The following is a 263,991-nucleotide window of genomic DNA, read 5'->3' as shown; positions in this document are numbered from 1 at the left end:
TGAGTCAGGCTCCCTGCTCAGCCGTGGAGCCTGCTTTTCTGTTTCCCTTTGCCTGCCACTCCCTCTGCTTATGCTCTCCCTATCAAATAAGTAAATAAAATCTTTAAAAAAATAAAATAAAAACTCCTATCACTCGGGATGCCTGGGTGGCTCAGTTGGTTAAGCATCTGCCTTTGGTTCAGCTCATGATCTTAGGGTTCAGCAGGAAGTCTGCTTCTCTCTCTCTCTCTCTCTGCCAGACCCTCTGCTTGTGCTCTCTTCTTCTCTCAAAGTCTTTAAAAAAAAAAAAAAGAAAAGAAAAAAAGAAACTCCTATAACTGAATAGTCAAAACAAACTAAAAACCCAACTAAAAATTAGGGGATCTGAACAGACAGGTTTCTAAAGATACACAGATGGCTAACAAATAGATGAACAGTTGCTCAGTATCCCTAAAATGCAAATCAAAACCACAATGAGATTAACACCTTGTACCTGTTACAATGGCTGTTAGCAAAAAGACAGCAAGTGTTGGTGAGAATGTGGAGGAAAGAGAACCTTTATGCTGTGTTGGTGGGAAAGCACACTGGTGTAGCTACTGTGGAAAATGGTGTGGAGGTTCCTCAGAGGTTTAAAAGTAAAACTACCAGAAAATGTGTATATAGATACATGTGTGTATCTATATATACATATAGATAAATATCTTATGTATTTTGTCTCTCTCTGTATTTTTTCATACACACACACAATCATAATGAAGTACGATTCAGCCATAAAAAAGAACGGAGTATTGCCATTTGTGACTTGGATAGACCTTGAGAGCAAAGTCAGAGAGCGACAATTAACTGTGTGATCTCAATGACATGTGGAATCTGAAAACCAAAAACAACCGTGCTCACAGATACAGAAGACCAGCAACAGACCAGTGGTTGTCAGGGGTGAAGAGTGAGGAGGGGGGAGGTGAACTGGGTAAAGGGAGCCGGAAGGTGCAAATGTCCAGTTATAGAAGAAGTCATGGGGCAGTGATGTAGAGCATGGCAAAGACAGCCAGTAGCGGACGCCCGCCTTGTAGACCGTGTCCGTTCGGCCCCACAGCGCCGCAACAAAGGGAACATCGCAATAAGGTGAGTCAAATGAGTTTCCTGGTTTCCCAGAGCACATAAATGTTTACACTGTAATCTGTTAAGTGTGCAACAGCTTTATATTTAAAAAACGGACATACCTGAATTAAAAAATACCAGCCATCATCAGAGCTTTCAGCAAGTTGTGATCTTCTTGCCAGTGGAGGGTCTTGCCCTCAAAGTTGAGGGCTCCGGACTCATCAGGGTGGTGGCCGCTGAAGGCTGAGGCGGCTGGGGCAAGTTCTTAAGACAAGACAGTGAAGTCTGCTCCATTAGTTGACTCCTCCTTTCACAATTTCTCGGTAGCATTTGATGCTGTTTGACAGTGTTTTGCCCACAGAATTTCTGTCAAAAGTGGAGTCCATTCTCTCAAGCCCGGCCACTGCTCTGTCAACTGGGTTTACGCACTCTGTAAACTCTTTGTTGTCACAGCAGCAGGCTGCACCGCATCTCCACCGGGAGCAGTTTCCATCTCCAGAAACCACTTTCTTTGCTCATCCATAGGAGCAACTCCTCATCTGTTACAGTTTTATCGTGAGATTATAGCAATTCAGACACATCTCCAGGCTGCCCTGCTAATTCTAGTTCCCTTGCTATTTCCATCACATCTGTACTTCCTTCCTTTGCTGAAGTCTTGAACCTCTCAAAGTCATCTGTGAGGGCTGAAGTCAGCGTCTTCCAAACTGCTGTTGCTATTTTGAGCTCTTCCATGAATCATGAATGTTTTGTTTTTATTTAAGTAGGCTCCGTGCCCAGGATGGAGCACAACATGGGGCTTGAACTCACAACCCTGAGGTTAAAAGCTAAGCAGACACTAAGAGTTGGACACTCAACTAAGTGAACCACCCAGGTGCCCCACAAATATTCTTAATGCCATTGGAAATGGTGAATCCTTTCCAGAAGTTTTATCAATTAACTCTGCCCAGATCCATCAAAGGAATCCCCATCCGTGGCAGCCATAGCCTGACGAGATGTATTTCTTAAATAAGACTTGAAAGTTGAAATGACTCCTTGACCCATAGGCTGTGGGGTGAACGTGTGTTAGCAGCTTGAAAACAACACTCACGTTACTGTACATCTCCGTCAGAGCTCTCGGGTGACTAGGTCAATGAGCAGCAGTATTTTTTTAAGGTATCTTTTTTCTTTTTGAGAGAGAAAACACTTGCAGTAGGGAGAGGGAGAAGCAGACTCCCTGCTAAGCAGGGAGCCCAACATGGGGCTTGATCCCAAGACTCTGGGATCATGACCTGAGCCGAAGGCAGATGCTTAATGACTGAGCCAGCCAGGCACCCCGAGCAGTAGAACTTCAAAAGGAGTCTTTTTTGGTCTGAGCAGGAGGTCTCAACAGTGGGCTTAAAATTAAGTTCAGCAAACCATGTTGTAAACAGATGTACTATCATCCAGACTTTGTTCCATTTACAGAGCACAGGCAGAGCTGATTCAGCAGAATTCTTAAGGGCCTAGGATCTTCAGAATAGTATGTCAGCACGGTTTCAACTTAAAGTCACCAGCTGCCTTAGCCCGGAGCAAGAGAGTCAACCGGTCCTTTTGCAGTTTGAAAGCCAGGCATTGACTTCTCTCTCCTTTCTAACTCTGAAAGTTCTAGAAGGCATCTTCTTCCAGTAGAAGGCTCTTTCATCTTCATTGAAAATCCATGGCTTAGTGGAGCCAAGTTCATGATGAACTTATTAGCTGGATCTTCCAGACCTTGCTGCAGCCTCTGCATCAGCACCTGCGGCCTCACCTCGGGCTTTGATGTTAGGGAGACGGCTTCGTTCCTTAAACCTCAGGAGGCAACCCCTGCTAGCTTCCAGCTTTCTCCTGAAGCTTCCTCACCTCTCCCAGCCGTCACAGAACTGAAGGGTTAGGGCCTTGCTCTGGATGAGGCTTTGGCTTAAGGGACTGTTGTGGCTGGTTTGATCTTATATCCAGACCACTGAAACTTTCTCCATGGCAATAAGGCTGTTTTGCTTTCTTACCTTTTTTGTGTTGACTTGCCTAGCACTTTTCATTTCTTTCAGGAACTTTTGCATTCACAGCTTGGCTGTTAGGTGTGAGAAGCCTAGCTCTGGCCTGTCTCAGCTTCTGACAGGCCTTTCTCACCCATCTCTAGCTTTGATTCAAAATGAGAGATGTCTAACTCTTCCTCTCACTTGAGTACACAGAGGCTCCTGCAGGGTATTAATTGGCCTAATTTCAATATGTGTCTCGGGGACAGGGAGGTAGGAAGAGAGGGAGAGAGATGGAGGCATGGATGGGTCCATGGACCAGTCGGAACACAGACCAGTTAGGGTCACCATCTCACATGGGTGTGGCTCATAGTGCCCTAAACACAACGGTAACATCAAAAATCACTGATCACAGATCACTGCAACAAAAAAGAAGTTTGAAATACTACGAGTATTACCACAAGATGACAGAGACGCAAAGTGAGCAAATGCTATTGGAAAAGTGGTGCCAAGAGACTTGTGTGATGCAGGATTGCCACAAACCTTTGTAACAACACATTATCTGTGAAGCACAATTAAATGAAGTATGTCCATACTATATATATGCCTATACTGTGTATTTGAAAGCTGCTGCAAGAGTAGATCATACACATTCTCGAAACAAGAAAGAATAGTTCTGTATGTACAGTGATGGTTCTTTTACTGTAGTGATCATTTTGCAATATATATAAATGTAATACATTAATGCTCCCTATTATCAAAAAATTGTTACTGTTAGGAAATTTATATTAGATGCCTTAAGAAGTTACATGACCTTCAAAAAGCAAGCAGTGCAACAAAATAAACCTCTTCTAGAAAGGAATTTTAATTAGAGAGTTAATTAAGAAAACAAAATGCAAAAATGGTAGGCTTTCCACAGAGAAATATATTTATTTTTTCTTTAGAATTTGGCTCAGAACAGTAACATAAAAATATTTACATTAAAATAAATTAATGTGATTAAGCATATGTAATAATTATGTTGGAATATATTAGCCTTTTCGTGAATTTAATAAAAACTAAGATTTGGTTTTAGATTTAGTACCATCCTTCCAAATATTTGGTATAAAACTTGGTAGCAATGCACCTATCTAGTGGACAAGCAGTCAGAGATGTCGCCAAGGGACAACCAATGCCCTTCACAGTCTGCTACCTCCCCTGGGGCGCTGATGGCCAAGCGACCAGCTTCCTTCCTGGGAATCACTGTGGAATTTTTCAACAATAACCAGGATGTGGAGATTATTTCAGGGCTGGTGGAATTCTAGGAATCAGCCAACCTATCTTTTCACATTAACCACCAGGAAGGAAGTGGCAATATAGATTCTTTCACTTTATTTTGTATGCTAACACCAAAACAATGCAAACCTTCAGGTTTTCCTAAAATTAAAATCTGAAAAACATGCATATGCTTTTTTAGATCATCTAAAAGTACCCATAAAAACCTGTCACTGGACCAAATACTGTATTGGCAAAATGTCCACAGCATAGAGAAATATTTGATTAAGTTTATCATTGAAGGACAGCATCAAAGACAAATTGAGTCAGTCTTACTGAAGCTGTTGGTAGTATGAAGTAAATCAAGATATATTCACATTTTGCAAGTTTCTTATCTGAGGGGTTGTGTGGCATAGCAGAAAAGCACAGAGGGACCTGGGATCAAACCCTGTTTCTAAGACTCACTAGCCACAAGGCTTTAGGTAATCACTGCAGCACATCAGGACTTAGTTTGGGGCTGTATAAAATGGAAATGAGGACATCTACCTCCCAGGTTGTGCGAATTAGGAATTATGTATATGAAGCACCTAGTTCAGAGCCCGGCATCCAGTAGGCACTTAACAAATGGAGGGTCTTAGTATTTCTTCTAAGTTAAAATTGATAGTAAGAACCTTGGCCTTTCTATCCTGACACCAGTGAAAGCACAGGATCTTATTTAGCCAGAATCCAGCTTCACAGATACGAGCTCCACAAGTACTCGCTTAATGGATACTCCAAGGTCGGACTCAACATTAGCAGGAAAGGTTATTGAAGGGAGAGGTATCTGTCGGTTGCAAAGATCCTTTGGGGATGGTTAATCTCCTTGCAGAGGCTGTAAGTCCTAGTGGCTTCTCAGCTGTCCTTAAGAAGATAAGGACAAGGTCAAGAAGGTGACTCATTCAGATCCCTAAAGTTGCTCAAGATTCTGCAAGGGTAATAAATAACAGCATTAAGCAAACAACATTTGGGGATGACAGAGGTGTCCAATGTCTTGACTGCAGTGATGGTTTCACAGGGGTATACATATGTCAAAGCTTATCAAATTGTGCACTTTTAAAAATACCTCAGGAAAGCAGTTTTTTAAAAAAAGTTTACTCAAGCCTTTCACAGTGAGATTTCCTTCTGTTTCCTGACCGGATCCCTTTTTGCAATCGGAGTTTAGGGCCAGAGGAGGAAGGAAGAACGATCTACACTCCAGTCTTAAGGCCCCGCCTCAGGCAGGGCCTGTAGGTCTACATGGCCCGTCTAGTAGCAGAGCCCTGAGGCGTCCTTGTCTACTGTCACAGCAACTTTGGCACAGAAGATTGTGACTGGTGCTTAGAGGGTTTGAGCTGAAATGACCCCAGAAGGAGCAGCATCTACAAAAATGAGGGTTGGGAAAGGTGGCTCCGGAAGAGGAGACTAAAAGCAAAAATTTAACTGCCGAAGTCACCTGCCAAATACCAAATTTAAATACCAAATCTGCTTTTTAAGAAATGCTCGTCTAAAAGACAACCTGATTCCACGAAGAAGCTCAGAGTCTCGGTTCTGGGTGCACCCCTGGGAGGCCTAGCAGATCCTGCGAGTCGTGTAGTCCAGAACCATGCTGGCGGCACCGAGCAGCGCAGGGTCCACCAAATCCGACACCACCACATCCACGTCTTGAACCGAGGACAAGGCTTGCTGGCGGATGACGTCTTTGACGATGTGGATGTAGTGACTGGCTAGGACTCCAGATAGGATCACAAGGGAAGGATTTATGGTGTGGAGGATGTTCACAACCCCAAGACCTAAAGCCGTTCCAGCTACAAGAAAACAAAACCAGAAAGTGAATCTTGAAAGTCAAATCAACCTGGGTGGCTCAGGTCAGAACTGGACTCCAGCCAGCACTGGGCTCCTTGCTCAGTGGGGAGTCTGTTTGTCCTTCTGCCTGTACAGCTAGCGGGCTGTACTCCCCCTGCTAGTATACTCTTTCTAATAAGTAAAATCTTTAAGAAACGAAACAAACAAACAAACAAAAAAACCCCACCACAACAAAAAACCCGCCAGAGCATGGTAGAAAAGGGTCAGCAGCCCAGAATACTTAGTACATTCTTACTATATAACAGAAAAGTGGTGGTTTTAAAAAGATGTGTGATGTATTCTTTTTTTTTTTTTTTTTTTTTTTTTTACTTTTTAAGGATTTTATTTATTTGACAGAGAGACGAGAGAGAAAATACAAACAGGGGAAGTGGGAGAGGGAGAAGCAGGCCTCCCGCCAAGCAGGGAGCCCAATGTGGGGCTTAATCCCAGGGCCCCAGGACCGTGACCTAAGCCAAAGGCAGATGCTTAATGACTGAGCCACCCAGGTGCCCCAAGATTTATTCTTAATATTAGAAAATGAAGTTATGCTTTAAAATTTTAAAAGCTGGCTATTAAAAAATAAAAGCTAGGTATACTATATACTATACCATATGATCTCTACTATGTTAAAAAAAAAAAAGCAAAGACTGGAAGGAAATGTTAATAGTTTGTCTCTGAATGGTTAAAACTTGAAGTGATATTTTTTCTTACTCTCCTATAAGATGAACAAGTAGTTTAGGACAAGTAGTTTATTCATAGTCGTAAAACGAAACAAAAAACCTGCTTAATAATGGCAGTGCTGCCAAATACCTCAAATGCCATTCCCTTTTTCTCTCTCAGAAAGCAGGAAAACACCTCCGAACACACATTCCAGAGAACACACATTCCAGAGCGCTGGTCCCGAGAGAAGCTGGGTGTGTTCGGGAGCCCTGGGCAGGCTGAGGGCCCGCCCATGGCAGGGCTGCCCCGACCAGAGCCCCACCCTCACCTGTTCTCAGGATGCTCTGGGCCTTGACGTTGCCAAGTTTTGCAGCTTGGATGAGATGGGCCGCGCTCACGGCCTCGTCTTTCGGCACTGACATCCCTTCCACCAAGAGCAGGTCCTCTGAGCAGAGGAGAGAAGCAGCAGTCATTAGTGAGCTGTGGCATCCCTGCAGGGGGCCGGGCTGAGAAGTCCGCCTGCACCCGCGGGCAGCGAGCCGTCCCACCAGAGCCTCCTAGCCAGCCCTCGAGCTTCCCACTTCTCACTTCCCCATGCAACACAGATTCGTCTATTTCTCTCCTTCCTTGATCCATCCCAGGTGCACGACCTGTCACCTGCAGCCCCTGCCATTCTACAGCAGCGCCTAAAGCACTGACACGGACAGGAGTTCAGTTGCCAGCTCGGCCACGACCCACAGCACAGCCCCATCCAAGTCACATCACCTCTGGAGCCTTCTCTAGAAAATGGGAGTAACACCACGTACCCTAGCAGGATTATTTGAGGAACTATAGGAGATCATGGACAAAAGAAGACCTCAGTCAAAAAAAGAGCCAGAGTCAGTGCTCACTCAACAGTAAGGGGTCGATCTCCCTCCTCATCTGCTATCATGCTTGGGCTCTGATGAGAGCAAATCCCAAACACGCAGGCTGCTATCCCGCCCGCCCCCGCCCTGGGGTCTCCTCACAGCTGCCCTGCCAGCTCTCCCGCATTCCCTCTCAGGGCTCTTCTCAGCTTCCACCACCTCAAACCTTCTACCCCGTCCCCACCATCACGAGATCTCCGGACTGCTGACCTCTCCAACAGAGAACCCCACGAGGACCCCTTCCTGCCCCTGCCTAAAAAGACATCTGTGATCTGCACACCTTCACGCTCCCTCTCCGTCTCTCAGGCCTGCTGCCCAGGCCCTGCAGCTCATCCCCCCGCTCCTCAGGAGCCCTGCGCGGGGGGGGGGGGACGGGACTCAAGCGCCCCTTCTCTCCAGCTTCACTTCCATCCCCGCCGCCTGCAGGCGCTCACAGTCTCCCTGCCCTCAAAGCACTTCTTCCCTCTCCCTCAGTGCAGTCAGGCTTCTGTTCCTGATACTGAATCCGCTCTTTCTTAAGATATGAATTTGCCACCAAGGGAACAAAAACTGGTTTCTGAGACAAAAAAGAAAAAAAAAAGCTTATTCTTTTTATACAAATAGTACATAAACACAAACAGATAAACAGTGGATATGTGGTACTGAAGCAGCATGTGTGGGGGCCAGGATTAGGCGAAAAATGTCTGAGAAGGCCCCTAAGGGAGGCTAATGATAAAAATGAAGTTGAAAACAAAAGTTTTTCAGGGTTTCAAATGATGTCCTCATGGCCAAAGCCATTAAGAACTCTTCTGATTTTCTCTTACTCATAAGCAGCGCTTGACATTCCAACTACTCCCCCACCCCACCCCGCCTTGAAACTCTCCCTTCGGCTTCTGTGATTTTACCTTTTCCTGATTTTCCTTTTTGCCTGTTAAATGCTGTTTTACAGGATTCCACCCCAGACTCTTGCCTCCCTCCAAATCTCATGCAGAGATTTAACTGACACCTCAGTGCTGATGATTCCCAAGTCCCCACCTCTAGCCCAGTCCTCTCTCCTGAGCGCCAGAGCCCCATAGCCAGCTGCCGCCTGCACATCTCCAGTAACGTCCCACAGGCACCCAACCATCCCCTTCTGCCACAGCTGGTTCCTCCTCCTATATTCCCAGCCCATCCAACCAGAAAACCAGAAGTCACTCTAGAATGGCATCATCTAAAGCTACTCCACTCAACTAGTATTTTTCTCCCTGAAAACAAAGAGTTCAGTTTCATGAAGAGTCTAATTTAATTCAGATCTGACCATGGTTTTTCCCCCCAGAAGTCTTCTCCATTGGCTGCTGGTCTTCAATGTCTTTTCCATTGGCTGCTGGTCTTGGCCTCACCTCTTCAATGCTTAACCCTATGTTGCCCTTTATGCACCCACAGCACCATTTCCCAGGCTTGAGAGCATCCTGGGCTCATCCCAACTTGCCCTGCTAATTCTATTTAGCCTCTCTCAACCCCAGAGAGCACCCTAACACTCCCTTCCCTGTATGAGGAGGGCAAAGAGGGAACACTGGTGTCCTTATGTGCATCTACATTTCCAGGCCAGCATTCTCAGCACAACTGACGCTGTATTATGATGACAGTAAATGACTCCCTCTTGCATTAGACCAGAAACAACTAATTCAAATAGACTTCTTGGAGCTCACAACTGTAATGTGTTAATCCACTTAGTGCTTGGGCTAGGGGCTGAGAAGACAACAGTCAAATCTTCCCTGCTGTCCAGAGTGCAAGTGTCCACCCCCCACATGGAGAGGAAAGTGTTAAGATGGGTAAGGACTAAGGGGATTTCAGAGCTTGCGCATGAGGAAGCCCCACCTTTCCTCCAGAAAGCGGAAGGGTAGAAGTTCTGGCTTCAGTATCCAGCTCTTTCTGGAAACATCGACTTTGAAATACTTGTCTACTGTTAGCTATTTAATTCCTCAGGTGAAAGAAACCAACCATCATGTAGCTTCTTTGCTTCCCTCTGCAAGGCCATTCCAGAGGCGTAGGCTTCAATACATCCACGACCTCCACAGGAACAATCAGGCCCATCCAGAGACACAACAAGGTGACCAAGTTCTGCAGCACAGAAGGAGCTTCCATGGATCAGCTCGTGCTGATGGATGATCCCCCCGCCGATCCCTGCAGCGAGAGAACAGTCACTGAGGTGGCTCTCAGCTCACACAGGAAGCTGGGATACAGCAATGCTTCGTCCGTTTAGCAGTGTGGCATGTGGGGTTCTTTCCTAAGTAGCTGACATTTAACTAAGTACCAGCATTTCATCTGGAAGCATTCTGGAGGGAAATGCTTTAAGCAGATCCCTAACCCTAACCCTAATGCTGCAACCATTTGGCTCGCTGTGGTTTCAACGACAGCTGTGGGGAACAGACCCATGTAGGCTCAGACTCACTGTGTGACAAGTATGCCACCTCAAGCTCTCACGGCCTGTCTCCTCACCAAGGCCATCTCTAACAATAAAGAGCCTCATCACCCATGAAAGCACAGGATGTCCTCAACCAAGCAAGACAAGAGCCAGCAGAGTCTAGTGGACAATTCTGCATGGTCTTCTGCAGACTTCTTGGGAGGTTCTGGTAGATTTCAGCCCCCACTGCCCTCAAGACAACCTGGATAATGGCTTTCCACCTACTCTGTTCTCTTCCCGTTCCTTCATTCCTGCTTCTCAGCATCACCTCCTACATAAAATACCCTAAGTCCTCATCTTGGGCTCTGGTGTAGGGGAAACCCAACAGAAGACCATCTTTCCAAAATATATCATGTACCACCCTGTTTCTCAAACAAAGTGTACAAAATATGATTTTGCCTCTTCTTAATGGCACCACGTCTAAAAATCTGTGACTCAGTGATTATGAGTATCAGTGACTCTCTTGTTTGTGGAGTTTAGGAGTCATTAAGGAGGAAAGCCTGAGAAGGCCCTGCTTTCTTTTTTTTTTTTTTTTTTTTAAAGTATTTTATTTATTTATTTGAGAGAGAGACAGTGAGAGAGAGCATGAGCGAGGAGAAGGTCAGAGGGAGAAGCAGACTCCCCGTGGAGTTGGGAGCCTGATGCGGGACTCGATCCCGGGACTCCGGGATCATGACCTGAGCCGAAGGCAGTCGTCCAACCAACTGAGCCACCCAGGCGTCCCAAGGCCCTGCTTTCTTATCCTGCCATCAGTTACTTCCCATGGCACGAACTCTTCAACTCCTCCCCTCTAATCTGCAGACTGTCCGCTCTGACAGAACATCTAGGAAATGATATGTGACCTTGCTAAAATTGTGTCTGAGACTAGGAGAAGGGCTTGAGCTTCCAGGGGAGGTAGAGGAGGAGAGTTGACCAGCACACACATTTTGAAGTTAGACCTATCTGGGATCACATGGTGGCTCAACCACTTACTGGCTGAGTCTCTTTCCTCATTTGGAAAACAAAGCAGGACTAAGCAAAAATGGGGGAGTAGGCAGCTCCAGAAGTCCATCCCTCCACTAAAGCAATGAATAAATCAGCAAAAACTGTCAGAACCAATTTTTTTGGAACTCTGGATACTAATAAGTTTGTAACAAAAAGAGGAATGCTTAATCAAGGAAAAAAAAAAAAAAACAGCTGAATTTTAATAAGAAGGCTTTCTGGCATTTTCTGGTCCCAACACCCACTCCCCTGTTTGGTAGCCCTGAACCAGCCCACATTCTCAGCAAAGATGGCAGTACTGGAGTAAGCAAGACAAACTCTATTTTCAAAAAACTGTTCTAGTTTATATTCACCTACCTGGCAGCTCCTAGAGGACCAGCTCAAAGAGCTTGTTATATTATCTACCACAGAACTGGAGGGGGCTACCCGGGGCAGGGTTGGGAGGAGGTGGGGGAGTGTTGTCAAAGACATTTAAAGGAAAAATCTGTTTATTAGTCTCTGCTTCCCAGGATAACAGCTGCTAGTTGACACAAATATTATACTAACCAAAAAGACTGGGAGAAGCTGGGAAGGAGAAGCTTCGGGGAATAAGAGCTCTGAATAGCTCTGACAAGTCTCTGGGAGTCTGAGGTCCACATGTGTACCCAGGGCAGGGCACACGCTTAGGAAAGCCTAGGAAGGCCCTATGCACTCACACGGGGCTCCCCTTCTGGCTCTACTCAAGCAGGAGGTGGAGACTGAAGCAGACTTACAAGCTCCCTGGAGGACACCAAGGGCGTGCCCCAACACATACTCGAACTCCCAAAGCGACCTTCGCTTACTCCACTCACCTGTGCCTGTGATAAGTGTCACAAAGTTTTCCAGGCCCTTTCCTTGGCCAAATTTCCTTTCTGCCAGGGCAGCACAATTGCCATCGTTGTCCACCCACACAGGGAGATGCAAGGTGTCAGAGAGCGGGCTCCTGAGGTCCACAGAGTTCCACTCTTGAATCAGTTTGGTTGAATGCAGCACAACTCCTTCCCGAGGATTTACACGGCCGCCCGTAGAAATACCTGAGCTCCACCACACACGCCAGGAAAACAATTCTCATAAGCAATCTTAGAAAAAAGTGTGCCCACTTTCTGGGTTTCAAACACAAATTAATTCACCCAAAATCTCCTAAGACAAATATTACCAAAGACTGCAAGGAAATGTCAGGTAATTCTGAGCTACATCTGCAGCTCCCCACCTCTGTATCCATAATGATGACTGCTGCTCCAGAAAGTCCCCATGCTTGGGACCCACAGACAGGACCTGGAGCCACATACATAGGGCAGTGACCTGACGGGTCAGTCATGCATCAGAATTCAGTAAACTCTGTATCAAAATGAACATTTCTTGAATATGCAATTCACAAGCTCACCTACTCCCAAAATTCTGCAGTTCAGTTTTACAGCTTCTGCCGCAGCTTCTACACACATCTGTAGGATTAAATTAATCCTCTCTTCGTATGTTTTAGGATTGAACTGAGTATACTTCTTAACAATTTCACCCTAAAAGAGAAAACAAACAACCCCTATCTCACTTATCTTACCTAAGGAGTGTCCTGTGAATTTTCTGACCTCTTTCGTGCTGAATCAGGCTTCGCTACAGGACAGAAAGGCCTGCAGACCCCGCCGAGTGCTTGGAGGGGAGCCGCTCCCATGTAGGCCAGCCCTGGGGTCCACCACAGCCGTCTTGGGGAAGCCATCCCTGGGAGTGGCGGCTCCAAAGCAAACCCTGGCCCCTCACCATGCCAAGTGAATGCTGGCTCATCTCAATCTTCGTGAGAAGGTCATAGTTTACTCTTTCAGGGTGACCAAATTTACTTGCTTAAAAACTAAGGCAGTTAAATAAATATGCTAAGGAGGTTAAGCTTTAATCACCCATAAAGGAAAGCCGTAAAAGCAGGGTTCTACGATGTTTATATTACCACGCTTTGTGGACAGCCCTCTCAGGCTCCCTCCCTCCCTAGGAGCTTTGTACTATCACTTTGCTGTTGCTCAATAAACTTTGCTTTGCTGCCCGCCCCCACAAAATAAATAAATTACTGTGGTTTGTGATATGTTTTAATACTATGTCAAGGAGAGTCTCTCCTAAATTATTATTTTTTTAAGATTTTATTTATTTATTGACAGACAGAGATCACAAGTAGTCAGAGAAGCAAGCAGAGAGAGAGAGGAGGAAGCAGGCTCCCTGCCAAGCAGAGAGCTGAATGCAGGGCTCCATCCCAGGACTCTGGGATCATGAACCTAGCCGAAGGCAGAGGCTTTAACCCTCTGAGCCATCCAGGCGCCCCCTCTCCTAAATTATTCTTTTTAAAAAAATTTTTTCTTTGGGGCGCCTGGGTGGTTCAGTGGGTTAAAGCCTCTGCCTTCGGCTCAGGTCACAGTCTCAGGGTCTTGGGATCAAGACTCACATGGGCTCTCTGCTCAGCAGGGAGCCTGCTTTCTCCCCGCCCCCACCCCCTATCTGCCTCTCTGCCTATTTGTGATCTCTGTCAAATAAATAACTAAAATCTTTAAAAAAAAAAAAAAAGACTTTAAAAAAATGTTAAACTTATAATTCAATTTGCAAAGTGTTGACATTTTAACAATACTCAGCACTCCCATCCAGGATATTTTTCAAGCCTTTACATTATATGCTAAAATTTTATAATTTTCTTTATATAAATTACATAGTTTTGGGGTTTACATGATTCTTACAATTTTTCTGGTTGTTGTTCTGAATAGGCTCTTTTTCCATTCTTTCATTACTAATGGATTTTGCCCAATTACAAAGGTTAGGGCTGTCTCTAATGACTGTCATTACAAATAAACCTAGGGGCACCTGCATGGCTCAGCTGGTTAAGGGTCCAACTCTGGATCTCGGCTCGTCTTATTCTTATGGTCGTGAGTTTGAGCCCCACGCTGGGCACCACGCTGGCTGTGGAGCCTAGTTAAACTAAATAAACAAACAGGAAAGCAAACCTAACTTGTGCTTCTCGATGTTCACTGTGCAGCAGAATCACCCGGACTTTGAATAAATACTGATGCTGCCCAGAGATGCAAATTAGTCTTGGGGTGGGAGCCAGGTATCTATATATTTTTTAAAGCTTCTAGGTAATGCTAATGTGCAGTCAGCTAACAAACACTCACTCACAGGAAAACTCAAAAATCTTTGCCTAAAAGTTCATGTTAAGTAGGAAGTCACTGATATTTATATATTTATCCTAACATCTAACCATTTTGCTCAGGTGTCTTTTTAATTCTGCAAGCTTATTTATTCTTATTGTCTATAATATTTTTCGTTTTACTCTGTGCACAATCTCCACTTGTGCTGTCTGTCCCTTGCTTTTATTCCCTTCCTAACTTCCAGAATTATGTGCAATAATATTGCAGAAAACATCTTTCTTTTCTCCTTGATTTTAATAGGAATGTTTCTAGAATTTGACCACTCCAGAGAGTTCTGGCCAGTGATATAGAAAGATCATCTTTAAGAAAACCTTCTATTAATGCTTTTTAAAGAGTATTTACAAAGGAGACATTGGTCTCTTTTGAGAAAATTATGTTTTGTTTTGCTTTACTTGACCTAAACAACTTTATTTTTTTAAATCCTTGCCATTTCTCAAAGATTCCTAAAATTTTACGTACCTATAATATTTCAAAGGTTTTTCTGGTACGTTTATTCTGAAGTCATCAGAGGCCATTTTAACATGAACAATTTATGTTTTTAGGAAGGTGCTCTCAGTTTCTGTCAACACTGTGTTGATCTTTTGGTTATAGGATTGAAGGTATGCTGTACTCAACTAAAATCATGTGCTATCTAGAGAAGATGCAATTCCCTTCACCATTTGCTGACACCCTTCCCTAGATAGTGACAGTAATCAACACGCTCCATACTTTACCAAGTACCCAATTCCAGGTCTCCTGGATGGCAAGAGCCCTCTCTGGTGCGTAAGGGGTCTCCCACTGTCAATTCAAGTCTACTAACTTGGATTCCCAGAAAATTTTACTTCTTTGAAATGTTAATGCTTAGTAAAATAGTGAGGCAAACATTGTAATGGATCCAAATGTCAATACTGTGGGCAAATGATTACAAGCTCTAATGTTTCTAGTCCTACCTTCCAAACATACTTAAAAAAAATCATTTACATAAGATATGAAGTTAAGACTTAGGAATTTTACCTTCATGCTGACTATTGCAACTCGGAGGTTTGTCCCACCGAGATCAACAGCCAAGGCACTTAGAGTTTCAAGAATATGGTCAATATCTTGAGAGATATTCTCCTTCACAGGAGGAAAGCAGAATTTCTTTTGTAGTGGCTCTTGAAGATCAATAGATTTAAGAAACTTCAAAATCCTCGGAACAGCATTTCCATCCCCATAGATCTTTGAACTGCAAGATCAAAAAAATCAATTAAACACTTCTCTCATACATTTTAAATGACATGGAGGACATGGTGCTAACAGAAACCGAGACTTCAGGTAATAAAGTTGTGCTTCTTCATTTTAAAATAACATCTGATATCACCAGCAACACAGTTAAGTATGTGCACATTACTCACAGAAGGTCTAATTCTACTGTTGACTGAAATACAGCTATTTTCAGCCTCAGATACCAATAATGAATGCCTCTATCATTAAGGAGAAATTATGTTAGTTAAGCTAATTTCAGAATGTAACCTAGTTTGGGACAACAAATTTATTTATTGCTTTCTTCATCTTTGCATTCATGGGAAAAATGGTTATTTTCAGAATTCAAACATTCAAATATAGGAAAATCTCATTACTTTGAGAGAGGAGAGCAGTCTAAATTACAAGGTTGAACTAGACTATTTTTAAAGAAAATCAATCATTTTCTCCTATTTACAAAAAGTCAAAATAGGCTCAAGAGGTATTTTCCTGGCAGAAGTGCTGTATTAATTAACTGAGACAAATAAAAGAAGTTACCCTCCATTTGAACCCTTGGTAGAATAACAGGGGTTCTATCAGCAAGCCCTGCCTCATTCGCAGCTAGGGGACCCCGACGGATGTAGAATGAAAGCTCTGTTAAAATGACTGAAAAATGATCACAGCTTAAAAATGGTACCCAAGGCAGCTCCCCTTTGAAATCACTTTAGAAGGAGTATATACTCACCAAGGGTATTGTTTACCAAACTGAAGGTGCAATGCTTGCAGTATTTTGTCTTGGGTATCAGCATCCCGGACATGAAGGACATTCTCCCCTAGGTGAACCCAGTGACGCATTACAATGATTTGAAAGTGGAAACATCCAAAGAATAAAGAAATTAGCAATTTGTTATGCTGTGCTCATAATTAACCCTGAAACCCAGAGGACTTCAAAAGAGTCCATTAGAGCAACATCAACTTTTCTCCTTTATATGTTTTAAAGCACTCTCAGAAAGATTTCCATGTATCAAATACTTAAGAACACTAGGGTCCTTTATTCCCAAAGAGAATAAATGAAGTTCTTATTGATTTATTGAAATAAATGATATGCATGAATCCAGCACCTGCATACCCCTCCCCGCCCTAGTCATCCAGTGTGCCTACTCTCTCCATCCACCTGCCTTCCATCTACTCAGCTGGCTGGTTAACCACTTTGTTTCTACGTATTTTCTGACCAATGTGATGGAGTCAATACAGTGAAAATGGCCATATTTTTCAATAGTTCTGGCTAAGAAGAGAAGAGTGGGAGCCAGAAAGAGGAGTGGGGTTGTTCTTTCTAAGATGTGAGAGGCTGAGGAATGTTTCAGTGAGAAGGAGGCTGAAGATCCATGGCAGAGAAAGGATGCCCCTGAGTTCCTAGAAAAGGCAGGAAGGGTGGGGATCTAGAACATAGGTGGAAGGCTGAGCAGTGGAGTGGGCAGGACAGAGAGATGCCACACCCTCCAAAGTAAGTAGGTGAGAACAAAAGGATGGACAGGCATTGTGCTTATCCAAGTGTGGTGACACAACATACAAGACTGCCTTTGACAACAGAAGATCCACTGCAAATCCAGTGTTCAACTGTTCGCACAGTCCTTCAGCTCTCCGCAGAGTCAACTCCATCTCTTCAAAACAATTTCTTTTCTGGGCTTTACTGCTATCACCCTCCTGGATTTCCTCTGACCCCACTGGCATTTTCTTTTCAGTCTTCCTTGCCGGCCCCTTCCTCCTCACTGGAACTCTGAATGCTGAAGGGCTCCAGCCGCTGGTCCTGGGCTCCATTCTCTTCCCTATTTACATGTCGCCCCTGGGCAATCTCATGTAGTCCCTTCGTTTGAAATGACATCTCTGGCAGAGGACACCATTATCCTCCACATCCTTTCTCTGTACTTGTAACAGAATTTTTAGCTGCACATCTAATAACTGAGCTAAAGACTATATTCTTCGGCTTTCCTACAGCTAGATGTGACCCTGTGACTATATTCTGATAGGATATGTGAAGAAATATTTGCAACTTCCAAGTTGTGCTTTATAAGGAAGGACACCTTTCCTCTCTTCCTTCCCAATGGCTAAAATGTGGACCTGACAGCAAGAGTTGGAGCATCTATCAAGAAGACAGACAGAGGCTAATTCTCTGATGACCATGGAGCTATAGCAATGAGAAAGAGAATCTAACTTATTTAGACACTATTATTTTGGGTCTCTCTGTTATAGCAGATGAACGGATATCTTAACTACACACCATCCACATATCAATCACTCTCAAATTTCTATCTCCCAACTCTGACTCTCCATACAACTATCAGAGCTGCTTGCTTGCCATGTCCACTTTGAAATCTGATAGGCATCTCAAATTTAACATGGCTACTGGAGAACTCTTAATTCCACCCTCCCAAATGTGTTCCTCCTGCAGTGTCCCCTATGTTAGGAAAGAGTACCCCACTGCTCAATCCAAAAATCTAGAAGTTTTTTCCTTTCACTGCTCACATCCAAGCAGCAGCAAGTACTCTAACAAACCCCAGACCTAAATTTTGTCCCTCTCTGTTATTACCAGGTACTCTAAGCCACTATCAGCTCTCATATGAACTGAAACTCTTAAGTGATCTCCCTGCTTCCAGTCCTGTCCCACCATACTCCACTCTGCACGGAGCAGCAGAGTGGTCTTTCCAAAATGCAAGTCACATCGTGTCCTCCTCCCATAAATGGCTTCCCATGATACTTAGAAATACATCCCAGATTATCTAACCTGGCTTACGGAGGTCTGCTTCCTTCTCTAACATCATCTCCTATCACTCTTCCTCTTGCCTACTACCCTACAGCTACACTGGCCCTTCGATTTCTCAGCCACATCAGGCTTGTTCCCATCTTAGGGTCTTCGCACTGGCTGTTCCCTCTTTTCCTCCCTGATCCTCACATAGCAGATTCGTTGTCACTTGGGTCTCAGCTTTAGTGTCATCTCAACGAGGCCTTGTCATCTAATGTATCCCATCATACTACCTGTGTTACAGGCTACACAGCACCCAGAAGGTCTGATACTTGATTTTTGGTCTATCATCAATCTCCCCTCCCTCTAGAATAAAGTTACATGAGAGCTCAGCCCGGGTTAGTATAATGTACTGCCAAATCCCAGTGCCTAAACACAGTAGGTGCTTATTAAATATTTTCTTAATGAATGAAGTTGAAAGAATTTCCATTCACTGGGTTGTATTTTCTCTGTGAAGTGGGGAACAAAGTAGTACATTGGGAACGAAAGAGGAAGAAGACCTAAAGGTAATAGAAAATTAGGCTAGTGGGGCGCCTGGGTGGCTCAGTGGTTTAAGCCTCTGCCTTCAGCTCGGGTCATGATCTCAGGGTCCTGGGATCGAGCCCCACATCGGGATCTCTGCTCAGCGGGGAGCCTGCTTCCCCCTCTCTCTCTGCCTGCCTCTCTGTCTACTTGTGATCTCTGTCTGTCTATCAAATAAATAAATAAAAATCTTAAAAAAAAAAAAAAAAGAAAATTAGGCTAGCAACTACATACACAGAAAGAGCAGAGCTGGAATGAACCTCTCTGATTCTAGTCTAGTTCTTTACCCCCAGAGTACATATACTTCCATTAGCTACAGAAATATATTTGGATGGATATTATTAGAACTTGGACTAATATTAATAAGATCTAACTCGACCAGCAAATTCATTAATAATTATCCTTCTTACACTTCTGTTAAGGGGGCATCTTATTTAGAATTTCCATGCTCTAAAGTATTCATTAAAGGAACTCTACTGCACCCACAAATGAAGGACTGGCATTCATATACTTACAACACAATCATTCCATCTCAAACACAGCCATCAAAGACCATAATCAGCTAAGAAAATCTTAGCTCTGACATTATAAAGACAATAAAAATGTTAAGTGGAGGCCTAAAAAAATTGATAATCACATTGTGTTATTTATAGATTTTAGGCGACCACTGGCCATTTACCTCATTCACTCACTTGTTCATAAAAGTGCATTCCAGCAAACCTTGTAATAATTCAAATACATGATCAAAAAAAAGTCACAGATGGGGGTGCCTGGGTGGCTCAGTGGGTTAAGGCCTCTGCCTACGGCTCGGGTCATGATCTCAGGGTCCTCCTCTCTCTCTCTCTGCCTGCCTCTCTGCCTACTTGTGATCTCTGTCTGTCAAATAAATAAATAAAATCTTTAAAACAAAACAAAACAAAACAAATGTCACAGATGTATAAGGGGGAGCTCATATTTAATGCCTCTCTCCTCACACTTCCCTAGCTACTGCCTACACCAACGGAGGCCAAGTTGCTAATCCGACTGGTCAGACAGCAGGACAGCGACCACACTGTGTTCACCAGTGGGCAGGAGCCACTGATTCCATATATATTTCTAGTCTGCTGAGACACAAACTGAGGTAAATACCTGTTTCTCTTCCAATCTGACGTGTTCCCAGATTGATCACAGGTGTTCCAAAAGCTCCAACCTCTCGTACTCCACAGCTGCTGTTCCCAATCATACACCCAGCATGGGCGACCAGCTGTATAAACTGGTCAAATGGGACATGTTTCACTGCACGGAAATTGGGATGATGCTCAATGCCCTTCTTCCGCATCACTCGAACCATCTCTTTGCTCCCTGCGAAAATGGAAAGAACCACCTGTTAAACAGTTTATGAGATAAACCATTTCCCCTGGCAAGTAAAGCCCCACTTCAAAAAACTACCCTATAAAAATTCACGATGGTAATTAGGGAGATAGTAACTTTAATTACCGATCTTTTTAGGAATGATGAATAGCTAAAATGTCTGGTCAGCTCACTGCATCAGCTCATCTAGGAACTTTAAACAGCAGCATTTGGGACTTTTCAAACAGATTCAGCAATGTAAATTGCCTTTTATTAATGCCCCCAGTAAAAGCTCTACCTTAAACAGCAGTTAAGAGGTTCAAAGACACTCCAACAGTCTCTATGTCTTAGGCTGGGAGTTCCTAAATTGAAAAATCTTGGGTTCCACACACCGAGCTGATCAGAGAGCCTCTGCCTCAGCTAGGCTCATAGTTACTTTAACAGCTCAACTGGACAGCACTCCCACTCTTATGAACTGAGTGCCAAGAAAATACATGTAGATTCTGATACTGTAGCTGATATTTTATTTCAAATGCATGATTTTTAAAACAAATGTATGAAAGGGAGGCAATATTTAATGCTTGGATTGCCTCTTTCTCACCCTTTCCTAGCTACCATCTAGAAGGGAGACAAGGTTGCTATCAAGATTGGTTAGACAGCAGGACAGGGACCACACACCACACCGTGTTACCAAACTGTTCACCAGTAGGCAGGGAGCTACTGACTTAAGAAAAGCTGGACATGCATGTGTTTTCTCTCTTTTTAACATTTTCTGTGGCGAGGTAGGTAACAGATTCAGGGTGTAAGTCCTTACAGCAGGCTTGGCCACATCTCTATGCCCAGTCCTGCTGGAGCACACCGGTCACTGACTATAATTACTGTAGTATTTGGTATGCCAGAAGATGGCACTATTCCAAGATTCAAATTTGGGCTCAGTGAAGGCTTTCTCTGGCCTTAAGCCTAAACCGGACACTACTTTTACCCTACTTTGTTGGGGAATTGGGCCATACATCACAAAATGATAAAGAGATGCCATGATTATTTCCCTATTGTTCCTTGTGTGTATTTTATCAAAAACCCTGTGAGGAGGACAGGTGAGTGCCAGACATGATTTAGGTACTCCTTGGACCCTTTACTTTCCTAGAGGAAAAAATCTCTAATTCTAAAGTATATACAATCAGGAATGTTTATAATAAATAGAGTATTGCTGACAATGAATACTGAGTGAGAGACATATAATTAATTACCAAATGTTTACAGAAATTGAAAGGATTAGAAGAATCAATATTAAGGTTTTTTGCAATACTAGTACACCACCTGGATGAAACCTGGGTTGGGGAGTCTTAATTTCTTTCTTTCCAGCTAAGATACTACGTTGTTTCCCCCAAACAGAAAAGATTATTCAAGAGACACTAGGAGAGGGATACCTTCAGAGTAAGATGGTAACATCTTGGTATTGCAGAGAAGGGTCCTGCCTCCTTCATCAAAAAAATGCCTAAATCTCAGCAGTAAGTGGCATCAGCTAAACCAGTAATTCAAAATTCTGCAGTGTCAGGCCCTGCTCTGCATTTCTCATTTATATCTCATCTTCCGGTTAACCTGCTTAAGGTCTCACCAGCACCAAAGGCTACAGTACCGTCCACCAGCAGGAGGTCGAGATCAGGCTTGAGGATGAACTTGTTGGGCACTCCAGATTTCAAATGCCTATGCCCAAGACCAAGGTATAGCTAATATAAATAAGTAAGAAAACAAGAAATAACAACAGTGGCTAGTTTATGTCACTCACTAGGATCATTACTTTCCCAGAGATCCCCTTTCACCTTCTAAGGCTAACGTCTTTTATCTACTGCATTTTCTCACTGGTGGAAACTGGAGGGAAGAAACTAAATTTGGAACTACAGTGGAGGCCGGAGAAATTTTTTATAGTATTTCTTTCGTATTCAGTTTCTACTAAACTTGGCAAAAACATCACAACCTTCCATCTGCTACAAACTCAGTGATCCCCTAATAAATGGAATGCATTTCAGACTACAATGGCTTCAATGGTAAGATCAGCAAGACAGAAGAGGCAGTTAAAAGAAGACATAATAGAAACATAACATCAGAAAAGTTGGTGGCATAACTTCAGTTTCAATTACCTGCATCAATGTTTGGAAACAGAACTAGGGTCCGCTTGTTAAATGAGATAAGCGCATCCAGTGTTAATTCAAACATTTTTATGGAATGCTTAATGTCAGTGGTCACAGGGTGCTGTAGCGCAACAATGTAATCTTTAGATTTTACATCATCACCTGTTTAAAGAAGATCAAACCACACTGCATCATTAGTTAAGAATCTTAAAGAGGAAGAAGCAAATTCTAAAAAGTAAGATCCCAAAGTCTGTGCTTAAAAATTCCAAGATAAAAACAGTTTGCCACATCCCAGGCAGAGTATCTGAATATAGGATCAAATGTTAAGAACACAGAGGAACAAGTCCTAGAATCCAGCAAAAGGCGCTTGCTACCACAAACAACATATGTAACTTTAAACAGCAGTCACTAGAATCTGTTGCTTTAAAATTCAAAATATTTCAAAGCATTAGAAAAATGTAAATCTTCCCCATTTCTAACCAGTGTTTCTAATGAACTGTCAGCAATGAATGAACTGCTGATGCTCAAGATGACTTTAATCCATAGCCAGCAGAAATAAGAGAACAAGAAATAACAGTAATGGCTATTTCCCTGCAGAGTGTAGGATCAGTACCTTCCTAGAGATACCCTTCCACCTTCTAAAGTTTGTCTCTGGGCTACTGCATTTTCTCCTTGGTGGGAACCAGAGGAAGAGACTAAACATGAAACCTCTTGTTGCTCGAAGTGCAATTTCTTTCTTTTTTTTTTTTTTTTAAGATTTTTTTATTTATTTGTTTGACAGATAGAGATCACAGGTAGGCAGAGAGAGAGAGAGAAGGAAGCAGGTTCCCTGCCGAGCAGAGAGCCCAATGTGGGGCTCGATCCCAGGACCCTGGAACCATGACCTGAGCCGAAGGCAGAGGCCTTAACCCACTGAGCCACCCAGGCGCCCCTCGAAGTACAATTTCTGACATCACTCTGCTTCATCTCACTCAGCCCTTCTGCACAACACTTTCCATTAAGGTATCATCATTTTGTTTAATGTTGTGAAGTTCTCTATTTACTGTGGTATTTCTTTCATTATTAGGAATTTAACAAGTCTTCTTAACCTTTTTTTTTTTTTTTTTTTTTTTTTAAGAGAGGGAAGGGGAAGGGCAGAGGGAGAGGGAGAAAGAATCTTAAGCAGACTCCATGCCCAGCACAGAGCCAGACACAGGGCCCGATCTCATGATCCTGAGATCATGAACACAGCTGAAATCAAGAGTCAAACACTTAACTAATAGGGCCTGCCAGGTGCCCCAAGTCTTTTTAACAATATGCTAATATTTTTACTAGGACTGTTATTTATTTGTGTTCTGGAGACGACGTTGTATGCTCTAAGTGGCCTACCCAACCCTGTTCTTCCTAGAAGCTGAGTAATACCATCCGAAGTTGCAGGTAGAGAAGTAGTTACAGGTTTTGCACAAAACATACGGCCACGGGTGGGTTGCTTTGACTCACGGTCTTTTCTTTTCCACCGGCTTTACAAAAAAAATCGTTTTTGCTGTTTTGTCATCCTTCTTTTTATAAAGAAGCTGCTGAAATGGTTCCAAATAGAACCTTAAGCCCCACAAGTATAGTCTTGCCACATTTTGCTTTGTAAGGGTTATGTTCTATTCATTACAAGTTTTTCAGAAATACAGTTTTTTCAGAATCCATCTAGAGCAAACAGAATAATCAGAATGCAAGAGTATTCACTTAAAGCATACAAAAAGGAGGGGCACCTGGGTGGCTCAGTTGGTTAAGTGTCTGCCTTTGGCTCAGGTCTTAATGCCAGGGTCCTGGGATCCAGCCCTACATCAGGCTCCCTGCTCAGCTGGAGCCTGCTTTTCTCTCTCCCTCTGGCCCTCCACCCAGCTCATCCTCTCTCCTTCTCTCAAATAAATAAAAATCTTTTTTTTTTTTTAAACAGAAGAAGAAGAAGGAGGAGCATACAAAAAGGAGAGACTGAAGTGACAGAATTTGTTCCATTGGCATTATCTAGACAGGCTCCTTGGTAACTAATACCTGTGCAAGGGTAAGAAATACAGATTGGATTAACGCATTATAGGACAACCCTATTACTTACTTGTTCTAATGTGATCTAAATTAAAAATATACACAATCACAAGGTACCAGGGTGGCTCAGTCTATTGAGCTCTTGTCACAAGGTCTCAGGATCACAATCTCATGGGTTGTGGGATCAAGCCCCATGTGGGCTCTGCACCCAGCAGGGAGTCTGCCTGAAGATTCTTTCCCTCTGTCCCTCCCCACACTTGCTAAAAAAAAAAAAAAATACACACACACACACACACACACACACAGACTCACACACAATCACTAAATCAATTTATTGTGGCGCCCAACACAGGATTTGAACTCATGACCCTGGGATCAAGACCAGAGCTGAGATCAAGGGTCAGTGGCTAACTGACTGAGCTACCCAGGTGCCCCACTAAATCAATTTTCTATTGATTAATTTCACTAAATTATAGATCTACCTCTTTAAAAAAGGAGAGTCGCAAATGTTGAAGAATGATCTTGATTTGCTCTTGATTTGCCCTCTAGATAGTACTCTTGCTGTAAATTAAGCAATGATGTTGTTTATCAAACAATTTTCTTTCCTCTTATTCGAAAAAGGTAATTTCCAGGAAGCTAGATCATTCATCAGTGAAGATTTCAGAACTTAAGGCTATTTACAGAAATAATACTAATGGTACAACTATGATTTTTGCTTTCATTATAATCACCAGAGCCCCTTATATTACTAAGTAATTATAGCTTACTGGCTTCAATATTATCTAAGTATTCCAACAATCTCATATGAGAGACGTTAAAATTAAAAATAGTTTTATCAGGGGTGCCTGGGTAGCACAGTTCAGCATCTGACTCTTGGTTTCAGTTCAGGTTGTGCTCTCAGGGTCATGGGATCAGGCCCCGAGTTGGGCTTCATGCTCAGCATGGTGTCTGCTTGGGATTCTCTCTCCTTCTCCCACTCACCCCTCCCCCCACACTCTGTCAAATAAATCTTTTTAAAAAAGTATTTTCATTCCCCAAAAAACAAAATACAGGCAAACAAAAACCAAAACATCCATAACTCTACTAACCAGAAGTCAACATTATAAATGATTTGGTATACATACTTCTTCATCTTTCCATTATATTACAGATTTTATTAAAATAGCATCATTTATACATATAATTCTGTAGCTTGCTTTTCCCCCCTTGTTGTTATATCAGGATCTCTCCTTGTAACTATTTACCCATAGCATATTTAATGGATTAAAAGCATACCATTCTATAAACTATAGCAAAGATTTTTTAAAAATTCAATCCAGTAAGACTATTCCACAGAAAAGGTGAGTCTCAGAGAGTTGAAGTCATACCATAGGGTGAGATCTATGAACTAAAACTTTAATCTTCTGAATTCTAATGGAATATTCTACATTCAGTAGTTTCTTAAAAAAAACTGAAACATATCCAAACAGACAAAACCACCATTAGACTGAATAAAGTTTGATACGTACCTAACCACATCCGAATAATGCTCATGTAGTCTTTGTTCTTGGCAGAGAGAAGCTTGTCATAGGAGGGGCAGCCCGCCAGAAGGATGCGGTCATGGTCCTCACACATGGATATCAGGTGTTGCTCTGCACTCCGGGTGCAGCATACATGATAATGAGCCAGTTTGGTTATGGCATGTCTGATAGAATCATCAATGGTCCCACTGACTTCCCCACCTTCAATGTGAAGGATTCGGATATTCATCAAGGCGGCAGATGTAGCCAGAGCCAGGGCGTCAAACCTGTCTCCGTGAACAATCATGATATCAGGCTTCAAGCGATTAAGGACATCTGGTAGCTTCACTAGGGCCAAGCCCACTGATTCTACCATGGCTGCCTCATCTTCCCCTCTAACAATTGTGTGCAGCCTGGTGTTAATGTCGAAGTCATCTTGTTCAATCATGCGGTATGTGTTCCTAAAGGAGAAAAGAAATAAAGATATGAGAGCATGTTCAACACAGGGCCATAAAAACATATGAAAAAAGTGATAACATCAACCCTGAAGGGAGAAATATTTTATAAAATTTACTTGTTAAAATAGACAAACAAGTATACACAAAAACTAAAAAGCACAGATCATAAGTGTATAGATTGCTTATTTTACATGAATACCCCAGTGGCCACCACCCAGATCAAGACAGCACATACCTGGATAGAGAAGCACCTGAAGGAGAATTTTTTATTAAAACAGAGACCAGAGTTTTTGGTGGTTAACTTCTTTTCTTTCTCCCTGTGTAAATTTTTTAAAAAGAAATATGCTACCTAATTAAAAAAAAAAGTTACTTATAAAACCAAAATGCACTTTTTTAAAAAAATAGGGAAATCAGAATACTGGACATGTCACTATACTATAAATTTCTGAATGATGAAAATTATCTTCTGAATTTGTACTGTACCACTAATGCAGCATAATTTGGAATGGGATGTAGATGTAGGTTTTACAGCATTAAAATGATTTTGAAGGGGTGCCTGAGTGGCTCAGTCAGTTAAGTGGCGAACTCTTGGTTTCAGCTCAGGTCAAGATCCTTACAGTCCCAAGTTTGGCTCCACATTCAGCAGGGAGTCTGCTCCTTCTCTCTCTTGCCCCTCCCCCTATACTTTCTCTCAAATAAATTCTTTCAATTAAAAAATTTTAAAAGTTGGCTAAAAGGGGCACCTGGGTGGCTCAGTGGGTTAAGCCGCTGCCTTCGGCTCAGGTCATGATCTCAGAGTCCTGGGATCGAGTCCCGCATCGGGCTCTCCGCTCAGCGGAGAGCCTGCTTCCCTCTCTCTCTCTGCCTGCCTCTCCATCTACTTGTGATTTCTCTCTGTCAAATAAATAAATAAAATTAAAAAAAAAAAATAAATAAAAGTTGGCTAAAAAATGCAATTTCAATTCTCTTTAATGCTTCAATAACAGCTGCAATTCTCAGTGCCTCGAAATTTTATATTATGACTAGATTTTAAAAGATTTGGCTTTTTTCCCTAAATATAGATATATTTAGAATATATAATGTAATTCTATATAGTTGTTATAAATATATTTTTAATTGGGAAATACATAAAATTATCATCCCTAAACCTGTCACTCAGCAATACCAATGTAAATCATTTTGATTTTTTCCTAGCCCCTTTATGTATATTTTATAATCTATTTTATAACCTATTTAATCCATTTTATAATCTGTTTAATCCATTTCATATAATATTTTCCCAGATCATGAAATATTCTTTACATCATTTTACATCATATGGACGGTCTAGTAGTCATTTTATAGATTCCTTGGCATTTTCCTATAAAACTATCATACTGTCTCTAAACAAAAACAGTCTATGTTTTCTTGTCTATTTCTCACTTTATTACACTGGCTGTTATAGTCTAGCACAAGCTGAAGAGAGGTGGTAAAAACAAAAATCTTTACCTTGCTCTCTCTCAGGGGGAAGCTTACTTTTATGCTAGCTGTAGGTTTTCCCACCGATGCTCTTTATCAGACTGGGGGATTTCCCTTCTATTCAAAGTCTGCTTAGAGTTTTTTTTAATAACTGGGTTAATTTTGTCAATTTTTTTTGGTATTTGTTGAGATGATCATATGTGCTTCCCCTTTATGCTGTTAAGAGGTGAGTAACACTGATGCTCAGATGTTACGTCAATCTTGATTTCCCGAGATCAACCTATTTGGTCACAATGTATTACCTGTTTTTTAAATTGCTGGATGTGATTTAATATATATTTTTAAAATTTTATGTCTATCCTCATAAGATATACTAGTCTGAATTTTTTTCTTTGTCAGGTTTTATTATCAAGTTTTTTTTTTTTTTTTTAAGATTTTGAGGGCAAGAGCAAGCACAAGCTGGGCAAGAGGCGGAGGGAAAAGCAGACTCCTTGCTAAAGAGGGAGCCCAACGTAGGGCTGGATCCCAGGACCTTGGGACCATGACCTCAGCCAAAGGCAAATGCTTACCAACTGAGCCAACCAGGCCTCCCAAGATTATACTGACTTTATAAAACAATCTGGGAAAATTCCCTGCTTGTCTATTTTCCAAAAGAGTCTATGTAAGATTGGTGTTATTTCCAAACAGAGGGGGGAAAAAAAAAGACAAACCAAGAAGCAGACTTTTTTTTTTTTTTTTTTTTTTTAAGATTTATTTGAGAGAGAAGAGAGAGAATTGGTGGGGAGGGGGGATAGCAGGAGAGGAAGAGAGAAACTCAAACTAACTAACTAAACTTTTTTTAGATTTTATTTATTTATTTGATAGATAGAGAGTGTGCCTGCACAAGCATGGGGAGCAGCAGGCAGAGAGAGAGAAAGAGAAGCAGGCTCCACTGAGCAGAAAGCCCGAGGTGGAGCTCGAACTCAGGATCCTGGAATCATGACCTAAGCCAAAGAACAATCTCAGAAGCTTAATCAACTGAGCCACTCAGGTGCCTCTATAAACTTTTTTTTGTTTTAAAGATTTTATTTATTTATTTGACAGACAGAGATCACAAGCAGGCTGAGAGGCAGGCGGGGATGGAGGGGAAGCAGGCTCCCCGCTGAGCAGAGAGCCAAATGTGGAGCTCAATCCCAGGACCCCGAGATCATAACCCAAGCCGAAGGTAGAGGCTTAAACCACTGAGCCACCAAGGCACCCCTCTAAACATCTTTTAAAAAAAAAAAAAAAAAAAAGATTTTATTTATTTATTTGACAGAGAGATCACAAGTAGGCAGAGAGGCAGGCAGAGAGAGAGGGGGAAGCAGTCTCCCTGCTGAGCAGAGAGCCTGATGTGGGGCTCGATCCCAGAATCCCGGGATCATGACCTGAGCCGAAGGCAGAGGCTTTAGACCACTGAGCCACCCAGGCACCCCTCATTTCACATTTTTAAAACCTTTGAATTTTTGAGCAATGTGTCAGTTTCTTCTCTACTCTTTGTAAGTATTTTCTTAGAGAAAATCGGTTTTTAGAGGCAGGTTTTTGTTTACTTTTGTTGTTCTTGTTGCCTTGCTTTTAAAGAATACTCTGAAAAGGCAATTTTACTTTAACACGAGCTTCTTTCATATATAACATGGTCATTACTAACCATCTTGGGAAGCTGCATTAATGTTTTTATGCCACAAGAGTGCACTAAATGCCACTTTACTACCAAAAACAAACCGAATGTTCACCTTTGGTTTAGACATTCTGTTCCCTCTAAGATTTCCCAACTCTCATTTTTCAAATTTAGACTATGATAACAAACCTAATGATAAACACCAGAATAAAAACCAATGACAATATAACATTCTAATTTATCTTGTAAATTAACTTTTTAAGTCTTGTTTCCTACCTACTACTTGATGCACTATTGATCTATACATGAGTTTTAAGAAAGCAGTACCATTAGAACTCACAAAACATATAACAGGAAGTTTTATTATTAGAGTCACACACCATGTAAGTGGCATTTCTCCTGAATGTAACAGGTAATGATAAAAATATTTATAGCTATCATTTATCGAGCACCTATTAAGCAGCTACTCTGTGTGATGGACAATTTGTATCACTATCTCCATTCTTCACAGTAACCTACAACATAGGCTTTCACTCCATTTTATAACTGAGGAACCTGAAGATGCAACTTCTCCAAGGCCATATAAAAAGTAAGAGGGAGAGCTGGGATTTGAAGATAGGTTCACTTGGCTACAAGATCCAAGCTCTCTCTAGTACACCAGGTTGCAATGAAGGATATTATAAGAAAATGCTTTCATCTTACCCGTAGTCATCTATCAGGTGAGAGCCAAGTACCACCACATCAAGTTCAAAGAACTCAGGTTCCATTTTAATGCCAAACATGATTGGGGCAAGTTTAGAATAATCAGCACGGTTGCAAGTGGCAACACAAACCCGAAGTTTTCGGTTATTCCCATTCTTCTCCATGACTTGTTTCTTTTGTTTTGAGACGTTCTTAAAATAGAGTTCCTAGAGTTGCAAAAATAAAAATTATTTATCATCAGAATGATAGGTCCTAGATAAAAACACAGAATTTTCTAGTTCTAAGCCTTTTAACCATGATTTAATACAGTGCTTCTTAACCTTTTTTTCCACCCCTGCTCCTGTGTGACACACCCACTGGTATATCCAGAGCTAGGAAATTCCTGCTGACTAATTCCACCCCTTTCTCTCACACTCAAGAAAACACACTGGAATACAATTATGAAACAGTGACATAAATCCGCTCCCTTTTAAAAGCAAGCAAACGTCAGTTCTTTATTAGTTAGAAATTACTTACCACACCTCACAACTGATCCCAACATACCAGACTACTGAGAATAACTGATCTAGTTCAACTCCCTCTCTTTACAGAAAGGGAAACACACGTCTTGAGAGAGGAAATTACTTCCCCAAGATTCAAGATAACATCTTATAAGGGATAAGATCTATTTACCCTCACACTAAACACCCACTATATACAAAGCCCTGTGATTGGTGTCGAGGAAGAGAAAGGTAAAATAAAAAAGCCTACCTCCAAGGCCTCATTAGCCCCTATAGCCAGTGCCTATAAACCTCTGACAATTCCAAATGCCTACCAGGTATCTCCTGACCCATACACACCTTAAAGTCAATCACCCAAACCGAACTCATTTTTTCCCCTCATTTCCTTTCCTCCTTGCTTGTTCTCTAACTCAGTTATGAACTTCCATTCACCCAAAAGCCTTGACCCTGGACATCCTTGTCTTCTCTGTCCCTTACTCTGTACCTACTAAGCCCTGTCAGTTCCACCTCCTTAATCTCTCTCTTTTTTTTTTTTTTAAAGTAGGCTCCATGCCCAGCGTGGAGATCAATGCTGAACTCACAACCCTGAGATCAAGACCGGAGTTGAGATCAAATCAGACGTTTAACCAGCTGAGCCACCCAGGCACCCCTCCACCTCCTAAATATCTTTCAAAACTAGCTCCTCCTCTTCATCCCCACCAGGACATCCCCCAGTCCATCCTCTCATTTTAGGTCTGAACCATTGTTAACAGCTGCCAAAGTAGTCTGCCTATCTCTAGCCTTGCCCTGCCTCCCACAGACTTTCAGAGTGATCTTTCCAAAGTTCAGAAATTTGATTACCATGCTCAACAGAATATACAACCTATGAATAAAGTCCAAATTACTGATCTGGACCTACCCCATCTTTCCAACCACTTCGCCCTGACCTACAGTTACCCTTACTCTGTGCCAAAGCCACACTAAAATACCTATAGTTCTACCAGTGAGTCTCCAAATCTCTGTATATAGTATTGTAGATATATGTACCCTTAGGTTAAATTTCCTTTCCCTCTGGCCTGGGCTTCTCCTCATCCTTCAAAACTCGGTCTAAGTGTTGCCTCTTCTTGAAAACCTCTACATAAACTTCAATTCCTCTTCACTTCACCCCTTTTAGCTGCTACCTTCCTCTGAGCACCATGGCCCTTCCAAACACATATATAGTTTTGCTTGACTCCTCTCCCCACATCCACCCACTCTCCTCCCGCCATCTATAGCCTCCATTCAAAGTAAAAATCATGGGTAAGGGATAAGAGATGTTCTAAACTTCTCTGTATCAAATGTAAAATTCCACCTCATGGAGTCAATGCTTTTGCTTCAATGTCAATATTTAGACTTTGCCATCAGGCATACAAAGAAGCTTGAATAAAGATGCCAGGAGTAGGGGAGTTACCCTTTAATCAGGGTAAACTCTAAACCCTTTAAATCAGGGTAAACTCTAAACCCTACTGGAAATCTCATCAGCTGCCATCTCATCTCTATTAGGCTCAAACTCCTGTGAGAACACAAACTGCCCCATCATTAGGCCCATTCTGAACTCAACAGTCTCTGGTCAAAGCTAATTCCACCCAACAGAAAGCATTTATGTCAAGAGAGCTGTATTCACTAGTTCTAAGCACTACCTAATCATTAAAGACAAAAATGTTTCTCCAAAAATGGCTGTCTTAAATGTTGTTGTACATAATCCTTCCTTCAATGATCATTAAATTTAAGCTGAATAAAATGTTGGTGATACTCAACTTGCTGGGTGAGGCAGAGCAAATCTTTCATGGTTGGTCAATTTGTTTTTATTTTAAAAAGAATGTAAACATCACCTCACAATACTAAAATGCTTAGTATTTACCAAATAACTCAAAAGTGATTTTACTAAAATCGAGAGTAAAGCAGCCAAATAAACTATGAAAAAGGCAAAAATGTTACTAAGGCCAAAGCTTTTTTCAGGAAAGGAGTTAAATCTTTAAAATATGGCAAAATGCCTCTTTAAAGGGAGAAGTTTGGGGTTTTCTAAAATAACTTTAACTTACTTCTTAGGTAGTAAAATTCACATGGTTTAAAACTGAGAAATAACAAGAGGCGATATAGCAGAGTCTTCTCATCTGTGTTCTACAGCCATGCAGTTTTTCTCCCTGGAAGCTAGAAGTTACTAGTTCTTGTCTATACTTTCATAGGTAAACCATGCATAAATAAAATAAATAAAGATGTATTTGCTTATAAATACATACAACATACATTATACAACTGATAACATTCTATAAACTGATGTTGTATCCCCTGCTTTTAAAAATGCTTTTAATTATGCTTCTGAATTGAATGGTAAAATGGGAAACTTTAAAGGCACTGAAAATATCAAAACGAAAATGCAAAGTTTTGAAAGTTGCTGGCCATCATCCCTTTAAATATATGAAGGGTTATGAGAGCCCCAAAAGTAAAAACAATCAATGTCACAAACATTTAGTATCTACTCTGTGCGGAGCACTATAAAGAAAGCTGAGACACACAGAGAACTGAAAATGACCCTGCCTCATATTTAGAAACCTTAAAATTAGTACCTGAAACCAGCCGACATAATAGATGTTAGCTAGTTCACTTTTCCAAATAGAAGCCCCAGAAACAATTAATAAATTTTTTTTCTCAGCCCTGTATACATTATTTGCTCTGGATCAGGGATCATACCCAAAGATACATTTTTATACTGAGAACTATGACCAGAGTCCCCATGACCAAGATAGAATGAATAAATGGCAAAACAATGAATAAGTGACAAAATGGACTTAAACTGTAATAGGACAATTTAAGTTACATAAAGTACAATGTAAGGCAAAACTCAGTTCTTTACATGGTGAAATACGAGACAGTAATTAAAATGGATGGACTATGTCTACATTTGTCTATATTAATAAATCTCAGAAACAGAGCATTAGAGGAAAACAGCAAATTCTAAAAAGTTAGATACAAATAGGGTACCAAGTTTTTCAAAACGTGTAAAACATTACTGTATGCTATTTACTGATCTACAGCAAAGTTCCACACCAACTCAGGGAAGTAGTTACCTCTGGAGAGGGAGGGAAGGGAAAGAAAAATGGGGTTTCGGGCTTTAGCTAACATTTTTTTTTTTTTAAACCATACCATAAGCAGAGATATGAAACAAACACGGTAACATATTAATATGTGTTAAATCTCAGTGACTGGTAGAAGGTGTCATACTATCTTCTGTCCCTTTAAGCACATTTGAAATTTCCATTCTTAAAAACAAGAACTCTTTTAAATAGATACTGTGAAGTAGGTGTGTTGTCCAGAGCCACTCACCACCCCCCCACAAACACCCCAACCTAAAGCTCAGAAAATTAGGAGGGACTGGATTTGCCCCCCATTTCACCTATGAATTCCAAAATTGTAACTAAAATACAAATAAATGCGAGAGAAGTATGCTTTCATCTTGAATTCACTGGCAATCTCTGAGAAACCCAATTCTGAAAGACCACTTCCTGCGAATATTCTCTCAAGACTGACCATTTTAAATAGACGAAAGGTGATCAGCACTTTCCAGAAAAATATTCCACTCAACTATGGAAAAAGACAAACATCTGGCTCAGTCACTGGGCAGAGGAAACAGTAACAACAAACATTTGAGAAGTACTTCTGAGGTGCTAAGCACTGTGTTAAAAACTTTGTAAGCATTAACCATTTCATCCTGACAGTCCTCTCACTAGCCCCATTTTACAGAGGGGGACCCTGAAGTATTGCCAAAATAATTTGCTTGCCCCAAATCACAGTTAATAATTGCCAGAACCACAAATCAAACCTAGCCTACAGGATACTGCCACATCCAGTGTTTGCCTAGTATCTGATCATTAACATCCTTGGAACTTCTTTGGACCAGGTCCTGCCAGGCCCCATGGCAATGAAAAGAACATGATATATGCAGCAGGGATGAGACTCAGGACCAAGAAGGAAGGGGCTATCTAAAAGCGGCCTGGAATTCAGAAACCTATTCCTGAACTGCAGTTTGCTTTGGCTTCTTCCAGAGCCTCTACAGCTGGGTTCAACAGTAAACTCAGACCGCTAAATTGCACTCCTCCTTTCGGAGAAGCCAATACTTTAGCGTTCTCTAACAATTTAACGGGTGTGCTCCGACTGGGGAGGAAAAATAAACACCTATCAAACTCCCGAGGAAGCCCAGACTCAGAACGTAGTCAGGGTTCGGCGCAGATCTTCAATACCATCGTTTAGTTCAACCCTTTAAACCCCAAGGCCACTTGTCTGTCAAGGAGCTCTCCGCCCTCTCCTGCACACCTCCGTAACAGCACCTCACTATCTCCCAGGACAGCCCGCTTTCTTACTGGACAGCACTGCTCGTGGGTGGGAGCCCTTCCCCGCTGCCGGCTACTCGCCAGCGGCCCGCCACGAACCTGTCTGCTCCCCGTGCCGGGAATACAGAGGGGCCCTGGCACGTAGGCCTGCGGAAGACAGGGCGACGCCCGGGTCTCGTGCGGGCCCGGGAACGCCGGGAGGTCCAAGCCGCGGGACTGCGGAGGCCACGAGACAGGGGCCGGAGCAGGAGGCCGCGGGGCGCCCGGAGGATGCTCTCCCCGGCGCGTCCCCCGGTCCCGGCCGACGCGGGGCTCTCACCAGACGCTGGCGCGCAGCTCCCTCCCAGGCCGCCGCCGCGTCCCGCGGGCTACAGCCGAACGTAGCAACTGAAGGCGGGCCCGCGCAGGTCAGCCCCGGCGGCTTCCGCAAGTCCGCCACGCGCGTAAGAGACTCTAGTCTCGACCCCAGCCCCGCACGCCCCTGCACGCCCCAGCACACGTCCCCCCGGCACCGAATCGGCGAACGCGCCCTTACGTAACCTGAGAGCGACCCTCTGATTGGCTGCGCCCGGCAGAGCCCCACCCCCTTGCCAAACGGTTTTTGGAAGGGGTCGACCGGGAAGGGTGGAGTGTTTCGCGTTGTTGTGGCGGACTCCGGCGGCGTGTTGCCGCCCCGACGCGTAGTGCTCCGCGGCCCACGCACGCTGGAGAGCCCGGGTCTTCGCACGTGGAAGCTATTTTGGCCTTGCACCCAAGGGAGAATTACGCCTCCTCTTCCCTGAGGCATTTCATAGGCCCTGACCAAAACAATACTGTCGTGCCGCGGGTCCGCCCCAGAGCCATCTTTTGAGATAAAAGCCTCGCCACTGCCGGACGGTGTCTGCTGGAAGACTGATGGAGTGTTGATAATGAACCAAACAAGGCACTTACCAGCTGATTATAAGGCGCTCCGCCTGGGCCTCCTTTTAGGGAACCTTCTGCCAGTCGGGCCGGGGAAGTCCAGAGGGGAACTTGGCGGAAGAGGGCTCCCACGGCGCCCGATAAAGACCTTTTTTTTTTTTTTTTTTTTTTAAAGATTATTTATTTATTTATTTGACAGAGATCACAAGTAGCAGAGAGGCAGGCAGAGAGGGGGGGAAGCAGGCTCCCCGCCCAGCAGAGAGCCCCACAGGGGACTCAATCCCAGGACCCCGAGATCACCACCCCAGCCGAAGGCAGCGGCCCAAGCCACTGAGCTACCCAGGCGCCCCTGATAAAGACCTTTTAATGATCTTTTCAAATTACCGAGTCACCAATGACAAACTTCGACTGAGTTGGTGTTAAAAAACATTACAACATTTTTTACCACCATTGAATAATTGACCATAGGTGAAACTTTTTTTTTTTAAAGATTTTATTTATTTATTTGACAGACAGAGATCACAAGTAGGCAGAGAGGCAGGCAGAGAGAAAGAGGAGGAAGCAGGCTCCCTGCTGGGCAGAGAGCCCGATGCGGGACTCAATCCCAGGACCCTGCAGAGAGCCCGATGCGGGACTCAATCCCAGGACCCTGAGATCATGACCTGAGCCAAAGGCAGTGGCTTAACCCACTTAGCCACCCAGGCACCCGACCATAGGTGAAACTTAACTACATATCCAGAGTTCTTGCTCGGAGGCGAATTTCAAACCCTAACTTTTGCATTTCATGTATTTCATTTAATTAATGAAGCTGTAAGTTACAGAGTACTTAGGAACTAGCATTTCTCCGGCAACTAGCCTGGAGCTACTAAAAGGTTATTTTCAGCCACAAAATGACAGACTTTAAGGGGATTTGTGTAAGGAAGTGCCAACAGATTTTATTAAATATCACTTTGGATAGTATGTGGAGAATGGATTGGCACTGAAAGAATGGTGGCAGTGAAAAAAAATAATCTGGAAGGATACATAAAAAACTGGTCCCACTGACAGGGCCGGAAGGAGATGGACTTTTCCACCAAATACCTATTTATAATATCTTTTGTGTTTTGTAATATATGCACATGTTGCATATTAAAGAGAACAAACATGTTAAAAATGGTGACAGTGAAACTCAAATGGATGATATGAGATTGAATTTGGAAGCAGAATTGAAAATTATGGATTAGGTATGAGGGAATGAGAGAAAAGGATGGAAACAAGGATGACTTCCAGGTGTCTGGTGTTAGTAATTGGGTGATTGGTGCTATTTATCAAGAGAAAAGCTGAGGGAGTGACTACGTTTGGGAAGTTTAAAGTAAAGTTTTATTTTGGGATATATTTGAGATGCCTATTAAGTGAACAATAAGATATATGAATCTGAGCATAGATTCACCAGAGAGTGCGTTAGTTTTCTATTGCTGCTACAACAAATTATCTTAAACCTAGTGGTTAAAAACTAATGTATTATCTTGCAGTTCTCTCCAGAACTCAGGAGTCTGAAATGAGTTTTACCCAGTTAAAATCAAAGTAGCAATATAGATATCATCACAAGAAAAGAAAATTGAACTGTTTGGTGACAGATGTTAGCTAAACATAATGGTGATCACTTCACAATATATACATATATCAAATCATTTCACTGTATACTTGAAAGTAATATATAATATCTCATATATATATATATATATATATATATTTTTTTTTTTTTTTTAATTTTTAAGGTATCAGTGGGTCGGCCTTCCCTAGGGGGCAGTGGACAATCTACTTCCTTGCCTTTCCTTGGCTACAGGCTGCCCTCATTCCTTGATTTGTGGCCCCTCTGACCTCTGTTTCCCTTGTCACATTTCCTCTTCCTTCTTGACTTAAAAAGACTCTTGTGATTATAGTCCAGGATATTCTTCCCCTCTCAAAAGCCTTAATCAGGGACGCCTGGGTGGCTCAGTTGGTTAAGCAGCTGCCTTCAGCTCAGGTCATGATCCCAGCGTCCTGGGATGGAGTCCCGCATCAGGCTCCTTGCTCAGCAGGGAGCCTGCTTCTCCCTCTGACTCTGCCTTCCACTCTGTCTGCCTGTGCTCTCTCTCTCTCTGACAAATAAATAAATAAAATCTTTAAAAAAAAAAAAAGCCTTAATCACATTGTCAAAGTCTCTTTTCTATATAAGGGGACATTCACAAGTTCTAGGGATTAACACATGGCTCTTCGGGAGCTATTTTGCCTAACACAAGTGGTATCAAAACCCCAGGGAAATGTTCAAGATGGGCACATTGCTTTCATTTTATTTATTTATTTATTTATTTATGATTTTTTTTTAGGGATTTTATTTATTTGAGACAGAGAGGTACAGAGAGAGCATGAGCCATGGGAGAGGCAAAGGGAGAAGAAGAGGGAGAAGCAGGCTTCCTGCTGAGCCAGGAGCATTATATGGGGCTCAATATATGGATTGATATGGGGCTCATGGTGCTCGATATGGAGCTCAATATGGGGTTCGATCCCATCATGACCTGAGGCAAAGGCAGACATTTAACCATCTGACCCAATCAGGCACCCCAAGATGGGCATAAACTTATATAAACTTTTAAACTTACATGCCAGGGGCACCTGGCTGGCTCAGTCAATGGAGCATGTGACTCTTGATCTCGAGGTTGTGAGTTGGATCCCCACATTGGGTGCAGAAATTACTTAAAAATAAAATCTTTAGGGGCACCTGAGTGGCTCAGTTGGTTAAGCCTCTGCCTTTGGCTCAGGTCAAGGTCTCAGCGTCCTGGGATGGAGCCCCACATTAGGCTCTCTGCTCAGTGGGGAGCCTGCTTCCCCCTTTCTCTCTGCCTGCCTCTCTGCCTACTTTTGATCTCCGTCCATCAAATAAAATCTTTTAAAGAAATAAAACATAAAATCAAATAAAATCTTTAGGGCGCCTGGGCGGCTCAGTCATTGCATGTTTGCCTTCAGCTTGGATCATGATCCCAAGATCCTGGGATCGACCCCCTGAATTGGGGGGGGGCGTCCCTGCTCAGTGGGGAGCCTGTTTCTCCCTCTTCCATTCCCCCTGCTTGTATTCCCTCTCTCACTCTCTGTCAAATAAAATATTTTTTAAATAAATAAAATATTTTAAAAATAATAGTTACATGCCATATCACCAAATATCCAGAAAAGAACACTAATTTTTCTCTTAAAACTTAAAAAATTTTAGGGGCACCTGGGTGGCTCAGTGGGTTAAAGCCTCTGCCTTCAGCTCAGGTCATGATCCCAGGGTCCTGGGATCAAGCCCCACATGGGGCTCTCTGCTCAGCAGGGAGCCTGCTTCTCTCTCTGCCTGCCTCTCTGCCTACTTGTGATCTCTCTCTCTCTGTCAAATAAATAAATAAAATCTTTTAAAAAAATTTTTAATTTAAAAAAACAGTATGTTCAGTTTTTAAAAATCTGGATGCTCATTACATGGGTGTGTTTAATTTGTTAGAATTCAAATTGTACCCTTGAGATATCTGTGCTTCTTTATGTATCTTGTAAGTATTACATATATTTTCTTAAAGATTTTATTTATTTTTGACAGAGATCACAAGTAAGTAGAGAGGCAGGCAGAGAGAGAGGAAGGGAAGCAGGCTCCCCACCAAACAGAGAGCCCGACACGGGGCTCAATCCCAGGACCCCGGGATCATGACCCGAGCCAAAGGCAGAGGCTTTAACCCACTGAGCCACCCAGGCGCCCCAGTATTACATATTTTTAACATATTTAATGCTTAAGTTATGGCTAGGAAAAATGTAACTAGAAATACAAATACTTTGAATAAAGATAATATAGTTTTGAGGATTTTTGCACTTATTAAGCCACTCAGATTTTATGTTTGACCAATATTGAAAATTTTATATTTTCATATATAGTTCGAATAGTTCTGTGTTCATGGAATCACTTAACCTTGAAATGAAACTGAAATTAATGAAATGAAATGACCCTCTTTTTTAGACTTTTTCTTTATGTTCTCTTGAGATGAAGTTGCAGCAAGGAACTGTAGGAGGCATTTCCTTTTGGCTTTCTCAGATCACATTTCTACCCGTACCATTACATTTCCAGATCTCTGTTACTTTGCTATTTAACAGTTGTGAATTTAACATATCAAAATCTTCTCACGTCATTGTTTATGTTTGGTTTGGTTTCCTTTGGCTTTAATCTGAGAGCTCTACAAGTTGCAAAAAAAGTACATATGGCTTTATGATATAATAAAATCAAATTTTCCATAATTACTCCATAAGCAGAATTACAGTTTCAAACATTTATGGCATAATTGGGTTATCAGAGAATCCTAAGTCTTAAAAGATCATCTAACCCAACCTTCTCATCAAAGGAGGAGACCTCTCGAAACCATCCCTGACAGATGTTCATCTGACCACTTTAGGAACATTTCTTTTAATAGGGGCTTTTTTGCTCTTTTATTTGGTGGTTTAGTTGTAAAGTACTCGCCTCTCTATAAAGTCTACCCAAGTATTAGCACCCCATTATCATAACTACTTTGTTTATATTCTCTCAGTACTTGGAACAACCTTAAGGTGTAGATTCTATCACTCCCATTTTATAGATAAGGAGGCTGAAGTGCGAAAGGGAAAGTTGCCTAAGGTCACAGAGTTGTTAAGCAGAAGAAGATCCCACATGTTTAGACACTACCTGGTGTTTCCTCTTTCTACTAAACAGAGCCTTTCTTATGATAGAAAACTATCTTCAGGTTGCACTTGCTCATCGCTCTTTGGGTATGCTGTTCCCCTAGTTAAGAATTGACATAACTCTTCTGTTATCCAGCCCACATCTCTCTGAATCACTCACATAAACGTCTTTAAGAGACTTTTAAAGCGATCTCCTTTAAAATCAAGAATACAGGAGACACTGGGTGACTCAGTCAAGTTGAGCGAGGAACTCTTGATTTTCACTGAGGTAGTGATCTCAGGACCCCAGGATTGAGCCACACACGAGCCAACCCCCCCACCCCATGGGCTCCGTGTAGGGGCTCCACGGTCTGTGGAGTCTCCTTATCCCCCCACTAAATAAAATCTTTTTTTTTCTCTTTTTTAAAAAAGATTTTATTTATTTGAGAGAGAGAGAAAATGGGGGAAGAGGGAAGTGGGAGAAGCAGGCTCCCCACTGAGCAGGGAGCCCCACTTGAGGGAGACCCCAGATAGTTTTTTTTATTGTGTTATGTTAGCCACCATACAGTATATCATTAGTTTTTGGTATAGTGTTCCAAGATTCATTGTTTACATATAATACCCAATCCTCCATGCAATACATGCCTCCTTAATACCCACCACCAGGCTCACCAATCCTCCCACGCCCCTCCCCTCTAAATTAAATAAAATCTTAAAAAATAAACACAATAAAATCAAGGTATACAATGTCTAAGACAGTCTCCTGATGTACTAATTTTATAAAGCCTTCAAAAAAGAAAATGAGGCCAGTGTGGCCCTTTTTAAAAAAATAAACTTTTCAGGACACCTGGGTGGCTCAGTTGGTTGGCCTTGGGCTCAGGTCATAATCCCGGGGTCCCAGGATCGAGTCCCGCATCGGGCTCCCAGCTCCACGGGGAGTCTGCTTCTCTCTCTGACCTTCTCCTCACTCATGCTCTCTCTCACTGTCTCTCTCTCAAATAAATAAATAAATCTTTAAAAAAATAAAAATAAAAAAATAAACTTTTCACTGAAGTGTAACAAAGATACTTGCACATAATAAGTATGTGTTGATTTCTGAATTTTCACGAAGTGAACATACCTGCATAACTACCACTAAAAGAAAGAAAACATTGCCAGTGTCTGTGGGCTGTCTATGCAAGGGCTGCCTATCCATGACCCAAGGAAAGCCCCAGCACCAAGGCTGTGCTAGTAATAGACACAATGGTATTGATTAAGCACATTAAACTAGCTCTCTGAAGCATTTAGACCACGGAATACAGGGAGGATTGGCCAGTTGGGAGTGAAGTGGAAAATGAGGCACAAAAACAGACACAACAGATATGCTACAGAAGGTAGAACATGTGGGCTGTAGGGAGAGAATTCAGTCCCTGACTTGCCTTGGATCCTGCACAACTTCAACCCATATGAATTCTTAAAAAAAAATCCTCTGTTTCTTAAGAGGCTCTGTTCCTCACAATCAGATGATACTAACACCAAAAGTGTAAACAGGAAGAAACTCTAACCCCATTATTTCAACTCCCAACTCCAACCAGTCGGTAGTGGCTTCTTGGAGAACTGTGTGGAAGATGACTCTGATGCTGAGTTCAAAGGAAAAAACACCTGGGCTATCAGCTGTGATGTTTTTCAGGGAGGAGGGGAGGAAGGCAGGGATGGTGCCATGTACTTGCCATTCCTGCCCTTAGCCAATTTCACGAAGAAATCCAGACATGGAAAAAATCGAGCAACTAACCACCATATTAAGCTGGATATTTCTGTTCAATAAATATCCTTTTGTTAACTGTTCCCCTAGCCCCACTCTATATATCAGGCACAACACCTTTAATTGCCAGAACCTCTTGAGTACATAAAAATAAAACACATCTTACAAACCAGATATCGCTGCATAAGCCAGATTGCTAATAGCCCAATCAAGTCATCTAGGCACCTCCTCAGAACAGACAGAACTGCTCTTGTTGCACTGATGATGACAGATGAGAAAGCAATTCTTTCCCCTTTAGGGAAAGCATGTAAGGATTAAGGTTACATTGACTGAAAATAATTCAGTAATATCCTGAACTCTGTGTGTCCACTTCAGGTTTGCGAGCATGAGATGGAAAGATATGCTTACAAAGGTAGTGATTAAGACATTCATAACAAGGACAGAAGCCTCCTGAAATCAGGACCATTCACTCATTCTTCATATCCTCAATTACTAATCAGCTTATGTGAACCAGTCAGCTCTTTAGAGCACCTCTAGTGGTGAGCCCTCCCCATGCCAGCTCTCCCAATTAGAGAAAAAAAAGTATAAATAAATATGACTATGTGTTTGTTTTTGTGAAATGTTGCCCTTCATTCAAATTTTTAAGTGTATTTTTCTTTATGAGCTATGAAACCATCATATTTCCAACCAGTAAGTAATTTTATTTCTTATCTGTCTGCTAGGAAAATGAGGGAAGCCAGAGAGAGCTCAGCCATCCCTGACTAATTGGAGTTCAGAAAGTTTAATTTGCACAGCTATTCTGGAAGAACTGCAAAAGTACTTAAAACTAGTTTATCTTTAACTTTGACTCTGTTATAACAAGTTAGATCAACAAAATTATGTTCTAAAAGTTATGTTCTAAAATAACTGCTCATGAAAGAGTTCTGTGAGAAGGATGTTCTTGTGGACTTGCAAGGACCTGGCTAAGATCGGTAGCACATAGTGCCAGCAACAAGCCCTGGGAGAAATTTCATGATTTCTCAGTATAGGCTGAGGAACCAGCCAAGGTACTAGCCCCAAATCCCTGGAGCTGAGGAAGAGCCCACACCTGGCAGTCAGCATGAAGCTGAAGCTGAAGATGGGGTCCCACATGGACATTCCTTCGGAGTACTGAAGTGGGCTTCGTCATACCTGTGTGAATGCTTAAGACAACCAAATACATGGGGTGCCCCGGTGGCTCAGTCAGTTAAACGTGCAACTCTTGATTTTGGCTCAGGTAATGATCTCAGGGATCATGAGATTGGGCTCTTCACCGGGCCCTACCCCCACCCCTCAATTTAAAAAAAAAAAAAAAAAAAAAAAAAAAAAAAAGACATCCAAATACACATAATTAACGTCTACAAACCCTAAGCATGAACATAAGCCTCAACCTTTCTCATCTCATGACTTTCCCGCCCCACCCTGGAATGAATCTAATCCAACCTGTCACATCATTTTTGCTTTTCTTCCCTACCCTGCCTCCTGTCTCTAAACGTGGGTATTTCCTAAGGATTACACTTCTGCCTCTGGCCCTCTACATATGCCATCCTTCAGAATTTCCTTCACTCTCAAGTCTTCCGTTTTAACTTCTGTGTCGATAATTCCTAGGATGCATACTCTATATTTTTCTTCCTAGTTCTAGGCCCATATCCCAGTTGCCTGCTAGATATTTCCTCCCCTCAAACTCAATGTAAAAAATTTAGTTGGGTTTTTTTTTCCCTCTTAACTTCCCCATGTCTGTTAATGGCACTAAGTTGCCACTTGCATTCAGACTCAAAATCAGAGTCATATTTCAGTCTTTTGACTCTTATTATCCAATGTCTCAACTCTTTAAAAATGGTTTTGGGGTTTTTGTTTTGTTTTGTTTTTTGGGCTTTTTTGCATCTACTCTTCCTTCCCATTCCTACCAGTCATAGCATCACTACCTTAGTTCATCCTGTTATTTCCTTAATTCTGAGATGCCTATATTTTTATGATATTCACACCTAAAGTCAAGATTTATCTTATAATCAATATATATATTTAATGTAGAGTTTTTTTAAATTATGAACTCTATTATGTCAACAGTGTCTTAGAATTGAGAAAATATGGCATCTTAGACCTAAATGACTATGTTTCTATTGGTTCTTCCAGCCTGCATTCCCTGGCTTCTGTAATCTGTCCTGCATGCTATTGCCCGGTGAATCCCCTTAAAGGAATGCTTTCATTAAGTCATTTCTTTGCTTAAGAACAACTTCAGTTCCCTATTCCCTGCTAGGTAAGGTATGCCTATGACATCAACTTTAGATTGAAAGTCCCCCACAATCACACCCTGACCTTTCCTGTCATTAACATTTTCCCCTACCCAGATCCTTTTGCCCTGAACAGATATTCTCTGCCTCACTTTGTGTGGTTCCCCACAATGAGAAGGCTATCATCCCTCCTGCTACTAACCTGCTACTCATGCTTCTGGTCCTATTTCTGTTGTAAAACCTCATTTGAACATCCTATCCCAAAACAATCACTTCTTCCTCTAAATGCCTGTAGCGCTTGCACTTGTCTTGATTACTTATTTCATACTTATTCTTAATTATCTACTATCTTTGAATGTACACATTTATGACTGTAAAGTAATAGATCTCATGCTTTATCTCATGTTTTATATTTACTGTAAAGTAATAGATCTCATGTTTTATAAGTAATAGATCTCATGTACACATTTATGACTGTAAAGTAATAGGTCTCATGTCACATAAGTTACTCACTCTCTATGTCCTATTTTTTCAACAGATCATAAATTTCTTAAAGTTCATTCTGTTAGATATATTTGTCTCCCTGAGAGTTCCTTGAATCATGAAGTATGCAGGAAATACAGTCTAATAAGCATCAAGTGAAATGGGGCGGGGATCATATCAAAGAGTCATTGCTGGCCACCTGGCTGGGTCAGTCAGTAGAGCATGTGACCCTTGATCTCAGGGTTGTAAGTTTGAGCCCCACACTGGGTGTAGAGATTGCTTAAGAGAAACAAAATCTTAAAAAAAAAAAGAAGAAGAAGAAGAAGAAGAGTCGATCCCAGTTCTTTTCTCTGTGGCTGGTCCAAGTCACTTGGATTCAACCTCCCCACCTACCCTCCTCCAGCACTCAAGCTTATGATCTTACTAGTACAACAGTGTTGCTCAGATTTTATAGTGGATCAAGGGTGAGAAAGCAAGTTGAAGAACAGGAAGAAACGTAACAGTGTTCTAGGGTAGATATGTGGAGACAGAAAGTAACGAGATACAGTGAGGTGGTGGGGTAAGTCCAGCTCAGCAAGGGTCTTGGACGATGTTCTGCTGGTGAGACTAGGCTTTCTTTGTCCTCACTAGAATTGGGAAATTTTTTAAATCAGGGAGTGACATGATCAGACTTGCTTAATTCCAATTGTAGAAGATGGGTTGGAAAGAGGAGGTAGGACTAGAAGGCAGACCAGTTAAAAATCCAATTTCAGGACCTGAATGAAGATGCTGGTGGTCATGGGAATTAAGAAAAGAGAATCAGAAGAATGTGGAGAAAGAATGGACAGAACTTGATAGCGGAGATGAGACAGAAGAGACGATGTTGTAAAAGAACGACTGAGCTTTCTGTTTCAAAGCAGTGGGGTGGCTGGCAGAGCTACTGTCTGAAACAGAGAAGAAGAAAGTTTGGGGATGAGCTGGTGGCCGTGATAAAGATTTCGGATTTGGACATGTTGAATTTGCAATAACTAAAGGTCATTTTCATTAGACTGGAGACCTGGACAATGATGTGGGTCAGCGATACGTATTGTGACAGGCGTAATTCACCCAACAAAATGCGTATCTATTTTGAAATACACCACACACTCCTAGCCCAAGGCACCCAGCTACATTTCTTGTTCTACCTGTTTCGCCAGAGTTTTTTTAATGCCCCTGATACCTAGTTTGTTATACTTGGCCAGTTCAGAACTCTTTTTATAAAATTCTGCGTGTAACAGTTTTCTAAATCCTAGATGATTAGACTCTTAGACATTATTAAATTTAATTTTATAGGGTGTAAAACCCTGTGGAAGCCCAGGGACATCAGTTTATGGTGTCTTACATTAAATATTCAGTGGTGCTTTCCTGGCTACATTCCCTCTTTCTCCACTCACTTTTTCTGACCGCCAGGCACCTACTCTTCCCTGCCCTCCAGCTGCTCTTCTGGTAATTTCTTCTTTACACTGTGGTCACTCTCTCATCCTGGAAACTTTCTTCTTCTGTTTCCACGACATCTCTGGTTTCCTGCCTACCTGCCACCTCTCTGGTTCTATACTTCCTCAAATCACTACTTAAAAGTTAAAGTTTTCCCAGAATTCCCCACTTAGCTTCCTTTTCATCTCACTTTAGTAAACTCCCAGCATAACTTCATCCACCCGCACAGCTTACCAAACAATTTATTTTATTTTTTAAAAGATTTTATTTATTTATTTATTTGAGAGAGAGAGAGAGGGAGAGACAGAGCATGAGAGGAAAGAGGTCAGCGAGAGAAGCAGACTCTCTGGTGAGCAGGGAGCCCGATGTGGGACTCGATCCCAGGACTCCAGGATCATGACCTGAGCCGAAGGCAGTCACTTAACCAACTGAGCCACCCAGGCGCCCCCCAAAAAAACATTTTAAATTATTGCTAAATCTGAAACTCTAGCTTAGTCTTCTCAGTCCAGACCCAAATAACTAACTCCTTTTAGGAGCGCCTGGGAGGCTCAGTCCGTTAAGCGTCTGCCTTCGGCTCAGGTCATAATCCCAGGGTCCTAGGATCGAGCCCCCCAGGGAGCCTGTTTCTCCCTCTCCTCCCTGCTTATGCTCTCTGTTGCTATCTCTGTCCCTCAAATAGATGAATAAAATATTTTTTAAAAAAATATATCATTCCCTTTAGGACACCTGCTTTTGGCTGCATTCCACAGGCCCTTCAAATCAACTTGCCAGAGTGAAATTTTCTTCACCATAAACTTGGGCTTTTCCACTCTAATTCTCAGTGAATGATATCATCATTCACCCAGTAATTGGGAGACTTCTGTGACTTCTCCTCCATCAGCTCTCATGTTCAGTCTGTCATGAGATCCTATCAATTTTACATTTTAGATTAGCATTTTTCTAGAAGAGAATATGGTGTGATTGAACATAATAAGGGAGTGAGAATAACATACAGAAAAGAATAACCCAACAGAACAAAAAGTTTTGTTAAGGAATATTGGAAAATACAGACTATTAGTAAGGGGAAGAGAATATTAGTAAGGGGAAGAGAACCTTGAAAGGTAACTTTAAAACTACAGTATTTCAAAGTTGATGTGGTCACAGAACCCCCAAACATTAGGCAGACAGATGAAATGGTAATTTCAAGGCACATTATAAAAAATCAGTCACATGAGAAATGGGAGTCAGAACAAAATTACCTTTGTAACTAGAGATAGCCATTTCTTAGATTTAGTTGAAAACATGAGGAAGAAGAAGAAAAAAAAAAAAAACAACACTAAGAAGTTCCAGCTTAAAACTCAGAAAATCTGACCTCGAATTTAAATGTAAGTGCAAGTGCTACAAAAAATGAAGATAATAATTTCTTACCAAAGAAGGCAAACTGAGATTAGACATTAGTGATACAGCTAGAAGTCGACTCTGACTATGTCAAAAATAATTGCAAGAATGATGTTATTTGATGGAAGATGGCTTATAAACCATTCCTAAACCATTCCTTAACTACAGACTATCTTTTTTTTTTTAATATTTTATCTTTTTAAGTAATCTTTACACCCATTGTAGGGCTCAAACTCCCAATGCTGAGATCAAGAATCACATGCTCTACCAACTCAGCCAGCGTGGCACCCCTAGATGATCTTTAAATATATAAATATATTTTTTAAAATCATCAAAACTGAAATGTGATGATAATTCCCTAAAACATCTGGATTTCCTTATGCCTCAATAAAAATTTTGCTTAAATAAGTTTCACTATAATACAGCACACTATATGACATAGTTACACTTCAATAAACATGGGAATTGCCATTACCACTGGAAACTAATTAACTCAACATAAACACACTCTTCTCCCACAGGTGGCTAGTCAACAGTTAACTAATTGGGGGAGAAAGAAGCATTAGCTGGGCCCTTTTATACAGCAAGTTTCAAAAGCAAAGAAGAAAGTAAAAATAGTTGTCAGGAACATCACACTTCTGGTAATAAACTACATTTAAGGAAGCAGGAGACTCAGAAAGTAAAAAGCAAACCCTCTTTATCTGATGAAAGCACGAGGCATTTGAGGGAGAGTTCATTTTCAGCTTTCAGTTCAGACCGGGAGTTTGAGCACAGTAACAGAGAAACAAATAGCAACCACAGAATGACTAACATGGGTTAGCAGTCAAAAAGAAGACATTTAAGAAAAGATGGATGGGATAGGCTTAAAACCAAAGCTTTCCTCCTCTTCCTTGTAATTTCTCCCCCTTTTTTTTTTCCCTCCCCAGATTGCAGTTTTCACGATCAAGCTCTACTGACTTGTTAAATGACTTACGTGAGGTCCTTGAAGACACAACTTCCAGTGAGGATACATGTTGATTTCCATCCCGCAGCAAAAGCTCTGTACCCGGGGTTGTTTGAATTAATGAACAGGGCAGCTGTTTATTCTCTTGACTTAGCTGCCACAGAGCTAAGTCATTAACAGGCATCTGAATCCCAGACTGAATCTTGACCCCGCCCCTCTGAAAAGGAAGACCAGGAAAAAAAAAAAAAAAAAGTGATTCTAAATTCTTCCTATGTTCTTGGACAGTAGCTTGAAAGCCAGAGGACAGTCAGTTTCTGAGTGTTACTTCCCTGTTTCTACCACTTGATTCTATTTTCCACTCAAAAAATTACTTTCTTCTCCTGAGTTTCTCAAAGGTAGCAACAAAAATCCACATTCAAAAATCTCAATCATCTTTTTCGCACTGTTTTCACACACAGTTGACATACTACTTATTGAAATACTGCTTTGAGCAAAGAAGGAAACTAAAGAAATTAAACTAAAAATAAGTTAAAACTAAAAAAAATTAAAATTTTTAATGGAAAAACTAAGGGAGGATTTAAGATTCTTTTTAAGATTTTTTAATAGTCACTGATCTCAGCATATTAGAATCCTTAGTTTCATGAGACTGAAGGAAAAATCAATATTTTGCATCTTTGTCTAAGCTACATTATAATAGGAAACTGTGGCTACATTTTTAAGGGATGTACCTTGCACTTTTGGTGCTCAGGGACCCTCACAGCCAGACTGGTGGCAAAGGATATAAGCTGATCATCTGCTTTATCCCATTTGATTGGCATATGTTCATTTGAACACATCACCAGCCTAGCCTTACCTACTAAACAATTTTACATTCTACTTAAGGAATGCTTAAGGCTGCTGTTTGGGGCGCCTGGGTGGCTCAGTGGGTTAAGCCGCTGCCTTCGGCTCAGGTCATGATCTCAGGGTCCTGGGATCGAGTCCCGCATCGGGCTCTCTGCTCAGCAGGGAGCCTGCTTCCTCCTCTCTCTCTGCCTGCCTCTCTGCCTACTTGTGATCTCTCTCTGTCAAATAAATAAATAAAATCTTTTAAAAAAAAAAAAAAAGGCTGCTGTTTGTAAATACCAATGAACAAGGAGAAGCATATCCACTAGCATATGCTAGCAGATTTACTGAACTAGTGCAAGCCAGCACAATCAAACAATGAAATTGATTTTTTTAATTTGATTTTAAAACTCCCGATCAAGTAAATAAAATCAGAAATAAAAGAGGATAAATAACAACCAAAACCCCAGAAATACAAAGAATTATAAGAGGGGTGCTTAGGTGGTACAGTTGGTTGAGTGTCCAACTCTTGTTTTCAGCTTAGATCATGATCTCAGGGTCCTGGCATCAAGCCCCACATCAGGCTCTATGCTCAGCAGGGAGTCTGCTTGAGATTCTCTTATCCCTCTGCCCCTCCCCTCCATGCTTGCTCATATGCACTGTCTTCTCTCTAAAATAAATGAATAAAATTTTAAAAACCCAAAGGATTATAAGAAACTATTATGAAAAATTATATACCAACAAATTGGAAAATATAGAAGAATTGGAGAAATTCCTAGAAACATATAACCTCCCAAAATTGAATCAGAAAAGTTAAACAGATCAACTAGCAAAGAAATTTAATCAGTAACAAAAAAAACTTTCAACAAATAAAAGCCCAGGACCAAAGAGTTTCATGGGTGAATTCTACCAAACGTTTAAAGAAGAGTTAATACCTAGTCTTCTCAAACTACTCCAAAAAATAGAAGAGGAAGGAATGGTTCAAATTTCATTCTATGAGGCCAGCATTATCCTAACACCAAAACCAGACAAAGACACTATAAAAAAAGAAAACTGTAAGCAAATATCTCTGATGAACCTAGATGCAGAAGTCCTCAACAAAATATTAGCAACCTGAATCCGACATGATCTGGTGGAATTTATTTCCAGAATGCAAGGGTGGTTCAGTATTCACAAATCAACCAATGTGACATACCACATTAACAAGAGGAAGCACAAAAACTATATGATCACTTCAAGAGATGCAGAAAAAGCACTTGACAAAGGACATATATTTTCATGACAAAAACTCTCAACAAAGTAGGTTTAGAGAGAACATACCTCGACATAACGAAGCCCATGTACAAAAAACCCACAGCTAACATCATCTCAATGGGGAAAAACTGAGATCTTTTCCCCTAAGGTCAAGAACAAGACAAGGATGTCCACTCTCATCCCTTTCATTCAACGCAGTACTGGAAATCCTAGCCACAGCAATCGGACAACAGAAAGAAATAAAAAGCATCCAGATTGGTGAGGACAAAATAAAACTTTCACTATTCATGGATGACATGATACTATATACAGAAAACCGCACAGACTCCACCAAAAAACTACTAGAACTGGTAAATAAATTCAGTAAAGTCACAGGATACCAAATCAGTGTACAAAAATGTGTTGTGTTCCTACATACTAATAATGAAGTAGGAGGAAGTGTAATGGGGAAAACAGTGCATTTACAATTGCACCAAAACCAAAAAAGAACAGAACAGATCTGGAAGCATCACAATGCCAAATTTCAAGACATCCCAATGCTATAGTAATCACAACAGTATGTATTGGCACAAAAATAGACACATAGATCAATGGAATAGAATAGAGACCCCAGAGAAAAAGCCATCATTATATGGTCAATTAATCTTTGACACAGGAGGCAAGAATATGCAATGGGAAAAAGGCAGTCTCTTCAACAAATAGTGTTGGAAAAGGGTACGGCGACATGCAAAAGAATAAAACTGGACCACTTTCTTAAACCACCCATAAAAATAAGCTGAAAAAGGATTAAAGACCTAAAAATGAGACATGAAACCAAAAATTTTTGGAAGAAAATGTAGGCCCTAATCTCTTTGACATCAGCTGCAGAAACATTTTTCTAGATATGTCTCCTTTGGCAAGGGAAACAAAAAGCAAAATTAAACTGTTATGACTACACCAAAATAAAAAGCTTTTGCACAGTGAAAGAAACCATCAAAGAAATGAAAAGACAACCCTCTGAATGGGAGAAAATGTTTGCAAATGTTATATCCAATAAGGGGTTAATATCCAGAATACATTAAGAACTTACACAAGTCAACACTAAAAAAAACAAACAAAAAACACACAAAAAAACCAACAACAGCAAATAATCCAATTAAAATAGGTAAAGTAATTATCTTTTGCATATCAAATCTTATGAAGCTAAATAATTTGATAATATATAGTGATGGTAATGGTGTTGGCAGAATAAGAACTCTCATACCCTGCTGATGAAGACATTAAAAATTGTATTCTTTTTGGAGAAAAATTGACAACATCTATCAGTATTTTTAATGTACATACTATTTGACTCATTATTTCCACTTCAGATCATCTATTATATATATGTACCTCCAAAGGCATACAAAAATATATGTACAATCATGATTATTGTATCATTTTTATAAATTGGAGAAAATCTAAATAACTCTCAATAGGAGACCAGTTAAATAAATACATGATGTCCACACTGTAAAACACCACATAATTATTAAAAGGAACACATAGGTCTGCATGTATCAATACGCAACTCCTCTGGGATACATTGTCAAATGAGAAAGGAGCATCCAAACTATATTCATAGTATCCCATGTATGTAAAAAATAAATCTAAACCATATTCTGTATACTTTATAAATATGTTTACATACATCAATAACTATTATAGTCACTAAATCACATTTTATTCCAAAAGCAATGCAACATTCAAAAAAGCACAATTCAAACAGGATTTCCAATTGTCACTTAAAACTTTAAACCTTAGAATATTCACATCCATAGTCTTTACGATTGAAGTATTTTGGAATAATGACTATTCTTTTTTCTTCTATTCTTTGCTTTTCCATATAAATTTTAGGATCGACTTACCAAGTTCCATGAGAAACCCAACTGGGATTTTTATTGGTTTAATTAATTTTTATGTTTTTTCTGTCCTCATAGACTGAAAGCTCCTTGGTGACAAGAGGCCATGCCTGTCTTGTTCTCACTGTGCTCCCAGCACCTAACCCAGTGCCTGGAGTAAGGCAAGTACTCAGTAAGTATTTGTAAAATGGTTGGGTGGATGGACGAGTGAATGAATTATCTCTAAGAGCATAATCACTCAATATAAAATGTTTTGCAGGTGTTAAAATTTTTATTTTCAACATATACTTAATTATGGGAAGGAACTTTCAGTCTATAGTTAAATAATTTAGTGGTTTGTAATCAGCAGAAATGTACTTTCCACAGCCTTGGAGACTGAAAGTCTGAGCTTGTGGCTGCATTCTGGTGAAGGGCCTCTTTCAAGTGCAAACTGTCAACAACTCAGCTTTTTGTTGTATCTTCAAGTGGGGGAGAGCAGAGAGGGAAAGCCAGCACTCTCCTGATTCTTATAAGGGCACTAATTCCATCCTGAGGGCCCCACCCTCATGACCTCATGACCACATCTAACCCCAACTACGTCCCAAAGGCCCCAACTTAATACCATCACGCTGAGGGAGGGGGTAGCGTTTCAACATATTGGGGGAGACACAAACATTTAGTTCATAAGAGTGCCTCAGAGGATGAGCCCCGTTCTCCCCTGCCCCACCAACAGGGGGGAACTGCAGGAGTGAAATAAATGGTATGGCACAGTTAGGCAGAGGGAAGCTTTAAGCATTTTCTTTTTTTAAGATTTTATTTATTCATTTTTGTGAGAGAGGGAGGGAAAGAGCGCGTGAGCACCAGCAGGAGAGAAGGCCAGAGGGACAACCAGGCTCCCTGCTGGGCAGGGAGCCACTGCCAGGCTCCATCCCAGGACATGAGCTCATGACCTGAGTGGAAGGAAGAGCGCCACCCAGGCGCCCAGGCAGAGGGAACCTTGAACTTAATTTCCCAGATATTCTCCACCTGCTCTTTACTGGCACTGAGGGGTAGCAGTTCCATTCCCAAGGAGGGTGTATTTAAAGCTGTGTGTGTAGAGGGGGTCGTATGTTTCATTGTCACAATGAGGAGTGGGTGTTTTTGGTTTTCACTGGGTACGAACTTTTTTGCAATGCCAGGACCTGTCCTGCACAACTAACAACTTCCCTACCCCAAACGGCAGGACCCTTCTCACTGAGAAATTCTGCTCAAGTATGATGCCCACTCTCTCTTCACCGCATGGAGCAAGCTTAAAGAATTTGTACTTACACAAAAAATAATAGAATCATCCCTTGTAATTTGGTTGGGACATTCCGGGGTGTCATGCACCATGAGTCTCCCCTTAGGCACAGAAATTCCTAGTTAATCATTATATATTGACAGATTATGGAGCAAACCATGGTCTGAATTTTTTTTTTAAGATTTTATTTATTTATTTGACAGAGAGAGAGAGATCACAAGTAGGCAGAGAGGCAGAGAGGCAGGCAGAGAGGGGGGGGGGGGAAGCAGGCTCACCGCTGAGCACAGAGCCCGATGCGGGGCTCGATCCCGGGACCCTGAGACCATGACCCGAGCCGAAGGCAGAGGCTTAACCCACCGAGCCACCCAGGCACCCCCATGGTCTGAATTTAAAAGCAGTGTTGCAATTAGAGAAACCAGCTGGGCCACCACTGAGTAATTTTAAATAACTCAAATTTTCTCTTACCTTGGCCAAATCTGACTAAGAATACCAGAACCCTCAGCACCATTCTTCTGTTAAATCTCCACTCTTCATTCTCACTCATCTCCTCACCCCCAGTCGGCTTCTCTTCATAACCCCAAATCTCTCGGAAGCAAGTCCTCTTCTCCCCTCCCAGCTTTTCCAGTCTCTGTCACAAAAGCTCAGCGGTGAGGCCTGAGACTTGAGGAATGTTCTCATAATGGGGTTGCAGCCTGGGGTCTGGGGGTCAGAGGGCCCTGCTGTGAGCAGAGTACCTGGGTGTGCGCCTACCCAACAACCATCCTGGGCTCTGATTATCAAACACGCACAAGGCTGAAGAATGGTCACAGCCATTTTGTTCATCTTTGTATTTCCAAAATCTCACATAATGCTAGGCACAGAGTAGACAGTAAGTAGTGAGTTCAATTAAAATGAGATGATTCCTAAATGGGGTAGGATATTACCCCCATAATTTCTGATATAAATGGGGGTAAGGAAGATTTAAAAAGCTGGGAGAGACAAGAATGGTCTCTTTGACTGAAGGTCAGTTCAGTCTTAATCTTCATGATTTTATGTCTAGAATTGATTATTTGATCTATTAAAAGTGATTAAACACATTTTGGATTATTTAAGGTGACAGCAATTATATCCAAGATATGAAAGACAATTCTTTTTTTTAGAGGAAAATCAGATGTGGAGAGAGCATGTTCCTACTCAAGGAGTATGATAAATCAATAAATACAAACCTATACTGATTAAATATCTTGATCATTGAAGTGAGTGGATTTTACAGGGTGTTTGTTTTTTTAAGGAGGCAGGATTTGCAACCAGGCTGCGCCTTTCCTTTTCTGCGGTAATGGTTACATAAATTTTCACTAATCTAGATCACAAAATATACCATCATTGTTCCCTATCTTGTACAAACATGACTGACTGAGCATTAGATCCAAGGCTTTAATGAAATAACAATTTGTAACTCCGTGAGCCCAACTCAGCCCACGCTTTTCATTCTGTACATGGCTTCTTCCACAGCAAAGACCAAGTCTACACCTTGCAAGTCTAGACGGAGTCTACACCTTGCAAAGAGGCTCCGCAGCTGCCTCCCGGTTCCCTTATCCTGCCAGGCAGGGGGCTGGCCCCAGAGAGACCGAGGGGCAGGCGCTGCAGGTTGCCGGAGATGCACCGCCAGGGGCCATGTTTCCAGAGAGGTGGGAGAGCGGGAAGTGACTGAGCAGACAGTAAGCCTGCAGAGGCCAGCAACTTGTAGCCCCCCCACCAACACCGCGAAGGGGCCTGCGTCATAGCAGACACATTGCACACTGTCGCTGGCACGAGACAGCGACAGCGTGGGGGCCCAGCGCGGAGCACCAGGCCTACAGAAGCCATCCATGCTAGAGGCTCCAAGCCGGGCCTTCTGTGAGGCCCGAGGTGCCCAGGCCTGCAGGGTTGATCGGGAGGGAGGTCTGAGGCAACCTCAGAGGTGAAGGATCCTGATGTGGGGTCCTGGGGACCTGGCATCAAACCACCCAAATAGCCAGAAGCTGGGAGTAGGAGGGAAGGGCTGCCTCGAGCCTTTTCTGGGACCTGTGCAAGCACGCAGGTGACAACAGAGCATAGTGGAGAGGGCAGTGAGGGGGAGCCCCTGGATGCTTCCTACGGCAGCCGATAACTGCCGCAAACTGTAGGGCCTAAAACCACAAAACTGTTCCCTCACAGGTCTGTAGGCCAGAAGTCCAACTTGGAGGCACGCAGGGGGTGCCTAGAACCCTAGAACCCTCCGGGGGTTCTAGGGCACACAGGCCTTTGTCTCTCCCAGCTTCTAGAGGCTGTAAGTGTTCCTTGCTTTATGTGGCTGTGGCCACATCACTATCATCTCTTGTGCATCTGGCTTCACGTGACCTTTTATTCTTCTGTCTCTCCTGCATGTCTCTCGTAAGGACCCTTGTCACTGGATTATGGGCTTCTGTGGAGGATCCAGGACATTCTTGACATACCTAAGACAGCTTCAGAGACTCTTCTTAATAAGTTAGCACTCACAGGTTCCCAGGATTTGAATGTGGACAGATCTTTCAAGGGGGTATGATGGTTAATTTTGTGTGTCAGCTTGGCTGGGCCATGTTACCCAGGTATGTGGCAAAAAGTTATTCCAGACATTTTCTTGAGGGTGTTTCTGCATGAGATTTACATTTAAATCAATAGACTTTGAGTAAAATCAATAGACTTCTGCAATGTGGGTGAGCCCTATCTAATCAGTTGAAGGCCTGAATGGAACAAAAGGCTGACCTCCACCAAGAAGGAGGGAATTCTGCCAGTGAATGGCCTTTGGACTTTATCCACAGTATTGGCTCTTCCTGGGTCTCCAGCCTAACTGCCTTTGGACTCAAAGGACAACTCTTTCTGGAATCTCCAGCCTGTCAGCCTCCCTCACTGGGTTTTGGACTTGCCAAGCCTCCACAATCATGTGATCCAGTTCATTAAAATAAACCTCTTTCTATATATACCTACACATCCTATTGGTTCTGTTTGGAGAACCCAAACCAATGCAGGGGTCTACTAGAACTGCTACGCCCATGTCTCATCGAGAACACTGCTTCTCAGACCTGAATGGGCATGTGATTTTGTTCACGTGCAGATTCTAATTCAATAGATCTGGAATGAGGCCATTTCTAACAAGCTTCCAGGAGCTACTGGTTAGGGCGACCAGCATGTCCCAGGACTATCCCAGTTTCAGCATTGGAATTTCCTTGTCCCAAGCAAACCCTGAGCCCCGAGCCAACCAGGATGGTTGGTTACCCTACTACCAGTCCAACAGATGGCACTTTGAGTAATAAGGAGCTAGAGATTCCTGTGGGAGGGGGGATTGTGAAAACTTGAGACCCTTTAAATATGGGCATAAGTGTAAAAGTATCTTGCAGAAGATAAATCCCTAAGTATTAGCTCCCAACATGAGGTACCATAGGTGGCCGCAAACCTACTAAGGGTTTTTCCTTTTCCAGTGCTCTTATTTCTTTTATTTTTCCTCTCATAACAGGATGAAACCTTTCATGAGGGTGATTTCTTTTTTTTTTTTTTTTAAGATTTTTATTTATTTATTTATTTGACAGAGATCACAAGAAGGCAGAGAGGCAGGCAGAGAGAGAGGGGGAAGCAGGCTCCCTGCTGAGCAGAGAGCCTGATGCGGGGCTCGATCCCAGGACCCTGAGATCATGACCTGAGCTGAAGGCAGAGGTTTTAACCCACTGAGCCACCCGCCCCTCATGAGGGTGATTTCTTATCAAATCTCCCACAGCAGCCTTGCCACTGACTTCATGGAAACAGAGAACCTCCCCAGGAAACTCCCTTCTGTTTCCTCCCCTGAGCTGAGCATTTTCTAAGCACTGACTCACTCTCTTCTCCTTGTCTAGTGGAGAAAAAGGAGTGAGGCTGAGGAGTCAGCCAGAGTTGTTCGAAGTCTGGCTCCGCCATTTACAATTGATGGATCTGGGACAAGTTAGATAATTTGTCTAAGGTTAATGACACTTCTGAAGAGATAATAATCAGAGGGCTGTTGCCAGGTCAGATGCCTACACCAGATGCCTGCCTAGCACCTGACACTCGGGGAGCTTCCTTCCTTCCTGCCACCCCAGGCAGAACGGGTACGCATGGGTAGTGCAGGCAATGGGAGAGACAGTGGATCTCATTCTGATGACTGCCCTATCTCCTTGCAATATTGTTTTACTTATATTTTTCCTGAAATCAACTTTAAATCAATTCTTTTTTTTCTTTTTTTACTTAGCCTTGTACTAAAGAATAATATTTGTAAAATCTTGGGTTTAACTTGCTAATTATATATTTTTCAACACACAGAGATATTCAAAAGAAATGTAGAGAGTCTTTTATGCTCTCAATAGGATTACTGTGCTAGTTCTAGATCTTTCTAGATCTTTTATCTAATACAAACTCTAATGAATACAGGTAGTCATTCAATTGGCATGTATTAGGTATTAGAGTGCCTTTTTATGTCAGAACAGCTTGGCACAAGGGGCTCCTGGGTGGCTCAGTCAGTTTGAGTGTCCAACTCATGGTTTTAGCTCAGATCACGATCTCAGGGTCATAAGATTGAGCCCTGAGTTGGGTTCCATGCTTGGTGGAGATTCTGCTTGAGATTTCTAACCCCTCTCCCCCCTGCTCTTGTTCTCTCTCTATAAACATAAATAAATAAATCTTAAAAAAAAAAAAAAACAGGCTGTCACAAATCTAGGCTCTTCAGCACCCACGATGAGGCAGTTGACCCCAGACCCCACTTATTCCTGGGACTGAGAAGATCGATGACTTCCACATCAGTTCAGAAGGTCTGTTACATGTTTATAGAGCACAGAGAGAGAACACCAGATCCCAGGCCTCAGGTTGGAGGCTTTCTTACATTCAAGTATATTTATTTATTTACTTTTATTTTTCAGTAATCTCTATACCCCTCTGTATGGGGCTCAAACTCAGGACTTAGAGATCAAGGGCTGTGTGCTCTTCTAACCAAGCCAGCCAGGTGCCCCTGGAGGCTTTCATCCGCTCTTCTGCTGCCTCCGTGCAGTGGAAGGGATGTAAGTTGAGAGGGCTAAGGGAATCTATCTGAAGGCCTGAACATCTGGTTCTTTTTTTTTTTTTAAGATTTTATTTATTTGTTAGAGAGAGAAAGTGAGGAGGGCAAGGGGCAGAGGGAGAGAGAGAATCTAAAGCAGACAGCCCCGCTGACTGAGGAACCTGATGCGGGGCTCCATCCCACAACCCTGAGATCACGACCTGGGCCGAAATCAAGAGTCAGATGCTCAACTGACGGAGGCACTCAGGCGACCTTTGTTCTCACTTTTTTATCTAAGTCTTCTTTGTAGGTAACTGAGAAAAAAAAAAAAATGGACTCAAGCCTGTTCTGTGGGCTTGGCTGTCCTGTGTGTGTGTGTTTTCTCTCTCTCTCTCTCCCGTTCAGTCCTCTTTCCAGGTGGTGGCATGAGTAAATTGGCTCAGGGCCCGCAGTGCCTGGGCAAGCCAGCCAACTTAGCCTCTTTTCTTTTCCTCAGGGGAGGAACACAACATGGCTTGAGGCTCCAGGTCCATGCACTAGTAAGATGCCAAGATTCACATTTGGGGGTGGGTTAGGAGATGCCATCTTTGCAGCAAGCCAGGAGCTCCACCCCAGCTCCCAGCTGTGTCTGACTCTGTCAGACGTGGCACCACATGGCGCCACTTGCTGCTCCAACTAATACAGACTCCCACCTTGGTCTGATTTTCCAAGGCTCCTCCTTCACGAGGACTGGGCTTGCTCAATCATCTCCTTCATCTTCTGGCTTTTCCGTCTCCTCCTTTCTCTACAGGCCTTCCTCTCTCTGCACCGACACGTTTCTCTAGGGCAAAAACAAACACAATCAACCCAAACCAGTTCTCACCACCGGATATCGCTGGCATGCTGGGGCCATCTCTTCCCATCCTCTCATGACACGATATTGCAAGAAGAGGTTACACGTGGGATTTCCACTTGCAGGCCACCCACTCATTCCTTAACTTGCCCGGTCTGCCAGCCTTCAGATCCCACCACTCTCCTGAAACCGCCCCAAAAAGTCAGCAGTCACCGCTCACCACCCTCCTCCACCCCGGGAAGCTGCTGGCACGTCGACCTTCCCCTGGATCTGGCACCAGGTGGCTTCGTGCAGCTCATTTTCAAGACTTTTCCTGACTCACCTTCTCCCCCCCCCCCCAGGGTGAGAGCAGCCCGAGAGCTGCATTTGCCGGCCTCTTTTCCTCTCCCCCTGCACTTGTCCTCTGTCAGAGCAGCTCCCTCTGTGCCCTCTCCTGGCCTTCCCCACAGCATGCCTCCAGCCTTCGAAAGCGAGCAAGAAGACAGGCAGCCTGTTCCACTCCCATGGCCCCCAGAGCCCAGAACTAAAAACAGAAACATCGCAAGCCACATGAGCAGGCCTCTGAAAGGTCATTAGGGAAAACGCAGGGTTTCAGAAAGGAAGCGTGATCCTGGGGAGTCAGGTGGTCCAGAAGAACAAGGAGATTCGTAGCGAACGAGGCGTAGCAGCCCAGCTGCTCGCTTTCTGTTGACAGGAGGCAAGCCAGTCAGCTGCTTGGGGCCCCGTGCAGACAGGGGCACCTGGTTTCAGACAGGTGTCAGTCAAAGTTTGTCATGACAGACTTACTGTCCCCAGCGACGCCTGGGGGTCGGGGCAGAAGGAAGGAAGACCATTTACCAAAAAGACTTATGAGTAGGATTTAGGGAGAAGGAAGGCTCCTGAGGCACCACGACCGTGTCAGAGTGCACGGAGACTCCTTGGGTAAATGAAGGCCTGACAGGGGCTCCTGTGACAGCCCGTGGGCAGGCGCCGGCCCCTGCTGCTATTTCGGGCTCCCTCAGCACACCTACGCTGACAGCTGGGGCTCGCTCTCTGCGGGGACCGGAGGCCCTCCCAAGCACTCCTTTTCATCCAGCAGTGGCAAAAAAAACCTCTCTTAAACATCAGCCGGTTCTCTGTCAGATAGGAAATAGGCGCCCTGAGGAGGAGTGACAGGCAGGGGCTTTCCTGGAGCCGCTCTCCCATGCTGTTGGCATGAGAGGCCCAAATTCTTCCAAACGGCTGGGGCAGACCCGCCCCAAGCTAACGAGGGAGCGGAAGCAGGCCGGCCACCGGGTCTCCCCGACGACGGCAGGGGCTCCCCGAGGCAGAGTGGCCGTGTCCACTGCAGGCCACACGAGGCCGGAATCCCGGGCTCTGCTTTATTATCAACAGATATTTGCCGTGAGGTGGCAGACCTGGAACAGACGGGTCTGGGTCCTGCGTGGGTGCGTCTTTGACGTGGGATATGTGGGTGAGGACCCAAAATGCACAAACACCGAGAGGGGGAGAAGAGTCAGATGGCAGGGCTGAGTGAGAACGGAAGCCAGAACAGGAGCCAGAGGAGAAATGAGGCCTGAAGAGGCGGTCAAGGCCCAAGCCGGCAGATCTTGTACACGTGCATTCTCCAAGAGATGGTGTCCGAGAGAAAGAGGCGTCCGGCAGGTGGAAAACAGAGAGGGCTGCTGACCCGGGAGGCCAGACTCTGACAGGCAGAGCTGGGCCGCACCAGCTCCCGAGGGGTGTTGAGAACATCTGGCACCATCCTGGCCTTGTCTTTGCCTTCTCACCACTCTGTTCTAAGAGGGTGGGCCAAAATCAAAACGAATAATTTAAAACTTTTTCCTCCTCCAGGTTTTTCTCCCTCTCTCTCTCTCTCTTTTTTTAAGACTTTATTTATTTATTTGAGAGAGACAGAGACAGCGAGAGAGGGAACACAAGCAGGGGGAGTGGGAGAGGGAGAAGCAGGCTTCCCGCTGAGCAGGGTGCCCGATGGGGAGCTCCGTCCTAGGACCCCGGGATCATGACCTGATCTGACGGCAGATGCTTAACAACTGAGCCACCCAGACACTCCTAGTTTTTTTCTTTTCTCCTAACAATGAACTTATTTTTTATGAAATATAGAGGCAAGAACAGAGGGAAAATGTCACTATTCAGCTTTTTTTTTTAAATTTTTTATTTTTTATAAATATATATTTTTATCCCCAGGGGTACAGGTCTGTGAATCACCAGGTTTACACACTTCACAGCACTCACCAAAGCACATACCCTCCCCAATGTCCATAATCCCACCCCCTACTATTCAGCTTTTAAATGTTAGCATTATGCCATCTTGCAATAAATCTTGTAGTGAGGTGAAGATCACGGATACGCTGGGGGGTCTGCCCTTCCTGTTTCTAGAAGGTGACTCCATTTCCCCCACTCCTTGTCAGGGCCGCTGCCTTCCGCCAGTGGAGCACACATCCCCCTGGAGGCGGGCACTGAAGTGGACCCTAAATTCACTCTCTCTTGCTCAGAAGGGGAGGCAGACAGCAGAGAGAGGATGTGTGGGAAGGTCTGTGCTAACTGAGGTCTAAATCAACAGGTTACCTAGAGAAGCCTCCAGGCCCGACCCACATTCACTAAGTGCACAGCTGAGAGCATTAGCCCTGGTTTTCTGGATTTATGACTTTAATCTTGCTGGTTATCCTCCCACTCACATGTTTATTACATGTTGCACCTTTATTTATAGTGTGCCCTTTTAACCACCCGGGTTCATGAACCATTATTGTAATTTTCCACCTATATGACTTCACCTGCAGATGGGTGTTCCTGTACAGACTCAAATATTTCCTGCTTGTTCAACTGCAAAATTAGGATCATAATACCTATTTCAGAGACTTCCTGAGGATTAAGTGAGATAATATATGTAAATCACCTAGCATGGTAATTGGCAATATACGCCGTAAATGTTTTCTCCCTTTCTTTTCTAATTTCTCAGAAAGCATCTGTTTAAAACTGTCTGGAATTCCCAAAGTGTTGCCAACAAGCTCCACAGTCAGAATTGCTGGAAACTATCTCTGGTTCTTTCATGGAAACCATGACATTTCCTTTTTTTCTGATTAGCTTAGATGTTGAGAACCTGAAGGAATTAACAGTGTTAAAGGATGGCTTTCCCAAAAATGTGAAAATATGACTTTCAGGCAAATATAAAAAGAACACGGGTCAAAGATTTTAATCAAACCCATTAAGTCATAAGAGCATCAATAAGATGTTAAGATTGTTTCAAAGGAAAAAAAAAAAAGACTTTCAAAGGAGAATGTGAGGAACAGAGGGCAATGAGGTTTCCTAACCAAACCCCCTAAAATGCTTTTGCTAATACATGCAAAACTAATTAATATCCTCATGCAAGAGAATGTAATGTCTGGGGTTTTCTTTTCTACAGAGAAGAAATATCACTTGTGTCTTTACCAGACAAAATTCGTTTGTATTGGTATGGATAAGAACCACTTGCATTACTAACATTTTTTTTTTTTTACAAGTTTACTTCAATCCCTAGAGTTGGGAAAATAGCCTAATTAATAGGAAATCAGTCAAATTGCACTAATCTATAGAATCAGAAAATGACAGAGATTCGGGGAGTCAGTGATAAGCATTCTGTTGAAAGGAAACCTAGTATGGAATCACTTTTGCCCACTTCCGTATCTTGGACAGTTTTTCCTGATGAAGCCTATAACTTTAGGAAGTGGCCTAGCAGGGAGGCCTTGGAATTTTCTCACTCTGAATTGTGGGACCACACAGCCAGCCTGGGCCAGCCCAGATCCAGACAGCCAGGCCCCTATCCGAGCCGGCTCCTCACTCTGTCTGAGGACAGGAATTCTGCTCTCCCTGAGGTGTATTTGGGCACATAGTTCCAAAACTGACCACTTTGTTCTTGCATCTGGGAACCCCAAGGCTAGCTGGTTGGGTAGCCCTATTATTGAAGGCTTCCATCCACATACTGCCCCCAAAAGGCTTCCCAGGTTCCTCTACAACTTTGCCCTTGCAAACCCTCAACCCAAGCCAAAGAGAGAATTAATATACCCTGAAATTTGCAAAACCATGTGGTTTGCCCAACTATCCATCACGTACTACCTTGGAACACCACTTTCATCCTATCATTTAATGGTCTACAGTTCTGAAAAGTGTTACTTCTCGTGTCTTCAATTCAGTTGTACGTCTTTGATCGCTGACACCATCCCCCTCTACCACCACCCAAATCGGGTGTTAAATAAATAACATAACAGGTGTTAAATTAGGTGTTTAAGCAGGCATTTAATTAGATGTTAAATAAATACTGGTTGAAGGGACAGACAGAAAGTGTTAGAATAGAGTCCTTCCTTGCTCAGAGAAGTTCCCAGTGCTTTCAGAATTATGTGCAAACACCTGTCAGGGAGCTCAGGCTCCCCTCCCCCAATGGCACCCACCTACTCCTTCCACACCAGGTACTTACCCCCGTACAACATCTGCTTTTTTTTCTCTGCCTCTCCTCTCCTAACTCAGAATGCTCTTTTCCTTCACCCTCAGGAATGAACTCAAATGCCAGCTCTGCCATAAAACTTCCCCGATTCTTCTGGTCAGAAGCTACCTGCTCACTTGCCTTGTCCTCTGAACAGAAGGAAGACGTGGAAGATTCAGGCCCCAGAGAGGACGGCCCGAATCCCCTTACCAGCTCTGCGTTCTGTGACAAGTTACGAAACCACGTTGTGCCTGAGTTGTCTAATACAAACTTTGGGCGCGTAGTGCCACTCGCTTCACAGAGTTTTTGGAAAGCTTACATAAATTCCTACATGCAGAGCACTTAGAAGATGCCCTCCGCATAGCACACGCCTAGTGAGAATTCGTTCCTATTCCTCGTGTGAGCTTTCTTCATTCTCTCTGTGTAAGACAAGATCATTGTCTTACACAGATTTTACTTACTTTTTACATTTCTGTCCCCATCATTAGAGTAAGCTCCGTCAGGGAGAGGTAGGGCACATTTGCTGACTGAATAAACAAAAAGAAAGGATGAATGCTTACTTGCTGTCCTGGCTCTCAGTAAGTGAACCTGATCAGAGACCAGGCTTCTTGTTTGTGATAAGTGGGAATTACTGTTTTTGGTTTCTTTTGTTTGTATTTGTTTTTGTTTTTTTGCTTAGCTACTTTTTTTTTTTTTTTTTTAAAGATTTTATTTATTTATTTGACAGAGAGAGATCACAAGCAGGCAGAGAGGCAGGCAGAGAGAGAGGAAGGGAAGCAGGCCCCCTGCTGAGCAGAGAGCCTGATGTGGGACTCGACCCCAGGACCCTGAGATCATGACCTGAGCTGAAGGTAGTGGCTTAACCCACTGAGCCACCCAGGCGCCCTGTTTTTGTTTTTTTAACCAAAACTTTTGAGCTTCTACTTTGCAATTTCAGGTACCTGTCTGATCTGAAGTGTAATGTTTATAAAGCCCTGATGCCTCCTGCACCACCGGGATCGTTACCACGTAAATCTTCTCGGGCATGTTTGCTTTCTGGGTATAAGCTGGAGTAGTAAGCTGATAGTCAATTTTGTCTTGCCTTCTAAAATTCACATGTATCAGGGGCACCTGGGTGGCTCAGTGGGTTAAAGCCTCTGCCTTCGGCTCAGGCCATGATCTCAGGGTCCTGGGATCAAGCCCTGCATCAGGTTCTCTGCTCAGCGGGAAGCCTGCTTCATCCTCTCTCTCTCTCTCTGCCTACTTGTGATCTTTATCTGTCAAATAAATAAATAAAATCTTTTAAAAAATAAAAATAAAATTCACACATTATCAGTAGTTTTTTCCTAGTGAAAACCCTGGGTTGGAAGAAAGGGATATTCCCCACGAACACGTGATAGGACCTCAAGCAATTCACTTTTACTGGACCACACATTTAGCAGCCCAACTTTTAAGACTCTCACAGGAGAGACGGGCCTCCGAAACACCTCGCTCTGAAAGCCAATGGGGCTCGTGCCTGCAAGACCCAGAGGACTTAGGCCAGCAAAGAAATTGTTTTAAGGGGCGCACAGCACCACCACTCTCTCCCCGGGGCTCGGTCCAGGGAGACTAAGCCACAGTGCCCATTTGCCCATCTTTCCCTGGGGCAGATTTGGCACCCAGTCTACACGCCACTACCTGAGGCTCTGGCTTCTAACTTAGCACCCAGCAGGGGACTGGCCGCCGTCCTCGAGATCCTCCTACCGCCTCCTCTCCAGCCTGCGCCCAGAGTAACATCCAGTCACGGTTATCTGCCTGGAAGGAGCTCGTCCATACATCTAGTGCCCCACGCTTCGCAGCTGCCACCCAAGGGACAAGCCCCCAAATCAAATCAGCTGTAAATAAAGCAGAAGCAGACATCTGCGTTTGGTGAGCTGGATAAAATGTAAGCGTCCTTGCCACAAAGAACGGAAAGAAGAAGGGAGAAAAAAAGGACAGAGAGGTAATAAGTGTATGAGGTAATGCATGTGCTAATTAAATTAACTCAATGGTAGGACTCCTTTCGCAATGTGAATACCTCGAACCATCCTGTTAAATACCTTGTAAGACTTTAAATACCTTATAATTTTATTTGTCACCTCAGTAAAGCTGAAAAAAAGGACAAGGCCTGGCCTCAAGTAGGTAGCTAACTAACACTACTGACACGGTCTTATTCAGGGATGAAGGGAAAAGGGCTTGGGGTCACTGGAAAAAAGGTTCAGATGGAAGGAATATGATGAAGAAGCAGCTCCAGAACTTGGAGAGAAGACTTAAGCACAGCCAAGTCACATGTGACACAGCAACACTCAATGCCTATGATGTCCTAAAACTCACGTGGCCATCGTCAGATAAGGAGCGTGGACAACAGCATGTCCATTCAGGGGAGAGGGCGTTCACTTCGCTGTGGGCAGGAAAGCCCCCGCCCCCACCCTGAGGACATCTTGTGCCCTCTGGGCCTTAAGGGATGGCAGAGATTCTCAAGGAAGATGCTTCCCGTCCAGGAGGTAGTATAAGACTAAGCCAGACCAGAACTCCTGGAACCACGGGTTACACAGGACAGTGCTGCGAAGACAGATTAGACCTGCCCTGTAGCTGTCCAGAGGACTCTGGCTGCCGGGGAGGGAGGACAGATTTCCATCCTTCAGGCCTTCAGATCAGAACCAATCTCTGTCTCTTCTGTATCTGTACCAACCAGCCACTGGACCGACTGAGCCACCTGGGTGCACCTTTGCATCCATTCTAAAAGGGACCCTAATCCCATGACTATGAGCTTGGTGAGATTCCCTTCATTCACATACCTAGATACTCAACAAATGTGGGTAGTGAATAAATAAATGAATGAACGAAGAAATACGTAAGGCCACCTTGAGTCCATCAAGGGAATGAAGCAGGGTGACAGAGTGTGAGTTGGGGGGACAGATGAACTATTTAGAAGGAGCTCTGTCTGGTGGGCAGCTTCGGCAATCCTTGGCAAAGAAAGTGGGAGAAGACACCCACCTTTCATAGGTCAGCCTTTGCCCAGCCTCAGACCAGTGTTTGCAGGGCACTGTGTGGCCTTTATCTTCCCCCTGTCTGGCCAAAGATGCTTTCTGATTGATGTTTGTAGGACATGGAGACAATAAACACAATCAAGTGCCTGGCTTTGGCAGGGAGAGATTTTGGGTTGGATTCTTTCCCCCAATGTTAACAGGGCCCATGACGGCAGAAGGTATTAGGAAATCTTTACCAAACATTTTGAAACACCTGCACTTTCAGGTGCACCAGACCAGGGCCCAAAGCCAACTGAGTGTATTTGAAAGTTCTCTTATTGCGGGTCCGACCGGCTGCCCTTTGTTTAGATGAACCGTTCCTGAGCTAGAGGGAGGCAGAGGCCGTCATCGCTCTTCTGGGGGATGTTCTCATGGATGCCTGGGGCCTGGTGGGAAGAACACTCTTTTGGGTGCTGACAGACCTGGGTTTGGAGGTTGACATCACCCATCTACCAACCTGGGGGAGCTCCGTACAATCCCCGCCTCTTGCCAAGTCATGTAAATCTGAAAACATTCCCCCCAGCCCTGAGGAAAGAGCACCAAGGAGAGGCTGACAGGGGTGGGGCGCTACGGGCGGGATGGGGGGTGAGTAAAAGTGGGGACTTGGCTGCAAGCGCCAGGCCCGTGCTACCAGGCAAAGAGCCTGTTACAGGCGGTGGCCTTGACTTGGGGGCCCAGTCAGACTCCCCCAGAGAGAACGGAGAGGGCCTACAAAATATAAGTAAGGAAAAGATGACAGCCTGCTTCCCTGCTTTTCCAACTACGATTTAGATTTTTCTTTGATTAAGCACGTGGGCCACGAACCATGGTGTAGCAGGGGACCGGTGATTTTGTCACCGGCCAGAGTCACATATGTTTCATAGCACATTGCAGTTGTTGCACAGTCTGTGAATTATCACTTCCATTCATCACCTCTTCAAAAGCATAGTCATTATTAGACCTACTGCTAGATTTTGTCCTTCAATGCATTACTGAAGTAGCATTTACTGCCCATATCGCAGATTCGTTTATATTTTGGTGACTATATTTCAATTTGATCGATTCCCTTTGCACTTATTTTAGGCACTAGAAACAGCATTCTGAAGAGCAGTCCACAGGCTTGGCCAGCCTGCCAAAGGAGTGAGCTCACGGCACACAGAAAGGTTAAGAACCCAGAGGAGTGGCCAGCAGATGGGAGGTTCTGAAAACACAGGCATGTTCAGTTCCGTTTCAACATCCTTTTCAGAAGACACAGAGCCCTTTGTTGCTCATGTCTGTTACCCTGGACAGCTGATCAAGGGCCAACAGAGAACAGGATCGAGACGTGGCAGGAGACATAAAGTAAAGTCACTGCTGACATTCCCCACCACCATCCCTCGACACGTGATACAACCGAATCTAAGCACGTAAGTTAGAGCTGAAACCACTGGAGGCTCGGGCATCCTGGCCCCTTAGGAGTATCTACCTCAGCAGCTGTCTGCCTGAAACTCCCAGCCAGCTCCTAACACCTGCCAGCCAGCTGCCTGGCCTATTGAAGAACTCCCAGACCCAAAACATCTTTCCTCAAGAAGGTCAAGATGAGAACTTTATGGTCTTTGTTTGAGGACTTTGTTTGAGAACAACTGCTATTTGATCATGGAGTGTATGAGCCAAAGCTCAATGCTAAACACCCACTCAAACTTTGCCATTTCCTTGTTGCATTAAGAAGGTTATTGTGGGGGCGCCTGGGTGGCTCAGTTGGTTGAGCAACTGTCTTCGGCTCAGGTCACAGTCCTGGAGTCCGGGGATCGAGTCCCGCATCAGGCTCCCAGCTCCATGGGGAGTCTGCTTCTCCCTCTGACCTTCTCGCCTCTCATGTTCTCTCTCACTGTCTTCTCTCAAATAAATAAATAAATAAAATCTTAAAAAAAAAAAAAAAAAAAAAAAAAGAAGGCTATTGTGGAGTCTGGCCATGCCTCAAGGACACATTAACTCTGGGAACAGCCCATTTCTCCAGGTCAGTCCTGGGGGATGGAAGAGTGAGGCCAGGAGCCGAGAGGAAGGGGCTCAGATCAAAGAGGAGAGAGGCTCTGCTGGGAACTGGTATGGATGGCTTAAGATCTGACCCTTGGGGATAGCAAAGCTCTAGCTCTATCATCAGAGTTACTGCTCCAGAAATATTTCCCCAGTCACCTGCAGCTTATGTGCAGGTAAGGAGATGTGGAGAGTGTGGGAAGTTACTTGCCATCATTACAGGGACTCCAAGTTTCTACAGGGGCACAGTAAGCGAAGAATGCTCTCTTTCTTCCTAGGAATCCAGGGCTCTTAAAAAAAAAGAAAAAAAGGCAAACAATAGACCTCACCAATCTCATTTACTTACCCAAGAGCAAACAGGTGGGTTGCTGCATTGCTGGTTGGAGGAGGGTGGAGGAGGAAAAGTCCCCTTGTCGGCTACCACCCACGTGAACACTACTCATGGAAAGAACATGATGCCAGCTACTAGGACACCTGGGTCCCAGCCCTACCTGCCTCTCACTAACCCTCTGCTTGACTTTCTTATCCCAGTGTGCCTCAGTTTCCCTGTTGGAAAGTTAACGACTGCTGCTCCTGAACACAGACCAGTCTGCAGTCCTGGTTGGATGCCCCTCCCCACCAGGTGTGGGCAGTCTAAGAAACGGAGAGTTCTACTGGTGCCACAGGCCCTCCGAGGCAGGGGAGCTACAGTCCCACCCAATGAGTCGGGAGTTCTGTGTGGCCCGAATGGTGGCTTTCATTTGTTCTTTCATTCATGCGTGCATTCATTTATTAAGTGCTGTCTGGACATTTTTCCGCTTCTAAGAATAAAACATGTTTATTGTAAAAATTTCAAACACAATGAAAATCTAAAATTGCTGCAAGTATTTTCCTAGTACTGCCTCCTAAAGGAAACAATTAACTGTTCTGTTTATTATATGTACTTTTTTTCCTTCCTTCCTTCCTTTTTTTTTTTTTTTTTTTGTAGCATGTGAACATGTTTTATCTGAGCAATCTAGAAGTCCCTAGATTCAAACATCAGAGAGTTCCTTTCCACTACTTTCAACCCCAAATTCTACTCCTCTCTGCAGACAGTCACTGTTAATATTCTGGGTAGCTTGCTCTGTGAATGTGCTGTCCAGCACTGGCTGGTGGGAGGTCACTGCTGCCTGTGCAGCCCGGCTCAGCCCCTCCTCACCCTGTGCCTCCCCCCTTCTCAGGGAGGTGGCGTGCCTTCTGTCCCCACGAGTCCAGGGGCACAGGTGAGTCCTCCAGTCATCTCCTGAGTGATTCTTTCCCACAGCTCCACCCACAGTGGGTGATGGAGGGCGGAGGAGATTTGGGCGCTCCAAGAACTCCTGAGCCTGCTGGCCTTTTATAGGCGGGACAGAGGTGAGCAATAACACCTGCAAAGCTGGGTGCAGGACATCTTAGCATGTCCCACATGTGTGGTCCAGACCTTCCCTCGGGTTGTAGGGGAACTAAGCATCTACTATGTAGTCTCAGCCTTTGGGGGTCTCAGCTGAAACACACGGAGAGAATCCCACCTCAATGTCCAGTCACAGATGCCACCATTTATTTACCAGTTTTCAGTGATAGATATTGGCCTGGGGTGTGTGTGTGTGTGTGTGTGCGCGCGCACAGTCTCAAGACCTACCTCAGGCAGGCTTTTAAATTAACTGCTGAGAGGCACTGGGTGACTCAGCTGGTTGAGCATCTGTTTTCAGCTCAGGCCATGATCCCAGGGTCATAGGATCGAGCCCCGCACTGGGCTCCTTGCTCAGCGGAGAGCCTGCTTCTCTCTCTGCCTGCCACTCCCCCTCCTTATGCTCTCTCTCCTTCTAACAAATAAATAAATAAAATCTTTTAAAAAATTGTTCAGTAACAGAGAAACAATTAAATACATCTTGAAGCGCATACAACGGACTATCACACCACTTCCAAAAATCACTTCTGCAAAGACTATTTCAGGAAGAGTAGGGGATACACGTGTTATATGCAGTTTTGTCCCCTTCTTGTCACTTAGTTTTCTTGGTGGGTATGCAGCAAGATCCCAACTTTCTGTTAAAAAAGAATCCATCAGAAAAAGCAGTAAGTATGATCCAACAGACTTGTAATTGGGAGAGAAAGGAAGAAAGCCTAAACGAGGGTAATGAAGAAAAAAAAAAATAGAGAAACCAAGGGGCAGAACAGAGAGGTGGAAGCGTGCCTTGGGGACTGATAGGAGAGAGGTGTGAGGAAGTGATGGCATGGATGACAGCTGGCCTTGTTGGACTCCATCAGCAGCTCTGAGAGCACCAGAGGCTGAGAGGGGTTTGGGCAGGAAGATGAGGGCAGGTCTACACATGCTGAGTTCCGAGGTGCCAGAGAGTCTCAGGAGAGAGACAAATCTGGTAAATACTGGAGAACAGCTAAAACTAATCATCTTGGTGAGGTCCTTGGCTGAAAATTCCAGGGTTTGGGAAAAGATTTGAATAATGGTCTATCATCTCATTTACTTGTACTGTTCCTGTTGAAACACTGCACTGTTTTTAATGGAGCTCTGAACCCCTGCAGACATTTGCCTGTTTCCATCTGTTATGATACTGTTTCACCAGTAATAGAAAAGCCAATTGAACAGGGGTTTTGCTAGCTCACGTAGTCAGACGATAGATAAAGCAGTCCACGCATGGCATCAGAAGCCTGTTTCTTTCCAAATTCTCTTTTGCCTTCATGGGGTTGGCTTCAACCCGAGGCTAATTTCCCTCATGCCTATAGGATGACGGTCAGTAGCTAACAGGGACATGTACCTCCTTCTTTACATCCAGAGGAACAGAGAGCATCTCTGAGCTCACATTTCAAGTAAGGGTCAGTTTCACGTGCACTGCTTGGACCAGGTGGTCTCTTGAAAACCCTGATTTGCCAGGGACATGGAATATATTCACTGACTTTACCCAGCCAGGGCCTACCCTGAATCTAGGACCAAAGTTGGTTCCCTCCTCCAAGCATGGGCTGCATGGGGGAGGGATGGCTGGGAACTGTCAGAGAAGGAGTGAGAGAATGGACACCAGTAGGCAATGAGAAGTGTGTTCATCAGACCAAATGTCTAGACCTGCAAAGTCCAGAAGCGAATCCAAAGAAAGATGCTGTGTCTTGTTTTACAAGCACTGAAGGCTCTAGTCCTCTTTTAGTGGGTGAAAGAACAGATTTTTCACGTAATAGCTGAATGACCCCAGAATCTTCCCTCCAAACCTTGAGGGGGTGCCTTTGGTCTCTTAGAGGAGGAGGAAATGGGAAAGGCCTGCCATGTGGGTGGCAATATCATTGGCACTTTCACTTGTGCTAAAATTATTTAGTTCCTCTGATCCTGTGAAGAATCTTATGACCCTCAGTGGACAGATGAGGAAATGATGCCCAGAGAGGTTAGGCAACTGACCCGTGGCACACAGGGAATTAGTGGCACGTTCCCGGTAGGAGGATTCTCAGAGAACTGGAGTGGAGTCAGCAGACTCAGAACACGGGAAATATGTTTAAGGGTCCAAGGTATCTCCCAGAGGCAGAGTGTGGAGATGCAGGTGGGACAAGAATCAGGGAATGATTCCATCAGGATTCCCTTCTTTCATCTCTGCTCCTCTCTGGGTTTCTGCTTCGTTTCCTCTTCCTGCAGACAGACCTTTTCTGCTTCTACAAGATTTGAGGCAGAACAAGTGGCCACTGAAGACAGTGTCCTTTTCTTTCTCCTTCAATTCCAAAATCCTGGAGACAGCACATCCATCAACACAGAGGAGGAGTGAGTTATAAAAATGGCTGTTCCACTGGCCCCACTCCGGGTGGGTGTCAAATAATAAGGTCACGACGAGTGGAGTGGATGACCCTGAGATAGTATGTTCTTTGCAGACCAGCAACAGATATGTGACCTCTGTGTGCTCAGTCAGGATCTCACAGCCGCAGGTAGGTCACTGGGAAATGTGTTGTGAGCCTGCTTCTGCTGGTTGCCCACTCTTCCTTCTCCCCAGGCATCTTGTCCAACACCCTGCAATTGTTTGTTGCACAATTCAGAGTGGCATCGAGAGCCCTTGCCCTTCACGAAATTGTTCCTTGGAACTTGGGCTTCCTGCCACATTGCTATGCAATGAAATTCTGATGCATTTCCTCAAGCAAATGCCTTTGGTTCCGGGTTGGGTTTGGGTAGTGGATTCCTAGGAAGAGTCACGACAAGCCATCCCATAGGGCACAAGCAAGGCCCTTTCTAGACAAATGTGGGACCCTGGGTAGGCAAGGAGCTGATGGCATTTGTGTTGTGCACAGGCGGGAGCTCGTTCCTGATTGTGACCTCCTCGTCCATTTGGTGTGTGGGGTGCAGCTCTCACCCTCCCCGGTGACCTGAACCTGTCATTCAATACACAAATCCAGGAAGGGCAGTTCGCTACGGTTGGGAGAGTCACAGGCAGCCTCAGCGACCTCTCTCTGGCACGTCTCCGCAAAGGAGTGTCTGTTTATTTTCCCCCATCCAGAGTCATGTGGAACCTGGCCCAGATCTGGAAGAAGGTGGAGTTGGCTCCCCGGCCGGCCCTGAGGAGCCTTCCTTCTGAGGCCTCCTGAAGTCAGCCTTGTCAAGGCTGATACAATTCAACGGGGCCCAAGCTTCTCTCAGGAGCTCTAGACCTGGATATGGGATACCCGCCCCTGTGTGTTCACCTCACAGGGTGTCTCATCTTTGACACACACTCTCCTCTCCTGTCCCCATTTTTGTCAAAACATGCTCCTCCTGCAAGATTCATTCTTGGGTAACTGTTTCCACCAGCTGCCTATTCACCATTCAAGCTGAGTCATTCTCCATTCCTCCACTCAAAGAGATGTTTCTAGAACTACTATTCCATGCCTGACTTTGAGCTAGGCCCTAAAGGTAAAGATACCCAACAGTGCAGGCTCAAGATTCTCACAGGCCAGTGGGGAACCCACAAGAACAAGTATCAGGAACACACCAGGTTGTTCCAGGAGCAGGGGAGTGTCTCACCCAGCGCACTGGGATCAGGGGAGATATCCTCGAAGAGGTGATGCCTGCTTTGTCGTGAGGGAACAAAGAGGAGGGGAAGAAGCTGCCTTCTAAGCGGAGGGTCTGCAGGAGAAAATATAAAGAGCAGCCGATGACTGATGGATCGGCACCCGGCCGATGATGGATGGGTGTCTGGGGAACCACGAGTTGGTTGGTGCCACCAGAGGGTGAAAGACAGTGGGAAAGGGGCCTTGAGTATTGAGAGTGGAATCACGATTAGGAGCAGACTTTGGAGCACTGTTGTTGGAGATACGACTGTACTTTGTTCTGTAGGCAATGAAGAGCCACTGAAGGGTCTGGGACTTTGGGTGGGGTGGGTGGTGAAGGGAGCCAGATTTTGAATGACTCACTTGGGGAGCTGTAGAGAGGTCTGAGTAAGAGGGTGGGGGTGGGGGGTGGAGATGCAAGCCTGGAAGCAAGATCTTGAAAAGGCCGATGATGGAAACTGAACCACAGTTGTGGAGGAAGGGGGAGACAAAGGGACAACTGATGAATTTGGAGAGGCCGGAGATGAGGACGTCGAGAAGACTTCCCTGATCCTGGTTGGGGTATTTCACTGGCTGGTGGGACAGTGACAGAAACAGAGAACACAGGAGGAGAAACAAGCTTGGGGGAAATGTGAGGAGCTTGTATTTGGACACACTGAGATTGAGTGCCTGTGGGATATCCGGGAGGGGAGGCTCAGGAGGACACGTCCAGTAGGAAGCTGGGAAGGCAGGCAGAAGCTCCAGGGAGAAGCTGGGACTGCAGGGACGAAAAGTGCATCATGAGAACGGACAGACCCGTTGAATCAACAACTCAAGTGGAGTGGAGGACACCTCACTCCAATGACAATATGCACCAGAGGGTGAAGACACATCCTAGGGAGCTCTGACAGGAAAGGGGCAGGCCAAAGAAAAGAAACTCAGAGAGACAGAGAAGAAATGCAGAGAAACAAGGAGGGCTGAGTGGGGAGACATCACAAAAGCCAAAGGCACAGAGCTCTGAGAAATGAGCGATGTCGTACACCACAGAGAAGTCCAGCAAGACTAAGACTGCAAGGTGTTCATTCAACTCGGCATTTAAGAAGTCACCGGTAAACCTGGCACTGGTGGGGACAGGCAGGTCTTGGCAGAGATAGTCACCCCCATCCCACATGCTTACGTGTGGAAGGAGCATGGGAGTTGAGTTCCTATCTATGAATTCATCTTGAACAATATAAAGGGAGCCTGATTTTAAATAAAATTGCATTTTAGAATATAACCCAAACCAACCAAACAACCATAGGTTAAACAAACAAACAAAAAACAGTTAAAACTGTTAGAAATCCTATCTGGTACAAAACAAATGCAATGTTAAAGGAGCGAGTCTCTCAGCTGTCCTGATCCTGTACTATTCTGAGAAAACAGATTTCTTATATATGCTTTCTGTAAATAAAAACAACATTAAGGCACATTTTGGATATTTATAACCACATCAATCTTGACCTGCACATTAAAAGGCTTTTATTTGGAACTTGGTTGTGTACAATAGTGCCCTCTGGTGTGGATGTCATGCATAAAAACTTATCTTTTATTAGCATGAAGGTAGTATTCTCAAATTACTCCTGCTTGCACACATGGAGGGGTGGAGCTGTCTGACTTAGTAGTTTTAGCTTGTTTAGGTTTTATGGGATGCAATATGTGACACTGGAGTATCAATGTACCTGGTATGGCTCCTTCAAGATGGTTAAAAATTCATTTGCCCCTATGTGTTGGAGAGCTGTACTTCTCTCAAAAGGGTCAGAGTGGGACCTACCGCTTATTATTTAAAATAAAGTTTATAAAACTATACATATAGAAAACTCAACAAATCATAAAGCACAACAAATTTCTCAATCATCAAGCACAGATCAACAAACAGAATTACTGATAGCCTGGATGTACCCCCGTATCATGCCCTCTGCATCTTCTGGTCTAACTGTAACCTCTAACGCCAAGGATAACCACTACCACATTTTTTCATATAGCGTAGGTCCACTTCGCTTGTTTTTGAACTTTCTGTAATTGGAATGTATACCTATATAGTTATGTATATAATATATATATGTGTATAGATATAATTGGAATAATTGGTATATATCCTTTTACATCTTATTCAATATATTGGAAGAGATACACCATGCTGCTGTGCATAGTTTTCATTCTCTTTGCTGTATTAAAATACCATTATATTGGGGCACCTGGGTGGCTCAGGGGGTTAAAGCCTCTGCCTTCAGCTCAGGTCATGATCTCAGGGTCCTGGGATCGAGCCCCATATCGGGCTCTCTGCTCAAGCAGGGAGCCTGCTTCCCCCCCTCTCTCTGCCTACTTGTGATCTCTTGTCAAATAAAATCTTAAAAAAACAAACCATTATAAAACTCAATGACAAAAATTTGGGTTGTTTCCAGTTTGGAGTGATGAAAAGTTTGCTATGAATATTCTCATACATGGTTTTTCGTGCATGTGTTTGTTTCAGTATATTCAGACAATGGTGCATCAATCACAATTTCATAATATTTTCATTACTCCAAAAAAGAAACCCCACATTCTTTAGCTGTCACTCCCAGCTTCCCAACCCCTCAGCCCTGGTTAACCACTAATCCTATCGTTATAGATTTGCCTTTGACATTTCACATAAATGAATCGCACAATATGGTCTGTTTTGTCTGGTTTCTTTTAGTTAACGATAGTCTTCTCAAGATTTATCAGATTTTGATTCAGCAAAAAACCATTATGGATCAAACTGTACATATGGAACAAGACACGGGTTAGAGACCTGTTCCTATTTATTGATTCCCCTTTAAAAAAACATTGCTAACTTCTCACTTACCCAACGATACATATATAGTTAACTTTCACAGTTAATGTATTTTCATGGATATGCTAGGGAGCCTCACTACTCTGAATCAATTTGTGAGAGCAACTGAGGTTTACTTCTGACTGTTGAAGATAAAATAATAGATCCCTCTAACATTTTCTGGGCCCAAAATATTTTAGTCATTGTTTTATGATAAATTCTGGAGTTTTGTGTTCATTTGTTGGAACAGATTCAAATAATTTCCTGAGATGGGACAAATCTGGTTTTTTCTAAGGTACCCATACAGCTGACCTCTATGCAGAGATGTGGGCCCTTCCATTCAGATGAACACACAGAGACACCCAGGGGAGGAGATGTGAAGACCCAGGTGCAGACAGAAGCAGAGACTGTGGAGTTACACACCTACAAGCCAAAGAACTCCCAAGAGGAGACACAGATTGCCCCTCAGAACCTCCACAGAAAACCAACCCTGAACTTGATGTTTGACTTCTGGCTTCCAGAACAGTGAGAGGATTTGTTCTAAGCCACCAAATTTGTTAACCTGTTTCAGCAGCCCTCGGAAACGGACACACTAGCTACCTAACTCCTGATTCTGAAGCTGCCTGGCAGAAACTGCTGCTCCGTAGAGGCTTGTGGAGCACAGCCTTGGGGGCTGTGAATGCGCCTTAGGAAAGACCTCAATCTCTCATTTCGTGGGGGAAGAGAAATTGAACTTTTTTTTATTTTTATTTTTTAAGTAAGCTCTACACCCAATGCGGGGTTTGAACCCACTACCCTGAGATCAAGACTCACATGCTCTACCCACTGAGCCAAGCAGGTATCCCATTACTTTTTCCTTTCTGACCTGTCTCACGAAAGATCATTCAAATTTCTTTTTAGAAATTCTGGAATTAAGAGTAAATGCAATCTATTTTCCTCCTTACTAATATCAAAACAAGGGCAGTCTACGCCTGAATCGCCAGATAGCGTTACATTTTTCTCTTGGGAATGCTGGCCTTATTTTGGTACAATGGTCAAGGTTATTTTCCTCTGATTTAGCTTAAGCCCAGTATTAACATTGTCCAAAAGCAGAAGGGAGAAAAAGAACCAAGTAGAACACATGGATACCATATGCTTGCTCCATCAACACAAACATCAGTCTTTACTAGGGTAAATTTATATAGTCAGAAGCTTTATCTTACCTTATTTGTGGAACCCTTATTATAAGTGGTAACTACCAATAAGGTTGGATAATATAAAAATTATTCTTATCCAAACATGAAAGGACTGAGGTAAAAGGGAGAGGCCATCATACTACAAATCTCTTAAGCTTACTATTAAGGATGGACTGTGGGGAAGGGACTCCAACACTTAATAGGTTAAGAAAAAGCAGCTTGTGAACATGTTTACTAGACATATTGATGGGTACTGGCAGATGCAGGGCATTGGCTACAGGTCTTATTAAAACTCGCCACTACTGTTTCCATGGGTAGAGCAAGAATCAGATGTTTGAAGGGAAAGTGGTTTCCTTTTTACTTAACAATTCACTTCCCTTCATCTATAATGGGAAAACATCCATACTGATTCTACAGCACATTTTTGGACTTCAGACCATAAGATGACCTTCAATTTCCCTGGCTGTCACTATGTTTATTTTTCTTTCTTCAGTTTTTCTTATCCCTGTATTTCCCACTCGTCATTTTGGGAGGCAGAGAGGGACACATGAAAGACGTTCAGAGCATATGCACTGTAGGGCAACGTCAGTAGGAATCTACCCCCATCATCTCAATGTGGGTTGGAAGTTTCCTACTCCCAACTGTTCAGAATGCCCAACCCTCTGATTGGCAAATAATCTTTCAAATTGCCACGAATCCTGAAAGTGCTAAGCAAATGTCCGATTAAGGAATGTACTGAGAAGAAACTATTAGTGAATGTTATCAAGGCCTGCTATACATGTTCACAACAACTAAGGCAGCTTCTTATAAACTTACTATTTAAGTACTGAATAGAGCAAAAGTTACATTCAACTATCCAGAATAAAACACTGCTAACCACACTATAGTTTATAAAGGTATGCAATGGTAGAATGTTAAGTGTTGAAGGTATCAGGAGTAATATTTCATTCTTTGGAAACCAGGTAACATGGCATTATCCCAGTCTAGACCTGTCCTGTTCAACGTAAAGGCCACCATCCACAGGTAACTACTTGAGCATTTCAGATGTGGCCAGTCCAGAGCTGTGCTATAAATCTGCACAATGGATTTCAAAGACTTGGTATGAGAAAACATAGAACACCTCATTAATTTTTATACTAATCACATACTGAAATACTTTGGGTAGGTTTGGTAGAATATATTAAAAATATTTCAACTGTTTCACTTTTTTTTTTTTTTAAGATTTTTAATTTATTTATTTGACAGAGATCACAAGTAGGCAGAGGCAGGCAGAGAGAGAGAGGAGGAAGCAAGCTCCCCACTGAGCAGAGAGCCCAATGTGCAGCTCAATCCCAGGACTCTGGGATCATGACCCGAGCAGAAGGCAGAGGCTTTAACCCACGGAGCCAGCCAGGCACCCCTTCCTTTTACTTTTTAATGTGGTAACTAAAAAAATCTTTAATTACAACTATGGCTCATTATATTTCTGACAGCAGTCTGTAGTAGTTCAATAACCTGTAACATACAAGAGACCTGAAACACTTAAGAGCAATGATCACAAACATTCACAAGAATTTTTTTCCTTTGGTACAAATCAGGTTTTGTGATCTATTAAGAAATAATGGTAGCCAGTGAGCTTTAACTGACACAACTGATAAATCCAAGGTTCAGTAGGTGACTTAAGAATTTAAGAAGAGGGGCACCTGGGTGGCTCAGTGGGTTAAGCCGCTGCCTTCGGCTCAGGTCATGATCTCAGGGTTCCGGGATCGAGTCCCGCATCGGGCTCTCTGCTCAGCGGAGAGCCTGCTTCCTCCTCTCTCTATCTCTCTGCCTGCCTCTCTGCCTACTTGTGATTTCTCTCTGTCAAATAAATAAATAAAATCTTTAAAAAAAAAAAAAAAAAAAGAATTTAAGAAGAAAAAGATTTGTCCAAGGGGGGAATAAATGGGCAAAGATGAAGTCCTGATAGGAGTCTACACTGAACATCTTATTTAAAGGTCTCTGCTGCTCACAGGAAATCTGATTCCAGAGGCTTTCTAGGACAGCTCTTTTCCACCTAGTGACTCAGAACCCAGGTTGCCATCACCATGGCAGAGGGAAAGAGAACTGGATTTTAAGCGCGGCCACAGGGCCTGTGCTTCCTTAAAGCCTTTCAAAGGTCTTTGGATTAGTGTAAAAATTACTGAGATACTTTGTTTCCTCAAACCAGGTCTTTGAAACCCAATGTATAAATGTACAGTACATCTCAATTTGGGTGTCCACATTTCAAACGCTCACATGGCTGTGCAGGCCTCCACCTTACTGCAGGTAGGGAGGCATTAGCGCCTGCATGCGTGTACAATGAGGGTAGCAAAGGCCTCTGCCATTTAAGACAGCACAAGTTTTGGATTTCTGGAAGCATTCAAAGTCCAAAACAAGCATTCTTTCCAGTATGCTGGGAAAATGAGAGAAACAATCAGGACTTGGTCATTTCACTGGATGCTTCTAATAGTTATGGTCTGGAGCGTCAGAGGGCAGCCTCTTCTCTCAGGCCCTGAGAGAGGAAGAGGAGTGAAATCTATTCTTCAGCCTCCACTTTCTTTTGTTTTTAACTTTCCTTCTCAAGTAACATGGCTGGCATAGATATTAAGTACATGAGTTTTATTCCTTTTTGGTCAAAGGAAAGGGATTACACACACGTATGGAAAAGAACAGAGGCTCTTCTTCCCCATTATGTTGACAGTAAGTTGGACCTAAGCTGTAGCTAATGGTGACCAATTTGCCCAGTTATCTATTGTTATCTTATTTCCTGCATCTTATGGTTAATACATATAGAAAGAAATTTTGCTACCTACGATGTGACCCTACTGTTCAATAAGCCTATGCCACATGTGTGGCTATATTTAGCTATGTTGGCTTTCTTTCTTTTTTTTTTTTTTTTTAAGATTTTATTTATTTGACAGACAGAGATCACAAGTAGGCAGAAAGACAGGCAGAGAGAGAGGAGGAAGCAGGCTCCCTGCTGAGCAGAGAGCCCGACGTGGAGCTCCATCCCATGACCCTGGGATCATGACCCGAGCCAAAGGCAGAGGCTTTAACCCACTGAGCCACCCAGGCGCCCCTATCTTGGCTTTTTAAAGAATAGAATTCTGTTCTGTATATTATAATGCTAATTCTTTTTGTGTTTCTAGGATGATTAAAAATACAGTAAAAATCTGTATTATAGCCTAAGAATTAAATATAGGTGCAAATAGCTCAACAGGTCCATCTTCCTGCAGGAATTCCCCTACAACCCTCCCTTCAAGCACATACAACCCTACCCCTTCCCTAACACAGTAACACGAAACGCAACAAAATGTTTTAGGTGTACATCATACATTTATTACCAACAACCCTCTCAACTCCAAAATTGGGCACAGGGATTAAAAATAAAAATTCATTGCACTACTTAGTAAAGCATTACTAGTAACTTTCATAAAAAATGTACAAACTTTGTTAAAAATTTATCAAGCCTTCAAATGATTTGGTTACAGATATTTATAATACGTACATTTAAAACTATATGTTAACTGATACAATGGAATATGATTTGGGGAAATGACTCAGCAAATGATTCCAAAAAACACCCCTGTAAGCTTTCATAATCTGAAACAAATAGCAAAATGAGGTAACCAAATGTACCACAGGGGGGAAACTAGCTTTCTAATAAAGGCCTAAAGATATCTGTGAAAAATATTCTCTTTGAGTTGGTAGATCTCATTCAAAATACTAGAAGAGGCCCAATTTAAGAATCTTAATAAATCCCATTTCAGAGAGTGTATAAAATCTAAATATGCTTTCACATTTTCCAGATTTTGCTCAAAAAATTCAGGACAGAAAGTCCTAATGAGATCTTGATACCTGGAGGCCTTGACTTGTTTTTTGTTTTGTTCTTTGGGGATAGGGGATTGGGGGGGGGGGGGGTGGCAGAAAAAAATTCAAAGATGATAATTCATGCAAAACAACACAAAATGAAAACCCCACAGCAGAGTTAAGGTGGTAAAGCCAATACTGTTTTAGGAGAAAAGAGGAAGAAGGCAACAAACCAACATCTGCCTGCTATCTGGTGCATCGCTCAAGATGACAACAGCTGGGCACGAAGCAACTATTCTTTCTTGTTAGCCATGAAGCTGCTCACTGTGGCTAGTCTGAGCTGGTTTAGAACACATGCATATATGCTCCTAATACACACTAACCACTTAATAAGCAAATCCGTACACATCTCCAAGGGCCCCATGCAAAGAAAGACATTCCCAGAGATCGGTCACAAAAGTGCAATATTACTTCAGGATTTTACCAAAATAGACCCTGCTGCCTCCTAAATTGCCAACTGCCTCTCAAAAATTTGCTGGAAAAGGGATATTATGACAAGAATTCATCGTCAGAGGGAGGGACAAAAGAGCTACTTTTCCTAGTCATTAGTACAATGTGCCTTGTTAATTAGGTATCTATATAAATTAGAAAAAGTGCTTTACTTGCATGCTTCAATAAAATGAATACTGAGTGTAGTAGTGTTATGTTAGATCTGTACAGATATAAATTTTTTGCAGCTATATAAAAGAGTATGTATAAGATGGGCTTTTGCCATTTTAAACATGATTTTTTATACTTAAAAAAAATAAAGATCAAACTATACGTGATTTGTAATGTAGCTGATTATTACGCCAATAATTTTGGTCTTCAACACACTTTTTATTCATCAGGAACAGGTGGGGAATATCCTAATGATTGAAAAGTAACATGTGCACTTTAGCACTGTTGAGATGTATTTCTGATGCACTGACAATTACTGGGGCAAACAAAGTATGCAAAATCCTATCTGTCTGACTAGATAGAGGCAACAGTGTCTTGAAAAGGGCAAAATTGTGCTTCTGTGAGGACTGACTTTACTGAACTCTAAGCTGGGATGAGCTTATAGAGACTTCAGGGAAGGCAAGTAGCATGGCAGTAACAAGTAGTTAACACTGTCTGAGTAGAAAACGGACACAGAGCCAACTGAAAGCTGAGTGAGGCTGGCAGCAAGTCATCACAGTTCTGACTGGGATTAGGCAGCTTGCATTACTGCAAACAAAGCAATGACCTCAACTTCAGGAAGAGGCAGACAAGGCTGAAGACAATGAAAGAACGAGAGAGGAACCAAAACACTGCTGGAAAAATGACTTTAAACAATCTAGATGATGCTCAATGGACCTATTAAAAAAAAAAACCCACACAGCTATGTATTATTTCAGATCAACTAAATGAAGGTCAATTCCTGTTTTACAGCATTATTTTTTATACAAAAATCAAATCTTCATTTATACTGCAAGTATTCTGGACCTGTTATATTAAATTTTTCTCATTCAAACAAAATTTTTAAAAAGCAATAAAACATCAAAGCACATCAGGTCTAAGAATTCGAGCTGTCACAGCACTTGATCCATCCTGGAAACGAGGGTTTCCATGAGAAGCACATTTACTGAGGGAAGAACCAGACAACTTTCAGAATTGGAGGTTGGCAGGTGAATCAGTACAAACAAACAGAATTTCTTAAAAGAATTTAGTTGCCTATGAGCGCTTAACAAAGAATGTATCAAAAGTCAAGCTGGATTAGCTAACAGATTTTGTTCAGGTGGAAGTAAAGGAGGTGAGACAATGGGTCCTGCGATATTCTTAGAAATATATTACTCAAAAATCTTCAGAATAGACTACAAACCTAAACACTAAATAATAATAAAAAAAAAATCACAGGTAACTTCCTGTAAGAAACTTACTGGAAATGTAAAGGAAAAAACAAGAAAGTATCAACATTCAAATCACTGATTGAAATGCTAATATTGCTAACTGATGATGTATGATATTGCACCTTCTTTTTGGAAACAGTAAGTTGGAGATTAAAAAAAAATTTTTTTTCACAACAGAATCAAAACATCAGGTTCATGGAGTGAGAAATCTGTTACACTTTTTTTCTTAAGTGACCCACTTGGGACCACCAACAAAGAGAAGGTGACAGCTGCCTGAAGCAAAGGAAGAAGGCTTTTCTCATTCCATTCACTGGGAGGGAAGGGATGGAGTATTCAATGCTTATTCATTGATGCACCCTTAGCAATCAGTGTGCAACAGCAAACACAAGGGAAAAAAACCAGTGTACAGTACTAGTGCTGTTTAAATAACACACCAGATTATACATTGCAGCATAATTAAAACTACACACACATTCTTGGTACATGCTGGTATATAGGATCTCATACACACGTTAGCTACCATGCCCTCACACAAGTAGTTGCGCACACTCTCTCTCACACACAGATACATTTATCACCAACAGTCATACGCTGCATTCATTTCCACTCACAGTTTCTGAAGGCTCTATATAAGGTAGATTGCTATATCATCTGGAGCTACCACTTTTTATAAAAGCACATGCTAAAAGATCACGTCCACTGTAATCTTGCAGCAACACTCGGAATGATCACACAAAAACCAGGGAATGTTAGTGCACACACAAAATTAAGCTAAAGAAAAAGTCTTTGGAGTTCCAATCACACGGTTAGTATAACAATCCCATAATTGTGAAGACTAATTGTAAGCTTTTATAGTTGATTAAGTCACACAGTGCAAAGAAAGGTCCATTGACCCTTTTGGTAAAGGGAGGGCTGGAAGCCACACAGATTAAGTTCAATGGATAGTCCGTATATACATGTGATGAGGAACACCCAAACTAAATTTGTGCTCTTAGGTTGGTCATTCTGAATCCCGATGCACTTCTGAAGCGTCAGCTCGGCAGATTGGGCAAGTACGATTTGCCTAAAACACAAAAGAGAAAATATGTCTGAACTGTGATTTTACAATGTAACATGTTAAACACAATGAGCTATTTTTATTTCCCACATAGTTTTTACATTATTTATTCTTTTAAAAAGATACAAAGCAATCATTTCATCTCTTAAAAAAAAAAAAAATACATTACAGGGGCACCTGGGTGGTTCAGTGAGTTAAAGTCTCTGCCCTCCGCTCAGGTCATGATCTCAGGGTCCTGGGATCAAGCCCTGCATCGGGCTCTCTGCTCAGCAGGGAGCCTGCCTCCCCCTCTCTCTCTGCCTACTTGTGATCTCTGCCAAATAAATAAATAAAATCTTAAAAAAAAAAATACACTACAAACTCAAAGACTTAGCAGCCGATGAATAACTGCTTTTTAATTATGTCTGTTTCAACATACAGACAAGATTAACTATCACCAGTTCAGAAAGACTTAGTAACTAGCTTAAAATGCCCTCTCAACAAATGGCACTACTTTTCTTTGAGTTGCCAAAGCCACAAAACTAAGTATCACCTGCTCTCTTTCTAAAACACTTTATTCATCCAATACTCCGGCTGTACATTGTAATAGTTCTCAAATCAGTTCTCTTCATCCAATTGCCAGTATTCCTTTTTGTTTAGCCCAGAACATCATCATTCCTTCTCAAAGTCTCTCAGAAATCTCTCTCCTTTCCATTCTCCAGTCATCTTCTTAAAATACAATCTCAGTCATAGGCTTCCACATCATTTCCAGGATTAAGTCCACACTCCTTCACGCACATTGTGACTTCACAATAAGCCAGTCACTGGCCCTATCTTTGAATATCTCTTCTCTTGCCACTCCTGAAATCAGCCATATACAATCTATTTTCTTATCAATCTCTGTTCTACACAGCAGGGCCATGCAATTAGAATATTTTTTTAAAAAGTTAAGACTCTGCCTTCTGGATCTGGCTTGAGCTAACTGGGCACCCTTCCACTGTGCTCATACAGAGGACTAATTCTGTTTTAACTCATCTGTCTTGCTCACCAAAATGTGACCTTATCTAAATCACTGGTCTTATCTCCTAATCAGAATACTCTTAAAAAAATAATAAAGTTGACCCTTTTAAAATTACTCTACTGCATCATATTTTTTTATTCTACCAGTACAAAATACGGAATTTGTGTCCTTTGGATTTTTCACACCTACAGAACAGAAAAATGATCAGGATTAAATATAAGCATTAGTGGGGGCGCCTGGGTGACTCAGTGGGTTGAGCCTCTGCCTTGGGCTCAGGTCATGATCTCAGGGTCCTGGGATCAAGCCTCGCATCAGGCTCTCTGCCTAGCAGGGAGCCTGCTTTCCCCTACCCCTGCCTGCCTCTCTGCCTACTTGTGATCTCTGTCAAATAAATAAATAAAATCATAAAAATTACAAATAAATAAATAAATGCACTGGTGGTTCATTTCCCATGTAAATCCCCGCCCCGGCCAGACTTTTTATTTATTTACTTGACAGAGATCACAACTAGGCAGAAAGGCAGGCAGAGAGAGAGGAGGAAGCAGGCTCCCCGCTGAGCAGAGAGACCGATGCGGGGCTCAATCCCAGGACCCTGGAATCATGACCTAGGCCAAAGGCAGAGGCTTTAACCCACTGAGCACCCAGGCGCCCCATCCCATGTAAATTTCTAACAAAGGAAGTCCCTTCTAAACTCTTAGAGGAAACTGGCCCAACAAGTTCAGAACTCATCCTTATACATACCACTAGAAAGGATATACTATGATTGAAGACAACCTATTTTTAAGGTTTGCACAGTTACTCCCACACTGATGACTCTAGTTAATTTTTACTGGCCTTTTCTATTTACAGAAATCACTGAAAATTTTGTCTCCTTATCCATCCTCCACCAGAACAAGGGACTTACTTTCCATAAAACTGTGGTCAACAAAAAAGAAAATTCAATGTTATTCTCTTCACAGATGCCATCACTTTACCTTAAGCCATTTGTCGACACACTTGGCATGGAACTCATGGTTACAGGGTAAAACTCTAAGTAGCTGCCTTGACTCAAAATCACACATGCATACTACACACCTAAAAAAAGCAAAAAAGATCATTTAACCATAAATCTAAGTGGTTTTCTATTTTGTTATGACTAATGAAACCTAAAAAACCATTTATCATCTCACTTTTCAAACTGTCACTTAAATTTCAAGACAAAATAATTTATCAATATCCTGAAAGAAATCATGATATTAAGACATTTAGAATGTTTCACTTTATGAAGAGATCAGCAAGAAAACTGGTTAAACATCCAAGCTAGTCTTAATACTGAAGACACTAGTAATACTCAACAAATGGTACTGAAACAATCGGATATCTGTATACAAAAGAATGAAGTTGGACCCCTACCTCACATGATATACAAAAATTAACTGAAAAGTAGAACAAAGGCCTAAATTAAGAGCTGAAAACTATTAAACTGCTAAAAGAAAACACAGAGGTAAATCTTCATGACCTTGGAATAAGCAATGGTTTAGCAGAAACACTACCAAAGCACAAGAAACAAAAAAAAGTAGATAAATCGAACATTAAAAAAAATTGTGCTTCAAAAGACACCATCAAGAAAATGCAAAGACAACTTACAAATTGGGAGGTATTTTTGAAAATCGTATCTTATAAGGGAACATCTTGTATGTAGAACATATAAATAATCTCTACAACTCAATAATAAAAATAAAACAATTTAAAAATGGAGAAAGGTTGTTAACAGACATTTCTCCAAAGAAAATACACAGGTAGCCAATAAGCATAGTAAAACAGTCCAACATCGTTAGCCATATGGGAAATGGAGATAAACTTAGTAAGATACCACCTCACTCCCACTAGGACAGCTAGAATCAAAACACAATAAGCACTGGAGAGGATATGGAGAAACTTTACATATTGCTAGTGGGAATGTAAAATGGTGTATCCACTTTGGAAAAAATTGGAAGTTCTCAAAAGGTTAAACAAAGACATCTGTCTCGCTCAGTCAGAACCCCTCTCAGTGGTTGTCAGTTTGAGTCCCATGTTGGGTGCAGAGACTACTTAAATAAATGAATAAACAAAAACTTTTTAAAAAAAGGTTAAACAAAGCTACCATATGATCTATTAGATACCCAAGAGGAATGAAAACATATCGACAGAAAAATTCTGTACACAAATGTTCATAGCAGTATTATTAATACTAATCAAAACATGAAAACAACCCAAACATCCCATCAACTGAGGAAGAGGATAAGCAATATTTGGTGTTATCCTTTTGACAGAATTTTATTTGGCCATAAAAAGGCATGAAGTACAGATACAAGGAACATAATGGACCTTGAACACATTATGCTAAGTTAAAGAAGCCATACATAAAAGAGCATATACTGTATGATCTCATTAATGTGAAATGTCCAGGACAGGCAGAGCTACAGAGGTAAAAAAGTAAATTAGTGGAAAGCTATGCTGGAATAGATAAGGTTGGGGAAAAATGGAAAGTGGCTGCTAGAAGGTAAGAGGTTTCTTTCTGGTGTGAAGAAATAGTGGACTTTTGAATTTGAAGACTGCAAATTTGAAGGTCACAAAACTCTATGAATATATTAAAAACCACTGATTGCATACTTTGCATGTGAATTGTATCTCCATAAAGTTGTCCTTAAAGATACTATAATAAGGAGAATACTTATGTAAAAACCTCAACCTTTACATGTACAAGCTCTTCAATCTCATATAAAATATTTTGGAGTTAGAAACAGAAACCATAAAATTTTTAGGCAACCTAAAAATCTAGAACAGGACTGTTGAACAGAACTTTTAGAGACAGAAATGTTCTACATCTTCTAACAACAGACTCACTAGTTGAGTGCAATAAAGAAACTTAATTTTATTTAATTTAAACAACCTCACGTGACTAGTGGCTACCTTACTGAACAGGACAGACCTGGAGTATGCAACAGAGACTATTGATCTTTATCAAGTTATCTTTGACTCTCAAGCTTTTATTTTATAAAGGTAGAAAAGGAAATTTTCGAGTGATGTCGGAAAAATGTACTTACAAAGTCTGTTCTGACTGGTGATTGTTAGGATTGAACCGGTAAGAAGGAAGTTGTTCAATATCTGCTTTAGTCAGTCCTCGAGGCTTAGCCTCTCCCAGTCGCTCTGCCAGGTTTAACAGGGCCTAGAAAGGGAAAAAGGAGCCAATTTTCATCTCTCTTTGAGCCACCTAGGCATCCCAAAATATTTTTCTTATGTTGGGATGGTATCACTGTGTTTTCCACTGATGGGTACATGATCTATTCAACAAGGAGCTGTCCTCTTCAGCAACATTACTTATGACTTAATTTTAGTATACAATACCTAAAGGATAACCAACTCCTCTGCACAAAACTGACATCAGTGTAGAAACAAAACCAGGAAATTATTACAAAGCCCCTTTCTCTCTCGAGAAATCTGCAACTGGAGTCCAAAGGACAGTGCAGTGTGATTATAAGGTAGAAGGAAAATGACATAATAGCATTTTGAAAACTACAGAAGAATATAGTATTTGGCCTGATTTCTTCCATGTGTGTTTAAAAAAAAAAGAAGAAAAAAACCACCAAAGGTGCTTTAAGATTGTGTGTGTATGTTTGTCTATTCCCTATCCGTAGGTTCTATTCGCATTGTATAGAGACCAAGTAAAGCTGGAATGAGAAAGGTTCAACTAATATTTTAAAAAAAAAAAAGTCACATTGTCACTTACAATCAACAATACAAAGTTGCCTTCCAACCCCTAAACTGCACCTCCCATTCGTAACCTCAAGTAATATATTATTTTATATATTATATATAAAATTATATAAGTATGGAAAATATAAGCTACTTGACCTGCTATCTTCTTTTATTCTGCCTTCTTCATGAACTACTGCGATCTTTTTTGCAGAACATCTTCTGTAAGCCCCCTGTGCACACCCGACACTACCACAAACCATTTGGCGATCAATTCCTGCTGATTCTAGTGTTAAGTCTCTCAAATTAAACCACTTTTAAAAACTTTAAGAATAAAGAAAAAAGTCTCTTAAGATCTACTCTTTTAGATTTACAGTTCCCATAGTTCAGAATTGCATGGTCCTATAATTTGCCCAACCTATTTAGTAAGTTTTCCTCCCACTAATGTCTAACCATTCCCATCTACTCCTTTATGCTACTAGCAGTTTTGACTCTTAAAGGTAGAATCTGATGCCATCAGAACCAAAACATTTAGCAGCTCCTTCCTCCCAACAGTGAAAATTGTGTCTCTAGCAGGGCACACATACTCAACAGCCAGCTGAGATTTTCAATCAAATCTCTATTTTCTCCTTTTCACTTAAGCCACCAACTGCATGCCATGCCTCAAGAATATCCGGCACTTCCCTACCTCAATCTCATGCACGAAGCTGCTCTTTTTCCATCCGTTTGGAACCAGCTCAAACACTTATGCTTCCAAAAAATCTTTTCACACCAAATCACAATTCAATGTTTTGCCACTTACATTCTCTCAAAGGCATTTTATGGAACTCTAATATAGCACCAAGCCTATCTTCTTATCATAGCTGTGTGGTACATGTAGAAATATCCCAAGGATGCCAACCACTTTTCTGATATATTCATGTTGTGAAACATACAAAGGATTTATCAAATGCATGTTTAATTAGGTGACTGAGTAGAATACTTCTTATGCATATAACTCTACCCAAACAAACTCACAGTTTACCTACTAACCTCGTAATTTTCTACTTCTCCATCTTCCACGTCCAATTCAAAGCTGAAAGTTGGACCCACTGCAGGTGGCACTGGAAGCATTGATCTGCAGTGAAAACAACCAACACTAATATTGATACACTGGTACACTACTTCAATGAATAGAATGGGAAGAACAAGGTTAATGCTAAAAGAATAAAGAATGGTCAGTGTTAATCAGTGGCAACCCTTTAAAGAAAAGGACTTTACTAGCAATAAAACTGACATTAAAAAAATACAACTTACAAAAGCATAAAAAACATGAAATATTAGAGATTATAATTTAACGAAACATGTGCAAGACCTATATAATTAAAAACTAAAAATACTACCACCAGGAAGATTTTTTTAAATTAACAAATAGAGAAATACACTGTTATGCAGACTAGAAGATATCAATTCTCTTCCAAAATTGATCTATAAATTTAATGCAACCCCTACCAAAATCCCAGCAAACTGCATTTTAGTAGAAACCAATTTGCTGATTTTCAACTTTACATGGATCATGTAAGACTTCAAATAATTTTAAGATCCAAGTTCTGATATTATCTGACTTTAAAGACTTCTAATACAGCTACAATTATCAAAATAGTGTGTGGTATAGGAGCCTTGCCCTCTGTATAAAAACATTTCCTAGTCTTCTTAGAAGGTAATTATAGACTTGAAACTGAATTCTGGCCAGTGGAAACTAGGCAGGAAGGCAGAGAGATCCATTTTCATTTTTGCTAGTTGGAGTGTTAGATATAATGGCTAGAACCCGAGGAGCCATTTTCATTCATGTAGAGAAAGCCAAAAAATTTTGAACATGGTAGAACCATTCCTTAATTATTGGGCCAACAATTTCTGAACTGCCCACTTCTGAACTTCACTACGTGAGAGACAAATTAAAAACTATCATGTGTAACACTTGGGCATCTGTTACAAACTTAATCCTAACAGTATTTCTAAGGCACAGAAATAACTTCTCTGACCTCTTTCCTTGGGAAAGCAGCAGCATCAAACATATGCGGGGCCCCTGGGTGCCTCAGTCAGTGAAGCATCTGCCTTCGGCTCAGGTCATGATCCCAGAGTCCTGGGATCAAGCCCCACAATGAGCTCTCTGCTTGGTGTGGAGTCTGCTTCTCCCTATTCCTCTGCCCCTCTCTGCTACATGCACATGCACACACGGGTGCTCTCTCTCTCAAATAAATAATAAAATCTTAATTTAAAAAGCTGGATATTCAAAGGTGGCTAGTGATGACAGCTGTAAGAGAGGCAAAATTGTAAACTTTTCTACTTTTTGATTTATTTTTTAAATCTTCTAACCTATTTTCTGGCTCACAAATTTCTTCCTCTCCCACTTCTCCCTTGTTCTTGGCTCTTCTCCTTATTCCACCCTTACACAGTCTCCCAGTCCAATCCCTTACCATTACATAAAAACAAATCTCTAACACACCCTCAATCATGTATCACGCAGAAGATATTCATAAGAGGAGGAGAACGTCAAGGCTATCAAAATTCAGAATTCACTACAATGAGAAAAACAGAACTTACAACACATATGGTAGTAAGCTGGGATGATAGGGGGGAGGTGGTATTGGCTGCTGGGATCGATATCTACTACGTCCTGTGAGCCTCCGAGGCATAAATGGAGGATAAGGCTGTAGGGGAAAAAAGTTAAAACAATTTAAGATCACTCTACCTTTTTAACTACTTATTTTGCCTAATAGTCTCTCTTCTTTAAAAAACCTACAAAATTTCTTACTATTTAAGTAAGTTAACATTTGGTATTTATTAAATGTTAGCATAAATACAACTAGTTTAAAACATACACTTAAGAGGTGCCTGGGTGGCTCAGTGGGTTAAAGCCTCTGCCTTCGGCTCAGGTCATGATCTCAAGATCCTGGGATCGAGCCCTGCATTGGGCTCTCTGCTCAGCAGGGAGCCTGCTTCTCCCTCTCCCTCTCTGCCTGCCTCTCTGCCTACTTGTGATCTCTGTCTGTCAAATAAATAAATAAAATCTTAAAAAAAAAAATACACTTAAGTATATTCCTTAGTGATTGGGGCACCTGGGTGGCTCAGTCAGTCGGGCATCTGACTTGATTTTGGCTCAGGTCATGATTTCAGGGTAATGGGATTGAGTCCCGTACCAGGCTCTGAGCTTAGCATGGAGTCTGCTTGCCCCTTTCCCTATGCTCCCCTCTCCCTCACCACCCACTTTCACTTCCTCTCTAGATATAAATAAAATCTTTAAAAAAAAAAAATACACTTAGGTGTAGTTTTAAATACAATTTTCCGACCAAACACTTTCAAGAATACATTTAAAAAACTCTAAACAGGCCATGTTATATAGAAACAGAACTCAGAACAAGTTATCAGAGCAAGTAATAGGTTAATAACATGATTGAAAACTTACTACTCCGAAGGACACCTCCTGATGCAAAGGATCATGGGTTAGGAACTGCAAAGGAGCTGATGGAGGTAATGTTGGGGGATGGGCCGATGGAGGATAAGTAAAACCTCCTACTGGAAGATGTTCACCTAAGAGTTCCACTTCATTTTCTATCCTTTGCAGAGGCTGAGAGAGGAAAAGAGCAAACTAATATATTAATATACTGCCAGTGTTTAGACATATTATGTTTCATAATAATAAAAATTAACCTCCCCCAAACACCTTTAAGGTCATTTATTTCTTGATGTTTATACGAATCTAAATTTATACATGTGGACATACAGACTACAGTAAAATCTCTGAAACGTCATTAAAACATTTCCAATAAACATTTTACTATTTGAAATGTCTCAAAAAAAGGAGACGGAAAGTAATTATATGGAAGTTAAAATTCCTTTTTAATCATAATACACTGACCTCACAAAATCTTCTGACACTTCAGACACTTTAACATATGAAACCGAGCATGTGTATATTTATAAATCAGAACCAGGACTAAATGAGTGGGATCAGATGGAGCAGGCATGATGCTGTATTAGAAGACTTATGGGCTTCAGTATTAGACTCTTGCTGTTGTCACTAATGAGCCATGTGGCTTTTATATAAATAACTTCATATGAATCTCATATTATCTAGAGGACTAAAAGGTTCACTGCCTACTTCAAAAGCATGCTATGAACACTGAGACAATGTAGGAAAGCGAAGCACACACTATGTTTCTTCTTGACAATAGCTTTACTGAGATATAATTCACATACTATAAAAAAAAAATCACCCTGCTAAGGGGTACAATTCATTTAAGGGGTACAATAGATTTAAGTAGATTCACCGGAGTTCTATGACCTTCATCACTATCTAATTCCATAGCACTTTCATCCCTCCACCCCCCAACCTGTGCTCATTAGGAGTCCACTACCCCATTTTTCCAGTCCTCCCCAAGCCTTGGACAATTGCCAGTCTACCTTCCATTTCTACAGATTTGCCTATCCTGGAACATTTCATATGTTTGTGTCATTTGTGTCTGGCTTCTTTCACTTAGCATGTTTTCAAGGCTCATCATTTTGTAGTCTGTGTATCAGTACTTCACTCCTTTTTATAGCTGAAAAAGATTCACTGCTTCACTGCATCAGTTGATGGGACATTTGAACTCTTTCCACCTTTTGATGTTAGGAGTAATGCTACTATGAACACTTATGTACATATTTTTGTGTATCTGACTCCTTTAAGAACATGTATTCTTCAACGTTAGTCTAACTTCCTTCTGCAGTTAGACAATTATCAACACATTATTCACTATTCAAACAAAATTCCACTTTAGTTTGGTAGCTTATATATGCTTGAGAGAAATCCCAACTGTTGACACTATGACAACACAAGTGAACCTAAGCTGCTGTGATCTGGCTACGTGATTGGACCTTTTAAAGGATACCAAACTCAAATATAAGTGATGGCAAAATTTTGTTTTAATCTTGAATTCTCAGGTACTTGAAGCTAAGATCATCCTGCCATCAATCCTGCCATGATTCTAATAAAGACTTCCTTATAGAAGTAGTTTTAACTTTTTGGATAAGCCCAATTTTTGTCCTAATTGGCTTCTATAGCGGTCAGAGGAGCATCCAGGTTAAGTTCTCCTCTACCTGAGACCCCGCATGTTGCATAAATCCTAGGTAAAGGATGGTTAAGGTTCCTCTAGGATACCTGGTCAAGTTCCTTTCACAGGACTTAAAATCTTTTCCCCTAATCATTCTGTATGTTCTCTTTCCCATTCACCCTGAATGCCTGATAGTTTAGATGGTTAACTTGGCCTGTCCAAAAAACATCTGGGCCTCCTTCCTGTGCCCCTGTTCCACTGCTACAGTGCTTATACCTCCTCCAACCCCTCAAGAGAATATGCCTCTGAGCTAAATTCTAGTCTCAAGATGGATGACCTCATCTTTTCAACAGAATATAGAAGAAAAATGGGACTTCAAAAAAACCCAGAAAACAAATTTACTTTACTTGCCTAAATGAAAGTAATTATTATAGCAAGTATCAATAAACTATTTTATAATACTTTCATTTTCCACCATTTCAGAAATACATAAAAGGAAAAAACAACAGAATTTTTCTTCAGATTTACTTCCAGAAGGATTGCAGACATGAAGGAACAATTTTAAATTATACAAGAGACATATAAAAGAACTAGAAAAACTTAAGCAACCAAGATAATTTTAGGTAAACATATTTATATTAATTTGTGTAACTGTGAATTCCCTAATTCTTTTAAGAACCAGAAGAGTGCCTAAATTATAGTTTTTAAGTGGTAACAAATAACATCTATTAAATTAATCTGCCTCTTAGGTCTATACATTCTCTGAAAATTAAAGACAGAAGAGTAGATACCTACCGATCGTGACTGCTGTGTTTGGAAAGGGACAAACTGGCCAGGTGGTGGCAAATGAGGAGGATGATGGGGAGAAAGGTGAGGAGGATGTAAAAGAAATGGGTCACTAGAAATAAGGGGTGGGAACGCAGCATATGGTACTGGTAAGTGCTGAACTGAACATGCTTGAAGCATCTGTAAAAGAAACCATTATTTGTTATTAATATAAAACTAGTAATAATGTATTCTTAAAAATCTATACATTGAGATTGAAATGTCATTGCCATATCCCGCTCAAAATCATACCAAAATATCTTAATGACCTACACTGAAAATGAAACTATAGCATATTTTTGCATTTATCAGTAAAATACTAGTTATTATTCTGTATTTTATATAGTTCTGGCATATAAGTCAAAACACCCAACTTCCTCTTTAGCTTTTTGATACCTATGAAGTGGAGTGAAAAGTGTTGCACAGAAGAGGAAGCTCCTTCCTACTTGACTGAATAACCAGATATTACTGCTTTCCTGTCCAAGAACCTATCCTTTTCAATGTTACAGAAATTTTCTTATTTATGGAATTTTGATATTTACTAAGAGCCCAACCCACAGCTAAGTTCCTTATTAACATAATAAGGTTATGTTTCTCAATATTTTAGTCTGCTAATTTAGCACACTGATCCCATAATCCATTATTGAGAAACCAAGGTTAGGATAAATTAATAAATTAAAACTAGAGTTGGTATCTCTGTGTTCCTTTTAATCTCACATTCAAATAAAGATATTAGGATTATATTTAGTTTCAGGAAAATGCTTCATTGAAAACCTTAGTCAGACAAGTCATTTAAATTCTCTGGATTTCAGTGACCTCATTTGTGAAATAAGGAGGTTGGACTGGAGGTCGATGGATTAAAGGATAAAACATGAGCTTAAGAGGCAGAAGGAAGTGGGTGTGAATCACTGCTCTCTCATACTAACTGTCTCTGTGACATTAAGTCATTTGCAATTTCATCATCTAGAAAATGGGGATACCATTGTTACCACAGGCTTCCTACAGTGAGAAATAAGTAAGACCAAGCACTCAAAGTGCTTACAAAAACTTAAGTGCTGAGGCTATTACTGTTGATCACTAAAGTCTCTCAGACTAACTTACTAAGTAGTTCAATATTCTATGCTAGTACCCTAATCCAACCTTTATCAAGGTTTAATTATAAACAGTGCTGATACATGCTTTCTCTTCAGGATATTTAAATATGTATAATCTAATTTGAAAATACACCAAGTTTTAAAGCTAACTTTATTAAATTGTTATTTTAAGTATGCTTTGAGACTCCTATTGCAATAAAATTGCATTTTTTACTTGAAAATGAAGAGCTTTTTCCAAAGAGCAGTCTCTTTAATTCTGTTTGCTTACAGAACACACTTAGCCATTCTAAGGGGATGGCAGACTTACTGGAGGAGGCACACTACAGACAGGGAGGTGCTGTCCACTGAAAACCACAGAGCATCCTGGGACCTGTTGTGTACTGCAAGCAGGGATGTGCTGGCCTGTGCAGAGTGGGATCCCATGTGGTGCCACTGTTGTTACTGTGTAAGAAACAGGGACAGTGCCCTGATGGAGCTAGTAGGAAAGAAAAATGCAACCTTAGAACTTCAGGTGTTTGAATAAGAAATCAACTATTAAAAATTAAAATATAGGCCTTTACAGTTTCCTCTCTTAGCTACACAGAGTTTCACAATGTACTTCTCCAATAGCTTCAACCAGAATATTCTTTATTCTGGACAGCTGACTGTTTCAAGAATAATATATAAAACCCACAGAACTAAGACACAACTTGACCCTCAAAGAGACTTCAAAAGTCCAGGAGAATAATGAACTGCTGTATTAACTCTTCTCATCTGCTTTATAGAGGAAACTTTTCTGAGGAAACTTGGAAACATGAAAGCTGTATCTTCTACTACCTAGCCACATCCAACAGGAAATTTTTTTAAAAATTTAAATCCAACTAGTACAACAACTTGAAGGAGAATTTAAAAAGTTAAATAATTTCCTTCTCTCTTGGCCAGTCTGATTCCTATCCTACCTGAGGCAAACAATTTTAATAACATATAACCCTTCAACATCTTTCTTCCATGGGCATATGAATATATACAGATTATCCACTAACTGTTGTCATGTTAATTTTTTTCCCTTAACATAAATGAGATATAGCTTGTAAATTACTTTCTTCAATTAATATTGTAGATATGTCTTGAAGGGAGTTAAAGTCAATTCATTTTTTTTTTTTTTGAAACACCCACTTAACACAGTCCTCTCACTAATAGGCTATTGGGATATTCAAGTTGTTTTCACTCTTTCACCACTGCAAACACAACTGTAAAAAAAAAGATCACTGAATACATATCCAAAAATACTAGTAGTTTCATTTATTTCAGAGGGATTCTGGGTAAAAGGGTGAATTTTACAGTATTGTAAATGGCTGGGTAAGCCACAATCCTAACAGTAACAATAGGAACCATTTTCCAGCATCTCCAAAGTAGATGTACTTGTGTCACAATTGTGCTTACCCACCTGAAGAATGGAAACAACAACAAAAACCAGTATTAACATGCTTGTCTTAAATCTGCATTCTCTGATTAGAGCAGGTGAGTATCTTAGAACAGTTTTTTTTTTTTAAGATTTTATTTATTTATTTGACAGAGAGATTACACGTATGCAGAAACTGCAGGCAGAAAGAGGTGGGGGAAGCAGGCTCCCTGCTGAGCAGAGAGCCGATGCAGGGCTCAATCCCAGGACCCTGAGATCATGACCTGAGCTGAAGGCAGAGGCTTAACCCACTGAGCTACCCAGGTGCCCCTTATGACAGGTTTATTAACCATTCAGAGTTCCTTTTTGGTAAACTATCCTTTGTTCACCTGACCATTTTCTATCAGGTTTTCTGTCACATTCATTTAGAGCTTAATTAGAGATACAAATCTATTGCTTGTCATTAAAGCAGAGGCTTAACCCACTGAGCCACCCAGGCACCCCTGCTTTACTTAACTTATTAGAAATTGGTTTCTAGGGGAGCACAACTGGATGGCTCAGTGGGTTAATGGTCTGCCTTTGGCTCAGGTCATGGTGCTCGCTTCGGCAGCACATATACTAAAATTGGCTCAGGTCATGATCCCAGTGTCCTGGGATCGAGCCCCGAATCGGGCTCTCTGCTCAGTGGGGAGCCTGCTTCCCAGCTCTCTCTCTGTGCCTCTCTGCCTACTTGTGATTTCTCTGTCTGTCAAATAAATGAAGAAAAAAAAAAAAAGAAATTAGTATCTAGGAAGACGAATTGGGTACCCAATTGTCCCAGCATTATTAATTAAAAATTCTGTCTTCTTCCAACTCATCTGAAGCCATATATCACTAAAGTATCCATAAATGTGTGGGTTTATTTCTGGGATTTATGTTCTATGTCATTAGCCCATTTAATTATTCTGGCATTAGAATCACTTGGGTTACAACAGGTTGCTGGCCATACCTGGAGTTTCTGATTTAGTAAGTCTAGTGTATAGTCTGAGAACCTGCATTCCTAACAAATGTGTAGGTGATGCTGCTGCTGCTGGCCAGATGATCTAGCACATACTCTTGAGAACTACTTGGTCTTAGCAACTAGACCAGAGCAATCATCAGCCAACTATTTCTTTCTTTCTTTCTTTCTTTCTTTTTAAAATAATTTATTTATTTAACACAGAGAGATAACAAGTAGGCAGAAACAAGCAGAGTGAGGAGGAAGCAGGCTCCCCGCTGAGCAGAGAGCCCGATTCGGGACTCGATCCCAGGACCCTGGGATCATAACCTGAGCCGAAGGCAGTGGCTTAACCCACTGAGCCACCCAGGCGCCCCGCCAACTATTTCTTAAAGAGCCAGAAAGTATTTTAGGCTTATGGGCGACTTGATCTCTGCAAAAAGCATCCACAGATGATAAATAAGAAAGCATAGTTGCATTCCAGTAAAACTCTACAGAAACAGCAGTAGCCTGCTTTCCCCTACTCTTAAGATAATTCCAGGCCCTTAATAAAATGCCAGAGAAATGACAGAATCAGCTTTTCAAGTTATACCTAAATCTTCCTGGAAATTTACTTGCGATCATGCTATTTCTACATGTTCCGAATATCAGTTTTGACAACAGGCAGTTTTTACAAAAAGGTTTACAAGACAAACCTTCAGTATTTAGACAGGTTTACTGCCTTAACAAAGTGTTATAATCTTCTACATAAATCTTAGGCATCTTTTATTAAGATTGCTTCATAATTTCCTCTGTATTATTTTGATTTTTCAATGATACTTTTTCATTTGAACATTACAGAAAATTTCAAATACACTCAACAGTAGTATAATTAACCCCCCTATTCATTATGTAGCCTCCAAAACCATTAAACCACAGCCAATCCATTTCCATCAACTTCTCCTTTTCCTATATTTTGTTGAAGCAAATCCCAGGAACCCATCCTTTAATAAATATTTTAGTACATATTTCTGGAAGACACAAACACTTAACCACAGGAGCATTATCAAACTCCCTTGAGAGAAAGGTCCTTGGGGCACCTCGGTGGCTCAGTGGGTTAAGCCTCTGCCTTCGGCTCAGGTCACGATCTCAGGGTTCTGGGATCTAGTCCCACATCAGGGTCTCTGCTTAGCAGGGAGCCTGCTTCCCCCTCTCTGCCTGCCTTTCTGCCTACTTGTGATCTCTCTGTCAAATAAATAAAACTCTTTTAAAAAGGAAAAAAAAAAAAAAGGAGAAAGATCCTTAGAAATAATATTCTGTTCAAAATTCCAATGCATCATCAGTATCAAATTTTTAATCAGAATCCAAAAATAGTTTACATATTACAATTAATTGGAATATCTCTAAGTTTGTTAACTGCTACTTCCATCTCCCCTCATCTCCACAGCTTATCTGTTGAAAAAAAAATCTTGGTTGTTTAGTGTAAATATATCTTTGAAAAGTTTTTTTTATTATGTTTGATTCTGGTATAGAAAAATACAACTGATTGATTTTTTTAAATTTTATTTTTATTTATTTATTTGACAGAGAGAGAGATCACAAGTAGACAGAGGCAGGCAGAGAGAAGGGAGAAGCAGGCCCCCCACCGAACAGAGCGCGCGATATGGGGCTCGATATGGGGCTCAATCCCAGGACCCTGGGATCATGACCTGAGCTGAAGGCAGAGGCTTAACCCACTGAGCCACCCAGGCGCCCCCAACTGATTGTTTATAGGTGCTTTGGTAACCAATCAATCTGTTCAATTCTTAATTTTAATAGCTTATCTAAGATGCTTTGGGCTTTTCTATGCATATGGTCATTTCATCTGCAAATACTGATGGGTGTTATTTGTTCTTTTCTTGTTCTCAAACTCTTTTTCTTCCCTTTGTCTTGGCTTATCCTCCTTAACAATATTGGAAACAATTCATTTCCATTTCTATGGATTTAACCTATTCTAGACATTTCATATAAATGTGGCCTTCTGTGGCTGGCTGACTTGACTTAGCATATTTTCAAGGTTAATCCATGTAGTGCAGCATGGATTAGTACTTCACTCCACCTTTTAGTGAATTATTATTTCACTGTATGGATATACCATATCTATTCATGAAGTGATCGATATAAGTTAGAGACATCTATACATTTAATCTGCATATGGGCCCCATATTAAATTCTTTAAAACTAGAGTTTCTTGTGTTTTCTTCTACAATTACATAGTGAGGAGAAAAATACAATTATTTCTTTCACTGTTTTACACCTGTAACTACATTATCTTATTCCATCCGGTAGAACTTTTAATGTAACATTAAATAAAAACGGACAGCAAACATCTCTAGTTGCTGATTCATCTGGCCAATTAGGATACTTGCTGCTAATTTTACTTATTATATTTAAGTAATTTCCCTTTTGGTTCTTTCTTATTAGTTTTTATTAAATTTTAACTGACTTCAACATCTTCTGATAAAAATCATTATTTTCTCCTATTATTTGTTGATGTACTATGAATATTTCCATACTACGCTATCCTCTTATTTGGAATAAACCTTTATTATTATTATTATTACTGATACACTGCTAGGTATTTCTGAACATCTATTTAGAAAATCCTCCTTTGTGGGCGCCTGGGTGGCTCAGTGGGTTAAGCCTCTACCTTCAGCTCAGGTCATGATCTCAGGGATCTGGGATCGAGTCCCACATCGGGCTCTCTGCTCAGCGGGGAACCTGCTTCCTCCTCTCTCTCTCTCCGCCTGCCTTTCTACCTATTTGTGATCTCTGTCTGTCAAATAAATAAAATTTAAAAAAAAAAAAAAAGAAAAGAAAATCCTCCTTTGTATTTGAGAGTTTTCTATTGTTCTTTGGGGATTACTATCTTTACTTTTGATATTAAAATTACATAGGTTTCATAAAATAATTAGAAAAAATTGGTTTTTTGGTTTTAAGAAAAGCCTGAAATCATTTGTATATTATTACATGAGAGTTCCTTACAAACTGGAAAAATCATCTGTGAAGCCCTCTTATCACTGTGCCTCTTCAATGGTAAAATTCTAAGTAGCTTTTACACTTATGTGGTAATTCACATTTTTCTATTATTGTTGGGTCAATTTTTGGACCTTCTTTTTTTTTCCTTTTTAAAAAATTTTTAATTTTTTATTAACATACAATGTATTATTAGCCCCAGGGGTACAGGTCTGTGAATCGCCACGTTTACACACTTCACAGCACTCACCAACCACAGCACATACCTTCCCCAATGTCCATAAGCCCACCACCCTCTCCCTATCCCACCCCCCCAACCCTCAGTTTGTTTTGTGAGATTAAGAGTCTCTTACCGTTTGTCTCCCTCCCAATCCCATCTTGTTTCATTTATTCTTTTTCTACCCCAACCCCGCCATGCTGCATCTCAACTTCCTCCTATCAGGGAGATCATATGATAATTGTCTTTCTCAGATTGACTTATTTCGCTAAGCATAATATCCTCTAGGAACTTCGTATTTTCTCTGTCCCCCCAGTTACACACAGAATTTCATTATAATTAGGTAAAATTAAAAGAAATTTACAATAGCTAACAGCAAAATAATAACTGAGTGCTTACCATTTGTACTAGTTTAAGTGCTCAGAATAAATTAACTCTTAATTCTCCCAACAACCCTTATGAAATAGGTGTTTTCATTTTAAAATTGAAGAAAATTCTTTGAATATTTCTTATGTGTATGGATATAGGTCTTTTTTTTTTTTTTTAAATCATTCCTACTTCCTTTATATATTTGGTTCTTTTCACCTTAACCAAGCTCACAAGGTGCTAGTTATTCTTACCAATTTTTCAAAGCACCAGGATTGGGTTTTGTGCTGCTTCTTTTTTAATAAATTTCTATATTGTTAATTTTAATTATATTTCCTGGTAATTTATTCTTTTCATTCCTTTTGGTTTACTCTGTAAATTTTTCCCTAATTACTCAAGCAATTCATTTATTTTCTATTTTTAAAATAAATAATGATGGTTTATAAAATTTTCTCAGACAACAGCTTTAGGCATATCTGACTTTGATGGTATTTCCTTTAATTTTCCCCAATTATAATTTTGCCTCAAACATTTCAGTGTCATTTTAAAAATTATTTTTAAAGTTATGATTTATAATTTTATCAGATTATGACCACAAAGAATGTGGTCTAGAAAATTTTTTCTTTTTAGAACTTCTTACTGCATGATCAATTTTTTGAACTCTTTCTTTAACATAGGATAGAACATGTCTGACAGAAGATGGTACCTGGTAGAGATCATATTTTCTTTCAATTGTCAATATAGTGTTTTCATGGTTTCCTATCATCTACTACAGATGAAAAAAATGAATGCCAGTTCGATTTTCCTTCCTTTTCTAATTTCTATCTACAAATTTGAAAGACGAATTTTTCCTTATCCTTACAATTCAGCAACCTTATTGCTAACTTCAGAAAATCCATAGAAATCCAAACAATTGTGGTCTTGACTCTCAGGCTCTGTCTGACAAGCCCTCTTCTCAAATAGTCCCTCAGCTCCTGGCAGGAACAAAGGGAATAAGCCATCTACCTGTCATCCCTGTGGAGACCCATGGAAACCTACCAACAAAGATGTACTCAACTGTCGTGCCTACTGAATTATCCAGAAGAAACAGGAAGGGAGAGGGAAACAGAAATGTGTATTCAAACCACCAGTTTTCTGTTATCTCCTATTAAACTTATTAGCAGTGATTTCCAACTAATACACGAAACCATTCTGAGCTTTCATAACCTTGCTCCTAATTTTCTAAAGTTCAACTTTCTTTCAAGCTACATAGAATTTAAAAAGAATGATCTTACCTAAAACAGCTTCAGTTTAGGAAAAATTACTTCCTTTTAGGTAAAATTAAAAGAAATTTACAATGAAAAACCACCTCAATAAACTGCCACCAATCTTTAGCACCTGCATTTTCTAGACATTCTGTTACTATACCTGATCATGTATGTCAACCATTACTGCATTTTGCTGGGGTGGATGAGCAGCAGGGTGTAACAGACGGGGAGATACATTCGGAGGGTGGAAGGCTCGAGGTTCCTCTATTGCTTGCTGCTGTGCATAAGGGAGATGGTGATAATTTTCATCTTGACTAATGGAATTATGTCGAGACAGACGATCCCTTCTTCCTCTCTGGCGCCTGACAGGAGGACTATAATATAGCAAATGTCAAGAAAGTCATTATAATATTTACTGTTGTGATCCATAAAGATTCTGTGTTGCCTCTTTGCAATACATCAGTTTACGCTAAGGCAAAAGCCTGAGTATTAAATAATTGTGCTGGTTCCCCATCAGCTCTAAAACCAAATTTAAACAACGTTTTTTTAAAAAAAAAAAAAAAAATTACAAAATTTAGTATTCAGCTCTGCAAATATTAGAAATCAATAGCCCACTACTGTCCTTTTTTTTGTTTAATTATACGAAACTGCCTTTTGTAAAGGCAAAAGTAGTCGAATATCAGCAATTCCATTGGAATGAAAAGACGTAACTGAAGAATATCTGTTTACAACTGCAAATACAATAGTAACTCAGTAAATGCTAGAAATGGAAATCACTGAGATAGCATCAGCATAAATATTCCTATAATACACAGAATTTTAAAAGACGTTATGAAGGAAACCACTTTTACTCCCCCTACACCCCAGTCATCTATGTAGTTTAACACAAATTTTGTCAAGTTGTTATTGTGAATAGATTTCCATTCTCTACAATTCCACAATTCACCTCCAAGGCTTTTTACAATGGCTCAGCACTAGTGCAATTCAAAAAAGCAGCCTCATTCAAATGTACTCTACAGGGGCACCTGGATGGCTCAGTGGGTTAAGTGGCTGCCTTTGGCTCTGGTTATGACCACCACCCCCCAGCATCAGGTCCCTGCTCGATGGGCAAACTGTTTCTCTCTCCACTGCTTGTGCTCCCTCAAGCTCTTTCTCTCAAATAGAATCTTTAAAATAAACAAACAAAAGGGCACCTGGGACACCAGGATCATGACCTGAGCCGAAGGCAGTTGGTTAAGCAACTGCCTTCGGCTCAGGTCATGATCCTGGCATAAGGCTCCCTCCCTGCTCAGCAGGAGTCTGCTTCTCCCTCTGCCCCCTGCCCTTCTCATGCAAGTGCTCTCTCTCTCTCATTCTCTATCAAATAAATCTTTTAAATAAACAAACAAAATGTACTCTACATTGGGCAAAAGAGGCCAAACAGTCCCATTCCAAACACAGCTGCACACATCAGATCACCTCTCTACCTCTAAATATGCTTCTTCTCACTCCCAACTCCCCAGTCTTAAAGAGAACAACAACATTCCTCTTTGACATTAACTTTTCAATAGTGCTCCTGATACACATGCCGGGTTCTTGTTTCATTAACTGCCTCCACTAACTTTATTTTAATATTTCTCTTTCTGCAAAATGTACTTAACTTTACTTCAAAATCTACATACTGTATTTCACTGAATTTAAGATGTCATCCACCCTAGAACTCACTTTTTAAATGTTTTGAGATAATTTTAGTATGGTTTTTTGTATACCCTTTGCCCAGCTTTCCTTTATCCTATTATCTTCCATAACCATAGAAAAATTACTAAAATTAATAAACCTTGGTATTGTACTATTAATTAAACAGAGCAGATTTCAGATTTCACTGGTTTTTCCAACTATGCCCCCTCACTGCTGAGAATCCAATACAGGATCTCATTATTGCATATAGTTGTCTTATCTCCTCTTTATATAATTTTTTTAGGGGAGGTGGGGAGGAGCAGAGGGAGAGAAAGATAATCTTAAGCAGGCTCCATGCCTGACAGAGAGTTTGATACAGGGCTCTATCTCACAACCCTGAGGTTCATGACCTGAGCCTGAAACCAGGAGTCAGATGCTTAACCGACCCAGCCCCCCAGGCACTCCTTTATCTGTACAAGTATTTTAAAGGACTGTTGTATGGGGGTGCCTGGCTAGCTCAGTCAGTGGAGCATGCAACTCTTGATCTCAGGGTTATGAGTCTGAGCTGGCTGTAGAGGTTACTTAAAATTAAATCATAAAAATAAATATATAAGATAAAAGACTTGGGGCGCCTGGGTGGTTCAGTGGGTTAGGCCTCTGCCTTCGGCTCAGGTCATAATATCAGGGTCCTGGGATGGAGTCTCGCATCGGGTTCTCTGCTCAACGGGACTCCATCCCAGGATCCTGAGATCATGACCTGAGCCGAAGGCAGGTCATGACCTGCTTACTCCCCTCTCTGCCTACTTGTGGTCTCTCTCTCTCTGTCAAATAAATAAGTAAAATCTTAAAAAAAAAAAAAAAAAAAAAAAAAAGATAAAAGACTGTTTAACATTTTTTTAAAAATTGCCAATTAAACAATGATATACCATCAATTCTAAGTCCTTAATAGATGTTAAGATATGGGAAAATACATACCTTAAAATCTATAAAATATAAAGTACATGTGCTTAGATCATTTATCTCCTAAAAATCTACTCAATCTATTAATTTTTTTTTAAATTTTTAAATGATTTTATTTATTTATTTGAGAGAGAGAGTGAGCGAGCATGAGAGGAGAGATCAGCGGGAGAAGCAAACTCCCTGCTCAGCAGGGAGTCCCATGTGGGACTCGATCCCAGGACTCCAGGATCATGACCCGAGCCAAAGGCAGTCGCCCAACCAACTGAGCCACCCAGGCGCCCTCAACCTATAAATTTTAAGGGCCCCTTTATTACTGTATTATTCCATTGTTGACACTTGGTTCTCATCTTCCCATTCAAAAATCATATCAGCAGCACTCCAACAAAACACAAATTAAGATCCAAGTCCTCATGGTGACATTCAGGTCTATTATTTGATCCCCTTTATCTTTACTATATGGCCTCTCACTAAATGCTATGTGTGCCTTTGGACATTTAGAAAGCGGAATAATTTTTAAAATCTAAAAATAAGAAATAATAATAAAATATGGAGAAATATTTCAGTTGACTTTATATTTTGTTCATTTTATTTTTGGTGTATCATTTGCCACAAAACTGTTCTGTCCGGAGTTTTCTATATGTGTTGTTAATCTGTTTTGTTATAGAAGCTATACATTCCTTATTTCTATTCTCCTAGTGATGACCCTTAATTTTTAAATATATACTTTCACTTTTCAAAACAAAAAACAAAAAACAAAAAACCCACCTAGATTTACTCAGCATTCCTGACAGGCAGAAATTAAACTCTTCTCTCTGCTCTATCCCCAACTCATGTGCAGATCTTTTCTGAATTTCTTTTTCTTTTTTAAACAACAGGCCTTTATTCAGACTTAAATAGTATGTCTTTTTCATTTCCTTTGCTAACCAGTGGTCTTGAATCCTAGTTCTTGCTCTCACTCTTCTACTTCCGGGAGAGAATACAATTTTTAACAATTCTTTCAGGGAGGATTTCTTGCGGGTCAATATGGTTTCTTAATATTTGAAATGCAATTATATTTTGGCTTTATACTTAAGTGATAAATCAGCTGGCAGAACTCAAAGTTTCTGTCTCGGAATATTTGTGAATTTTTATTATTCTTGGTGTAGGTTCTGCAAGTTCACCAAAATCTTGTTCAACACTCAAGTGTTTCTTAAATTCTGAGAAACGGTTTTGCATTATTTCTTTAAAAAGGTCCCTTCAGACCTAGATGTCCATCAAAAGATGAATGGCTAAGGAAGATGTGTCTCTCTCTCTCCCTCCCTCTCTATCTCTCACACAAACACACACACATAGGAATACTATGCAGCCACCAAAAGAAATGAAATCTTGCCATTTGCAATGACATGGATGGAACTAGAGGGTATTATGCTGAGCAAAATAAGTCAACTGGAGAAAGACAATTATCATGATCTCTCTGATATGAGGCATTTAAGAGGCAGGGTGAGGCCTTGTGGGGGTTAGGGAAGGAAAAAGCGAAACAAGATAGGATTGGGAGGGAGACAAACCATATGAGATTCTTAATCTCACAAAACAAACGGAGGGTTGCTGAGGGGTGGGGGGATTGAGATAGGGTGGGGCTGGGTTATGGACATTGAGGAGGGTATGTGCTGTATCAGTGCTGTGAAATGTGTAAGCCTGGTGATTCACAGGCCTGTACTCCCGGGGCAAATAATACATTATATGTTAATAAAAATAATAAATGAATGCATGAATGAAAAAATGAAGGAATGTTTTCTGGGATGTAAAGGAAAAAAAGGTCCCTTCAAGGTGCCTGCTTAAGCAACTGTCTTTAGCTCAGGTCATGATCCCAGGGTCCTGGGATTGAGTCCCACATTGGACTTTTCCTGCTCTGTGGGGAACTTGTTTCCCCTTTCCCTCTGCTTATCACTCCCCTTACTTGTGCTGTCAAATAAATAAAATCTTAAAAGGAAAAAAAAAAAAAGGTCCCTTCAATTGTCTCCGTGTGAAAATATTAGACATACTTAAAACCGATGGATCTGTCTCTATATTTAAACATTTTTATCCACACTTTTCCTTTTGCCTTTTACATTGTATCTGGGAAAATTTCTCCACTTGATCTTCCAGAAACTAGGACACCTTTTCTGCACATTTCCTGAGTTCTGAATTTTTCTTTAGTAAGGTTTCTAGTTGACTTTTATGAATATCCTCTTGCATCTCTCTCGTTATACTTACTTAAAAATTATCTGTTCTATTAACTGTTTAAGTTGTTTTACTGAGTTTAGTGTCCTTCTTTCACTTTGTGCGTTCATCTTTGTATCTTAAATTCTATTAGACTGCTGCTGAATATTGTATCTGCTTGCACAGCCTTCTTCTAGGAGGCAATCTGGCAGCTTAAGCCTATAGCCAGCCTATAATAAAGTACCTAATGGAGAATGAGGTTAAGGAATAACACACACTGCTGAGCAGAATAAGCCTGTAAGTCAGTTTTCTAGGTAAGTGCTTGCTTCCTCCTATCCTCCCCACTCTGTGTTTCCATAAGCTTAGAGCATGATGCTTCTCTTCAATTTAACAAACCTTAACTAGTTACTATTACCATCTGGAAATAGACACCTTTTACATTCCCCTTATGATCCAAAGCTGATCTATGACCCATAATTATGTTCCTAAGCTTACACACTAGTGAAATGTTTCCACATGTATACCGGAACTGTGTACCCTTAAAAGGTTCTTAACAATACTCTATATAATACTAAGAAACTGAGGATACCCATTATTCAATAAATGGATAAATAATGGGGTATCAATATAATGTAAGATTATACCCATTAAAAATAAATGAACTACTGCTATCCACATTAAAAATAAAATGTTTGAGGAAAGCCTGGGTGGCTCAGTTGGTTAAGCCTTTGCCTTCAACTCAGGTCATGATCTCAGGGTCCTGGGATTGAACTCTGCATCGGGCTCTCTGCTCACTGGAGAACCTGCTTCTCTCTCTCTCTCTCGCTGCCTGCTGCTCTGCCTACTTATGATCTCCGTTAAATTAATAAATGAAATCTTTAAAAAAAAAATAGAATGTTTGATAAAGTCAAAGAAGAATACATTTAAATGAGAGTAAAGCCAGCAAAACCTAAAATCACGTTGTTTTAAATACATTCCTAGGTATTAAAAAATACTAACAATGGAATGATGTCAATCACAGAACAGGGTTTATCCTCTAGGAAGGATGAATAGTGGCTTTTGAATTATTAACAATGTTCTATTTTAATCTGGGTGTTGGTACACTTGTGTGTTATCCTTTTAAGTTATGCTTGGTTTACATGTTCTTCTGACTGTATGACACATTTCATCACAAAACAATAGAAAAGAGTACAGCAGGTGCTCAGACTGTAAGCTTGAAAAAAACAACCATATTGTCTCATGCTATTATATTTAACATCTATAAAATATTTCACCTGGGTTGACATACATTATTTTAACCTAAATAAAACTGGGGGGAAATGGACCAAGTAAAAGCTTCAGTGTGTCAACAGAATATAACTCAGAAACAGGTTTATTTTGTCTCATCTGGAACAAAGAACGGTGTTTTCCTTGTTTTATTTTGTTTTTAACGTTTTGTCAGGGAGAGAAAGTGCACACAGAGGCAGAGGGAGAAGCAGGCTCCCTGATGAGCAAGAAGCCAAATTCCAGACTTGATCCCAGGAAGCTGGGTGGTGACTTGAGCTGAAGGCAGATGCTTACCCAACTGAACCACCCAGTCATCCCAAGAATGGTGGTTTTAAGATCCTTCAGTATTAGTTTCCCAGGGATGCCATAACAAAACACCACACACCAGGTGACTTAAACAACAAAAACTAATTTTCTTACAGCTCTGGAGAGTAAAAATCCGAGATCAAGGTGTCAGCATGATGAGTTTCTGGTGAGAGCTCTTTTTCTGGTTTGCAGATGAACACCTTTTCACTGTGTCCTTGCATGCCAGAGTAAATGAGCTCTCTGGTGTCTCTTCTTATAAAGACACCAATCCTATTGGATTGGGGGGCCCTACCCTTATGATTTCATTCAACCTTAATTACTTCCTTCGAGACTCCATCTGCAAATATAGCCACACTGGGAATTAGGGCTTCAACATATGAATTTTGAAGAGACACAAACTTTCAGTCCTTAACACCTTCCTAACTCAAGAGTTTCAATGTTTCTTAGATTATCAACATCCTGGACATGCAAACATGTGTCTCATTCTAAGGATACACAATTCTCTGAAGAAGGAATGTTATGAGCTCAGGCCACAACTGAAGAGAAAGAAGTTCAGAAGAAATACATTGTTCTGAGAAGGAAAGCCAGGGACCAAGTACCATGACAGAGAGGACTGGGCACTGTAATAAACCTCAGTCAGTCTTTCATACCACAGGCTCTACAGTTTTATAAGAAACCTAATTAAGCTCCCAATTGTCTTAAAGATAAATTAGGTATGAAGTGAAAAAGAGGTAGCTCATTTCTAGAGTCTCCATATTTCCTTATAGTTTGGAACTATAAAATGCATTTTTCTGTAATCAGAATTGCTGGCTAGCCCACACAAAGCCTTAAACCATAAAGTAGATGAATTCATATATAATAGTATGGATTCATTTTAGATAAATCACCTTAGCCTCTTTCAATTTCTTCACCTATTAACCACAAGCTAAATGAACTCTCATGCTCTAGTGTGGGAATCTAAACAATGTGTCATGTTTTTCATGTGTGAGTGGAGGAGTACATATGTGTTGATGTGTTTATAAAATGCCCATAGAAAAGAAATGCTTCCTGACATTAAAAAAAAAAAAACCTCATAAAATCTACCAATGGAAGAAAATTTAAGAAATACACTGTCGTCAACTAACCTTCTTCTGTTGCGTGCAGGTGTGTTGCATCGTTCCCCTGAGAAGTGATGTTGGCTTGATCGAACTGAAGGGGGCTGCCTATTTGATGTCATCTCCCATGGTCGCATTGGTGGTGAGGGAGCTGGTGATGCTGATGTATAATCAAAGACTGAATGAGAGAGGCGCTGTCTCTTGGGACTCGGACTATCTTCACTCTGCCAATGCAACAAAATCAACTTAATGAAACCTTTTAAGTATTTTGCATTACTATACGTGCACAGGTGTTTAAATACATGTACCTCAGAGAGTAAAGGAGAGGGAAAATATGTTGTCAACCCAAATTAAATACCTTTAAAGAACAGATTCTAGGTAAGGGAAGGGAGATACAAAGTAACTATCAAATGAAAAGTAAAATCTGTTTCTTAAAAATCATAAAACTCAAAAAAAAAAAAAAAGGGCGCCTGAGTGGCTCAGTGGTTAAAGCCGCTGCCTTCGGCTCAGGTCATGATCTCAGGGTCCTGGGATCGAGTCCCACATCGGGCTCTCTGCTCAGCAGGGAGCCTGCTTCCTCCTCTCTCTCTCTCTGCCTGCCTCTCTACCTACTTGTGATTTCTCTCTGTCAAATAAATAAATAAAGTCTAAAAAAAAAAAAAAATCATAAAACTCATCAACATTTAAGATATACAATAAGGTGATAAGCAATTGTATGGAACTTGACCACTTAAAAAAAATTTTATTTATTCATTCTAGAGAGAGCACTGGTGGTGGGGTGTAGGGGGGCAGTGAAGAGGGAGAGAGAGAACCTCAGGCAGACTCCCCGCCAGTGTGAGCCCAACACCGGCTTGATTCCACAACCTGAGCCAAAATCAAGAGTCAGAAGCTTGACCAACTGCAATTCCACTATGTTCCCCATCAGTTAAGCTACTCTTTTAAGGGTCAATTCTCATCTAAGAGATCAATGAGGAGGGGGTAGAATTCCAGTAGGCCCTTGATTTGATTCTAAATAACACTCTTCTGCTTCTTTATTCCTATTGTTAAGGCCATTAATTTTCTTTAACAAGGCTTATAGGGATAAAACAACATTTACATAAAACAAAGAAACCAGGGGTGCCTGGGGGGCTCAGTTGGTTAAGCCTCTGCCTTTGGCTCAGGTCATGATCTGAGGGTCCCGAAATCGAGCCCCACACTGGGCTCCCTGCTCAGTAGAGAGCCTGCTTCTCTCTCTCTCTGCCTACTTGTGATCTGTCAAATAAATGAATAAAATCTTTAAAAAAAAGAAAGAAACCGTCAACTAATCTAGCGCATCAGTTTTGTTTTGTTTTGTTTTAAAGATCTTATTTATTTATCTGAGAGAGAAATGAGCAGGAGGGAAAGGGAAAGAGAATCTGAAGTAGCCTTTGAACTAAGCCAGAGCACGACGTGGGGCTCGATCTTGTGACTACAAGGCATGACCTGAACTGAGAGTGAGTTGGAAGCTTAACCCACTGAGCTACCCAGTCGTCCCTTTATCTAAATCATCGGTTCTTAACTAGATCATCACAACATTTGGAAAGACATGGAGTTCCAGGTAAACATGAGAGTGGTGGATAATTCAAAACCTGTACTTGTTTCATGTTGAGTTTTCAAGGGTCACAGCACTGTTTATTAGCTATAAAACTGATATGGATCTTAGTTGAATTCAACTCTCTAGGATTCCCCACACATGTCAATTTTCCAATCCAGTCTCATAAAAACTGTCAAAACTACAACTTAACCATATGTCTGGCGAGGGCTATGTGTTTCCTAAGAGAACCTCTCTTATCTAAAATCTACTCCTTCAAGTTTTAATTACTTGGGCATTAAAGCACTTTTGGTTGCAAAATAATTGGCACCTGTTGCCAGCACAAAAAAAATCGAAACATTAGCAAAAGAGTATATACGGCTATAATACTACAACATTAAATTTTTAAGAGATCAGCATATAAAACAGAACTGGTTAAACTGATAGGAATAAAGCAAACTGCAATGGTTACTTCTGATCTTTCCAAGTTATTTAGCAGAGGTATTCCAAAAATGTCACCTTCCCTTTGTATTTAAGATTATATTTCAAATTTGCCATTTTAATTAAAACAATATATATATATATATATATATATATATATATAATATTATATCGTTTTCAGAACCACAAAGATATACCTTATTTTCTCCATAGATTTAATGGTGCTATTAAAAATATGCTTGTTTTTAGGGGCACCTGGGTGGCTGAGTTAGTTAAGTGGCTGCCTGCTGCTCAGGTCATGATCCCAGGATCCTGGAATGGAGCCCTGCAGCGGGATCCCTGCTCAGAGGAAAGCCTGGTTCTCCCTCTCCCTGCTGCTCTGCCTACTTATGCTCTGTATCCCTCTATCAAATAAGTAAATTAAAAAAAATTTTTTTTTTAAAGATATGCTTGTTTTGGGGCACCTGGGGGGCTCAGTGGGTTAAGCCTCTGCTTTTGGCTCAGGTCATGATCCCAGGGTCCTGGGATTGAGTCCCTCATTGGGCTCTATGCTCAGCAGGGAGCCTGCTTCCCCTTCTGTCTCTGCCTCCCTCTCTGCCTACTTGTGATCTCTCTCTCTGTGTCAAATAAATAAATAAAAATCTTTTTAAAAAAATAAAAAAAAAATTATAAATGCTTTTTGCCCTTTGATTTTAGGGAAAAAAATCAGTTATGCTCTAATAATCCTAAAACTTAAAAAGTAAGCAATGAAACATAGGTATTTTGATTTTAAAAAGCCGACTGATGAAGACCTGGCAAACTCATACATACACACAAGCACTAGACACAAGCACTAGAAATAAGTAATCTCAGTTGGTAAAACAAATCTGACTTTTTAAACTACTAAATGCTAGCAACCAATTTGATCATTAGCCTTCATATATATCCTCTACTGAAAGCTTAAAGCAAGCTAAGATATGGAATTCTGAATTTTAACTGCTCCAAAAGGAGGGGGGTGGTACAGACCCACAAAAATGACCCGAAGAAGCACTTAGGCGATCAATCTTTACATATTTTCAGTGATGTTAATGAACCTCTTCTTATTTTACAACAAATGAATTGTTTTTAAAGAGATCAGCAAAGGTGCCTAGGAAAGTTTCTCTTCTTTTTGAACTGTTATAGGTTCACATTAGGCAGTAAGGAGAGACAAAGAGTGGGAAATGAGCGATTCATTAGTACTAGGGTAGTAAGTCTTCCTTTTTTACTCAAAGTAACAGAAAACCAAAATGGGTATTTAAAGACAGGGGAAAAAATAAAAAAGACAGGGAAATAATAGTAAGTTTACTATATACAACATGATTTCATCACATTCCTCCTCAATTTAAGTACTCTAAGGAACTCCAAAAATACCCTGTTTCCAGAAAATAGAGGGAATAACCTACAAAGAAACAAGAATTACATTAGTATGGGACTTTACTCAGCAAAAAAAAAAGATGCTAAAAATGCTTGAGGGAAGGGATGCCTGGGGTGGCTCAGGTGGTTAAGCATCTGCCTTCGACTCAGGTCATGATCTCAGGGTCCTGGGATTGAGCTCTGCATCGGGCTCTCTGCTCACTGGAGAACCTGCTTCTCTCTCTCTCTCTCTCTCTCTCTCTCTCTCTCTCGCTGCCTGCTGGTCCTGGGATGGAGCTCTGCATTTGACTGCCTGCTTGGCAGGAAACCTGCTTCTCCCTCATCCACCTCCTCTGCTTGTGTTCCTACTCTTGCCGTCTGCCTCTCTCTCTCAATCTGGGTCAATTAAATAGATAAAGTCTTTAAGAAATGAAAAAATGTATTTACTTATTTGAGAGAGAGCATGAGAACAGGGTGAGGGGCAGAGGGAGCAGCACACACCTCACCAAGCAGGGAGCCTTGGGGGGGGGAGGGGAGCCTTCCTCCTGGGACTCCAGAAACATGACCTGAACAGGAAGCAGCAGCTTAATTCAGGCACCCCAAGAACTTAAGCACATGGTTTTTCTGTTGCAGGAAGTATAAAAGGTAATCAGAGTCTAGAAAAAACAAAGGTGAGAACAAATCTGTATCATTCTGTCACCTAATGCATTCTTTGAGTAGAACAGGTAAAAGATGTAATTAACGTCTCCTCCACAGGCCAACATGCTACTAGGTTCTGCAATGACTAAAGAGATACTCCTAACATGATGAAGAATCTTTACTGGTTTTCAATTTTATAATCAACTTAGACAAAGCATGCAAGATAACCACTGTAGTTATGGGGGTAGGGGGAGAAAGTATTCTAAACTTAATAAAGACTTCTGTTTTGACAAAATCATGGACCAAATATGAAAATCATAACAGAATAACACCCAGGAATAATGGCTTACATACAACAAAAATAGGTTTTAAAGATTTTATTTATTTATTTGAGAGAGAGAGACACAGCAAAAGAGGGAACACAAGCAGGGATACTAGCAGAGGGAAAGCAGACTTCCCACGGAGCAGGAAGCCCAATACGGGGCTGATCCCAGGATGCTGGGATCATGACCTGAGCCAAAGGCAGATGCTTAATGACTGAGCCACCCAGGCGCCCCCAGAATAGGTTTTAAATGCAATGATGAGGGGCACCTGGGTGGCTCAGTGGGTTAAAGCCTCTGCTTTCAGCTCAGGTCATGATCCCAGGGTCCTGGGTTCGAACCCCGAATCAGGCTAACTGCTCAGCAGGGAGCCTGCTTCCCCTCCTCTCTCTCTGCCTGCCTTTCTGCCTACTTGTGATCTCTCCCTGTCAAATAAATAAATAAATTCTTTAAAAAAAAAAAATGCAATGATGAACTCAGAATAAAGGAAAAATTACCAAGGACCAAAAACAAAGAGGAAAACTGAAAGACAGGATTGTTTTTGTTTTATTTTCTTAATCTTGGGGCAGGACACAGAAGATACGGCTTTATCACTCACTCAGAGCCTTGCATAGGACCAAAATTTCCAAAGTACTATATTTTCAATAAAAGGGAAGACTAGATAGGCCCGTGGCTGACTTAGTCGGTAGAACATGGGACTCTTGATAACAAGGTTGTGAGTTTGAGCTCCATGATAAACATGGAGTCTACTTAAAATTAAAAATAAATAAATAAAATAGGAAGACTAGAAAAATCTCACTGGTATGGAGAATAAGAAAACATATCTACTCTGTCTGGACTGGGAGCTGGAAAAGAGATTTCTCCCCTGAGAATTCAAACCACAGGTTAGCTCTTCACACACTTAACTGACTGAACCACCCAGTCATCCCTTTCTTAATTTTTAATTACACAAAATACTACTGGTTCACAAAAACTTATTTACCTTGATGTTGTAATTTGTTTCTAAATGGTATATTAATTTCACCAGAGCACTAGATTTTATCCATCATGAATTTCTAACTATAATAATTTTAAGCTGTAAAGACAAATCAATGGTTAAAATAAAAAACCTGAAGCATAAACATGAAAACGGAGAAGATATTAAGAACAACCTGAAATCAAGAGATCCCTCTGAGATACCCTGAGATACCTCTGAGATGGAGCTGTGCTGCAGACAGCTGAAGATCAGAGACTAGAAGTTATAGTTTCTAGTATACAGATAGATGGTAGGTTAATGAAGTTACAAGCATGGACAGAATTTCCCCCAAATAATTTATACATAGAAAGGGAAGCCCAATATTCAATTCTTAATACTTTATGCTGAGCAGCTAATGAAAGGAAAGTGAAATGTCATGAGAAAAGCCAGTAGAATGGAGTTTCAAAGACTCAACTGAGAGGTCCCATAAGACGGGGACTGAAAAACATCCACCATGTTTAAAAACAAACAGCCCACTGACATGGAGCTATTTCTTTATAATATGATTTAGTATCTATTATGGCATATTGTCCCTTATAACAATTTTCAAAAAAGTTTTCACCCGTCTTTTTTTTGAAAATCTGTCTTATGAATTTAGGATAACTCTGTATGGTTTCTAAAATTATAAAACTCTTCTAGTTTGGCTGAAATTTTTATTAAGTCTCTAAATTTGCTGGAGGTTTTTTTTTTTTTTTTACAACAGTCTTCTCTTTCAGAAACCTATTTCTGTGTATAAATTATGAAAATTTCAATCGCCTACTTAACGTTCACAAATTTACAAAATGAAGTATCACACAGCTATCATTAGGACAAACACACATATACCCCGAAATCAAGAGTTGTGCTTGACATGAAATTGAAATTCTCCACAATGTACCTGTTTTATGAAAGCACCCTATCTTCAATCACAATCAATGAATTGGTTGATAGCACAGAAACTAATAATTTCAAAACTATAAGGGGTAGATAGAAGAGACAAGAGGGAATCTTTCCAGGAGACGAATTTGTTCTACTATCTTGATTGTGGCAGTAGCTCCACATCTGTATGCGTTTGTCAAAAGTCACAAACCTGTACTAACAAGAATGAATTTTACTAAATGTTAATTATACTTTAAATTTCTAGAACAATTATAGGGGGTATTTTGATTCTAATGTTAAATATAGATTTTAATAGAGATGCAAATGTGCTTATATCTATACCTCTTCTGTGCAAAAATCCAAAATGATAAATACACAAAGCCGTCACTTTTACGGAAATTAAAGTATCAGCTGAGGGGCACCTGGGTGGCTCAGTCAGTTGAGCATCTGCCTTGGCTCTGGTCATGATCCCAGGGTCTGGGATCAAGCCCCTCACTGGGCTCCTTGTTCAGTGGGGAGTCTGCTTCTCCCTCCCCCTCTTTGGCCCCTGCCCACCCTTGGTGTTTCCTCGCTCTCATGAAATCTTAAAAAAAAAAAAAAAAAAAAATCAACTGATATCAACCAAGAAACACATATAAGAATATTCATGGCAACAATGCTTGTAGTAATAGTAAAAAAAACTAAAAAACTATGAACTACTAGATATGTCCATCAAAAAGAGCATGCAAATTTGAGTAACATTAACCTCAGCATATCCATATTAAATGAAATACTGAAAGGAAAATGAGTCAACTACATGGCAGCATGCACCAACAATGCTGAATCTCAAAATGACAAAAATACAATGTTTGATACTATTTATATTAAGTTCAGAAACTGAGGGATACTGCATGTAGTGAAACCACTTAGAGAAGCAAGGGGTATTAAACACAAAATTCAGAATTTATTTGTGTGTGTGTGTGTGTGTTTCAAGATTTCATTTATTTGACAGAGAGAGAGATCACAAGTAGGCAGAGAAGTAGGCAGAGAGAGAGGGGCAAGAGAGGGGCAAGCTCTCTGCTTGGCACAGAGCCTGATGCAGGGATTGATCTCAGGATCCTGAGATCATGACCTGAGCCAAAGGCAGAGGCTTAACCCACTGAGCCACCCAGGCACCCTCAAAATTCAGTTTTACCCAAGGCACAGGTATGGGACAGCAAGAAGATGTAAAAGGTCATTTGAGTATTTCTAAAGTATTGGTAATGGTTGTCTTAGGATAGATGGTGTTTTTTAAATTATACATGTGTCTGTTGGGTGCCTAGGTGGCTCATGGGTTAAGCCTCTGCCTTCAGCTCAAGTCACGATCTCAGGGTCATGGGATAGAGTCCCGCATCGGGCTCTCTGCTTGGCATGGAGCCTGCTTCCTCCTCTCTCTCTGCCTGCCTCTCTGCCTACTTGAAATCTCTCTCTCTCTCTCTTTCTCTCTCTCTCTCTGTCAAATAAATAAATAAATCTATAAATTATACATGTGTCTGCTTTATACTTTATAACTTTCATATATGAAATACTTTTAATTTTGAAAATTAAAAAAGCATGCAAATTTTGAAAGATTGAGTAATATAAAATTTAAAATGTAAAATTTATGAGTAATATAAAATAAGCAAAGTACAAAGATCTTTAATAAACAACAAATATAACTATATTTGAGCTATAACAAATACAGCTCAAAAACAGGTTTTTGTTCAAAGATGACTGGTGGTTGGAAACAGGGATCCCAGAGAGTACCAAACACCTTCCTTCTTCTCTATGACCATCCCACTTACTGGATGCATACTTAATTCCCATGCTTGGAGGGAAGGGATCAATTTTTATTTATTTATTTATTTATTTATTTATTTTTACTCCTGCACAAGATTGCAGGGAAAATAATACCTCTAAGGAGAAACTGGTTTCAGCTAAAATAAGGGAATAAAGAGGATGCTTTAGGGGGGGAAAAATGCAAGAAAGAGGTAGATGAATCTATTTCAAATGAAGTTTTCCAAGGGGAAGGAAGCAGAAAAGGCTGGGAGGGAAGGAACTTGGGGGAGAGCCAAGAAATGAAAACCTTACACATAAAAAGAGTAACTCCCAGGATAAGAAATGTATACATTTCTCCCTTTCATGTGGCAACTAAGTTTTCTTAGAATGAGAGAAATATAACAAGAAATCATACCTGATTGTACTATCAGAATTACCTGAAGGTATGTGACAGTATCTCAAAGGGGATGTGAGAAGGATTTACTTTGCTTCATGTGCAACAGTGTAGTAGGTGAGGAAGTGGGCAGAGAAAAATCTCCAGTCTTCCCTGGGAGCCAAGTACACTGAGGGCCTTGTTTTAAAGTTAGAAAAAAGTAAGATGTAAGTTTAACTAGGGCTATAAATAAAAATTTGACAATAATACCTTTCACCTTTCTGCAACACTCAAATGGAACTGGCTCTTTGTTTTGTTCAAAACGTATGTTTAAATCTATTGCATATGCCAACAACTCCTTGAGTTTGAAGTTAATACTGAGTTAATGTCTCAGACTCAAAGTATGGAAAACAAAGAAAACATCAAATAACTTTACTACTAAATACCAAGCTATTACAGACCAATCCTGTGTCAAAAATAGTAGTCAATATTCCATTTAATTCAATACAGATAACTACGTCTCTTAACATATACTGTACTATTTACAGAAATATCTGTTATCTAAAGGTGGTATGTTATAGTAGACAAGAAATAGCAAAAGGTGAATCGGAGTCTCTGCCACTAATTAGTTCTCTAACTGGGCATCTCAGAGAGCTTTTCTGAGCCTATTTCTTCATCTAGAAAACCATCCATGACTGGGTTATTATTAGGAGGATTAAAAACAAAGGAGACAATACATGCAAAGGAGAAAACTTGGCACAAACTGCAACAAGGAATATCACATTGAAGAGCCATGGATCACCTACAAAGCTATTCTCAAATTTCATATCTCCAATTTAACGTATCACAAACAAGCATTTCTTTCAGAACTAGTCCTAAGCCCCAACCTACCACTCCTACACAAAGAGAAAATGAGCTGGTTCTATCAAAAAGTCCAAGCTTTGATTAGGGGCTCTCACTACTTCAGATTTGTATACACATATACAAATCTATGCCTTGGTCCACAACCCTAATATCCAGAAGCAACTGTTTAACTACTTTTCTTTTGGTAATACTAATACTGACTTCCATTACTAAAACATGCTTCTCCAGGAACAATGGGCTGGAAATTGAGTTGCCAGTAATTTATGTGAGCACATCCTAGCAATCTTGTGAATAAACTAATGATAGTCCCTGCCTTAACTTATTTTCATTTTATATATAACAACAAAAATTTTAATCACATTTTACCTACAGGTATCAAAAGTGATAGAAGACAAGCTACCATGTTCTTTTTGAAATACACATCACTATCAAACTCAGCACTAAGCAAGTAAACAGTGATGGCTTTAAAAAATATCTTGCATGCTTCCATTTTTCCATTCCCATACAACTTCATGTATCTGTAATATCTTCTACTTTCCTATGAAACTTGGGCTATTAAGACAAGTGATTAAGACCAAAAGATCAAAAAACAAGAATATTAAGTGGTCAAATGATAAACAGCAACTCAAGAAAGGACAAACATTCTTCAGAAAAGCTGGCTGAAAAGTTATGTTGAAGAAGTCCTCTAAGAAGAATACTTATTCCCATATACAACAGAAAAGAAGATATTGAGAAATCTGTCTTAAGCCTTCCTAGAGACAACCTAAAATGTATCTGTGACTTTCAGCCCTACGTATGGAAAGGGTAAATATATAAGAACCTGGAAGAAAGCTTTGAAGTGAGCATCCTCTTGAACGGTAGTATTCTGATCACTTGGGAGGAGAGGGAACAGGCTCTGAAGTCTCACCCTTTCACAAATCACCTTGTTAGGATGGCCAGGTAGAGGTGCTGAATTGGCCCCGGGAGATATCTGGGAAAAAGAGGGAGAAGAAAAGGATAGTTCATGGCTAGCTGCACCAATGTGGAGAATCATGTCTATGAAGGACAGTCTGGATTTTCTAGGTATTTGTGTTAGCAGAGACTGGAAAGAAATTAAAAATTAATCTTAAACATGAAAACAAATATAAGGATGGCAAAGGTTGCCTCTGGCAACAGATCTCTCTTACAGAAACGTTTTTAAAAGACAAAACAGCACTGCTCAAAAATGCAAGGTCCTTCCTATGTTTCCCATAATAATATCTATTAATATCTTTTCTGTTGGTATTAATCCTAAAGTTCTAAAGGACAGATGAGACTTCATGTTAAGAAAACCTGAGGTAAAATCATGTATTAAGTACAAAAAGATTACTGTCCATTTTCACTAAGATTAATAATTTTTCATTCTGTTTTTTTAATTAACCTTCTGTATGATCTTGCAAAGAAGATATTTCAGAACATTTGTAGCAAACCTTCTAAAAGGACCATAGGTATAAAAAAGAAGAGTCTGTGGACATCTCAGCTCTATTCAACACAAACCTAGTGACCTTAAGAATAAAGGATAAGATCATAAGACCCCAAGCAAATGACTGCATGTTTTATATGCTTGACTTGACTATAGGTCAATCCCCTTTAACTTGTGTGTAATATAAACTTAAATCTACAGCATTTTTAATTATGGACATCAGGAGCATCACTTGTACCACTGTGCTGTGGACTGAACTACCCTTGGGAGTTAAGGTTTGTGAACTTGCTTACCCCTACATTGAAGACCATGTGCTTTAAACCACGTGTCTGGTTTTCAGTTTCACTGTCTCATTCATTCCTTTACATATGTCTATTCTGTGACAAGCACTGAAAGAAGATAGGCATGGTTTCCCACCTTCAAGAAGTGTATGCTATGAAAAAGAAACAAAAGCAAATCACTGTACAATATACAGAGTATCACCTTTCTATGATAATGCTAGGCACTGGATGCTACAGAGAGGTAACTGGCAAAAGACAGTAGTGTAGTCAAGAAACTGCAAAATGTTCAGTTTGGCTATCCAGTACAGAAGTAACCAGAGAGGAAGGCAGAGACAGATCATTAAGTGGCATGCTAATTATATTAATAATACTTCTATAATAACCTTCCTTAGCCCCTTTATAAATTGTTTCTGGTTTGCCATGAGCCTGGTAAATAGATAACCAGGCCTGCTGGTTAATATATTAAGCTATATTCATTAATATGTAAGACTTTTATTTTCAAACACCTTCCTAGGAGTAAAAACAAATCACTTGAGAGCCGTTAACTTTAGAATTCATTACTACTGCTACATAAAGTATCTTCAACATGAGCTAAAACTTATCTCTGCACTACAAATATGAAAGTGCTAATATTCTTTACCACAATGAAGTATGACGTGCAGAATCAAGGAATATTTACTGATTGCCTCCTCCAAGTCAAGAGTCGTTAGGAAAGAAGACAAAATACGGATCCTGCCCTCAAGGAGCTTATTCTACTTAAGGGGGAGGGCGGGTAGCAAAGCAGCCAAATAGGATGCTGTTTTAAATGCCCGGATACAGGCAAAAATTAGAACAGAGGTAGGACCTTTGAGTTTATCTGAAGACATGCAGAAAGATTTCATAAGAAGAAGCGTATTTCACATTCCTGACTCCTCACTCAATCTAAGGAGTTCTTTTACCACTTTAAAGCAATTCTCTTCTCTTAAAACAGTGTTCCTGGGCACCTGGATGGCTCAGTGGCTTAAGCCACTGCCTTCGGTTCAGGTCATGATCTCAGGGTCCTGGGATCGAGTCCCGCACCGGGCTCTCTGCTCAGCAGGCAGCCTGCTTTCCCCTCTTTCTGTCTCCCTCTCTGCCTACTTATGATTTCTGTCTGTCAAATAAATAAATAAAAGCTTTAAAAAGAACAAACAAACAAAAAAAAGTCTGTTCCTTTATGTAAATTTCATATTATTTTTGTAATCTTAAACTTATAATTTGCAAGGTATCTTTGAAAGTGTTTTAGAAAGCTCACCCGTCTTCAACAATCATACCTGAAGCAGTCTGCCTGAGCAACACACTCTAACTGCTAGTGTCGTGGCTAGCTTGGCAAACAGAGATCAGGGAGTCAGGTTTCCTCTCCTTAATTCTTTGTTCCTTTGAAAACTTAAGATTTCAATCATATATATGAAAGAAAACAAAAACAAAACTCTGGCAAACCCTGGCCTTTCTGCTCATAAATCAGTATTTTCAAGCATATTCCTCTCCTACCCACAACAATTGCTTTCGGTCAAAAGCTCCATTTGACTATAAAAAGGAGGACAAAAAACACAATGGAAAAAAACCATATTCAAATGCTGTAGTTAATAAAGAACCAGGACATAATGATAGATGGGCTTGAAACCAGGTGCGCCCACTGGGTAAAATCAAATATAGTAATTTTATGTGTCCATATAAGGCAGAATTCTAAGAGGGCTTCCAAGATTCCCACCTCTGGTACACATCTCCTGTATAATCCCTCCCTCCATGGTGTGTAGGCAGGACTATAGAGGGAGTGGACTTCATTTTCATGGTAAGGTTAAATTACATAACCGATCCTATGAACCCATTCACTGAAGTGAAGGAATTTAAGTGTAATTAAAATCCCAAGTCAGTTGATTTTCAAGTTAATCAGGGTAAGCCTGACTTAGAGAAAACTCTTAAAAGACTTACTGACCCTTCCTGAAGAGATTCTTCTGTCGGCCCTGCAGGTCACCATTAATGGTGTCAGAAGGCATATGAACAGGGCCATGTGGCAGAGACATGAGGACACTCTCTAGGAGCTGAGAAAGTCACCAGCTGACAGCTAGCTAGAAAATGGGGGACTTCAGTCTTAAAATTACAAGAACCATATTGAACCAACAACCAGTGAGCTTGGAAGAGGACATCAAACCTCTCACGACATCACAGCACCAGACAGGTAAAATCCCTTACACAGGGCCCTGCAGCTTAATCCCATGTAAACTGTGACTTAAGAGATTCATGTTTTAAGGTATTAAATGTGTGTCTGTTTGATAAATAAAGGCCATACTAGCTTTCTCTTGTATGGCCTGTATTTATCAAACAGAATGGAAATTGCTCACCACACACCTGAAGAAAGTTTCTTCTCCAGAATTTTAGCTGTATTAATTTGATGAAGAGCTTTATCATCAAAATAGAAATTAAGACATTTTTATCTAAGCAAAATCTGGCAATAGCTAACTTCATGCTAGGAACTGAACTGGCTCTTTCATCTTTACAAACTGAAAGTCAGGTTTAACTGACTTGATTAAAGCCACATATCCTGGGCACCTGGCTCAGAGGGTTATGGCTCTGTCTTTTGGCTCAGGTCATGATCTCAGGATCCTGGGATAGAGCCCCACATCAAGCTCTCTGCTCAGCAGGGAGCCTGCTTCCCCCCACTCTCTGCCTGCCTGCCTCTATGCCTACTTGTGATCTCTGTCAAATAAATAAAATCTTTAAAAGGGGGGGGGCACATATCTCATGCATACCAGAGCCATAATTTGAAGTTAAGTCTATCTGGCTCTAAAATTCATGCTCAACCCACTAAAACACCTTTAAGAATTTTATTTTATTTTATTTTAAGATTTTATTTATTTATTTGACAGAGAGAGATCACAAGTAAGACAGAGAGGCAGGCAGAGAGAGGGAGGGAAGCAGGATCCTTGCTGAGCAGAGAGCCCGATGCGGGACTCGATCCCAGAACCCCGAGATCATGACCTGAGCCTAACATTCTTAGGGCACTTGGCTGGCTCAGTTAGAAGAATGTGTGACTCTTGATCTCGGTTTTTTTTTTTTTAAAGATTTTATTTATTTATTTGACAGAGAGAGATCACAGTAGACAGAGAGGCAGGCAGAGAGAGAGAGAGGGAAGCAGGCTCCCCGCTGCGCAGAGAGCCCGATGCCGGACTCGATCCCAGGACCCTGAGATCATGACCTGAGCCGAAGGCAGCGGCTTAACCCACTGAGCCACCCAGGCGCCCTGATCTCGGAGTTTTGAGTTTGAGTCCCATGTTGGGTGCAGAGATTACTTTTTTAAAAAATTACAAAAAAGGAGCATTCTTTTTTGTAATCTAACTGGATTATAAAAAACTATTCCACGAAGTCTATATAAAGCTATTTTAAGTACTCAAAAAGTACTTCCTTGTAAATTATTGCTGATCTAACTCTACTTTCCTCAATCTTCCTCATTTAAAATTACTTAAAGTATACCATATCTGGAAACTGATACAACTGTTTTTTTTTTTTTTTAAAGATTTTATTTATTTATTTGACAGGGAGAGATCACAAGCAGGCAGAGAGGCAGGCAGAGAGAGAGGAAGGGAAGCAGGCCCCCTGCCGAGCAGAGAGCCCGATGTGGGACTCGACCCCAGGACCCTGAGATCATGACCCGAGCTGAAGGTAGTGGCCTAACCCACTGAGCCACCCAGGCGCCCTGATCTCGGAGTTTTGAGTTTGAGTCCCATGTTGGGTGCAGAGATTACTTTTTTAAAAAATTACAAAAAAGGAGCATTCTTTTTTGTAATCTAACTGGATTATAAAAAACTATTCCACGAAGTCTATATAAAGCTATTTTAAGTACTCAAAAAGTACTTCCTTGTAAATTATTGCTGATCTAACTCTACTTTCCTCAATCTTCCTCATTTAAAATTACTTAAAGTATACCATATCTGGAAACTGATACAACTGTATTCTTCTCTAACCTGACAACTGTTGAACATTATGAAGGTAACAGTTAACTTCAGTCTCTGTTCAGAATGCAACCCATGTTTAAAAAGTCCTGCCAAGAAAACATCCCTGAAAGCTGATTAATCTGCAACTCCCCACACTTCATTTTTACTATCTATTTACATATAACTGTATGATTAATTCACCTAGCATAATTGAGAAAAGCACCTGTTTTACAAGACTAAAATTACAGAAAAGTTAAACCTTTTAAGCAGTAATATGATACTATTTTAGGCCATCTTTTGTGTAATGTGGCCTTTCCCTGGGGTAAGCCATAATATAACCAACAATTTAACCTCTGTCTTGAAAAGTCTAATTATTATCAGTTATGGTGCTAAAAATAACATAGGACTTAGATCCAGATATTGTCCCAGAACTCGCTTCCTCCAAAATCACTTCTGATGGCAGCTTCCTTCTCATCCATCATTCATTTACATTTTTCTCATAAAGGTGAGGTAGAGAATATGTAGGTACATGACCTCTAGGACAGCATTTCTTCAAAATAAACTGCTATAAGGCCAAATAGTCTTCTCCAAACAACCACATTACTTGGGGGGAGAAAAAAAAAAGTTGTTCATTGTTATTAGCAGCATACCAACTGGTCAAAAGCACTCAAGTCACAAGTCACAGCCTCTTAGAAGAGGAGAAAAAAGACCAAAACAACCAAAATAGAAGATGAAGAGTCAGATGCTTAGTGTTGACTCCTCCAAGTCTTCCTCGTTTTCCTAAAAAACGAAAAGGTCAAATCCAAATTATCTAAAAATCCACATATTCTCACTGCTTCCACAATGGCAATGTTAATCTCCTGGAAAGTAATCAAGTAGATTTTATTAATTATTTGAACAGTCTGAATCAGTAATCTTTCATCTGATAAATCCTCAGGTTATATGCCAATATATGAATACCCCCAAATAAGAGGAAAGCTCCATGCACAAATATGTTCATCACAATACCAACAATTTAAAAAGGGAACTAGAGAGGTGCCTGGGTGGCTCAGCCATTAAGCAGCTGCCTTCGGCTCAGGTCATGATCTCGGGAGTCATGGGCTCAAGCCCCACATAGGGGCTCCTTGCTCAGCAGGGAGCCTGCTTCCTCCTCTCTCTCTGCCTGCCTCTCTGCCTACTTGTAATCTCTCTCTGTCAAATAAATAAATAAAATCTTTAAAAAATAATAATAAATAAAAAAAAAATAAAATAATTTTATTTAGGCTGGTAACTTCTTAGCACAATTAAGATTATCTATTATTGCAATTAAAATGACCTCTTTAAGATTTCAAGATTTATCTCTAAAAATTACAGATTTGGAAAGTGTCTAGACTATAACCAGGGCAAATCAGTATGAAAGATGTATATACATAAATATACATGTATTTGAAAAGGTAAAATGTGACCAAGCTCTTTCCAATTCTTATTAAATAAAATCCATAATTAATTCAAATATTTTGCATAATTAATTCAAATGTCTACTATGTACTAGATGCTATGAATATACGGGGAAAAAGAAATTATTCTTGCCCTCAGATCAGTCTTATAAGGGGCAATTCAACAAGAACTAAACGAGAACAGTGCCCTCTAATAGAGAGCAGAGAATGAAAGGTGCTGAAGTCCTTAAAAAAGGAACATGGAATGAAATAATAAGGGCTGGGGGAAAAAATTAGACTGCAAATGGTCCCTCTTACTTTATTTGCTCAAATTTCTTATTTTTTAATTTACTATACAGAATTAAAGCATTTGCTTCATCTCCTCCACAAAGGCAGTCACTTCAAGAATTTAACATTTGCTGAATGAATGAACTAGACCAAAACTACACTTAAATGTGTTTACAATCTGTATACTCTCTCCAGAGAAAAATAAAGCTATGAGTTAACCAAAGCAGAAAAGTGAAAACACATGCCTGATGTATGTGGTTAATAGGAAAATAACCTTAAAACTAGTAAATAGACCCAGACACAACACAAACACTAGCAAAGTGAATTACAAAATGAAGGTGGCCTAAATAAAACCAGGACAGTAGAGAGAGAAATAGATGGAACAGACTAGAAGACAAAGATAATCTTGACCAAAAATCTTTCCATACAAACCATCTGAGATTTTTATTCAAGGATTTCTCATCCATACTTCCCACCCACAACCTTGAAAAAAAGTAAAAATGAGCACAGGTTAAGTATGGCAATCTAATTAAAAGTTCATCCAACGCTGTTGGCAGAGAGACAAGAGATCTACATTCCACATTATGATGCTAACAGATTCAGTCACGTCTAACTATATGTCTATGCCATTTTATGTCTACCCTCCCTCAAGTCAGGTTCTCAACATTTACTCAGATTAATACTTGAAAACTTAGTTCAGCTATAAAAGCAGGATGGGTACGTAAACCTCAACAAATACAGAGACAAACTACTTTCCAGTATCGGAGAAGATATCACAGGTGGAAGGACCACGGACCTCATTTACATCCAACTTTCATATTTTGCAGATGAAGCCCTGTGGCCCACAAGGCCAGTTTGTGGCAAAATTTATTTAACTATTGATTTAAAGTCTACCAAATCTCTTAGAGTTAAGTCTCACAGAAAATTATAGAACTGAACTTAAAAACGAACTCCTGTAGTGAGTAGATTTAAAATTTAGTAAAAGAAACATTAGTCCACTAAGTTTACAATCTAGCAAGAAATGGAGAAAGGAGTATGTGAAGAGATACAATTCTCATTTAAAAATCCAGTTAGTAATTTCATCTTTTAACTGCAACTATGTCCCAACTGCACTGTAACTCATCTAACACCTATATTTGGTCTTGTATTGTTATTTCTATAGAAGTCCCAGTTCTTCCTTTCCAGTATGTTGTCTGAAGACAGGAAAAATTTTACTTTGCTCCCAACTGTCCTTAGATTTTTATAAAGTTTTGATTTCACAGAAACTGTGCGAATGTATTTTTATTTTGAGCCTAGTTACCAGGGCTGCTTGCTATTTAAAGGAACTGAAATAAATGTATTAACAATAGCACCTGTAATCAAGGTCAAACACGATCCCAAAAAGGTCTGCAATTCTAACATAACAACCTGATTGAGTATGAGTTGCATACACTTAAATTTTCAAAGTTAAGTGCGCCACGTTAAGAGAAGGCAATCACATGATGCCAGCAATGACATATGTTAAGTATTCATTGCTATTTATGGTGGAAGAATTAGCATACCCAACTTCTGCAGCACAAAGAAGAAACTATGTCTCTTACAGGTCCTAGACACGGATACAAAAACTTTATTTTCTTTAGCTCTCAATAATTTGAAAAATTCCTGGCTCAAAACCAACCTCTCTCATTCTTCAGCCCTGAAAAGAAGAACTTCCATCCCCTGAGAACAAAACGCAGCCTGTCCAGAAACCCGAAGAACAGAAGGACGAGAAAGGACCCTTCCGAACGGGTTCCGCGTTCTCCTGGGTGACATCATTTCACCTGCGCCTCGGCAAAACAGGAGAGCGCGCGCGAGAGAGACCGTCTGCCAGGCAACGGCGGGCCGGCGATCCCGCTGGCTGCACCCACACCTCCACGCCGCCGCCACGGGAACAAAGAGCGCCCGGCTGCCGGGCCGCGCCCCGCCAAGCACCGGGCAACCACACCTCCTCCTTGTTGCCGGGAGCGGCCCCCGCAGGCTCCCAACGGCCTGCGACTCGGTCCGTCCCGCCCTCACGCGGGAACCAACGACCGCAGCGGCCAGTACCTGCGAGGAGAGGCTCCGCCCTGCGGGGCTGCTCCCGCGGCTCCTTGCCGGGCCGCCGCCTCCTATTGTGACCGCTAGCCCAGCCAGCGGCCAGCTCGCCAGCTCCGCCGTCCCCGGGCCTCCTCACCCCCGGAACCCGGGCTCCGACCGAGGCGCTGTCACGGCGCTTCCTTCCTCCCGGCACCATCACACGGGCCGCGCCAGGAAACAGCTGCACACTCAGAGCTGACAGAGTCCGCTAACGCCTCGGGGGCTGCATCCTCTGCGCCCCCGGGCCCTAACAGCCGGGGCCGCGGCACCGTCCCGCCCCGCCGCACCCCACCTCGGAGCTCGCGAACACAGCGTGCCGCGCCGGCGCACTACCCTCCGCTGCGCGCGCAGGCGACGCCCCTCGCCGCCAGGCCGCAAGATGCGCGAGCACGCGGCACTCCCACTTCTCCGTTGAAGGTCGCTGCCCGCCTCCCCACCTCGTCCCCGACAGGAACAAACCTAGCGAGCACAAAGCGCGAGACCACTAGACGCTCCGCCCCCTTTCCCCCAGGCTCGGCTCCGCGCGCCGAGCCCCCTTTGTTTCCACCCCGCGGGGGAGGGGGAGGGGCGGGGCGGCGCTGCGCGCGTCCGGGCGCGCGATTGGGACTAGTTCCGGCAACAGAGCAGGTCGCACAGCGCCCCTGCGCAGCCCCGCCCCGGCCCGCCTCTCTACCCAGGCGCCCAGCAAGGCCACAAGCTGCTGAACCGGCTCCTGGGACCGACAGTGTATCCCAATTCGTACACATCTTCTCTCCCTTAAGTATGGCTTCTTGGCCGTGTTTCCCTCCTGCAAAACTAGGGAGTCTAACAGTAACTGACCTCACTCAGTTCAAAATGTACTATGTATTCATGTGGACCCAGAAGTGGAATTTTTATTGATGTAGAAGAAGGTGATTAGTCGAAGGTGTCTAACAAAGAAGCAAGGAGGTCGGAACCCAACGTGTCCAACTCTAAGGCTTAATTAAACCTGACAGTTACTCAGACCGTGCTAAGGACTGGAAATGAGATGGATACAAAGACCACAGCGGCATGCTGCCTGTCCCAATCACATTCGAGATCAAAAACGGAAGACAGACATACCATAAAAGCACAATAAATGCAAGGAAAAGACAGCTAAGTGGTATCTGAGGAAAGCTGGGCCAGCAAGGGGGCATTACGCAAAAAGTAGGCTTTATGCAGATAGGAAACTGATTGATGCCATCAAGGATGGTGATCATATTTTAGGGCAGACCAATCGGCAAAATACCCAGGTTCTACTTCTGGCACTACTTAAACCAGTCTCCTTCCTGTTCTGGGCCTTAGCTGCCTGCAGTAGAAAAATAAGGAATCAGACTAAACTGATGTTCAAAGATCTTCTAAATACGCATGAATAACACTATATGGTAATTATTTGTGTACATTTGTCTCCTGTATCGATAAGACGGAGCACTGGCTCTCTTGTTTTGGCTTTGGAAGCCCAAGGTCCAAACCTACAGCCTGAAACACAACAGTAGGTGCTTAGCAACTCTGAAGCAAAGTTCCAGCATCACAAGCTTTTACAATTCCTGGACATAGAGAAGTTAGAATGTTATAACAGGTACCGATAAACACATTCCCTCCCCCAACCCTACACTCCCACTACACAGTCCTTTTATCTAGCAGACCCTTCCTACCAAAGCACCCTGTCTTCCAAAGCAGGCAATTCGTAGATGATTACAACCAAATTGTAAAGGTTTTTCTTTTTCCATGGACACAGTCATAAATCCCAACCATACTTTTAGATGCATCCAACGCAATCGGTTCCTAACTTGAGTCCCTTGTAATTCCCCAACTACTGCTGCAGATTCACCTAGCTTCCAGAAGAACCTCAGCTGCACAAGTTTTCTTATATAATGCAGACCACTATGAAACCACTTTTCTTGTACACCTGGGTATTAGCTATGTGATGAAAGGAGGAAAAGAAGAAAAAAATTGGGAATGGGAAGGGAAATTACCATCTGAGAGCCCTCCAATCAAAAAAGCCAGATTCATCAAGTGCTGAGTCTCAGCATCAAGAATCTATTACAGTCCTTCAGGGTTTCCATCCTTAAGCTTAATGTGAATCCCCTTGGGCCTCAGCCAATCCTTTGTGAGGCAAACTCCATGAGAAAACTTCTCAAATGATTAAGATCTTAGCTACCTGGGCTCTTAGGGCTTAACCCAAGATGTCCCCCTAGATGCAAACAATAATCCCACAAGTCAAGGTTGGATAGTTTGAAATCTATACTGCCATTTCTTCTCAACTGATGTTCTTGTATCTGATGATCTGATGAGCTAGCATCTTGCTAATAAACACTCAAGCAGTGAAACAGGCTTTAAGCTGGGCCACTTTGACCACCCAATGTGGCAAGTGGTAAATTGTAACAGAATACTTGCTCAACCCCAGTCCACCTAAATTTTATTTGGTGTCTCTTCAAAAATGTGCAAAGCCTTGTTGGGAGTGGTGTCCGATAAAACTTTCTACGATAGAAATGGTCAGAATCGGGGCGCCTAGGTGGCTCAGTGGGTTAAGCCTCTGCCTTCGGTTTAGGTCATGATCTCAGGGTCCTGGGATTGAGTCCCGCATTGGGCTCTCTGCTCAGCAGCGAGCCTGCTTCCCTCTCTCTCTCTCTCTGCCCACCTCTCTGCCTACCTGTGATCTCTGTCAAATAAACAAATAAAATATTAAAAAAAAAAAAAGAAGAAAGAAATGGGCAGTATCTGCACCATCTAAAAGGAGGCCACATGTGGCTACTGAGCACTCAAAATGAGGCTAGGGGATCTAATAAATTGACCAGGATTAATTTAAATAGCTACATATGGGGGCACCTGGGTGGCTCAGTGGGTTAAATAGCTACATATGGTTAGGGACAGCACAATACTTGCAGGCAAAGTAACTGATTGTAGAAAGAGCTTTTTGAGACTTCTGACTCCAAGACTGCTCTTTAAAATCAATTTCCACAACAGAAAAACTGAATGATTACTAAAAGCTTCCTCCTGAGATACCCAAATAATTTAAGTCCCCTTACTTCTAAAATAAAAATACACCAAACACTGCTTACCAAATAGGAAAATATTAAAATTCCCTCAAATATGTCTGGTCGGGCGCCTGGGTGGCTCAGTGGGTTAAAGCCTCTGGCTTTGGTTCAGGTCATGATCTTGGGATCCTGGGATAGAGTCCCGAATCTGGCTCTCTACTCAGCAGGGAGCCTGCTTCCATTCCTCTCTCTCTCTGCCTGCCTCTCTGCCTACTTGTGATCTCTGTCTGTCAAATGAATAAATTAAAAAAAAAAAAAAAAAACAAAAAACAAATATGTCTAGTCATTGGGATACCTAGTTAGTGACCTACCATTCTAATACACGGGAATAACAGCTGAGGTTTTGACTGGGTTGGGCTGGATCTTCGAGATGAATCTTTACATATTGATCTTCAATGTATGAGCAAGATGCATCCTTCTATTTATCTGCATCATCAACTTTTTTTTCAGTACTGCTGTACATTTTCTATACAAGTCTTGCTTTTTTTGTTGTTGTTCTTTGGTTATTCAAGGTTTTATATATAATTACCAATTCTAGAAGTTATTGAATTATACACATGTATATTGTGTAATTATATAGCCATAATATAATTATATGTAATTATTAATTCTAATAGTTTATCTTAATCTTTTTTAATTTTCCGTACATAAAATCCTGCTGCCAGATAATAATGACCACTCAATTTCTTTCTTTCCAACACATTTTTCCTTTTGTCTTGTCTTACTGCATTGGCTAGGACTTCTAGCACAATTCTAAATAGAAACAATGAGACATGCGCTTTTGTCTTATTCCCAAACCAGAAAACTTCCAACATTTCACTATTAAGTATAATGCTTGCAGTAGTTTTTTGGGGTTTTTTTTGGCAGATTCCTTTAGCAATTAAAAGAGTTGTCTTTTATTTCTAAATTATCAAAAGTTTATCATAAATGAATATTTAATTTATCAAATTTTCCTGCATCTAAGAGAGAATCATATAATTTTTCTGTTAATATGTGAATTACACTGACTGGCTTTGGATGTTAATGCAATTTTGCATTCCTAATAAAGTCCTGTTTTCTTTTATTATCCTTATTATATATTGTTGGATTTGGTTTGCTAACATGTTGGTTAGGATTTTTACATCTGTGTTCTTGAATGAGAATAGCTGTTATTTTCCATTTTTATAATGTCTTTGTCAAGTTTTGTTACAAAGATTATGCCAGCCTTAGAAATGAATCAGAGAGTGTTCTTTTTCTCTCTAGAATAGTTTCTGCAAGAATGGTGTTATGCCTTCTTTAAAAATTTGGTAAAATTTGCTGGTTAGCCAACTGAACTTAGAATTAAGTGTCTTTCCCCTACTTTTTAAAGATTTTATTTTATTTAAGATTTTTATTTATTTATTTGGCGGGGGGAGAGCAGGCTCCCTGCCGAGCAGAGAATCCGATGTGGGGATCCATCTCAGGACCCCAAGATCATGAATGGAGCCGAAGGCAGAGGCTTAACGCACTGAGCCACCCAGGTGCCCCTAAAGATTTTAAGTAATTGCTATACCTGCTGTGGGGCTCAAACTCACAACTCGGAGATCAAGAGTCTCATGCTCCACCAACTGAGCCAGCCAGGTGCCTGACTTTTCCTTATTTTTAACAAAGGAAAAACAACTATAACATTAGGATAGACTTAAGAAAGATTTCATACTAAAAGTCACAATCTGCTTCTAGAAAATTAACTTCCAATCTTGTGAATTTGAAGAGTTCTACTGCTGGAAATCCATTTTTGAGCACATTGCATAAACAATAAGCACAAATAAATTTTACTTAAGTGGTAGTTAAATAATCTACCAAATAGGAAACACAAAATTTGGTTTGGTGTTCAATTTTGCATTTCTAATACATCACAAACTATCTAAACATAATGATTATCTGAAGGACCTTTATACAAGAGAAGTGACTCGGGCTATAGGTTTTCTTGTTCCTTTACATACTTCTATCACAACTCCTTACAGTATTTACTTAATGTCTGTTTTCCCCATTAAACTGTAAGCCCCTCAAGAGCAGGTCCCATCTTTCTTTTGTTATCACTGATGTCCGCAGTGGAAGAATACTGGCTGGTAGAGGATACACAAAAAACAAAGGAGAGGTATTTCTTATTTTAAAATGCTGTAACACACGACTGAAGAGCTTCAGATAAAGAATCAGTTGTCCAGATGCTGAAGAACCACACACACAGAGGGGGAAAAAAATGCTATACACTTTTGGGACCTGCCAAAAAAGGTGCTGGGTAGAGAATGGCCTTCCTGCTGGGAGTCCATGACCTTTATAATGAAGAGGCAGTTTCCCACTGTTAACACTGTCAGGAATAGGGCTGTGCTGTCATCATATCCAATGCCAAGTCTCCTGACCGTAATGTTACTCCAACCCCAACCACCACTGCTGAGTTAGTGGCCTGTATTCGGTGTTCTAACATAGCATTAATCACCTTGCCATGTAAATATGTATTTCCTTGAGTCTTTTGCCCATTAGATAGTGAACTCCCTGGTGCCACGGACTAAGTCTCATTGATGCTGGCAAGAGTTCTAGTACATGGCAAGCACTCAATAGTTCAATTAATGATACGTGACATTTCATAGCAGTGGTATATCCAATGTTTTTCTCAACAGACAAATTCCCAGGAAAAAATGAGACACACAAGTAGAACTGGTAGTAAAGAAAGAATGAGGAGACAAAGAAATTTCAAAATTTCCTAAAGCTAGCTCTGCTCACCCTCCTCCCTCACAGTTTCCATCTTTCCACTAAAACCAGCTAAAAAGGATCTAATAAGATGAAGCTACATAGTGGAAAGGTGTAGTGGCCGACCACTTTTCAGGCTACACATTATCTATATTCACAAACAGATGTGATCTAATGCAAAACATCAGCATAAGCACTTTTTACCCATTAAAGTGTTACCACTTGTCAGACTGAAAAGGTTAATAATCAGCAGCTGTCAAAGACCAGAAAGAGCGCGCCTGGGTGGCTCAGTGGGTTAAGCCTCTGCCTTCGGCTCAGGTCATGATCTCAGGGTCCTGGGATTGAGTTCTGCATCAGGCTCTCTGCTTGGCAGGGAGCCTGCTTCCTCCTCTCTCTCTCTCTGCCTGCCTCTCTGCCTACTTGTGATCTCTCTCTGTCAAATAAGTAAAATCTTAAAAAAAAAAAAAAAAAAAAAAAAAAAACACCAGAAAGAGGTAGCAAAGGCGCACCCAAACCACATCTACTGAAAGCCTCCCCCAATATAGCCAGTTTTGGGATGGAGGAGTGGGCAGACTGCTGTTCCCACAGTATACATAAGATACACCAGGGACTGAACAGTTCTTAGTGCAGTGAAGGTGCATCTCTTAGTGACAGTTCTTTAGGCAGTGAAGGCGAGAAGGGGCTAAAAAGCAGAATGAGGTGAAAGGCCATCAGTGAGGAAAGAGTTCAAGACAGATGAGTAAATAAACCTGAGTGCCCAAGATAAGCCGAGTCAGAAATAAGACAAATAGAGACCAAGATCAAGCCAGAAATGGAGAGGCAAGGGTGCAGACAAAGCAGGCACCGCACATTATAGCATATTCAATCTCTGGAGCAGTATAAACGAGAAAGAGCAGATTCGGAGCATGACCTGCCTTAATGTACACCCTCTGAAACAGAGAGCTTAAAGGCATCTTGCTCATTCTGTTCTGGCAAATAGGGCGCATCTTGGGAGCAATTGGAATTTCTATGACTCTCATTCGAAATTGATCCAGCAGCTCAATCTCAGGGCATATCATAGCCTAATTACTATAGTTTTTAAAAATCCACTGGACAGACCCAGGTAATGAAAAGAGTTAACCACACACAGATCTAATAAAGCCTGTTATTTCACTGTCAGGGATCAACCATTTATTATTTCTGACATAAAGTATTATATTTAAGGGTTTTTATCAGTGTTTTGGTATTATGAATATTTGGTAATATTCTGATGAATATTCTCCTACATATATACAGCTTGGCCTGCATTTGAAAAAACATCCAAAAGGGCGCCAGGGAGGCTCAGCATCTGCCTTTGGCTCAGGTCACGATCCCACGGCCCTGGGATCCAGTCCCGCCATAAGGCTCCCTGCTCAGCGGAGAGTCTGCTTCTCCCTCACTCTCTCCCTCTGTGCTCTCTCTCAAATAAAGAAATAAATCTTTAAAAAATAAAATGTGTTCATAAAGGTAAATTTTTTTTTTTTTTTAAGGAGTTTCTTACTTACATATTCAACAGAGACAGACAGTGAGAGAGGGAACACATGCAGGGGGAGTGAATGAGAGAGAAGCTGGCTTCCTGCTGAGACGGGGCTTGATTCCAGGGTCTTGGGATCATGACCTGAGCTCAAGGCAGACTTAACGACTGAGCCACCCAGGCGTCCAAATAAAGGTAAATTTCTAACAGTGCAATTGCTGTTTCAAAGGGCCTTTGTTTTTTAATTACAAGAAATGCTACTGAATTGCCTTCTAAAAAGCTGCGCCAAGTTTAACTCCAACAGTAAATGATAGGAGTCAACTCTGAAGAAGAAACAGAAGTGTTTATGGGCATCCCCTGAAGAAAGATAGGCTAACTCATTCTCTGCAGTAGGCCAAGAACTAGGGCAAGAAGCCCTGAAAACAAGACTTGGGCCAGGATACTCAGAGAACAGTCATATTTCATAACCAGCTTTAAATTCTCTTTGTTTTAATTCCCTATTAAAACCCTTTACTATGGTCTTATTAAATCCAACAGCCTAGGAAGTGAGCCCAAACTGGAGACAAAGTGACACTAGTGAGAGTAGCAGCACTTAGAAAAGGTGGTGACCACCAGGTCCTGAGTCAAAGGGCTAGCTAGGAGGGCAAGCAGCCACCAGAAAAGATACCTATGGCGTCCCAGGAACACCTGGAGAGGAAGGTCCGCTAAAGCTGGTCATCTGCAGCTAAAAGTAACAAGGACTCAAATCATTAATAATTAGACACTGAAGTAAAATATGACCCCAAAAGCCAGTAAACATGGACCATACTTAAGTAAGTGCTTCAAGAAAATAAATCATAATATAGGCACTGGCTGAGAAATAGAAAAGCAGACAGACAACTAGCACCTTCACTTTGGTCAAGATGAAAGAAACATGAGAATGTTCTCTAAACAGATCAAAACACAAGATTATCTTGTACCTTTCACCATGTTTAATGGAAAACAGAATTTCCCGCAGGGAATGCTGGTGGAGCTCATGTGACTGCATAGTTGATACCCTACATGGATGATGCCCCCCCCCGGCTACTGAATTCTACCCTGCATTCATGAAATGTGACCAGCTCACTGAAAATGCCAGTGTCCTCCTGGTAGCATCCATTGATGACATACACTGAAGACACCAACTAACCAGGGTAGTTTTGCACAGGCATTGTGATACACGGCACATCTCTGCAAACCCTGTACCCTCTGGCCCAAGCCACATTCAAGAGGCCTTTTCCTCACTTCACGTTAAAGAAGAAAGTGCGTTACCTGAGCAGATTCACACAAAACAGAAGTGAGCACCTTAAATAAAAACCCTTAAAGCAGGACAACCTTCAAAGAGCAAATATAAAATTTAAGCTCCCCCAGAAGTTTATTTCTCTCTCCTCTGATTACTTGTTCCTGTTACGGTGTTTTATAAAAACAAATTAAATTTAGCAGGCAATGACATATCCAAAGTCAAGATAAGAATGCCACATAACAATAATCTCAAATACCTATCGTCACAATGTATTTTTAATCACCTCAGATATTCCACAGCATGGTAAAGTACTTTTGCACAGTAAGGCAGAGAGAATCTCTTTAAAAACACAGTGCATCACATAATATCATATAGCTCAGAAAGTGTAATACAAAATTCTAAAACTTTAGGAAAATGTAGGGAAATATCTGAAGATATTCTGGAGACAGATTTCCCAAAAGTCTATGCAATAAATACATTTCAAAGGACTATACCAATAGACTTGTTCCCAAAATAATTTTAAATTTCTGAATGGGGAAAACACTTCATTAAAAATTAAAAGCTCGGGGGGCGCCTGGGTGGCTCAGTGCATTAAAGCCTCTGCCTTCCACTCAGGTCGTGATCCCAGGGTCCTGGGATCGAGCCCCGCATCAGGCTCTCTGCTCAGCTCAGTGGAGAGCCTGCAAGTTCCTTCTCTCTCTGTCTCTGCCTGCCTCTCTACCTACTTGTCTGTCAAATAAATAAATAAATTTTTTTTTTTAAATTAAAAGCTTAGAAATTTTTGCGAATGACAGATGATTAATGTTCCTATACAAATTGACAGGAAAACAGGAATATCCCAAAAGAAGAGAAAATTATGTGAAAAGACAAATTTTTTAAAAAGCAGTAAGTGACTAAGGAACAAATGAACATATAAAGAGTTCTACAATCTCAGTGGTAATCACAGAAATACTCATTAAAACAATTAGAAAGCATTTTTCAACAATCATTCACAAAGTAACTTGACATTATGGATGCTTTCAATGTGAAAAGGAAGTGAGACAAGCATTCTCATATGGAAGCATAAACTGATGCATATGTGTGAAAAAATATACCAAAAAAGACAAAGGCTGAAAAAATTGCTCGAATCCTTTGATTCAATTCTACTCTAGTAATCCAGGCTCAAGGAATACATCATTCAAAATTTATTACATAGCTACAATAATCAAAACACTATGGTACCAACATAAGGACAGATACATAGATCAATTGAACAGAAGAGAGAGCTCAGAAATAAATCCCTGCATACATGCTCAAGCCTCAAAGGGTCAAAAGGGTCCCAAGACAATTCAATGGGAAAAGAACACTCTTTTCAGCAATGGTGTTGGGAAAACTAGATACCCAAATGCAAAATCAACTTACCATACCCTATTACACAAAAATTAACTCAAATAAGTGAAGGATACAAACTTAAGAACTGAAACTATAGAACTTCAAAGGTAAAAACATAGGGGAAAACCTTCATGAGATTGGGTTTGGCAATAATTTCTTGGCTATGACATCAAAGCGCAGGCAGTAAGAGAAAAAGATGAGCACCCAAGGAGGGAAAAGGGTAGAGGGAGAGAACCCCCAGTCAACTCTCTGCTGAGAGGGAGCCCGAAGCTGGGCTCAATCCATAACCCATGAGATCATTACCTGAGCTGAAACCAAGAGTCAGATGCTTAACTGACTGAACTACCCAGGCAACCTCCAAAATGAGAACTTTTGTGCAAAGGACACAACCAATAGAGTAAAAAGGCAACCTCTAAAATGGGAGAAAGTATTTGCAAATCATCTGTCTGATAAGGGGTTATATAGAGAATACATAAAGAACTCCTACAATCAAACAAAAACCAATCTCTCTGATATGAGGAATTTGAGAGGCAAGATGGGGGGGCTAGGGTGTAGGGAAGGAAAAAATGAAACAAGATGGGATCAGGAGGGAGACAAACCAGAAGACTCTTAATCTAACAAAACAAACTGAGGGTTGCTGGGGGGTGGGGGGGGAGGGAGAGGATGGTTGGGTTATGGAGTCTGGGGAGGGTATGTGTTCCAGTGAGTGCTGTGAAATGTGTAAGCCTGACCATTCACAGACCTGTACCCCGGGGGAAATAATACATTATATGTTAATAAAAATAATTAATTTTTAAAAACTAATTTTAAAATGGGCAAAGGTTGAGGCCCTTCAGTGCCTTAGTCGGTTGAGCATCTGACTCTGTCTGAGGTCATGCGAGCCCAGCACTGGGCTCCACACTGAGCATGGAGCCTGCTTAAAATTCTCTCTCCCTCTGTCTCCCCAACCCCCACAACTTGCTTGTGTACTCTCTCTGAAGGGGGGGGAGGGGGCAGGCAAAGATCTTGAACAGACATTTCTCCAAAGAAGATAAATGACCAATAAGCACATGAAAAGATGCTCAGCATCACTAATCAGTAGGACAAGGCAAATCAAAACCACAATGATGTATGACCTCACACCCAATAGGATGGCTACTATTAAACACAGTAACAACAGAAAATAACAAGTGTTGGCAAGGATGTGAAATGTAAACTGGTACAGCCACTTTGGAAAACAGTATAGCAGTTCCTCAAAACTCTAAAAATATAGGGGCGCCTGGGTGGCTCAGTGGGTTAAGCCGCTGCCTTCGGCTCAGGTCATGATCTCAGGGTCCTGGGATCGAGTCCCGCATCGGGCTCTCTGCTCAGCAGGGAGCCTGCTTCCTTCTCTCTCTCTCTGCCTGCCTCTCAATGTACTTGTAATTTCTCTCTGTCAAATAAATAAATAAAATCTTTAAAAAAAAAAAAAAAAAAAAAAAAAAAAAAAAAAAACTCTAAAAATATAAATGATGCAGCAATTCCACTTCTGGGTATATACCCAAAAGAATTGAAAGCAGAGTTTCTAAGAGAGATTTGTGTACCTATGTTCCTAGTAGCATTATTCACAAAAGCCAAAATGTGGAAGCAACCCAAGTGTCCATTCACAGATGAAAGAATAGATAAAATGTGCTGCATACATACAATGGAATGTTACTCAGCCTTTAAAAGTAAAGAAATTCCAGGGAGCCTTGGTGGCTCAGTGAGTTAAAGCCTCTGCCTTCGGCTCAGGTCATGATCCCGGAGTCCTGGGATCAAGCCCCTCACCAGGCTCTCTGCCAGGGGGGAGCCTGCTTCCTCCTCTCTCTCTGCCTGCCTCTCTGCCTACTTGTGATCTCTGTCAAATAAATAAATAAAATAAAATAAAGAAATTCCAACATTCATGCAACAACAAGAACGAACCTTGACAACACCAAGTGAAATAAGCCAGTCACAAAAAGACAAATATGGGGCACCTGGGTGGCTCAGTCTGAAGAGCACCGTACTCTTGGTTGCAGCTCCGGCAATGATCTCCCGGTTGTGAGGGGAGTCTGCTTGAGATTCTCTCCCTTTGCCCCTCCCCCTGCGCATGCTCCAGCGCTCTCTCAAATGAATAAATCTTAAAACAGAAATACAAATATTTTATGACTCCATTTATATGAGGTATACAGAGCACCCAAATTCATAGACAGAAAGGACAATGGTAGTCGCCAGGGGCTGTGCAGGAGAAAACAAGGGGTTACTATTTAATGGATACAAAAAGTGTCCATTTACAAGATAAGAGAGCTCTGGAGATTGGCTGCACAACAATGTAAATGTACTTAACACTACTGAACTGTATCAGACCTAATATGATTAAAATGGTATATTCTAGATGTATTTTTACCACAGTTCAAAAAAAATCTCATCACAGCAGCAAAAGGAATGTTTAAAAATAAAAACCTGACCATGTCATTCCTTCGCTTAAAACCTTCCAAAGGCTTCATATAAACAGGCAGAACAAAAACTAAACCTTCCCTGGCTTACCAAATTTTCTACATGACCTGTCCTGTGCCTATCTCTTCAGCCTCATCTCATACCACTTCTACCCTCATTAACCTTGCTGGTACACATCAGCCTTCCTTCTGTTTGGACATCTTTCTAGCCCCAGGGCCTTCGCACTAGCCCTTTCCTCTCCCTAGGATGTTCCCCTCATGACCCAAATTTTTACAACTTGTTACTTCCTATTATTCGGACCTTAGCTTAAGTGTTGCCTTCTTCTTCTTCTTCTTTATTAAGATTTTAATTTGAGAGAGAGAGAGAGAGAGAGAACCCACACACACAAGTAAGGTGGAGGGGGAGAGGGAAAAGCAGACTCCCCGCTGAGCAGGGAGCCCAACCAGAGCTCTATCCCAGGACCCTAAGATCATGACCTGAGCTGAAGGCAGATACTTAACCAACTGAGCCACCAGGTGCCCCAAGTGTCACCTTCTTAAAGGCCTTCACTAACACCCAGAGTAGCCAACTGGCCAATTAATTGTTCAGCACTTAAGAATATCTGATTATTTACTGATTTACATATGCAGTCCATTTTCTGCCCTTTTCACAAAAATATAAGCACCAGAAGAACAAGAACTTTCCTTGCTAGTCTTTTCATCACTCTATCTTGGTGACTCAACAGTGTCTGGCACATAGTAGGCACTTAATAAATATACACTGTATGAATAAATGCATAATAGCTTTCTAAAATGACCTAAAACTCTACAATTAAAGGCAGATTAAATAAATTACCATGTATCCTTATGGTAGAACATTATGCAGCCATTTTAACTGATGTTCAAGTATATATAGTATGCAGATTATATTTCCCAAGATGACCATACATAGTAAATTCTCCCACCCTTCATTCTCTTCTTCTTATGTTGACATTACTCCCCAGTGGTGAGACTGAGGTTCCCACCTCTTGAATTTGGGCAGGCCCGTGACTATGCTGGAAGTGATGCTTTGTGACTTCTAAGCTAGGTCATAAAAGGCCGTAACAGCATCTGTCTGGTCCTCTTGTTGCAGTCACTCTTGCAATCAAGCTGCCAAGCTGTGAGGAAGCCCACACTACATTTAGGTGCTCAGGCCAAGGGTACCAGTTGAAGTACCAGCTGACAACCAGCATCAACCATCTAACATGCGATTGAGAACTTCAAGATGACCCCAGCCTCAGCCTCCATCTGACTGCAACCATATAAGAAAACCCGAAGCAAGAGCTACCTAGCTGAGCACAGGAAACCCCAGAATCATGAAAGATACAAGTGTTCTATACCAAATCAACTTTAGGGTCATTAGTCACATAGTCATAGATAATCAGAGCAATTTAGTTTTATTTTAACCATGAAGAGAATGCAGACAGTGAGTTTTCTTATGAAATAATCTATCTCCGTGTATTGTTCTTGCCCCTGTGCTTAAAAAAATAAAATCTCCAAAAATAAAAGAGCTTTTTTTTTTTAAGATTTTATTTTATTCATTTATTTGACAGAGATCAGAAGTAGGCAGAGAGACAGGCAGAGAGAGAAGAGGAAGCAGGCTCCCTGCAGAGCATAGAGCCCCACGTGGGGCTCAATCCCAGGACCCTGGGATCATGACCCAAGCCGAAGGGAGAGGCCCTAACCCACTGAGCCACCCAGGCGCCCCTGAAAGAGCTCTGTAACTGACATTTTTTTAAACTGACCATAAGATTTGGAATGGCCACTGAACATACAAAAAATTCCTCAGCATACTTAGTCATTAGAGAAATGGAAATTAAAACACATCCATTATGAACAACCACTGAGATGTCGCACATTGTATACAACGGCTACAATCTGAAAGACTACTGGAGAGTACTGGATGTAAGCATGCAGATGTGAATAAAGTGGAACCCTCATGCATGTGCTGGAATGCACAATGGTGCAGCCACTTTGCAAAACAGTTTAGTAGACCTTCAAAATGTAAACATATATCCTGTGACCAAATGAACAAAAATGTACTTACACAAAAAATGTTCCTAGCAGTGTTATTCGTAAGAACCAAAATAAGAAAACAGATTTATCAACTTGTGACTGTAGAAATAAAATGTGTTAGATGCACACAATCGAATATTGTTCACCCATAAAAAAGAATAGAAGAGTGATTCATGCTACAACATAGACAAATCTTGAAATCATCATGCTAAGTGAGAGAAGCCAGAGACACAAAGGCCACATATTACACGATTCCACATATAAATGTGCAGAATAGACAAATCCATTAAAACATAAAGATCAGTGGTTGCCAGGAGCTGACAGAAGGAATAATGGACAGTGACTGCTAATGGGTATGGGTTTTTGAGTGAGGAATACTAAAACTGTTCTAAAATTAGATGGTGGAGATAGTTGTACAACTCTGAATATACTAATAGCCACTACTAACAAAAATGAAAAATATTTTATACAAATATAACTTCAATTACTATTGTTATTACTAAATTCCAATTGTTACTTCTGGGTAGAGGGGTTAAAACTAGAGCCACATATCTTTTTATAATCAACATGTAACTTAAAAAAAAAAAAAAACTAAAAAATGTGAAGATCAAGATTCATATACAGTCATGAAAGAAAAACCAGTAACACATTTCCTACCTTCCCTAAAAGCAGTCTGCATGGCATTATCTGTACACAAGCTGGACTGATGCCTCCTTCCATGACAAATGGACCCTAAGGCTAGCACAAGAAAGTTTTGTCTAGAAAAGACTTCTGCTCTGAGTAGCTCTGTTCACATACATGCCAATTTAGAAAGAATTCTCCCATTTCTCCATCTCAAGTGACCAGCCTTCCTGAAAGTGTTCCAGGCCACTCTGGGGAAGTGTACCATTGAGACTACAAATTAATTAATCTCGGGACACCTGGGTGGCTCAACTGGTTAAGTGTCTGCGTGGGGCTCAGGTCATGATCCCAGAGTCCTGGGATTTCCACCCCCACCCCCTATATGGCTCTCTGCTCAACGGGGAGCCTACTACTTCTCTCCTGCTTGTGCTCTCTCTCTCTTACAAGTAAATAAATAAAATCTTTTTTATTTTTTTTTTAAATTCTTTTTTTTTTTTTTTAAGATTTTTATTTACTTATTTGACAGAGAGAAATCACAAGTAGATGGAGAGGCAGGCAGAGAGAGAGAGAGAGGGAAGCAGGCTCCCTGCCAAGCAGAGAGCCCGATGCGGGACTCGATCCCAGGACCCTGAGATCATGACCTGAGCCGAAGGCAGCGGCTTAACCCACTGAGCCACCCAGGCACCCAATAAAATCTTTTTTAAAAAATTGTAATTTATCTCACCCTTGGTTCCATCCCCAGTCACACACAGATTAGTTAAATTGAGGCAGCTTTTAAGAAAAATCACCTTTGGCTCCCAGAAGACCTGAGAAATGGATCATGCCTGAAAGTTAAGTGGGGATACTAAGCAAGGCATCAACATGTGTTTTGACAGTCTGTACAATCAGAATAGCTAAGCAAATATTTTACATGAATGGTACAGGGGACAGAAGATGTGTTCTAGACCCAGCACTACAGGGTGATTCCTAAACAGGTCATTTCTTCCAGTAGGGTCACAGCTTCCAAGTTTATTTCAAAGAGAGGGTTGAATTGGCTCTGCCTATAATCCCTTCAATTCTCAAAGTGAGAGAATGTATGTGTGTCTATGTCTGCACACACATTCAAGCGGTATGTATTGGGTAGCAGGTTCATTTTTGGTTTTCCGAAACGATTTGTTACAGAAAGAAGTCAGCAGCTGTGGCAAACATACAGATCTGATTTTTAAGCACACTATTTTCCTCCCCAGAATAATGCCTGATAATCCCATTCAAAGCTGCATTCTATACTATCCAACTCTTTGTGGTTCTCATCCCCCTTATTCTGCTGTACATTTTCTTTAATCCACTGCACTTATTCTAACATAGTCTATTATTTACATATTGTTTATTTTTATTGTCTGCTCACCAGCTGGACTGTATACTCATGAAAAACAGCAGTCTTTGTTTTGTATTCTGATATCTGTTTCCTAAGTGCCTACTCACATAGATGCCAATCAATACATTTGACTGAACCAGCTGGGTATAAATACATAGTCAAAAGACAAATCCAGGGGCGCCTGGGTGGCTCAGTGGGTTGAGCCGCTGCCTTCGGCTCAGGTCATGATCTCAGGGTCCTGGGATCGAGTCCCGCATCGGGCTCTCTGCTCAGCGGGGAGCCTGCTTCCTCCTCTCTCTCTCTGCCTGCCTCTCTGCCTACTTGTGATCTCTCTCTGTCAAATAAATAAATAAAATCTTTAAAAAAAAAAAAAAAACAAAAGACAAATCCAGGGACGCCTGGGTGGCTCAGCAGGTTAAGCCTCTGCCTTCAGCTCAGGTCATGATCTCAGGGTCCTGGGATCGAGCCCCACATCGGGTTCTCTGCACAGCAGGGAGCCTGCTTCTTCCTCTCTCTCTGCCTACCTCTCTGCCTACTTGTGATCTCTCTCTCTCTCTCTCTCTCTGTGTCAAATGAATAAATAAAATCTTTAAAAGAAAAAAAGACAAATCCATTCTCTCCATTTCCCTCTGGGAAACAATCGTTAGTATACACACTCCAAGCAGGAAAGGGAAGAGCAGTTTCTCACAATTCTTTGAGAACTGGGCTGATCAAGTGACCAAAGTCCTTAAGTTCTCTTCCCCCTTCCCACATATTCTGGAAAAAAATCTCATCTCCTAAAAGCACAAAACTGGTCATACAAATATTCAGAAATTAGAAGCAAATACACTTTAAAGTAGCTGCCAAGTTTTTCGTAGAGGTGGATAGAAAGCTCATCTCCAGACCCTTGAACCTGGAGACAGAACAGAGCACAGTCTGGCATCACCACCACAAATGAACAAACGGAGAAAGGCATATTATACTAAGCAGGGGAAAGAAAACTTAACTCAAAAACATCTTCACAATTACAAAGCACAAATGTATGCAATATTAAGGGCCTAAAGCGATTCTGTCTTTCCTGCCATCATCTTTCGTTTTCCAATGCTCACATCTACAATCTGGAGTATACTGAATTTTACAGCACCAACTGTATAGTCTAGTATAGTCTCTTTCAGTGGCTTGCTTCTAAAATAAGTTAAAAGTTAAATCCATGCCTCTGGATTACTGTAATAATAAAAGAGACTCTGGAATGCTAAAAGCATACCTCTCTCTGTAAACAGACTGAAATCTGTCTGAGCAAAACTCACAAAGACAGAGAGATCAATGCACAGAACAAAGAAAGCCATTTGGAAAATCCCAATGACCAACCAACTTCTTGATCTAGCTCCAACAGGATGAGGGAGGAGGCTCTTGATTAAAACAGCAGAGAAAAGGATCACTTGGATTGGTCTGCCTGGGAAAACTACCAAGGGAGTGATACATTCCTGCATGTAAGACACAGGAAATGGGAGGGAAGCCACTGGAAACTGATGATGGAAAAGACTAAATTTAAGCCCATCCAACATCAGCAGCCAGATGTTCCAAGTACCAAGCCCACATTAGTATCTACTCCAAGGGCTGGGCCATCAAGGGCGCTGATGAGTACTGGAAAGCCCCCAAGACCAGATTTCTTTAGAGAAGAAACAAAACACCAAAATGAAACAAAACTACCAACGGTTTAGACCTGATTTTAAAAACAAACCAAAAAAAGGGGGCCCAAAGCAGGTTTCTTTGGCATGAAACAAACAGGTTCTGTTCTCAATCCTCGCCATTAAATTGGGTTTTGGATATAGAGAAAAAAAGTATGAGAAGCATAACCAAACACAATCAACTACAAAAACAAACCAAACTGAAATGGCTAAGATATTTCAATCTACAAACAGACATAAATTCCTGAGATAATTAGCAGTGTTGGGAGCACCTGTTCATATACTAAGATAATCCTCTCAATCTGTGCAAGAAAAGAGGAAGCAGAGTGACGGAAACAAAGGGTAAAAAAATGAAGAGTTTATGGGGCGCCTGGGTGGCTCAGTGGGTTAATAAGCCTCTGCCTTCAGCTCAGGTCATGATCTCAGGGTCCTGGAATCGAGCCCCACATCGGGCTCTCTGCTCAGCAGGGAGCCTGCTTCCCCCTCTCTCTGTGCCTGCCTCTCTGCCTACTTGTGGTCTCTCTTTCTCTCTGTCCAATAAAAATAAATAAAATCTTTAAAAAAAAGAAAATGAAGAGTTTATCAAGAGTCCAGCCCACCACCTCAAAATTATGCTCAAGTATTCTGGAACAGTCTAATAATATGACACATAAACCAGGAAGGCCCTGGATTTCAACATTGTACACACCCTCCTGGCCCTATGTCCACAGTTATGCAAATGAATCCAACAATAAAGGGCAGCATGCATTTTCACCATGATAGACATCAACACAGACCTCACCTTGTCACTGTCATCATGACAAATGTGGTCGTGATGGATGGACTGGCACTGAAAAGAAGCACCAACACTACCTACAAGAAAAAGGGAGGAAAAGTTAAGATGCAGTAAGTCCTCACATTTAAACTGTTTTTCCAATTAAAGGTGCTTTTATATCTATTATCCCATCTAATCCTCAACAATATTCACAAGTAGGCTGGATAGGGATTATTGTTCACGCAGTTTAATTAAGCAAAACAAAACAGAGAGGTTGACTTGAACAAAGTAGTAGTCAGTGAAGTGGGTCTGAAACTAGCTCTCGTTGTTCAAACTCCTTATTCACCATTTTCTACTATACTGAGCAGTTTAGCTTTCAAAGGCCACCTAAATCAACATAACAGCTTTTAATAAGGCAAACCTTTCTAGAGGGCGCCTGGGTGGCTCAGCTGGTTAAGCAACTGCCTTCGGCTCAGGTCATGATCCTGAGTCTGGGGATGGATTCCCACATCGGACTCCCAGCTCCACAGGGAGTCAGCCTCTCCCTCTAGGATCTTCTCCTCTTTCATGTGCTCTCTCTCTCTTTCTCACTCAAATAAATAAATAAAATCTTAAAAAAAAAAAAGAAAGAAAGAAAGAAAGAAAGAAATAAGAAAGATATATACCCCTCTTCAGACTACACAAACTTTCTCTGAGGAAAAAAGATTACCCTATAAATTCTTAGTATACAGATAATACAATCTAATACACAATCATATAAGATATAAGATTACAAATAAGTTACTGCCTTAAAAGAATGTATTTTAATGGACGTATTTGTTAATTTGAAGAACTATCTCCTAATAGTAACTGCTTTTAATAGTGATATTTCTAACTAATCGGAAAAAAAATGTTTATTCAATAAATGATTAAAACAACTAATTAGTCATTTGAAAAAGTTTTGGTTCTTATGTCATACCATATAGAAAACGGTGGCTCAAAGATATAGGCAAATATAAAAAAACAGGAAGTCAGTTTTAAAAGAAAATGCAGACTAAAAAAAAAAGGAAAATAAGGACTTGAAATATAATCTTGGAGTAAGAAAACCCTTTTGAAAGATAGCCAAAACAAAAACGACAAATAAAAAGTTAGCAGGCATGACTATCTACCTCAGGTGAGCAAAATCCCTTCTCCTCAAGCATGAGAATTTGACTTAGGGATAATCCCTGTTAACCTGATTAAAACAATATGCCACATACGTGACTTGGGAACATTGCTTATGATGGAAATTGCCAAACTAGTAAGCTGCATCTGGACTAGAAGTACAACAGACACTTAGTAGGAAGTCAGGTTTTGAGCTTCTTTGGGTCTGGTGACATGTAATGAAGGCATGTCCCTTGCAGAGGATCCTGGAAACTATGCCTTTGGAGTTCTCTACAGCACCAAAATGTGCATAACATTTTTTTGAATTTAAATTTCCAAAAGAGCACTTTGGAGAATATGAACTGCTACATGGACTACTGCAAGGACTCCCACTATTTTTCTTTTTTTAAGATTTTATTTTTCAGTAATCTCTATATCCAATGTGGGGCTTGAACTCAAAACGCCAAGATCAAGAGTCCCATGCTTTACCAACTGAGCAAGCCAGGTGCTCCCGGACTTTCACTATCTTACTTACAGTTTCTGTCCTAAATCCTCCTGAAGAAAGTGGTACCAAGTGAGACCTACGGTGGTTTTACCGGTCTGGTAAACCTAAGATATCGCACTGCTACCTACCATATTCTGTAAAATTTACCATGCCATCAATTCAGATGTCCAACTATTTCATGTGCAACTGAGAATGCTACCAACTAAACTTTGACACATTTTTAAAATATTAAACATTTTTTATTTCACACTTACTGAAGTAACTTTTAAAGGTAGATTTTTATTATATATTATTATTATTATGTGCTGATAAAAAGAAAATCATGTCAGAATGGCTAAGATCAAAAACTCAAGAAATAACAAATGGTGAGGATGTGGGGGAAAATTCTCATGCACTGTTGGTAGGAATGCAAGTTGGGACAGTCACTACAGAAACAGTATGGGGGCTCCTCAAAAAATTAAAAATAGGAGCACCTGGGTGGCTCAGTCAGTTAAGTGCCTGCCTTCAGCTCAGGTCATGATCTCAGAGTCCAGAACTGAGCCCCATGTCTGGCTTCCCTGCTCAGCAGGGAGTCTGCTTCTCCCCCTCACTCTACCCCCTTCCCCTGGACTGTGGGCTCTCTCTCAAATAACCAAATCTTTAAAATAAACAAACAAATAAAAACCTTCAACAGATATTACTCAAGATGGATCACAGAACTAAATGTAAAACACAAAATTATAAAACTTACAGAAGATAACAAAGGAGTAAATCCAAGAGACCTTAGGTTTAACAATCAGTTTTTAGGTACAACAACAAAAGCATAATCCATGAAAGAAAAAAAATTGGTAAGATGGACTTCGTTAAAATTAACTTCTGCTCTATGAAAGACATTTAGAGAGTAAATATACAAACAAAAAGCCAAAAATGGTAGAAAATATTTGCAAAATGCATGTCTGGTAAAGGACTGGTATCTAGAAGTATTCTAAGAACTCAAAACTTGGGATGCCTGAGTGGCTCAGCAGGTTGGGCCTCTGCCTTCGACTCACATCATAGTCTCAGGGTCCTAAGATGGAGTCCCGCATCATCGGGCTCTCTGCTCAGTGGGCAGCCTGCTTCCCCCCACTCTCTGCCTACTTGTGCTCTCTCTGCCAAATTTAAAAAAAAAAAAAAAAAAAAGAACTCAAAACTCAACAGTAAAAAAACATACAACCAATTTTAAAATGGGCAGGGTTTCTCTTTGACCCCTGGTCCCGAATATCAGAACTCAATCCTTCGCTACTACTGGAAAAAAGAAGCATCCGAGAAGTGAAAGAATGCACAAAACTACAGCTTCCCCTCCCCAGCTGTCCCTGCCCCATAAGACAAAGATGTAGAGAGACTGCTCAAACTGAATTCCTGAAGAATAAAAACAGGTCTTAACACAGCTATGGGTAAGCTAACCAGAAGAAGTAGTACACAGCAGCAAAAGAAAAAAAAGGGGGGTCAATTTTTAAAACTTGAAAGAATCTAGTAGAGAATAAACCAAACATATTGTGTTAGTGACAGTGCTTACAATGAGTTTTCTGGTTCTTTTCAAAGGCATTTTACAAAATTATTATTCTGGCTCAAGAACCTACCCTGCCACCCATAGGCAGAGAAGGGGCCAGGGGGCCAAAGTGACAGTATGCTTCCAGGCAGACTTGGCTTGTTCTTCCACCTGGTGGCCCATTCAATGTTGCGCTACCAACATTACAGTTCTCACTCTAGGTTCTTAACTTGGGACCCAAGACTTTTATGGGAACAAAATTTTATCTTTATTATTATTAATTTAATATCAAATAGAAAAATTCATTCTCTTACGAATCTAGCAACAAATCACAGTCATATTGACAGTATTCGTGACTCCAATGGTAATAAAAACCACATATATTTTCATATAACAGTTGTTGCATGTACACTGAAATGTCACACATATCAATACTTTGAGGTTTTGTGATTTTTTTTTCCACACATACCACTATTTTGAATTTATGACAGCTACTAGGAACACTGCTAAAATATGTTATCTAAATGTATTAATAAAGAGGCAAATATACTTTTACTGCAAATTAGCTTTCATTGTTTTGACAACCACGTTCCAGCATAACTTATTTTCTTTGTAATCTCATGCATTTTACTTTATGCAATTAAAAATATTCTCCTGGTAAGGGGCCTAATAAACTTCATCTGACTACCAAAGGAGTCCAAGACACACAACAAAAATAGTTAAAAATCCTACTTTAGCCAGCAAAAGTTGCTGGGCCCAGGAGAACAAACCACATCAGAAACTTTGTAAGGGAAAAGAGACATGGAACATCCTGAGGGGAGTCAAAAAAAAATGTAGGAAGCTGAAGAGAAAAGAAATGAAGATTAGGGGCACCTGGGTGGATCAGTCAGTGGATCATCTGACTCTTGGTTTCAGTTCAGGTCACGATCTCAGCATTGTAGGATCAAGCACATCATCAGAATCCCCCCTTAGTGGGGAGTCAGCTTAAGTTTCTCTCCCTCTGCTCACCACCCTCCCCGCAACTGCACAAGTGCACACACTCCATCACTCTCTAAAATCAATAAATCTTAAAAAAAAAAAAAAAAAAAAACTACTTCCCTCTCTCTCTCTCTGCCTGCCTCTCTGCCTACTGTGATCTCGCTCTGTCAAATAAATAAATAAAATCTTTTAAGGAAAAAAAAAAAAACTTAAAAAAAAATCTTAAAAAAAAAAAAAGGAAAGAAATGAAGATTAAAGTCAGGGTATGAAGCCAACATTTAGAACTAGGGGACATAAAGAGGTCAAAGGTGAAACAGTGAAATGAAGTAGAGAAGTTTCAGAGCAACTGCCAAGAATGTGAGCTAGTGCTTTAATCCACAGAAGTAGGTAGTGATGTAAAGCAAAGACACTATTTGCCATGTTGCCAGAGACCACCACACTACCAGAGATCCATTAGTCAAGGTGGCCCTGGGTGGCTCAGTTGGTTAAATGGCTGACTCTTGATCTCAGCTCAGCTCTTGATCTCAAGGTTCTGAGTTCAAGCCCTCCACTGAGCTCCTCAATGGGTGTGAAGCCAGAAAAAAAAAATCCAGTACTCAATTCTGAGTCCTCATTTTTCTTGATCTATTCACAGCAACTGACTCACTTGATTCTACTCTCCTTGAAACCCTTTTCCTCACTTGGCCTCACGGAAGGAAACGTCCCACATTACTGACTGCCAACATCTCAGTCCTATTTGCTAGATTCTCTTCATCTCCCCAATTTCTATGGAATGTTCCAAAGATTAATCCTCCAACTTCACTTTTCTATCTGTATTTACTCCTTTTGTGATCCCAACTAGTCCCATGGCTATATCCCCAAACCCTGACTCTCCCACCTCCCATGGCAAGGAAATCTACATTTCTATATCCTTCTTTCTACTCAGTATCACTTAGATGTCTAACTAGCATCTCACACATAACTTGCTCTAAATTGAGCTCTTGATCTTCCCCTCCAAAATTACCCCTCCTCCAGTTTCAGTAAATGACAAAACTATTCACCAGCTACTCTGCCAAAACCCTTGGCATCATCCTCAACTCCTCTCTTTCACTCATATCCCACATTTGATCAATTAGCAAATCCTGTTGGCACTTTCAAAATATGCCTGAAAGACAACTACTTCATATATTCTCCACTGCTACTACCTAAGTTAAAGCCTAGACTGAAGCAATAGCTTAACTGGTCTCCTTAGCTCCACTCCTTCCCTATGAACTTTCCTTACATCCCCCAGCACCAAATCTGTTCTCTATACAATGGCATGAATGACCCTTTAAATGTTCAGACAGATCCTGTCATTCCTCCTCTGAAAACTCTGGTTCCTCCTCTCACACAAAATAAAATCCAAGGTCCTTATACCCTTATACCTAAACATCTACAAGGTCCCACATGACCTGACTAACCTATACCTGTCTGATCTTACCTCCCACCCAACTCCTTTCCTAAAAGGGGAAATTAAAACACAGTAAACACACACAGCAAATTATACTACAATGTAATACACTTAAACCACTGCCAAAGACCACTGTTCTTTGTAGGCAGTAAAATGGCTTTAGTCCCAGGCCTATCCGGAACTCTCATTCCCCTTTGTTGACACTCAGCATGATTTTCCAAATGACAAGTTCTCAAAAGGATATCTGGAATGTAAGTGAGACTCTTCTACACACTGCTTCGGGGAGATGGGGGAGGTGATACTGAGTTTGTGAAATACAACAATCTTCTTATATAAACATCAGCAGAAAAACACTGTTGAGACTTAAGCATACTCCTTGAAATTTGGACATAAAAAACAAGATGCATTAAACCACGAAACCAAACTACACAGACTTGGGTGAAGGATGCACTTATCTTGAAAGGTGGGTAGCTCTTTAAGTTGTAATATAAGTGTGGCACTTTGAGCACTGTGAAGATTATTCCTCAGTGCATACATCTGAGATGGGAGTTTGCATTATTTAATGCAGAAATATAAAGTGGGCTCCTCTTAAAACTTCCTAGACTCAACAGCTAGCTGCCTGTGACCTCAGAAATAAAGATTTGAGGGTTTTAATTAAAACAGAGGTTTCAAAGTCAAAGGGATGAAAAATACAGCACAAAGAATATAGCTAGTGGCATTGTAACAGCATTGTATGGTGACAGATGGTAGCTACACTTGTGAGCAGAGCATAGCAGAGACTTGTCAAATCATTAAATTATATACCTGAAACTAAATCAATGTATGTCAACTGTACTTCAATAAAAATATTAGTAAAATGTGCACTTGTTTAGATTTTTATTCATAAAGAATTTTCCAGATCTAATACTTTATGCTGAGAGGGATATTTCTAAAAACTACTTTTGGAGTACCTGGGTGGCTCAGTCCATTAAGTGTCCCACTCTGGATTTCAGCTCAGGTCGTGATCTCAGCGTTGCGAGATCAAGCCTAGAATCAGGCTACAAGGTGGGTGTGGAGCTTGCTTATTATTCCCTCTCTCCCTCTACCTCTGCCCCTCCCCCCAAATAGGTAAAAATTACTCTTGAATTTATTAATGTATTCATTTGCCAACAAGGAACTAACCTATGGCCAAAGCCTAACAGTTTAAAATAAAAAATAAAGTATTTCTCTTTTAATAAATAACTAAAATATGCTTTCAAAATGAAACAAAAATGGGGGCTCCTGGGTGGCTCAGTTGGTTGAGCAACCGACTCTTAATTTCAGCTCAGATCATTATTTCAGGGCCATTTCAGGGTCAGGAGATTGAGCCCTGTGTTGACTCCACCCTCAGAAGGAAGTCCACTGCAGATTCTCTCCCTCTCCCACTGCCCCCCTCTTAATGTGCTCTCACTCTCTCCCTCTCAAATAAATAAATCTCTCAAAAAATTGAACAAAAATAAAATATAAAAAGTTGAACAGAAGACAAAACTAAATAAAATAAAAATGAAGGTCTGAGGCAGGTCCAAATTGGCAGAGGAATAGGAGACCTTAGTTTCTTCTGGTCCCAGGAAATCAGCTAGATAGCTATCAACTCATTCTGAACACCTGTGAACTCAACTAGCAATCTAAGAAAATAGCTGCAACTCTGCAAACAGAAAAGCGACCACATTCTGCAAGGTAGGAGGTGTGGAGAAGTGAATCCCTGGCAATAAATGGGAAGATAAACTGCAGAGGAAAGGAGCCTCCATCAGCTGGCACTAGAAAATGATACAGCAGGAGAGCACAAAATCAGAACTCTCAGAACTGCTCCAGTGAGGCAAGTAGCTGCCAGAAAGGCACTCAGGAAGCAAAGCAGGGACGAAAACCTAGGTGGGACAGTGTGGTCTAAAGATACTCAGGGTCACAGGAAGACTGGGGGTACCTGGGTGCAACAGAGTTCCCAGGCATTGGAGGCAGGAAGCGGGCTGCAATCAGCAAGCCCAGAAATGGGCTCCCAGCTCAGGGTTGCCATAAACCACAAACCGTGGTATGGTCAGTGGGTGGACTGCACTTTGAGCAGGGGCCCAGCAAGCAGCAGAACCCTTGAAACCCCCCTTTCCTCCCCTGGGAGGAGCTGTGCAGGAGTGCGCCAAAGGAGTCTATAGCAGTTGAACACTCAACAGGGGGTCCTGTGTGTGAGACAGAAACACTTGGTCACAGGCTGGGTGAGCACGGAGTGTGGACAGAGACCAGGGAGACAGGAATGACTGACTTTTCTCTGAGGGCATACTGAAGAGTTGGGCCCCAAGATTTCACCTCCTGGCTGGAGATTGGGAAGCTGCCATTTTCATTCTGATCTTCTAAAGCTGTGCGGAAAGCCTTCAGGTAACAAAAGCCACAAAGAGCAAACCGGAACAGATTACTTAGCCTGGGCCCTTGGCAACAGTGTACAGTCCTGAGAATCAGACAGGCCCCTCCCCAAGATGATCAGCAAGAACATCCAGCTAAGACCAAGCTTACCAATCACTGAGAATTGTAAAACTCTATCGCTAGGGGAAAATAGCATATAGAATTCATGTTTTCCCCCCCATGATTCTTTGTCTCTCAATGTTTTTTCCTTTTTCCTTTTTCAACCAGTTTCTGCATCAACTTTTTTAAATCTTTTGAAAAATTTTCATTTTTATACTTATAATCTATCCTTCCACTGTATTTAATTTAATTTTGTATATATCTAAGTTTTCTTTCTTTATAATTTTGGGATACAAGTTCTTCTAACAGACCAGTTATACACCCAAAATCTAGCGTATGGCTCTATTCTCTTCACCTGTATGATCAAATTCTTTTATTTTTCCCCTTCATTTTCTGTTTTTTGTTTTGTTTCGTTAAAGTCTTTTTAAATTTTTATCTTTAGAGTTATACTCTACCCTTTCAATGTATTTTGTTTAATTTATTTATTTTTTTTCAGTGTAACAGTATTCATTGTTTTTGCACCACACCCAGTGCTCCATGCAATTCGTGCCCTAATACCCACCACCTGGTTCCCCCAGCCTCCCACTCCCAACCCCTTCAAAACCTTCAGATTTGTTTTTCAGAGTCCAGAGTCTCTCATGGTTGACCTCCCCTTCCAATTTCCCTCAACTCCCTTCTCCTCTCCATCTCCCCTTGTCCTCGATGCTATTTGTTATGCTCCACAAATAAGTGAAACCATATGATAACTGACTCTCTCTGCTTGACTTATTTCACTCAGCATAATCTCTTCCAGTCCTGTCCATGTTGCTACAAAAGTTGGGTATTCATCCTTTCTGATGGAGGCATAATACTCCATAGTGTATATGGACCACATCTTCTTTATCCATTCGTCCACTGAAGGGCATCTTGGTTCTTTCCGCAGTTGGGCGACCGTGGCCATTGCTGCTATAAACACTGGGGTACATATGGCCCTGTCTTTTACTTTTCATTTACAGCTACATTCTATCCTTTCACTGTATTTAATTTTATTTTTGCATATACAAGTTTCTCTTTCTTTATAATTTTGAGATCCAGTTTTCTAACAAACGGACCAATATACACGCTCCTGTGTGTATCCATACCCACATACCAATACACATGTCCAGTGTATTGCTCTATTCTGTCCAGGTGTCTGATTATATTATCTTTTTTTAAGCAGCAAGAAGTGTGCTGGGCCCATATTATCTTTTTTATTTTTTTTTTTATATTTTATTCTTTGGTTTCATGACTCTTCTGATTTGTTTAGTGTATATTCCTCTGGGGTTCTTGTTGCCGTTATATTCTTTGGTTCTCTTGTTCATCTATGCATCTCTGGATAGAATGACAAGATAAAAAAAACTCACCTTAAAAAAGAGAACAAGAGGGACGCCTGGGTGCTCAGTGGGTTAAACTCCTGCCTTTGACTCAGGATCAAGTCCCGGCTAAGCAGGGAGCAGGCTTCTCCCTCTCCTCCCTGCTCCTGCTCTCTCTCACTATTCTATCTCTCCAATAAATAAATAAAAATATATATAAAAAAAAAAAAGAACAAGACACAGTACACTACCAGTAACCTAATAGATACGGGTATAAGATGGCATAAAATGTCAGAACTAGAGTTCAGACTAATGGTTATAAAGATACCGCCTGGGCTTGGGCGCCTGGGTAGCTCAGTGGGTTAGGCCGCTGCCTTCGGCTCAGGTCATGATCTCGGGGTCCCAGGATCGAGTCCCGCATCCGGCTCTCTGCTCAGCAGGGAGCCTGCTTCCTCCTCTCTCTCTCTCTCTGCCTCTCTGCCTACTTGTGATCTCTGTCTGTCAAATAAATAAATAAAATCTTTAAAAAAAAAAAAAAGATACCACCTGGGCTTGAAAACAGCACAGAAGACACCAGAGAATCCCTTTCTGGAGAAATAAAAGAACCAAAATCTAATCAAGTCAAAATCAAAAGGTTATTAACGAGATGCAATAAAAATGGAGACCCTAACTCCTAGGATAAATGAGGCAGGAGAATTAGTGATATAGAAGACAACATGATTAAGATTAAAGAAGCTGAGAGGGATGCCTGGGTGGCTCAGTCAGTTAAGCAGCTGCTTTTGGCTCAGGTCATGATCCCTGGGTCCTGGGATCAAGTCCCACATTGGGCTCCTTTCTCGGCGGGGAGCCTGCTTCTCTCTCTCTCTCTGCCTCTGCCTGCCTCTCTGCCTACTTGTGATCTCTGCCTGTCAAATAAATAAATAAAATCTTTAAAAAAAAAAAAAGCAACTGAGAAAAAGAAAGATAAACCACTGGACAACAAGAGGCGAATTCGAGAGATAAGTGATACATAGAAGAGAAACAATATTAGAATAATTGGGACCCCAGAAGAGGAGGAAAGAAAGGGGGTGCCAAAGGTATACTGGAGCAAATTATAGCCGAGAACTTCCCTATTCTGGTGAAGGAAACAGACATCCATGTCCAGAGAACTTCTCTCAAAAATCTGTAAAAATAGGTCATACCAAAATATATTATAGTGAAACTCCCAAAATCTCAGAGACAAAAAGCTCAGGGTGCAAAAGGTCCATAACCTGTAAGAGTAGAAATATTAGACTGGCAGCAGACCTATCCACAGAGACCTGGCAGGTCAGAAAGGACTGGCATAATATATTCAGGATGCTAAATGAGAAACATATGCAACCAAGAATACTTTATCCAGCTAGGATATCATTCAAAATAGAAGGAGAGATAAAAAGCTTCCAGGAAAAACAGAAGCTAAAAGAATTTGTGATCACCAAAGCAGCCCTACAAGAAATATTAAAAGGGATCCTCTAAACAAAGAGAGAGCCCAAAAACAAACATAGACCAGAAAGGAAAAGAGACAAGAGACAATAACAGTGACTTTACAGGTAATACAATGGCATCAAATTCCTATCTTTCAATAGTTACTCTGAATGTAAATGAGCTAAATGCCCCCATCAAAACACACAAGGTACCAGATTGGATAAAAAGTAAGACCCATCAATATGCTGTCAATATGCTGTCTGCAAGAGACTCATCTGAGACCCAAAGACACACCAATTTTAAGGTGAGGGGGGTGGAAAACCATTTATCATGCTAAAGGACATCGAAAGAAAGCTGGGCTGGCAATCCTTATATCAGACAAATTAGATTTTAAACCAAGACTGTAATAAGAAATGAGGAAGGGCACTGTATCATACTTAGAGAGTCTATCCAACAAGAAGATCTAACAATTGTAAATATTTATGCCCCTAACAGGAGCAGTCAATTATATAAAGCAATTAACAACAAAATTAAAGAAACACATCGATAATAATACACTAACAGTGGGGGACTTTAACACTCCCATCAATGCAATGGACAGATCACCAACGCAGAAGATCAACAAGGTTCTGAAACAAGAGCTTTGATTAACACACTGGACCAGATGGACTTCACAAATATATTCAGAACATTCCACCCTAAAGCACATTCTTCTCTGGTGCACATGGAATAGTCTCCAGAATAGATCATATCCTGGGTCACAAATCAGGTCTCAACCAGTACCAATAGATTAGGATTCTTCCCTACATATATTTCAGACTACAATGCTTTGAAACTGCAACTCAATCACAAGAGGAAATTTGGAAAGAACTCAAATACATAAAGGCCAAAGAGCATCCTATTAAAGAATGAATGGGTCAACCAGGAAATTAAAGAATTTAAAAATTCATGGGAACAAATGAAAAGGAAAACACAACTGTTCAAAACCTTTGGGAAAGGTTTAGGAAAGGCAGTCCTAAAAGGGAAGTATATAGCAATACAAGCCTTTCTCAAGAAACAAAAAAGGTCTCAAACACACAACGAAACCTTACACTTAATAGGAGCAGAGAAAGAACAGAAACTAAAGCCTAAAGCCAGCAGGAGAAGAGAAATAATAAAGATTAGAGCAGAAACCAGTGAAACAGAAACCAAAAGAATAGAACAGATCAACGAGGGATGCCTGGGTGGCTCAGTTGGTTGGACAACTGCCTTCCACTCAGGTCATGATCTCGGAGTCCCGGGATCGAGTCCCACATCGGGCTCCCAGCTCCACGGGGAGTCTGCTTCTCTCTCTCCCTTCTCCTCACTCATGCTCTCTCTCCCTGTCTCTCTCTCAAATAAATAAATAAAATCTTAAAAAAAAAAAAAAAAAGAACAGATCAACGAAGCTGGGAGGAGGAGAAATCACAAGCAACACTTAAGAAATACGAACAATTATAAGAACATATTATGATATATGGCTCTGTCAGTTAAGCAACTGACTTCAGCTCAGGTCAGGATCTCAGGGACCTGGGATAAAACCTTGTTTGAGGCTCCTTGCTCTGCAGGGGACCTGCTTCTCCCCCTCTGCCTGCCACTCCCCCTACTTGTGCTTGCTCTCTCTCTCTCTGACAAATAAAATCTTTAAAAAACTATATATATATATATATATATATATATATATCTCCAACAAATTAGACAATCTGGAAGAAATGGATCCATTCCTAGAGATGTATAAAATACCAAAACTGAACAAGGAAGGGGGTGCTTGGGTGGCTCAGTCATTAAGCATCTGCCTTTGGTTCAGGTCATGATCGCAGGGTCCTAAGATCAAGATACACATTGGGCTCCCTTCTCAGCAAGAAGCCTACTATCCTTCTCCCATTCCCTCTGTTTGTGTTCCTGTTCTCACTGTCTCTCTCTCTCATAGTCAAATAAATAAAATCCTTAAAAAAAAAAAAAACCTGAACCATGAAGAAACAGAAAACCTGAAGAGACCCATAACAGGCAAGGAAATTGAAGCAGTCATCAAAAATCTCCCAACAAACAAGAGCCCAGGGCCAGATGGCTTCCCAGGGGAATTCTACCAAACATTTAAAGAAGGCTTAATACCTATTCTTCTGAAACTGTTCCAAAAAATAGAAATGGAAGGAAAACTTCTAAACTCATTTTATAAGGCCAGCATTATCTTGATCACCAAATCAAAGACCCCACCAAAAAGGGGAATGACAGACCAATATCCCTGATGAACATGGATGCAAAAAATCTCACCAAAATCCTAGCCAAGAGGATCCAACAGTACATTAAAAGGATTATTCACCCTGGGGGCGGGGTGGCGGATTCCAATGTGATACAATACATTAAAAAAAGAAAGGACAAGAACCATGTGATACTCTCAATAGATGCAGAAAAAGCATGTGACAAAGTACAGCATTCTTTCCTGATCAAAAGTCTTCATAGTATAGGGACAGAGGGAACATACCTCAGTATCATAAAAGCCATCTATGAAAAACCCACAGTGAATATCATTCTCAATGGGGAAAAACTGAGAGCTTTCCCCTAAGATCAGGAACACGGCAGGGATGTCCACTATCACCATTACTGTTCAACATAGTATTAGAAGTCTTAGCCTCAGCAATCGGACAACAAAAAGAAATAAAAGGCATCTGAATTGGCAAAGAAGTTGTCAAACTCTCACTTTTTGCAGATGATATGATACTTTATGTGGAGAACCCAAAGTACTCCACCCCAAAACTGCTAGAACTCACACAGGAATTCAGTAAAGTGGCAGAATATTAAAAAATCAATGCAGAGAAATCAGTTCCATTTCTACACATCATCATCGAGACAGAAGAAAGAAATTAAGGACTCGATGCCATTTACAACTGCACCCAAAACCATAAGATGCCTAGGAATAAATTTAACCAAAGGGGCAAACAATCTGAACTCAGAAAACTACAGAATACTCATGAAGGAAACTAAGGAAGACATAAAGAAACAGAAAAACATACCATGCTCATGGAATGGAAGAACAAATATTGGGAAAATGTCTATGCTACCTAGAGCAATCTAGACATTTAATGCAATCCCTATCAAAATATCATCAAGTTTTTTCCCAGCTCAAATAATCCTAAAATTTTATGGAACCAGAAAAGCCCCCGAACAGCCAGAGGAATGATGAAAAAGAGAAACAATGCTGCTGGCATCACAATTCCGGACTTCAAGCTCTATTACAAAGCTGTAATCATCAAAGACAGTATGGTACTGGCACAAAAACAGACATACATATCAGTAGAACAGAACAGAGAACTCAGAAATGGACCCTCAATTCTATGGTTAACTAATCTTCGACAAAGCAAGAAAGTATATCCAGTGGAAAAAATTGTCTCTTCAACAAAAGGCATTGGGAAAACTGGACCATTTCCTTACACCACACTCAAAAATAGATTCAAAATGAATGAAAGACCTAATTGTGAAACAGGAATCCATCAAAATCCTAAAGAACACATCCAGCAACCTCTTCCACCACAGCTGCAGCAACTTCTTCCTAGACACGTTGCCAAAGGCAAGAGAATCAAGGGCAAAAATGAACTACTGGGACTTCATCAAGATAAAAGGCCTCTCTGAATAGCAAAGTAAACAGTTTACAAAACCAAGAGACAGCTGACAGAATGGAAGAAGATATTTGCAAATGATATATCAGATAAAGGGCTAGTATCCAAAATCTCTTAAGAACTCACCTAACTCAACACCCAAGGAACAAATAATCCAATCAAGAAATGGGCAGAAGACAGGAACAGACATTTCTGCAGACAACCAGAGAATTCAAGGAGCACCCTCACGACCATGAACAGCATTCTTGAGGTGAACTATCCCCTTTTCTTCTTTCTCCTTTTGAGACCCTGTTCAAAAAAATAGCTTGGTGGCAACTGTTAAGACACTCTGCTCTAAGAATTGTTAGCATACGTGTACGGACAAATATTTTTACTCCACTCCTTTTGCTAATAAGATCCAGTCCAAACCCGTGATGGTTTCTGAGAAAAGTACCTTGGAGAAGGCAGCTGAGACCAACCTATAAACAGTTTACATTGCTTTTAGATCCTTTAGGACACTGGAATAGGCCCCTGCACATAGGAGATATTCTACACGTGTATAATTGCTGGTTCTGAAGTTCTGAAATCTGGTCCTGTTTTGTAAAGGCATTAACAGCCCTTTTAAATCAGTCTTTTGAAAACTTAAAGTAGCCTACCAGCCACCACAATCCAAATAATTGATACAGATGCTAAAAATCATCTGAACTCAATCAGTAATATAAAACTAAGCATGTATATTTGTTCATCCTACATGAAGAGCGACAAGTAGACTTTAAAAAAAAAAAAAAATCCATCCCCAAGAATCCTGCTTGTACTTTTTTTTAAGTTTTATTATTTATTTTTAGAAATGTCTACAACCTTCAAACTCACAACCCTGAGATCAAGACTCACATGCTAAGCGCTTCTCCTGCTTATACCTCTAAAGTAACTGTCACTACAATTACTGTCTAAAAGACACACTCAGCACTAAAGTCTAATTTTTTTGGTTCTGCTCCCATTTACTGTTCTTTTAGGATCTTTTCCTTTCACTCTAGCAGAATTTTTTTTTAAGTGCCTGATTTTTTTTTTTTTTAAGATTTTATTTATTTATTTGACAGACAGAGATCACAAGTAGGCAGAGAAGCAGGCAGAGAGAGAGAGGAGGAAGCAGGCTCCCCGCTGAGCAGAGAGCCCGACGTGGGGCTCGATCCCAGGACCCTGAGATCATGACCTGAGCTGAAGGCAGCGGCTTAACCCACTGAGCCACCCAGGCGCCCTAAGTGCCTGATTTTTATAGCACGACATGAAAACATACTGCATCTTACCCAATACTTCGCCCAGAGGTTGCTAAATTTTGGAAGACGATGTCTCTGGGTTTTAATCACATCACTCACAATAGCCTTCACAATTACTACTGGGATAGCGGATTCATGGCACAGCTGCAAAGAAATATACTAAGAAACTTCTGAGTCTTAACAACCAACTAACATGGTCTGTTTTCTGCTCCAAAGATTCAAGTATCCAACTGTTTAAACCCAACTTTATTTATTCACCTATTCTCAATGTTGTAAGCATTCTCCAAGTGAACTTAACAAAATAGACTGCACTGTTTTTAGAAATCTTACTTAAATCTTACTACGGCTCTATCAGATGATATACTTTAAGACATTATTAATGTTAGGTAAATAACAAGTGAAGAAAAATCTTACTCTGTGAGGATCAGCTGCCTATTTACTATTACAGTAAGAACTTATTGTTACTTCTAGCTAAGTAGAGCAGAAAATTAAATTTCAGTCTCGGGTTGTTTTACACAGGTTTATTGAGATACAACTCATATACCATAAAACTCATTCATAGAAGTATAAAATTAATTTTTTAGTATATTCATAAAGCTATGCAACCGTCATCACAATCAATTTTAGAACATTTTCTCACTCTGAAAAGAAATCCAAGGCCATTACCTCATTTTCTCCCTCTACAAGCCCCTGACAACCACTAATCTAATTTGTGTATATGCCCATTCCCGACATTTCTTGTAAGTGGGATCATTAAGCAGGTGGCCTTTGTAATGGATTTTCACCTAGCACCTTGTTTGAAAGCTCCACCCATATTCAGAACGTATAACTCATTCCTTTTTATAAAAATAATATTCCTGTGTATGGATAACCATACTTTGCTCATCCATTTATCAACTGATGGGTTATACAGGTTATTTCCACTTCAGTAATATTATGAATAACGCTATTATAACATTCTTATTTAAGCTTCTGTGTGGATGTTTCTTTTTTTTTTTTTTTTTTTTTAAGATTTTATTTATTTATTTGACAGAGAGAGATCACAAGTAGGCAGAGAGGCAGGCAGAGACAGAGAGAGGAGGAAGCAGGCTCCCCGCCGAGCAGAGAGCCCGATGTGGGACTCGATCCCAGGACCCTGAGATCATGACCTGAGCCGAAGGCAGCGGCTTAACCCACTGAGCCACCCAGGCGCCCCTGTGTGGATGTTTCTTTTTGTTTCTCTTGAGTAGAACTGCTGGATCATATGGTACCTCTACTCAACCTTTTAAGAAACTGACAAAGTGTTTCCCAAAGTGGCTGCCATCACACTGCAATTCTACCAGTAGTATGTTAAGGATTCCTCTGGTTGTTTCTGGAGTAGAAGGACCACTGAAGCCAAGCCTAGACACAGCTGAGTCATTTACTGAAAAATGAGATCTTAAGCAAGTCATTTAACAAATCATATGCCTCCCATCCATAAAGTGGGAATAACAGTATCTACTTACATAGACTTTAGAGTTGTTCTGAGAGTTATTATTAAGATTAAATGTATGAAAATGCTCACAGCACAGTGCCTGGCCCATAACAATGCAGGAAATGGTAATATAATTAACACTTCTGTTCAAACAAGGCTGCTGATTTGCCTGTGAGACACTGCCTACCTCCTTAACTTTTTGCTAGAACTCTCTCACTGCACTCATCATACTGTAATTTTTTGGTTGCATGTCTGTATCTTCAACCAGATCATAAGCTCCTTAATTTACCTTTCATATTCTAGCATGGAATACATTTCCCAATTCATGACAGGCAAAATGCAGAAACAAAAGAAGGTTGAAAGGAACTGCAAAAATGACAGAGGGGAAGGGAGAAAAAAGGAAAATGGGAAAGAAAGGGGGAAAAGCCTTCCTCATCATCTCCCTCCCTTCACTGACCTGTACTACAGTCACTCCCTCGACCCTCCCAGCCTCGGTGAGATACAATTATGCCTTCCTTCCTTCTCCCATTCAAGCTGCTTACACCTCATAGTATGTCTCATAGATAATAGTTTTTTTTAAGATTTTATTTACTTGACAGAGATCACAAGTAGGCAAGAGAAGCAGGCAGGGGTGGGGGGCGGGGAAACAGGCTCCCCACCAAGCGGAGAGCCCGATGCGGGGCTCTATCCCAGGACCCAGAGACCATGACCTGAGCCGAAGATAGAGGTTCAACCCACTGAGCCATCCAGGCACCTCATATATAATAATTAAATACAGATAAATTCTATTTTCCCTGCTGGACTACATTTTCCAGAGTCAGAGATTTACCTTTATTCATCTTTATTACCTGTGTAGAGCCCAATGCCAAGTTTTGTTCACAGTAGACCCTACTTAAATAAAAGTACTGAATAAAGATGTGCAATCAAGTAAGTCTGACTTTATGCCTAACAAAAAGGAATCAACCAAGAGAAGCAAGTAGACTACAAGTAGACAGATAAAATAAGACACCGGTAGGGGAATTGTGCTTTCTTATACTCAGGGCTGTAAGTCTTGAATGGTCCACTCTAAAGAGAGCCCTGAGCCATTTCTGAGTACCTAACTCTGTACCAGACACCTGTGTATAAGATACTGCAAAAAGCAAGCAAGGTTCCTTGCTCTTTGGAGCTTATAGCTCAGTAAAGAGCACTTGCTTTCTATCCTGAAGGTTCTAATCTCATTCCTACTCCAGAAATTTTATCTCTGCAGTTGCTTCATTCATTCATATTTATCAAACCTCCATTATGTGTCGGATCTATCCCAGGCACCAGGAACATGGGAATAAATAAATAAGACAAAGTTTCTGTTCTTTTACTTAATCTTATATTTTAAGCTATTCTACAAAGATGAATTCTCAGTCAATAATTCCATGACATTCTAGCAAGTAATAACACAGACATAAGTTTGAAAAGTAAAAAATAATGAAATGGTTTATGATGAAAAAAGAATTCCTCTGCCCTATTCCCAGGCTCCCTTCACAGAGGCAAGTATCCTCAAATGTTTTAGGTATTTCCTCTAGTACTAATAACAATTTTTCTAAGTAACATGCTTATATGACTATTTCTTGGTTATCAATTTTATGAATTATTTATCAAATTTCTGTCATGCTATTACAAGATTCTTCCATCCCTCCTATTCTATACTTCCCCTCTCATTCAGTCCTCCAACATAATTATATCACATCTGAATTTGTATCAAAATTATGGTCATTGAAATTTCAGAAATAGGTAAGATCTCTTAAGAAGTTGTAGCCAGAGAAAAGAAGATGACCAAGAGGTAAAATTTTTTGAATAATGAAAAATAAGGGAAGGGATGAGGAGTAGTTATTAAAGGAGAGAGCAGCACCGGGGTGACTCAGTTGCTAAACATCTGCCTTCGGCTCAGGTCATGATCCCAGAGTCCTGGGATCGAGCCCTGCATCAATGTTCCTGCTTGGCAGGAGGCCTACTTCTCCCTCTCCCACTCCCCTTCTTGTGTTCTCTCTCTCTCTCTCTCTCTCTCTCTCTCTCTCGCTGTCACATAAGTAAATAAAATCTTTTTTTAAAAAGAAGAAAAAGAAGAGAAGACAGAAGAAAATAGAAACAAGGTGAGAGATTGGGGACTACAGGAAGAGTAAGGAGGAAGTGATTGATTAGATCAGTTTTCTTAAGTTTTAATAAGAGGCTAAGTAGTAAAGGGAATGGTTCCACTTTTTACTTTATTTGAGTGAAAACAGGACTTCAGATAGGAAGGCGGGGTGGGGGGATTCAGTTTCCAGAGCATCTCCTTATTCTTTGTGAGAGGACATAAAGAGAATAAAGAAATTGTGAATCCAAACAAAAATATGGCCTGAATGCAATCCATTCCTTGCAGTGTAAAATAAATAATCTAACTAGTGTTTCTAGGCACTCTCACTCAACTTCAAACTAATCCAAGTCTTGGGGTGTCTGCGTGGCCCAGTTGGTGAAACATGCAATTCTTGACCTCAGGGTTGCAAATCCGAGCCTCACAGTGGGTGCAGAGATTACTTTAAAAAAAAAAAAAAAAAAAAAGGTGGCGCCTGGGTGGCTCAGTGGGTTAAAGCCTCTGCCTTCTGCTCAGGTCATGATCCCAGGGTCCTGGGATCAAGCCCCGCATCCGGCTCTCTGCTCAGCAGGGAGCCTGCTTCCTCCTCTCTCTCTGCCTGCCTCTCTGCCTACTTGTAATCTCTGCCTGTCTAATAAATAAATAAAATCTTAAAAAAAAAAAAAAAGAAAAAGAAAAATTGCTACTAAGACATATGTAAACCAGTACATTTTCTAAAAAGAGAATTTGCCAATGGGGGGGGGCACATATGCTTTAAACCACATATTCCAAGTGTTCATTTTACAAATTATGCTAGCACTCAGGCACACTCATATAGACACAAATTATGCATCATAATTTATTACATGTCTCCCAAGATCAGAACTGGCTCCATGAAGGTAGTTAATTCCCTCTACTTTATACTCTGTGATCCTATGTGCAAGGAACAGTGCCTAGCGTACAGCAGGTACTCAATAAATGTTTGGTCAACTGAATGAGTAAAAGCTAAGATTTTAAGAATTTAAATGTCTATCAAGAAAGGAACACTCTACAACTGTAAAGCTGTAAAGGCAAGGGAAGAAAGTTCTTTATGTACTGATAAAAAATGAGCTCCACTGTATACTGTTAAGGGGAAAAAGGCCATGTGTGGAACAGCATAGTGGACCACCACTGTGTTTAAAAAAATGGGGCAGTACAGATGTACAGAAACTGATTACACCAAATGTCTCTAGGTTTAGGAAGAAGTAGGAGGCTGGAGGACAGGTGTCAAAGAAAGTCTTTTTTTTTTTTTTAAAGATTTTATTTATTTGGCTAAGAGACAGACCACCCACAGAAGCAGGTGGGGCAGCAGGCAGCAGGGGAGAGAGAAGCCCCTCGATGTGGGGCTCAATCCCAGGACCTTGGAACCATGACCTGAGCAGAAGGTAGAACTGACTGAGCCACGCAGTGCCTCAGAAAGTCTTTCCACTGTATACTTTATGTTTTTTGAATTTTGAACCACATAAATCTATTATCTCTTCAAAAAATAAATTTTAGGGCGCCTGGGTGGCTCAGTGGGTTAAGCCGCTGCCTTAGGCTCAGTTCATGATCTCAGGGTCCTGGGATCGAGTCCCGCATCGGGCTCTGCGCGGCGGGGAGCCTGCTTCCTCCTCTCTCTCTCTGCCTGCCTCTCTGCCTACTTGTGATCTCTCTCTGTCAAATAAATAAATAAAATCTTTTAATAAATAAATAAATAAATAGAAATAAATTTTAGGGGCACCTGGGCGGCACAATCAGTTAAGCATCCAACTCCTGGTTTCAGCTCAGGTAGTGATCTCAGGATTATGACATCGGGCCCACAGAGGGCCCCGTGCTAAGTGTGGAGTCTGCTTCAGATTCTCTCCTCTGCCTCTGCCCTTTCCACTCGTGTACTCACACATGCATGCATTCTCTTTCTCTCTCAAATAGATAAATTTTAGAAAAGAGACCAGTCCTACTCTAAATTACAATGGTTGTAAAATGAAGCAAACCCTTAAACACACTTGAGGTTAGCAAGTTGAAATATGAGCCAAACACCAGAGTCATAATTTTTGAAACTTGTACCTAAGAATTATATACCTTCCAAAACACAAGTAGAAAGTAGGTGGGAGGGGTGCTTGGGTGGCTCAGTGGGTTAAGCCTCTGCCTTCGGCTCAGGTCATGGTCTCAGGGTCCTGGGACTGAGTCCTGCATCAGGCTCTCTGCTCAGTGGGGAACCTGCTTTCCCCTTTCTCTCTGCCTGCCTCTCTGCCTACTTGTGATCTCTGTCAAATAAATAAAATATTTAAAAAAAAAGTAGATGGGATGAAATTAGTAATTTATATTATTCTCTGAAGTTTATACAGTTGCTGGCTGGATAACAGGGCATCATTCAGAGGGAGAAACTGAATTTGAAAAATAAACAATAGTTAATCATCAGTTCTGATTTTTAAATATTCAGAGACAACTGTTGATGCCTTGGCCTTAGTGAAATTTTCTAGGCAGCAAATATAATCTAGTACTTTGCAGTTCTGTGTTTTCATAGCTACCAAAACTTCGAGATTTTTATTTCCTAAAAAATATCACCAGTTCCAAAATGGCAAAACAATTCATTTAAATGTTAAGCTTCCCAGATGATGCTGTCAGCTCCTAATGCTAAGGACAGTGTCTGCATGTGTATTCATAACTGTGTAATAAAGTTTTGTGGAGGAGTCTTTTGTTGAAATTAGGCTTTTATCACATCTAAGTGGTAGCAGGGTGTTTTGTTTTTTATGAAGGGGGTGCCAAAAATATGAAGAGTTGGTAGAAAAGTAAAATATTGGGAAAGTACATTGTAAAATATCTGGGGAAGCCAAATCATCTCAATGGGACAGCTGACATTAACTGATAATCCAAATGAAGAGAGATCTCAATTCAGTCTGGAAAGACCTAACCCAGCCAGCAACTTTTCTGAAAGATGCCTCCCCATTATTAAAATAGTAATAATAGGGCGCCTGGGTGGCTCAGTGGGTTAAGCCGCTGCCTTCGGCTCAGGTCATGATCTCAGGGTCCTGGGATCGAGTCCCGCATAGGGCTCTCTGCTCAGCAGGGAGCCTGCTTCCTCTCTCTCTCTCTCTCTCTGCCTGCCTCTCCATCTACTTGTGATTTCTCTCTGTCAAATAAATAAATAAAATCTTAAAAAAAAAATAAAAATAAATAAATAAAATAGTAATAATAGGCTTAAATAGCGTATTTTAGGGGCACCTGACTGGAGGAGGGTGTGACTCTTAATCTTGGGCTTAGGAGTTTGAACCCCACATTACTTTAAAAAAATTGTTTAATTTTTAAAAATTTATTTATTTGAGAGAAAGAGAATGAGCAGGGGGAAAGGCCGAGGGGGGGAGAGAGAGGGGAGAAGATTCCCTACTAAGCAGGAAGCCCAACGGGGGACTCAATTCCAGGACCCTCAGATCATGACCTGAGCTGAAGGCAGACACCTAAATGACTGAGCCACCAAAGTGCCCCTAAATAAATAAATCTTAAAAAAAAAATTATATAGCATATTCCAAACTATCATATTAGATTCATTTACATCCATTTTTCCTTCTATTATGTGTGGAAAATATTTTAATTTACAGAAGCATAACCAAAGCAGGAAACAGTAAGATTAGCATTGAAGAACAGGTACATTAGGGGCACCTGGGTGGCTCAGTGAGTTGAGAGTCTGCCTTCGGCTTAGGTCATGATCCCAGGGTCCTGGGATCGAGTCTCATGTCAGGTTCCTTGCTCAGCGGGGAGGTCTGCTTCTCCCTCTGCATGCCACTCCCCCTGCCTGTGCTCATTCTCTTTCTTCCTCTGACAAATAAATAAAATATTTTTAAAATTAAATAAATAAAAATAAAAGCCTCATAATTAGGAAAATAAGAATAAATAATATAAAATGGATAATCATCCATCTTCTATCCTTCCCATGGCAACTTGGCCCAATAATCTATGAAGTTTTTATCCTGATTTGCTAGTCCTGAAACGAAGCAGTTTTCTACCACGAGAGAAGCAAAGGTCAGGCCCTTTCCCTATGCAGATAAACACATAGGGAGCAAGCAGGATACCAGTGACCGTTTGACACAGTCACGCAGGCTGCAGTGCCAGGTGACCAGCACTTCACTCCCTCTCCTGGCATTTGAGCTGAGCAGGGCAGGTATTATAGTAACAGAAGTCATGTGTCAATCTAACCAATCATCAGATGAATCATATAAACACTATATGCTTTATTTCTTAACATATCTTACAATTAAAATATTTTTTTAAGGTTTTTTTTTTTAAGTAATCGCTACAACCAACAGGGGGGGCTCAAACTTACAACCCTAATATCAAGAAGAGTCACATGCTCTAACAACTGAGCCAGCCAGATGCCCCTAAAATATCTTATTTATATCAACCCTCAGTTATCTGTGGTGATGCAAGTGAGCCCAATTATAAATACAAGTAAATAAAATCAACACACAGGAAAATCTGCCCAAGTTTCATCAGTTACACTGTTACTGGTATCTCACCTAAAATTACTCACACATCCCTGTATTGTAAAATATTTATCCTCCATCTGGAGAACTAATTCTTTTCACCTGAGCTCATAGCTTTCTAAGGGCAACACTCTAAGAAAGTGTTCACTTATCACCTGCCAATCCATGCTCCTAGCTGACAGCTTGAGCCTGCTGCTGGAAGGACAAAGGCAGCAGAAACATGGCTCCATCTTCAGGCAGCTTTAACTTCAGAAGGGAAACAAAGCCTCAGTTATCAGAAAACCCTAAAAAGCCTGTCAAGATGGTTTACTTCAGACTGCAAAATGCAAAGACAAACCAGGTGAGCGGTTTTTAACAGATCCTCACAGTAGTCCAGGATTCTCACAGTTAGAATTCTACTCTAAAACAAAGTGTTCTAGATTCCTCCCTCCATACCTCGTTCCAATACACACAAACAGGAACAGGGAGAGTTTCACAGATCTAAGCGAAAGGTCTAAAAGGCAGGGAAGTGCACTCATTCTCCAAAACATTTCATTCTACAAAACCAAACAGGTATGGGGCGGGGGGTGGGGAGTGTCAATTCCACTCCTAACTGGAAAAAAAATCCCCCTCTCACCCAGCTGGCTAGGTAAAAAGACTGGCTGTGTAAAAATGCCATCTTTATTGGTCTCACTACCTTAAAGGGCCATTGGCCTGGGGAACGGGAAGGAAAGCAATACACAGGTATAAAGTTTTACAATACAGACATTATTAGAAGCAAAAGAATTATTGTTAGTTCTCTCAGCCTCGAATATGGCTACACAGACATTTAAATCAAATACTCTCTAACAGAAACTAGAAAAAATAGGAGGTAAAATGAGCCACAGGGGCCACTTCATATTGCCGTATTTCAAATCTATGCAGAAAATACAGCTATATATGAAAAGCAAAGTGGGGCGGAATGGGGAAGGGGAACTACAGAACTACAAATAAAGAAGAAGTAAATTTTTATATAAATAAAACATTAAGAGGGACCTAGGTAGCTCAATCAGTTAAGAATCTGACACTTGATGCAGCTCAGGTCACGATCTCAGAGTTATGAGATAGCGCCCCACATGGGGCTTAAGATTCTCACACTACTTCTTTTCCCAACTCTGTCTGCCTTCAGGCTTAGGTCATGATCCCAGAATCCTGGGATTGAGCCCCACTTTGGGGGATGGGGGGGGTCTCTGCTCAGCAGGGAGTCTGCTTCTATCTCTCCCACTATTCCTACTGGTATTCCCTCTCTTGATAGGTCTCTGTCAAATAAACAAACAAAATCTTTAAAAAAAAAAAAAAAAAAAAACACTTAGATCTAGAGAATGAGACAGAAAAAGAACAAGATTTTACAATGAGACCAGCTTCAATTCTAACCCTTGTTCTTCCATTCTTGAGCTATGAGACCTTGAGCAAGTGAACCTCAAATTTCTTCCTCACCTGGAAAAGGGTGTAACATCTATGACACATGCTGTTGCAAGGTTTATATGATACAAAGAATTTAGTAATGTACTGGGCACAATAAGGGCTAAGAATAAGTGATTATTCTTACAACAGTTCAAAAGAAAAAGTTAAGAGGAGAAACTTTTCTCCAGACCTCCAAAAATTGTCTGACATATAGTCTGTAACTGGGAAAATCTTATCAGTATCCATCAATAGGAAAGTGGTTAAATTATTATTTCTTCCTATGGTCTACTTAATATACAGCTCACCTAAAAATTACTAACATGGAAAGGCCACCAAGATATATTAAGTGAAAAAAGTAAGCTTCAGATCAATAAATAAATATAGTAAGGTCTAGTTTGTCTGGAAATATATACAAACTGTCAAGATAATTAATCGTTGAAAAGAATAATGGGGGGCCTCTGGGTGGCTCAGTGGGTTAAGGCCTCTGCCTTCGGCTCAGGTCATGATCCCAGGGTCCTGGGATCAAGCCCCACATTGGGCTCTCTGCTCAACAGGGAGCCTGCTTCCTCCTCTCTCTCTGCCTGCCTCTCTGCCTCCTTGTGATCTGTCAAATAAATTTAAAAATCTTAAAAAAAAAAAGAAAAGAAAAGAATAATGGGACTGGGTGTATGTTTATATATTTTTTACTGTTTGGCTCTCCTACAATTACAAGCACTACTTGTATAATTAAAAGCTAATAACAAATAGAAAAAAGCATTACTTGTGTAATTAAAGTGACAATTACTCATACGGGCACTTATATAACTTCAGGTACTAATTTACTTTCTTCATCCAAAACTTTTTTTTTCCCTGAAGTAGCAGCTCATGGTCTGACAGTTGTAAATCCCATGGGCAGACTTATTTTTCCTTCCATCTGCCAGGCAATCTAACATAGCCAAGGCAGAACTGGGTGTGGCTCCTTTAATCACGATGGTGGCCAGGGGTGGAGGAAGGGCATGCTGGTGTGGATAGGGGAGGAGGTGGTACAAGAAATGATGAAAAAGGAAAAGCTCACGGGAAAAAGAGTGCCCTTCTCTATTTTGTACTGTAGTGCTGAAAACATTACAAAATGGGTCTTTGCCCATCCTGGTAGGCACCTATTGAGACCAGGACATCTGTGTGTAACATAGCCAACATCTCCATGAATGTCACCTGATAAGCAAAGATATAATTCATGTTATTTCATTTTTCAGTCTTTTTATCCTGGTCAGTCACTAAATTACTAGGCCAAATTTTTCTTAATATTGAATTACATCACAGGGTCCCTGGCTATGTATGAAAAGCCCCACTTTGGGGCTTTTGGCTGGCTCAGTTGGTAGAACATGCCAACTCCTGATCTCAGGGTTAGGAGTTCAATCTCCATACTGGGTGTGGAGCCTATTTTAAAAAAATAAAATGAAATACATATATATGTGTATATATATATGTGCATTTTTTTAAAGTTACATCACAAGGATAGAGTCCAAAGCTATTTCTCTTATCTCATTTTATTTTATCAGGCACCAATCTAACATATATTCATAAACACACCTTAACAGAAAAAAATTTATTCTGGGGAGTAAATGCTCAAGGATGACTTCAAGTCCATCTAAATTAGCTGGCAAAGCAGGCTTCTGTTTAAAAAAAAAAAAAAAAAAAAATCATAGGTACTTAAGGAATGACCACCTTCAAGAAAGATTATTTCCTAGTATATTAAATCATTTGTACTTACAAACTGATTTATAGTGAACGTTAGATTGTAGCCTATTAGCTGTTACCAGTGGTTATTAGCCTTTTCTTGGACACTAATGAGAACATATTCTTACACATATTATATTAAAACACCAATTCATAAAACCCTTTTCTAATACACTCCTTTAGCATTATCATTTCCCTACAAGAACTGTCAAATTGCTTTCCGCTACTTTGAAGATTAAAAAAGCCAAACTTGTCAATCAGGCATTCAAAGTTCTATACAATCTGCTCTGGCCAATCCTCCCTAGTCTCATCACTACCAACGCTGTACCAAAGGCTTTGCTCAAGCCAGCTATCAACTTCTTGTTCTTAGAACTCATCTGCCTGAATTTTCTTTTTCTTAGAACTTACCTGCCTGAATTTTCTCTAGTCAACACACCTTTAAAATCCTACCTGAGGGGCACCTGGGTGGCTCAGTGCTTAAGCCTCTGCCTTTGGCTCAGGTCATGATCTCCGGGTCCTGGGATGGAGCCCCACATCAGGCTCTCTGCTCAGCAAGGAGCCGGCTTCCCCCTCTCTCTCTCCGCCTGCCTCTCTGCCTACTTGTGATCTCTCTCCCTGTCAAATAAATAAACAAAATCTTTCTTTAAAAAATCCTACCTGAGGGGCGCCTGGGTGGCTCAGTGGATTAAGCCGCTGCCTTCAGCTCAGGTCATGATCTCAGGGTCCTGGGATCGAGTCCCACATCAGGCTCCTTGCTCAGCAGGGAGCCTGCTTCTCCCTCTGCCTCTGCCTGCCATTCTGTCTGCCTGTGCTCGCTCTCTCCCCCTCTCTCTCTCTGATAAATTAAAAAAAAAAAAAAAATCCTACCTGAATTCTACCATTTCACAATATTTGGGAAAAAAAGCTAGAAAAGATCATCCCACCTATGAACTTTTTAGCAATACTACTAGTGGAGTTTCAGGGATCATTAAATAAAATCACTTCTACCCACTTCTGGAATAACTGAGAAATAAGACCCAAAAAGTCAAATAGACAAAGATCAAACTGTCAGGTTTGTTACAAATTAAGCCCATATTTTTTTTATTTTTATTTTTTTATGAGGTTTTTTAAAGTTTATTTATTTGATAGATCACAACTAGGCAGAGAGGCAGGCAGAGAGAGAGAGGGAAGCAGGCTCCCAGTTGAGCAGGGAGCCTGATGTGGGGCTTTATCCCAGGACCCTGGGACCATGACCTGAGCTAAAGGAAGAGGCCTAACCCACTGAGCCACCCAGACACCCCAAGCCCATATATTTTTTAAGGATTTTATTTATTTATTTGACAGAGATCACAAGTAAGCAGAGGAGGAAGCAGGCTCCCAGCTGAGCAGAGAGCTCAATACAGGGCTCAATCACAGGACCTGGGATCATGACCAGAGCCGAAGGCAGAGGCCCACTGAGCCACCCAGGCGCCCCAAAAGCCCTTATTTTTTAAATGTAACTTAAAGGCACTGCAACAGTGGGCTTCCTAAAACTGCACCCCAGAAATGAGCCACTTCATTCACCCAATCACAGGTACAGCTGGAAAACCAAAGATTTTCCCACACAGAGGTTTGCTTCTAAGAAAACTTGCAGCTTGGAGCCTGTTCCCAGAAAACAGGCAACAGGTGGTTGCCTCCCCAGGTAAAGGAAAGAGGGAATGAACTGGGAGGTAGGCCTATTTCCTCACCCTAATTCTCCAATAAGATCAGTCACTCCTCCCCTGGGACAAAGAGAGGCCCAGGGAATTGTAATGGGGTGATAGTGCTTCCTTATGGAAACATGAATCTACACTGAAAGACGGACCCAACCTTCAAATAATTGCTTGTATAATGTGATAACGTATCAAACAAAGGCCTGTGCCACTGTCTCTATAAATGCCTTAAAATGTTATTTTTAAATCTTTTACTGGTTCTCCTCACTGTTGTTTGTTCTCTCCAAGCAGATTTTAAGCACCTAGAGGATGGCACATTAAATGGACTATCCATAGCTGTCTGACCCAAATGATGAAACCTCTCATGAACTGAGGGGAGCAGGACGACAGAAATGTCTGTGCCAGAGTTTTGGTAGATGAACACCAAGAGGATGTAAAGGGCAGTCTGGTATAATCCTCAAGAAAGGTGTTAAAGCACAAGTATGAAAGATTCAAGAGTGAGAAAATTCCTATATATTTACATAAAAAAGTAAAAAAGCAATTCATTCTTTATATCATTTACACACACAATACAATTAACACTCGGTGGGACACAGAAGACTCAAATGAAAATGAGGAATCACTAGAAGCAGATAAAAAGTCTTAATTAACACACATTGCTGTGTTATCAAACCTTATAGACCAGAAAGCAAAAAAAGAATGTGATTAAAATGCAAAAAAGAAATGAATTCAAATGTTTAAAGGCAAGCATAGCCACTGAACTGGAAAAAAAAAATTTACTTAAGATGGCAAACAGACTCCTCCATCTAGTTTCTCTGACTGATGGGGGCAGAAGTACTCAGGAAGACCATGTAGAGAGAAAAGAAGGGATCCCAGGTAAGAACCTTGTGAATGTAACACGAAAAACAGTGGATGCAAACTCAAAGGCACAAAGACTAGGTGATTAACAAATGAGTGAAGGCCTCTGGATCACGCCAAGCCAAGCGGAGCAAGGATGTGCCTCTCCCAGAGGAGCTGCTCCGAAGTTCAATGCCATAGGGAAATGGCCACCCAGTGCAGCCAACTCCTTTCCCCACCCCCAAAAAACCATACATTGAGATTCTTAATATAAAATGTTGTATTTTGGGGTGCCTGGATGGCTCAGTGGGTTAAGCCACTGCCTTTGGCTCAGGTCATGATCTCAGGGTCCTGGGATCAAGTCCCGCATTGGGCTCTCTGCTCAGCAGGGAGCCTGCTTCTCTCTCTCTCTCTCTCTCTCTCTGCCTGCCTCTCTACTTGTGATCTCTCTCTGTCAAATAAATAAATAAAACCTTTAAAAACTAATAATAATAAAATAAAATGTTGTGTTTTTATTATTGGCAGCTACTGTAAACATTTTCAAAACACTATGATGACCAAATAAAACCTGTCAGCAAACCAGAATTGACACACAGTCTGCCAGACAACTGTTGCTGATCTGAGACACAAACAAAGCAAAGCAACCAAAGCACCTGAAAAGGAATACTGAAAGGGACAGGGAGTGATCGGCGCAGAGCAGTCCACTGCAACTAAGGGAGAAAGATTTCAAGAACAGTGATAAATGGGAAGTTCAACTAGAAATCAAGACTGAAAAGTGTCCAAAGACTTTGATTTACTAGAAATTCACTGATGGAATTAAAGGCCTAGAAGGGACAGTGAACAGGCAGCTACATTGTAGCAAAATATTCAGTTAACTGCAATTTCTGATAATTCAGCAGACCCATAGTTCAGAAAATCTTGCTAAACTAACAGAAGTATCTGTATTTCCCTGGTTAAAATCAAACAGACCCCAGTTTTACAAATACTACAACTACAGTTTAACTTTTCAAAAGAAAAGTAAGTTAAAGAATAAAATCTGAATAAAGAAGTACTCTCACCCAAAATGCTATTAGTGCTCTTTATTAACCTGATTTAGCATAATTTCATATTGCAGCATTAAGAACCATGCTCCTCTGGGGTGCCTGGGTGGCTCAGTGGGTTGAGCCTCTGCCTTTGGCTCGGGTCATGGTCCCAGGGTCCTAGGATCAAGCCCCCCCCATCAGGCTCTCTGCTAGGTGGGAAGCCTGCTTCCCCCTCTTTCTCTCTCTGCCTACTTGTGATCTGTCTGTCAAATAAATAAATAAAATCTTTAAGAAGAAGAAAAACCATTCTCCTCTTCACAGCCGTCTCTGGAGATCACTTATGATACACTCTGGTTAATCCCCTATCCTCACCCCACCCCCAGCAAATTCTGAACAGACCACAAAGGCTCAAATCAAATCTCCTAGGCTACACTAGCCAACCCAGAACACACGGTGCCCCACAGGGTTCAGCATCCACAAAAGTGAACCACCTCACTCTTTTTTACCATGTGAGAGCATATTATGACAGGATACTTCCACCCCAGATGTCTGACAGACAGGATGCACACAAATGATATGACTTGGGAAGACTTAAAGACAACTTATCAACAAGAATCATCAAGTATGGGACGCCTGGGTGGCTCAGTTGGTTAAGCAGCTGCCTTCGGCTCAGGTCATGATCCCAGCGTCCTGGGATCGAGTCCCACATCGGGCTCCTTGCTCAGCAGGGAGCCTGCTTCTCCCTCTGCCTCTGCCTGCCATTCTGTCTGCCTGTGCTCTCTCTCTCCCCCCCCCTCTCTCTGATAAATAAATAAAATCTTTAAAAAAAAAAAAAAAAAAAAAAAGAATCATCAAGTATTAGAAGCAAAGAACAGAAAAAATCCAGGTGGAAAGAAGTCAATCATGAAATGCAATCAGAGAATCTGAACATGGAAGAGAGGTTGAACACGGTTAGGGGAACAGACAAATAAACGTGGGTAGCAGATCACATGGCTATATGTCCCAAATTTTGAGACATTATGATTTCGTGTAATTGTTTTTTTAATAATGATTATTTGTTAATTATATAATTAAACAGACTCAATGATCATTTGCTCTACTCTTTTCCTTTCTCAGACCTTGTACACAACTTGAAATGGGATCATTGTTGGCCATATGTATCAAAGCAATAAAACCTACAACACTAGTATGAAGATGCTTGAGAATAAATTAAGGAGTTGGGATGAAAGGCAGTGTAAGCAGACAGCCCACGCTAAGACGGAAGAGCCAAACCATGGACCAGAAAGACCTGGGGAGGGTGAGAGAGAGAACCAGCTGGTGAAAGACTCTGCTTAAGCATGGAGGCATGTGTCTCTGTGAATGCGGGGCTACAGCTCCTTAATCTAGGTTTTCAATTTAGTACTTCAGAGTGTTAGCTGATCTCAAAGAGTGTCACAGAACAGCAAAATACCAGCAGTGAACACTCTCCTTTACAAAAGCAACTCACAGCTTCAACATATCACTTGAAGTGACAGCCTAGGAAAAGATAGAAACTCTTCTCCCTTTCAACTCTCATCCAGGCTTGAGCACTTCACCTTGAGATGGGACATGAGAGCCAGTCCCACTTACTGCAACACTTAGAAACTGTACTCCTGTACTCATTCCGCTCTAATCTAATCTTTGTCTTCCTTCTTCCCCTTGCCCCGAAGTTTTGGCTCTTGCACAGGGAAGCCTACCAAGCTCTGCGATGCGCTAAAACTCTCCCACTGCTCTGTGAGGTCCAGACGAAAAACTGGACCTTCTCCTCAGGTTAGAGAGTGTCTCTCTCTAGGCTAGCCCTGCTGAAGTCCTAACTATGCTAAAAGCCTCCAGGCAGGACTTCTGGCCCGTCAAGTACAGACTCTGCCAATGTTAAACGGATTTTTCATCATATCAAGGGTTATTTTCTGTTCCTGGAATTTGAGGGCAGGGAGTCAATATATAGGGCTCACATACACAGTGAGGGTTTTCCTGACTATCTCTAAGCGTGGATGACAACATGAAATCAGTACAACAGTTTATTTGAAATGCTCTTTGTTCATCGTCCCGTGCCTTTAAAAAAAAAAAAAAATCAGATAAGGAAATGGTTTAGAAACAACTTTTTTCTTTGTATTAAAATAAAAATATAATCTAAAACCTGTTCATTAACTTGAAATGCACATCAAGTTAGACTGATGAAGCTCCTGTGATTAAGTGTAGCTAGAAATTTTGAGTCCAGGGTCCCATCCCTGTGGACTGAAAAGCACGACTGAGACACACTCCTCTTTGCTGCCACAGACCTGTGCATAACATGTCAAAAAAAAAAAAAAAAAAAGCAAACTGCTTTGCTTCTCCTTCTAGACCAAGAGCTTGTTGACAGCAGAAGCTACACCTTACAACATGTTTTGATATAATGAACCCAGTGCATCACTGGGCACATAATAGGTATTAAATAAATACTTCTGAATGGTAAGATATGATACTCATTATGAATCCAGGAGATAAATTTTAAAAGATTTTTATTTATTTATTTGACAGAGAGAGATCCCAAGTAGGCAGGGAGGCAGGCAGAGAGAGAGGAAGGGAAGCAGGCTCCCCGCCGAGCAGAGAGCCCGATGCAGGACTCAATCCCAGGACCCTGAGATCATGACCTGAGCCAAAGGCAGCGGCTCAACCCACTGAGCCACCCAGGTGCCCCAGGAGATAAATTTCTAACTAAAAGTTTTGCTGTCTCCAAAGGATTCAAATATGCCACCAACCTCAAGCCCTAGATGTGTAGGCATTTGGTAATGTGATGCTAGTAAATGTTTTAGTAACAAATGACCTGCTAAAATAGATGACTAAGGAGAAGCATACGTCCCCAAGGCAGGAAAGAAAATACAAATTTTTAAGGTTCTGAATTCTTGAGCCCTCTTAGCATACTTAGTATTCAAAATAACTACTGAATAAGTAACAGAAATGTAAACACAGAAAGGAAATGGTCTTGCCAACTACCATTTGCTTTCTATTTTCTTTTCAAATCCAGTGACCTTAGGATGAAGGCCAAGAAGAAGCCTGAGATTTCAACACTCAAATTTATTAACTGTGTTAAGAGACCTAAATAAAAATTCACTCATGTGAACTCTGTAATTGGGTTTGTTTTCACTTATGTGCATTAACTGTCATGGGCAACCAAGAGCAGCAGCTTCCACCCTGTGAATTCTGTTTAACTAACAGCACTGGAAGAGGGTGATTGTTCCCTGCAATACTGAAACCCACATACAGCTCAACAGCTATGAAAGGCTGGAACCTTTAAAACCCATCAAATCTCTCTCTACCAGTTTACAATAAGCACATAACTAAGGTCCACCGAGGGGAAGTGACTTGCCCCAGGCCTACAAAAAGTTAATGGCAGAGCAAGGGCTGAAGATCTTGAAGCAGAGGCCAGGGATCTGCTACCCCAAACCATGTCCCTGCGGCTATCAGATCTGTGTTCACTGTGATAAACTATACCAAAGTGTTATGCAAGTACAAATGCAAATTGAAATGATCAAATATAGCAAACCTTCCTGAGCAGGCTTCTCAGAAGAACTTAATCTTCTCGCTGACTTCATTTTCCGGTTACTAAAGGTTGGTTTTGGTAACTGAACCTCACAATGATCAGGAAAAAAACATGAAAAAAGGATAAAATCAGAATGAACACCAGTCCTATCTCTAGACATACGAAGAGAGCCATTTTCTTTTGATATCCTTTTGCTATCAAGTAGTGGTGGTACAGCACAAAGCCCTACTGCTGACTAGCTGGGCGGTATCATGCAAGCCAACCTCTCCAGAACTCAGTTCTCACATCTTTAAAAAGAACAGGTCGAACTAAATAATGCAAGATCCCTTCCAGCTCTGAAATTCAGAACATCTAGAACACTAAGCATGCTTTCTTATAATTTACAATGTTCTCCAGAAAGTGCCTATATTTCCCCCTACAAAAAAAGTTCTGAGCATGTGATTATCTCAAACCAGTTAAAACACCCAACTGAGGGACACCTGGTGGCTCAGTCGGTGACTGAGATCAAGCATCTGACTTGATCCCAGCTCAGGTCTTGATCTCTTAAGTTCAGGCCCATGATGACATCCACGGTGGGCATGGAACCTACTTAAAAAAACAAACCAAAAAAAACCTGATACCTAGATCTCCTCTACCAATACTCATAACTCTAATGAATACTAGCTTTTTGGTTTATGAGGAGCTGCACAGGGATTTGCCACAGTTTAAGACACTTAGGAGCCCTAAAATGGTATGGGAATGGGGACGGTTACTCAACTAGATGGAAACAGCTTTCCAAAACCCCTCATTGTATCTCAGCAGTTCCAATTTAATGTTTTATTTATCACGGTTTTGCTGCTCAAAGTAATTCTGGAAGCTCACTGATTTAAAGGCTAGTCCAGGGGGTGCCTGGGTGACTCAGTTGTTAGTGTCTGAGGCAGGGACCTCCACATCATGCCCCCTGCTCAGCGGGAGGCCTCCTTCTCCCTCTCCCATTCCCCCTGCTTGTGTTCCCTCTCTCACTGTCACTCTCTCTCTGTCAAATAAATAAATATTTTTTAATAAATAAAATATTTTTTATAAAAATAAATAAAAGGCTGGTCCAGGTCTTTCTCCCCAAAAAGGTGACAGTATAACAAACACATATTAGTTCTTTCACCAAGAACCATATTACTAAACTTCCTCGTGTACTTATATGCTAACAAACGTGGTCATGAGGCTGTCCTTTTTATGGTGGTAAAACATACAACATAAAATTTACTATCCTAACCATTTTTAAGTGTATAATTCAGTGGCATTAATTATATTCACTATATTGTGTAACCACTGCCACTATCTTTTTCCAAAATTTTCTTATTACCCCAAACAGAAACCATTAAAAGCAGTAACTCCCCATCCCCTGTGCTTTATTTTCTATGATTATATTCCCCAAAGACTTAGTAACTTTGAAATTATGGTATACTGCCACCAGGTGGCTAGGGAGTGTCATGGCTGCCCAAAATTGGGAATTGTTTCACAATAATTCAAGGTAGACATAGATACAGGGGAAATGGATGTGTAACTGAAATAAAACTGTCATAACCCAGTAACCTACATGATAGCCATACAGGGGTTAATTATACTAGTTTCTCTCCACCTGTACATTTCGAAATGTTGTTTAATAAATATTAAAAATGTGCCTACAATATCACAAATATATAGATTTCATTTTTTTTTTTAAGATTTTATTCATTGACAGAGAGAGAGAGAGCACAAGCAGATGGAGTGGCAGGCAGAGGGAGAAGGACAAGCAGGCTCCCCACTAAGTAGAGAGCCCTGACATGAGGCTATTTCCCAAGATCACAATGCAGGGCTTAAACTCACCACCTAAACAAGACCTGAGCTGAGATCAATAGACACTTAACTGATTGAGCCACCCACACACCCCATCTTCAAGTATTTTTTTAAAGCTGAAAACATGTTGTGCTTCATAAAAGTATCAATTATACATTAATGTTTTTATTTTTAATTTTTAAAATATTTTCTGGGGTGCCTGGGTGGCTCAGTTGGTTAAGAGTCTGACTTTGGCTCAGGTCATGATCTCAGGGTCCTGGTATCACACCCCACGTCAGGCTCCCCACTCACTAGGAAGTCTGCGTCTCCCTCTCCCTCTACCCTCCCTGTGCTCGGGCTCACTCTCTTAAATAAATAAATTTTTTTTTTAAAGATTTTATTTATTTATTTAACAGACAGAGATCACAAGTAGGCAGAGAGGCAGAGAGAGAGAGAGGAGGAAGCAGGCTCCCTGCTGAGCAGAGAGCCCGATGCGGAGCTCGATCCCAGGACCCCGAGATCATGACCTGAGCCGAAGGCAGAGGCTTTAACCCACTGAGCCACCCAGACGCCCCGAATAAATTTATTTTTTAAAGATTTTATTTATTTATTTGACAGAGACACAGGGAGAGAGGGAACACAAGCAGGGGGAGTAGGAAAGGGAGAAGCACGCTTCCCACGGAGCAGGCAGCCAGATGTGGTGCTTGATCCCAGGACCCTGGGATCATGACCTGAGCCAAAGGCAGATATTAAACAATTGAGCCACCCAGGCGCCCCAATAAATAAAATCTTAATTAATTAATTAATTAATTAGAGTATTCTCTACATACAACATAGATCCCTAGATCAAGAGCCACATGCTCTACCAACTGAGCCAGCCAGGTGCCCCTATACATTAATTTTAAATCCTTTTAGTAACTAAACAGATTTTCAAGGTTACATTTTTATGCTAGTTAGCAAAAACACTATGTTGTATCCAACTAAAACTCATTAACTACAAATGTGAAAAATCAAATTATATGTATTCAACTTCCGCATGTATTCAGAAATAAGTTCAAAGGAACTACACATGTAGTTAACTGTACTTTACCTCAATTAAGGTTTTGTTTCTTTAATATAAAGTATAAACTACACAAAGGAGCCAACTTCAAGTATCAGCAGTGGAAGGAAACTAAGAAACAGGTCAGGTTTAAAACTTCAATCAGTTTCCCCTTTTTGTGTGTGTTTTTTTCCCGATTTCATAAATCACCATTTGACCAGATCACAGAAGTCAGCCCTGTAATTGTGAAATTTTTTAGTACCAGTAGGGAGTAAAAGCTCCACTGGATGAACTTTCTGGATAACAACTGATCCAACAATTTTTATTTCAACCATCTTTCCTGATATTATTCCAATATATAATATAAAGTCCTCTGCTTTATAAAACATTAACCCAAGGCAATGAAAAACTGTTCTTATATACAACCACCATTAACATCAATTATAAAAAAAACTCTGATGCCAGCTACTGTAGAATCAAGGCAGAACTAGACATTTGCTTTCCTGAATGCCAAGCTCTTGGTTCTTCTCTTCAATGATCTCTCCTAGGCTCTAACTTGCCAAGAAAACTGCCTCCCCTCCTGGCCTGAGGGTTTCTCTTGGCCTCTTCCTGCCATTTAGCTCAGCCTACTGGACTTACTGACTCGAATGAATGAATACCCACTGCTTCTGGGTTGTTGACTAGCTCAAATGCACCACCTCTTTGGTTCTAAAACTGCTACATCCTACATTGTCAGCTACGAAGGGCAAGAGACTGGATTGTGTTGAACACTGTACTGACCTGTTTAATGGTGGATGTGTTTTACAAGTGTTAAGTTATGAGAACCTTAGCAATGAGTTCAACCTCCCTGTTTTATAGATGAGTAAAGCTGAGGAAGATTGAGTGATCCTACCCAAAGTCACAGGGTTATTTAGTGGCAGAAATCTATTAGTAGTCAGATCTACTGTATTCTAGCCCATGTGCTTTTTGCACTACTTACATCAACACTCACAACCTGCAAGATTACCATACAGTTAAAAACCAGATAAAACCACTAAGGCAGACTAATTTTACCCAAATTCTTTAAATTCATGGACAACAGTCCTTCCAGGAATAAGACAATGAAATCTTAAAATATGATTTCTGCTCATGAAACTTGTGTTAAAGTGGGACCAGCTTGCTTTCTTCCAGAAGAGTAAGGCACACTGTACTCCCAGGAATCAATTTCATTTAAATGGAACATAAGATAAAACTATCTTGTGGAACTATACATACTGTATCCAAGTAACTGCTCAGAGTAAGATGTGCTTGAAAAAGGCTCTGCATGAATTTAAACCATTTAACTGACAACTGATATATTATTAATTTTTAACCTTCTCTCTACTGAGTTCTAGGAGAATAACATGCACCTATCCTTTCAATGGAGCTCTGTTCACCATGAGATTTTGGAAGGCTGTAAATGGGCACAGACATTAATAGTAATTTAAATAGCCTTCGTTTGGAATAGCTCTACACCCTTATGTGTAAGTTTTATGGGAAGCTTTGCTGATGTTAATCTTTAAAGCACAGGTTCTCTTATTTTTTTTTTAAGATTTTATTTATTTATTTCATAGACAGGGATCACAAGAAGGCAGGGAAGCAGGCAGAGAGAGAGGAGGAAGCAGGGTCCCTGCTGAGCAGAGAGCCTGATGTGGGGCTCGATCCCAAGACCCTGGGATCACGACCTGAGCTGAAGGCAGAGGCTTTAACTCACTGAGCCACCCAGGCGCACTATTTATTTATTTTAAAATATGCTCCATGCCCAATGTGGGATTCCAATTCACCATCCTGGTGCTCTTCCAACTGAGCCAGAGAGGGGGTTGCCAAGGCAGAGGTTCTCAAAATGGAGTCCACAGGCTCTTAAACATTTATCAATGGACTTTAGGACGTCCATGAACTCCTAAAACCATATTTAAAATTCTTCATGTATGTGCATACGTGCATGTGTTAGGACAGAGATCTACATAGCTTTATCAGTTCAGAATCACAACTTTTAGTAAAACAAAGTTTCCAGACTGTGAAGGCAGGACAGCTCTCTGCTGGCTGCAGAATGCTCAACACCAATGGTCAAGGATCTGCTCTCTCAACACATACCAACCTTTCTGGAATGTAGAACCTCAACACAATAGTACTCCTGAGAGACCAGAAGATTCCTGGTGGTAAGCTGGAGAGAAAAGTCTACCATATATACTAAGTTCACTACAACTTCCAAGCAGCATATTGCCACATTTGGTCTCTTGGCCACGGAACACCAAGATATTTTAGTGGCACTTGGCTGGCTCAGTCACTGTAACATGCAATTCTTGAACTCAGGGTTATAGGTTCTAGCCCTATGTTGGATGTAGAGATTACTTAGAAATAAAATCTTTTAAGATTCATTTATTTATTTGAGAGAAACTGAGAAAGAGAGCACGAGTGGGAGGGACAAAGGGAAAGGGAGACAACCAGAATCCTCACTGAGCTGAAATCAAGAGTTGGCTGCTTAGGGGCTCCTGGGTGGCTCAGTGGGTTAAAGCCTCTGCCTTTAGCTCAGGTCATGATCTCAGGGACCTGGGATCGAGCCCCGCATCAGGCTCTCTGCTCAGTGGGGAGCCTGCTTCCTCCTCACTCTCTCCGCCTCTCTGCCTACTTGTGATCTCTGTCAGATGAATAAATAAATCTTTAAAAAAAAAAAAAAAAAGAGTTGGCTGCTTAAAGAACTGAGCTACCCACGAGCCACTAAATATTAAGTCTTAAAAAAAAAAAAACCAGGGGCGTCTGGGTGGCTCAGTGGGTTAAAGCCTCTGCCTTCAGCTCAGGTCATGATCTCAGTCCTGGGATCGAGCCCCGCATCAGGCTCAGCAGGGAGCCTGCTTCCTCCTCTCTCTGCCCGCCTCTCTGCATACTCGTGATCTCTGTCTGTCAAATAAATAAAAAATAAAATCTTAAAAAAAAAATAAAACTTTATAAGAAAGCCAGATTGCCCTCCATGGACACACAATGAAGAGATGGGGAAGGGGTGACAATGTGAGAGGGAAGTCCCTAAGGTAAAGGATCTTCCAGCATTCATGATCCAATCCTCCCTGAAATTACTTTCTTGTCTCCGTCTGTCTGCCTCTCTGCCTACTTGTGATCTCTGTCAAATAAGTAAATTAAAAAAAAAAAAAGTTTGTTTAGGGGCACCTAGGTGGCTCAGTCATTAAGCCTCTTGCCTTTGGCGCAGGTCATGATCCTGGGATCCTGGACTGACCTCCACATGGGGCTCCCTGCTCAGAGAGAGGCCTACTTCTCCCTCTCCCACTCCCCCTGCTTGTGTTCCCACTCTGTCAAATAAATAAATAAACTCTTTTTAAAAAAGTCTGTTTTTGTTTTTTAGACTCCATATGCCAAGTGAAATCACATGGTATTTGCCTTTCTCTATGCCACTTATTTCACTTAGCATAATACCCAACTATGTCCATCCATGTTGTCGCAAATGGCAAGATAAAATTCTTTTTTTTGCAGCTGAGTATATTCCACTGTATGTATATTACATCTTCTTAGTCCATCCAACTATGGATGGACACAGGTTCTTTCTGTATTTTGGCTACTGCAAATAATGCTGCAATAAACACAGGGGTACCTACATCATTTCAAATTAATATTTTCACATTCTGGGGGTAATACCCAGTAGTGGAATTACAGGACCATATGGTAATTCTATTTTTAATTTTTTGAGGATCAATCATTGTCTTCCACAGTGGCTTGCATTAATCTACCTTCCCACAAACAATGCATAAGGGTTCCCTTGATTCTACATCCCTTTTTTTTTTTTTTTTTAAAGATTTTATTTATTTACTGCCAGAGAGAGAGAGAGAGCACAAAGAGCACAAACAGGGGGAGCAGCAGGGGGAGAGAGAGAGAGAAGCAGACTCCCCGCTGAGCAGGGAGCCTGATTCGAGACTCGATCCCAGGACCGTGGGATCCTAAGACACTGAACTGACTGAGCCACAGAGGCGTCTTCCCTTTATTTTACATCCTTACCAACACTTGCTACTTCTCTTTTTCACACTAGCCATTCTGTTCTGATAGGTATTTATTCTTGAAGTTATTCTTAGGTTAAATTTACTAATCTGTGTTAAAGTATTAACTTGGGGACGCCTGGGTGGCTCAGTGGGTTGGGCCGCTGCCTTCGGCTCGGGTCATGATCTCGGAGTCCTGGGATCGAGTCCCGCATCGGGCTCTCTGCTCAGCGGGGAGCCTGCTTCCCTCTCTCTCTCTCTGCCTCTGCCTACTTGTGATCTCTGTCTGTCAAATAAATAAATAAAATCTTTAAAAAAAAAAAAAAAAAAAAAAAAAAGTATTAACTTGTTTTATTTGTCCAAAAAGAAAACCTCTGTCAAAATCAGGAATAAAGTACTGCCCTCAGTTTCTTGAGTATTTAATATTTTGAGAATAAATCCATTATCGTGGCTTCATAAGCTTTGATTACAAATCTCCTTAGTGTTTTCGGATACTGAAGAATTCCTTTATATTTAATATCCTGGATGCATGAAAGAGAGCAAGAGGGAGAAACGGAACTTACTCCATACTCTCTCACATATAGACCACATAAAATATTAACTCTAAACTCTACATGCTGCTTACACAGAAATACTTCTTTCCTTCCACCACCACTAAATACTATTAGTTGTTCACTTCAGAGGTTTGTGAACTTGAAAAATTTTATCTTCATATTTATCTTCTACCACCATGCACAAAGCTAAGAATGAGTTTTTAATTAATTGCAGTGTTCTTTCAAAAGAAAATGAAGGAAGGATTATTTAGGAAATTTCTGAACACAGGATGCCTCTGTGGCTCAGTCAGTTAAGTGTCTGCCTTTGGCTCAGGTCATGATCCCAAGGGCCTGGGATCAAGTCTCACATCGAGTTCTCTGCTCAGTGGAGCCTGCTTCTCCTTCTCCCTCTGCCTGCTGCTCTGTGTATCTGTGTTCTTGCTCAACCTCTCTGACAAATAAATAAAATCTTTTAAAAAACTAACAAAAAAGGAAATCTTTGAACACAAGATTCTCCATGATAATTGGTAACAACAACACAAATGCTGTTTTATACCTATGTATTTTTAGGATATTGCCATTTAAAACTTTAGGGAAGGGGCGCCTGGGTGGCTCAGTGGGTTAAAGCCTCTGCCTTCAGCTCAGGTCATGATCCCAGGGTCCTGGGATCGAGCCCCGCATCGAGCTCTCTGCTCATCAGGGAGCCTGCTTCCCTCTCTCTCTGTCTGCCTCTCTGCCTACTTGTGATCTGTCAAATAAATAAATAAAACCTTAAAAAAAAAAAAAAACTTTAGGGAAAAATTTTTTAACTTAATGCAAAAAGAATTTTTTTTAACGTAAAAGGCAGAGACAAAGGATTTAACCCTTCACCAAAACCACGTCTCTTAATATCTGAAACTGTACTCAAGGCCAAAATCTATGCCTCGAATTAGAGATGACAAATGTAATTAAATTAAAAACGTAATTAAAGGGGCGCCTGAGTGGCTCAGTGGGTTAAAGCCTCTGCCTTTGGCTCAGGTCAGGTCTCGGGGTCCTGGGATCAAGCCCCACATTGGGCTCTCTGCACAGCAGGGAGCCTGCCCCCCCCCCCGCCTGCTTCTCTGCCTACTTGATCTCTGTCAAATAAATAAATAAAATCTTTTTTAAAAATTAAAAAAATAAAAATAAAAATGTAATTAAAAAATTTTTTCTTATGGTTTCTTAAGAGGATGGTCAACTGCCTAAAAGGCAATGCTGAGGATTAAAAACAGTAATGACCAATAAATATACTAGAAATTCCAAGCCTCCCATTTACAGGCACAGCATGATTGTTTGATAAAAGCACACAGAGTTAATTATCCGCACACCTTCCTCAGAACTCCATGTGGATGTCTAGCAAAGAAGGTAGTGGAAAGTATTATATAAATAGACTGCTCTCAGTTTGCAAAACTGATGGCTTACTTCTCTAGCAAAAGTGACCATTATAAAAAAGAAACTAAAACTAATCCAAAATTTAAGCAAGCATACAGGAAATTCAGAGAACAAAGAACAACAACAACAAAAAAAACCCTTTCACCTACATTGGTTCAATCAAACTATTATATACACGTACATTATGGCCTCAATGCAGTAACAACAAAGTATGTGTATGTCCAAGTGTGCCTGCCCCCACCACCACCACCACAAGGGTTGATTAGGAAAGTGAAACAAATCTAAACAGTGGTAGGAAACAGGTTTTTACTAGGCCCAAGAAGACTTAAGGACAGAGAGAAGCAACCAGCTTTATCAGTGACCTGTGCACATACAGAGGAAAAAAAAAGGGCCACCTGAAGGTGGCAATCAGCAATAACAAACAGGTTCTGAGACCAAACTCTGGTCATATCTAGCTCTACCCAAAAGAAAGACAGTCTCAGGGAGCAAGGGGAGCACATAAATATTCTGGATACTACAGTCATCTATTTCTGATAGCTAGAGATTTTTCATCAATTCCCATCACTTAGGTGAAATTCTCACAAGGTGAGAATTTGCTTTTGTTCCACTTCCATTCTGTGCATATATAGTGAGCAGCTACTAAGTGCCAGGCACTACAGAAGCACTGGGTACATCACAATGGTGAACATCGGAGACAGATTTATCTGCTCATGCTGCTTGAATGGGAAGCAGGGAAGAAAACTTAAAAGTGGATCTGGGAGGAGCAGGACAGGGGAACCCCAGTCCCCTTCATTCGCTCAATTTCTCTGAATACCAAATTCCTGGTCACAGAGAGGTACATTAGGATGACAGTTTATTAGGAGAGGGATGCCTGGGTAGCTCAGTCAGTTAAGTGTCTGCCTCTGGCTCAGGTCATGATCCCAGGATCCTGGGATCAAGTCCTGAGTCGGACTCCCTGCTCAGTGGGGAGGTTGCTTCTCCCTCTCCCTCTGTTGCTCCCCCTGCTTGTGCTCTCTCACTCTGGCAAATAAATAAATAAAATCTTAAAAAAAAAAAAAGTTTATTAGGAAAGATGACCACTTAAGAGAGGTCTAGTCTCTCCTATAAATGTTCAGTTCTGAAGAATATGATGATCCAAAACTACCTTATGGGATAGAGCAGGACAAATCAACTTAGGCTTCAACACAAGCGTCAAAGACTTTCCCTGTCTTGGGCAAAAAGAAGGTTATCAGAATAGAAAGGGAAAGGATAAAGAAAAGCAAGGAAGAAGAAACATCAAAAGAGAACAGGCTTCTGGGAACTGACCCAAGATAAAGTATAAAATTATTTGCAGCGTCTTCTGAATTCACCTTTTTTGGTATCAGTTACAATCAAGACCAAACTCTTCTGCTAAAGGACAAACTCAACTATCTTGCCAGACCCAGAGGGACAGGTGCCTGGGGCCACATATGTAAACCCATGAGTAAGTAATTACAAAATGTAACAAGAGGAAAAGAAAACAGTGTGCAATGAGAGAAGAGAGAGGCTGAACCTTCTTTCAGACAAGGTGGTCAAGGAAAACCTCAGAGGAAAGCTGAGAGCTAACACATGAGTAGAAGCTGAACAAAGGGCAGAGAGTACTCTTTATACAGAAAACAGCTTGTAAAAGAAAGGAAATTCTGGGTAAGTTCAAGTCCAGCAGAGGCCAAGAAATGGTTTTAAGTAGCTATATGACCCACTGTTTTAAAAGCTTGTCGTCCAGAGAAAATGGGAGGAAACCAGAGAAGGGGGAGGACCAACTAAAACACTCTAAGCAGTAGTTCTGGGAGAGAGACAAGATGGTTTTCATGTAAAGAAATGAAAGGGGAAAAAAATGAGAAGATACAAGATACATTTTTTTTAAGATTTTATTTATTTATTTGACAGAGAGAGATCACAAGTAGAGAGGCAGGCAGAGAGAGAGAGGGAAGCAGGCCCCCCGCCGAGCGGAGAGCCCGATGCGGGACTCAATCCCAGGACCCTGAGATCATAACCTGAGCCGAAGGCAGCGGCTTAACCCACTGAACCACCCAGGCGCCCCAAGATACATTTTTGATTAAGGTGAAAATGATTTGGTGAAGGATGTGGGGGAGGGGCATGAGAGTAAAACAACAGGCCAAAAATAACTCCTAGGTTCCCAGTTTAAGCAACTGATGGAGCCATTATTGATGGAAAACACTGTGGCGTGAAAATTGCTAGAACTCATACAGGAATTCAGCCAAGTGGCAGGATATAAAATCAATGCGCAGAAATCAGCTGCATTTCTATACACTAACAATGAGACAGAAGAAAGAGAAATTAAGGAGTCGATCCCATTTACAATTGCACCCAAAACCATAAAATACCTCGGAATAAACCTAGCCAAAGAGGCAAAGGATCTGTACCCAGAAAACTTCAGAACACTCATGAAAGAAATTGAGGAAGACAGAAATGAAAAAACATTCCATGCTCATGGACTGGAAGAACAAATATTTTAAAATATCTATGATACCTAGAGCAATCTATATATTCAATGCAATCCTTATCAAAATACCATCAACTTTTTTCCCAACTCACATAATCCTGAAATTTGTATGGAACCAGAGAAGACCACAAATAGCCAAAAGAATGTTGAAAAAAGAAAACCAAAGCTGCCAGCATCACAATTCCAGACTTCAAGCTCTATTACAAAGCTGTAATAATCAAGCCAGTATGGTACTGGCATAAAAACAGACACATAGATCAATGCAACAGAATAGAGAACCCAGAAAGGGACCCTCAACTCTACAGTCAACTACTCTTCAACAAAGCAGGAAAGAATGTCCAAAGGAAAAAAGACAGTCTCTTCAATAAATGGTGTTGGAAAAACTGGACAGCCACATGCAGAAGAATGGACTATTTCCTTACACCACCTTACACACAAAAACAGACTCAAAATGGATGAAAGACCTAAATGTGAGATAGGAATCCATCAAAATCCTAGAGAACACACACAGCAACCTCTTTGAACTTCTTCCTAGACACATCATCAAAAGCAAGGGAAGCAAGGGCAAAATGAACTACTGGGACTTCCTTTTGCACAGCAAAAGAAACACTCAACAACACCAAAGACAATGGAGAGAATGGGAGAAGATATTTGCGAATAACATTATCAGATAAAGGGCTAGTATCCAAAATCTATAAAGACCTTATCAGGGGCACCTGTATGACTTAGTCATTAAGCATCTGCCTTCTGCTAAGGTCATGATCCCAGGGTCCTATGATCAAGCCCCCACATCAGGCTCTTTTCTTAGCGGGGAACCTGCTTCTCCCTTTCGCTGTGCCCCTGCTTGTGTTCCCTCCTCCTCTCTATGTCAAATAAATAAATAAAATCTTAAAAAAGAAGGAGAACAACAACAACTCACCAAACTCAACACCCAAAGACAAATAATCCAATCAAGAAATGGGCAGCAGAAGACATGAACAGACAGTTCTCTGAAGAAGGTATCCAAATGACCAACAGACACATGAAAAAATGTTCCCCATCACTTGGCATCAGGAAAATACAAATCAAAACCACAATGAGGTATCACTTCACACCAGTCAGAATGGATAAAATTAACAAGTCAGGAAATGACAGACAGTGGTGAGGATGTGGAGAAAGGGTAAAAAGAGAGCACAAGCAGGGGGAGTGGCAGGCGGAGGAGGGAGGGAGAAGCAGGCTCCTCTCTCAGCAGGGAGCCCAGCATGGGGCTTGATCCCAGGATCACGGATCATGACCTGAACTGAAGGCAGTGGCTTAACTGAGTGAGCCACCCAGGCTCCTCTATAATCTACTTTTTAAAAGTATTTTATGTATTTGGGGCACCTGGGTGGCACCTGGGTGGCTCAGTGGGTTTAAAGCCTCTGCCTTCTGCTCAGCAGGGAGCCTGCTTCCTCCTCTCTCTCTCTGTCTCTCTGCTTACTTGTGATCTGTCAAATAAATAAAATCTTAAGAAATATATAAATTTATTTGAAAGAAATAGAGAAAGCAGAGAGAGAGAGAGAGAGAGATGGAGGTTCCACAAAAAGTTGAAAACAGAACCATCCTATGACCAGTGATTGTGCTTTTATGACTGTGCTTTTACTCCAAAGATACAAATACAGTAATTTTTTTTATCTTTTTTTTAAGATTTTATTTGTGAGAGATACAGATAGTGAGAGGGAGCAGAAACAAGGAGGAGAGAAAGAAGCAAGCTCTTGCTTGCTGGTTCAGTTAGGTTATGCATCTGCCTTCAGCTCAGGTCATGATCTCAGGCTCCCTGCTCCATGGGGAGTCTGCTTCTCCCTCTCCCTCTGCCCTTTACCCAACTCATGCTCTCTCTCTCTCTCTCACTCTGCTTTCTTTCTCTCTCTCAAATAAATAAACAAAATTTTTTAAAAACTAAATCACAAGGGAACCTGGGTGCCACAATCAGTTAAGCCACACTGCCTTTAGCTCACCTCATGATCCCAAGGTCCTGGGATCAAGCCCCATGTCCAGCTCCTTGCTCAACAGGGAGCTTGCCTCTCCCTCTCCCTTTGCCTGCCACTCCCCCTGCTTGTCTTTCTCTGTCAAATAAAAATAAAATCTTAAAAAAAAAAAAACACATAGAAAATAAACCTAGAGTTGCTGGGTTGGAGGTTGGGGGGTTGGAGGAAGGGGTAACTGGATGATGGACATTAAGGAGGGCAGGTGATGTAATTAGCACTGGGTATTATATAAGAGTGATGAATCACTGAACTCTACGTCTAAAACCAATAATACAGTATATGTTAATTAACTGAATTTAAATTTTTTAAAAGGAGCAGAATGGGGGGAAGCTGTGGGGGTGGAAAGGCAGGTCCCCCCAGTTTGGGGGGTAATAATTTTAGGTATTGATATATAAAATATGAGTTCCCTATAAAATTTAAATCTGGGAATTCTCAGCATATAAATGGTATTTAAATCCTTGGGAACAAATAATATCAAGAAAGAGAACACAGAAATAAACCAAGGGTACAAGGCCAAGCCGCGCACAGCTCACTCCTGTAGTCACTGGGAGGGAAGGAACTAACAAAAAAAAATAAACATAAAGATGAGAAGAAAATCAACAGTGCAAGGTTACAGAAGCCAAGACTTGGGGATTAAAGAATCAATTCTATATGGACGTCTGGGTGGCTCAGTCAGTTAAGCACCTGCCTTCAGCTCAGGTCATGATCCTGGGGTCTTGGAACTGAGCCCCAGGTCTAGCTCCCTGCTTAGGGGGGAGTCTGCTTCTCCCTCTGCCCACCTTCCCCTTTTCTATCTTGCACGCTCAAATAAATAAATAAAATCTTTTAAAAAGGGGGGCACCTGGGTGGCTCAGTGGGTTAAAGCCTCTGCCTTCCGCTCAGGTCATGATCCCAGGGTTCCGGAATCAAGCCCCACGTCGGGGTCTCTGCTTGGCAGGGAGCCTGCTTCCCTTCCTCTTTTTTCGGCCTGCCTCTTTGCCTACTTGTGATCTCTGTCCATCAAATAAATAAATAAAATATTTAAAAAAAAAAAAAAGGAGTCGATTTTATGGAGTATTATGGTTAGATGTGCAGTGAGATGTGGCCTATGTATCCACTAGTTTGCAACTCACCATCATTGATGATTCTGACAAGAGCAGTTTAAGGAAGAAGGGTCAAGCTGACAAGTGACGGGACTCCACAGCAAGCAGCCTGTTTCTGACTTAGCCCACGTATCCCAGCTATAACCAAGAAGCCAGTGAATCATTTCATCTTCTGCTCTACCAGAACTGCCTCCTAACCACTTTTCCTACTCCAACCCTTCCCCTCACCTTCAGCCATTCTCAGCTCTGCAGCTAAAAAGGAAGTTTCATCATATCATCACTCATCTGCTCAGTAATCTCATCTCAGAACAAAAGTCTGTATAATGGTGAAGGTAACCATCCCACTTCCTGCCACTGTGTTCCTCCTCTCTGGCTCCCTCTGCCTCAGGGCTTCCGCCCTCGAGGAATAAGACTCTTCACTTCCTTTAGGTCTCAGCTGGTATTACCATACCAAAGAGGTCTTCTTTGGCCAAGAGATCTTTTTTTTAAGATTTTATTTTTATTTATTTGACAGAGAGAGATCACACAAAAAGGCAGAGAAGCAGGCAGAGAGAGAGGAAGGGAAGCAGGCTCCCTGCTGAGCAGAGAGCCCGATGCGAGACTCGATCCCAGGACCCTGAGATCATGACCTGAGCCGAAGGCAGTGGCTTAACCCACTGAGCCACCCAGGCGCCCTGGCCAACAGATTTAAATAGCACCCACTTCTTTCATGCTTTGCTTACCTTTCCTTGCCCTACTCTATCTTCTTAGTACTTAACCATCTTTATGACACGTTATGTATTTATTATAGTCTGTCTCACACCACGAGACTATAACCTCCCTAAGAGCAGAGGTTTTGTATGGAAACGGTGAGTGCTGTGAAGTCTGTAAGCCTGACGAATCACAGACCTGGACCCCTGGGGCAAATAATACATTATATGTTGATAAAAATAATTAATAAAAAAAAGAGCAGAGGTTTTACCTGTTTATGTTCACTACTGCATACCCAGTAGTAAGTAGGACTGGTACAAAGCAGACACGCATTTGTTTTATTTAAATCATTAGAAATTTCACATTATAAACTGGTACTCTCAGTTTGGATACAAATTTTCTGCTATAGAGACAGTGTGAGTCTGATCACCTGTAGACATGCAGGAAAAGCCCAGTTTCTGGGCCCATGAAACTGAATACTGGCCCCAAGCCCTTGGAAAATTCACATTAATATCATCCTGTGGCCCATCTCCTGTAGATTCCTCAAGAAGTATTTCCATTCAGGGGACCCTGGGTGGCTCAGTGGGTTCAAGCCTCTGCCTTCAGCTCAGGTCATGATCCCAGGGTCCTGGGATCAAGCCCCACCATCAGGTTCTCTGCTCCACAGGGAGCTTGCTTCCTCCTCTCTCTCTGCCTGCCTCTCTGCCTACTTGTGATCTCTGTCTGTCAAATAAATAAATAAAATCTTAAAAAAATAAAAAAAAATTAAAAAGAAATATTTCCATTCAGATTTCAAAATGAACTGTCTGTTTCCCTTTTGGGTAAAGCAAAGTACACCATACAAAAAGTACTTGTAGGGGCGCCTGGGTGGCTCAGTGGGTTAAGCCGCTGCCTTCGGCTCAGGTCATGATCCCAGGGTCCTGGGATCGAGTCCCGCATCGGGCTCTCTGCTCAGCGGGGAGCCTGCTTTCTCCTCTCTCTCTCTGCCTGCCTCTCTGCCTACTTGTAATCTCTCTCTGTCAAATAAATAAATAAAATCTTTAAAAAAAAAAAAAGTACTTGTAAAAACTCAAAGGGGTCACAGAGAAAGTAGTGGTACTCATAAATTACACATATATGAAGATATGTACATATTATTTTTAAACAAAGGCAATACACATGATGATCCTTCCAAATAATAGAACTGTACAGCCCATTCTGTCCATCTAGTCTCCCGAGTCATCTAATCACCAAGTCACTCTCTGATGACCAAGAAAGAGACTACATCATTTTTCCTACAAACTCCCAACCTCAGGTTGTGCTTCCCGGAAAGGTAACTAACTGAAAAACACTACCTTGCAACTCGTGATCAGTTAAGAGGAACAAAGCTCTGGATTCTGGCAATGAAATGCAAACCTTAATCACACCTTTGAAATGTCTTAACAGGCTTATCAATCATACAGATCTCTACTCACATACTATAAAAAAATATGGAAACACAGATCCGGGGAACTGTAGAACTCACACAACAAATGAACTGCCTTCCATTTACTGTGTAGCTAAGAATGGAAGACAAAAGCAACAAGTTAAAATACAGATGAACCCAACGACCTGGATAGAACTAGAGGGTATTATGCTGAGCAAAATAAGTCAATCAGTGGAAGACAATTATCATATGATTTCTCTGATATAAGGAATTTGAGAGGCAGGGTGGAAGGTTGTGGGGGGTAGGGAAGGAAAAAATGAAACAAGATGGGATGGGAAGGGAGACAAACCATAAGAGACTCAATCTCAGGAAATAAACTGAGGGCTGCTGGAGGGGAGAGAGGTGGGAAGGATAGGATGCCTGGGTGATGGACACTGGGGAGGGTATGTGCTATGGTGAGTGCTATGAAATCTGTATGCCTGATGATTCACACAACAGTACCCCTGGGGCAAATAATACATTCTACGTTAATAAAAACAATTTTAAAAAAATAAATCTTGGGGCACCTGGGTGGCTCAGTGGGTTAAAGCCTCTGCCTTCGGCTCAGGTCATGATCCCAGAGTCCTGGGATCGGCCAGCATTGGGCTCTCTGCTCAGCGGGGAGCAAGCTTTGCCCCTCTCTCTCTGCTTGCCTCTCTGCCTGCTTGTGATCTCTGTCAAATAAATAAATAAATAAATAAATAAATAAATAAATAAATAAATAAAATCTTTAAAGTAATAATAATAATAATGAATCTTTAGGGGCATCTGGGCAGCTCAGTGGGTCAGGTCTCTGCCTTCAACTCAGGTCATGATCTTAGGGTCCTGGGATAGAGCCCTGTATCGGGCTCTCTGCTCAGCAAGAAGCCTCCTTCTCCTCTCTCTGCTGCCTCTCAAATAAATAAATAAAATCTTTGAAAATAATAATAATAATAAATATTTAAAATAAAAAATAATTAAATAATTTGCAAGTCTCACTATATAACTGCATAAAACATTTTTGAAAATCGTTCTCAAAATATGTAATGTAAGTAAAGAAAGCAGAGAAGCATAGATGTACTGAAATTTTAGAAGCTGTCTAAAAATAATAAAGACACTAAAGGGGAGTGCCTGGGTAGCTCAGTGGGTTAAAGCCTCTGCCTTCAGCTCAGGTCATGATCTCAGGGTCCTGGGATGGAGCCCCGCATTGGGCTTTCTGCTCAGCGGGGAGCCTGCTTTCCCCTCTCTGTTTGCCTGCCTGTCTGTCTACTTGCAATCTCTCTCTCTCTGTCAGATAAATAAATAAAATCTTAAAAAAAAAAAAAAAAAAAAAGACTCAAAAGATACTATTTAGCTTTGCCTATGACAATTAGGGAAAATTTAAAAACCTTTTAAAAATCTACACAGGCCAATAGCGCATGAAAACATGCTCAGTATTGTTAGCCATTAGAGAAATGCAAAGCAAAAATGACAATGAACTACCAATGCACCCCAAGACAGGAAATAGTTAAGTGTTGATGATATGTGAAGGATTTAGGATTTTCCTACATTGCTGCTGGAAATGAAAAATGAAATGCTGCAACCAACCTGGTAAAGTTTGGCAGTCCCTTAAAAGGTTAGAATTACTAGACCTAGTAATTCCACTCTTGGGGTGTGTGTATGTGTGTGTGTGTTTCTAAGAGAAATGTAAACATATGTCCACATAAAATCTAGTGCACAAATGTTCATAGCAGCATTATTCATAATAATTCAAAAGTGGTACAACCTAAATGTCCATTAATTGATTAATGGATAAATAAAATACAGTATACTCATACAATTAATTGGCCATAAAAAGGGATGAAACACTGGTATAACATGGATGACCATGAAAACATTATGCTAAGAGAAAGAAGACAGTCATAAAAGACCATATGTTGTATGATTCCACTTACATAAAAGCTCCAGAATGGAAAATCCTAGAGACAGATTAGTTGTTGCCTACCACTGGGATAGAAGGAAATGAAGAATGATTGCCAATGAGTACAGGGTTTCTTTCTGGGGTGATGCAAGATTCTAGAATTAGATAGTGGTGTTAGGGGCGCCTGGGTGGCTCAGTGGGTTAGGACTCTGCCTTCGGCTCGGGTCATGATCTCAGGATCCTGGGATCGAGCCCTGCGTCAGGCTCTCTGCTCGGCAGGGAGCCTGCTTCCTCTTCTTTCTCTGCCTGCCTCTCTGCCTACCTGTGATCTCTCTCTGTCAAATAAATAAAAATCTTAATTAAAAAAAAAAGAGATAGTGGTGATAGCTGCACAATTGTGAATATACCAATACACCACACATGTTGAATTTTATACTTCATACAGGTGAACTGTATGGTATGTGTGTTGTATCTCAAGAAAGCTGTTAAATTTTTTAAAAGTATGACATAGAGAGGGCACCTGGGTGGCCCAGTGGGTTGAGCCGCTGCTTTCGGCTCAGGTCATGATCTCAGGGTCCTGGGATCGAGTCCCGCATCGGGCTCTCTGCTCAGCAGCGAGCCTGCTTCCCTCTCTCTCTCTCTACCTGCCTCTCTGCCTGCTTGTGATCTCTGTCTGTCAAATAAACAAATAAAATCTTAAAAAAAAAAAAAAGTATGAGATAGAGAGGCACAATGGGAAGCTCTTGGGATACTTGCCATATTTTATTTCTTGACCTGATTACTGGTTACACATGTGTGTTCACATTGTGATGATTCATTGAGCTGCAAACTCAGAAGATGTGAATGTTGCTATGTGTCTATTGTTCGTCAAATAAAGATTTTAAAAAAGAAAAACTAAATCTATAAATTCTTATTTGGAAAGAGGTCCAAGACATAATGTTGAAAAAAAACCAAGTTACAAAATAATATATATAGTATGGTCCCATTTTTTATAACTCATACGTGCATAACAAAAACACTGAAATATATACATCAATTTGTTCTCATTGATCTCTCAAGATTTCGAATAAAGAGACATTTTATTTTGTCTGATACATATTTCTGTAATGTTTGAATTTTTTGCCATGTGCATTTTGTATTAAGAATAAACATATACATTTTTTAAAAACTTTTAAGGCATACAGAAAGATTTCAATAAAGATGAGAACAGAAATTCCTGAATCGGGGTGACTCATCAGGTTAAGCGTCTGCCTTTGACTCAAGTCGTGATCTCAGGAGCCTGAAATCAAGCCCCACATATGGCTCCCTGCTCACCAGGAAGTATTCTTCTCCCTCCTCCTCCACCCCTCCTCCACAAACATGCATGATGAGAGAGCACTCTCTCTCACTCTCTCAAATAAAATCTTTTAAAAAAGAAATTCCTTAATCAGTATACAAAAACACAGAAAAATACGAAAATAATAAAAGACAAATCATTTTTTAAAAAATAACAACCAAGGGGCGCCTGGGTGGCTCAGTGGGTTAAAGCCTCTGCCTTCGGCTCAGGTCATGATCTCAGGGTCCTGGGATCCAGCCCCACATCAAGCTCTCTGCTCAGCGGGGAGCCTGCTTCCCCCTCTCTTTCCACCTGCCTGTCTACTTGTGATCTCTCTCTCTCTGTGTTAAATAAATATATAAAATCTTAAAAAAAAAAAAAAAAACGGATTAAGAAAGCTGACAAAATCGTTGTCCAAAAAAGTTGTCCAAGTGGAATATCCAAGAAAAACCTGTGAAAAATTACTAAAAACTATTACAAGAGCTTAGGAAATAGGAAGGTTTTTAAATAAATATACAAAAACCAACAGCTTTTTCTAACATCAGCAAAACTCCAGAAATATGATGAAAATGCCCCACTGTCAAAAGCAAAAAGAATGTGAAATACATTGACAAATGCAAATTAAACTACAAAACTTCACGAATACGTTTCCAATTAAGGTATCAATGGGATTTGAAGGAATCCTAACAAATACTTTTAAAAACTGTTATCTGGAAGGGGAAAAAAGTATGTGATGAAAGCCAAAATCTTCTCCAAAACAGAAATCTATGAGGATTTGCCCTACCAAGAATTCAGCTCTATAAAACTACAATCAGTAAAATGTATCATATTGGTGCCAAAACAGAGACAGATCAATAGAACAGAATGCAGAAACAGATCAAGCACTAACGGAAATCCAGTATATAATTAAAACTATTATGTTAAGGGGAGCCTGGGTGGCTGTTAAGCTACCTTCAGCTCGGGTCATGATGCCAGGGTCCCAGCATTAAGTCCCACATCAGGCTCCCTGCTCTGCAGGAATTCTGCTTCTTCCTCTGCCTCTCTTTGTCTCTCATAAATAAATAAAATATTTTTAAAATAATAATAATTAATAAATAAACTATCATGTTAAATATATAAGGAACTATTTAAATTGTGCTTTGTGCATACCAAATTAATGAAATGGTATACAGCTACTAAGCATGAGGTAGATTATACTGATATGGAAAGATGGTCACAATGTGGAGTGTCTGGGTGGCTCAGTCAGTTAAGCATCCAACTCTTGATTTGAGCCCAGGTCATGATCTCAGGGTTCCAAGCTCAGCTAGAGATTCTCCCTCTTCCTCTGCCCCTCGCCCCTGCGCTGCCTCTGAAATAAGTAAATCTAAAAAAAAAAAAAAAAAAGATGGTCATAATGTAGTATGAAAAAAGAATTTATTCAATAGGAAATGAATTATGATTCCTCGTATGTTAAATGTGTGTATGTATTTTAGAGCCACGCTATGTACAAAAATTGTCTGAAAGGTTACACCTACCAAAATAGTACTGTCACTACCCCTGGGATTATAGGGGAGAGGATGGGGTGGGGTGGGTGTTAAATAAACAGGAAAATACAGTAAAGAGAGGAACAGGACTAGAGGGTCCATCACCTAGGCTTCCAACAGAGAAAAGAGATGACAAACTCAAATTAGAATAAACTGAAAGGGGTCTGTTTGTAAAAGGAGTATAATTACTAAATTAGGTGAGACCTACAAAAATCAGAGAGGGTAGAAGAGCAATGACAATTATTGCTCTGGCCCCCAAAAAAGACAGGAGACAGTGATTCCTAAAACCCAGGTAATAAAATGCAGGCTACCACGAGAACAGAAGGTATAAATATTCTGACTTCATTCTCCTTTCCTCCAAATCTCCTAAGGCTGAACCCAGTAAGAAGCCAAAGGATCTGGGAGCTCTTTCCTTGGGGCAGAGAGCCAGGTAGAACAGGGTGGAGGACAGATCTGGAGAAGTAAATGGGAAGCTATCTGGCCCAGTTTCTTATCCCTTTTTAAAATTAATTACATAAATAGAAATACAATCTCTTCAGTAAAAATTAAAACCTCATAAAGAAAGCTAAAATCCCATCCTCCATAATGCTGGATCCTTCTCCAGAAGTAATCATCTTTCTTACCATTTGGCTGGGTCTACCGGGGATATTTTCTAGACAGAGACATATACTCACCACAATAAAACACAGAATTATTTAATGAGATGTTATCTGCCTAACATGAACAGCATTTTTTTTAAATTTTATTTAAATTCCAGTTAGTTAACATACAGTGTAGTATTTGTTTCAAGTGGCTCAACACTTCCTACTACACCCGGTGGTGGTTATCACAAGTGCACTCCTTCATTCTCATTACCTATTTCACCATGAACAGTATTAATTATTTACTCTTAGCAGCAAACTTTTCTTCACCGTTTTCAGTTATAAAATAATGTTCAAGACCCAAGACAGATGGTTTGATTCTCCTCAATATTAATTATATTCTATCTCAGGAGATCTCAAAATATACTCTCCCCAGCTGCACTAGCATCACCTAGAAATTTGTTTAAAATGCAAAATATCAGGCCCCACCCTAGTGAGGTGAATCAAAAGCTCAGGAAGGTAGGGCCAAGTAGTCTTTCTTTCAACCAGCCCTTCGAATGCCTGTCACACAGGCTTACATCTGGGAGCCACTACTCCACCTCCTGGCTATTCCAAGCTACTCCACTATCACCTTGCTAGACATCTGCATTTTGGCAAGATTCCCAGGTAATGCATTAAAGTGTGAGAGATGCTGGACTCCTTCAGAGCCATGAGCCCTATCTCAATCCATACTAGACACACATCCATCCACACAGAGCATCTATGAATGGTTCTGGAGATGGGAAGGGGAGAGGCCAGCAGAAAGAGCAATGTCTAATGTCTTTGAATTTGAACCTATCACTCCCGAGGGAAAAACGTTAGCAGTGCATGTCCTAGTTAACCAGAGCATGTTAGCATTGTCAACTTTTGTTTGTGATGGATGGCACATAACTACCATTAAACCACCCTGGAAATGTAATGCTCCTGTCAACTGTAAGTCAACTGTAAGTTCTCATTTTTCTTTTAAAATAAGTGAATTTCAATTTTAACCCTAGGCGTAATAAAATTATGTTAAGACTGGTTACCTTTGTATTGCTAACATTGTAGTGAGTTCTATTGTTTTAAAACAAACCACAGTGATATATCTTTTCTGTTCCAACAAAGATACCTTTACCAACAACTCTAAATCTACTTATCCACCACATCTAAGCCACAGCCTTCACCTCCATACAGCTTGTGGAGAGCAGAAATGTCCCCAGAATTCCACCTTTAACTTCCTGCAATCTCTCTCAAAGGCTCAGAAATCCTTCTCTTTTTTTTTTTTCTTTCTTTTCTTCTTCCCTTTTTCCCCTTTCTTTCCTTTTTTTTTTTTTTTTTTAATTTTCTTCCAGAACCTGCACCTTAAAGCCCCTGCCTCAGCCCCTCCCTTTGCTCTTCTCTCGTTTTCCTCCATTGAGACTAAGGTCTGTCCAGAGTCAAATGCAAACATGTTGACTTAATCAGGAAATCTGCCAAGGGGTACTACATACACATTTGTGCTTGAGAATCACAGCCTCACTGCTCAATCCAGCCTGACTCCATCTAATACAACAATCTGGGTTTTTTGCTGTGGTTTTTGTTTTGTTTTGTTTTGTTTTGTTTTAAAGGCACTTCCAGTTTCACTTCTAGTTCCTACCAGGTTTACGCCCTGCCCTACTGCAACACAGCCCCCCTCTCTGAGCTCTCCTGACCCAGGAAGTAGCACAGACAATTGTGTGGGGGCCCATATCCAATTTGATTTGCCTCTCCCTCCTTAAAAGCAATTTTAATTCCAAGATTTCTAAAGCCCCTTTTCAATTTGGAATTAAAATCTTGAAAGCACCTCTTTTTGTTTAAGATTTCATTTATTTATTCGAGAGAGAGAGCCAGAGAGTGAGCACAAGCAGGGAGAGCAGCAGAGGGAGAGGGAGAAGCAGGCTCCCCACAGAGCAGGGAGTACCACACAGGACTCAATCCCAGGACCCTGGGACCATGACCTGAGCCAAAAGCAGATGCTTAACCAACTGAGCGACCCAGGTGTCCCTCAAAACCCCTTTTCAATTTGGTAACTTTTCTTCAATAGAAACAAAAGTTTTATTCAAACTTTAAAATAAATTTAGGCCCTGGGATTTTAACTACATAGCACCAGGAAAAATAACATAACTATTCTATCAAATAATTATACTTCAAAAGGAAACGTGATATTCACATCTCCAATGTGCTAGAGAAAGATTTTGGTAAGGCAAAACTAGTTTGATTTCTATCCCCACCCCAAAAAACTGTTTATGTTAAATTAAAATCACTTATGTCAGTTGAATCAGAGTTCATTTTTTTTTTTAAGATTTTATTTATTTATTTGACAGACAGAGATCACAAGTAGGCAGAGAGGCAGGCAGAGAGAGAGAGGAGGAAACAGGCTCCCTGCTGAACAGAGAGCCCAATGCGGGGCTCGATCCCAGGACTCTTAGATCATGACCCGAGCCAAAGGCAGAGGCTTTAACCCACTGAGCCACCCAGGCGCCCCTCAGAGTTCATTTTTTAGAAGATTTTGTTCTACCAAAAGTTAAGACTCAAAGTATGTATAGACTCTAAACATTCTAGAGTCAAATTCTGACTTTCGTTTTGACCTTAACATAGAAATTAATAAAGGGGGTGCCTGGGTTCAGGTCATGATCTCAGGGTCCTGGAATTGAGCCCAGCATCAGGTTCTCTGCTCAGCAGGAAACCTGCTTCTCCCCTCTCTCTCTGTCTGCCTTTCTGCCTACTTGTGATCTGTCAAATAAATAAATATCATTAATAAAAAAAAAGAAATTAATAACGTCGTAAGTTGCACACATTCATTTTTAAGAAGGCAAATCTTTTGACTTGTTGCCTTTGTTGGTTTTTTGGTTTTTTGGGTTTTTTCTTTTTTTAGCACACAATATAGCTTTTATTTAAGGCTCAAAAATATCATAAAATAGAAATAATTTGTTTTCAACAATACACGCACAATTTAAAAAAAAAACCCACTGGATAATTAAATCAGAAGAGTTCATGACTCATTCTTGACGTATAGCAAACATAGTCAACAATAATGTCTTCAATTGGAGCTCCCAAACGTAACTCTTGATTTGTTCTAAAACTAAGGGTTTTAAAGAAATCCAAACAAGTAAATGAGTGTAAATTCCTCAATTATGTGGATTAGCCAGTCTTTATCCCGTCTGAAAAGAAAGAGTATCTTCCTCTGATAAATTAATTCCATATCCCTTAGTAATCTGAAAAGTGAAGAATTCTGCCTTCCTTTCTTGGTATCCAAAAGCAAAATAGGAGAGAAAGACTGTTGGCAGTGCTCCACTCAAAAAGAGGCCATGTTCCAAAAGTATGTAAGTACTGTACCTGGTTTTGACCTTAGAATCTCATTTTCCCACAGTACATTTTCTAAACTGATGGCCCACCAATGCCTATTAAGCCTACAGTATAAATCAAACGGTATTAGAAACATCACCTATAACTGTTTATAAGGAAATTTACTCAATCTCAAGTTCTTTTTTTTTTTTTTTAAGATTTTATTTATTTATCAGAGAGAGAGAGGGGGAGAGAGCGAGTACAGGCAGGCAGGATGGCAGGCAGAAGCAGAGGGAGAAGCAGGCTCCCTGCCGAGCAAGGAGCCCGATGTGGGACTCGATCCCAGGATGCTGGGATCATGACCTGAGCCGAAGGCAGCTGCTTAACCAACTGAGCCACCCAGGCGTCCCTCAATCTCAAGTTCTAATTCTAGGTCACCTACACACAGAATTTTTAACAAACATTCCAATCAATTTTGAAGTAGTTCCTTTGGTAACCACAATGCCACATTATCTTCCTCAAATAATCCAACTGTCTCAGACAGCATCAACCCAACATATTAGCATCTCCAACTAATACCTGAAATGTTCATATTCTATGCTACTGAATAGATATGTTTATGCTTTAGCTTGTGACAAATCAATTTATTATGGAAATTAAGAAGGCTTAAAAAAAAAAAAAAAAGGACTAAAAAGAAGTCTAACATCCACTCTTGAGATATTTGGTGGGAAGATATCCATATCCACAAAAAGGTGAAATTCAGAAGTTCCTCCGAGTAGGGCCAAATTTTCCCTTGAGAATTTTTTTATCCGCTTAAGTGCTCAAACAAGTACTCAGTTAAAACCTTAATGTTCAGGTTCATAGAACATAAGAGATTTTCTAAGAAGGGATTTAAATATGCCTATTCTAATGCCGATCCACCCACCAATGCAGGTACTCCTACTCCTTATGTAAAAAAGTAATGAATGACTTTAAAAAATCAATTAAATAATCCTAATGCAATAATTCAGAACTTAAAAAAAAAAGAGTATATTTCTCAGGAGCAAAGTTAAAAACTAAAGACTATAGGGACGCCTGGGTGGCTCAGTTGGTTAAGCAGCTGCCTTCGGCTCAGGTCATGATCCCAGCGTCCTGGGATCAAGTCCCACATCGGGCTCCTTGCTCCGCAGGGAGCCTGCTTCTCCCTCTGACTCTGCCTTCCACTCTGTCTGCCTGTGTTGCTCTCACTCTCTCTCTCTCTCTTACAAATAAATAAATAAAATCTTTAAAAAAAAAAAAAAAAAAAAACTAAAGACTATGAATTCTTTTTAGTGGCTAAAGCAGCGATCACCTTTGCTTACATTCAACCTCTTATTACCAAAACTAACCGCTAAGTTTGCTTAAAAAAAAAAGAGATCCAGTAAAGCATGATGGCTAAAAATACAGACTCTGGAACTAGACAGCTTGAGTTCATATCCCAGATAACACTCTTAATAGCTGCATCATCTCTAGCAAGTTATTTAACCTCTCTGTGTTCCAGTTTCTTCATCTGCACAATAAGGATAATAATAGCATCAACCTTAAAGGACCCTAGCGCAAATTAAATGAATTAATCCAGGTAAGCACTCCGAACAGAGCTTTGCACACAATAAATGACAACTACTACCCAGATATTAAAAAAACCACCTAGATATAAAAAAAAAGTTGGATTTGGAAAAACTGAAGGCATTCCAAGCTGAAAAATCAAAGAAATAAGTCAAAAAGTGATACACATATAGATGACAGGGCATCCTATTTCCCTGGAGAATAATATTCATGAGGAAAAATAGTAGAGATTGAAATAATAAAGACCCAACTACGCTGGTCTTGAATGCCAGATGAAAAAATATTTCTTTTACTTCGAAGGCAACCATGTAAATTTTTGGTCCGGTTAGATCTGTGCTTTAGCAACATTAATTATCATGGTTATATATCACTATTGTTAATGCAATTTTGATGTTCTCTCCCCTTTTATTAAGGGTTAGGATACCCAAAAATGCATTTTTTTTCTGCTAACATACGGTCAGAATCTATCAGTTTCCTATCTGAATTGTATCTGAAATCCTCACTGCCTGATACACAGTAGGCATTCAATAAACGTTTTATCATTACTTTCAGTGGCCACTAGAGAGCAGTGAAGTAAGAAGTCAGAGGTTACTGCCCAAAGTAAATAACTATTATAAATGAAGTAAATAAAGTAGCCAAATAACAGTTTATAATTAAGCTAAAATAAAGTCACTGCTGAACAAGGTACTTGCCTAAAACACTGTGGGTCAGGAGGGGGAGATCAATCTTACTTTTCATTGAAAGCATATAAAATAGATCCTTGTTTGGGTTTCTTTTTTTTTTTTTTTAAGATTTTATTTATTTATTTGACAGACAGAGATCACAAGTAGGCAGAGCAGCAGGCAGAGAGAGACCGGAAAGCACGCTCCCCGCTGAAGCAGAGAGCCCAATGCAGGGCTCAATCCCAGGACCCCGGGATCACGACCTGAGTTGAAGGCAGAGGCTTTAACCCACTGAGCAACCCAGGTGCCCCATCCTTGTTTATTTATTTTTTTTAAAGATTTTATTTATTTATTTGACAGAGAGAAATCACAAGTAGATGGAGAGGCAGGCAGAGAGAGAGGGAAGCAGGCTCCCCGCTGAGCAGAGAGCCTGATGTGGGACTCGATCCCAGGATGCTGGGATCATGACCTGAGCCGAAGGCAGCGGCTTAACCCACTGAGCCACCCAGGCGCCCCAATCCTTGTTTATTTTTAAATCTCGTAAAATTTAGCTGTCAATTTAGTAGTCTTTTCTAAGGATCGAATCAGCAATATCTTTGTAATAGATTACCCAGTAGTCTTATGTGAAGGTTAATTTAAGGTTGATTTCTTCAAGCTAGCTGTACTCCCATGTTCTTTGCAGCGTTCCTCACAACAGCTAAGACAGGGACCTAAGTGTCCAACAAATGAATGGATGAAGGAAGATTTGGAATATAGGTACAAGAGAATTATTCAGCCATTAGAAAGAAGGAAATCCTGCCATTTGTGACAACATGGATGAATCTGGAGGACATAATGTTAAGTGAAATAAGCCAGAGAGTACAAATGCACAACTATCTCACTTATACGTGGAATCTTTAAAAAAAAAAAAAAAAAAAGTAAAAACGTTTTTAATTTAAAAAGTCAAACTCACAGAAAGAGAGCAGAATGGTGGTTACCAGGATCTGGGAAGTAGGGAAATGGGAAGATGCTGGTCAAAGGCACAAGTCTTCAATTAAAAGTTCTGAGAATCTAATGTAGAACATGGTGACTAAGTTAAGAATACCTCATATTCTTGAGATTTGCTGAGAGCGCTAAAACATTCTCACAAAAAAAAAAGTAACTATATGAGGTGATAGTTGTATTAATAAACGTGACTGTGGTCATCATTTCAAAATGTATTCATTTATCAATCATCACATTGCACACTTCTGTCAATAAAAAAAGGGAGATTTCCTCCAACAGGACAACAATCACACTAAACAGTAAAAATAAATGTCCAACTCTTGACCTGATTCCAACAAGTAATTAGATGAAGGGCCAGCTTACAGTACCTATAGCTTTCCATATAGAGTACACAGTCCCTGGCTGCTTTACTCAGCACAGATGTCAATGCTCATCATGACAACAAAAAGGATCTTCTCCCCTTACCTGGAGAGGACTGAAGTCCACTATCCTAAAGTCTAAAGATAACCTCTGCTGTCAATTGTCTGGTGTACTTCTTTTTAGAAAAACAAGAAAGTCTATTTGAGACACTAATCAGAGCAATACACTAATAGTTAACATCGTAAGGGAATCTGGGTGGCTGAGTCAGTTAAGAGTCTGCCTTCAGCTCAGGTCATGATCCCAGCATCCTGGGATGGAGTCCCCCATTGGGCTCCATGCTCGACGAAGAGCCTGCTTCTCTCTCTCTCTCCCTCTGCTGCTCTCCCTGCTTGTGCTCACTGTGTGTGTGTGTGTGTGTGTGTGAAACAAATAAATAAAATCTTTAGAAGAAAAAGACACAGTAAGAAAAAAGTCTTCACTAAGAGATTACCAATAGAACTTGGAAGCACGTCATGACATGGGATGGTTGATCTAAGAGTTTATTAAGCACATTTTCCCGCACTGATTTTCTTCTTGTGGTAGAAGGAGCTTCCCAAAAATGTCAGTCAGAGCTTACTTTTGGAAATAAACAAAAAGAGCTGGATTAGTAAAAGCACCCCCTGGATAGTAAGTAAGATATGTATTTGGCTTTCGTAGGCAATCAGTCACTCTGGCATCATAAACATAAAGCAAAGTATACTGTGATTTCTATATACCTTCTTCTAAAGTGATTTTGTTATATAATTTTAGATTAAAAAAACTAAAAAAAAGTTCAGGCTGTCTTTTGCTTTTTAAAGCTTCAAATATCTTTTGAGTATTAGAATTTAAAAATCTGAAGTGAAATGCATTCAATTAAACACATTCCCACTAGCACTACCAACAACGCTCCATTATCCATTTTGGTACTGTCTCCAGATGATTTTTAATCCCTGCCTGACTTCTCCCTACCAACGAGAACTTGGATACCATCTTTACCCTGCCTGCCCCCATTACTTGGTTGTGCTTGGGGAATTATAATTGCAGTGATCCCGCCTTTAGAACATCCTCCAAGCACAAAGACTCTTTGTATGATTGGGGGTGAGGGGAGCGCCTTCCAGGCTCCACAGCGAAGGGTGGGTGGTGGCAACACAGGCGGCAGAGAAGGAAGAGGCGGTGGGGCCGCAATGATGGCCCTCAAGTCTAGCTCAAAACTGTCTGAGGGGTGTTACTGAAGGGCGCCCAGTCAAAAGGTTCTGAGAGGCCTCTGCACCCCTCACGTGTGGTAAGATCACCCGACAGATCGGTGGACCCCCACCAAGCCCAAAGACCAGGGAGAAGGAGGCAGGATAAAAGGGAGAAAAGAAAGCACAAGCTGAAGCAGCACCTCAGGTAATGAAAAAGTCTCGGAAAATGAAGGTATCGCCCCCATGGACCAGTGGTTGGTACTAGGATTGTGCACCCAGTAGGTGCTCAAATATGTACTGAGGCAGCAACAAAAACCTACATAGAAGACATATGTATTAGAACAATTTTTAAATAAGATAGCCTAAAAGCCAAATGAAAAATACTTTTTTTAATTATGAGTCTCAACTCCTATTTACAAAAGCAATTACAAAATGGATACTTGTTTTTGCTTTTAGCCTAGCCTCCCACCTCAGCCTAGTCTTCAAAACTGCTCACTTTCCAGCTCCTTGACAATAAAACGGGTTTGAAGTGAAGATCAGTAAGCACCATCTTCACACACTAAAACCAAAGGTGCTAAAGCAGAACGGATACGGACAGGTAACTTTCAACTCCAAGAACATTCCAAAAACACTACAAAATGTCCTATTTAATTGCTTGCTACTCTCATATATTTCTTCCTCTTACCACTTCTTTCCTCTGCTTTTTCTTTCAACGGGGTCAAATCATTACATACATCAAAACTCCCAATCTCTCCCTTACTTCTACACATACTTTATCACAATAGCAGACAATACAGTGATAGTTTTCCATATCAAGACTGGAGTCACTGATAAAACTCCAGTATAATCCCATCATTCTCTTCCTCCACCTGCCCAATCCCTTTAAACAGAACTGGGGGGAAAAAAATTCAAACTGCTTTGGGTAAGGCCCATAGGTGAGAACTGTTTATTTTCCTTGTGTGGGCATTAAGACTATTTTTGTCAAACATTTTTAAACAGATTTTCTTTTAAAAAAAAAAAAAAAAAAAAAAAAACCTGAGGTGCCTGGGTGGCTCAGTTGTTAAGCATCTGCCTTTGGCTCAGGTCATGATCCCAGGGTCCTGAGATCAAGCCTACATCAGGCTCCCTGCTCAGCGGGAAGCCTGCTTCTCCTCCTCCCACTCCCCCTGATTGCGTTCCTTCTCTCCCTGTGTCTCTCTGTGTCAAATAAATAAATAAAATATTAAGAAAAAAAAAAACTCCCTTCAAGACAGCAGCAAAAGCACAATGGAACTCTGTAACCATCACCCTCGATCATGTTTAAAAATGATAATAAAAAAGACAACAGAAAACACTTCAAATGTACCTCTCCCTTGAGTCCGCAGAACAGCACTCTTCCATGACAACAGTTCTGAAAAACACACTGCCATTATTTGCAAAAGCAGTAGGAAGTCCAGTCTCGTCCTTGGTTCAGCACTACCCTCCTCCTCTCACTCCAAGAAAAAAATAAAACAGCAGGAAGCGTAAACAACCACTTAATGGAAAATACAAATGGGTAAATATTTTCAAAATTGGCTAAAAAGCCTCAGGTCTTAAGAAATTGAGGAATGCTTGTGTAGGGGGAATAGGAAGAAAACATTGTATTTCCCCCTCAAAGTGAACACTCCAAGAATGCAAGAACAAATGTGGTGCATAACTACTTTCTCGTCTTCAATTACCAGATGCTTTTGTCCTTTTAATATTTCTCTCATTCTGTCTTTTCATAAATAACGGTACTTTCAAAATTGAGCCTATTTCTCCAGCTCCATAACAAATTTTACCATTTTAAGCTGGAATCTTGGTTCAAACGAACAGGGTGATGAAAAGCCAGGGGAGAGGGGATAGGTTCCTTCCATTGAAAAGTTCATGTGGACAAAATTCTCAGAGCTCAAAGCCCAAAACTGACATGCCCTCTTCACAAAGTCCTTAACTATGGATGGCATAGTTCATTACACATGGACCAACAAAGCTGCCTGGGACAAAGCCTTCCAAAGTTGCAAGGCCATGCTAGTTCATGAAACACTTGATGGAAATTAGAAAAGGGTGTCCCCTCTCTGAGGGGACGCATTTCCACAAGAAATGCTTTTTTTTTTTTAAGATTTATTAATTCATTTGAGGGAGACAAAGATAGAGAAGGAGGGAGAGTGAGAGCCCAGGGTTGGGAGGGGCAGAGGGAGAGGGAGAAAGAATCTTAAGCAGACTCTACACTAAGGTTGGATACCGATGCAAGGACCAATCTCACAACTCTGAGATCAGGACCTGAGTAGAAACCAAGAGTCGGACACTCAGCCAAATGAGCCACCCAGGCCCCCCTACAAAATGCTCATTTGGTAAGTGGAGCACAAATGAATTTCCACTCCCACTCACCACACAAAACAGGTGACCTCAGGTTGGGCACAACCCATACAACCCAACACAGCAGCCCTGCAGCAGTCTACCTGGAGAAGTACTGCACTTCCAAAGCAGGGTTCCTGAGAGAAGAACCTTCCCCAAAACAGGCATTTCACAAATCTCATTACCAGAAGTCCTCACATCTGTGAATATAAATTCATTTCTAAACATATCAGGACTAGAGCAAAAAGGGTCTGGCAGATAAGTAAAACTATCAAATTTGGAGAAAGGAAATTCTTCCATCTTGAGGGGGATAATCAGTTGTTATCTGAGACCCTAATCTTTGAATGTAGATTCAATAGCTGAAATCTAAATCAATGTCATAAGCTAAAGCAATAAAACAATCACCATTATCTGTGGAAAAAGGCACAATCACATACATTTACTGTTGGGGGTTTCCTTTCTCCGAATTTTCTGGGTTTTCCTTCTGGAAGCCCCCCCCCTTTTTTTCTGCTCCCATCCTAATTATAAAACCCCATATTGTGACACCAGTGGTTAAAGTTTATAAAACCTGATAAATAGCCTTGGTGGGCAGTGGGCCCCTTAGCTACCTGCATGAAAATAAGAGGACTATATCCCCATTATAAAGGGCTTAACACTCAACAGCTTCCAACCCTATCATTCTTTTATGCCCTACAAAAGAGCTAAGTATCACATGGGCCCAAATCAGTCCTAGTCATGCAGGAGGGGCAAGAGAAGGTAGCCTATAGGGCAAAGTTGAGATGGAGTACAGTCCAGAGACAGGAGCCGAAGGCAGTGGCTCTCAAATTTTAGTGTCAAATTTTAGTGGCCATCAGAATCTACTGGGGAACTTTTTCAAAATCAGATTTCTGGGGCTCTCCCTACAACAGAAAAGTCTGAACGTCCTGGGGCATTTATATTTTGACAAAGCTCAAACTGCTGACCTAGGTCCACTAGAAAATTTAGAAAGACTGAGAAATCCTCCATGCCTATCAGCAGTTCCAAAATAAAAGTCATCCAGTGCAATATACTAGGCTTCGCAGATCAGAAAAAGGTGAGAAAAGATCACCAGCCTGCATGCCTAATAGGCTGTGTGGGACCGGAGTCTGTAGCAAGAGTTTCATCATTATGAGACAAAAATCTTGCACTCTATAAACAATCAAATTTTTTGCATGTAAGAAATATTTCAAACATCTGAAAATTTTTTAAAATAAGATACTGAACCTCTGACCCTACACCCAAAATAAGCAAATCCTAATTTGCAATTATCTGATTCAGATTTCTTAGTAACAGAATATTAGATATTATTAACACCCTCGGTGTAGCCCTGTCCAATCTCATTCCTTGTCTTCTGTTTCCAGAGATAATCTCTACTCTGAACTTGATGTTAGTTGTTGCATGTTTTTGTACTATTACCATATATGCACATAGCCACAAACATTATTTTGCATGTTTTCAGATTTTATAAAAGTGAAAACATTTTGTTAAGAATTCTGTAACCATGGGCACCTGGGTGGCTCAGTGGTTAAGCCGCTGCCTTCGGCTCAGGTCATGATCTCAGGGTCCTGGGATCGAGTCCCGCATCGGGCTCTCTGCTCAGCAGGGAGCCTGCTTCCTCCTCTCTCTCTCTCTGCCTGCCTCTCTACCTACTTGTGATTTCTCTCTGTCAAATAAATAAATAAAGTCTTTAAAAAAAAAAAAAAAGAATTCTGTAACCTGTTCCCCCACCCCATATTATGTTTGTGAGATTCCATCATTTTAATGCATGTGGCTATAGTTTATTTTTCATTGCTGTTAAGACTCAAGCGCATGGGACTATCTAACAATTTATGCACTTCCCGTGCTGGTGGCCATTTAAGCTGCAAGCAGAATGCTTGTATTTCTTTCATACTTCTTTCTTGGACACTTGTACTAGGATTTCTCAGAGCCAGAAACAGACATTTTGGGTAAGTAGGTATATTAGCTCTCCAATAACACATCACCACACTACTCTCCAAGGTGGTTGTATTCATTTACACTCCCACTAACAGGAAATAAACTTTTGATTTCCCCACAAGCTCACTAACACTTGGTTATCACAGCATTTAAATTTTGCCAGTCTGATGGGTGTGAAATGGCACCTCAATATTGTTTCCATTTGCATTTTCCTGATTAAAATCTTTGACCAGAAAATTTTCAAGTTTTTATACATCTTTGTCAAATAGGTTTTCCTCCATTTTTTAAGAAAAATCGAACCTATCTTGTCTAAATCACAGCAGTTATTCCACAGCACCCGTCCAACAGCCACCACAGCTGGAAAGCCTAAGTGCAGGAGGGCAGGAAGAAAACAGCTGACTTAAACATGGAATCATTTCGGACAAAGGGCCCTAATTAATGCATTTGCTAATTAGTCTTCCCCTTCCCTCTTTTGTCAAGCCTTACTTCCAAGACAATACTGAGAGCCAACAGCCTTAGAACAGGAGAGAGAATGGGGGATGGGGAATGAGAAGGCTAAACATTTATATGAAAGTACAACTGTCTTTACTAGAAGAAAATGAAGTGATTGTTGCAGACCAATACCTATTACTCAACCTTTAAGATACCATCCACCTCTAACAGACTCCTTTCAAACTCATCACCCTTGGCTCCTTCTTTGAAACATCCCAACTTTTCTCAGGACTAGACACTGCCCCCTTCCCCTCGGAAATCCTTTCATCTCCCATCCCCCGCAATGACTAAATATCGTCTTTTCCCCCATTCTACAGCTTCTATTTCCCAGCGCCACAGAAACCTCTTCATTGCTCGCTCGCTCTCGCTGTCTCTAGGACTCCCAAGTGCTCTCTGCTCCTTCCCTTTCCAAGATGCATCCACAGTCAAAACCATACATTGAGGAACCCACACCCGAAAGGAAAATGGGAGTCCCATATAGTATAGGGCCCTGCCTAACATACCAGGCCGGCGGGTGACTTGTCCCAATCCTCCCCGCCTCCTTCCCGGACCTTCACGCTTGGGGTAGCTGCTCTCTAGGGGCTCTTCATGGGTGACAGATCCAGACCACCCGGGAAAAAACTAATTCAGCCTTCTACAGCAGAAATGCTTTTTACTAGGGCCTTATAGCACTTCTGTTTGGGGCACAAACGAAACTTCGACAATTTCACGAAAACAGACACCTTGAGGGTGTCTCCACAAAAGCGGGAAGGCCTCCCTCCTATTAATTTCAGCTGGATTGGTTTAGTCCGGGCAATGGTGGCCTGGCAGAGACCAAACGGTCCCCACGATGAGAAGTTTCCGAAGCTCTGCCCCATTCACTCAAGAAAGCCCTCTCCCAAAGACTACACCCTCCCCATACGACTCTTTCCCCCTGAGACTCCCCAAATCGGTTCCCCAGGGTACCACCAAGCCCCCAAAGCGGCCCCAGCTCCTCTGTCCCACCCCGCAATTGATCCCATTTCTTAAGCCTACCTAAAAAGCGTTGGGTGGGCGTGTCTGAGAGCAGGGCCTAGCGCCCCCTCCTCCGGATCTATGTCTCTCGGGTCTCCGGGGCTAGGGGCTCTTCCTCCTCCCAGCCCCCCTGCTCCGGGCCCGCGCCGGCTCTGGGTGGCCCTGGGTCCTAGCCAGGATACGACTCTCACCGGCTACGTGACCTTGGGTAAGTCACTTCCCCTGAACGCCTCGGTTTCCTCCTCCGCCAAGCGGAGACCTAAAGAGGTCCTGCCCTGCCCACCCTAAGGGAGGGGGCTACGCACCGGGTGGGAAAACGCTTTGTGAGCCGCTCGGCTCGACGGGGCCACAGGGCTCACAGGGGCTCCGGGGTCGGACAAAGCTAACCCGGACAACGCTCCACCCCCTACGCTCCCCCTAGACCGCACGCCTCTGGGTCCCCCCCACCCCCAAAACCAACCCACGCCCCTCCCCGCCCGGCCGGTTCCTGGACCCCGTACCTGCTCCCGGCGCTCGGCCGCAGGCGCCGCCACCCTGGGCGCTCGCCCGGAGAGGCCCGTGGTCCGGAGGGCTGAGACGGCCGGCAGCGGCTGGCTCGGGCCGGGGCGGCGGCGGCGGGGGGCGCGGGCGTCGCAGGGGCCCGAGCTCGGCGGCGCCCGGCCTGGGAGACGACGACTGAGGCTGGAAGTGCGCGGCGGCCGCAGCTGCTGAGGCGGCGGCGGCGGCAACCGCGGCGGCGGCGCTTCCGCTCATGGCGGGGCCGCGGGCAGCGGCTCCGACTGCGACTCGACTCCGGCGGCGGGCGCTGACTGGGCCCCGGCCGGCGGCAGCAGTGGCGGTGGCGGCGACGGAGGCGGCTCCCGGAGGGGGAGGAGGCGGAGCCGGGAAGCGGCGGCGGCGGCGGCGGAGGGGGCGGGGACGCGGAGGGGGCGGAGACGCCGCGCCGCCGCCGCCAATGGGCAGCCGGCTTCTCAGCCGCGGCTCCGGGGCAGGACAGGCGGCGCCGTAGGGCATCCTCTGCCGCTGCCGCTCGCGGAGGCGGGGAGACTAAGGGCCGCCCGCGGGAGAACCCAGCTCCCGGGGCGGCCCCGCCCCCGGTCCGCCTCCCGGGCACAGACTTGGGCCTCTCGGGCCGGGCCCAGCGCCACCCAGGCCCCGCTGCGCCTGGGGCTCAGCTGCTCGGCTGCCTCTGGCGCCAGTATTTGCGCCCGCGAGTTTGCTAGGAGATCGGCCCGGGTAGCTGCAGCTCGCCGGCGCGCCCGCCCGCCGGCCTCCCGGTGCGCGGCCAATGTCGCCTCGGCCTCCCTTCTTTTCTTCCCCACACTAGAGCCAGTCTCCTCTCCACCCTCCTCCCTCTTTTGGCTGTTTGCTCAAAGTTTTTCCCCTTTCAGACACTTACGAAAGAAACTGCCTGCCGTTCTTGAGCGATGTCTCAGTGATAAATCAACGGACCCAGAGAGGATAGTAGAGGCAGAAACGAAAGAGATGGAGGGAGATCCGCTGCCTTCTCTGAATTTAGAGACCCATCTTGACTTATAAGCAGAAGCCGGCCTGGCTCGGCCCTGGCCCCTTGCCCCTTCCTCTGACTTTCTCTTCCTCTTTCTTACTTTAAACGCCCTTGTTGTTAAAAAACTTACAGGAAACCATCTCACCCAGCTGGGCCTAGTCTCAAAAGAGAGAGAGGCCGGGAGGTGAGGAAAGGCTTTTGAGCTGTGCTGACGGTGTTCTAAGAGAGAAGAATTCTGCAGATTCATGACCCTCTTGGCGGCCCTCCTCTCCTCGGATAGGATATTGGTTACTGAACCCATTTCCTTTTCATGTTTTTCTTACTCTTATATCAAAGCCACAGAGGAGCAGAATAAAACTCAACCACGTGCTAGGAGTGCTGTTAAGTACAGCCGTGTGGGTGAGGGTGCAGCTAAACTGCTGACTAGATCGTTTCCAGAAAGCGTTATCCTCAGCCTTTCTCCACACGCAATCACCAACCAGGAACTGAGTAGAGAGAGAGCAGGTTACACGTTGACAAGGCACAGTGCTACAGTGCTAGGCTGGCCCCATGAGAAGGACCTGTGGATGAATCTGTGGCAACAGACATTTTAAATTCCACTTTGACAATCGCTAGGTACTGATCTTTCAGTCATTAACAATGCCAGGCCCTGGGGATACAATGAAGAAGGTATAGGCCCAGACTCCAAAGAGTTTACAAGTCTCCTTGGAGGATGCTGAGATCAATTCTTAGAAGTTAAAAGCTTAGGGTTGCCTGGGTGGCTTAGTCGTTAAGCATCTGCCTTGGGCTCAGGTCAGGATCCCATGGTGCTGGGATCAAGCCCAGCATCAGGCTCCCTGCTCAGCAGGAAGCCTGTTTTTCTTCTTTTCTTTCTCTCTCTCTCCCCCTGCTTGCATTCCCTCTCTTGCTGTCTCTCTCTCTTTCTCAAATAAATAAATAAATAAATAAAATCTTAAAAAAAAAAAATTAATAGCTTAAGGATGATGAGGAGTTTACCAGGTGAAACAGTCCGGGGAAGTGGACCTGGAAGACTTTAAGAATGTAATTGGTCAGGGACACCTGGATGGCTCAGTTCTTAGGTGTCCAACTTTTGATCTCAGCTCAGGTCTTGATCTCAGGATCCTAGTATTTCCTGAATCCTATCCTTCACTTTCTCATGGCAGGTAACATATTACTACTTGGGGCTTTAGTCCCAATGCCTTCTGTAGAATGCCCATAAACTATGGCATTCATCTCTCCTTTAATAGGTCTCAGCAGCCTTGAACAAAATCAGACCTATTTAGGGAAGCCTGGGTGGCTCAATTTGTTAAGCAGCTGCCTTTGGCTTAGGTCATGATCCCAGGAGCCTGGGATCGAGTCCGGAATAGGCTCCTTGCTCAGCGGGGAACCTGCCTCTCTCTCTGCCTCTGCCTGCCACTCCACCTGCTTGTGCTCTCTCTCTGACAAATAAATAAATAAAATCTTAAAAAAAAAAAAAAAATGAGGCCTATTTACACCCCAATGCCCAAATCCTAGTTTCAACTCTTGAAACTCCAATTTGGTCAAGTGCTTTTCCCACCAGCCCTGGAAGAAAGGGGGCAGGCAAGCAGTTTAATCTAGTAATGAAAAGACCCCACTAAAGCTGCCTTGGAGGCCAGGAAGAAACAAGAGAGAGGACTGGGTTAGGCCTGGGGCCACCTCACCCCACCAGTTAAGGGGTACAAAAGAGCAAATGGACCACAGGGACTCCTGGGTGGCTCAGTTTCTTAAGTGTCTGACTTCAGCTCAGGTTATGATCTCAGGGTCCTGGGATCAACCCCTGGAGGCCAACCCAGTGCTGGTGTCTGATGTCAGGTGTCCACTCAGTGGGAGTCTACTTCTCCCTCCACTCCTCTCCCTGCTCATGCTCTCTCTCTCTCAAGTAAGTAAATAAAATCTTTTTTAAAAGAGAAGAAAAGAAAGGGGTGCCTGGGTGGCTCAGTGGGTCAAAGCCTCTGCCTTCAGCTCAGGTCATCATCTCCCAGGGTCCTGGGATCGAGACCCGCATCAGGCTCTCTGCTCAGCAGGGAGACTGCTTCCTCCTCTCTGCCTATTTGTGATCTCTGTCACTGTCAAATAAATAAACAAAATCTTTCAAATAAATAAATATTAAAAAAATAAAAAAGGAAAGAAAGAAAGGACCATATCCATGTGTATTAGCTTGGGCTGCCATAACAAAATACTATAGGCTGGTGGCTTAAACAACAGAATTTTTTTTTCCTTTTTTTTTTCTTTTTTTTTAAATTTTTTTTAATTTAATTTATTTATTTGACAGAGAGAGAAATCTCAAGTAGGCAAAGAGGAGGCAGGCAGAGAGAGGGGAGAAGCAGGCTCCCTGCTGAGCAGAGAGCCTGATGTGGGGCTTGATCCCAGGACCCTGAGACCATGACCTGAGCCAAAGGCAGAGGCTTAACCCACTGAGCCACCCAGGCACCCAACAACAGAAATTTTTTTCTCACAGTTCTGGAGACTGGAAATCCAAGATCAAGATGTCAACATGGTCAGATTCTGGTAAGAGCTGTCTTTCTGTCTCTGGTATCTCTTTTTATAAGGACACTGATTTCAACTTGAGGGCTCCATCTTCCTGACCTCAAAACCTAATTATCACCCAAAGGCCCCAACTCCAAATATTATCACATTGAGGGTTAGAATTTCAAGGTATGAATCTGAGCAGGACACAATTCAATCGATAGCAGTTATATTCACAAAGGTATTCAACTATCACGACTATCCATTCCAGAAGTTTTTTATCAACCCAAACAGAAACTCTGTACTTCTGGGGCGCCTGGGTGGCTCAGTGGGTTAATGGTCTACCTTTGGCTCAGGTCATGATCCCAGGGTCCTGGGATTGAGCCTCACATCGGGCTCTCTGCTGAGCAGGGAGTATGCTTCCTCCTCTCTCTCTCTCTGCCTGCCTCTCTGCCTACTTGTGATCTCTGTCTGTCAAATAAATAAATAAAATCTTAAAAAAAAAAAAAAAAAGAAAGAAAGAAACTCTGTACTTCTTAATCCATAACCTTCCCATTCTCTTCCCCTCCAGTCCCTAGTACTTTCTATTCTAATTTCTGTCTCTATGAATTTGCCTATTCTAGGTACCTCATATGAATGGAATCATACAATATCTGTCTTTGTGTGTCTAGCTCATTTCACTTACCATACTATTTTCAAGGTTGTAGTGTGTATCAGAATTTCATTCCTTTTTAAAGTGAATATTACACTATATATAATATTTCACTATATATATATATTTGTTTCATTCATTCATTCATTTGTTTCATTCCTTCATTCATCAATGGACATTTATGTTGTTTTTTGCTATTGTGAATAATATGCTCTGAACATTGGCATACAAGTGTATGAGTCCCTGCTTTCAGTTCTTTTCAGTTCCACCTAGGAGGAGAATTGTTGCATCATAGGGTAATTCTATACTTAACTTTTTGAAGAACCCACCAAACTGGTTTCCACAGTAACTGCACCATTTTACATTCCCACCAGCAATGCACAGGGGTTCCAATTTCTCCATATCCTCACCAACACATGTCATTCTCTCTCTCTTCTTTTTTTTTTTTTTTTTAACACAGCCATCTAATGGGCATGAAGTGGTATCTCCTTATGGTTTCGACTTGCATTTCTCATTTCACTTTTAAGCCCAGCACATCTATTATTTGTGTTTGTCTTCCAGCATGCTTTGCTGGTGTTCTTTTTTGCTTTGTCTTTTGGTTTGTCTGTTTGTTTGTTTTTCCTGGAGGGGGAGGAGTAGAGGAAGAAGAAAACAACAAAAGAGTTCCAGAAAAATTGTAACACACAATAAAATTTAATAGTGTGTGAAACCAAAAGAAGAGCCAGCTAGTTTCAGCTACAGCACAGAATAACATTCTGCAGCCTTAGCAATTGAAGGACTCCAGAAATGGCAGAACTCAATGACCATTCTAACCATTCCCAGCAAAGGCAGTGGAAATATAGCAGAGCCAGATGGAAGGAGCTGGAGCAAGAGATGATGCATTTAACCCCCAATATCACATGCCTCTACTTGTTCCAAGCACATCGCAAACACCTGTGAAACACTCCAGAATCCTCCCTGAAACACCTGGGGATATATGTTGCAGGCTGTGGATAAGAGCAATAAAACACATGCTGACCATTTTTCTTCCTGTTATAATGCTAATAAGCATAAGTTTCTATTTTCTTAGGCTAGATTCCTAAAAAAATTGTTAGGTCCATGTTTTTAAAGGTTTTCCTTTCCAGAACAGCTATCACAATTTATTTATGTAGTCATTTATTTTTATTTAAATATAGGGGGTTGACTTGATCCTATTATTCACTCACAAAGCCTCTCACATTGATTTTACTTATTATTCACTTTTATCCATATCCTCTAATCTCATTCCCTTTTCTCACCCCTGGAAATCATTCCAGTATGTTAAGCATATATCCTTTTGTTTGTAGATATTTATTTTAAAAAATTTTTATAAAATAAAATTAAAAACTGTTATTTGTAGATATTTATTTAAAATGTGTATTACTATTTTAGATTCGTGTATTTTTTCTTACATAAATAATATTATAAAATACATATCTTTTTCTTTTTGTTCTTCCTTGCAGTAACAGGTTTTTAAGATCTGGTCCACGGCTTCTAACTACTGAATAGTACTCCACCACCACATTTTGCTTAAGGACTTCTTCAGTTATGGATGTCCAAATTTCTCCTCACAACCCAAATCAACAATGCTGTGAATATCTTCATACATGCCCCTTATGAGATCTATGTGAGAATTTCTCTGGGTTATACATCCAGTACCAGAACTGAATATTTTATAGTTTTTTTCTCTTTTATATAGTTCTGATTTTCATTTTTTGATCATTGATAAGGGTGTGTGTGTATGTGTGTGTATTTCTTTAACCACTGTATTCTTCCAGGAATTTTCTGATCACCTCTTAGCCCTATCCTTCATTGCTTCTTTTAAAGACTAATTTAGTCTGTAATTGATTATAACACATTGAAAAAATGTGATACATGAGTCTACACATGAGTCCATAATGATACTCAAAGAGAGAATGAGAGAGAAAAGGTGGGGGAAACCTCATTTACCATCAATGGAAATACTGTGACGCTAACTCCTTTGTCAGGTAACTGGTAATTAAAGAGAAAGAATGAAGCATTTAATGTGTCATTTTAGGAAGAAATTAGGTTCATCCCCAATTGATGAGGGAAAACTCTTCTTTGCAGAAGAATGTCAGCTAATAAATGTAGGACTGATAGAATTAGAAATTCTCCATTTTTCCATCTCCAATGAGATAATTGATTCAGGTAAGAATCATCAGTGAATGTTAAACCATTAAAAAAGAAAGAAGAGAGACGAATCTGTCATTGTATCTGTTTCCTACCACTCACTTGCCCTACGAACACTTCCAATTTGCCTTCACCCCTACCATTCTATTGAAACTGCAATGCTTGAAGGACAATGCTGACTTCTCAATTGTGAAATACTATGGTCTTTTCTCATTCTCCGTGATCTCTTTATGGTATTTGACGTTAATGGCTGCCTCCCTTTTCTTGTGATTCTCTCCTTTCATCCACAAGAGACTGGTTATCTGTTGTATAACAAAACAAACTAATATAAAGTGACTTAAAACAAAAAATGTGTTATTATTTCTTGTGCTTCTGTGGATAGATTCGGCTCAGTGGGGTGGTTCTCACTTAGAATTTCTTATAAGGTTGCAGTCAGATGGAGGCAAGGGCTGGAGTGTTCTGAAAACTCACCTAGGCTAGATATCCAAGATGGCTTTTCACCACTTGGCTGGTACCTACACTGACGTGGCTAGAAATGCTGGAGTTAGCAGGGCATCTCACTCTCAATGCCACTAGCATGGGCTTCCTAACATCGTGGTCTTAGGCCAGGTAGACTTCTTACCTAGTACCTGGCTTCCTCCAGAGCAACTGTTCCAACTGTCCCAGGTGGAAGTTGCCAGGTTTTTCATGAGACAACCAATGGCCCATTTCTCACCTAATATTCATCGTGTATTTTTCCATTATTGGTTTCTTTAGAGGGGAAAAAGAACCAAAGACTCCTCCAAAGCTAAGTGTAAAACTTGTCCATGTTTTTATTTTCATTTTTAACTATGTATGTATCCATATCTAACCCCAAAGTCATTTTTATTTTTAAGGTACATTTTTTCTCTTTCTTTCTTTCTTTTTTCCTTTCTAGAGAGAGACAGAGCATGAGTGGGAGGAGCAAAAGAGGGAGAAGCAGACTCCCTGCCAAGCAGGGAGCCCAATGCAGGGCTTGATCCCAGGACCCCAAGATCATGACCTAAACTGAAGGCAGATACTTAACCAACTGAGCCACCCAAGTGCCTCCCGAATTAATTTTTTTTAAAGTTTATTTTTAAAAAAGATTTTATTTATTTATTTGATAGAGATCACAAGTAGGCAGAGGGGCAGGCAGAGGGAGAGGAGGAAGCAGGCTCTCTGCTGAGCAGAGAACCCGATGCGGGACTCCATCCCAGGACCCTGGGACCATGACCTGAGCCGAAAGCAGAGGCTTTAACCCACTGAGCCACTCAGGCACCCTTTATTTTTATTTTAAATACTTTTATTTATTTACTTGACAGAGAGAGACCACAAGTAGGCAGAGAGGCAGGCAGAGGGAGAGGGGGGAAGAAGCTCCCTGCTGAGCAGAGAGCGCGATGTGGGGCTTGATCCCAGGACCCTGGGATCATAACCTGAGCCCAAGGCAGAGGCTTTAACCCACTGAGCCACCCAGGTGCCCTATTTTTCTTTTTTTAAGATTTTTAATTTTATTTATTTGACAGAGAGAGATCACAAATGGGCAGAGAGGCAGGCAGAGAGAGAGAGAAGAGGAAGCAGGCTCCCCGCCAAGCAGAGAGCCCAATGTGGGGCTCCATCCCAGGACCCTGGGATCATGACCTGAACCAAAGGCAGAGACTTTAACCCACTGAGCCACCCAGGCGCCCTACTTTTTATTTAAAAAATAAAAAAAATTTTTTTTTAATTTGAGAAAGATAGAGAGACTGAGAACAAGCAGGGGAGAGACAGAGGGAGAGGGAGAAACAGACTCCACAACTGAGTGGTAGCCTGACATGGGGCTCGATACCATGACCTGATCCAAAGGCAGATGCTCAACCACCAGAGCCACCCAGGTGCCCCCAGAGTAATTTTTAAATACTCACATTTTACCCAGTCTTTTGAAAACATTCAACTTAGTTTTCATAGAAGTGAAAACTGTCTTTCCATTTGCACTTGTATTTCTGCAGTTTACTTAATATTTAATTAAGTAACATAATTGTAGAAAAAAATACAACTAACAAATTCAGGGCAAAGTAGCAGAAAACAGCCTATTGGGTGTGAATGTTCAGGATACAGAGGCATAAATTGGCATATTTTACATAGATAATGAAAAGCATTAACCAATTAAAAAGAGTTCCTAATATATCTTTTATTGAATCTCTCTCTCTCTTTTTTTTAAGATTTACTTATTTATTTTAAGAGAGAAAGGAGAGGGAGGGCAAGGGAGAGAAAGTCGCAGGCAAACTCTGCACTCAGCACGGAGCCTGAGGTGGGGATCAGTCTCACAACTCTATCATGTCTTGAGCCAAAACCAAGAGAGACACCCTACTGACTGTGCTGCCCAAGCACCCCACTGAATCTTTTGAAGGAACATAAACCACCTTAAGAAACTTGGAATTTATTGACTCTTATACCCCCAAATCTGGGATAGTCTGGCATGCCTTTTTTTTTTTTTTAATTTACTTTATTTGTTTGACAGAGAGAGACACAACAAGAGAGTGAACACAAGCAGGGGGAGTGGGAGAGGAAGAAGCAGGCTTCCCACTGAGCAGGGAGCCTGATGCAGGGCTCCATCCCAGGAACCTGGGATCATGACTTGAGCCCAAGGTAGACATTTAACAATTGAGCCACCCAGGCGCCCCAAGTCTGGATGACTTGATTCAGGGGCTCAAATGACATCATCAGCTCCCAATTTTCCTCCCAATTTGCTCACCGCCATGTTGGCTTCATATAGGTTCTAAGCAGTAACAAGGTGGTGATTGTAGCTTCTAGCACAGAAGAGAGAACATGTATTCATCTCAGCAATTCTAGCAAAAGATTCAATACTTGTCATTGGTTAAGACTGGGTACATGCTCACCTCTGTACCCATCTGTGGCCAGGACAATGTCATAGATGACCTGATGGATTAGGATGGAGTCCCATGCCTCCCTAAAGTCCTATATAAACCCATGGACCAAGAAGAATTAATTACCTTGGAGAGTTCCAGGATGCTGTTACAAAAGCCCATTCCTGCAGTAATGATTGAAAGAAGGACTATGTGCTGCTGGAGGGCAAGTATAAGGTCTTATTCCTCCTTGTACTCCCACCCCACATACTAAACACCCTGCATGTTTTCCTGCATGCAGCAGGCATTGCTTATTAAGCTAAAATCACAAGCATCTTTTTCTTTATTTACTGTGCACCTTAATTAAGGCAGTTTATAGAGGATTTTTGCCTTTGCTGTACAAAATGCCAGTCCCCATTTGCCTGAATTTTGTTATCTTTTGATCTTTCATGCTGTCAAAAGGCCTCAAAGCATAGGTTTGAATGGGGTTTGGACTCAAAGACTCACAGAGCCGAGCTCCATTATAGAATTCCCCGAATAAGGTCTTTCCTCTCCATCTCAAGTCTTACATGTTGCTTTATAATTCTGGTTATGGCAAGGCTGCAGTTTTAATTTCACCTTCTGGGTTTGTACTAGAGCCACTTTTAAGGACTACCCTTGGGTCTTTCCCCTAGTTCCCCTCCCCCCACACCCTTCCCTTGGTCCCTCCCTTCCCTGCAGCCACAGCTGCCTGGCTCCAGGGCACTCAGACGGTGCTGTCGCCTAGGCAACCCAGAAGGGGGCTTCAATCTACTGTCTCCCCAGAGGGGCCGGGCTGGCCTAGAGCCAGGAAGAGGCAGGGGGCAGGGAACCTGGCTGGCCCAGCGCAGGGCATGTCGGGAAGTAAACAGACCACTGGTGTGTTGTCGGCCTAAAGAGAAGGGGGAGACCAGGAATGTCATTGGTGTGATTGTCACAAGCGGACCGCCAAGGACTTTATGGCCAGCTAGGAGACCAGGAATGGGACAGGCGAAAGAAGGCTTGATTCATCTTGGGCCCAGATCTGCAGTGTGGGGGTTAAATGGCTGAGGCTCTGTATTAGTTTCCTGGATCTGTAGTAACAAAGTATTACAAATCAGGTGGCATAAAACAGCAGAAATTTATTGTCTCAGAGCTTCGGAGGTTACAAGTCCTAAATCAAGTTGTCAGCAAGGTCACACTCCCTCCAAAATCTGTAGGGGAATTGTTCCTTCCCTCTTCCTAACTCCTGGTGGCTTACTGACAATCTCTGGCCTTCCTTGGCCTGCAGCTGCATAATTCCGATTTCTGCCTTCATGGTCACATGGCACTCTCACTGTCTCTTTAGATGGCCGTCTTCTTATAAGGACACCAGTCATAGTGGATTAGGGGTCCACCCAACTCCGGTGTGACTCCACCATAACTAGTTAACATCTGAAACAACTCTATTTCCAAACAAGGGCATGATCTGAGGTACTAGGGGTTAGGACTTCAACATATCTTTTTTTTTGGTGGGGGGGACACAATTCAACCCATAGCAGGCTCCTAGATAGATATGAAATAATGGAGAAGTTGATTTGATTTGATTTTTTATTTTATTTTATTTTTAATTTATTTACGACAGAGAGAGAGAGAGCGAGAGAGGGAACACAGGCACAGGGGAGCTGGAGAGGGAGAAGCAGGCTTCCCACTGAGCAGGGAGCCTGATATGGTGATTGATTCCAGGACTATGGGGATCAATCCCAGGACGCTGGGATCCTGACCTGAGCTGAAGGCAGAAACTTAGCAACTGAGCCACCCAGGCGCCCCAAGAATTTGACTTTAGAAGTTCCTGTGGTATAAGACAAAGGCTTCCAAATGTTATTTGACTAGACAAAGGAAGTCCTGGAACATCAGTCTAAGGAGCTTGGCTTTTTTTTTTTTTTAAGATTTTATTTCTTTATTTGACAGAGAGAAAGAAAGCACAAGCAGGGAGAAAGAGAGGGGGAAACAGGATCCTTGGGGAGCAGGAAGCCTGATGTGGGGTTTGATCCCAGGACCCTGAGATCGTGACCTGAGCAAAAGGCAGAGGCTTGAGGACTGAGTCACCCAGGCGTCCCTTATCATATATAAATATTGGAAGAATGGCTAGCAAAGAACTCCGCAAATATTCACAGTTATTATGCAAAGATGATCAATGCATTTGGAGAAGGAGGGCAGAAAAAAGTCTTATTAGTGCTGGTTGTAGGCTTTAGAGCGTGGAACAACCGCCCTTCCCTCCTCCCCTCCAGGAAGAACGGTCTCACACTCACACAGCACTTCTCAGTTTTCAAAGTACTCTGTCACCCATTCTCCTCTCTTTGCAACCTTCACAACAATCTTGTGAGGTAGTCAGGATCTCATTATTGTTTCCATTTTGCAGATGGGAAACTGAGACCCAGATGGATTAAGTCAGTGGTTTTCCATACTTTTTCTTCTGGGACACATATGACAGATGGCTTTTTCAGATGGACATATACCATGGGTAATTCTTTCCCCATTCCTACCTCTTTCTCTCCCAGTGGAAAATATCTGATGCTCTGTAGCCATTACAAAGGGTAAGTTGAGGGCATCTGGGTGGCTCAGTGGTTAAGCGGCTGTCTTTGGCTGGGGTCATGATCCAGCGTTCCTGGATCAAGTCCCAAGGTGGGCTCCCTGTCCAATGGGAAGCCTACTTCTCCCTCTCCCACTCACCCTGCTTGTGTTTCCTCTCTCACTGTCTTTCTCCGTCAAATAAATAAATGAAATCTTAGAAAAAAAAAAAAAAAAGGGAGGGTAAGTTGAGGGGTGCATGGTGGCTCAGTCAGTCGAATGGCCCACTCTTGGTTTTAGCTCAGGCCATGATCTCAGGGTTGTGAGACAGAGCCCTGTGTCAGGGAGTCTGCCTGAGATTCTCTCTCTTCTTCTGCCTCTGCCTCACCTCTGTTCTCTATCTCAAATAAATGAATAAATCTTTTTTTAAAAAAGGGTAAGTTGAGCCATATGTAGTTGATGTGGGAATATATCTCTGATGTATTGCTGATGGAAAAATCCGATTGCAAATTTACCGTTTATAGTAATATTCTATGTATGTTTACACATGCATACAGCTGTCAGGAAGGCCACACAGGAAACTGTTAACAGTGGTTGATTCTAGAATTAAGGAGTAAGAGGCAGCACAGTGGGTGGAGGAGATTTCACTTTTTACTCTATGCAATTTTATTTTATTTTTTTTATTTTAAGATTTTATTTATTTATTTGACAGACAGAGATCACAAGTAGGCAGAGAGGCAGGCAGAGAGAGAGAGAGGAGGAAGCAGGCTCTCCACGGAGCAGACAGCCCGACACGGGGCTCGATCCCAGGACCCTGGGATCATGACCTGAGCCGAAGGCAGAGGCTTTAACCCACTGAGCCACCCAGGCGCCCCGACTCTATGCAATTTTAAATAAGCATGTAGGTTTTTTTTTTTTAAAGATTTTATTTATTTATTTGACAGACAGAGCACAAGTAGACAGAGAGGCAGGCGGGGGTGGGGGGTGGGTAGGGAAAGCAGGCTTCCCGCTGAGCAGAGTGCCGGGCTTGATCCTAGGACCCTGAGATCACGACCTGAACCCAAGGCAGAGGCCCAACTCGCTGAGCCATCCAGGCGCCCCAGCATGTATTGTTTTTTATAACAAAAACTAATTCCATTCTGAAAATAAAATATTCAGTATGCAAGTAACATAATGTCAGGCATACCTTGAGTCTGCTCTGATTTTCTTCAAGGAAATAATTCATGAATATGCATAAACTATCTCTGGAATGGTATTTAAGGAGGCAATGACAATGGCTGTCTCTCAAGAGGGAGACTGAGGAACTGGTGTTTGGAGTCAGGGATGGTAGCAAAATGGACTTTTCACTGTATACCATTCTGTAAGACTTAATTTGTTTTTAACGAAATGCATGTCTTAAGAATTGAAATGAATTAAGAGAAAATTATTAAAAGCTTCAGTGGCTTATAATTACCAATGAATGATTTGTGGTGTACCTCAACCGATCACAACACACCAGTACTTCCCACTGGATTAGATACTAAGCAGAGTACTGAGATCCAAACAGGACTTCTGACTCCAAGTGTGTGGCTTTTTTTTTTTTTTAAGATTTTATTTATTTATTTGACAGAGAGAGGGAGAGACCACAAGTAGGCAGAGAGGCAGGCAGAGAGAAAGGGGGATGCAGCCTCGCCACTCAGTAGAGAGCCCAGTGCGTGGCTGGATCCCAAGACCCTGAGATCATGACCTGAGCTGAAGACAGAGGCTTAACCCACTGAGCCACCCAGGCACCCGTGTGTGTGGCTTTTTTATACTATATCATTGAACAGTCTTATTGCTTCAAAGGTTGCAGCCTCTCACCTCCAGCACCCTCCAAGTCCACTCCCAGGCTCAACAAGCCACAGTATTGATGCTACAACTGACATGGCAGAATAGTCATAATTATGGAATTAATTCTCCAACCAGTCTTTAGCCAATTTTTTTCAACTAAATTTTTTTAAATAATTTTTTTCAAAGATTTTATTTATTTCTTTGAGAGAGAGAGTGAAAGCAGGAGAGAGACACGGGGGGCTGGTAGGGGCAGAGACAGGCTGGTAGGGTTCAATACCAGGACCCTGGGATCATGACCTGAGCTGAAGGCAGACATTTAACCAACTGAGACACCCAGGTGTTTTAAAATAGTTTTTTTTTTTTTTTTTTTTTTTTAAGAGGGAGAGAACGAGAGAAGGAGAGAGAGGAAAAGGGAGGGGCAGAGGGAGAAGGGGAGAGAGAATCTTAAGCAGGGTCCACGCCCAACGTGAAGCCTGACACATGATCTCACAAACATGAGATCATGAACTGAGCTGAAATCAAGAGTTGAGCACTTGGGTACCTGGGTGGCCCAGTTGGTTAAGCATCTGCCTTCAGCTCAGGCCACGATCCTGGGGTCCTGGTATTGAGTCCCACATTGGGCTCCCGGCTCAATGGGGAGTCTTCTTCTCCCTCTACCCTTCACCTTGCTTGTGATCTCTCTCTCTCACTCAAATAAATAAATAAAATCTAAACAAAAAAACAAAAAAACATTTAAACGACTGAGCTACCCAGGTGCCCTTAAACCACACAATTTTTTTTTTTTAATATTTTATTTATTTGTCAGAGAGGAGGCTAAAGAGAGAACACAAGTCAGGGAGCAGCAGGCAGAGGGAGAAAAAGCGTGGTGTGGGACTCAATCCCAGGACCCTGACATCATGACCTGAGCCAAAGGAAAATGCTTAACTCACTGAGCCACTCAAGCATCCCTCAACCATGTTTTAAAAATATGTACATATTTGGGTGCCTGGGTGGCTCAATGGGTTAAGCCACTGCCTTCAGCTCAGGTCATGATCTCAGGGTCCTGGGATCAAGTCCCGCGTTGGGCTCTCTGCTCAGCAGGGAGTCTGCTTCCCTCTATCTCTCTCTCTGCCTGCCTCTCTGCCTACTTGTGATCTCTCTATGTCAAATAAATAAATAAACATCTTTTTAAAAATGTACATATTTAAAAATATGTACATATTTTTAAAGAATAATCTCTACACCCAGTGTGGTGCTCAGACTCACCACACTGAGATCAAAAGTCACATACTCTATCAGCCGAACCAGCCAGGTGCCCTAGCCAACCACATTTCTATATGGTTTCACTTGCTCTCTTTTTTCTTCATTGAGATATAACTTACAAGTAGTAAAATGTACATATATGAAATGTACATCTCAGCAAATTTGTACATTTATTCACCTATGTAACCACCATCCAGTTCAAAACATAGATTGTACCATCTTTTTCTTAAAAAAAAAAAAAAAAAAAGATTTTATTTGTTTATTTTGGAGAAAGAGCGAGAAAGTGAGTGGAGAAAGGGACAGGTGGAGAGGAAAAGAGTCTTTTTTTTTTTTTCCGTTATGGATATGGATATGGATCTTGGGACTCCAGGATCATGACCTGACCCAAAAGCAGTTGGTTAACCAATTGAGCCACCCAGGCATCCCTACCATCTTATTAGAAAGCTTCTTCATGGGGCACCTGGGTGGCTCAGTGGGTTAAAGCCTCTGTCTTCAACTCAGGTCATGATCCCAGAGTCCTGGGATGGAGCCCTGAAACCTGGGATCGAGCCCCGCATCGGGCTCTCTGCTCATCGGGGATCCTGCTTCCCCCTCTCTCTTTCCGCCTGCCTCTCCACCTACGTGTAATCTCTGTCTGTCAAATAAATAAATAAAATTTTTAAAAAAAGAAGACTCCTTCATGCTCCATCCCGTCGATACCCCCTCCAAATGTAACCTTTATCTGGCACTTATCTTCGTAGATTAATTTGTCTGTTTTTGAACCCCTTATAAATGGAATCATAACATATCTACTCTTGGGTGTCTGGTTTCTTTTGCTTCACACTATTCCATGAGATTTGTCCCTGTTGTGCATAGCAGTTGTTTGTCAGCTCCAGGAGTGGAAGTGCTGATCCATATGGTCTACATACATGCACCTGTCTTTATATATATTACCCAAGAGTGTCCAACACAGTTTTACAGTTTATACTTCTACCAGCAACATAAGAAAGTTCCAGGTGCTCCACATCCTTACCCACACTTGGTATTGTCAGTTCTTTTAATATAGGCCATTTTGTTGGCGGTCTATATTAACCCCCATTTGGTTCTCTGGTTCCCCCATCTGCTCAGTCTTCTGATCTGACAGCTCCTCAATGGACTCGGTACTTCTGACCAGCACTTCCTGCCCTTCTTTGCTGGAATAGAACCCTGTCCTGCTATGACTCCAATCCCTGATTGAATCCTAGTGCTCACCACCAACAAATCTGATCACAGGCTGAGACCTGATTCCAGCACAGACGGAGCCCACATGCAAATCACAGACAGGTCTCTACCCTAATCACAGACTGTATTTATAGCCCACCACAGTCTGAGCCTGATCACAGCTACAGGGTAAAGCCCGATCCCAACCAAAATAGGAGCCATGACCCCAGTAGCCCATCAAGCTCTAATCTTAAAAGCAGCCTGAGCCCTGACCCAACTCATAAACTGACCTGATCCAAATTGGTCCCGATCAATACAAATGGCTAAGTACAATGTTGGAACTCATTAGAGGATATGAAATTGCAACAATAAAATGTATTGTGAAGTGAACTATTATATAGTCTCTCCTCGATTCACTTCAAATTTTAATTGTCACTGAATTTTGCTAAGTTAGGGAAAGAGACTATAATCAACCCTACCCTGCCATGTTGTAAAGAACAGGCTGGAGGCGGGGGAGTATGGCTCAAGGAAGCCTAAAGCTGAGCTAGCCCTGCAGATGGTGATGGAAAGACGGGTAACCTTCTTCCTGTCCTCACAAGATGGCAGGTTTATTTTAAGGGTGTTTTTAACAGCTTAAAAAAAATGGATTCAAAGAACACTGGGGGAAGCCTCTGATTTTTGGGCTTCTGCCCATGGTGACTTTTTTTTTTTTTAAACAATGGTATTTAACTCCCAGTGAGATTTGTTCTTTCATTACATTCTGATCACATTGCTTTTCCTATCTCCCTCCTTGCAGTGGCTGTTGAAAAGGAAAAAGGAGTCAGAGCCTTCAAGAATGAATGCTTAGAGGTTCTGTTTGCCCTTCCTCTGCTAGTCAGCAGCAAGCTGAGAACATAATTTTCACTTTTTCTTATGGTCTGGAGAAAATCTTAATTTCACTCTTAACACCAGGAAAAGTGCCCATGAGTGGACTGTGTCCTGTGAAGGTAGGATGGATGAGCAGTCTACAGTGAAAAGTGGACTTTCACAAGAGTCTTCTCTCTTGGACAGAAGTCCTGATTGGTGTGATATATTTGATTTCCTAAACAAAAACTGGGTAAAACAACTTGGGAAAAGGGGCTGCATAGTATTGTGGACAGGCACTGGGCTGGGAGTCAGGAGACCTGGACAGTTCCACTGCCCTATGTGACCTGCTACAAATCCCTTTCCCTCTCTATAGACCTCTTCTCTCCATCTATAATAATGAGGATTAAACATAGCTGTTTGTAACATCTTTTACATACAGTATCTCATTTAATTCTCATAACAATCCCAATTAAATGGGAAAAGTTTTTATTTCCATTTCACAAAAGAGGTAGCAGGAATTAGGAGAAATTAAGATTCACCTAGGTAACATAAAAGTCAAGTCATTGTGTTTTGTTTTAGATGAATGTAACTCTTTAATGTTGTTCAATGTTTATCATAATTTACTCATTAGAAAACACCTATTAAGCATTTTCATATGCCAAATACTGTTTTTGACTCAAAGAGCAGAGACATTTTCAGACTTAATCTGCTTGGTAATGTATCATCTGAGGGGAGTATGAATAAAGCATTTTCCCTTTCTCCTTTTCTTAGGATAGACTCAGGTTAACTTTATAGTTCTGTCTCCCCAGAAATCTAATAAAGGAGCAATGAGGGCTATGATATTAGGCAGCATTGTTTATGGTAAAAATAACTCCTGATTGGTAAAGTGCATGTGGGTCAGGGTATTTAAGTCCTGGTAGGAAGTCATGGCTTTGGATCTCCCTAAGTGCAATAAACTCATCTCCTGCAGGGAACCTGAAAGCTGTGCCCATAGGACACAAAATATCGATTCTTATTTAAGACAGGTCATTTCTAGCGATGCCTGGGTTGCTCAGCTGTTAAGCGTCTGCCTTTGGCTCAAGTCATGATCCCAGGGTCCTGAGATCAAGTCCCACATTGGGCTCCCTGCTTCTTCCTCTGCCTGCTGTTTTCCCTGCTTGTGCTTACTCTCTTGTTCTTTCTCTCTCTGACAAATAAATAAATAAAAATTTTTTAAAAAGGTCACTTCTAAACTAAGGTTGTCACCATATTCATTGATGTGATCTTAACTTTTTGCACCTGAGCTGTCACCTTGGGCGGGGTGGGGGGTGGCAAAAGAAAGTTAATCATTGGATTACTGCAAGAACTCTTACTGAAGAGAAGTACCAGACACTGTTCTGTTGGTGTGCTTTTTCTTATCTTGACCTTGATGAGTTAATGTGATGCCCAGTAAGGGCTATAGTAATGAACTGAAACTCAGTGGCTAATTGAGCCCAATGACTATGAAAGTGGACATTCCAGGAGCAAACCCAGGTCAAATAGCTCTGAAGATAAGATTCAAATGCTGTTTTTTCTGACTCTAGAGTTCTCAGTCTTGGCTATAGATTGGACTCAAATTAAAATGATATTGAAATCATTTGCTACAATGGACATAGCAATAGAAAAGAACAAAACAGGGGCGCCTGGGTGGCTCAGTGGGTTAAGCCTCTGCCTTCAGCTCAGGTCATGATCTCAGGGTCCTGGGATCGAGTCCCGCGTCGGGCTCTCTGCTCAGCAGGGAGCCTGCTTCCTCCTCTGTCTCTGCCTGCCTCTCTGCCTACTTGTGATCTCTGTCAAATAAATAAATAAAATCTTTAAAAAAAAAAAAAAAAGAAAAGAACAAAACAGTGCTACTCACAACATGAGTGAATTTCTCCAAGGTAATGGTAAAGGAAAGAAGTCAAATAAAAAAAAATACATACTGGATAATTCCACTTATCTAAAGTTCAAAAACAGGCAAAACTCACCAGAATAGTGGCTGTCATTGAGGAGTGAATATTCACTGAAAGGAGACACACAGGAGCCTTCTAGGGGGCTATAAATATTCTTTATCTTGGAATCCTCATACACTGTTGGTGGGAATGTAAATTGGTGCAGACACTGTGAAAAACAGTATGGAGTTTCCTCAAAAAATTAAAAATATAAATACCATATGATCCAATAATTCACTACTGGATATTTACCCAAGAAAAGCAAAACACTGATTTGAAAAGTTATATGTACCTTTATGTTTATTGTGGCATTATTTACAATAGCTAAGATATGGAAGGAAACTAAGTGTCCATTGATAGATGCATGGATAAAGAAGATGTGGTACACATACATAATGGAATATTATACAACCACAAAAGTGTGGTATCTTGTCATCCAGATAACCTGGATGGACCTAGAAGGTATTATGCCAAATGAAAAAAGTCAGACTGAGAAATACAAATATCATATAATTTCACTCATATGTGGGATCTAAAAAACAAAATAAATAAATAAACAAAAAGTAGAATCAGACCTATAAATACAGAAAATAAACTAATTGTTGCTAGAGGGAAGAGGGGTTGGAAGGAATGGGTAAAATGGGTGAAAGGGAGTGGAAGATACAGACCTTCAGTTATGGAATGAATAAATTATGGGAATAAAGGGTACAGCATAGGAAATAGGCAATGATATTGTAATAGCATTATATAGTGACAGATGGTAATTATATTTGTGGTAAGCATAGCATAACATATAGGGATATTGAATCAGTATTTGTACACCTGAAACTAATGTAACATATGTCAACTATACTAAAAAAAATTTTTTTTAAATTCTGTATCTTGGTCTTTTATTGGCCACATGAGAGGTGCATATATTCATAAAATATGTAAAGGCAGAAACTCCTGGGTGGCCCAATCTGTTAAGTGTCTGCCTTTGGCAAGGGTCATGATCCTGGGGTCCTAGGATGGTGTCTTGCATTGGGGTCCTTGCTCAGAGAAGGGCCTGCTTTTCCCTCTACCTGCCATTACCCCTGCTTGTGCTCTCTCCCCACACCCTGGCCCCCATCAAGGAAATAAATAAAATCTTTATTTTTAAAAAATTTTAATAAGATTTTATTTATTTATTTGACACAGAGATCAAAACTAGCCAGAGAGAGAAGGGCAAATTTATGCCAAGGGCTATTAATATAAAACCAGGGGCCGCCTGTGTGGCTCAGTGGGTTAAAACCTCTGCCTGCGTCTCAGGTCATGATCTCAGGGTCCTTGGATTGAGTCTTGCATCGGGCTTTCTGCTCAGCAGGGAGCCTGCATCTTCCTGTCTCTCTCTCTGCCTGCCTCTCTGCCTACTTGTGATCTCTCTCTGTCAAATAAACAAATAAAATCTTTAAAAGAAATCACAGGGAAGTAATATTTTGTGAATATCAAGTGAAAACTTTGGGGATGATGTTTTACTTTTCATATGTCTCTCTTTTCTCCCCCACCTACTTTGTTAGAGGTTTTTTGTCGTCTTTTATTTATTCATTTTTAATGATTTTATTTATTTGAGAGAGAGAAAGCATGAGCGGGGAGGGGCAGAGACCAAGGGAGAAGGAGACTCCCTGCTGAGTGGGAAGCCCAACACAGGGCAGGATCTCAAGATCATGACCTGATGGGGTGCCTGGGTGGCTCAGTGGGTTAAAGCTTCTGCCTTCAGCTCAGGTCATGGTCTCAGGGTCCCGGGATCCAGCCCTGCATAGGGCTTTCTGCTCAGCGGGGAGCCTGCTTCCCCTCTCTCTGCCTGCCTCCCTTCGTACTTGTGATCTCTCTCTGTCAAATAAATAAATAAAATCTTAAAAAAAAAATTGAAGATCATGACCTGAGTCGAAGGCAGATGCTTAACAACTAAGCCACCCAAGTGCCCCTGTGAGAGGTTTATTTGCAAGGGAATTTAATAAAATAATTTATAAGGCTTTATTTTAGTCAGTATGGAGTCTAAACAGCACCTGAAATTAGGTTCTACCCATGATTGGAATGGATTAATTAATTTCTGGCTCCAGGTTGGGACAAAATTTCTGCCAGGAAGCAAACTGGAGGAGAATCCAGGAGATTTTACAGCAACAGCTGAAAAGATGGAGGTCATTGTCTTAGAGAAGCAAAGACCTGTGGGAAAGAGATAGAACATGGAAAGTGTCTTTAGGTATCTGAAGGTTTGTCATGTAAGACAAAGGCAGACCTGCTCAGGGTGACTTCAGAGGAGAAATAAGGACCAGTGAGTGGAAAATAGAGTATAATGAGAAGAAAATTTCATAAGGAATTGGAGACTTTGCAATTTTTCTGAAGTGTGGTTTATTCATTCACTGAGATAAGCTCTGGGATACACAGGAGGCAAGTTCCCTTCCAGAGTTGATTAAATGTGACAGAGACTACAGGTTGTCTATCTAATATTTATTCTCCTCTTATTTCTTCCTAACAGAATTCTCATTTTGTTATGGGCTGTAACATGTCCCGCTAAAATATTGGATTCCCAAACTTCTCTTGCAGCAGGAAGTGACCAGTAAAATGTGGACAAATATTATAGGGTGTAACTTCCAGGACATCTACTTAAAAAGGGCTGACTTAGGGGGTCCCTGGGTGGCTCAGTGAGTTGAGCATCTGACTCTTGCTTTCAGTCAGGTCATCATCTCAAGGCCTTGAGATCAAGCCCCACATCAGGCTCTGTGCTCAGTGGAGAGACTACTTGAGATTCTTTCCCTCTGTCCCTCCCCCCAGTTCATCTTAATCCTGATACACTAGGCAAAACTTTTTTCAAACTAAAATTGTATACAATGACAGTTGAGGTGCCTTTTAGCTCAAACAGGTGGATACTATGACTATTATTCTCCTAGGTCCTAGTATCCTATCATCTTTTGCAGGAAACTTTCTCAGGTTCTTGAGGAAGATTCAATCTCTCCCTCCTTGGTTCTCCTACAACACTTTGCTAAATCTGCTAGGATAACACTTACTAAACTGAGTCTTATGGCAGGTCCTTGAAATATACATTTATGACTACTGCTCACTATAGGTGTAACGTGATGAGAATGTTTAAATGGGGAGGGCACCCATATTGCTGTCCAAGGTCCTGAACCTTCAAGCACCCCAGGACAGTCTGGTCTCTGAGACACAAATTCTATCTGACCAACCTCACAAAACCTAATGAGGCAAAGAAGAGACAATAGCAGGAGAAAACAATACAAGCTGAAAGACGGAGACAGAGAAGAGAAGCTGCTCTGAACACAGTCACTGAGAAGGGATTAGGGAGGAAAAATGAAAAAGCTTTTGACAATCTCGAACATTGTCATCAGAGTTAACAAAGATTGAAAACCAAAGATGCATCATAAGTTTGTGTTCTAAGTGATGCAAACTGTGCAATTTGATATGAACAACTATATTTGTGCAGAAGGGAAGCAGATTGTCACCTAGGTGGAGATAGCAGGAGGAGTGATTGTCACTGGATTTACACCAGCATGCTCATGTTTTTTTCTCAATCTTTCTTTTTCTCTTTTTTAATCTTGATAAATCGTTTGTAATTTCTAAAAAATAGTGCCACACAAGAACTTGGACTATGACTTATGTTTCACAATTTGTGCAGCTGCTTTCATGTACCATTTTCATTGATTACAAGAAATATTTTCTCTTCCCCAAATTTGGAGAGTGGGATATTCTACCTTCATTTCCCTCCTCCTTGCAACCCATCCCATTTGCTCACCCTCTGTTTGGTTTGGCTAGCCAAGTGAGTCCCTCCTGTACAAGATTCTTACAGTGCTCTTGATTCAAATTCATGCTGGGTATTTAAAAATGCATTATCTCAGTTAATCCTCTCAACAGCCCACAAGATCAGTATAATTATTCTCATTACAATTAAATTCATGTCATGGATCTTTGAGGCTGTTTGTGAATTGGATAGCTGAAACAATGAATAGTAATTCACAAATGTCAAGGGTCTTTTATAATTTACCTGTCTGTCTCCCAAAGTAGCCTATAAAAACTTTGAGGTCATGAACTATATCTTTTTTTTAATTAAAGATTTTATTTGTTTCTTTGACAGACAGAGATCACAATAGGCAGAGAGGCAGACAGAGAGAGAGAGTGGGAAGCAGGCTCCCTGCTGAGCAGAGAGTCTGATGCAGGACTTGATCCCAGGACCCTGAGATCATGACCTGAGCCGAAGACAGAGACTTTAACCCACTGAGCCACCCAGACGCCCCCATGAACTATATCTTATTCATCATTATATTTTTATCAATGTCTAGCATGGATTCTGACACATAGTAGGGGCTCAAAAGTTATTTTTGGAATAAATAAACAAATTAATAAAAATATACAATAATTAGCATTGCGTTTAAATCATTTAAATAGGTTACATTTATGAATAACAGATCAAAGATACATAAGAGAAATCTCAAAATAGTCTTAACTTTGGTGAAAGGATTAGAAAAACATCCTATGTGCCATTTCTACTGTGTGAAATAATGCATTCTTGAAAATTAACACAAGATACAGAAATAGTGAAATAATCCTCCTTTACATCTAGGTGTTACTCCTGTGGTGAGCCAAAATGATTTAGCTCATTTTTTAATTTTATTTTTAAGATGTTATTTGTCTATGAGAGAGAGAGAGAGAGAATGAACGAGTGGGAAGAGGGGCAGTCGGAGAGGGAGAAACAGACATCCCCTGAGAAGCAGGGAGCCCAACTCGGGCTCCATCCCATGACCTTGTGATCATGACCCAAGTAAAAGACAGAAGCTTAACCAACTCAGCCACCAGGCACCCCTTTGAAAAAATAAATTTATTTATTTGAGAGAGAGAGAGATAAAGAAAGAGAGAGAGTATATAAGCCTGGGTGTGGGGGAGGGAAGAGGGAGGAGCAGAAGGAGAGGAAGACAGGAACCCCCTGAGGGAGAGGTTTCAATTTACAACCCTGAGATCATAACCTAAGCCAAAACCAAGAGTTGGATACTTAGCCAACTTAGCCACCCAGGTGCCCCTAAAATGATTTAGCTTATTCTAAGGAATAAAAGGGCAAGCCCTCCAGGCCCATCTTTTTCTCTTCCCTTCCTTTCTTCCATTCTCTCCCTTCTCCTTTCTCTCCTTCCCCTTCTGTTCCCATTTTCAAGCAACTGCTGAGATCCTACTGCATTAATGTACCATGAGGATTTCAACCCCAACTTTCAAAGAGTTTACTCTCTAGTCAAGAGGGAAAAAAAAGTTCACAGATGTCAATATCTATAGCCATAGTGATAACATCTGACTTTGTACCATAACATGAAACCCACACTTTTTCCCAGAGCTGCCCTCTTGCCCAATGTGATCCCTGTCTTGGAAAGTTTTCCTGATCTTATCTCCTGAGTACAGGAGAAAAGGAAATTATTTTCCTCAGTCTGTAAGTACCCATTGTATCTGGCTGAATTACAATAACAGCAAGGCTTTCCTCTGGGATTAAAAGCAAGGGAAAGCCTCAGAATGATATCCAAAATGACTAAAGCTCTCAAAAGAAAGATTATAATAACCGGAAGGAGGCTTTATAGCTCTTCTCATCCATCCCCCTCAAATTTCAGATCTGGCAGCCAGGGTCCAGAGAGATCCCAGGATCTATCTGCAGTCACACCACAAACCAGGGGCCGTGCCAGGGCTTGAGCCGAGGTTCATAGGCTCTTGCTAAGTACTCTTTCTGTTTTCCACTGTTTCTTTTCTTTTCTTTTAAGATTTATTTATTTATTTGAGAGAGAGTGTGTGTATGTGTGTGTGTGAACTGGGAGAGGGACAGAGGGGGAAGAAGAGAGAATCTCAAGCAGACCCCCCATTGAGCGGGGAGCCTGACACAGGGCTTGATCTCATGACCCTGAGATCATAACCTGAGCTGAAATCAAGAGTCAGACACTCAACCAATTGAACCACCCAGCACCCCAATTTCCCACTATTTCTTGAAGTTTACAAGGTTTACCTCAGGCAGGGTTAATGTGTCCAACCACAGCTCTGAACAGCTCTGACATGACCATGAGGTAAATGGCGCCCATAGAGTTTTGCACACTGCAGCCCTGGTTTCACCGACATGCACCTGAGATTACTTTAAGTAGTTCAGAACAAATGTTTATAGATACTAATAATTATGCATTTATTTATTTTTTATTTTTATTTTTAAAAAAAGATTTTATTTATTTATTTCACACACACACACACACACACACACACAGAGTAAATGCAAGAGCAGGGGGAGCAGCAGGCAGAGGGAGAAGCAGACTCCCAGCTGAGCAGAGAGCCTGACACAGGGCTCGATCCCAAGACCCTCGGATCATAATCTGAACAGAAGTCTGAGCCACCCAGGTGCTCCTTATGCATTTATTTTAATGTTTAAAGACTTTTTAAAAAAATATTTTATTTATTTATTTGACAGAGAGAGATCACAAGTAGACAGAGAGGCAGGCAGAGAGAGAGAGGGAAGCAGGCTCTCTGCTGAGCAGACAGCCTGATGTGGGTCTCGATCCCAGGACCCTGAGATCATGACCCGAGCCAAAGGCAGCGGCTTAACCCACTGAGCCACCCAGACACCCTATTTTAATGTTTAGAAAACATAAAAACACATCAAACTTTGGTATTATGGATAGGGACATTATATAATGATTTGAAGTTTCCCTTTTCCTTAAAATCTAGATTAAAGAGTAAGTGAAGGGGTGCCTGGGTGGCTCAGTGGGTTAAAGCCTCTGCCTTTGGCTCAGGTCATGATCCCAGGGTCCTGGGATCGAGCCCCACATCAGGCTCTCTGCTCAGCAGGAAGCCTGCTTCCTCCTCTCTCTCTGCCTGCCTGTCTGCCTACTTGTGATCTCTCTCTGTCAAATAAATAAATAAAATCTTTAAAAAAAAGTAAATGAATTGAAATTAAAATATTTTAATTTTTTTAAATTTTTTTTTTTAAGATTTTATTTATTTGACAGACAGAGATCACAAATAGGCAGAGAGGCAGGCAAAGAGAGAGGAGGAGGCAGGTACCCCGCTGAGCAGAGAGCCCAATGTGGGACTCGATCCCAGGACCCCGGGATCACGACCCAAACCGAAGGCAGAGGCCTCAACCCACTGAGCCACCCAGGTGCCCCTAAAATATTTTTCAAAGTAATGTAACTAGTACAAGAATGTAGTAAAAATAATGAAAGTGGTATGCAGATTACCAAATTTTAGGAAACATTGTGTTTATTGTATCATACAGTATCCTCTAAGATAAGATAAAGGACTTTGACAAATGTACCTCCTCAGGATATTATGAGAAGACAACTTTTTTTTTTTTTTTTTTTTGAGAAGACAACTTTTTAATGTGAAAGCCATGATTGAATAGCAGAAACAGGTTAAAAGCAGTTAGGAGAGGATATTTTATATTTTATTCAAGAAGGATTGGGGCACCTGGGTGGCTCAGTGGGTTAAAGCCTCTGCTTTCGGCTCAGGTCATGATCCCAGGGTCCTGGGATCGAGCCCCACATCGGGCTCTCTGCTCAGCAGGGAGCCTGCTTCCTCCTCTCTCTGTCTGCTCTCTGCCTACTTGTGATCTCTGTCTGTCAAATAAATAAATAAAAATCTTTAAAAAAAGAAGGATAAAGGGTAACCAGGTGGGAGAGTCACACCTGGATTTTAGTGAGTCATGGAAATGATTATATTTTCAAATATGTACTCTTGCATTAACAAAGAGTCAGACAGAAACCCTGTGACCTCTTTTTCTGTAACTGAATATGAATACTTAACAGACAAGCTAGGTTCAAATCCTGCTTCTGCTAGTCCCCAGCTTGTGCTCTCTGTCATGTCCTTTAACCTGTCTGAGTTTACAAAAAGTCTGTGTGGTGAGGATTAACCATGAATGTAAAAATGCTTTGAAAGGGAGAGTGAGAGAAATCCTGAAGAAAAAGGGGAAGAAAAGGAGAAGAATGATGAAAGAGAGGAAGCTAGGTTGGAGAGACTATAAGAAGAATGGGAGCTGGTGAAATTATCTCAGACTTTATGTGCTGAAATAGTCATTCTTGTCACAAGCTGCTAGATTCTCTTCTTATGAAAACATTTCTAAGGTGGCAGATGAATATATTTTTAAAAAATTTCCTGAAACATAACACTCTAACAGGATGTGTTAGAGAAATGCCAAGAAAAGAAGGCAGAAGGAGGTAAAGTCCTTGGATGAAGAGGAAGATAAAGTAGTTTATGTATGGACCTACAGAGACAGAAGTCTCACCTCCTCCACAAATTCTTCCTAACCTATTGGGTATATTTGACTGCCTCCTTCTTAGACCCCCCACTACACTTACACACCTTCTACTAGGGTTGGTGGAATGAATGATTTAGGGACTTCTTTGTCTGTCTTTCCCATTAGAGAGTAAACCCCTTGAGCGCTGGACTGTGTCTCCTTTGCCTTGTATATTCCCAGTTTTCCCCATGGAACGTGGCACTTCCATGCTTGGCAAATGTTTGTTGAATGAATGAGCCTGGGTCAAGGGATGTAACACCATGTCCTTTAAGGGATGAATGATGGTCCAGGGAACACTTAACTTGGAGAAGAGAGAACTCTGGGGAGATATATTCACTGTTTTCCAATATCTGAAGGACTCTCTTGAAGAAAAGCCTTTAATATGGGTTCTATGGTCTCCATGGCACAGTTAGGTCTCAGAACGCAAGCTGTGACTCACTAGAAATTCTAACCATCAGAACTGCCCAGCGATGATACGGCTTGTCTCAAAAAGGAAGAGCTTATTGCCGCAGAGACTAGATACCATTTTTCAATGTTTCAGACACTAGATTAAATGATCTCTGTAGTCTGCCTGTCTTCATTTCTTCATATGAGACTCTTCTCTTTGCTTGTTAAGTTTTTGGCTGATTTTAAAACATTGCCTCATTGGGCATCTCTATTTATTCTTGGAACCAGAGACCTCAGAGCCGGAAGGAACCTCAGAATTCATTTGGTCCAATCCCTTCTTTGTACCACTGTGAAAGCCAAGACCCAAGTCAAATACCCAGACTATGGTGGAAGAGAGCCCCAGAACCCAGATCTCCAGGGTTCACTCCATGGGTGACCTAAATAGCGTGTTCTGGTGGGAGGGCCTGGGTGGCTCAGTCAGTTAAGCGGGTGACTCTCGATTTCAGTTTAGGTCATGCAAAATCTCAGAGTGGTGAGATTCAGCACCATATCAGCTCCATGCTGAGGCACTGGGTGTGGAGCCTGCTTGGGGTTCTCTTTTTCCTTCTCCCTCTGCCCCTCCCCCTCCTAAAAAAGAAAAGAAAAAAGAAAAGATACGGTCCCTTGTGTCTGAGCAATATGACTCTCTTCCCTTTTCTTGTACTGCATCTTACAGGTACTCCGTTCCCCATTCTCTCACATCAGAATAAAAATTCAGAGAATTTGCAGAATTAGTACAAAATTATCATAATGAAAATGGCACTTTTTTATGATAAACCATATTGCATAGTGGTTAAGGGCCTTAAGCTTGGCGCTGCACACAGAGCCAGTGTTGCAGAATGTACCCACCACACCCATGAGCTCTGGCACAAGGCTTCATGTGCCCAGTGGTAGAGGCACCTCTTTTTAATTTACACAGGTGTGGGATTGAAACTTGAGGGTTATGGAGACCTGGATTCTAGTTATTCCACTTTTCTAGCAGTGCTAGTTTTGGGGCAAGTTCTGATTCTGAGTTTCCTCATTTTTAGTATAAGCATAGCTAACCTCCCTTCTAGGGGAGTGGTAAGACTCAAGTAAAAACAAACAAACAAACAAAAACAAAATAAAACCCTGAGCACAGTACCACAATAAGTACTCAACATCTATAGACCTTAAAAAAAAATCAGCCCTAGTCTTTTTATTTTTCTTCCAGTCTTTTCTCAGATCTAAAAAGAGATAATTGACTAAACCTTCTCAACATTCCAGCCTCTTCCCTTTCTACGGGAAACGATCCTGCTCCATCCCAGCGTCTGGCTCCAGGAAAACTTTCCCTGCACTTTAACTAGATGACATTGCCTCTGCACTTCCCTCCTCGAGCTCCTTTCTCCATCTGTAAATGAAAGCGGGAGAGGAAGGAGTGCCTGCTTTCTATTTTTAGCAATCTGTTGCCACAAGTTTATCTTAATTTTGCAATGTAAAGAAAGAAAGGATTTTTAAAATTTGTATTAGAATGCTCTCTAAGGTCCCTCCCTGCACGGAGTTATTTGAACCTGGGAATCCCAACCTTCGTCGGGCCTTTCCTCCTTTCTCCTGCTGTCTTTGGCCTTAGAACCCAGAAATCAGCAAGAGTGTACTCAGCAGGTAGAAGGATTTTAAGAAATAGCTTTCTCCCCCGGACCCCCAGTAGGAACCAGTCCCAGAAATTGCTGTATCTGGAAATGTAGGGAAGCCCAGAACAGCTCTGGTTACCTCACTCAGCTGGAACACAGCCTATCTTTAAAATTTGAGCACTTTTCTTTATGATTTCACTGTGTCATCCCCAGCCGGTATCCAGTTTCCTTTAGGGAAGCAGCTGAGTGAGAGAACTACAGACCTAAAAGGATATAAACTGGGTAATAAAGAAACCAAGTTTCTACAAAAGCTTTGCAACAAACCCTGTCCTTGCTCTGGTTTCCTTCCCCTCCCCCCCATCAAGAGCCAAGTAGCTTAAACTTTTCTGACCAAATGACAATAATTTTTTAAAAAAGATTTTATTTACTTATTTGACCGGCGGAGATCACCAATAGGCAGAGAGGCAGACAGAGAGAGAGAGTGGGAAGCAGGCTCCCTGCTGAGCAGAGAGTCCAATGCGGGACTCGATCCCAGGACCCTGGGATCATGACCTGAGCCGAAGGCAGAGGCTTTAACCCACTGAACCACCCAGGCGTCCCCAAATGACATTAATTTTATCTTTTATTCCTTGGCTCATTTTAGTAAAGCTAGTAACCCTAAAGATTTATATTTTAAAATTTTCAGAGAAGGGCTCCTGGGTGGCTCAGCTGATTAAACATCTGCCTTTGGTTCAGGTCTTGATCTCAGGGTCCCGGGATCGAGCCCCACGTCAGGCTCTGTACTTAGAGGGGAGTCTGCTTCTCCCTCTCCCTTTGCCCCTCCCTGGGCTTGTGTGCTCTCTCCACACCCGCCTCCATATCCCTCCCACCCCGCATCAAATAAATAAATAAATAAAATATTTTTTGAAAAACGTGTTGCTACAAGTTGTAGAAATAAAATATTACTTAAATGAAATGTATCTTGCCACTTTGAGGGCAAAATTAGATCATCGGGGGGCACCTGGGTGGCTCAGTGGGTTAAGCCACTGCCTTCCGCTCAGGTCATGATCTCAGGGTCCTTGGGACGTCCCACATCGGGCTCTCTGCTCAGCGGGGAGCCTGCTTCCCTCTCTCACTCTCTGCCTACCTCTCTGCCTACTTGTGATCTCTCTCTGTCAAATAAATAAATAAAATCTTTAAAAAAAAATTAGATCATCGGTTCATCTAGGAGAAATACAAATGGGACTCTATGAAATCTTCACTGAATGCTCTTGAAAACAAGTTGGGAATTTCATCACAAAACATACAATTATTTCATGAAAATTCTCATTGCTAAGCTCTCTCCTCACAGCTCCACTCTTCAGGGTGACACTTCATTTCATCTCCTCTATCTTGTCCCACCACCAGCTTCTACCTCTTTGCCTCCTCCCCTTTCCCTGCTCCCATTCTTTCTCCTGGAAAGCAGTCTGGCCTGCTCTCAGCTTCTGTTACGCTCCTGCTTTGAGGGTAAAGAGAGGGGGCCGAGTATTAGTAAGTACTTACATTTAGTGTTCCTTTTTTTGTCCTTATCTCAATTATTAATATTTAAAGGGTAATTACTGAGAAACTGCAAAAATCCTTCATTCCTTGTCAAACACCCCAGAAAAGCGCTTATATAATTTATTTTTTAAAAGATTTTATTTATTTATTTGAGATAGAAATAGAGTGTGCGTGTGCGAGAGAGAGCGCGCGAGCAGGGAAGGGGGGCAGAGGGAGAGGGAGAAACAGGCTCTTCACTGAGAAGGAAGCCCGATGTGGGACTCAAGCCCATGGCCCTGGGATTATGACCTGAACTGAAGGCAGGTGCTTAACCCACTGAACCACCCAGGCGCCCAAGTTTATACAATTTAGACTGGGGTGGGTGGATGAGCCCTATGATAGAAGTCTGGAGCATGGAGATGGGGGCACAAATGGATGCATATCAGTGAAATACCAGACAATGCCCCTGGCCCATTGTTTTGAGGGTTTGGCAGTCTTTCCCAGTCTATGTGAAAGTAGTCTCTCCCTTGCATGTTGCTATTGTGAGACTTAGGTCTACTTTTCTCAGAAAGATCTGTAGATGAAGTCTGTGCCTTTTGACTTAAAGGACCTTGGGAATATCTCCCTCTCCTCATTCATTCATTTGATTAGAGGGCAACCATTGTACATCCAACACACTTTCACTGAGCCTTTAGTCTGCCTGCTGTGATAAGAACAGACTTAAATGAGCAAGTCCAAGTTTCAGTGTTGTAGGAGCTCAGAATCCAACATAGAGGCAGCTAAGTAACCAGACAGTTTGCAAAGCATGAGCTATTGGTTGGCAAAGGGTCTCTCATGAGCTTGCAGTTAAGATGCTGGCCTAGGGGCGCCTGGGTGGCTCAGTGGGTGAAGCCTCCGCCTTCAGCTCAGGACCTGATCTCAGGGTCCTGGGATCAAGTCCTGCATTAGGCTCTCTGCTCAGCGGGGAGCCTGCTTTCCCCCTTCTCTCTCTCTGCCTGCTTCTCTGCCTACTTGTGATCTTTCTCTGTCAAATAAAATCTTAAAAAAAAAATTTTAAAAGATGCTGGCCTTAGACTGGACTCCCTCACACAGCTGCTCAGGAAGTTTTAATTTCTTGCCATGTGGACCTCTCCATAGTGCTGCTTGGGTACCCTTACAACATGGCTGCTGGCTTCCTCCAGAGCAAGCAATCCAAGGAAGAGCAAGGAAGAAGCCACACTGTCTTTTATGATCTCTTCTTGGAAGTCACCCTATATCATTACCATAATATTCTATAGGTTATACAGTTCACACTATTCATTGTGGGAAAGAGTGACTACCAGGAGAGGAGAATCACTGGGTGCCTGGGGGAGTGGCAGGCAGAAGAAGAAGGAGAAGTGGAGGGAGAGGGAGAAGTAGGCTCCCTGAAGAGCAAGGGGCCCAGTGCGGGACCCAATCCCAGGACCCTGGAATAATGACTTGAGTCAAAGGCAGACACTTAACCAACAGAGCAACCCAGATGTCCCTCCAACCCAGACTTTGTTAATGATAAAAATGACAGTTTTTATCTCAATCAGCCAATTCCTCTGTCTACATATGAAATAGTTCTCAGCTGAGCAGGGAAAGAGTGGGAGTCATTTACTGACCCCATAATAGTGATGACATTTGGATTGATTTTTTAAAAAGATTTTATTTATTTATTTGGCACACAGAGAGAGAAATCACAAGTAGGCAGAGAGGCAGGCAGAGAGAGAGGGGGAAGTAGGCTTCTGCTAAGCAGAGAGCCCGATGCGAGACTCAATCCCAGGACGCTGAGATCATGACCTGAGCCGAAGGCAGAGGCTTAACCCACTGAGCCACTGTGCCCTTGGCTTGATTTTTGAAGACTGGATAGAAGGTCATCAGGTAAAGATGAGGGAGAGGCCATTACAGGCAGAAAGAGCAGCATAATAGAAGTTGTGCAAACATTAAGGAAAGAACCTAGTGCACCAGAGGAATGTACAACTGTAGTATGTATGTATGTATGTATGTATGTATTTATTTATTTATTTGTTTGTTCAAAGATTTTATTTATTTATTTGACAGACAGAGATCACAAGTAGGCAGAGAGGCAGCAAAGAGAGAGGAAGGGAAGCAGGCTCCCTGCCGAGGGCTCAATTCCAGGACCCTGGGATCATGACCCAAGCGGAAGGCAGAGGCTTTAACCCACTGAGCCACCGGGCGCCCCCAACTGTAGTATTTAAGGAGCATATTGGAAAGCGGCAGGAAAAGAGGCCATTAGACTAGACCTAGTCTTGGGTCTAGATCCATGTTAGACATATATGTCCTGAAAGCAGGAATTGTGTCCATTATGTCCCCCACTGATTTCTTGGTGCTTAGACCAGTGTTTTGTTTAGGGAAGAAAAAAAAAAAAGAACATTTCTACCATGTTTAATGAATTTGAATGTTTCCCTGCAGGTGATGGGGGGTTTGGTTCTTCATCCTTTCCTTTTCTTCTGTGAACTAGCTCATATATATTTCTTAAAGTTAGCCAGAGCTGGTTTCTCTTGCTAGCAACCAAAGAACCCTGTCTGATTTAGTCCCCTCAATATCTCTGCCATAAAGTATATCAAGGGCATCCAAACTTCTTTCAGTTGTGGGCCACAAGTTCAGAAATCTCTGGGTGTGCAGCTATGGCATTTAAACTAATAAACATGGAGAATCAAGAGGGTCCATGTGTGTACTAGATGGAAGTCAAGCGTGAGTATTTAAGTCAAGTGTGTGCAACATATGAATGAGCAGAAACATTAAACACAACCTTTAGCAAAAGACAACAGGCAAGTGCAAACAAAAAGAAAGCAGAATATGCATTATTCATATTACAAAATAAACTCAAGGAAAGCAAACTCTATTCAGATATTTACTAAAGGGAGAGCACTACATAACAAAGTTCATAGGAATATGCCAAATCTCTACTTACAAGAAGATTAACAACCTTAAATTTCCTTATTACAGAAATAAGAATGAAATACCTGAACTGTGCAGTCAAATTAAGAAACATGACAAAGAGAAGGGAGTAGTCAGAATAAGAAAAGTGTCTTGCTGCAGGTGGGTCCATGGGTGTGGAATAGGAGGAGGGAGAAGGGCATCTTGAATGCACAGATCATGGGTCAGAGAAGTTCAAGGACAGCCCAAAGAGGTCTGTGTCACAGAAACAAGGGAAACAGGTTTCTTTTTCTTTTTTAAAGATTTTATTTATTCAGGGGCGCCTGGGTGGCTCAGTGGGTTAAACCTCTGCTTTCCGTTCAGGTCATTATCTCAGGGTCCTGGGATCGAGCCCCATATTGGGGGTCTCTGCTCAGCAGGGAGCCTGCTTTCCTCTCTCTCTCTCTCTGCCTGCCTCTCTGCCTACTTGTGATCTCTGTCTGCAAAATAAATGAATAAAATCTTTAAAAATATTAAAAAATAAAGATTTTATTTATTCTTCTATTAGAGAGAGTGAGAGAGAGTACAATCAGGGGGACCAGCGGGCAGAAGAAGCAGGCTCCCCGCTGAGCAAGGAGCCAGATGCAGAACTTGATCCCAGGACCCTGAGATCATGATCTGAGCCAAAGGCAAATACTTAACTGACTGATCCTCCCAGGTGTCCTGCAAGGGAAACAGTTTTTGTTTTGTTTTTTTTTTTAAGATTTTATTTCTTTATTTGACACAGAGAGAGAGATCACAAGTAGGCAGAGAGGCAGACAGAGAAAGAAGGGGAAGCATGTTCTCTGCTGAGCAGAGAGCCAAATGTGGGGCTCGATCCCAGGACCCTGGGATCATGACCTGAGCCGAAGGCAGGGGCTTTAACCTGCTGAGCCACCCAGGCGCCCCCTGGGAAACAGTTTTAATGAAGAAGCAACGAGTTGTAGATAAAAGGAATGATCAACAGTATCAAATGCAAAAGAGAGAGCCAATAAGAAAATTACTATGGAATTTGCCGATTACTAGTATGAGGTCACTAGGGTTTCTTGTATACTTCCCACAGAAAGAAAAGACTTTTGCAGAATTCAAAGAAAGGACCTTGAGATAGTGGTCATATCTTACATTTGCTATTCAGCATCTCATTAGCTTTCTTATGGTAAGTGCGCTCCAATTTTTCTATGAAAGAGACGTCCCTTCTTATGACCACATCTGCATCTGCATGTCCAGGGGTTGACATGGCCAGCAATGAGCTGGATAACTTAACACCATCCCCACCCCTCTTCTCATTTGTCCTCACTTTCCCAACCACCTGACAGCAAGCAGTGGCAATGTGATTGATATAGGGCACAAAAGAGATGCAATATCCAGACAGACATGATAACTATAACTGGGGCATCCATCTTTCAAAAAAAAGTGGGAAGATCAAGAGAATCACAGCTCCAAGCAGCCCTGAATCATTGAAACATGGGATAGACACCAGTAGCTATATGATCCCAGACATTTTGTGATGTGAGAAATACAGATTCCTGATGTAAATTCTGCCCTAGCAACTGAAGTAGTCTCTGTTGAAGAAGACCTGTGATGGTGACGCTGACCTTGCTCGTGGTTCCAGAGGCAGTTATATGACTCAGGCCTAGGGAAGATCATACAGTACATTGCCCTTGATGTTGGCAAATTGCTCGGGGATGGACCCAAGAGCAAAGTCAGGACAATCAGAGCCAGAGAAACTCAGCTCCTAGGATGTTTGTGTGAACCGTCAAGAGAAGCAGACTTCTCTCTTCCTGCAGTAACTGAGCAAGAGATGATGTGTAGGTTGAGCTGTGGCAGCATCTTGCCACCACGAAGAGAGAATCTGTCCGAGACGTGAGCTAGCAGGGAGGAAGCTGAGCTCAGAGATGAAGAACAGAGAAACCAGTTCTGGTAATGGAGCTTGGATCTTTTCAAGCCTTATTTGAAGTCACCCCTACCCCTGGAGTTTTCACATATGCGAGTCAATTAACTTCCCCTTCGTTCAAGCCAGTTGGTCTTCGGTTTTCTGTAACACGAAACTAAGAGTTTGCAGCGGATTGTGTTTTCCAGAGATGGCTGCATCAATATATTTATCCCAGCACACATGGTCTTGTGAGCGGTATGACTGATACCCTTCCCACCTCAGTGGGTTCTGGGTTCCCATCCTTGGAGTCTGTCTGGAGCATGTGACTGCCTTAACCCTTGGAGGATAGCATGGTGATGTTCTGGGACTTCCAAAGCTAAGGCATAAAAAGGTACAGATTCCATTTCACTCCTTCTCTCTCTCAACACTTGCCTTTGGAACCCACCCACTGTCTTGTGAGGAAGCCTAACCCACTTAGAGATGCCACATGTAGCTGTAAGCCACAATCCCAGCTAAGGTGCCAGCCGGGAGCCAGAATCTATCCCTAGATGTGGGGGACTGAGCCTTCAAATGATTCCAGCCTCCAGTCTTCAGATCTCCCAGCGAAGACCAGAGACGGTACAGAGCAGAGACACTGCAGAGCCATTCTGGGGGGCGCCCTGTCTCATGTCCTGACCCACAAAGAACGTGAGAGATGATACATGATTATCATTGTTTTCATGCAAAATAAGTTTTAGGCTCGTTTGTTCCACGGCAATAGATAAATGAATACAGAGTTCTAACTACTAGAATTGGTGTTCTCTGTGAGAGTGATTTAAGGAGGAGAGGATAGTGGCATGAGAAATAAGATTGCAGACTGTGAGGAGTGAACTGAAGATGAAGAGTGAGGGCTGGAAAGTAAGCTATTCTGGAAAACATCCATGAAAGTATGTCCCTGGAGTTAGGAAAGGATAAAACAAGTCTGAATCCAAAGCAAACAGCTGCCTTCATGCTTCTGGTCATCAACAGAGGACTAAGATGATGAGTTTGATAGAGTCCAGGAGGAGGAGCTTCTGCTAACAGGTTTTGTGCATTTTTCTGGATTCCAGAAGGCATTAAGAAAGAATCACAGGTTTGGGGCACCTGCATGGCTCAGTTAGTTACGTATGACACTTGATTTTGGCTCAGGTCATGATCTCAGGGTTGTGAGATCAAGCCCCATGTCACTTGATTAAAAAAAAAAAAAAAAAGAAAGAAAGAAAGAATCACAGGTGGATCAGTGAAACCCTCAAAGAGAAGGCATTTATTTGAGAAGTATTCCCTATTGGGAACCTCCAGAGGACTGCCTACATAAAGATCCAACATTTCCTTAACATTTCTGTTTCCCAAAGTCTCCTTCACATACCCCACCCTCCAGCAGAACCACAGGGCTACCAAACAAGACTACTCGATGTTCTCCAAAGTCTCCTTCACTTTGCCATCTCTGAGCCTTTACCCTAGAGGGCAAGAAGCACTGGGGCACTAGCTGTGGTCACGTGCTCTTTGGAGCCTGTGCTCATTCTCACCTTAGCCAAAGCCAAGAAGCTTCCTGGAGAGGGGGATCAACCGTGTGGTCATAGATCCTCCAGCCTTCTTCTCATAGGATTTTTAAATATCTAATTTATGGGAGTATGATTTATGTAGAATAAAAGGCATAGATCTTAAGCAAATAGTTTTGACAATACTATTCACCTGATTCATGTAATTACCAATACAATGAGGTGTTTTTTATTTTTTTAAGATTTTATTTCTTTATTTGACACAGAGAGATCACAAGTAGGCAGAGAGGCAGACAGAGAAAGAAGGGAAGCATGTTCGCTGCTGAGCAGAGAGCCAGATGTGGGGCTCAATCCCAGGACTCTGAGATCATGACCTGAGCCGAAGGCAGAGGCTTTAACCCACTGAGCCACGCAGGTGCCCCCCAATGAGGTTTTAGAATATTTCTATCACTCCAAAAAGTTCCCTCATTCCTCTGCCCTTTTCCAGTCAATCCTTGTGTACCTCCCCTCCCCATCCCCAGAAAACAACTACTTTCTGATTTCTGTTACCATAGATTAGTTTTGCCTCTCTCTCTTTTTTTTTTAAGATTATTTATTTAAGACTTATTTGTTATTTTAGAGAGAGAGAGCACAAGCACATAGTGGGGGGAGGGGCTGGGAGAGAATTCTCGAGCAGGCTCCTCACTGAGCGTGGAGCCAGACCTGAGGAGGGGGGCAGTGGGTGTCAATCCCACAACCTATGAGATCACGACTTGGGTCAAATCTAAGAGTCAGGGGCGCCTGGGTGGCTCAGTCAGTTAAGTGTCTGCCTTCAGCTCAGGTCATGATTCTAGAGTCCTAGAATCGAGCCCCGAGTCAGGCTCCTTGCTCAGTGGAGAGTCTGCTTCTCCCTCTGCTGCACCTGCCCCTGCTTGTGCTCTTTCTCTTTCTCCTTCTCTCTCTCTCTATCAAATAAATAAGCTCTTATAAAACAAAACAAAGCCAAGAGTCAGATGCTCAACCAACTTAGCTGCCAGGCATCCCAGGATTTTTAATTTTTAAGTAATCTCTACATCCACATGGGGCTCAAACTCACAAACCTGAGATCAAGAGTTACACACTCTACCAACTGAGCCAGTTGGGCACACCTAGTTTTGTCTCTCTTTGAGCCTCATAGAATTGGAATACACCATATGCATTCTGTGTCATATTTCTTTCACTTGACTTTGAGATTCATCTGTGTTCTTATGTGCATGAATCATTTGTTCCTTTTTCTTGTTGAGTAGCATTCCATTGTATGAACGTATCACAGTTCATTTACTCATTTCCCTGTTATTTGCAGTTTTTAACTATGATGACTAAAGCTACTAAGAACATTCTTGAACATTCCTAGTGGACATTTTTTTTATTTCCTAGGAGTGGAACTGCTGGGTCATTGAACAAGTGAATATTCAACTTTATAAGAAACTGTTAAATGGTTTATCTAAGAAGTTGTGCCATTTCATGCTCCCACCAGCAGTGTATGAGAGTTCCAGTTGCTCTAGCCTTGCCAATATTTGGTATTGTTAGTCTTTTGGAGTTGTCAGTGGGTGTGAAATTGTATCTCATTATGTTTTTAATATGCATTTCCCTGATGACTAAAGATACCGAGAATCTTTCATGTGCTTATTCATATCTTTTCTTTTGTGAAGTGTCTGTTCAAGTCTTTTGCTGTATTTTTTCAAGATTTTATTTATTTGACAGAGAGAGAGACAGCAAAAGAGGGAACACAAGCAAGGGGAGTGGGAGAGGGAGAAGCAGCTTTCCCAGTGGAGCAGGGAGCCAGATGTGGGTCTCGATCCCAAGACCCTGGGATTGTGACCTGAGCTGAAGGCAGCTGCTTAACAACAGAGCCACCCAGGTGTCCCTATTTCTTTTTTTTCTTTTGTCTTTTTTTTTTTTTTTAAGATTTTATTTATTTATTTATTTAACAGACAGAGATCACAAGTAGGCAGAGAGGCAGGCAGAGAGAGAGGAGGAAGCAGGATCCCTGCTGAGCAGAGAGCCTGATACGGGGCTCAATCCCAGGAGTCTGGAATCATGACCTGAGCTGAAGGCAGAGGCCTTAACCCACTGAGCCACCCAGGCGCCCCCAGGTGTCCCTATTTCTTAAAATTGATTTGAACCTGCAAAATTCTTTGTTGCCAAGGTTACAGACACAGGATCCAGAAGCCAACCTGGAATTCACCTGGCCCTGGCACACAGGTTCAAGGCCAGGTGTCTATACTCAAAGCATCTGAATGTACTCTGGAGTTAAGCTACATAGGATTATGCAAATGTTGCAAATTGTGTCATTTGGCATTGGATATGAGATGGTGCACCTGGACAAAGAGCAGAAATTCTGAATATTATACTACAGTGGTGGTTCTCAATCATGGATACAAATTATAATCACCTAGGGAATTCTCATCCTCAGAGATTCTGATTTAACTGGCAGAGGTGCAGTCTGGGCATTGGGAGTTTTAAAAGCTTTCCAGATGATTCTAACATGCAGCCAGAGTTGAGAATCACTTGTCTAAAATGAAAGACATTCATTCGTTACTGGCATCTGCTATCCTGTTTTTGCTAAACCATCAAGCTAATTTATGAAACATTTTAAACTCCTTTTTCAAATAGCTAAATTGTTTGGAGAAGCTAGAGATTTTAATTCATTTATCAGTATAAAGCATCAAACTGCAGAATACGGACCATGATCAATTACTCTTCTTTACTGGCTTCATGATTTTCTCAAAACTTCATCTCAACTATAATAATCATGTTTGAAATAAATGAGGACTTCACCTTCACAATCTGAGATACATTCACTCAGCAGTTAAAATATGTAAGAATTCTCTTTATTTCTTGTCTTAAGCTGATGTGGAGACATCCCATGTATTTGTAACTAATTACCAAGTTCCATTCCCCAAAAAGCCAGACTTAAAATTTGGAAAAGGTTATGCAAAAGTGATAATCTAGGGTACAGGTCAGCAAATTCTGGCCCATAGTCCAAATCCTTCCCATGGGCTAAATCCAGTCTACTGATTGTTTTGTAAACAATGTGTAAACAGTAAACATCTTTAAATGATGGAACAAGTTAAAATGAGAATAAAGATTATATGAAATTACAATGAAAAATTATATGAAAATTCAATTTCAGTTTCCATAAGGTTTTACTGGAACAATCACTCTTTCATATGCATAATCATTTACTTACATATTGTTTATATCTGCTTTTGTACTCTAGTGTCAGAATTAAGTAGTTGCAACAGAAACTAAGACCCACAAGCCTAAAACATCTACTATCTGGGCTTTCACAGAAAAGATTAGCTGACTACAGGGCTAGAATAGTAGTACATAATAGAACTTACGATTTGTTTGGGCAATCTGAAGGTAGAGGGTTGACCTCCTTCCAGGTTAGAGCCCCAGAGAGGGGCTGCATGGTAAGTCTAGGTGCCAGGTTCTCAGCCTGGTTCTCAGACCTACAGCATCAGCGTCACCTGGGAGCTTGCCTGAAATGTACATTCTCCAGCCTCACTCCAGACACCCTGAATCAGAAGCTTTGGGAGTAGGGCCCAGCACTTGGCATTTGAGCAATTCCCCCAAGTGGTGCTAAAGCAGGGAGAAGCCAGGCAGGCAGGGCTTCAGACCGCAGCCTGAAGTCCTGTGACTCTGCCTAGCATTGCCGAATGATCCCACACACCTAACAGGGGCACCGAAGTAGCTGGAAGAGAGCTGAGCTCAAAGTCACATGATTGGGATCAAAGGAAGATGTGATAGGAAAGCTTGGAACTAGGCCTGAAGACCAGCTGGGGAGAAGCATGCTTCAGTGATGCTAACACTTAGAAGCCACACAGATGAAAGAGGCAGGATCCCCAAATGAGTGAGATTGTTTTTCGCCATACTACAGAAATAACAGAAGTGAAGGTACAGGAAAAAATAGTTTAACTTCTTTTTTCCCCTCAAGCTTAACTGAGGCATAATAGACAACTATAAATTGTAACATTTAAGGTGTACAATGGGATGATCTGATACATGTAAATGAACGGTCCCCCAATAATGGGTCCATGATTAAAGGAGCGAGACTGATACAAAGCAAAGGTCAAGCAAAGCTTTATTTCGAGCCAAGCATCAAGAACCAAACCGACGGGACAGGGCCATCTCTTCCAAAGAGGCGACCTCTCTCTGCCTTACAGACTAGCTTTTAAGGGCAAAGGCCATGTGGTTGGGCCTGGCCACCATAGGTTGGCCACCATGAGATTGTAATGCACAGAGAAAGCTGCACAGTCATTTCAGGTCACACATAAGTGACCAATTGAATTACATAATTCACCCTATGGATATCTGAATTAACCTATCACCTTGGTCAGAATTGGCACCCAAAAGGCGGGACTCATGCTCCTTGGTAGCTAGGGAGACAGTATGAGCACTCCACTGATTGGATGCCTCCACCTGGCCTGACCCGCCCTTGTATTTGGGCTTTGTTACCTGGGGCTGGTTTCCCAGACTTGCTGTTAAGTAAGTTCCCTGAGGGGGGCAGGGTCAGTTTAAGTTTTACTGCATAAACAACAAAATCACTGTTTAACCAGATGGAGCCGCTCTGGCTAAATAGGCCCTTAGAGTATACATTGTGAAATGATTACTATAATAAGTTAATGACTATATCCATCACCTCACATGAGGATATTGTTTTGGCTGTACCAATTTACATTCCCACTAAAAGTAAACAAGTTTTCTCTTTTGTTCACATCCTCACCACATATTGTTTGATTATTATTATTTTTTGGTGAGAACAGTTAAGATTTACTCTCAGAAAATTTCAAGTGTACACTATAGTATTAGTAAATGTAGTCTGCATGCTGTACCTTAGATCCCCAGAATTTATTCATCTTACAATCCAGTCTATACCCTTTGACCAACACCTCCCTATTTCCCCCTCCCCCTCGCCCCTGGCAGCCACCAATATACTCTCTGCTTCTGTGAATTGTATTTCCTAGACTCACATGGGAATGAGGTCATAGAGTACTGGTCTTTCTGTTTCAGGTTTATTTCATAAATAAATTGAGCATAAAGTTTGCCAAATTTATCCGTATGTTGAAAATGGAAGGGTTTCCTTTTTCAATGCGTGAATAATATTCCCTTATGCATTTTCTAAACATTTATATATGTACATATATATCTCACATTTTCTTTAGCTATGCATCAGTTGACACACACTTAGGTTGTTGCTGTATCTTGCTTATTGTGAATAATGCCATAATGAACCTGGGAGTGCAGATACTTCTTCAAGATTCTGATTTGAATTATTTGAATATACACCTATAAGGTAGGATTGTTGGATCATATGATAGTTCTATTTTTAGGGTTTTAAAAAATATGTTATTTATTTATTTGACAGAGAGAGAGAGAAATCACAAGTAGGCAGAGAGGCAGGCAGAGAGAGGGGGGAAGCAGGCTCCCCACTGAGCAGAGAGCCAGATGCGGGGCTCCATCGCAGGACCTGGGGACCATGACCTGAGCTGAAGACAGAGGCTTAACCCACCAAATCACCCAGGCACCTCCTATTTTTAGTTTTTAAAGGAATTTCCATATTTTTCTATAATGGCTGTACCAATAATTTACATTCCCACTAAAAGTAAACAAGTTTTCTCTTTTGTTCACATCCTCACCAGCACTTGTTATTTCTTGACTTTTTGATAATAGCTATCCTAACAGACGTGAAGTGATATGTAATTGTAGTTTCAATTTGCATTTCCCTGATAATTAGTGATATTGAAATCTTTTTATATACCTGCTAGCCATGTGGATGTCTTCTTTGGAATAAAGTTTCACTTCTTGAAATACGAATATGTGAACTGAGATTTGTGCTTGCTGTATCATTAATAAATTTTGGTTGTTTGTTTTAGGGGAAATGTGGGGATATAGGAACTACTCTAGCAGAAAGTTTGAGATCCTATGCAACCAGCTGGTGGTTAACTGTTGTGAAAGTATAAAAAGTATAAATGCCTGTTTTATAATGTATAATCATTCCTGGCCCCGTGAAGGCGACCTGGCCTTGGCCACCTCCCAGTAGACTCCCATCATTATACTTTCTGTCCACTCTTGTAGATGTTTCAATTTTTCCAAAATAATGTCTTGCTTTTTTAAAAAAATTTTTATTTATTTATTTGACAGACAGATCACAAGTAGGCAGAGAGGCAGGCAGAGAGGAGGAGGAAGCAGGCTCCCCACTGAGCAGAGAGCCCGATGTGGGGCTTGATCCCAGGACCCTGGGATCATGATCTGAGCAGAAGGCAGAGGCCCCAACTCACTGAGCCACCCAGGTGCCCCAAGTCTTGCTTTTTAAAAAAGGTTTCTTGAAAGAGTAATAATATTTATTTAAAAGAAGTCATGGTTATTTGTCCAATAAAATACTTACAGTCTTTACAAAAACATTTCAGTATTTTGTGGGTGAATAAAATATTAAAACTATTTTTGATGACTGAGATTTTGCTTGCATGATACTTTGTAGTGTGTTGTTATAGAGGGGTTGCTTTCCTCATTGTATTCTTCCTTCTTAGTACAGACAGGTCCCCATATTCATGTCTGTGCATTCATTGGGCCATAAAAATGCCTTTCTAGGGATTCTACCTGTTCATCACCACTGTATGATGGAGAAGGAGAATGGGAGGGAAGGAAGACCTTCCTGGTAGGTACCAGCAAACCACCATTGCAAGCAAGGTAAGGATGACCCAGAATCCTATAAGCAGGATTCTATCTGTGGTTTCCCAGTTCACACAGTCCTAGCATTATCCACCTTGCACATCCACGTAGTTCTCCAAGAATACTTCTTTGTGGGCATCTCTTAGTGATGGATGCCACTTCTCTTTCCAAGCTACTTCTCGGAGCAGTGAAAACTTAGGGGCTCCCCTTCAGGCTATTGGGGTCCTAAATGGTACCTGTGATTTGCAGGGGACTCGGGATTATATTAGGTTTTAGTAAACTTGTTGCAGCTGCGGCTTGATTCCAGTCTCCAGGAAGGCTTGCTGTGAGATGCGTTCTGCACATGGGTGGTCTGGTACAAAGGACAGCCATGGGAGGGGTCAAAAGAATTTCATAAACTGAATAAATGGGCTTGGCAGGTCTTTCTTCAGAATTCCTTTTTCTAGATTCAGTTTCTCCAGCTGGAATGGATATGTTGATAGGGAGTCCAATCTTGGCCCGGAGGCCTGCTGACCAGGGTCTTCTAAATTGCAGTTTGCATGTATATCGTGATCACTGGAAATGGCTCAGCTATATAAGGCTGTCTTGCGGCAAAGTTTACTCAATCTTTGCTTTACAGTCTACTTTTGGGAGTGATGCAGAATATGTGGTTGAAATTTGATGTGTAAGTTTTTATATTCATGTTGGAAAGTTAGTCCTGTAAAATAAGAATCTTGCTCTGAATTGCTAGGTCATGGGTTCTCAACTAGATTACATATTGAGATTGCCGAGGGACCCCATGCCTGGGTCCATCCCTCACAGATTCTAATTGAATTGACCTGGTGTTTGACCCAGCCATCAGGAATTTTAAAAGTTCCCCAAGTCATTTAAAAATTTTTTTTAATTTTAGATTTTATTTGTTTGTTTGACAGAGAGAGAAAGCATGAGCAGAGGGAAGCAGCAGAGAGAGAGAGGGAGAAGCAGCTTGCTGCTGAGCAGGGAGCCTGATGCTGGGTTCGATCCCAGGACCCCGAGATCATGATCCAGGCCGAAGGCAGATGCTTAACTCAGTAAGCCACCCAGGCATCTCTCCCTAGGTGATTTCAATGTACAAACAAATTCATGAACCACTGATAACCTTTCTCATGCTTCAATCATTTTAGTGCTGAAGTTTCAGGATCCTATGAATGAGATAAATCCAAGGACTGAGATAATTTTCTTTTGAATAAAGTCAGATTTAAAAGCGAGAGCTGCATTGTTTTCCCAGCAGAAGGTCAGGAGAGCTCAGAGTGGGCAGTAAAAGTCAGCACAGCCTAACAAGCCCTGTTATAAGGAGAAACTTCTTTTATTGACATATAAAAGACTAAAACCCAGACCAAATTATATAAAAATAAACCGCAAATGCCTAGGCCACATTTTAATTCCCAGAATTATGGTGTAACGATGGAGAGGATGGGTTTTGGAGTTAGAGGTCCAGGTTTGGAGTCTGGTTTTTCCACTTAAGAGCTCTGGGATCTTAGATGAGTCATTTGACCTCTTTGAACTTTGATTGATTTATCTGAAAACTGTAACAATGGGTTACTGTAGTGGCTTTTTGGGGCAAAGATTAAATATGTTGATATGTGCCATACTTTTAATT

The 263,991-nt window shown here is 41.3% G+C and overlaps 2 protein-coding genes and 1 long non-coding RNA gene across 22 annotated transcripts; 1 reads left to right on the top strand and 2 right to left on the bottom strand.

Annotated features, from left to right (window-relative positions):
* Positions 1–3,952: 3,952 nt before the first annotated feature.
* On the bottom strand, positions 3,953–48,905 carry GNE (glucosamine (UDP-N-acetyl)-2-epimerase/N-acetylmannosamine kinase). Its single transcript, XM_059142872.1, has 12 exons — positions 48,759–48,905; positions 30,070–30,275; positions 25,825–26,276; positions 22,310–22,462; positions 19,971–20,183; positions 16,266–16,353; positions 15,314–15,524; positions 12,532–12,661; positions 11,960–12,181; positions 9,686–9,868; positions 7,150–7,266; positions 3,953–6,124 (listed from the first exon to the last, which is right to left on the bottom strand). The coding sequence occupies exons 1-12, from the start codon at positions 48,807–48,809 to the stop codon at positions 5,889–5,891; spliced, it is 2,262 nt and encodes a 753-aa protein (XP_058998855.1). The 5' UTR covers positions 48,810–48,905; the 3' UTR covers positions 3,953–5,888.
* On the top strand, positions 15,519–29,604 carry LOC131812902 (uncharacterized). The gene is made up of 4 exons (XR_009346541.1): positions 15,519–19,962; positions 23,082–23,302; positions 24,231–26,998; positions 27,213–29,604. It is a non-coding gene; the product is annotated as an uncharacterized LOC131812902 (long non-coding RNA).
* A 32,658-nt stretch (positions 48,906–81,563) lies between the features above and the next one.
* Positions 81,564–219,180, bottom strand: RNF38 (ring finger protein 38). 20 transcript variants are annotated; one of them, XM_059143628.1, is made up of 13 exons: positions 218,849–219,180; positions 148,800–148,870; positions 121,397–121,546; positions 111,401–111,594; positions 104,071–104,284; positions 97,037–97,204; positions 95,606–95,776; positions 93,184–93,345; positions 92,322–92,428; positions 90,771–90,855; positions 89,090–89,211; positions 86,999–87,098; positions 81,564–85,030 (listed from the first exon to the last, which is right to left on the bottom strand). In XM_059143628.1, exons 1-13 carry the CDS (start codon positions 219,099–219,101, stop codon positions 84,968–84,970), a joined length of 1,860 nt encoding a protein of 619 aa, XP_058999611.1. In that variant the 5' UTR covers positions 219,102–219,180; the 3' UTR covers positions 81,564–84,967. The 20 variants fall into 20 exon arrangements, with proteins under 20 accessions (XP_058999611.1, XP_058999615.1, XP_058999618.1 ...); XM_059143632.1 differs by lacking the exons at positions 148,800–148,870; positions 218,849–219,180 and adding exons at positions 122,311–122,450; positions 143,178–143,280; XM_059143635.1 differs by lacking the exons at positions 148,800–148,870; positions 218,849–219,180 and adding exons at positions 122,311–122,450; positions 143,178–143,280 and having other exon boundaries at positions 121,484–121,546.
* Between the last annotated feature and the right edge of the window lie 44,811 nt (positions 219,181–263,991).

This window comes from Mustela lutreola, chromosome 12 (assembly GCF_030435805.1).
Source record: "Mustela lutreola isolate mMusLut2 chromosome 12, mMusLut2.pri, whole genome shotgun sequence".
Lineage (NCBI taxonomy): Eukaryota > Metazoa > Chordata > Mammalia > Carnivora > Mustelidae > Mustela > Mustela lutreola.
This window is presented reverse-complemented; position numbering and strand designations above follow the sequence as displayed.

Bases quoted from the DNA above. Each gene is read 5' to 3' on its own strand.
- RNF38 (XM_059143628.1), bottom strand. From the start codon at position 219,101: ATGAGCGGAAGCGCCGCCGCCGCGGTTGCCGCCGCCGCCGCCTCAGCA. The intron at 121,547-148,799 runs GTGAGGTCTGTG...TCTTTTTCCCAG, and splicing joins GTCATGATGACAGTGACAAG to ATATCTCCCGGGGCCAATTC. The intron at 85,031-86,998 runs GTAAAGTGATGG...TTTGTGTTTTAG, and splicing joins GTGTCGACAAATGGCTTAAG to GCAAATCGTACTTGCCCAAT.
- GNE (XM_059142872.1), bottom strand. From the start codon at position 48,809: ATGGAAATCAACATGTATCCTCACTGGAAGTTGTGTCTTCAAGGACCT. The intron at 12,662-15,313 runs GTAAAATTCCTA...TTTCTCTTTTAG, and splicing joins TTGCAATAGTCAGCATGAAG to GGTGAAATTGTTAAGAAGTA. The intron at 6,125-7,149 runs GTGAGGGTGGGG...GTTTTCTTGTAG, and splicing joins CCAGAGCATCCTGAGAACAG to CTGGAACGGCTTTAGGTCTT.